We start from the raw sequence: 255,822 nt of genomic DNA, 5'->3' as shown, positions 1-255,822 counted from the left end.
GCCAGCAACATTGCTTATTAATTCAAAGTCACTGGACCATGAACTTGTGGGCAGGGCCTAGAAATGGTCGACAAACTGAGATGTACTGATAGTAATGCAACTTTATACTAAATATCATTGATCTGTCACAAGAAGTTCTAATCAAAGTGACTTAAGCAGAAAACTTAACATTGAAAATTGCTAATTATTTCAAAGTCACTGGACCTAGGGGCCACGGCCTCAAAATAGTCGTCAAACAGATATGTACTGATAGTAATGCGACTTCATACAAAATATCATTGATCTATCACAAGTAGATCCTATCAACCTAACTTGAGCAGTAAACTTAACATTGAAAATTGCTTATTGAGTCAAAGTCCCTGGAACATGACTTAGGGGGCAGGGCCTCAAAATAAACGTCAAACTGATATGTACTGATAGTAATGCAAAGTCATATTAAATATCAATGATCTATCAAAAGTAGTTCTTATCAAACCAACTTGAGCAGAAAACTTAACATTGAGAATTGCTAATTATTTCAAAGTTGTTGGACTATGACCTACGGGGCAGGGCCTAGAAATCGTCATCAAACTGATATGTACTGATAGTATTGCAACTTTTTTATCAAATATCAATGATATATCACAATCAGTTCCTATCAAATTAACTTGAGCAGAAAACTTAACAATTGTTGACACCACCACCGTCGCCAGAAAAGCAATCCCTATGTCTTGCTTTCCACAACTTTTGTCGCAGGCGAGACAAAGACTGGCATGCAAAAAATTAGCAGATCAATTTCAATCTTAAATTTTAAGAAATATTTTGGAGCTATTGCTCCTAAATTGTCAATTTTTAGCAAATTTCACAGATTTTGGCTATCAACTTGGAAAATTATATTACAGGTGGAAGGAAGATTAAAACGGCAAAAATTACCAGCAAAACGAGATCTACAACTTAATCAACATGGCCAAAATTGTCAGTCGACTCTTTATAGGTGTTATTACCTTTAAATGCAATTTCTACCCATTCTTTGTTTTCACTATAATATTGAAAACTATAATAGATATATAGAACTTTAAACAGAAAAAATTATCAACTAGGCACATTCTACAACTACTTCAAAACTAATTGTACGAAATCTTCTGTTGACTACTTACATGAGAAATGGTCCTTCAATGATGATTTTACCAACTTCTGGTGAAAACTATAGTTGATAGAAACTGTAAAAAGCTATAATGATCTACAAATAAGTTATGTTGCTATAAAATGCCAGGAGTAATTTCCCTTAAAAGACGATTTTTTTTATATACCTATTTTGTGCATTTTTGGCTATAATTTTGAAAATTATAATAGATGGAGAGAAACTATTGCCTACAAAAATTGAAATCACCAATTAACTACTACTGCGGTTATCATCCTTAAATTATTTTATCATATTTTTAAAATATAATATTGTCAGAGTGGATCTTGATCAGATCTGGTTACCATCTTACATAAGTGTGCCAAAAATGGCTGCCATTATTGTTAAGAATTTTTAGGTCAAACATTTTTACCAGGTGAGCGATTCAGGCTCATGCGAGCCTGTAGATTCAAAAGAAAGCAAAAGTGTATGAATCTTCATATAGACAATTCCTGAAGTTGGGTAGCATTTTGTCTTGTGCAATATTTATCAGAATTTATCTTCCAAGATTAGAAGCACTTTATGTTTAATTGCAGCTGAAGTGATCATCAATTATTCTAAAAGGAGTAACAAATAAAAGATTTCCATTTATTTAGGTAGCAATTAAGTTTACAGGATGTTTAATTTATCAATGATGAATTTTCCATTATAGGTGAACTTTACCTCCAATTAGTTAATGTTTAGCATATCTTGGTTTATTATGTACATTTTTATCTACTTTTATAGATAAATTTAGTAATTTGGACAAAATTATGGTTGCAACTCTAATGCTTAGTTAACTTAAAAGGGATAGATTGTATTGGCAACTTTAAAGTTAAATTTCTAATTATACATTATCTGCTAGGAACTTTTTTGTTTTGAACGTTCTTCATGAATGTAAATCTGAAAAAGTGCATTTAGCATATGGCAAGCTGTTTATATATTTATTCAATTTCAAGATGTCTTTTAAATTTTATAAGATATCTTGTATGCTTTATGAGATATCTTATTCAATTTGAATAAATAAGATATCTCATTAACTTTATAAGATATCTTTTAAACGTAATTAGATATCTTAAAAGTTAAATTAGATATTTTTTAAACAACTTATTTAGTTTATTAGATATCTTATTAAGGTTATTATAAAATTTCGTCTCCAATGGTATCAACAGTGCAGTAGTCAATGGTGCTGACATGAATTTAAATTGATATATGTTCATTTTCTGTAAATTTACTGTTAATAAAGTATTGAAGTTTTTCTACCCTAGGAATATATATATATAGCTTGCCTAAATTTTGCATCGTATTTTGCACAACTTTTCGGAATTTTTAGTTATTTATACTCTTCAACTTTGTAATTGCTTTGGCTTTCCAACTTTTCATTTGATGACAAACGAGTTTTATGTAGATGCAATGGCGTCTGGTGAACCAAATTATAAGTCGGGTACATATATCTTTAATGAGTTTTCATGTTAACGACAATGAATGATAGATAAGAGAAACAGTCATCGAACTTCGAAAGGATTTCTTTTACATGAGGGTGTGTATGGGGGTTTACAGAATAGAGAATAATAGAGAGAAAATATAAAGAATAGAGAAAAATGGACCCAAAAAATAAAGAATAGAGAATAAGGAGGTGCTAAAATATAGAGAATAGAGAATAATGGGCAAAAAAGAATCAAGAGTAGTGAAAAATGGCCTAAAAAATAAAGAATACAGAAATGAAGGACCCCCATCCACCCCTCTTACACAACAGAAATTTTTAATTATACAGTGAGAGAGCATCACCTACTAGTATATAACAGAACCTGAAGTCAAAGGATAAGATCTTTCCTGTTTCATTAGGTTCATCAGAAGAAATGTTGAGTAAATCCATCTGGTTTGATAAGCACGCCACCATAGAATCAATGGTGAGCATCTGGGACATACTATATTTTTAAAATAAAAGTCCCGGTAACCATGTATTCGTCAAGCTGGAAAATGGTTTTCTTAATCAGAAGAAAAAATCCAAGAACTTTATCAGCTTGAAATTAATTTGTTTGTTTACAAGCGTAATTGAAGAAACAAAATGCGGTCTATGGTGCATTCTTTGAAGACAAGACCTATATTTGATGTAAATTCGAAAGCAGCAGTAGGTAAGATAAAAGGATAAACGAAATGTGTGATTCAAGATTTTCAAAAATACTATTAATACCTTTTCTACCCATCACAAAACAAAAACATAAGTGACACAACAAACATTCCGAATAAAAAGCCCAACAAAAACGAAACTAGCTGTTCTCTTGTTCCAACAAACAGTTTATTCTATAAATCACAAATTATGTAATGATACCAGGAAAAAAACAAACCTACCCGACCCACCTTATCTTTTTTCACTTATTCCCTAAATATAACATTATCAAAAGTTGAAATAGATACCAGTATATTTTGAATTTATGCGTTGTGTAAATTCTATAAATAATTCATAAAAAATTTGATTTCTTATTATTATGATCTATTATTTATCTGGCTCAGCATGTCGGTGTAGTCAACATTCATATTCCATTATTATATTCTCATCCTGTATATGCATTTTATTTACCACTGGACGTTTAACAAACAACCATTCATCTATCCATCATTCGTAGGTTATATATGATGTGTTAGTTGGACTATTTATTCCACATGTGACGGCGGAAAAATGTTCCAAGTGCTGTCCACTTTTCCTTACATGTAACATCACCGATTGAAATTTATCACCGAATATGTACCAAAAACATGAACAATACGACAGGTGCTACATGTGGAGCTGAAATTTCTGCTTACTCTTCCAGAGAACTTTATATTAACCCGGTTTTTGGTGGGGTTCGTGTTGCTCAGTTTGTAGTTTTTAATGTTGTGTTTTATTGTTTGCATTTTCGTCGTTTTGCTGTGTTTGGAAAGATTGTCAATCATATTGACCAAATTACTAATCAACTTCAGTCTTACATAATTAAACAGACCCTTCATTATACATTTCAATACACAAATACTAGACCTCATTATTGAATACACAAAAGTATATATTAGATGTTTGATATATAGAAAAGATAGAATTATTCATTGCCTTTTACTTTGAGTAATCTTGCTACCTGTCCCTTCCTAATTTTCTTTTTTTTTCTTCAATTTTACCCTTTTAACAATTTTACTGCTATAACTAAAATATTTCCATTATACTGACACCTGCAGAGGAACATAATGCATAATTCAGGTATCCTAACTTCATAAATTATTATATTAACCATTAGCCTGCTACACAACTTGTATGGATTTAGATTGTTAAAAACTCAATGTATTTTTTCGAGTTTCTCTTGATTTTAAATCAGCTACATGCATAAGCAATAAAACCGAAAAAGGAAAATTTTTATAAACAAGTAGCAAAATGGTGGATTTTGTTTGGAGTGATGGTCAAAAAGTTCAGAATTATTTCAATGATAATGACGTGACAGCGGCAGCCAATTTAAATGATTTGGACGAGAACAGAAGATATGACACACGGTAGGTATAGTGTCCGGCTGGGATCGTGGTTTTTCGAGTGATTTGATCGGGTTTTTTCGAGTGTGACCACTTTTTTCGAGTGATTATGATCAAAAATATAAACAAACAGACTTCCTTTCTGATAAAACGTGAAAAAATATGCTAGAACCTTATATACAAGATCATAGAAGGTAAATTAGTATTTTTGATAAAAAGATGTTATCAACCCTACATTATTTTGTTTTAAAAACGTTTAATTTAGCCTTAAAATGCTTTGGAATGACACTTTACAAAAATTCTTGATTTTGCATTGAAAAGTACATTTTGGAGAGTAAATTCATTTGTATATGTCCTTGTTTTTTCGAGTGTGTCCTTGTTTTATCGAGTGAAAAAAACAAAATTCACATGGCTTAAAATGTACCATGTAAGTGCATTTACGTTTAAAAAAAATTAAAAAGTTCAAATAAAGTACTTTTCAAAGCACAAAGCAATGCAAAACCAGTTAGATAATGCTGTATTAACACGTACATTTCATAAAAAGTCATTGTTCATTTGCATTTAGAAATCTTCATGTTAGTGTACCGATATGGATTTCAAGTTTTGGTCATAAAGCATAAAATTATAAAGTGTTGTTTTCATGTTTTATTGGATATTCCATTCAATTCAAATGTTATTGTATTTTAAAGTTTTTCTATTGGGGGAGGGGGGGGGACTCTTTTAGTAGAACATTTGGGTTTATATTAAATTTTCTGAATGTTTACTCCTTTTCCATAGTTTTCTTGCTCCTATGTTTTTTCGTCAGTCACTGTAATATAGTTTTTTCGTTTGAATTTTTTCACACTTTTCATGTCAGGCCTTTTCTAGACGACTTTACAGTATCAGGTTTTGTCATTGTTTAAGGCCTTAAAGTTGCCTATAATTGCTTACATCCACTTCACACTGATTTGAACTCCGGTGGATCACAACTCTTCGTTTTTATATTATAAACCTGACTTTTAAACTCGTGTTTGCCTGAACATGCATGAAATATTAGTCACTGGGCATAAAAAAATAGCAACAAACAATCAATCAATTTACACTTGTGTTAAATAAGAGGGAAACCATTTGACAATTGTTTCACACTTTTCATGTCGGGCCTTTTCTAGACGACTTTACAGTATCGGGTTTTGTCATTGTTGAAGGCTTTGAGGTTGCCTATAATTGCTTACATCCACTTCACACTGATTTGAACTCCGATGGATAACAACTCTTCGTTTTTATAGTATAAACCTGACTTTTAAACTTGTGTTTTCCTGAACATGCATGAAATATTTGTCCTTTAGCAACAAACAATCAATCAATTTACACTTGTGTCAAATAAGAGGGAAACCATTTGACAAACGGAAGAGGCATACATTAATAAAAAATTAAAATGCGGAAACGTAAATAACCTTTAACAAAATCAATGTAAAAACAATGCGGAAAAGAGTACTATAAAAATGCGGAAACGTAGGAAATTTAATGCGGAAACGTAGTGCCAAAATGCGGAAACCAAAAACGCCGTAATATATATATCAATCATAAAATGTAATTATTGACTGTAAAAACAAAGGTAGCATGCAATGAAATTAAAAAGATTATGAGTCCCTGTACTTTGTTCTTAAGACCGTTTTTAAAAATGACCCATCGATTTCTTATGATATCATAATACTGCAGGGTTATGGTAAAATATTTCAGAACAGAAAGTTATCATTAAATTGAAAATGGTTAAATTTGATCAACATATATATATATATAGTAATCTGTTTTTGTAGCTTATTAAGAATATATAATATTGTCCTTCGCTAAATTACAGTTACAAACTAGAAAAAGTCAGTTTTTAAGCCAAAGAATGTCTTCTTTCTTATTCACATTTTCTTCAAAAAACCCGGACCATTTGTTGAAAAACCCGGACGTTTTAATGTTGTTCTCGAAAAAACACGGACAATATAAAACACTATATCATAAGTGAACTAAAAGGAAATTCTGTGTCGTTTGTGTTCAAAACATGTATAGCATGCAGAATAAGATGAACAGTCACGAATAAAACTATTATACTCGCAAAATAGCAGTAAATCGATTGATCGCATGTAAATTCACTCGAAAAACCCTGATCTACAATCGAAAAAGTGGACCAATTCACTCGAAAAAACACGATCTCCGGACACTATACCTACCGCGTGACAGATGGAAATAGAAACATTTTAACAAATTTGCCAATATAAGACTTTTCGTGCGAAAACCACTGGGATTCTCAGACGATGTACGAAACGAATGACATGATTGTGATGTTTATCATTGCACCTTTCAACTGAAACATAATTGATCTCTGACATCAATAGTTTCAAACTTTTTGTTTGTTTAAGATTATTTATTGAAGAAACCTTTATCAGTGAACTTGTTGGTTAAACCATGGAAGTATTATATTGACGTCAATATAATACTTCCATGGTTAAACCTATTTGAACATGGAAGTAAAAGTCAGTGCAGTGAAAGTCGAAAGGAAAATTGTTGCATAACAAAGGCCACTGGGTCTGAGATGAAAGTGTTTCTTCTGATAATCACAATAGAACTAGTACATAAAAGAGATTTGCAACAATATTGGTCCCATTATGAAGTCATGAATACTTCTGTAAAGTTTTTACATTGATGGATTTGTTAAAAAAAACATCAAATTTAAAAAAAACTTACCTTTGTTTACCTATATTTGAATCATTGGATGACTCCATATAGGAGTTATTGCCCTTAAAAGATGATTTTCACTAATTTTTGAGTGTTTGCCTACAATCTTGAAAACTATAATAGATAGGTAGAAACTGTGAACATAAAAAATGATCAGCTATACAAGATTTAGAAAAATGCTGATATATGACCGTAACCACCAGATGACTCCTTATAGGAGTTATTGCCCTTAAAAGAATTTTTTTTAACTATTTTTTTTAAAAGTTTTTTCTTCTTATCTAGAAAAATATAATAGCTAGGTAGAAATTGTTAACAGCAAAAATATTAGCATACAAGATCGATTAGAATGCAAATATGACAGAAACCATTGGCTTACCCCTTATAGTAGTAATTGTCCTTTAAAGACAATTTTTCAGTTACTTTTGAGCTTTTGCCTATTATTTGAATTTTTAACAGGTGAGCGATTCAGGATCTTAGAAGCCTCTTGTTAAATGTTTAAATTCAACATCACGCTGTCTTAACTTTACATTTTAAGCTTCAGCATAACGTTTTGTAAATCTCTAATATATGACAGCTGAGGGTTTCCATAATTTGACGATACAATATATTGACTGATACATGGAATGATTGTTTGTTGCATATATATTAATTAAGAAATAATTCATGCAAGCCATATATTTGTTGGAAATTTTCACATGGCCTAGGCCGTTATATTAGCATTTTATCTCGAGCGTCAGCATAACATAATATTTAAGGTAGATGATGGGCGCATTGTATTTGCAATCTTTCATTTGCGCCAAAAAAAATAAAAACTACATTTGCGCCATTTTACAGGTAACATATAACGGAACAGTTTAAAATATTAATTGCTACATTGCTACATCGTGAATAAGAATTTTTTTTAGAGTATTCACCCTGGGTAACTAAGTAAGTTCATACTCATTTCTAATATAAAACTGAGAGTCTCCTAGCACAATTATATAGTGTTCACATGCTTGAGGTGTCAAGATGGACATTGTCAATTCTGAGACAAACAGGCCGTTAGTTTTCTCAATTGATTGTTTCATATTTTTCATGTCGGGGTTGTATGTAGCCGACTATACGGTATGGGGTATTCTCATTTTTGAAGGCCGTACTGTTGCCTATAATTGCTTTCATCAACATTTGGACTTTGGTGGATAGTTGTTTCATTGGCAATCAAACCACACCTCCTTAGTTTTATATAGAGGAAATAAGTCATATAGGTTATTCAGTGTACATGTGTACATCCGAGCCGTTGCTTACAAGTCTTGTGTCAGGACAAACTTTTGGTTTTACTCCAGTGTACAGTGCTTTCTTTAAGATATAAGGTAAAAGTTTGAGTCAGCCTTTTCCCGCCATTTAAAAAAAATCAAATATTGCAAAAAGGAGTTCCATAACCTATCAATATTTTTAGCTTATTTTGTTCCTTTACTAATGCTCTTCTGACTTGTAGTATCAATTCTGAATTCTACATTCTTTTAATTTCACCTAACTACATCCTTAAAGTTAGTATTAAAAGTCTATTTTGAGCCTTTGAGTAAACTATTTTTTATACTATTTACCTGTATTTACTTGTATTATTGGCGCAAATAAAATGTTTTATTTTGGCGCATATGAAATATGGTTTGTGGCGCAAATGAAAGATTATTTTGGCGCAAATGAAATGCCAATTGGCGCAAATGCAAAGCACCGGTAGATGATATCACAATCAATGAGAGTTCCGTAAATTGAGACACTTGTGTCAATGTCGATAAGTTTATTTTTTAAACATTTAACAAGAAGCTTGTAAGAGCATGAATCGCTCACTGTTAACAATTTAATAATAGGCAAAAGGAAGTCCGTATACTGGCAGTTTTCAGTAAACATAAATTAGTAAGAAAGAAATAAAAGAAAGGGAATTGTAGCATCTAACTTTTGAGCTACACTACATAAAGTGATTCTATAAATAATGTCTGAAAGATAAATCATTAAGGATTAACAAGATCTTTTTATTCAAAAGAAAAGACAAAATATGAAATCTGCACATACAAAATGGTATTCAAGTATTGAATACAGGAAGTGTATTTTTGCAATTAAGAATGAATCCCCATTTCAATTTCTTTCTGTTGAAAAAGTACATTTTCAATGCTTTTATCGGAATAAATTATGAATTAAATTAAAATACACTGTACAACTTTTAATCTTCAGTGTAATATAATCATGATAATTATTTTAAAAATTAGTAAGGAATTCTTAGAGGACTAAAAAAAACCAATCCTATGTTTCAATTTACAAAATGCCCCCGGCTAAACAACCTTTTTAGATTAATTTTTGGAGACAATAAAGATCTTAGTTGCAAGTCTATCTGTTGTATCCATGTTCTACAAGGATAATTGATAAACTTTATTAGAAGAATCTTTATTTGGAAATTTCTTCTGTTTCTAAAGATAAAATGTAAAAGGTGAAACATGTAATAGGGAAAATTTGGTTAAGATATGAAATTGCAATTTTAACAAAATTGTTGTACCAATTAAGGGACCCGCTATCATTGATTCACATTTAGCATATTTTATCTATTGAAAAAATGCTTATCCTTCGAAAAACCTGCAGTCAATGCAACTGTCAGTAATAGTGCTGTTATATTGATGTTCTTTTTTGTCCACATAATACCTAAATATAGTTTGAAATTATTCAACTACTCTTCCAATCTTTTCATGAGTATATCCATCACTTCGATTCTGTCACGGCTTTGTCATTTTTTCTTCGACTAATGGGTGTAAATGTCACTTTAGTATCTTCCGCCTCTCTTTTTTGGGGGGGGGACATGCACATGACTTATTTGCAGGGAAATACTATTTGTTGAAATATAAAACCCTTTCATTCCTGTCAACAGAATAACAAAAGGTATTAAAAAAAAACACCCGATAAAAATCACTTTAGGAAAACGGGGGCGGATCCAGACATTTTTAAAAGGGGGTTCCAACCCAGGATATAGGGGGGTTCCAACCATATGTCCCCATTCAAAAGCATTTATCGTCAAAAAAGGGGGTTCCAACTCCCGGAACCCCCCCCCCCCCTTTTGGATCCGCCACTGGAAAAACATCTGCAATTTTACATCGGTTGCAAGCTGTCGAAATCAAAGAAAATGTCATTCAGCACCTTCATGTAAAGTACATTTACTCCTGCGGATGAAAATTTACCACCTCAATAAACATGATAAATATCTTTATAAATATAAGAGAATGTGGCATAACTGACAACTATCCACCAGAGACCAAATATCGGGGATGTAAGGTACTACAGGGGGACTGAACGGCCTTCAACGACCAGTTTATAAGTCAGAAGACAGAAGTCACAAGACGAATATTTAACGCACGCACACGTTTTCATGTAGAATAACATTTCTTCCGGAGTTCTGCTAAAATGTAACCAACACATGAAAAGTCCATCTTGTGAAAGAGTATTCAAATAACAGAAAACTATTTTCGTGTTGATATTCATGTAATATTAACCACTGAAAGTTTAGCAAAAACCAAACAATCGTTGGTTTAAAGAAAAGAATGAAAACACTAAATAAATAGTTAAGATGTAGGTACATGTTTAGATCACTCTGTGAACACGTGCCTGTCAACTGAAATAGGGAGATCGTCGTATTCCATTCTTAATTGACAAGGATAACCAGTTTTCAAATACAAAAATAAGCCGCGTTTTGAATTTGTCCAAAATATTTACAAATTCAAGCCATTTCTCCATGAAAATGTTTCGAATTTAAGACTCGGTGAATAATCCGGGCGTCTTAAACAACAGGCAAAATGGGTTGATTGATTGATTGGTGTTTTAAATCCACTTTCAGCACTATTTTGATATTTCGTGGCGGTTAGTCAGAGGCGGATTTAGGGGGAGGGGGCCGGGCCCCCCCCTTTTGTTGGAAAAATTTGGTTGATTATATAGGGAATCACTGAAGCATGACTGGAGCGGGCCCCCTATTAGGCAGTCAGTGGTCCCCCACTTATGAAAATTTCTGGATCCGCCACTTATCATTGGTGGAGAGATCCAGAGTACCCGGAGAGAACCACCTAACTTCGTTAGGAAAACTGACAATCCTAGGGCGTGTTTTATTGCTTTATTCTGTACATCTCCAGAATGTCTTGTCAATTAAGATTGGAGTTGACTGTACCTGCTAAACATGTGCCGGATTCGAACTGACAACCTCAGTGTTGACAGGCTAGTGTTACAGTAGTTCGACTCCTTAGATCACTGGGTCACTGAGGCCTCCCGGCAAAATGAAAGGAAATATATATAGGATCATTGCTACTCGGCGGCCGAGTGGTCTAAGTAGTTGGTTCACCGTTGTGAGTTCGAACCCCTCACGTGGAAGGTGCGTTCGACTCAAATCTTAATTTACTAGGATTGTCAGTTGTCCTGCTGAAGGTCGGTGATTCTCTCCACAGGGACTCGGTTAGCAGATTAAAAAAAGATCAATCATTTTAAATTTTGTTTTCGTATTTCCTGTCTATTTGTATTACATAATTAACGGATTTAACATTGACACAGATTATGTGTTTGTCTTCGAGCAATGTGCATTTTACTATCCATATCCGTATACTGAAAAATCCGAGGATAGCTTCCCTTGAGACAATGAGGTAATTGCCCCACCAAATTTTTTATCAAGATAAAAATAGGAAGATAAAATGTATAATTTGTATTTCGTAGTATAGGATGGTTATTCTATATATACGGTAGTATTTATGTTGCTCTTTTGTGTACCCTACTTAAAGGAGACGTGACGCGATTTTTTTTTTTTTTTTTTTTATTAAATTAATAAATATTAGTCTTAAAACATGTTTTGTACAATTTTGCTGGTCAAAACCTGATCAATCGGCATTTTTCTGGTCAAAGAATCCAGCGCTTGTCATAATGAATGACTAGTTTTTAATTAGATAACGATCACGTGATCGTGCTTACGTCAGTGGTTACAAGCTGGGAAAATGTCTCTAACTGGACGATGTCGATACACTATGGACGGTATTGACAGCACTTTTCCCGATTACTGACAAACTATAAAGACAATTGACCTCATCAATTTGAGCCATTGTATCTGAATAGTGTGATTGGACAATGCAGTATCTACTGAACATACTTTCCCAAACTGAGGGATGAATCAGGTGTAGAAAAATATGAAATTATTTTTCATACAGGTGAAAATGAATTTTTGAGATTTTTTTTTTTAATTTTGTATTCACTGCATGATAAAAGACCTAAAAGCACAAGTGGCCTTAGGTTTATAGAGATAGCAAAAAAGTAAACGGTCATCATACATATTCAAATTAATTTCAGAATATTATAATGAAAGTACTTCAGTTAACTGTGTATGTAGAATTTTGGGCAGTGTTAGAAAGTGGTGAAAATTATAACAAGAGGCTCATGAGAGCCTGATATCGCTCACCTATAATTTCAGTTTCAGGAATTTGACTTATTTGCAGATCTTACATTGCTGAACAATTTTGTCATTTACACTTTCTCTCTTTCTATAATAATATTAAAGATAATACACAACGCAAAACTGTAAAATTTCCTAAAAATTATTTATTTCTGGACAGTAACCCAACAATAAGTTGTCCTATTGGTCTGAAGATTACTTGACAGGTAGATCTTAAATCCTGTTTAACACTTTCACCTATGTCAGTTTTGTTCTTACTGCTTTAGTTTTTTAGATGAAAGCCAAAAACTTCATTTGACCGCTATGTTCTATTTTTAGAAACTGCCGCCATGTTTTTGAATGGATCAAATCCCCGAATACAATCTATAAACTAGATACCCTAAGGAACATTCAATTAAAGTTTTTAAGTATTTGACCAAGTAGTTTCAGATAAGAAGATTTTTGAAAAAAATTTCACAAAAAATGTTAAAAAAACGTTTTAAGGGCAATAACTCCTCAAGGGGTCAATTGACTATTTTGATCATCTTAATTAATTTGTAGATCTTACTTAGCTGAAATTTATTGCCGTTTATTCTCTCTATCTTTTTATAATATTAAAAAAAAATAACCAAAAACAGTAAAATTTAATAAAAATAAACTATTTCCAACAGTAACCCAACAATGGGTTGTCGGACTTGTCTGAAAATTTCATAACAGATAGATCACCTTTCACTTTTGCTCTAACTGCTGTAGTTTTTGAGATATAAGCCAAAAACTGTTTTTGTCCCCTATGTTCTATTTTTAGCCATGGTGGCCATGTTTGTTGATGGATCAAAACTTCGGATATCATTTACAAACTAGATACCCTAAGGAACATTCAGTTAAAGTTTAGAAGTATTAGGCCCAGTAGTTTCAGAGGAGTAGATTTTTAAATGTTAGAAAACATGAAGAACAAATTGTGGAAAAATGGCTTTAAAGGGCAATAACTCCTTAAGGGGTCAATTGACAATTTTGGTCATATAGTAAGTTTTTTGTAGATCTTACTCTGCTGAACACTATTGCTGTTTACAGTTTGTCTCTATCTATAAAAATATTCAAGATAACCAAAAATTGCAAAATTTCCTTAAATTTACCAATTTAGTAGCAGCAACCCAACAATGGGTTGTTTGGTTCGTCTGAATGTTTCAGGGCTGATAGATCTTGACCTATAGAATATTTTTACCCTTGTCAGATTTGCTCTAAATGCTTTAGTTTTTGAGATATAAGCCAAAAACTGCATTTGACCCCTATGTTCTATTTTTAGCCATGGCGGCCATGTTTGTTGATGGATCAAAACTTCGGATATAATTTATAAACTAGATACCCTAAGGAACATTCAGTTGAAGGTATTTGGCCCAGTAGTTTCAGAGGAGAAGATTCTTGAACTAGTTTACGACGACGGACGACGACGACGCCAAATGATGGCATATGTTTACATAGGGCCCTTCGGTCACCGGTGAGCTAAAAAGGCTATTATACCTATGGCCCAGAAAATACTACGACAGACGACGACGGACGCCAAATGATGGCATATGTTTACATAGGGCCCTTCGGTCACCGGTGAGCTAAAAAGGCTATTATACCTATGGCCCAGAAAATACTACCGTGCCACCATAAACATTTGGCTTCTGGTTCAACTTTTTTAACAAAAGAGTCAACGTAGATACAAATACCCGGTTGAGAAGGAACAGATACCTCAAAATACAACTCCTGCGTCCCAGCTTTGCTCCTTGTAAGCAAGGCGCTGGCCACATGATCTGTATTTAATCAGATTGTGACTTATATAGAAAATAAACTTTATGACAAAAGAGAATCAGATTGTGATTTTTCCATTTTTATATTGAATTCTTTAAACATTCTTTGGGCACCTGAATATGGAGTATATATTTCCCAGTTTATACGATATTCCAGTGCTTTTTTTCTCATTAAGTTTTGTGATAGAGATTTTCTGTTTTCAATGGAGGTGCTGAACCACGGGTTCTAAATTAACTCTACATTTGTATTCATCACTTTTCTATTACTGACGCCATCCATTGTGGCATATTTGTCTCACATAAGTGACCCGCCATGATATTTCCAGGCTTATGGAGGTAGAAAATCATTGTTAGAATATTATAGCAATATAAACGTTATGTTAAATTTCGTATGGGGACATGTATGTTTATTTCTATACTGAATTGATGTTTTGGATGCTTTTTACCATTGTATATGAAATTTATATAATTTAAAGCTTTTAGCTAAAGCAAGCGAACTAATCATAAACTTCAACAAATCTTTGAGTCTTTTTTAGCTCACCTGACCCATTACTTGGCGTCCGTCGTCGTCGTCGTCCGTCGTCGTTAACTTTTACAAAAATCTTCTCCTCTGAAATTACTGGGCCAAATTTAACCAAGCCTTATCATTGGGGTATCTAGTTTTAAAAATGCGTCCGATGACCCTGTCTGCGAACCAAGATAGCCGACATGGCTAAAAAAAGAACATAGGGGTAAAATGCAAGTTTTGGCTATTATTTTGAAAACCATTATAAAAAGAGAAAATCTGACAAATTTTTTCATATTTTTTTTCATTTTTGCATATTATCTTGAAAACTATGATAGATAGAGAGAAACGTTTAAATGCAAACATTATCAGACAGACAAGTTCTACAAATAAGTCTATCGTCAGTCGACTCCTTATTAGAGTTATTGCCCTTTGATGACAATTTTTACCATTTTTTTGGCGTTTTTGCCTTATATCTTAAAGTTTATAAAAGATAGAAACTTAAATTAGAAAAAATGATCAGCAAGACAAGATCTACAATTAAGACAATTTCGAGGAAGTTTCGGACGACTCCTTTTGAGGTTTTTGCCCTTTAATGACGATTTTTACCATTTGTTTGCGTTTTGCCTTATATGATAAAAATTATAATAGATAAATAGACACTTTAAATCACAAAAATGATCAGCAAGACAAGATTTACTTACAAGTCAAATTTTGTCGATATAGTTAGCAGACTGTTACTCTTTATAGAAGTGATTGCCCTTAAATGAGGATTTTGTTACCCTCTGTTGTTTTTTGAGCAAAAACTAAAAAAGATAGAGAGAAACTAAACAGACTAAATGATCAGTAATACAAGATCAACAAAACAGAGATTTTTGTCATGAATTCTATTCTCATCTACAATGCGGGAGAGTGTCCTTTGTTAGATATGCACATAGACCAAGGTGAGCGACACAGGCTTGGCATTTGAAAAAAGTTTATGCATTTACCATATATGTAGCTGCGGCCCAGCCGTGACCCCCAAAACTAAAAATAAACGGAATAGATATAGAATCCGCCTCTGAATTCATAAGTTGAAGCCAGGTAAAACTAATATATAAATTGAAAGTAAATCAATCATTTACAAATTTATAACTGTTTTCGGATGGTTCCTTCAATTTCCTCGAGATTCAATTGAACAAGTAATTGTGAAGAAGAGAGTAACACTTTACCTTGGCTTCTCTTTTTGCTGGCACTGAACTATACATCCTATATAAGTTCTGAAGAAGTTTAACGTTATCGCTTGAAGTGAAAAATATTTGAATCTATATATTTAAATTATATTTATTATAATGGGAGTTTATTAAAAACTTATCATCTCACTCTATTGGGCAGTTAATTATCTTTGCACACGGTCTATGACGTCACAGTGCACATTCAATTCTAATCTAATTTTGCTACGTCATTACTTCATACGATGTTTGTGTATGATATGTGTCTGCAAGTAAAACATGAACTTCTATTGTTTTGGTCAACTCTTTGTACCTATTTATAATGTAAGAATTCTTTAACCGCCAGGAAAAATCCTGAAGTAGCCACAAATTTATTACAGCAGGAGGTTGATAAAGGTTTTTTAAAGGGCCCTTTTTCTCAACCCCCTTTTAAAAGTTATAGAGTAAGTCCATTGGGTATTGCAACACACAAGTATTCCAAAAAACAAAGGCTTATAATTGATTTATCCTCTCCTTATAATTTAGATGAGCACTACAGTGTAAATGATTTGATAGATAAAGACCTATGTTCCTTGACATACATTAAATTTGATGATGCTATTAATGTGATTCAAAGATATGGGTCAAAGTCCCTATGCTGTAAGGTGGACATCTCAGATGCGTTCAAACAACTTCCGATTAAAAAAGAACAGTGGCATCTTTTTTGTGTTAAGTGGAACGGTCAGTACTATCATTATGTTCGTTTACCTTTTTGGTGTCGTTTTAGTCCCCGACTGTTTGACTCTTTATCTACTAGTGTGTGCTGGATATCTCAGAATAATTATGATATTAAAGTTAATTTGCATCTATTAGATGACTTTTTAACTTTGGGACGATGGTCCTCAGCGAACATGTGCCGGGTAAAATGAACTTAATTGCTGACTCTTCTTTATCTCGTTTGCAGATGAACAAATTTCATCAGTTAGCACCAGAGGCAGAGAAAGCAGCAACTCCTTGTTCAACCCTGGAAGAGATTATTTGGACATCGCAGTAGAAAATTTACAAGATTTCGCTGTTGCAGATTCAACCAAAGCTTTGTACAACGTGGGATATGAACATTATCGTAAGTTCTTACAACTACAAGAATAAACTTGGTCAACTTTCCAGCTGCCACTTGTTTCTGAAAACTTGTTGATGCGTTTTATAGCCTTTTGCAGCCTCATAAGCATCTGAGATATTCCACCATTAAATCCTACCTATGTGGCATACGTTTATTTACTTACTAACAGGGGGCGTTAATCCATTAGAGAACTTTGTCGGTAAACCATTACCAAAATTAAAATCCGTATTAATAGGTTTTAAAAAGAAGCATGCCATTATGCCTAAGATAATTCGTTAACCTATAACTTTTGATATTTTACACAGAATGTGTTTTGTACTACACAATTGTATTTTTGATAGTTTTACAGACGTTTTAATAGAAGCTGCATGTGTAACAGCTTTTTTCGGGTTTTTAAGATGTGGTGAATTTTCTGTTCATGATAGAAAAAAAAATGATCCTGAATCGAATTTGTGTCTTAGTGATGTTCAAATATCAAATGACTGTATTTTTGTGCACCTAAAGAAATCTAAGACTGATCCTTTTATGTATGGTATTACTATTCCTTTGTTTAAAAACTCTTCAGATATATGTCCTGTAGTTGTACTTCAAAAATACTATAGACTCAGAATGGGTATTTTTAGCAATTCTGAGTCCTTTTTTATTACTAATATAGGTGATCCATTGTCAAGAAATTTTTTCATTTCTCATGTAATTTAATGTACATTAGACAAATTAGGATTATCTAGTGAAAAGTATAACGGCCATTCATTCAGAAGTGGTGCTGCAACTACTGCACACAAAGCACGACTGGTTGATCATCTTATTCAAACTTTGGGACGATGGTTCTCAGATTGATATACCAAATATATTCATACCTCTCCAGATATACTTAGACAAGCTCAAATTCAAATGACCTCTACAGTTTGAACAAGTAAAATTTGTACTGACAGCAAGGAGTGGATTGATTTTTATTTTTCTCATTATTCAACTTGGGGCTACAGCTGCAAGCATCTGTATTTTGCTATTTCGATACAAATTTTTTAGTCAATCTATAAAAAAAATTATTTCAATTCCAAGTTTCAACCATTGGACGTTAAGCAACCAACAATCAATCAATCAATCAATCCAAGTTTCAAGATTTAGCTAGAGTTATCTCCCTTTGCATATGGAGATAAAACATTATACATTATTGGTTTTTACTATGCAGTTGTATAAGTCCCCAGTTGCCATTTTGTAAATAAATTTACATGTTTTATATTCTTGAATAAATAATAGTTTAGTGCTTAATCTTTGTATATATTAGTATACTTCTCATCACACTTAGTTTATTACAAACTGCAGACATGTGCCTTTTAGAAATTGAGGTTTGGGTTTATGCATATGAGACAGGCAACTCAAGGCAAGAATTATCATTTCTGTGTTTAAAGAGTGGTATGGGTAAAATGAAAGAGACATTATTTTTTATTAGATATAACCACGCTATATAATTGGTCTAGAACAAGTGAAGTCATTAAATAAAATTGATAAGAAAAAATCTAAATTCTATACTCTATAGATTTTCATAAATGGAGTCTAAAACATATCCATAATAAATGCACCGTTTCAAATGCATAATTTGAAATTTGTATTCCAATACGCTGTTGGAGATTACTAAGCGCCAATAAATAATACAATAATTAATTTTGTATTTTATGAATTAGTGCCTTCGATAATAAAAAGTCGTCATCGAATAGTCTCATGCCGATATTCAAAAAGACTGTTTTCATTGTTATTACAACAAATAGGTCATAATAACATGACAGAGTGTTTTGTTTCAGTATGTTCTAGATAAATATACAAAAAGCCAATTTTAGACAATGTACCCCATAAGCTTGGAAATGTCGTGGCTAGTAACCTATAGCATGGACGTATTATATTGACAATATAATACTTCCATGCCTATATAGTTAACGGCGTTTTTCTCACAATGACGTTCTACATCCACACGCCATGAAATGTCATTGCGGGTCACATATGGCCAACATGTTTTAATTGTCGTATATCCACAACCCCGTCTTCTATTCCAAGTTATGGCATTACCGAATGATACTTATAATAGGATTTACACGATGGGTGTAATTAGTGGAGCGTACTGATGCACCTGCACCCCCTCGAGTCCCAATTTTTTGTAAGTGTGGTTCGTATAATTTGCTCACTCTATTTTTTTCTGTAGTGTTTGGTGGATGAATGTTTAGCTGTTCCGCGTTGTTTTTCTCTTGGTCATTTTTCTTCTGTTTTTTTTTTCGGTTTATGTATTTTTTATTTCCACTTGGTATCGTCTCCTCTTTTTTATTTGCATATACGCATCGTCGTTTCCCTATAACTTCACTACAGTAAACAGCTAATGCATATCTTTATTTAAAAAAGATGAATGTCTTCCTTATGATAAAAAAGAAGTTTTTGTTTTACTGAAACGTTATTTTTTCTAGGCAGATGAATCGACGAAACGTTATCTACAACTGCTGTACTGCACGAATCAATGCATTTAAATGCAACCTAATGGCCATTGAAACATATCATTATTTCAGGATTTAAATTTCTCAAACCTTGATTTTTCAGAGGATTTACCAAAGGACATACCGACAAGATCGAAAGAAAACAACATGACACAACAATTAAGATAGAAGTAGTGATTTCAACTGCATCTAGTTGAGATTTATGTTATTTGTTAACGCCTGAAAAGTCCTTGTAAATAAATAATTCTTATAGAGCTGGCTGCAAAAGACGAAATTGTTCATGATAGCTAGCTATCATATCTTTATCTTGTAATAAATTAATGCCATGGGTGGATTAACCAATGCCGAAGGGTGGCGTCTGTTGGGCTATGCTGGATATATTATATATACGCAAATTCTTCTGGTCAGAATGAGGACATTTCATTCAGAACTTCCTACTGGAATAATTGTTAATTCGTTCTTTTTCTGCATGAATATGTACGATATGTTTGTCACTAGACTTGTCATTTTCCATCTGTAAATGCTTTTCACACTTTTTGATAGTTAGTTAATATAAAGATACAAATGACACCAATGTTCATTCGGTTTCACAGTTTGACGTCGTGAAAATATAACATTTAACGTTAGCAACGCCATTACCTCATTACTGTATCGTATGCCCTTTTTAAAACGCATTAAAACCTCGTTTAACGCGTTAAAACATTGTTTATCGCTATAAAACTCCTATTTATCATTTTTAACTTTTAAGGCATTCGATCTACATTTTATCCCGTTGACTCTACTTTTTGACGAAGGATTTCCATAACTTTAAACACGTTAAACCTTGCTGTTGACGCGTTAACGTTGTTTAAAGTGCTTTGAATACGTCAAAAGATAGAAAAATGTTGATTTTTGGACTGAAATCCTTCGTTTTAATAGACCTCCGCCAACGTAATACACTGTAAAAATGAGTGTTTAAGATGGCATACAAACGGGGTTTGCCGACAAAGAAAAGAAATAATTGGCTCACGTTGGCGGAGGCACTCAAGAATTAAAAAAAATCTCAAAAAAAACACAGTAACTTTCGTCGAAATAGTAATATCGGTTCGAAATCGGAGTAAGAGTTGAAAATATCCGCATTCGGCTGTGACTACAAGACACCCACAACTAAAGAATGAGTACTTCCATAGGTGAGGTATTGTAGTATCATACCATCATACATTATGATGTTATGATACTTAACCCCTAACGGGAGGGATTGTGCTTGATTTTCATATGATGAAGACATAATCTTTCAATCAGTTTAACTGAGGTCTAGAGCTGGCATGCCAGTAACTGCTAGTAGTCCTTTGTTAATTTATGTATCATTGTCTTTTTGCCGTAGTTTCTTCTGTTACCTATTCTGACATCGGATTCGAAATTCTTTTAAACTGAGTTTTACTGTGCGTATTGCTATGTGTTTGTTTATTCTACATTTGCTAGAGGTATATATAGGGGGAGGTTGAGATCTCACAAAACATGTTTAACCCCGCCACATTTTTGCGCCGTGACAGTCCCAAGTCAGGAGCCTCTGGCCTTTGTTAGTCTTGTAAGTTTTTTTTAAATTTTGGTTCATTTATATGTTTCGGAGTTTAGTGTAACGTCCATTTCTGCTGAACTGGTACACATTTTACGGGTGCGGGATTTTCTCGCTGTGTTGAAGACCCATTGGTGGCCTTGGGCTGTTTTTCTGCTCTTTGGAGGAGACGTTATTTAGAGTTGAACGATGGACAGTCTGTGGGCTGAATGCTACATACTATCTGATTGGAAGATATTGCTGACTCTATCCAGGAACATATATACTGTTCCCAGCTCTATCATAGCTAACTTGTGTTGATTGGTTGGGACAATTCGAAACCTAGTAATTTTAGCAATTAGATTTTGCCTGGTTACTAATCATGCAAATCTGTACACAGGTAACACTTATCTATAAATAGCCGAAACTACTGAAATATTGTCTATCCAGTCGCTCACTGTTACGTACATCTTGTACACGAAAGCATACTTATGAAAACATCGTGCTTTTTTCTTAGCCTAGATTATAAAATAGGCCTATTCTAGTGGCTCATCCTTACCTCTCACTACAAATGATAAGTATGGTAAGTGCCCCCCCCCCCCCCCCCCCCCCCCCCCCGATCTTTAGGGTACGGTTTGGGCTGGGTTGAACGTTTTCTAGTTTTCTAGCTCTCCCTATCAAAATAGCAGACGATGAAGAACAGAAGATTAAAAAATCGAAAGGGAAATATATATATAAGAAGAATATAAAACTACTCTCAGACGATGAAAGCAATTATACATGTATTCTATCATATTTCAGCAATGCTTAATTTCTATGAATGATTTTAAAGGAGATATGAAGTATACGTGATTAGTTTAGACAGCAACCCAATTAAACAACAAACAAAACAATTTACTTCTAAAATTCAACCTACGATCTTCTACAATGGACATGTCATTACAATATTTTAAGTTTTTAATCCTCCCAAGTCTAGCTATGATATATAGAATAGCTGTGAATACATGTACAAAAAAATATCTTAATAGCAAACAATGAATATTACTTAAAACAATGAGGAGGGTCAAGAACAAACTTCTAGTAGTCTTTATAGGTATTTATTTTATGTGTATTTAATACTTCTGTCTGTGTTGTTATGATCGTATATTTTTGTAATCTATATTTAGTATAATATATTAATTATACATGTACCTATATGTTGTAAAACATTTGGTTAATAAAGAATTGAATAGTTGTTTTGAGGTTTATTGACCATTCATACTATATATATATATGCTATATGAGAGAAAGAGAAATAAAAGAAAATTATAAATTTCAAATACGAAAATACTGTTGGCATTTTAAAAGAACGGTCTCTCACAAAAAGATTATGTCAATCCAGTATGTTAAGCTTTGAAGGATTAGTACGATAAGGACCTTATTTGACACCCAACATTGAACGGTATACTGCATCATAACGTGTTTGGTAAAATTTGCTGATTGATATGCAAGGCTATTCTGAATGAATTAATCTACAAAGCGAGAACACTTTCCACTTTCATCAGCTAAGAGACGGCTAGCTTTTTTAGAACAGCTATTACTTGTTTTGCAATACACCTCATCGCTATTTATTCAAATACGGATAAGTTCAAAAATTACACAACTTTTAGCGATCTGGGGCCCTGTTTAAACAATGTATTATGCATTAAACTTTTCAAAGAGAAATGTTTAAACAATCGTAAACATTTCAAACAAAGCATTTTTATTACTTTAATGTGTGTTTAAAAAAAGTGAATCATAATTTATCAAAGTTTCAAAATGTTTGCTTTCTAAAATTTTTCCTCACTTAGCTCGTTACTGATGACCTTTGTTTTTGCAACACTTGACCCAAACAGGAAGTTGTCTAAGTGACTGTTTTTTTCCGGATTGGACTAAAAGGTAGCGATAAGGTGTATTGTCCCTCCGGTTGGGTCAACCTTATAAATCAAAGCCACAAATAGTTTTAATAATTAAATTATTTTTCTTTTCAAGTAAAAAATACTGAGAATATGTAAAAGTTCGGAACAAAATACCGGGCCGTTGACTTTGAGAAAAAGACCACCGCCGAAAACAACTGAGCGTTTTGTTTAGATTTTTATAATGAGTAAACATGTAAAGTAAACAATTTTTGCAAGTTAGTTTGTCCCAGTCCCAGATTTCTTTTGTAAACAAATAAAAAAAAGTGGAGAAATGTTACAAATCTATGAAATGCAGTAGATGTAAATACCTTTTTAACACCTTTCAGTAGGTTGTCGGAATCAGGACAACTGACCAAAGACAAATCGGACCAAGACATCTCGGACAATTTTAAGACAACTCGGACCACTTTCAAAGACAACTCTGACCAGTTTGAAACACTGTTCAGACCAGCGTTTTTTCTAGATTTGACTGAAGTTGTTTTATACGTATACATGTATAACATTGAAATTAAATCGTACATTTGAAAGTATAGACCCCTTGATAATTTTGTTTAAATATTCTTAAGATTCTTATGTTATCTTTTAAAGTACACGTATGTCTGTAAACCCAATTTTAGATTTAATGCATGTCAAAACATTAAGCGATGACCATTTTCATTTTTCTTTAGAAATAAATAAAGTAGTTATGTTTTATAAAAAAGATATATTACATCATTCTCGACTTTAATCCTTTTTCAATGTAACATTTTGTACTCCAGACGAGTGTTTCGTTTTTGCAAAGTAGTCATCAGTGACGCTCGAATGAACAAGGATATCAACTGGATCCGATACTACAGTTCTTCTCTACTTTTTATATTTAAACCATATTCTTTTCGGAGTCCTATATAAACGTTTCTAGGATTATTAGGTGAAAATGTTTCCAACGTTGTTAATACACTTAACCGTTCTCTTTCAAATTTGTTACTTAACATTGCTTGTTCATAAAAATCAACCGTTTCCTTTGCAGCCTGTCCGAAAGACGTGGGTTTAAAACCAAGTTTATGCTTTGCTTTTTCACAGCATATTGGACCTCTTGTCACGGACGGAAATAAGTGAACAACATCTTCATTGTCAGACACTTGAATATCAATATCTTGCTTTTCCATATATTTTTTCATCATTTCAAGAACTTCTGGCAGCGTTGGCGTCTCATCAAAAGCAAAGTTGTATGCTTCGTCTAAAAGGTCTTTGTCATAATTCAAACTTTGTGATACAATTTTTGCAACGTCTTCAACATAAACGAAGCTCATCGGAAAGTTAACAAGATTTTTCGGAATAGATATTTCTGTTTCTAAGTATGGTGATAATCGCAACCAAGCCTGGTATATCCACCAACGGTACGTGTTATCACGTGATCCAATAACATCCGGCAATCTGATGAAGAAGTATGGCATCCCACCTTGCTTTCTCTGTTCTACCAAAACCTCTTCCCCTGAAAATTTCCGATGTCCGTAATCATCTTTCTTGTTCAAAATCTCCTGCTCTGGTATATGACCCGGTCGTACAGAATCGGTCTCTATCGTTGGCCGAGTATGGTTTTTCGTGCAGACCTCGTATACAGAGTCAGAACTGATGTAGATATAACGCCCTACTCGTCCTGTAATTAAAAAAAAATCATATTTGTGCACGCCAAAGACACGTATTTAATAGCTTTTTTCTTGTCAAATGCTTTGCATATGGCAACATTTTCTGCATTTACATTTGTTTTTCATGTTGGTTTTCATGTATAAAAAGGGGGGTTCCTTTTTGTTTGACAACTAATGCTTTTGTATGGGGACTTAAGGTTGGATGAAAGTTACCGGCGGAATGAGTCAGTGTTGCACCTCATCCTTTTATTATTTTTTTTTTATTTATTGAAATTCACTGGATATATTTATTACATTGGCTGCAATAAATTACCTTGCCTGATTTCTCAGTGAAATAAAAACCGATAATTTCACATGTGAAATGATACATTAGTTTATAATATGATCGAAAATAGTATTGAGGTTCTTTTCATCCGAACAGAACCTCCGTAAAAATATGAAGTCGACTTACCTTGCAGAAGTTTCAATGTATCCTTGATCATATACGGATCAAAACCACTGAAATCTACAATTGCATCATAAAAATCATACTGTTCTGCACTCCAGCAATCCATCAAACTTTTCATTCGATCACATTTCAAATGCTTTATCCGTGGCTTGATAGTATCGTCAGTGTCCCAGTACCAGTTTCCTCTGGTAACCAAAGTCAAATCGTGTCCATTTTCTAGCATTTTATTTACGCTGGCTGCACCAATAAGACCATTTCCACCAAACACCAGTACCTTTTTAACACCACCTGCGTTAGTCCAAAGAACAAGAGAGAAGAGTATTATAAATGATATCAATAAGCCCATGATTTCTAACTGAACAATACTTTTGTGTCTCCACTTTTAAAAACAAAGTTATTAAAATCACTACAGTTATGTCATTTTATGGGTCAATGGTAGTTTATCCGGCTAAAAGACCATTGAAGGTTTATTGAATCGTGACTCTTAAAATAGATAAACTAATTGGAGATCGTTTTTTCTCTCTTTTGAATGCAAATATGATCATGTACAATTAGTTGAAAATTTGTGAAAAGCAAAGAAAACATAACATTAAATGAAAAGAATAATTTGTCTGAGGACACAAATGCCTACGTTCAAGCTTTGCAATTTTCCACGTTAAAGGGGGGCCTAACTCTAGAACGGTAAATGACTTACAACCCAAATTCGACCTCTGTCTACGTGTTATGGTTCTTAGCCTTGTGTATGAGTTTTATAAAATTTGGATGAGTTAAACTTAAGTTAGAGTGTGGAAACGAAAATAATTGCAATTTTCCAAGTTTATATAAAGGGGCATAACGCTAGAACAGTAAGTGACTCGCTGCCCAAAATCGAACTCTGCATGCAACTTTCGGTTCTTAGCATTGTGCATGAGTTTCATAAAATTTACACGAGGCAAACTAAAGTTAGAGTGCGAAAACGAAAATGGGATGGCGGAAGGGTAACACCTAATGCCCCCGTCGCCTACGGCGGGGGCATAGAAATATAGTATATTTCAACACAAAAGGTACATGTGTTTAGCAAAATATTGTCCTAAGAAATATTGTCTCCAACTATGAAATAATGTCCGAAAAGGACAAATTTCCATATGAAATTTAGTCCATATACAGACAATGTTTCATAGGTGGATAGTATGAATTTTTTTCTTGTTAAAGGGAGGTTATCCAAGGTTATATATTGTGTATTGAGACAATATTTCATAGATGGATTGCCATGCAATTTTGTCTCATGAAAGTGAGGTTATAGACATTTAATATTTTGGATAATGGTATCATTAAAGTGTTCTATTGATTGATAATAACAAACAAATCTCCACAATTTATGGATATACACATACTGTTTTATGAAAAATATTTTTAAAAATTTCAGAAATGCTCACAATTTCATGGCAGAGGATTTCTCAAGGAAGACATTACTAGATGCTCACAATTTCATGGCAGAGGATTTCTCAGGGAAGACATTAATAGAAGAAACATTTTCATGGACATAATTTCACACTGAAATATTGTCATGTACAGAATTTCACAGTGAAATGTTATCAGAGACAGTATTCCATAGTTAAATATTGTTCAGAAGTAGGTGACAAAATTTCATGGACAAGGACACTATTTCATATTGAAATATTGTCCTGGACAGTAAATCAATATGAAGTAGTGTCCGCGGACAATATTTTATATGAAATTTTGCCCAACAGACAATAGTTCATGGGGGACATTACTTTATATTACAGACGCACGGATGAAAACCAAAATATCTCTTCCTTTGAAGCGAGTATATAATAAAAATCCACGGAGGGCATGCTTATACAAATATATTTATAACATCAAAAATTTACACACTTAGTATACTACTGATAATTCAGATTGCGATAATGACTGGCATCATTTGACCTTCATTTGACCTTCATTTGAAAGACTTGCAAAAAGAGAAAAGTAGAAAAATATTTGAGCTTGCCAAGTATCACACTTACAGAAATCAAGAAGGCAAGATGCACACAGAAATGCTGATCAATTAGGTTTAGATGTCAATTAAAATTTATGTACGTAGTTTGAAGAATTTAATGTACAAGATTTGAAAAAAAAACTTAATTGAAATCAAATATACAGTTGATTCCATAAGCATGTCGACCTCATTAAACTTTACTCAGTACCCGGAATACACAGTTTGTGCTCGAAACACATGATAAAGTATTTTGATTGGTTAAGTTCTGAGTCTTGAGAACGACAATCGTAATCAAAAGTTTTATGACGCTATTCAACTACTAGTATTCAAATAAAAATATCCGTCATTTCTATATAGGTCGGGCTGCTGTTCGTTTTGGACTAATGAATGTCTTCTCGACTGCAGAAATCACCAAAGACTGATACAAAGATACACGGTAATTCTCAATGATTACTGAGATTTTTGTCTAATTGTCGGTGTTTTCAAAATTTAAAATTTAATAAAATATCTAGTTTTAAAGTACAGTTCACTATTTATAGTAAAAACCGATTGGTGTGAATGGAATTTCCTGCAGTTTTAGTTCCTTTCGGCTGGCATAATGCATTATCTATGCAGTAAACTATACATTTTTTAAGACTGGGAATTAGTATTTATGAATACCACCAAACAACAACAAACAAAAAAAAACGGATAGATCATGGAACAGTTGAAGAAAAAGAAAAATGGAATATAATTAAGCTGTGTACAATTAAGCAACTTAAGCGTTTTCTGCAAATCATACTTTCGATTACGATCGTCCCCGAGGTTTTAGATTGTCAAGCAGACACGCTTGAGGATAATATTGATTCAAATTAACTCAAAAATTTCAGAGGGTTCCAATCTATGTTTTGGAAGACAAACAAAGGATGCCGAGTAATGACAATACTTTATTCCTATTTGTACCAATTGCGTTTGATATATTTTTGTTATGTGTTCATCGGCTCAAGGCTATATAGCCTGGTTGCATGTAAGGTAGTCGGACAAAAACAGTTCCAGGAATTAGGATTCTAAAAATATACGGACTTCTTTCGTCAAGATATGTCAGAGGTAGCATCACAGTTGAAGGATTTTAAACAAATGTTCTATGGTCGGGTTGTTGTCTCTTTGACACATTCCCCATTTCCATTCTCAATTTTATTAGTAATAATACTAGAATATAAATTTGCAATATTCAGAGGTAGATGAAGAGCAGGCCTGATCGTAACCCTTGGCTAGCGAAAATGAGGTTCTTGTCACATAATCGACTACGTGTACTATCAATTTCAACACTGAATAAAGTCAAACGATACGATTTTTAAAGATATATAAATTTTATCAGTTTTACAGTTGTTCAAAGTCGAGACAACCGGAAATACTACTAATAAACAAACACATGTGATAGACCACCTAAAAGGGTAAATTATACATATATTAAGTATTATTTAAAACGAAACTTCTTTACACAAGTCAGACTAAAAGAAACTACACAAGTTAGAAAGAAAAAATATACCAAACATTTAAAGTCAAGCATTTACAGCCAACATTGTATATATTACTAAAAAGCCTACCTCAGCTAGATGAGCTGTTAACCTCTCGCTTTTCTAACCATTGTCATCACTTGGTGTCCGTCGTCCATGAAACTTTTGGACCCTTTTCCAAAACCATTGTGATTGAAGTAAGATACAGGCAGTTTTTATCGGAGCGCCAGAAGACATCGTCTTTGTAATAAGGCCACCATTTCCAAAACAATACTAGAATAGTGGAATATTCAGACATCTTCAATTAGTTAAAGGGCTACTATATGCGGTAGCTGTAGAAAAAAAAAAACACTTGTACTTCTGTTGAAAAAGACAATTATTATAACTCTCCCATAAAGAAGGGAGTATACAGGTTTACATCTGTCCGCACGAAACACAATTCTATTGCATTTTTTTTAATCAGCAACCACAAGCCAAAGCTTCTTTATATATTTACCAATCTTCATTTGGTTATGCCTCACCGTGTGACATGTTTCTGGTTCCTTCGATATTCTACTTCCTGTTTGCCAAAAACTGATATCTTTAAATTCGACATGCACACATATTAAATTTTCATTTAGTTATATTTCGTGGTATATGTGGGAACAATCTTGTTGGTTCTATTTTTACTACATGCTGGTGAAATAATTTTATGATGGTTCCATCTTGATTGACTAATTTGTACGATCTCATATTAAAATCGACATTAACAATGGTTTAAGATGAAGCTGATCCCTTCTTTTAAATATAAATGCAAATTATTGGCAGCTGTGCACTTTGTAATTCAGACAAATTTGAAAAACAATGCAGACAGGAAAAGCAAAAATAGTTAAAGCCGTTAGTTTTCTCGTTTGAATTTTTTTACATTCGTCATTTCGGGGCCTTTTATAGCTGACTATGCGGTGTGGGCTTTGCTCATTGTTGAAGGCCGTACGGTGACCTATAGTTGTTAATTTCTGTGTCATTCGGTCTCTTGTGGAGAGTTGTCTCATTTGCAATCATACTACATCTTCTTATCTTTATAAAGACTTGCCAACATTTAAAAAGACAAGCAAACAATAAATAGCTTCTTCTTCACAAATGGCACCCTTTGTGCGCGTTCGTTGGTGTCATAAGCAAAATTAGGAGGACTGAATGATGACTACAATATACACCAGAAAACCGTCATGTATTATTTTGATGGAATTAACTTTACAGCGGTCTAAATTAAATCAACATTTTGCCGATTTCTGTTTACATACTAGCATTAATTCAAATATTTTCGCTCGTCTGTCTCATATCGAAGGAACTAGAAACATGTCACACGGTAAGGCATAACCAGATGAAGTTTGGTACATACATGTTAGTATTTCTTCATAAACACTACTGTTTGGAAAAAGTTCACAACAATGTAAAACTTTGAAAGTCACAGAAATATTACTAAAGAAGGCAGGATCGTAAACTTTGCTTGAAAATGAAATGTAGTAATGCTCATGCAACATTATTGCTTTTTATATATAGTATTTCATTGTAAAGGGACTTTTATGAATCAACCTAAAATTACAAGAGGATGAGAGACGAGTGGAGCCATGTATCCTACTTGTAACGTACTTTTATACGAAGTCAGCATTAAATTAGATATAAATGGTCTATTGTAATACATCTTACCAGAAAGCTTTACGTTTGAACTATCTAAACATTCAAACACAAAAATATAATATTTTAACGTCCCTTTAGATATTCAAGCACAGTGAATCATATACCAGGAAAATTTAGACATGAGATGTACAAATGCTAATGCAACTGCATACTTGATAAGTGTTTCTTCCTCTATTCCTGTCATAATCACACATTGAAACATTACTTGTAAAACGGCAAATATTTCAAGGCCAATGGATATTGGGAAGACGGGGCTAAATACTCTGCAGTGTATATCATACAACTACTCATGTTATGTGGGATTTGTCTAACATTCCATATATCGCAAATGCCATGCATGGTCATATGAAATAGAGAAAATTATGTGGTGTATGCGTCAATGAAACAGCAACTCAATGACAAATATAAACAAAAGATATCTGAGGGTTTATCGGATTGGCAAGCTAAAGAAAATACATTTGAATAAAATATCATTGACTTATAGTATAAAGAATTCTTTTTTTAAATTAACCTCGACTAATCATTTTTATTTAACAATGACTGACGTCGTAAATGGCAGAAAACACGACATATGTCTCGCCTTCCACTTGTTTCGTTGCAGGCGAGACAATAAAAGACTTGGTCTTTTACCTTGATTAAGTAGGTCAAAAGTGGAATATATGTTTGGAAATGTTTAATGACTTGGCGAATCAATGAATTTAAACACTACAGATGAAGAAAGATTTTGGTCAAGGTCTTTTCAGTGCTATGAAGGAGTAGAAGAAGAACAGTTAATTCACTTCATGATTAAAAATGAGATTGAAATTGAAATATGCTATAGAGTGTACAAAAAAGTTCTTTTTTCGTTTTTCCATTAATAAAGTGTCAGTTTGTCAACCACAGTTTAAAATACTTTCGTTTCCAGTGAAAATAAAATACACTAAAATAAAACAATTTTTTATTCCGGCAGAGCTGCAGACTGTATAATGAACGGCTTTTGGATATCAAATCTACTAACAGGAATACTTTTTGTTATTTCTGGTAAGTTGAACCAGGGTTTAGAAAAAATGATGGAAAATATATCTGAACTATGTGAGACTCTTTTAATTGTCAAATTGACCAATTCGATACTTATATTGTTTCAACAGGACAGACAAAATTAAAAATGTCTTCATTGCAATTTTCATGGTAAAAACCGAAATCAAGTTTCAGTCACTTTTCAATATAATTATCCTTTAAGTCAATGTCTGTATGCCTGACTGCACGCATAGTCGAGCAGTAATAACCCTTACTTAATTGTTAGTGACAATAACAGAGGAGGAAAAACATAGCAAGTGGTCTATTTTCAAAATCTTATTCAAACATGCTTACATCATCTGATTTCGTACACGCGTAGTGATTTTTTGTCATGATTCATTACACTATATAATTTCTTTTTATGTAAAAAAAATATCCACTTTTGGAAATGCGAATAGTGGTATTTTAAATAGGCACATAACAGAAATAATATTGGGTTAAGAAGTACTCTTCAAACTAAGGACATTTGTATTAACATAAAAATTGTCACAAAAATAATGTTTATTGATTATTTACAAGGTTGCAAAGGATTCCAGTACCCGGAGTCAGAACCATGCATTATAGTAAATATGGACGCCACAATTCAACTGACTCAACTTGGAACTCAACCGGTAAACACAACCTGATTTCAACTATATATATGGAAACGCATATCCCGATTCTACTGCAATAGAATTTACTAACAGACGACTCCGGTTTTTTAGGAATCTTTTCAAAGATCTTACATAAAACTTACACAATCCCGTGACACTTTATCGGAAAATAAAATATGTTAAGCATAAAGATATCAAAGTTATTAGTATTTAAGTATAACACATTAAATAGAGTGTATTTATTTTAGATCAAGACAAAAAAATATATATCCGTACCACGAAATCAGACCTTAGAAAATATGTGCTTTATATAAAAAAAGGCCAATGTGGAATGCTTGCCAATGAGAAAACTACGTACCACAATCAAAATGACGTTGACGTAAGCAAATATAGCCGGTAACGTTACGGCCATCAACAATGAGCAAAACACATAAATATACCGTAAAGTCTGCTTTAAAATGACTCGACATCACAAAACAGTAAACGAAAAAAACGACAGCCACTATAACGACAACCGCTTTATTCTGGACACTGAGGATGAGTAAAATCCAAACCTTTCAGGAATATCTGGACAACCAGGACTAATGACAATATCGTAATTAAGTCCTCAATAAAATGAAATAAACTACCATTTCAAAATATATAACGTGAATCAAACACATTGCTAATCTTCTTTCGTTTTTTTTTTTGGCATAACCGTAAAAGATTAACAGAAGACTTTGGCAAATAAAGTCAAGTCTATTTCATTAAAAAAAAATAATGTATAACTGCAAATGTTCAGTACAATAACTTATATAGTTAATAACTAATTTTACAATCTACAGGTAGAAGTAAAATCATCTTTGAACAGCTCCAAAGTAGACAAAGGATTTTGTGCAGGTGCCAGCGGCTCTACAGCCAATTTAATATTACAAACTACAGCTCCTTTACCAGCGAGGATTACATTATTATTTAGCAAAGACGGACAATCTGTTGTCTTTATGGATATTTCAGCACTTTTCGATCCAGATGTTATTTTTAATAATACAGATAAAGGTACACGGTTTTTAAAAGTTTAGAGAAAGATTTTTGTAGAAAAAAATACATTCGGACAAAACGAGTAAAGCTTATAATTCCATGAAGTTAAAACAAAAAAAAGGCTGAAGATATCAAGGGGACATTCAAAACTCACATGTCGATGAAACAACTGACAACGCCATGGGAAAATAAACTGTCAACACAGAGATATGTATCGTTTTTTTGTTATTTTGATAGTAAAATGCAAATGTTAAAATCAAAATAGCAATACTTTAACATGCAAGTTATTCAAAATATTCAAGGTACAAGACCAAACAATCTCCATGGAAATGAGATGTGCCAATGCTAATACATATGCATACCAGATATCATTGATCTACCACTAGTGGTTCCCTACAAAACTGACCTAATCACAAACTAATACATTGAAGACACCGCCGCTACCACCGCTGCCGCCGGAAACAACATAGCAATGTCTCGCTTTTTGACTCCGTTATTGAAAACGAAAGACAACAAAAAGACAAACAAGTCCACAAAACACAACGCTGAGCAACACTTTTATAAAGTTCGAAAATAAGAAGATGTGTATGATTGCCTATGAGACAACTCCCCACCAGATACCAAATGCTGTAGAAATTAGCATCTATAGGTCACCGTAAGGCCTTGAACAATCAGCAAAAATATATACCGCATAGTAATCTATAAAAATCCCGAAGTGACAAATGTAAAACAATTCAAAATGGGAAAACTAACGGCCTGATTTATGTAAAAACAATAAACGAAAAACAAATAAGATATACATAAACAAACGACAACCACTGACTTAAAGGCTCCTGGCTTGAGACAGGCACATACAGAATGTGGTGAGGTTAAACATGTTTGCTAGAGCCAAACCCTCCCCCTAACCTGGAACAGTGGTATAACAGTACAACATAAAAACAAACTAAACAAATCAGTTGAAAAGGGGCTTAACTCATCAGCCCGATACTAATCAGACAGAAACAAAAACACAAAAGACACAAAGTACAGATCTGTATATTTGTATCTTCCGAAGGCATACTGAATATTTTTCGGATGGAACCAACCTAACTATTCCCCGGTTGGATGCAGTTTATTTCTGAACATTCTATTCAAGTGCATTATTGAAGTTTTGTTTTATTTCAGGTAACCAAGTAACAACAGACGATGGAAACACGCGTCTTTCAAAGGATACAGCTTCTTACAAATGTGAAGATGAACGAACTCTTTCATTTAGTGGAAGGAATTCATCAATGTACATGTACGAGTTTAAGATGACTGTCAGAAATGTTGTTATTCAAGCTTTTAACATAGTTAATGGTACACTATCAGAAGGTAAATAATTGTTTTGGTTAACGATATTACCGGTATTAAGAAATAGTAGCAATCAAAGGACATTCTACAAAAACAAAACATGATGGTTCTTTTTTTTAAATTTCTTAAATAGTGTTTTCTGTTCGAAATAACAAGAGTCTTCACGTTTAAGTTGATCATCATTAAGTAAAGAAAATTATTTAAGATATCGACCATCAAAGTAACAATATCTGTAAAATCTGTTTGAAAAGATGACAAAAACTTGAAAAACTGAGCCGGAAAATATATATAATCAAAGCACCCATTTATCTTAATGAGATTGCAATTGAATTTTCTAATAAAGACGGCTGTCTTTGCTGGTTGCTAGGTACATTTGTTAATCAGATGCAATCTAGAAAGATTTTCATTTATTAGGACCGTTTCATTTTAATTTAGCTTCACTTTTAACTGTAAATTTCGGTTTGTCGATATTGACACAACATCGTAAAAACACTCGATTCGGTTCTTGAGTCATGTTGTCAGTATATATGGTTCTTCGAAAAATCTGACTGTAAATATATGTTGCAAACAATATGAAGCCTACTTCTGTATCTAAAAAGATAAAGATGCTTGATGTATACTTACTGGAAATGTATTGAAACCATTAAGGTATCGCGGGTGACACCCGCCATCTTGAATTGTAAAATAGTAGAAAACAATCCGTCTAGATCTTTAATGAAATGTGCAATTTTTCATAGAAGAATGAAATTCATTTGTTAGACTTTTCATCTGAATGAAGAAAATTGTGTGCTTATCATATTTTTGCGACTGTTTTTTTACAAATACAGTTTGATTTTTTTTTTCATCTTTTTTTTTCAATTTTTTTTAACTTTGCCATATAAAGGGAGATAACTAATGTTACTTTTATACTGGCGTGTGTTATTATTTTGTTTTATAGCAAGAAAACGCGTCCCATGACCCTAAGTTTTATTTTTATTTTCTGAAAGCCCATTAGAAGAGCTGTCTGTTTTAATCTTAAAATTCTATGGTTTAGTTTTCTTTCTATCACATAAAATTGTGTTTTCCATGAATAATTCATGCAAAACCAGTAGCTTGAAAAAAAAGCCCTGTGACCTATAATTTTTATTATAGATTTGAGAAAGCCATGATACAAACTACATTTTGGCAAGTTATTAAAATTTTCTATCGATTTTAATTTAGACCCCCATCGACCTTAAGGTTGTTATTTTCTCCTATGGTTGTAGGTATTACTATAGGCGCTTCATATTTGTTCCTGTGTTGTTATGAATCACATGTCATGGCTAACTTAATAAAGATCCTTCTGCATTCCATTTTGTTTGATGATATGTTGCTTTAAATTTCAAAATTTTCTTATTATTCTGCAAAAAAATTGCAACAGGGAACATGCTCTTTATTCAAAGCCGTAACCTGTAATTTTTCACATCCTTTTTATTCTGATAAACGTCTCTTTGAAAATCATACCATGCACATCTCCTTTTATATATATATTAGTTTTTTTTATAAATTTTCTTTCAAAGTGGCATAATGGTTTCTGAATGTTGTAGTCAGCTTCAGCTAGTTGACAACTTCGACAAGTGACATGAATATCATAGCTCAACTGGTTCTTTTGGTTAGGTTGATTATTACTTCATGAAGACCTTAATTGGGGATAAGCCGGGAAATCGTTGTTCTTGTGTCAGAAAGAATCAGACTAGTATAATTTAATTTACATTCTGTTTACAAATTTCAAAAGCCTTGGAAAGTTTTCTGCATCAAGACTTTAACCCCTTTTTTATTTGAAAATCTTATATTGTCAAATTGAAAGATTTCATTTACTGATACAGAAAGGGACTTCCCCCCTCGTAATATAATTTCGATTTGACGTTGGGAACAAAAGTTGAAGAATACGAAGTCACGAATCTGTACCGACAAATATATAAAAATTCAAAATCTAGAATCACTTTAAGAAACATTGCTAATCATTGAAAATTTTCCTCATTCAAGCTGAAGAATGTGCTGTCGATGAAACATCTGTTGCACCAACAACTACTGAAACAATTGAAACGACAGAACCAGATGTCACCAATACCGGAAGTAGTACAACGATGGTTATAACGGATGAAACAACACATCTCATTTCAACACCAACAGAAACTACCCCTGAAGGAACAAGCAGCACTCCTATCACACCAAGACCTGATGATCCACCTATACAATCTTACTCTGCACACGGAGAAAACGGGACTTGTGTACTCATACAATGTGGAATTCAGTTCGAAATTCATTACAATACAACAAATCAAAAAGTATATAAAAAATTATATAGACTTAGTATTAAGAAAAGTTATCTTGGACTTGTCATGAATATTCATAATATGTGCCTGTCCCAAGTCAGGAGCCTGTAATTCAGTGGTTGTCTTTTGTTTCTTTCTATTTGTGTTCTGTTATTGTTTTGTCATAAATCTGGTCGATGGATTATTCGTTTGAATATTTTTTCACATTTAGTCAAGACGGAACTTTTTATAGCTGACACTGACACGGTACGGGTTTTGCTCATTGTTGAAGATCGTACAGGAACCAGGAGTTGCTTAATAAATCCACATCATTTCGAATCTGTTGGATAGTTGTCTCATTGGCAATCATACCCCATCTCATTATACTGGGTATTGTAAGATAAGGTAGCAATGTATAGCTTACAATGTGTGTGCTAAAACAAACTCCATACCTGAAGTCTTATCCCTGTCAAACTCCAAATATATTCTTTTATTCATACAGAAATGACAAAGTCCATGTTTTAATCAATCACTCAGATAAAAAAAGTTAAAACAGCAGGTGCACAACATCATACCTTGTAGAAGAATCTGCAAATAGAGGAGTTCAGTAGAACCGTTTTCAAGGAGCTGCAGATTGATATAAGCAGAAGTGTCCATGTTTTGGTTTATGATAACCCCAAAGTCATTCAGATCAAACATGAAATAGCATGTGCAAAACTCTTAGCGCTGGAGTATAATTTGCACATTTTGTGTAATTCTGTCATAATGTTTTCAGGAGTTGTTCATATCAAAGAATGTTGTCTTTTCTGGTTTCAGCAATCATCAAAAGTCATTGGAGTTCCAGAGAGAGTAACATTTGATGGAGGTTGCAATCAACCAAACAATACACAAAGTCTTCAAATACAGTTCTATGATAACTGGGATCTCCTACTTACATTTTCTCAATTTGATGACAGAGGAAGAATAAAATTCTATTTGTCTGATATAGATTTAACGGCCAATTTGAGCAAAGAACTTTTCCCCGATATCGATAATCCAAGTAAGTGTTATAATACATTAAAAAGACTAGTAAGTAAAAAATACGAATACCCCCCCCCCCCCCCCCCCCCCCCCCCCAAGAAAATAAATTAAAAAATATAACTCAAAGATTCAAAATCACTGTTGGAAAGATTTGAAGAGTTGTGTGGATTATTTCAAATCATATCTTAGTCTTGAATTGAGGTATGGTGGTGAAAAAAACTGTCATGTTTTAGCACTTTTGCATATAGTTGCATTTCTTCCATTCTTGAGAAAGATAAGCAGCCTTTCGATAGATAAAATAAGCTTAATGTATTTCAATGTCATTAGGTCACTCTTGCACAATTTCTTTTAAACTCAGTCATTTGATATTTTAATCATATCAAATTCACGATTTTTATGTTTAAAATTTATATTTTTTTCAAATAGAAGAAAATAACGAAATGGATATTGCTATTGGGTAATCAAAACTTTGATCGTTCTGTCAAAAAGGAGGAGGAGTTTCGAAATAAAACTCCATCTTTGTACATATTTTTTAATGATCATCACAAGATGTCAATCTTAACTGTATCACTTTAAATATTTTTAAACATATACACTAAATTATAGAGCACAGATCTCGACAAACTAAATATTCAAATCACAATATTTGACTTGAATTTTTAGTTTGTCGAAATTTGTGCTCTATAATGTTTTATCAAAAATAATGTCAAAAGATCTGTTTTTCACGACGTAAGCGCTGTATGTTTTAGGTTCTAAAAACCAATGGAAATTGACCTGTTAAATTTTCATCGAATTTCGAGGAAAATCAAAATTTGTGCTATTTGTGAGGTCACGAAAAGAACGATGATTGATTTCGTAAATTTTCAACAAAGAAACCTATTTCCTATCTAGTCATTGTTTTGCTATGATTCATTATGATAATGGTAAATACATCTTTTTTGAAATTTTAGCTGGAAATAAGGGCCTTAACTACCTACCCCTTTGTAACAATGTCTCAATCTTTTAGTGTACTCACGTTATTACTGAATCGTTGAAATAAACAATATACCCAACAATTACAACAATACAAATTTTGCATTTTGCTTTAGTTTTCAGAAAAAACATAAAAACAAATTTTGCAAAAGATACAATAACAGCTTCGACAGAAGGCAGTTACAGATGTACAAAAGAAGCAGCATTTCTATTAAAGGATGGAACTGTTATGAGTACATTTAACTTGCAGTATGCAGCCTTCCAGAAGAATATAACCGTTTTCTCAGACTCAGGTTCGAACATGTTCAATGGGTTTATATATTAAGTAACATTTGTCATATCACAGTTCGTCAATTGAAAACCAATTGTTATCGGTTGTGTTCTCCTAGACGTTTATTTTTTCCGAATAATTTTTTTGTTTTGCTTATTGTTTTATTAACATTTTCCACACAAGTATTCACCAGTGCAATCTAAGATTAACATCATGATGGACATGGCATTTTTTTAAGGTGTTAGTATACGTTTTAGCAGCAAGTTTCCAAACAAAACCTTATAAAACGATTATAAGTCGACGTATTGAATACCGATGGACAAAGAGCTACATAATACAACAATACAACTCAAAAACCAAACCATAAAATGCTTTCTCTTGTGCCCCTTCCGCCCATTAGCGCTATTATGTAAATTCGTTTCACTGAAATTCGACTAATATTCCAGTAAACTTTATTTAAAATCACAGACATTAGAATTTATATTTGCTTCATGTTCTGAATTTCTCTTGGAAATTGATACTTATACTAAATACTAAAAATTAAACTTAATATCTCGATAAACAAGAATGTAAGCAATCCCAATGATCATGAAACTGTCCAAGTCCCATGACTCTTGGGGATTTAATGGGCGAACGCGCTTACGCTTTCTATTAAAAAAAACAACATGTGTTGCGAGATTGTCAAACACTAGCACAAAAAGGCCCATTCAGCACCAATAATTAAAAGTAGACTCCTTGGGGTTAGGTGCCGAGGTACGAATTTCCGACCAATTAAAACCCAACTTTGCATTTGTTTCATGTATTAGTGAAAACTCGTTCCCCTTTTGTGCCTCATCCATCCCGTTCATATCCTTTTTGTATCATCTACTACATGTTCATCGTCCCAGGCAAATTTTATATATCATCTACTACATGGTCATCGTCCCAGACAAACGTTTTGTATCATCTACTACATGTTCATCGTCCCAGACAATTTTTTTGTATCATCTTCTACATGTTCATCGTCCCAAACAAACTTTTTGTATCATCTACTACATGTTCATCTCTCCAGACAAACTTTTTGTATCATCTACTACATGTTCATCGTCCCAGACATACATTTTGTATCATCTACTACATGTTCATCGTCCCAGACAGACTTTTTGAATCATCTACTACATGGTCATCGTCCCAGACAGACCTTTTGTATCATTTACTACATGTTCATCGTCCCAGACAGACTGTTTGAATCATCTACTACATGTTCATCGTCCCAGACAGACTGTTTGAATCATCTACTACATGTGCATCGTCCCAGACAAACTTTTTGCGCTTCTTGGGCGTAAAAACCCAACAATCAATTAATCAATCATTCCAAATAATTAAAAATATACATAGAGTTGTACATAATCATTTTAATCTAATTTTTGATTATAGGGATATCGGAATGTTCGTCAGATGTTGAAACAAGTTCCGTTATTCCTATTGCAGTTGGTTCTGCACTTGGTGGACTGATAGTCATCGTTCTGGTAGCTTATGCTATTGGCAGGAGATGCAAAGAAAAAGGAGATTACGACACAATATAAGAAGCTGACATAATAAAAATATCAGATAGTTCTCATGCATTGATGTAATTTTACTTTAATACATTGACAATATAACGAATGTTAGCAGAAATTCATGTACAAAAAAGACACTAACATATGAATGTAAATCTTGATAGTAAAATGTTGTGTAAGCGATATTCAAACGCATAAACAATGGTAAACGAAGAACATCGATGAAACATATAGTGTAATACATAAATATTGATCTATATTATTTTTTGCAGACAACTGATAGCATTAAAATTAAATTTTACGTGTAATTATAGTTATGGATTCCATCTGTTACTTCAAAAATGTAAAATACATAAAGATTAAATATTTATATTAAAATAACTTAAGGAGTGGTGGCATGATTGCCATTGAGACAACAGTACTATCCACTAATAATCAAAGGACAAGGAATAAAGGTCACCATACGGCCTTCAACAATGAGCAAAGCCATACCGTATAGTCAGCTATAAAAGGCCTTGACATTACAAAATGTGAAACTCTCAAACAGAAAAATCCAACGGCCTTACTTTCAAAACAATAAACAAAAATCAGATGTGACAGAGAGAAACTAACGACAACCATTAGGTTGTAAGCTGCTGACTTGGGACGGGCACTTAAAGAATGTTGCAGGGATAATCATGTTTGAGAGCGATCAACCAGGTTCCTCTCCCTTAACCTTGGATAGTTATATGAACAGCACAACATACGAGCAGTTGAAAGGGGATTAACCCGCCATATCGGCACGAAGCACAACAAAAACTTAACAAAAAGACAAACAACATGCACACATTACCATGTCTCTTAGCAGTATCACATGGAAAGAAAATGAAAGGAAATTAAAAAAAATCAAAATGTCGAAATTATTTTTAGTGATCAACATGCAATTGTTGTACGTTTGTTTTTTCTACATTGGCTATAGAGGTATTAGGGGGGGGGGGGGGTTGAGATCTCAAAAAACATGTTTAACCCCGCCGCATTTTTGCGCCTGTCCCAAGTCAGGATCGAGCCTTTGGCCTTTGTTAGTCTTGTATCATTTTAAATTTTAGTTTCTTGTGTATAATTTGGAGTTTAGTATGACGTCCATGATCACTGAACTAGTATACATATTTGTTTAGGGGCCAGCTGAAGGACGCCTCCGGGTGCGGGAGTTTCTCGGTGCATTAAAGACCAATTGGTGGCCTTCGGCTGTTGTCTGCTCTATGGTAGGGTTGTTGTCTCTTTGACACATTCCCGGGCCATTTCCATTCTCAATTTTATTATCTTATCAGAAAATACAGATTTGTGTCAATTAAGAAAATCTTCATGTCTCATATTTTCTGATTTTTTTATCTTAATTAAGAGATAGATTTCATATATATGTTCTATTTGCTTGCTGTTGTTTATATATGTCAAATTGATGGTTAAGGAAGTATTTTACGGTTGACAACATGTGAAGAATTTTTTGCGGAAACAGAAATAAAAGAAGATTGATAAAATGTGTTTTCTAATCATTCTGGATGCATATATGACATTCGTGTTCCAGATGATATTAAGCCATTTAAATGTTTCACATGCTCATTATAATAGCATTATATACATGTTCAATACACTGCAACTATCTGAACTTTATTTGCCGTCATGGGTCAGTCAAATGTATATATAAACATAGATACAACACGACTGCGCACCGGTAAATTTGAATCTGCCATCAATTTTCGTTATGGTCAAACAAGGCGATGAATCGGTGAAGGTAATTTGCTTTTTTATTTCTCTTTTATATGACATAGCATAATTAAAACCAAATGAACTTCGATAATCACCAAACACATCCTTCAAAGATTGTACATTATACTTATACATCACATGCAGAGTCGCACTTTTCTTTCATGTCAAGACAAACTCGACCAATCAAGAACTGATACTTCTACCGGGGTATGTGTTCTAGTAGTTTCAGTCTAGAAGCAGTAACCAAATGATACTGTTGAATATTAAACATGCAACAATGAAGAAAGAGTTTGGTCCAATTTCATCTAAATTAATTTTCTTCTATGTCAATCAAAACCAAATTCAATCGGTAGGTAACTATATGTTTTGCCTTGGAGCTACAATTGCATTTTGTCCTTCGATGCTTTTTGAGAAAAAAGTGCAACAGGCTATAAAAAGATGTTTATAGGACTGAATAACATTTTGTATAGATTTTTTTTTAATTACTGAAAAGTTTTAAAGTAAATCATCTATAAATTTCACGATAAGTTTCAACAATGTAATTGCAAGGTAACTTCTTTGTTTGTCTCATACTTCAGATTTAAAGAAAGCTTAGCCTATCCTGAAACTCAGTCAGGAAAAAAGTCAACTGGACTCTTTAACCTTTGATTTGTAACAACTATATTCATCCCTACACAACTGCACATAAAAAGAGACTAACTATCTGCAATTTATCACCTTTGTTGGACATGTAAATAGACAGTCCGAATTGAAAACCATTCCATGAGTAACCGACTGTGGTCCTATTTTTGCATATTCACGCGAGGCAGACTTCAAAGGCTTCTCAAAATTCAAGTATTATTTTTAAACATTACGTCCCGATCTGAAGATGGTGTGTCCTCTTAATAAATAATTCAAATTTGGTGAATTTCTATGTTGACCTCATCTATCCAAGTCTGCCATAGATAAGAGATACTAGTATATCTGATTCATATCTTGACTGAGAACTATTTCATCTGAGAGTGAGGGTCGATGAAAATTAAACTTTACGACAAAAGAGATGACTTCGAGTTATACTATTCCAAAGAAAGGGTCGAGTCCTCTCTCTGAAAGTTTTTAACACTTAGGGAATATAATTTGGATTTGTCATAGCCGGTTTCCAGCCCTCGTTTATGACTCCCGACAGAAACTTACCACCAGACTTTTTATTTGTCATGAGTAACACGATTGACGCTACAATTGAAAAAAGAATATTTCCCAGTCAGACTTCACCGTCTATAATTTATTGGTGGGGTTTGTGTTGCTCAAATGTGTTCAGTTATATGAGTTGTATTTTGTGATACTTTAATTTTAGCGTCCGTGTTGTTTCTTTCTGTGGTGGTATTTTCAATATTGTCCTATTTCATACTCTCAATTCAACTTTCACGCACAGTGCATGGACTTCCACTATCTGTGGTTGGTGTTGCTCAATCTTTGGTCTTCAGTATATATGGCGTGTTGTTTTGTCTTTCTTGCTTTTTGAAGCCGCTATAGTGCTGTCCGTCTTTCTTCGACTTTATGGTTTTAGTTTGCCACCTGGGTATCTATTTACTATTTGTTTTTATTACAAACACAACACAATACAATACGTTTTTCGGTCGGGTACACCAAATTTGTTGCAAACAAAGATAGGACGTTTCGGAGTCAGAATAATGTTTCCGAATACGGTAACTTGTGTTCTTGTTGACTGTTACCTTGTGAACTAGCATGTCAAAAATCCGTCTCAGAGTGTCGGTCTTGTACTAAGAATAGTTCATATTCACATCTCATTAACAAGTTCATGTCGTGATATGCATGAGATATTTGCCGCTGAAAATTAAAAACCAATCCACGATCATCCTCCTATAACATACATATACATAAAGAGTATTTAAATTTACTACTTGTGGATTATATGAGAATGGCTACTCATATACCTTCACTTGATGTGCATATGAATACAGGGATAATCTAAGGAAAGATAAATATTGTGAGACCCCCTTACATATACACATAATATATAAAAGCCTGTCAAAGAGCCCATGGCCATATATATACAGATAATACAGAAAAATCCTGGTTTGTACTTTTTTACGACGGTGATAATAATTCATTTGTACGAAGGACGAAAATTGTCTGCTCCTAATTTGAATTGTCTCCCTTTTAATGCAAGCTTAATTTTTTATTAGTTATTATATCAAAAGATCTAGAAATACTTTCAGCATTCAAAATCTCAAAAATAGATTATCTAAATTCCTTATGATTTTCAACTTATATGAAACTAAAACAAAAGGACACATGCCTATAATTTTTCTCATTTCCCAACAGAATAAAATTCATGACATTTACATAATTTCACTATTCAGATGAAATAAACAACTATTCTTTGTCTCCAATACCCGCCTCCCAAAAAGCAAAAGAAAAAGAAATGTATGTCTATTTTAAATATGATTAAAATCCAGATCATGCACATGTGTCCGCATTTCGTTTACAAGGATCTAACATTATCACATTCGTAATTATTAAGAACAATTTTTTTTTTAATTTCCAGTAAAATTATGATAAAGTAAATCCATTCATTATGAATACACAGAGACTACTACTGTTGCATGATTTTCTTAATTGTCTTTTTACACTAAGGCCCCAAAAAAGAGAAACGACTTTTGTTAAGTTTCCCTACCTACCTCATCCAGAAGATCTAGAAATACATTTGCCATTATAATTCATCAAACAAGATTTTCTATAGGACTATGTTTCAAATTTGTATAAAAACTTATACGACATACGTGTGCACACTGTTGTACCATCATTGAAATAAGAAGCAAAACCAAGAAATAAAAAAAAGTGGAGTTACTAAATGTCTCCCCATAAACTCAATGCAAAAATATATAGCAAGATAAAAAATATTCCTACCCAATTGTTTTACGGAAGAATACCTTAACACCTATATTTTTTTACTTTGAATTTATGCCTTAAAAGACAATGATAGTTAAATGTAGGGGTCTGGGTAATACTGTAAATTTTGACAGTAGAATTGATATATCATTTCAGTTTTAACATCCATTAGATATACATGAATTGTTTACGTCTATACTATGAAAATAGATATCAACAGAAGAATGCTTTTATCATTTGTTTTTTTGGGTGGACTTACAAAATGACAACAGTAGGTCATCTTACCCCATGTGCAATGACCTTACCTTTGAAAAACACAATGTCATGTCTGTGATCTATTGATACACAAGATATTATACAATTTGTTATTTTACCTTAATACATAAATTGTAGTCTGTGCAAAATAATCGTTTAACGGTGCCCTAAAATCTAGTTTTGTGATAACCACTTACATCCTTCAATTAAAATACCATTAAAGTCACCCATTAAATAATTCTCACTGAACCTTATAATAGAGGTACAGATGATATGTATCGATACCAAATAGAATATTTACACCATTTTTCTTAAGTTTAAAGGAATTGATTTAATTTCTACTGTTTTAAAACCTATTTTCTGGTTGACAATATAGAAATGTAGTATATTTATACATATGTGCATGAGACTTCCATGCATTACTTAACAGTGATTTCAATGCACATTGCATGCGTTTCTGGAACAACTACATGCCCAATAGAATAGAAAGCGAGCTATATATGATTGTCATATTGCCATATTAGGGTTTGAAGTTTATTTTTGACCAAATAATAAAAGCCATTCATGATGAAAGAAAGGTTTTAAGTGCCCTCCTTGGTATTTTCTTATTTTCCTTCTAATAATGTCACTAAAATAAGGGCTTCAAACTCCTATGCCAAAGTTGACCGTAGACGTTTCTGCCCATTCAGTTATAGATCTGGTAAATTCTATTTCACTATATATGTGCAACTATTTTTGATAATATCATTTATAAAGCGTAAAAGTATAAGTATTGTACTTCAAATCCTTTTTGGGAATGAATAAAGTCACAGATAATGGATAATGTTGTCATGAATCATTGTGTTTTTTTTAAATATCAAAAAAAAAAACTGTTTGAAACACAACTTAAATGTATCAAGTATTTTTTTTCTGTATAGAAATCTTGTATATACATAATTTACTTTTGGCATTATACAAGATCGCATGTGTCCGTCTTGTTTATAAAGTTCCTGCATGACATCTACTGGGAAGTGCATCGACCGTTAAGAGAATGTAAGATGACATGATTTCTATATAAGTAGATTAAGTATACAAGTATACTTTTTTGAGCGGGACTTCAGTAACTAATAAGAATGTGTCCATAGTACACGGATGCTCCAATCGCACAATCATTTCCTATGTTCAGTGGACCGTGAAATTAGGGAAAAAACTCTAATTTGGCATTAAAATTAGAAAGTTCATTTCATAGGGAACATGTGTACTAAGTTTCAAGTTGATTGGACTTCAACTTCATCAAAAACTACCTTGACCAAACACTCTACTATCGTAGGTGGGGCATAAAAATGATTCTTGAATATGGCATTGGTATAATTATAGCATTGTTTTATTTCTACTTGTTAATGTCGTCTCTTATATCGTTATTAAACATTAACTGATGTATATTGGACATTATTGATGAATCTTTTTGTTATCCCACCGATCGAGAAAGAAAAAGGTATGGTTGAGTACTTAATACATTCTATTTTCACCCAGCTACATGTGATTCTGTCTGTCCCTTGTCATGAACATGTCGCTGTGTTTTGTCCTCTAAAAACAGGTATTGATGGAAGACCTAGTATAGCCTCTTTAACCCTTTTTATGTAACTTATTAGTCCGTTAGTTTTCTCGTTTGAATTGTATAACATTCATCATGTCGGTGCCTTTAATAAATTGCTATATGCGATATGTGTTTCGTTCATTATTGAAGGCCATAATGTGACCAATATAGTTGTACGTCATTTGGTAGTGTGTGGAGAGTTGTCTCACGGACAATTATACCACATCCACTTATTTTTGTTATATAGTTGCTAACTTTTACATCATTTGGTCTCTGGTGGAAAGAAGTCTCATTGACAATCATATCACATCTTATTTTCTATATCGAGGTGATTTATAGCTTAACAAATGGTATGGAAATTTGTGTCATGTTTGTTGAAGACCCTATATTGACCTCTATGAGATTTTTCTGATTTATAGTATTATTGGGTTGCTGTCTCACTTATATATTCTCATATCCCGTTTTATTCAGATTCAAAACAAAACATAATATAAAGTTTGGGTTTCAACATTCGTACTAATATAAATTTCAAACAGACATAATCCATGCTGCTTACGTAGTCGGATAATAATCATATAGACCATGTTGTAAGAGTTTTTCTTTCTTGGGGTGCAACAATTTTATAATCGTAGACGTGGTATAAACACCTTTCTTAAATATCTCTTGCAATTAAATGATTATTCAATAATAATGTTAACGAGTTACAGTACATATTTTTTAAACTAAAATAAGACAATTAAAACTAAAGCATGTTGCTTCATAAGGCTTATAGCATACACTGATTTGTTATTCAAACAAGTGCTGTCTCTGTTTAAAGATATTCATGGCATGATAAGTTCAACAACCAGCAACTTTGTTAAGAAATTAAATAAAGTCAGAATCCGCATAATATTCACATTCCTCATATATGTTAAAATGCCATGTATAATTGAGAAGGAGTCTAGCTAAGTCAACTCAATAGCAGTTAGGCGGACAAACTATGTGCAGTATATGCACAGGTTTAGAAAAAAATGACCAGTATCAACACTTAGTTTTTTAACTGTACGAAAAAAATAGAAACTCAATAATGTAATTGATATGTTAGTCTGGGAAAACACTAGTTGGAAACTGTGCCTTGAGCTAGGTCTTAGTAACTGCGAGTACTCTTAAATCGGTGTCTTTTTGTCTTTTATGTATTTTGCTGTGCTTCGTACCATTCGACGCAAGTTATGATAGATCGATGTTTTAATTAGATTGATAAAAAGTTGTTTCTTTGGCAATCATTGCACATTCTCTTATTTATATTTCGTATATGTTTACATATTCAGCGACATATAAAGTTTCAAGGCTAGCTCCTAAACTGTAAGAAAACTTTAGTTGTACAGACAAATCATGAACTGGATGATCCTTTATATGCAGATGGACTGAAATTACTGTATTAAAATATAACTGACACATTTCCCTAGCGTTTTGTCGAAGGGCAAATGTAATATACTAAAAAATAGTAGTTAAAATGAAGTGAAAATGGCGGGCTATATTATCGGATGGAAAATTCCAATTGTCTCCCTCATAATCAATATTACAAAAGACACACCATTAGTATGATTAAAAAATCACCTGACTCACAACACCTTCAGTATAAATAGTAAATGATGGAATTCAATAATCAATGATACTTAAACATAAAGGTTAGTCAGTATAACAGCCTAGTCATCTGAAGAAAAACAGATTTCTTAACACTGAAAGTAGCTACCGTCTGGGGGAGTATATCCAAAATAGGAGGCAAGGCAGTATCACCTTAAACATATCAAAGAGCAAGTACAGAATATACCACAGTGGTAAGTGTTACGGTCAAGAGGGGTATAGACAGGGTAGTGGTTCGGTCTCCGGGAGTCATGGACTGGGCAGTGGTTGGGTCTCGAGATGTAAGAACAACATAACTATCATTATAGATGTAATTCCATTTAAATGAATATTTTGTTAAAAATCTTTTGTTTTCTCAGTATTGATACAAAAGATATGACCAATGATTAATTGGATGATGGATGCTAAACGTCCTATTGGTATTTCAATCTTGTGACTAAAGAAATAAATTTAAATCTGCAGTGTTCAGGGAAACCTAAATACTACAAAAAAAGCATTCGTATTAATGTTTACGGATATAATTTCAAAACTTGTATCTAAGCGACATGCATATTGGATATATAGTATGACTTGCAGTTTGCTTTTTCAAATTACCAGTATATAAAATACCAAGCTATAGTAATTAGGAAGAGCGCGACATTGTCTAGAGATTTATCATGTTATTAAAAACCAATTCCATTTGTATTTTCCCCAAACAGCTAATTGATGATGTAAACAAAATGACAAAAGAACCCTCCCCTGGGTGAGAATTACAAATGAAAATGTAACTAATTAAATGTCATGTCTATTCTAGACCAAAAGATCACTTTTCTACATTTGATAGATGCTCCTAATGTTGTTTTCAGTATCGATTTGTAAAAAGCATAACGGCAGGTATCCTGGAAACCACAGAAATTATCCTGACAAGATCACAAACATACACATAAAACTCCACCAAGCTTTATGTAAAGGTTCATCCTTTAGGAGTTATATAACACAAAGGTAAGATTTATATTTCTATATCAATACATGCTTTGAGGAATGGGGAAAGGCATAATACTAAACACATCAGTCAAATATACGCGATTGAACATGATCAAATTCGTAGCTGCATAAAGGACATGCAGCTAAGCAAAGAGATTTCGTGCATGGCTCGGAGGAACCAAAACATATTGGAAGTTTGAGACGTAAAACTTTCAAAGTAAACAAAAGCGAATAAGAGAAAGGTGTAATCGGATTTCAATGACTACATCTGAACAGGACATATAGAAAAATTGCAACCAGAGAAATATACAGTCAGCTTGACTGAAAACTTTAATAATAAAGTTCAATTGGGAAAAGCAAACATATTAGTATCGACAAATACATGTATATATATTTATATATAGAACTTGGGGAATGGTAGAAATGGTAGAAGAACCACAACTTAAACACGTATTAGCATAACAGATCTCCATTCATATATATACTTAGTCTATATGAGTGAGGAATTCAAAGAATATATAAGGCATATATTCTATAGCTATATCTTAAAGTTTGTTCGACAAAAAAGTATCAACAATTTCCTCTTCATTTTTACATGAATATGTGAATACAAACCAACGAACAGTTTGAATAAAAGAGAATTATAATTATTCAAGATTTACCATATACGACTGTTCCTACAAATCCCATATTAAATCAGGAAACAGATTGAAGTATTTCTACTTTTTTTTTCATTAACAATGATTTTTCTATACAGTCATGTTGCATTTTCCATAAACAAAAATGCCTAAATATTAAAGCAAATACTAGCACAGAAATTTTAAATCTCGGTAATCGGCTCACTTTTAACGTCACATTGTATAAATATTCTACAAAAAAAATGGTTCTAGCTAATACAAAAATAAAAAATGCACGAGAAGTTAACACATTTTGCAAAAGCAAGCTTGATAATTTACTTGAATTTATTTATGTATTTTATGTCCTGTACAATGATGGTAAATTTTAAACAACAAAAAAGATCAAAATTTTAAAAAAAATATGATAATATGCACACATTTAGTATATGTACAAAAACCCTTCTTATGTACAAATACAAATACACACACACATATATCTACTATGCACAGGCACTTATGAGCTATATATAATTCGTAGCAAAAATGGCCTACCTCAAATACAACAAGGGGAGCAAGGAGGACAATGTCCAGTAAATACGAAATTCGCCAATAAAAGTGCTCTCTAATCTCTCAAAATTCTAACTTAAATATAACAGACAGGAAATATAAGTAACAGAAAAAATTGACTACACGAACACTTTTCAAGGGAAAATCTATTACTAAGGAGGCAGAATATTTGATTCCTTCTATTGTTGCGGATATTTCATGCATATTGAGGATGAAAACCAATTTTACAAAAACTTATGAGCCGTTGGGTATATTCCAAAAAAATGGTGAACTATATATAGGGAAAATCTGGATTTTATTTCAACTTGAAATGACAATATGATAAGTAGATCCTGAAGTTTTGCCTGGCTGCATGACACATATAAGGATCCTTCCGATGAGTTAATGGGATTCTGTAACAAGCTGAGGCATCGAATCTTACTTCCCTGTATATTCAAATTAAGCAAATGCTTCGGTAGGCTCGTGATAGTATGCTTGTCTCAAGTGTGGGAGCATCTGGGTTCGACTAATAGCTCGATCAAAGCAAAAACTTTAAAATATGCTGCTTCTCCACAAAGCTTATCATGAGTAAGAAATAAAAGAAGAATGTGTCTGAGGACACGAATGCTCCCGCTCAAGCTGCCAAAAATTTGAAATCTGTCTGCGTGTTGTGGTTCTCAGCACTGTGTATGAGTTTCATAAAAGCTGGGCGCGACAAACTAAAGTTACGGTTGCGGAGTCTGAAAAAAATACAATTTGCAAGTTAAAAAGGGGCATAACTCTAGAACGGTAAATAAATCGCTGCCCAAATTCGAACTCTGTCTGCTTGTTGTGTTTCCTAGCATTGTGTATAAGTTTTTGAATTTGAATAAGTCAAACTTAAGTTAGAGTGCGGAAACGAAAATGGGACGGACGGAAAGACGGGAGGACGGTCAAGGTCTTAATACCCCATCGTAGTCGACGGGGGAAGGGGGGTCATAAACATATACTTATGTTGTGCTGTTACACCACTGTCCCTGATTTAACATTCTGTATATGCCTGTCCCAAATCAGGAGCCTGTATTTCAGTGGTTGTCACGCTGTTTATCATGTTTGTTTTACGTTAATTGTTTTTTTTTGTTGATAAGTCTAGGCGTTAGTTTTCTTTTTTGAATACTTTGACATTTTTCAATTCAGGTCTTTTATAGTTTGCTATGCGGTATGGGTCTTGCCTATTGTTGAAGATCGCACATATAGTTGCTTACCTTCTACGTCATTGGTCTCTTGTGGAGAGTTGTCTCACTGGTAATCATATATACCGCACATCTTCTTAATTTTATATAAGTAGGGTATATTCATATACATGTTTATATGTTATCGTCCTGAATATGCATACAATATTTGCGATAGGACACAAAACAGTCATTCACGAACTATTATTGGTGCATATGTAGAAGCATCAGGAAAAAAACATTTAGTTAAACGTGCATTCATTTATACAGGAGGGATTTCACACGGTCAAAGGGTATTTACTCTACATCGATTGCAAAAAGCTGTGGTGTTGAAAATTCAGCTCAAACTATATTTCAAAGTACCAGTAAACAACATGTTAAATAATAAAGACACCAACGGTACACGAGTGTAAAACGGAACATCGAACTCCCGATTCTGAACGGAGTGGAATCAGCATCGTGGATAAAGACCACAATGTTGCAATTTCCCCTTGTTATGAATATATATTTTCCAAAAAGCTTCGTTTGCATTTTGATTCTTTGTGCTTTTTCTTGTTATGACAAAAGTTATGATCAACTTATTGAATGATAAGCAAACAGGTCAAGGTGCGTTATTTCAAAATGCATCTTCGCTTAAATGGTCCCATAATAAAGGTATACATATTCAATAGTTCTTAAATGAAATGTGACCGCTGCATTTTTTCTTAAAAGAGACGAATATGCACTTTAATGATTTTGTGTTGACTGGATATTGTTGTACAGGGGGATTAGGGTCACAACAATATTAATTGTCTAGGTTATATCAGAAGGTTTCTTTTAACTACCATGTTTTGTTTGTAATGAGCCTATAGTTTTAAATATCAAGAAAACCAAAAGTGTTTTACAGAATAAGAAAATATATTGCGAATATTATATTTCACAGCATTTCAAATGGAATATATCATTGTGCACAATGTTTTATTTGGTTTTCCAATCTAATTATTCGTAATTTAAGATTACTGATAGCAGTGACGTATGATACAAGAATGGGGTAATATTATAAGGTCAGGTAATAAACAAGCTTTTATAGGGCACCTATCCGATGATTTTCCTATGCAGGGGGGATTTAATGTTGATTGAGAAAAAAATTGTCATGGGTTTGAACACTTTTACTAGTTTTATTAGTTTTTAATCCATTATAACCTAAGGCGAATTAATTGGAAAATACTTAGACGTAGGCCTTTTCTGTCTTTGGCTAGACAAAGTTAAAATAAAACTATACCCACCCTCATTTCACTTACATAAAGGAGTATAACTATGCTTTGCATTTTAGTTTCAAACCAAAATAAAGATATTTTATTAATGTTTAACCTGTCGTAGAAATTACAAAAGTAATTAAAAAAAGGCTAACTAAAAGTATAGTTCCATATCCTAATCTTGTATTGCTGGTATATTGTTGACAATTGTTGTTAAGTGAAATTTGTTGTAGCATTAAATTTTCATTTTATAGTTAATGCTTGCAAACACACAATTGTAAATGGTTTGAATCCGAGTCTGACCCCCTTGTCTCATTTTGACAGACCACACATAAAGATTTGTATAAAAACCTGGCCAATTTTAATCGGAATTCGCATATTTCTTAATATAGTAGGAATAAATCAAACTGCTGCTACATATAAAAGTAAAAGTTTTTATGCCCCCGCCGTAGCGGAGGGAGCATTGAGTTTTACCCTTGTCCGTCTGTACGTACGTACGTACGTACGTCCCAAAGTTGGTTTCCGTTCTCTGATTTTTATTTGCCTCAACCAAATGTTATGAAACTTACACAATGCTTATAACCAAAAAACACAGATCAAGTTTTAATTTTGGTGGTGTCACTTTAACCGTTCTAGAGTTATGTCCCTTTACAAATGGAAACATTCCTGAATTTTTCGTTTCCGTTCTCTAACTTTAGTTTGCCCCAACCAAGTGTTATGAAACTTATACACAATGATTATTATCACAAAATACAGATCAAGTTTGAATTTTGGTGGTGTCAATTTAACCGTTCTAGAGTTATGCCCCTTTACAAATGAAAAAATTGCTGAATTTTTCCTTTTACGTTCTCTAACTTAAGTTAACCTCAACCAAGTGTTATGAAACTTATACACAATGCTTACTATCACAAAATACAGATCAAGTTTGAATTTTGGTGTTGTCAATTTAACCGTTCTAGAGTTATGCCCCTTTACAAATGGAAAAATTGCTGAATTTTTCGTTTCCGTTCTCTAACCTAAGTTTGCCTCAACCAAATTTTATGAAACTTATACACAATACTAATTACCACAAAACTCAGATCAAATATAAATTTGGGTAGCGTCACTTTTACCGTTCTTCAGTTATGTCTCTTTATAACTTTATATGATATGCAAGCGGGGGCATCACCTTTGTCCCATGGACACATTCACCATTTATTTCGAAAGACCTTAAGAACTAGTAAATATAGCGAAAACAATCATAGGCTGAATTAACACTTATATCAACAACATATTACTGTTAATATAAAAACGTACAGACTTCTGTAATCTATTAAGTGTTCTTAAGATTTCTATTATAAATATTATGTAAGAATAGCGGCCGACGGATACCCAATCAATAAGTATTCAGAATGTCGAGGGTTAATTTGATAATTTTACTTTGCAGAATGAACAGACGAGTCAATACACATCTGATGGCCAACAAACCAGACTACACTCGTGAAATATGACTTAATTGAAAGGAATATCTAAGTTTTTCATCGATTTTTATGTCTGTGAAGTGTGTGTAATAACGGTTTGTCAGTAGGAATTACATAATGCCATTAGAACGATAACAATTTATCCCGAGGACAAACGAACTACAGCTTCTATCGAAAGTAGTATAGAGAAACACCATTCATTCTACAATATAAAAATAGAAGCTTTTAACCTTTGGTAGTAAATTTTTTTATCAAATTTCATTAAAAATGTCCATTTTATTATGTGTCCATAGAATGCAACGCTGTATTTAACTTTATAAAACAAAACAATGCCGATTAAACAGTAAAACACAGAATGGAAATGCCGACTACATGTCTTGTGATGCCCTGTTTTATCATCATCTTGTTCCAGTTATCTATACATAACAATGTAATATGTGGATAATAACTCGATAATAATCTTAATATATATATATTCCCCAAATTAATTAATATTAAACGAAATGCAAATTGAAACTGACAAACTGATCTAAATATGTCTAAATACACAAATTCATCTGTTCGTCAAAGTCAATTACCATACAGATTAAACAGTAAGAAACAAGTGCATTTAACAAATACCTTGACTTTTACTAATGAAAGTAGTACTCGTTTTATTAAATACAATGGAGCTCTCGCCACAATTCATGAAATTGAGGAAGATTTAACAAACGGAAGAAGTTTGGGCGATATCAACTTCAACAAAATTAAACAACAAAACGGTTTTTATGCAGAAGGAAATGAAAGATTTAACAAACACAAGAGGGTTAAAGGTGGAATTTTATTACATAGGAAGAAAGTTACTAGTCAAGACAATTGTTCGAGTGATGAAAAACATTCTTTTACCCAGTCTACCGAAATAATCCGACATAATATCAACAACAATATTAACAAACGCAATCAAAATATTGATAGGGATGATAATATATCACAGCTTAAGGACAGGGATTTTAAACTGAAAGAATCCGTACCGCATAGTGTGAATAAATTTGAGTGTACGGCATCCAAGAACAGCGACCAAAGAGAGATCCTTTGTGAAATATCAGATAATTCAGAAACAGAACAATCTACCATTGCCAAACATTCTAAACCAGTTGGTCAACTAAATTCGGAGAAAACGCTTAAATCAGAAACAAACAAATACAGAAAACTGAGCAAAGACAAAGCGGAAGATAATGTTCAAGAAGTTGGATTAACGACAAACATTCGCAGCTCAAAGATCAAGAAATATGCAAGTGCAATACCGAAGTTGAAAGGAAATGTAGCAAATACCGGTGGATTAAGAAAAGTAAGTAATTTCAGGAGTAATCAGTATACCTTCAACAATACTGATCTTTCTTCAAATAAACACCGTACAGCTACAACATCTCAACCCGAAAACAAAGTGAACAAACTTCGAGTACAGGAAACACCTACTACTACCAATGTTATCTCGAATAAGCAATGTCTACCTGTGCCCAAACATACAGGTAAGAAAAACGTTAGTAGGTTGGATATAGTTGATACAATCAGTAGAACAGACAAGACAATACCGTTTAATAAAGGAGATGTACAAAATCAACGAAGCGATGGTATAAACAAATACTGTCGTAATACACGTGTTAATGAACCGGTAACAATTAAAGGTAGATTAAGTAAGACTGGGAAGTCGAGGACAGCCCTAGTTACTTCTAAAGAGAACAGTGATTTTACAGAATCTTGCACTGATAACAAAGTAAGTCAAGTTTTGATTGATGGGAAACAAAATGATGTAAAAAGTGCTGGAAATCTCCAACAACTGAAAACTGAATTGGACATTCTATATGAGGACTTAAATGCCGACAAAAATAACCGAAATGAGATAGAAGATCCGACAAAAAATTCTGAAAGGTGTTCTAACGAAGGTAGGAAAAGTTTAAGCTTAAATTCAGAACAGGACACTTTAAGTGCAAATAACAAAAATAGCCGAAAGTCTCCTTTAAGTTGTCAATATAAATTTAATGACTTTACCTGTGTGGAATTCATATTAACTAACAATAAATCAACCACTGAGAAATATACATTAAATATTGAAAATGACAAAAATAAAAGTGTTACCTCCGAGGTCAAAAATAGCTTAAAACTAAAGATAAAAGACAGGAATGACATTTTAAAAACAAATGAAAAATGTGAGTCATCGATTAATCTCAAGGTAAATTCAACGGATGTGTCCTCGAACTTTATGAAATTTCAAAAAACGGGAAGTGATGGTATAATGGACATTGTTATGCCTCCAAAATGTGACAAAGGAAGAAAACACACATTCAGTAATGATAAAATTGAAAGAAAACTAACAGATGATGAGGTCAAAGAGACAGGAAATGTATTAAAAACTGCAAAAACTAGCGTAACTGCACACAGATTAAAATCAAATAGTGGAAAATCTGTAACAACACCACAGGTGAAAGTTAAATCATCAATTAAAGAAGACGATCAACGTAAACATGATTCAAAGAAAACATCAGCTGGTGATGTTCATAAAAACAAAATAGATAATGTTAAAAATAAAATTTTTGAAGAAAGGCAACTTCATAAAGATAAACTGTTATCAAAAAACAAAAAATTGTATACTACTGACGTTGGAAAATCTGACCAGTTAAAAAACAAACAAAAGGATAAGGAATCGTCGTCGAAAGGAGAGAAATCAAGAGGACAAGAAGAGGTGGTAATTAAAAAACACAATGATAGCAATGTATCAAGTAGTAAAGCAATAAACAAAGTTTGTCAAAGTAGCCCCAACAGACAAATAGTAGAAAGTGATAATAGACAATCAAGTGATAAAGAAATAACTCATGAAGTGGATGAGACTTGTAAAGCTGCCAAAGATAAATCAATTAATTGCTCTGGAGGTACTGAAACTTTCTCCAAAGATAAATATTCAAAAGATGTCAGTTCTAAATTGTTTCCAACATCGGATGCGCAAATCAAAGTAATTGAACAAACAAAACGTAAAGAAAGTGGTAGCACAAATTTACGCTGCAAGAACTACGTTAGGGAACAACCATCTGCCGATCGATTACATAATATCAGGAGTATTGGCAATAATAATTCAGGAGAAATTGATCAGTTAGCAGACGGACAGAACAATCCAAATGATCAGAAGGTGCAGCAAAATGCACCGAAACAGTTATCTTATTTATTAGATTTGAACATAAAATCTGAGAAAGACATTAGTTACGATCATGAAGAATCTTCTGCAAATATTGTTGTTTATAATCAATCAGAAGGTAACTGTCAGCAATATAAACTTGGAAACCTGTCATCTGCTGACAATGAAAAATGTAATGAAAGTTGTACAGGATTATATCAAAGTGAAAATATTGTAGGAACTACAGGTCAATGTGTAAATGACCATGACTGTGCAATATCATCATCAACCGTGGAGAGAAGTGTGCCAAAAGCGATTATTAATGATAATATGATGATGGGAAATGATTTACAATATATGACAAGTGTTCCAAACTCATGTCGAGGATTTAGTGAAAGTATCCAAAAAAACATTTTGGATTTAGGTACGAATGATTCTTGTAATCAGGATAATAATGATTCATTAACATTCATTAATAACGGATTAAGTAAATCAACTGAATCTACTGACAGAAATAATCGTGGTATCTCGTTACCATGTACGGTGTGTACGGAGAAAAACCTACATTGTGACTTTACGGACACCATACTGGGTAATAAAGTGTGTGTTAAAAACACCGACCAAATGGAAAATCAAAATGATTGTTTCTCCGACACTGGCAGTTCTTTAAGTGATCATGGAAAACAAACCGATAATAACAAAGTTAAAGATCAAACAAAAGTAAAAGGCGACAAACAAGTAAGAAGGAAAACAGAGAGAAAATTGCTATCTCCCAAAATTTCAACTAAGAAATTCAATTCAGAGATTCCGAATTTGGTAAATTCAGTAAAAGTGAAAACCCTGCCTAAAAGTGACAGGTCTGAAAAAGAAAAACTGAACCAAGAGAATGCTAAACGCAAAGAAAAAATACCACGGACAAGTACGCCTACTTCAAATAAATCAAAACCAAAATGCGATGGACATCGTTCATCATCTAAACAGAGTTCGATCCGTACTAACGACAAAAAGTATCCTAATAATTTTACTGGTGTTACAGCTGGTCTCACCCCTAACAAACCAATCGACATTATAAAGGAATGGAGTCCGTGTTCTGATGTTTCAAATGCATCATCTAGCGGATCTTACAAAGGTGTTAGGCCAAAAACTACATCGTTTATCAGAGGTAAGACTTACGAATCATCCGATAAATTAGTGAACACATTAACAAGTCAAAAACAAAAGAATACGTCTAATATTTCTAAAACACCCGTCGAATGTTGTCAATCAACGAGAAAATCAAATAGAAGTTTTTCTTCTCCCAAGATAACGAATTCAAAATATACACTGTCTGGTAAACAATTATCGACCAACAAAATAATCTCTGTTGGATGTCCGTCAGCCGCACAGAAAACAGCAGAAAATGTCAAAGACCGAGAAAAATCAATCAACTATCAAACACAATCCAATGTCAAAACTGTAAGAAAAAGTTCAACTCCTTCTCCAAATAGAAAACCTAAAGATAAAAATTTAACACTCAGCGAAGAATCTCTCAAAAGCCATATTCCAATAAAAGCTGACCAAGACAAGACAACTCCAATAACCATGCGACCAGATAGCCTTCCATTACATACTACTACCCAAAAAAATCTCCTTTCCTCAAAAGGAGATGCTTCGCATAAAAATACTTCAAAAGTAAATCGTGTCATATCACCAAACGAAATGAAGATAAATGCAAAACACAAGACACAGCGTCATTCGCCAAGTCCTACGATATCTCTTAGTTCAAGAGCTAGTAGTATTGCATCATTATCTGACCGAAAGGCAACTCAAAGACGACCAGTTAGTTGTAAAACCACGTATAAATCACAAAATTCTAATATTCCACAGACAACCAACAGACATCCATCAGAATCCTCGTCAGGTAAAATTAACAAGATTCCAATAGCGTCTCGCCCGAAAAAAATCCAGGCTAGTCAGATGAAAGATCTGAAGACACCGTGCTCGTCGAAAAGTTGTACACCAAGTCCTACCTTGTCGAGGAGCTCCAGGTCATCAAGCGTCGTATCTCCTTGTACAATAAAGAATCAAAATTTGAAAATTAAACAAGAAATAACTAAGAAGAAACTTAACATTTCAAATTCACGAAAACCTGAGTTATTACAAATAAACAAAGTACCAATTCGTAGGTCCAGTTTATCAAGTATCAAAACTGTCAAGGTTGCGAGGACACCAGATGATGATAAAATCGGAAAGCAAATGACAACAGAATCAAAAATACAGAGAACATCAAAACTTCCAAAGTCAAAATTAACACAACAAACTTCCGTCGATTGTAAAAAGCATCGACCACAAACAACTAGTACAAAACATATTAATGAAAGTACATTTAACAAGGATAAAGAGGAACACAAAACAAATGTTAAGAAAGCTGAAGACCTATTAAAACAGACTGACAAAAAGTCACACGAAGAGGAACATCCCATTTGTAATAAGACTTCTGATATCAATGCAGAAACATCAAACACAGTTTGTCTGTCTGATAAACCTGATCATGTTCCTATAACAGATCAAATCAAAGAAGAGCCGTTTGATTTTTGTGAAGCACAAAATTCAAATATTGTAACAAACCAACAACTTCAAAAACAGGTGCAAGATCCATTAATGGAGATTAGATCTATATCAAATAGTAAGACTATTACTCCCATGGAATTTCAACAGAAACCCGAAGTTCACTCAAGTGTCGAATCTGTGTGTAGTGAACAATACTGGTCCGCAAGTGAAGGAGAAAACGAACATGACAACTTACAATTAAAAGACAGAGTCGTTCCTATGATTCTAACTAACGAAACAATGGATAGCAACAAAAACAAAGAGATTTTATGCGACCAGCACAATGATGCAGCGTATAGTGTTGCAGACGATGAGTGTGAAAAATCTCACGTGCAGTTGTCAGACAATTGTGCATTGAATACTTTGCCTTTAGAATCTAAAACCGATTTGTTACATAATTATATTGACAGAACATGCACGACAGAAAATGATTTAGAAAATTCAACTGATTTAATGATAGAAAATATTAGTCAGCACTGGAAATATGATCATGATACGTCAGAACGGCTTATAAACACTTTTTTGCCAGTTGATTCGGAAGATTTTGATAAGGCTCAATATGTGTCTAAAGATTATGAAGAGAATATCTCCCAACATTCAAATTTAGAACAACATCTCAATGCAGGAAACGATAAATTGAGCGTAGAAATAAATGAAGTTAATCGATGTAAATTTGAATCTAAGTACAACATTGATATAGCGGAAAACGCTGTCAAAGAAGTATATGTCAAAACTGAAAAATTATCAGAGCCAAACATTATGGAGCACCTGATAAACAAAAACTCATCTAAATCAGAACATTTACCAGAGGAAGCTGTTGTTATATACTCTGAACAACAATCAGAACAGCAATGCGAAGAAGAATGCAAATGGGAAATAAGTTCAAAAGGGCATCTTTATTTGGAAAGCAACAGCATTGAAGAGGACTTTGCATCAACATACCATTCAGAGGGATATTTTAATAATGGATTATATTTAGAGTCAAGCAAGGGCGACTTCAACACGTTTGATAAAACGGAAACGTATGAAGTGAGAACTCCATCAATACAAGGAAATAGTCAATTTGAAACAAAAACAATTAATCAAAATGAGGAAGTTTCAAGAGTACGAGATGAGCTAATTTGTGAAAATATCAATCTTCTAAAAAAGGATTATATAAAAGAGTATGACTGTCCAGAAAACAAGATTTATGACAGGACTATAACAACATTTGAAAATGTACAGTTGTATTGTAATCCAACTTTAGACGAATCTGTTTTATCAAACAACGTCCGTTCAAAGGAAGATTTAACTTTAAAAGATGAAATTTACAGTGATAAGAGTTTTATCGATTCAACGACTGAACTGAACGAAACAGAATCTGAGCATAGTGACAGCAGCATGGCAAGTAGTAGCGTACAAAACTCTCCGGGTACCCGACGACCACGCCGTCAGTTTAGCAGGGCAGAACGTAAACAAAAGTACGAACAATTGTCACTTAAAAGTCAACAAAATAGCACTGTTTCCTCTTCCACGAAGAATTCAAGACTTGATGACTGTTCACATTATTCAAAAGGGGAAGTGCCGGTTCTACACACCAATGAAATCTATCAGACATCTTCATCACACAAATCTGAAACTTTTGATAGTGCAGGTAGAAATATATCTGGTACATGTTATAGCGAAAGTTTAAATTCAAAAAGCAGATGCACAGAAAGTTCACTGATTAATAAAAGTACGGTTCGTCTCAAATATCACACGGATGAAAGCACTAATAAACATGTCGAAGAAAAACTAAACGAAGAGGCAACTTTTACAAAAATAATAACTTACGAACATGATACAACATTATCTCATTCACAAAGCCAAGATTCTGAGTTAATTTTAGTAGATAAAACAGCATTATCAAGTGTTAAACGCTCTGAGGATTCTGAAGCGGATGCCTCACAAGGTGTCGTGAAAAGGACTTTACCGGTTTCCAACACGACAGAAAACAGACGTGCCATAAATTTGGACAAACTTTTTCGTTCCGAGGAAGGATTTTCTATATCTGTGGAATGCACTTTGCAACTGAGTGAACAGGTACCTAAAATAAGTAAAACAGAATGTGTTCATGGAAAATCAGATGTGCATGTTTCATCAGTTGACGTTGAGGAAACCGTTCAGTTGTGTCTTCGTGACGACGAGTCCTTGTCAGGAAATGAAACTGGTGTTAGCTTGGAAACTCTTAAAACTGTAAGTAATGAGCATGTTTTTGATATTGGTCAGGTGATAAACTCTTCACCTGATACAAAATATTATCAAGATAAGTTCATGCCATCAGATACGAGTATGCAAGATAAGAACATTTTCGTAGATGCTAATTATGAATGCACACCAAGTACATCGAATTTCAATATGAATATTTCTGATAAAATCCAAAAGGAAGTTGGCACAAGTTTTTCTGATGATATCACATCAAATGAAATAAAAGAGACAGAATATGATATCGAGCAGAAGTCGTCAAATTTCAATAAATGTGAACCTCAATTAGAAAGTAATTTGGTACTAGATAACAGTAACATCTTGCATTCCTCTGATACCGAACATCTGAAACATGAACAAAAAATTTCAAATTCTCCATTTGCAGAAATGCATGAAAAATTTGTGATATGCGTTGCAAACAATGCCATCCCTTGTATTGAAAATGATAAGTCATCAAAAACGTGTTCTGATGAAGCAAGTGAAAACCATGTTGAAAACAATGTAAGTCAAGCTGATAGGAAACACATGACTTTGGATTTGCCCACAAATGAGAAACATAATAGTGAAATGGGTCTGACAGCTAATGTTAAAGTACAAAAGAGTAGAGACAGGAAAAATATAAGGCGCCTTACCGATACAATACTTTTTGATGGACATAATGAAAAGAATAATGCTACATCTACACCAAAGATCAAGCAAAGAGCAAGAAGCAAGAGTCCTGTAGGATGTTCTCATTCACGAGACATGGACAGTGACCAGGTACACAGTCATTCTGGACATGGGAAAGTTTCAGAGATATGCAGTAAATTCATTCAGAAAACAACACCTGGAATTATTTCTGTTTCGCCATCTGACCCTGGACTGGCCTGTCATTTGAAAGCTGTTTCACCATCACGACATATGAAATGGGCACGTGTCGAGGGTGTATGGCAAAGGGTTCCTGTTGATGATTCCTTTTCTCCCTCATCTGACGTAATACCGAGGGAAGTTCAAAATAAGGCATCAAAACCAAATAGGAAATCGAATGAAACTTTGTTTCAATGGAAAAATTTATATGACAAAATTCAGAAGGTTCAACAAGAAAAACGTGACCTGGAAGACGAAAATACTATTGAATCACATGATGATATTCATAGCCTGATTAATAACATCGATAAAACAGAGAGTAGAGACACCGAAATTGACTCAAAGATATCAAAAACCTCGAAGTCAAAGCCCAAACCACCAAAAACACTGCCAAAACCAAAACGTCATACCAAATCTGACCATACAACAGGAGCCAAAGTTTTGTCCATCATACATCCAAAAGGTGATAATGAGTTGAACAATGTTTCATCAGATGGGGATAACGAGCTAACAATAATGCACAAAAACGAAGATGGCACTAGAAATAAAAGTAAACAGGTGCAGAAAAGTGTCGAAGATAATAAAGAAAGAGAGGAAACAATATGCATCCAGTTAATCTCTTCAGAAAAAGAACACGAAAAACACATAAGAGAAGAAACGTTCAAATCGACCGCTACCATGAGTAAAATCACAATAGATGAGAGGATTGTTGAATGTATATCTTTCAAAAAATTGGATGGCGACAAAATCATTGAAATCACTAAAGAAAATGAGAAGAATGGAATTATGCAAATTGATAGCCCTGAGGCTGACATGGTGGGAATAAAAGAGTCATTATCAGCATGTAAAACACAAGATAGGGAACGTCCATTAGAAAATAAATATGCAGAAGAGAAAGTAAAAGTCCAACATATGTCAAACGAGAAAGACCAACCTGTTCTTATTAAAAGTAAGTTGAAACATGGTCCTGATACAAGGAAAACAGCATCGGGATGTGCAGAAAATTTTAATGTTTTTGATGGTATACCATCATTTAGTATTGACAATGATGGTCAAATGAAGCAAAAAACGGTACCCATCAAGCAAGAAATGTTTCCGAAGGAAGAAGATATTTCCTCGGATTTTATAGCTAAAGTGCTCAGAGTGATGGATTCATTTACAACCGATAATGATCAAAGTTCTGGTGTTCAATTCGTTGTTGGGAATGAAGATTCTAAAAGTGATTTACATAGGGATTATAGGAATACAAATGTTCCCCATCATGACAACGACAGATCAGAGACTGGGCTTTTCATGTATGGACAGAGACAACCTAAGGTAGGAACAAGTAAAAATAGTAACATGTCACTTAAAATCCTTTTAAGACATCAATGGCAGTCTCTGGTGGAGAGTTGTCTCATTAGCAGTCATACAAAATCTTCTTATTTTTATTTTAAATTCCTGATTACATATATGCAGTCTTATTTGCACACTATGGTTTGGGCTTCAAAGCCACATTATCAAATCCAAAGAATATAATGTTTCTCCAAATTGTTAAATAGATTGATTATGAATTCATAATTACTTATCAAAGAACCCAATGGACTTTTTGATGACGAATAATAATTCTTCTAGATGGTAGAATGTACCGTTAAATGTCATTTTGTGCAAATCAATTATTTGATGATGTTTTTGTGGAGTTGCCATTTTCATATTAATATTGATTTTTGAAAACTTTAGATAGCCATATTCCAAATGTTACACTCTGTTCTGGGGAATGTATGGCATTTTCGGTGCTGGTATGTGTGTATGTATTGAAACCAAATGCCAATGAGCGTGAATAATACCATTGAATGTTCATTTGATATTCACTTTGGGAAGAAATTGAAATGCTTTGTTACTTAGTTTTTAAGATCAATATCGGACAATGCACAAAGAAAGGCAGAATATTTAATTCACTAACTTCATCCTATTAACAATTCAATAACAATTTTCTGGTGAAAATTTTATCACTCTACAAACAAGTCTGATTGAAAACATTAATATACAGCTGCAAATTAGATTTTCCTTTCAAAGAAATAATTTACACTTTGTTATTAATAAAACTCATCATCATGTTCAAATGTTATAGATATGACATATACTTATAAATAATAATTTTGACTCGTCTCAAGTGAAATGGGAGTCCAAATGTCTTGCCCTGAAACAGGTCAAATCACTTTGCAAAAATGTACATAACTGATCTACTGTGACAGTCGATCATATCCAATTTACACATTGTTTTTCTTACGATTTACACAATGAACTGGCCTGCATGTATGTAATATTTGCCACATGACGTTATCAAAAACAACAATGAATTAATAGAATTTTAATTGGACAATTAACAGATTTAAATACTATTTTATTTACAAAATTAGATAATTACACCAATAAGAATCATACAAAACAGCATCTTTCATCATGCAGAAAAACTCATCTTCACCGGTCTTGTCTCAGACGGTGTTAATTAACTGCCAGTAAGTAACAACAAACTGTTTCAACATTCTTGATTGATCACTTATCAAACTTTGGTTTATTCTTGGCTCTTCAGGATATAAAACTGATATACTAATGAGAGTAATTAAAACATTATATTCATATTGGTTTTTTTTTTTGGGTTACAGAAACTAATTACAAAAAATATTGAAATAAAGCTATAGTGATGTTACTCCATATACACATTGAAAACTTATTTAAAAATATCTTTGTTCTTGGACTAACAATCTAAAGGTATCCTTTACTGAACATCTCATTTTGTTGAACATTTCTAATGTCTGGGAATTTTATAGCAAATTATAGAGTATTGGGTTTTCTCATTGTTGAAGGCTGTATGGTGAAACATAATAACTTATATCCACATCATTTGAACTCTGGTACAAAATTGACAAATCATAACACATCTCCTTATTTTGATATTAAAAATGTTTATATCTGCCACTTCATTAAAGGTTTTTAAATAAATAAATTATCCAAATCAATTGACTGGACAAGGAATAGGATATATATCTTAAAACTTAAATGGTAAAAAGAGTCTGAATTTGAGAAAGCTTCATAATTTTGTATTTAATTATTGTTTAATAAATCATTTTACATTATAAAACTGTTGATCAGAGAAAAATTAAAATTACCATCAAGAAACCATCAGTTTTGTTAATTTTGCTCTTTTTATTAAACTCCTTAAAAATAATAGCAAAAACCTTCTTTAAAATTGACATGAGCTTGTATTTCACATTCATTAATGTCCATGCCAAAGTTAAAGGCTTAAATCAACCAATTTATTATTTAAAAGCAGTTTTAGTCTCATCTTGTCTGAAAGATGGACAACAATGCAAACAGGCAGCAAAACAAAGTAATGACTGTATGCTTCAACAAATTTATCATACAGTTTTAATCTGACAAGTTAATTAATATAAAAAATGACAATAGCATATCTTTCGAACTCTTATCTTCTGAAATAGGAACAAAATTAAAAATAGTATAATAAAAAACATGAAAACACCTAAGCAAAATCAATCATATACAATATGTCTTGATAAATATAATGTAAAACCAAGAGATTAACTTTAACATATATTTTATTACAAAACATCTTTGGAAGCTATTCAAATCCTAAAAATTTTCAAGATTAACAAAATACAGCTGATAAAGTCATTAGATTCTACATCTATAAATCCAGTGGGCATAGTAGTGGATAAATGCTAGAGTACTTATTGATGTTGAAAATGTATACTTTACTGCTACATGTAACATAATACCTGAATGTTCCTGTCATATAACTCCAATATGAAGATTCTTCTTACCCAATGATTAAGGTTACAGTTATACTGTTCTTATTCAAAATGGTGTCTAGTATCTTTAGTAATGAACATCAACTTGCTAATTTATAGTTTGAAGCAAGTCTAAATGTTTCTTTTGTTTTTACTGCATTGAAATTCTGTACAATTTGGCCTTTGCATAGCACAGCCTCTTTTTTTAGAGAATAAGACATCATGATTTTATATCAGCAAGTTAAGTTCTTTAAGCTTGGTTTCAGAAACTGCAAGCATTTAGTAAATATCTTATTTTGAACTAATAGAGTAAAGTGCTTTTCCTTCCTATATTACTGTAAATTCAGAAATTATTGCGGGCATTTATTATTGCGATTTTTCAAAAATGGGCAAGAACGCGAGTTTAATTAGTGCGATTTCAGAACAATCTACGTTTAGATCAACGTTTTATTTATCAAAATGCGAGTTCTTATTATTGCGATACTCACCGAGTCGCATTATTCGCATTAATAAAAACCTCGCAATAATTTCTGAATTTACAGTAATTCTCATTATATGTTATTTCATATACTCTTTGTTAGTCTACTGATATACATTATAAAGGGAGGGTTAATCTCTAAAAAAAATTACAGTTTAACTCTGCCACATGTGGATGTGCATCTCCCAAATGAGAAACCTTGCAAGTGATTCTCTTTTATTATATATCTCATTCTTCGGATTTCATTGTTGATGGAAGATCTTAGTCTATTTTTTTTTGTGTGTTGTATTGCTGTTTTATTGAGGCAAACCAAAAGATCTGTTTATATATAAATCTTCCTTGACTTCAGATAAATTGCAGAAGTAAAACAGTTTTTTAGAATTCATTCATCAACCTGTATTATTACCAAACTTCAAGGATGAAAAACACACCAAGATTTTAGTTGTGATAATTGTGCAGGTGCATGCATATAGCAATGAATAACTGCTAAAAAATGCCTTCTAAATGCAAAATATTTTCCTCAGTCCCCAACAAATCAGTAAAGGTATCAGTAAATTCTCATCTGGAGGTCCTATGAGACTAGATAAGAACATTCCTATGCAAGGAACTCAAACATAGGGGTGGGGGGGGGGGGGGGGGGGGGGTGGGGGGGTTGGTGTTGCTATGGAATTGAATATTCTGGCAACCTGGTATTAACTGGAAAATAATAACTTAGCCTAAGACAGGATAAAAAGGAATATTTGAAAATTCTGACTATTTAAAGGAAATGTTTCTATTTTCCACATTATCGTAATCCTCAAGATGTCAGATTCAAACTCTGGTTTATGTTTAGCAGTATTTAATGTTGTGTAAAAATTCAAAGGATTCTGTTGAAAAATGCACAGGTTTAATCATCATTTTTTCTAAATCTTTGATGTCTGAAGATATTAGGTGTGAGTCACTATTATGATACCTTTGTGGCATGTTAGCAAAATGAAATGGCAAAAGGTTCTTATTGTCTTGAAGGGCTGATATTTTACAATATCTTTATGCTGATAAACTGACAATCTATATAATGTAAAGATTTTAATGTTGTCTTAATCTAAGGCATATTGTTTCCAAGTTTTTAAAGCAAGATTTATTTATTGTTGCTTGCTTCACATCCAGTAGCTTGTAACTGTGGAAAGAATGACACATTTTTGAAAGTGTCATAATTGTTAAATTTTAGCAGTTTTATTTTCATTGATCAGGTCTTCCTGGGATTTATTAAATATAGAAATTATAAATTGTTATTTTTAGTGAGGGTACTGTGTTTTCAATATCTATTAAGTTGTTCTACTAATAGTAAACATGAGAAAAAAAGTGTATTGCATCTTCAAATCTTCTTGGTCATAAATACTAACATCCATTTTTAAAGCATAATTAGTTATCAAAGGTACCAGGATTATAATTTAATATGCCAGACGCGCGTTTCGTCTACATAAGACTCATCAGTGATGCTCAGATCAAAATAGTTATAAAGCCAAACAAGTAAAAAGTTGAAGAGCATTGAGGACCCAAAATTCAAAAAAGTTGTGCCAAATACAGCTAAGGTAATCTATGCCTGGGATAAGAAAATCCTTAGTTTTTCGAAAAGTTCAAAGTTTTGTAAACAGGAAATTTATAAAAAATGACCATATAATTGATATTCATGTCAACACCGAAGTGCTGACTGCTGGGCTGGTGATACCTTCGGGGATGAAATGTCCACCAGCAGTGGCATCGACCCAGTGGTGTAAATAGTTATCAAAGGTACCAGGATTATAATTTAATACGCCAGACACGCATTTCGTCTACATAAGACTCATCAGTGACGCTCAGATCAAAATAATTATAAAGCCAAACAAGTAAAAAGTTGAATAGCATTGAGGACCCAAAATTCCAAAAAGTTGTGCCAAATACGGCTAAGGTAATCTATGCCTGGGATAAGAAAATCCTAATTTTTTCGAAAAATTCAAAGTTTTGTAAACAGGAAATTTATAAAAAATGACCATATAAAGTGTGCACATTTGCATATGTTTTTTCACTCTAATATTGTTGTTTGTTTTCTTTTTTTTTTTGCTTCATTACAAAAATGCAACTTGCCAAGCTGTTGTTTTTAAAATTCTAAAAGTTACATCATATTATTTATCAAATACAAAACATCTCAAATCAAATGAAGCCTAAAAATTAATTTTAACTGTTCACCAAAAAAATATCACTTTCTAAATAAATTTGACAGACTAGCAGCTATATGTGTGTTGGTTTTTATCATGGTTCACCAAATTGAAATGCAGATTTATGTTTGTCTATTTTAGGTTTGCTGTTATCTGTCCTTTTTGTTTATAATTCTTGTTCATTTGATATCATCTAATTCTGTCTTTTTATTTGAGATGATTTCTGATTAATTTTCTCCTTTATGTTTATTATTGGGAATATTGATATAAATATAGAACTGTTGTTGTTGTTTGACTATTTTTATCAAATTTAGCCTTCAAAAGTTGGTGTTTTTTTTTAAATATGATGGGCTCGTATGTTTTTTTGGGTTTTGTGTTCTTTAAGGGATTTTGTGTCGAACATGTGCTGAATAGGACTAATCCCTTTTATATATGATCCTTATGACTTGTTTTAAGAAAAGGTTTATGCAACACAGTTGTTTTTAATAACCTTGATATTTTGTTCATAAGATCTTACTTTTGACAGCCTTAATACATTAATACACTGTCTCCCCAATAATACATTCACATAATTAAATCTGTTACCAGTGTATATACTTTCTAACTCCTATCAATATGCAATTATACATGTAAGTGATTTGATGATTCAACAGCTAATAATATGTATTTTACTATATCTACTAGAATGATTCATGAAGAGAGCCTTGGCATTGACAGAGGGGGTAAACAAACAATGAAGGGATATGTTAATATACATTCCTACATCTCATTCTGTCAATACATCTTACATATTAATATCATGTACCCTTGCATAGATTGATGTAAGATATCAAAAGATAACTTCTTATATGTACCATACATGTGCTTCTTCTGTTTATATCAAATATTATCATACATATAAATACTTCCATGGGTTGATAAATACTTTGTAATAGGGGTAGGGTGTGGTTTCTGCAATTCAACTTGCTGAAGAAAAGTTGGCATTTCAACTAATGTTTGAAATTTTAAGCGATCTGTTAAAGTACATGTATTAGCTTAGATATGGGAGGAGGGTTAAAACGACCAGATGTCACTATCACCACTTCATCTATTTCCATAATAGTTTCTATAATGCTCTTACCAACTTTATTTTTTACCCCCCCCCCCCCCCCCCCCCCCCCAAAAAAAATAATAAAAAAATTTCAGAAACTTTGTTTTCAAAAAAAACTTCTGAAACACATTTATGAGCCATTCTGATAACATAATTAACAGTTTGAAAGCTGACTAAAGAAACCACCTTAATATATTCAAACATAATCAGGGTAATGTGACTAATCATACCTTGTCCCTTGAAAATTAATGCCTTTATTAAATAACTAATAGTAAATATATATGCTACAAAGAATTTTAATTAATTTACACACTTTCATAGTTACATATACAGCTGGATCTGACAATATCAAACTATTTATAACATTATGGATTGCTATATAATCACATAGGTCATACAATACATGATAACATAAACCTCTTGAGATTGATTTGATCCAGTCTGTGAATATATTTGGTCTTCAATGGCACCATATACAATAACTAATGACTGACATAAACTTTTGTTTTCATAGAGAGCCTGTGGAGGGAAATAAAAAAAGTTTTGGATATTTTTTTTTTTTAGATAAATTATTCTGACACAAGAGAAATACAATTAAGACAATTATGAATATTAGTTCTGACAAGAAATAATTATATGATTCTACAAGAGTACATTGATTATCAAGCCAACAAGTGCTGCATTTTGCAGTTTTTTTCTTTGTTAATTATATTCATTGGCATACTTATTGCAGAAAATTCTTAGAAACAAAAACTAAAAATCTAAAGTTATTCATTTTTATAAGATTTTTAAAACCATAAAGGTGCATCTAGAATTTGAAGGCATGAAAAACTGCATGTATTTGACCAATGAAATGGTATGAAGTGTTTCATTTTAAAAGTCTTTTCTTTTAAAATTATATTCATTTGCATGTCAATTGCAAACATTTCTTAGAAACATAAACTAATTATTCAAGGTCATTTTTTTTGTATCAACTTTAAAACCATACGTGTTTATTTAGAATTTTAAGACATGAAAAGCTGGGTATATTGGACCAATATAACTGTCAACAAATAAAATCTTATAGAGATGTGGTGAATTCTAAATACCAAAAAAAGCTATCGTGGCTTAATTTAACACACTTCATATCCTGGTACTGATTTATTTCTAAGGGTACATCAGGTTTGCTGTTAGGTTGAAATGGCTTTTGCAATTTTTTTTACTATTTTGCATTTCTGTATCAATCTCTGTAAATGCTTTCCATTTTGAATGAATCTTGCAATACTCAAAATTCAATGAAATTCTTTTCACTGAACACAAGTTTCCTTCCATTGTGAGAGAGTTGTTGCTCTCCATGTTAAAATTCACAGTTTTTATATGAATTTAGGTAACAGAAAAAAAAATCAAACAAATGATAAACAAGAATCTGTGTCAATAGGACACTATATCCTGCTTGCACTTTCTTTTTCAATGAACTGTGAAATCAGAGACAAAGTCCTAATTTGGCATATAATTTTAAACATTACATCATAATGAACTTGTGTACCAAGTTTCAAAGTGATGTGACCACAACTTCACGGTAAACCCCCTTGACCAAAAAATTAACATGAAATGGGACTAATGGATGGAATGAATAATGGTTGGATGGGACAGCAGATGCACAAACCAAAAAACATCCCCCTTATATCATAGACAAGGCATGAAAATTAGCTAATAACAAAAATCATATGAATTTTGAAATCTGAGTGTCTAGGACCTTGGAGCATGAATAAACTTTAGAAAATATAAAATATTGAAAACTGCTGTTTCAACTGTATGAAAATATCTATACAAATGGGAGATAACTCTTTCAAACCTTACTGGATAAAAAGTGAGAATTGATCAACTAATAAGGATACTCAAGGTTTTAGATTTGATTTAAATCTGGCTTTGTGTGTGTTATAATTATGCATTTGGTAAAGCATTTTTGCTTGAAGTGCTTTACATCTTAAATCTACTTGCAAAGTAATCAATTTTGTTTGGCTGAATGAAAGCTTGTTCTTTAAGGGAATGCATATATCTAGTATCTAGCTGAGAGGGGAATTTGTTGCTCAGACTTATCTTTTGATAAAATCTTCACTAAGATGATCTATGTAGACTGATAACAGACTTTGTATAGATTTACAGCTATACAAACATTACATTCTCATATTTTACCAGATGGGGTGGAAACAGGGTTACATACTAGAATGTTAAAGATTGGGTGCAAGTAAAGTTCTGAAGAGGATTTAAAAGTAGCTTATGTAATGGTGCAAAATGAGCTCACTGCCTTCATTCATACTATTTTGTAAATAATTATTTTCAAGCTATTTCCCCAGAGCAATAACAGTGAATCATTTCAAAAATTTGATGGATTTTGCTGTACATAAGAAAAATTTCATTATTTCTAGCTTTTTATGCCATGCAATTATGGGAATTGCAGTTTTCTGGAAATTTTGGAACATTTCCAATTGAAGTCATGTGATTTCATTAATGACATACAAATAATAAAACAGGCAATTTCAATACAGTGTTCAGAACTTTTCGAAAAAAAATGGTATAAATTTAGCAACCTCTGTTCATAGTAATACTATAACATATTAATATTTTTTTACTTGTTTTCTGTATAATATTTGTATTTATATTGGTTCACCTAGTTTCCTTGTGTCTTGTGTCTTGTATTTTTTGGTATTTCTATTGATTCACCTATTCAATTTTTCAAACATGATTTCAATGTCTTGTTATGTTTTCTTTACTGTATTTGAATCTGAAGACAAAACTTTGGGTATTATGTTTTTCAGTACTTTTTCATAATATTAGTGTTCTATGAAATTGAAGATGAGCCGTTTCATTTATGGAATATAATTAATGTATTTGTTTTGCAAGTCCTTTGTAGAATTCTTTGGTCAAGAATAATTAACACAATTTTTTTTTTTAGAAGAGAGATAAGCTTTACTCATTAATGTAACCATCAAGAGGTTGAATATCTAAGGAAATAAAAAACCAACAGGGTAACATCATGACAATTAATCCTGTTAGAATCCCCATCACTATAAATTTTACTTCAAAGTTTTATCAACAGATTAAGTGCTGGCACTTCACTAAAGTTTATATATAATAAATAATATGAATACATGTTGTACCACTCCAACATAAGTACCCACTACACAATTTCATGTTGAATATTTGTGATAAAATAAATACAGTATTATTCAAAAAATCAAAACATAAAAAGAATTCAAAGAAGAATGTTTATACATACTAATATCTTGGAATTTCCTGATAAGTTCTAATTATAAACTTGAAAAAGCACAACAGAAAATTGCATTCACACCAGTTGGGTTCCTGATTAAAATGTATTCACACCCAGCAACCCAATGACAAAAATAACCTAATCTAAAGGGCATTATACAGTCTTCAACAAAACACTGTCTACACAATATGTCAACTTCTAAAATGTCCCCAGAATTTTAAAGCAGTGGTGGATCCAAAAGGGTGGAGGGGTGGGGGATAGGGGGGACGTAGAGGGCACTCTTCAAAAAATCCTGGATCCTACCTACCCTGAAAAATTAATATTATGAATAAATTAAACAGAAACAATCAAAGATCTGATATCTGATTGTCAACCTTTCAGACTTCTTAAAATTTTGCCAGTCACTGGCATTCAAAAGTGTAAGATATTGTATGGGGCACAAAAAAACATAAAAAATAATGCTAAAAATTACTTTTAAACAACTATTTTTATTAAGAATGTAGGAAAGTAGATCAAAATGTAACAAATAGTTCCATAAAAACTGTATCACATTCCCTAGTCCATTTTTGTGTATTCCCCAGCAAGTACTACTTATATTTCACCATTACAGTCAAATGGACAACGTATAGAAGGACATTGTCCTTCATGTGCACACACTTCATGAAACTTGCCATGCCCTTGGACATGTCCTGTAAAATAATATTTATATCAAGTACTTTTTCCTGTACTAATGATCTAAATGTACGAAATGACAATATTCTATTTACAATTTTTTTTGTTCAGTAAAGTGTATTTTGTTAATGTTTCACATTTATTTTAGGGGACAATAATATTAAAGGTTGTACAAAAATCTTCTGATTTATATTGATCTTTGATGCAACAAAGCCAAAATCATAGGATATATGATGGTTTTTTTTTTATATTGATCTGCATATATTACCATTCAATCTGAATAAATTATTGGGTGCACTGTAATAATATTTCAGGACTTGTTATTTTAAAATAGTTTTGTTGAGGACCATATAATGACCTCAGTCAACTCATTGGGTTGCAGTCTTTTAAGCTTTTATCCTAAATAGTCTTTTACTCATACAACAGTTAGTTGGCAAAGATTCTTTTAAAATTAGGAAGATGTGGTATGATTGCCAATGAGACAAATATCTATAGAAAACTAAAGGACACAGATGTAAATAATTCCAGGTCGATGCTATTTGTCTGGCAATCTGGTTTTATCCAATAAATTTTATGTAACTGGTTGCAGCACTTTCACTTCTTCTAAAGTATATGGAAATATTAAAGATGAGGTTACACTTAATTGCACCTCAGCTGTTTCAAAGTCATAATCCCTTTTGATGTTAAGACATGACTAATTTGAGTTCAGATAACAAAAGAATTTACATGTATTAAAGACATTGTCATGACTGGACACTCAAATCAATAATAAATTCAATTTTTAATATTACTTTGGAACAGCTGAGGGACAATTGAATGTATTAAAGTTAACCAAAAACTCAAATCATAGGTTCTGAAAGATTTAGGACAAGAAAAATTTACAGATATTCTGTAAGAATACTTCTAATACACTGTTCAGATAGTGCATACATAAGTTATTTTAAATGAACATTGAACAACCATTTTAATTTTGCTTGAAATTCCTTGTTAGATAATGTCTGAAATAAATCTGATAAAGACTGAGGGTGGAAATGAAATATTACCCAGGAAAAAAGAGTCTTATTTCTTTAATACCTTACTTTCAATTTAGTTAATGCTGATGTTAGCATAAAACTTGCTTAATTATCAATTTCGTAAATTTATTACATCTTTACAGATCTATTTATAATAAAAAATTGAAAGGGATTAGTCAGTCTAGTGATACCAAGACACAAGATTGAAGGCGTGATAATTCAAGCCATCTAAAAAAAGGCCCATATGTTTTGATATTGTGCAATATTAAATCTTAACACCTGGTAATGTTTTTATAATGTAAGAATGTAATAAAATAGGGAATATTTGTTGAAAATAAATCAGGTTTATACTGGAATCCTTTTATCATATCTAAATATCAAAATAATGAGATATTTCCACCTTTGTTAGAGATGATCAGACTTTAATTACCTTCCATAATTACATCTTTGTAGACATTATATGAAAATTATCCACTCTCAACAAGTTCATCTTGGTGGGTCTTTAACTGACAGGTCTTCAGTTTCAGGTAACTCTGATAAAAGATTAACAGATACTTTGAGTGACAGGTCACAAAGTAAATCTAGTTCTTCCTGTATTTTGTGCAAAATCACCAGTCTGGTATTCATTGAGTTGAATAGATCTTGTGGCTATGTCTCCCTGAACATAAAGTCTTTACACTTCTTTCTATGTTCTATTGTGATTTTAAAGTACACACAAACTTCACACCTCTGTTTATGAAATTAGTAACTTGATGGGCTCTTTATGTCCAGCAGCTAATATTTCATGTGTGTCTGGATGATGACATGTTAGTTTCATATGACTAGAACATGCTTTGTACTTTTTAACAACAAGCTGAATGTTTTTGTGAGCAAACTCACAAGGTAACAGTTTGTAGGCTGAAATGTTAGCCTACCAAGACGTATTTTTCTTGTACCAAGCCATTTATCATCTATTCCTCAGTACTACTTTCTTAGAGCTGAATCAGAAACATAGATGCCTATAAATCCATAGTATCTATGGGTATTACGTCTATGATCTGAAGTATGCTACCATGAGATCAAACTGGGGGTTCAGTCATATGTGGAATTCTCATTAGTTGTCTATAAGCATTATCCATAGCAAACTTTTCAGATATAATAAATTTATTTTTCATTTGAATGCCCTTCTGATGTTCTTTTTTCTGACCCCAAAGTAAAAGTACAAAATAGGTACCCTTGTAATTAGTGGTGAGTTATGCGTTGGTCATTTTTCTGTGTGTAAGGCATACATCACTTTGATCTTTGCCTCTGAAGTTGATGACCATGACAGATGGTAATGTTTATAATACAAGCTCATTATGATAGATATATACAGGATAGTTGATATGTAAACACAAAACCTCCCACAACTTGAGCAGACCTTATCTTAAACAAATTATAGTCTTTGATGTCAAAAATTTTCTACATAAGGCTGTTAAATTATCAAGTAAAAATGTACCTGTACTTCAATTTTATACAAACTTTCATCGAAATAGAATATTGTTTTGTGTCAAGAAGAAAAGGAATCGATAGGTCAATAACAGGACATATATTTTCTAGTATTAAGCAGTGTCTGATCACATTTGCCAAACATGTTTTCAAGGCTGGGAAGGCAAAGGGGCAAAATAAAAAATACATATAGGTATTAAACAGTTTCTGGTACAAGAATTAATGTCTATAATCAATAGATATGCTTTTACATGTCTCATTGATGTATGCTTCATATTTCCTTTCATTCTATTTTGTTATAAATTTTACCCATCACAGGTATTCTATGCTCAGCCGTTATACAACTATTCCTCTTAAAGTTTTTTTTGTTATACAGCTTCATCACAAAGTTTTTTTTTGTCAATATCAATATTAACAACAGCCTCCAAAAAGACAATGAACATGTTTTATACATCGCATCACTAATGTCACAAAGTTTTAAATGAAATAAGATTCTCATGGTAAAATCACCAACAAACCTACTGGCTGCTTATAAATTGAAAAAGATCTGCGATTTAGTTCAAATTTATTCCCTCATTTGTAAATAATTCCTAATAATTGAAAATAAAACATTAAACTGAGGAGAACATCCTGTGCACAGTCAATTAAAGTCAGAAGTAAAAAAAGATTTGGTCAGAAATATCATTGTGGAAAGCTCAATTTTTTTACTACATCAACATGCCCAGCAAAATATGATACTAAACTACAATTTTTTTCTTAAAGTTGGCTTATGTTCTTCTCATATATTTTATGATGGTATGATACTATACCCCTAACGGGAGGGATTGTGCCTGATTTTCATATGATGAAGACATAATCTTTCAATCAGTTTAATTGAGGTATGGAGCTGGCATGTCAGTAACTGCTAGTAGTCCTTTGTTAATATATGTATCATTGTCATTTTGCTTAGTTTCTTCTGTTACCTAATCTGACATCTGACTTGGACTTCTTTTAAACTGAGTTTTACTGTGTGTATTGCTGTGTGTTTGTTTATTCTACATTGGCTAGAGGTATAGGGAGAGGGTTGACATCTCACAAAACATGTTTAACCCAGCCACATTTTTGCCTCTGTCCCAAGTCAGGAGCCTCTACCCTTTGTTATTCTTGTATGTTTTTTTTTTATTTTGGTTCATTTATATGTTTCAGAGTTTAGTGTGACATCTATTTTCACTGAACTAGTACACATTTTTGTTTAGGGGCCAGCTGAAGCCCGCTTCCGGGTGCAGGATTTTCTCCCTGTGTTGAAGACCCATTGGTGGCCTTGGGCTGTTTTCTGCTCTTTGGTTGGGTTGTTGTCTCTTTGACACATTCCCCGTTTCCATTCTCAGTTTTATTTTATTATTTTTTTCAGACACTGCTCCTAATTTCATCTGATAATTTTTTTTTATCTTAGATGATCTTAGATTTGACATTATGAAAATTAAAAATATAAAGACAGAAAAAAAGAAACAAAGAAAAACTGCATTCTATCAAAATTCATAGACAGAAAAAGATATAAGCCTATCTCTTAAACTATCTGTTTGATCATCTTCTACCCCTAGGCAACAAAAAACCATTAGAGTCAACATACTACACATTATAGTTTATGTAGATTAAATGAACCATAGATTTGAAAGATTTCAGGGTTATGATAGATTATGAACACAGTGATTGACAATCTACATAGTCAATGAATCTGTTTTGATCCAGAGATGTCACTTGCAGTAAATTACATTTTATAAGAAACTGACAATGTCCAATTATTACAATAAAGATGGGTTATAAATAGATAATGCAAGGTTAAATGAAATATTCTTTAGACATTATTGTGACTGAATTAGATAAGCATGAAATTGCTTTTATTTGATTGAATGTCAAATGAAATGCTGCTAAATTGTACATTGTATCCTTGATAAAGCATTTGGTATTGTCACTATTGAGATGCGTGACAAGAATATTAGAGATATAAAGACTTAATCTACTACCCATTGATCTATACAGTTATCTGTTTATATTTTAGAAAATAACAATAGCTTACAGAATAATGACTAGGGGAAATTGTTAAGTGACTTTCCTTTTCACTTCTAATGCAACTTATATTAACGATAAAATGTAAGGTCTGTAAGTGTAATGTTACTGACTGACACTAGTACTGCCCAATTATATTGGCTTTAAACAATCTTGTTAGGAAATACAGATTGTTTTTTTTTTCATAATAAAAGTTATATATAAATCAATACAATATAAAATTAACAAGAAGTTGCATACACTGTCGATGTCATACAAAGAAAACCTCCAACCGTTTTAAGGCATCAAAGTTAAATTCCAAGAGGTATTAAGAATATTCAAAGCATTATTTGTTAAACAAGAAGTGATTGTCTATGAGACTATGAGATATGAAAATTGCTTACAACTTGTAGAACTTCCAGACCATATATCAAATCATTCCTAAACACAGAAGATGAGTAATATGTGAAGCCAGTTGAAGACAGACAAACAAACAGACTGACAGACTGCAGAACCAATTGACAGACAAGGACATTGCAGTGTACCTACCCCTCTGTAAGTGGGGTATAACAATCAATCTTTAAGCGAACAAATTAGATATTGATAATGTCACAATTTTACATGAATTAAGAAATATTAAAAAGTAAATATTCTGTGCTCTAGAGGAAATAACATTTTTCTCTTTTTATCAAGTTAAAATCTGCATTAAGCACAAGTTTGAATAAATAAAATTGACCTTGCATTAATATCTTATCTACTAAAAGTAACATATAAATCATGAAATGGTGTATGCTACCTTTTCTAAAGTGAGAAAAATAGCAGGATGGCAATAATGAAGAGTCTTGGGATTATTTTTGATAACTAAGTTCAATTCCCATTCAATGCTTATTTTTTTTATGTACATTGCTACAGACAGCCTCCCATTATTTTTATCTGATGAGAAACAAAAATAATATTAATGGCTATGGGGAAGATATAAAACATAGCTTCCCTAATCATTGATTACTATGATAATGTGATACTTTTGTGAAGAAAGAAACGGATATGAGAATATGTGTATGATGATGTTTGTTCCAACATGACAAAAAATTGGTGTATGCTTGGAGGATTTAACCTTTCCTTCTATTAACTATTTAACTATATATTTTTCATGTTTTTATGTCATTCTCTCAATTTAACATGTATAAATTAATGTTAATTCTAAGTTTACTACAATATTTTTTTATAAAATGTGTAAAATACAGATGGAATAGAATAACAATTACCCGGTATCCGTTGGTTATACACCATGCAGATAAAATGAGTAAAATAAATGTTGAAAGTATTGGAGGGGGATCATGAATTTGCAAAAAGAAGGGGGGGGTGTAATTGATTGGAACAGTAAAAATATGGCTGATTAATAGCTAGGTGCAATTAAAATAAAATATTTTATGTAAAAAATTATATTTTTTTCCTCTCATAGACCCATTGGTGTATGCCCTCTACCCTCCTCCCCCTAAATCTGCAACTGAGTATATCCAATACAAACATATCCAAGGAAAACAAATAATAAATATTATTCCTCTCTTCTGAGTTAATAGTTTTGGGCGTTTCCAAATGTACTCTTTTACATCTTAGTAAAAGGCTACAAGAATTAAATTTGAGTTTTCCAAATGCAAATATCTAATTTTTTAGGTTACCTAGAATAAATAATAATGTCGAAAGCTTTTTTCCTGTTTTTTGAGAGCAAATCTTCCTGTTCATTGTATCAAAATATGAAATGTCAATATTGCCCTGTAAGCACTTCACAAAATACCTGTTGAATGAAACAGGATATAACATATCATATTGTGAGGTAATCCAAGCTTTACTTACAAAGTGAATGATAATCAATCTTGTTAAATCTGCACTCAGTCCTTTTCTTAAAATTTTTCATAAGATACGCTAATGCTTCTCTGACCTGTATCCCAAGGCCTTTATGGAAGTTTGAATAAGCAGGTAGTGTACTAAAATGTACCTTTGTCCCTGTTCAGTGAAGGTTTGTTTTTGTAATACAAAAAATATTTTCAGTCTTGTAAACTGGTAGAAACATTTGTCTGTTGTTGAAGACCTCATGTGTACCCATAACTTGATCTTTCTTATCTGCTTTCATTGTGTGGTTGGGATGCTGTCTCAATGATATTTACTCAATATTTACTCAATATTTTTCCTTTATTCGTATCTATATATACTTTGCTTTACACCCCCAACATAGGTAATATAAGCATAGCATGAGAATCATACTCTGTCAACACACAATATATTTCCTTCTCTTTCTTACGAACTTCCTACATTTCTATTCGACTTGCAGTTAATTTTATCACTTAAGCTTTAGATTTAAAATGTTACTTATGGGGGCATAATCAAACAATGTGCTAGACCCTAATAGAATATTTATTCCTCTGCATATATGTACACATTGCTTTTTTATAAGCACCCTTCAACCATAGATGTATAAACCCATACATCTATGCTTCAACCATTTGTGTAGAAAAATGTAACAAAACTTGAAGCTTTTTAGACATTTGAGATTAAAATGTGTTCAATCCAGGACAAGCAATGTTAACTGAATACATCAAATTCCACTCCAGAGCAAAAACACCTTGTTTACAAAGCAAGTATACTGTTTCTATCATGATTTTACAAAATACAATAAATGTAATTTGAGATTTTTAATGTAATAAAAACATGTAGAACTCATCTTTTGAATAGAATAATTATTAGAGACACTTTAAAACCTTTTAATTCATTCAGAACAGTCTAAACTCTACCATCCATACATGGTCAATGCAGTGATGCAAGGGTACACCTGAATTTGTAATTGGCAAATTTCACTTTGTTTACCTGTCAATAGGTAATCTCTCCTGTCAAAATTATCTGTTAGGATATAAGTATTTTAATGTGTCTACCTGAGGTGAAAATGAAAGATCTGAATGTGTAAATGGACCAAAATGTCTATATTGTTCCTTCAAGCATGAATGAATTACAAGCTAAGACTTTTTCACTGTAAAATAAAGGATTATTACAAGATAAGCTATAATTTTTGAAGGTTGAAAAAGATTATGGTGAACAAATTCTGATATCTTTGTTTGACAAGTTTTGGATTATTTTTGGATGTTCTATAGTAAAACCTATTGACACTGGAATTTATTAAATTAGCTTGATCTTACTGAGATTGTTTCAAGTGGTCATATTATTGATTGGACATTCAATCTGGACATCAACTAGATTTGAAAACACAGAATAGTGTGACCAGTGTTTTGCTCAGAAATTTTCGGTGCTTTTAGCTTACTACTACAACTCTGAAGTTTGAAGGAAATATAATACAATGAATATAATTCCATCAAGAAAAAGTAATTCAGTGTACTTGTGGGCATGTCACGGTATTGACCAATTCGTTTATTAAGATTTTATTGATCGAAACTCTACAAGTTTAACGAAAAAGTAATAAACTGTGCAAATAATGGAGGAACAATGACTTATATTTTAGGAATTATCCCCAATGTGCCGTTTAATGACTGATTATTGGAGATGGACGCATTTCAAGTGTGATGATATTATTGACGTTATATACTTGCATGTGACAATTGTCTCCATACATATTTTGGAGCTTCAGTGACAAGTGCAAATAGGAGGTGTAATTTACATGAAACTAATTACTCCTACATAAACTTTTGTGAAATTTAAATGGCTTCAGACTGGAAATTTGTTTTGAAAAGGGATAAAATGGATATAAACTTTTTTAAATGTTTGTAAATAAAGGCTTTAAATTTGCAAGGAGTGAAAACTGACATTACACATGTTGAAATTTAACATCTGTAGCATATTTTAAGGATAATAAATGTGACTCTGAAAATGGCCTTTTAACTAGAGATTTTTACGAAAATTATTTAAAAAGGAGCTAATATCTTGTAAAGTTGGCACTTCTGAAAGTAAACAGACTTAAAGCATAATGAACTAAGTGACAATCTACAATTTATTTGAAGTGCAATCTACTTTTGATTTGAGAGAAGTGTTTCAAGCTCCATAAACAATGATATGATTTGGATAACTTTAATCGGTAGTGTTCTAGCTATGGGAGTTATTGTTGTCATATTAGTGAAGGTTTCTAGGGTGAGTATCAACTTCTTACGCTATACTCAAGTTTAATTTCAATTTGTCTTCTTTTTGATTTGTGAAATGTACATAAGGACATACCTGTATTGGTAGCAGGTTGGTACCTTATGACGTATGTTCTACCTCAAACAGGGTGGTTTATTGTTAACTTCTTTTTAAACTGGTACTCTATCAGAACACATATTTCATCCTGTTCCAAAAAGTAAACATTTCAACTGACCTATAGGATAAAAGTCACCTTAAATTACAAGCAGATTGTAACTTAAGTTCTTAATAAGAAAATGTACACATGGAGTGTGATAGATAATAAAAGATGAATTGTAAAGCTGCTCAATATATTCTATTTGATGTTCATTGGTATTGGCTTTGTCATGACAGATTCATGGCTGTCTCTGTTTATCATTTTCTTAGATGGCACATGACAAAAAATTCAAAAAAGTATTCTCTAGAGCCCATTTGTTTCTAACATTATTTTCGTCTCTGATAACACTGTTGTTAAGTAAACTTAATGCAGTCAGAAACAAATGCATTGTTTATCATGTAGTATAAGACATAACACAACAGATTTAGAAATAAATGCATCGTTTACACTAGTCTACAACAAATGAATGACAATCTATCAACACCATGATGCAACTACACTGAATGTACACTGTTTGCCTAAATCATGTCAACATTGACACAGAACTGTTACAAACTGATGAATTCAATAAAACATTCCATTTAGAAACTAATGTGCTCAGAGAAAATATTCTAAATATAAACATGTAGATTTTAGTAACATTCAAGATGAAGAACAGCTATAAGAATGCTGATATATAGGTAATTCTTAGCATTTCATGACATTTTTTGCTCATGGAAATCAACTTTATATCCTTTCTTTTCATACCTTATAACTTTTGTTTGTGGAGATCATCTAAACTCAATAACTTATGTCAAAGTATGTTAGATATGTACAGCAGGTGGTTGTCATTATTCATTATTCTTTCCCTTCTTATTTATTTTTTACCTGCTTTTGCATATTTCTTCGGTCAGTGTCTGGGCATTCTCAATACTGCAACAAAACAAAAGTAAATACATTAAGCTTCATTATATCAACCCTGACAAGCCTTATATATAATTAAATTGGTTTTGTACTTCCTAAACCCTTTTATGTGCAGAATTTGGATGCAACAGATAAGCCAGTCATGAAAACTAAATGCAACAAATTATGTTACTTTATCAATACCCCTCTTTAGTAATTAGCTACAGACTATCCCTAAAGATATTTTATATGCTGCATTTAGTGCAATAATCATGATTAATAGTAAATATAAGAGAATTCTGCTTGTTCTTGTAGAAATTATCAGTCTAAATGATAATGTAGGTAATTTATTTCTGGCAATTTAAAACATTAAATATTTCATTACAGATGATAAAGCAAGAAAGAAAACTGATATCAACACAATAATCCTAATGTACACATGACACACCTAACTAAAATGTAAAACTAAAGTGTGGAATATATTGTGTTTTACTGGTCCCCTTAGCAAAAGGCTAATATTTCTATCTTATGAATAATTGTATTAAAATGAAATTATTTTAGAGGCATTGTTGCTGATGTTTGAGTGACCCTTAACCTGTAACTTATCATTTTACATTAAAGACCAAAAATCTATACTAAGTATAATGTTTGGGCGACTGTCGGATTTTAGGACTGAATGAGAGACACGGATAACATTATATGCCCCAGTCATTTAAGTGCAGGGGGCTTTAATGATGACAAAAACTATTTACAAAAGAAATAGGTAATAGGTCAGCAGTTACTTTTTTTTTTACTTTGTCTCAATTAAAGACATTATGTGACATAGCAAATGGGCTATAAATTCATCCTCAGGCATGCAAACCAGTTTACTACAGCAGAGAAACTATTTATAAAGGGATAAGTAGTCTGTCAGAAAATCATATTTTTTTTACTTTGTCTCAATTAAAGACATTATGTGACATAGCAAATTGTCTATTAAATTCATCCTCAGGCATGTTAAATAGTTTATACTACAACCTATGATATAAGTACTGTTATACTAAATATAGATGTACATGTATCTATGATTTCATGAAATAACAATTGAATGCTTTATTACTCATTATTCAATAAGGGCCCTGAATCATTGTGGGAAACCAGGAAAATATTAATCAAAACTAAAGTGGTCACATGAAGTCATCTTTTTCTTGGACCATAGAAATTAGCACTAAAAATGTCTCTCACCCCTGATAACTTTGTGGAGACAATCCTCTGCTAGAGCTGTGTCTATAAATCTCCCACTTTAAAATGTTACTTTATGGAAATCTTATTATAAATCAATATTTGTACAACATGGAGTCAATGAAGTCTAGACATGCACTGGCAGTCTATGCTTATTCACTTTATAATTATACAAGTCAATTAAAGAGTGACTTTGTTTACATAACTATGACCGACTTCAAAAGAACATGTATTTCATACAAAATATGAGAGAAATAAAAAATAAAATCCACCTGACTTTTTCAACTCTTCTCGAAATATGTGTACCATTCCAATTTTCCAGGGTATATCAAGTTATATTTTACGATTAGACCATTCGAAAGTTATTTGTTTGAAAATTTCCCTGGATTATGATTGTTATTGTATTTAACTTGCTTTTAAATTTAATAATTAACTATTTTACTGTCTTTCAAACACCCTTTTTATTGATTTTTTCAAATCACATTTTTAAGATTTAATATCAAAGTTTTTCTAGTCTTCAATTATGTGTATCAAAGCAATGATTATAACAGACCACCTTGATTTATATTTTGTTCGATTAGAAATTGTAAAAGATGTTTTCTTGGCAAATTTAAACCTTAAAGAAATTTAATCATAGTAAATAAATTTTATCAAAACATGTCATATGTAGTAAACTGAAAAAGGAATATGTTTCTCTCACTTCAGATCAAAAGATTTGGTTTTATAATGGCAATAAGTTTTTGTATACCTTTGGGTCATATATCCTATATCATCTTTAGATATATAACTTGATATTCAGTTTGGTGGATCAGTCTGAACTTTTAACACTACAAATCTGAAATAAATGAATATTTGCTTAAGTTTGTGACATTGAATTAAGAACACTTGTCCACCCTATTGATAGCCTATTAACATATCTGACCATAGACAGGACGTCACAATACTGACCTCCATATATCTATAGATATATATTTTATGGTGACACTTCAAAGCCTATACATGTGTACTAACCAGTGTGAAATACTTAAAAGTTCAGAATGAAGGACATTTCACATGAAATTTTTATGTAATATTTATTGTATCTGAAGATTTGAAACAAACTAAAACATGAACATAGTCATGTTTACCTAAAAAGAGTCCATGGTCATGATATTTATATTTGAACTACTTTAATTTTTTGCTTGAGCAAACTGAGGTATTACACCTGCTAGGGTTACCTGATCCTTCCATGTTATACTGTTAAAGCATTCAAGAGGAGACAGAATATATAATACTAGTGTCAGTACACAGGCAAAGAAATCTTTCACAATCATGTCAAAAAAAAAAGTTCCAGAATTCAACAGGTTCTATTCTAAAAAGTCAAGTTTTATCATTGCTGTAAATGGGGGTTCATGTACTACATTGTACTAAAAGGACATATTATTAACTGCTTAAGAATTTACATTTAAAAATCTGACATAAGACATTGCTATTAATGGCTAACAGTTAATTATAGGTAAAGTGACTGAATTGGGCATTTTAAGGTGCTCCCATTTGGTAACAACATATGTTAGTTCCATATTTGCCTCAACTGTAGTATATTCTCATAGAATGGACTATTCTCATCTGACCCCTGTGATTTTAGCAACACATTGGATTTCTTTTCCTAACTTGTTACAGTAGAGTTAGTTGTTTTATCAACAATTACCATTCAACAAATAATATTAATTTAAAAATTATAAAGAAACTAAGGTTTCAACTCCCTCAGGTTGACTGTGAACGATTTGACTATTTTTTAAGTACTTTTTGGTTATATAGCTCTTCAACTGTTTCAGTTCTTATACATCCTCAGCTTTCAAATATTCAGCTTTGAGCGTTCCTGATGAAGGTAATCCAGAAAAGTGCTTTGGATGCATGAAATTAATAAAATGTTGTTTTCACTTTTTAATAAGAAACAAGTATAAAAACACAGTACAGGCCAATTAGACAGCAACCTAACTATATGAAAACAATAATGTGAACAAAATTGACAATTTCAAACCCTGCACATATATTTTGAATATGAAAACATTTGTATTGATGGCACTTTAATTTTACAATAGAAGTTCAATCAGTATGTACGGTCTTGTTTGTATTGTGGTCAGTAGTTGAACAATAAAATTAATCAAGCAGCCAATCATCCTTCTGATTACATGGCTTTATCACCTGTGACCACTGACCACTGACCATACTCTATAATCAGACACTTTTATATACCTCTTATATTGTATTAGTACAAGGGCAATATAAACTGTAAATATTAGTTAACAGTACTTCATTGAAATTTAAATACCATCAATTTCAGATAAATCATGTGATATTAAATGCTGATTCACCTAAATAGACCTATTTGATTGATCTCCTCAATCTTTAAGTTTATCAAAGTTTTATAGCCCAGGTATTTCCTGTTTTCATGGATCAAAAATGAACTGTAAATTTGTGATAAAATCTAGTTTGTATATCAAATCACTTGACATGCCTTGGGTCAAATATTATTCAATATTACACCTTATTTAATCAGGAATGTTTCCTTAAACAGAAACTGTTTCTAATCCTCAGATAATATCGGCATGAACAGCATTATTTACATATAAAAGTAAATTACTGTGTTACCGTAATAGAACTCTAACTGGATTATAACTAGCTTAATAGGTATTATGCCCTCAAGCAAAAAATGGGACTTCATTTTCACTTATTCAAGTTTATGAAATGATAAACATATGTAAACAGTTATATGTAAATATTTTGAAGTTAGTTAGAAACATAAAAATTTGAAGATTTGTAATAAATAGAGATATGTATCTGGAATTCAGTAACCAGTGGTTACAACCAATGAATTATTAAAAAAATAGTTGCATAGAATATGAGAGTAGAGATTGATTCTTGTTTGCTTAACATTCAGCGGAAATAAATGTCATGCAAATTCAGACTAAAAACCACTTATTTAATAAATAAGTTAATAGATACTATTGGTTCTAAAAACAATGTGTGATGAAGTAAAACAGTCACATAATGTTTATGTCCACAGAAAAAAAAGAGGTCAGTCATTTCAACTTGAAACATATCACCTTCAGTCAGTTGTAACCTGGGTTTTAAAAACATTCTGAAACCATTGCTCTTCTAGCACTGGAATTTGGATTTAACCCCAACCCAGCAGGACAAACAAGAGGAGGGAAACTTAACACTACAATACAAAATGTAGCTTCAGCAAAAAATTATTGCAAGTATAAAATCAGTCAATTAATTGCAGAGTAGAAAATGAAAATATGAATTTCAATGGGATTCAAAATTTAACTTTTTGTCAGTCTGTTACCACCATGTATACTTTCAATCAGCATAAAGGTGAATTCTTTATACAGGGTCATCTGATCATGATTCTTAAAACATTTGAAGATTTTGCAATGCAATTTCAGGGGAAAAGAAAATTAGAATTTAGTATTCAATTTTGTCTTGGTAGCCACATTTTTTATTCGATTGGAACAAAATGAAGAGTTTTATATACAAGAATTTCCATTCATTATTCAAAAATAGTTGTTTAAGCACAATAATTTTAAAAGATATATGTGACAGTCAACTCATGCAATTTATAAATAAGAAGATTTGATTTAAAACTTAATATCAAACAATTTTATATTTTTTGACATGAACAAAAGTAACAATATTCAACTCAACATCAAATATTTTAGATCTCCTCTTTCCCATACACAATGTTTCCAAAGTATCAAACAATCAATCAATTACATGGCATTCTTAGTTAAAGAGAGATAACTCTAAACTAAAAATATAGTATTGTATTTACACATTTTACCCCAATGTTAACATTATTTATGAACAGAGGTTTGTGAGTAAGCAAATAAAGAAGGAAATGACTTGGATAATGCTATTACCTTATACAGAACCATTATGAGAATATCTCTGGGGAGTATTTCAAGAGAATATTTCATCGCAGCAGTTCCACTATATCAAATGTTGGTTACCTAGAAAAGATAAATGCAGAACAGTTTTGAGCTCATTAATTAATCAATAGTCATTTGTATTGTTGAAATATGAGTTGGTGTCTGCATTTTTTAAGGTGATACTGTTTTGACCTCTTCAGGATATACATATACATATATCACTGTCTTGTTTCAGAGATGAATTACCCTAATCAATTTTAATGTGTGTACTTATTACAGTTCCAAGATTTTTATGAGTCATTCTCTTTAATTTACTACACACATTGGGAAATAAATCATATGTACAAACAGATGCATTTTTTCAGTCCAAAATAACTCAAACTGACAAAAGTTGTCTTGTTTTCATTTGGCTTACTAAGATGTCTGACTGCATATTTGTGGTTTTCTGGAGCAGTTAGCTATCTTGGACTATTTTTAAGTACTACATGTATTAACAACACATAAAATTGAAACACTCCTTGAGTTCAAAATATGGATTTGAACAACAATAATTACCCATAAAAGCAAGTATCTAAAACTTGTTACATTTATTGAAAAAAAATTGTTTCTTTAAAAGACAGCTTTGCTGCAACTGTGTATAATGTAATTATAAAATGAATGTCCAGCATAATGCAAAAATATAACATGTTTGGCTTAAGTCCAAGAATGGCATTGATTTACCAAGTACAAGCAAAATTTCAAGATTTGACTGAAAATTTATTTCATTACACATATATGATATGTACAAGGACCTTCATAATTACCATCAAACTTCAAAATCTGTACATATTGGCAAAAAATATAAAGAATAGAGAAAAATGGAACATACTTACTAACTTACTAGAGTCATTGATGATTAAAATTAAGGAAGTGATGCATATGGTCTTATTTCTATCTGCTTTGATGTTGGTTTTTTTCAATGTTTTCACCTTTTACATGTTTGAAATGTTTGCAACTGAACATTTACTTAGCAAACAACAATCAATCAGTTTTAAGTATATGCACTGACAGATAATCATTCTTTATTGGGGGTCTCATTGGGGGGTTCTGATCCCGGATCCCGCTTACTGCTTTGTCAGATTCCCGTATCCCACTTACACTATGTACGTAAGCAATTCTCATTTTTTTGTAATTTCCCCGTGTCCTGCTAGACTTCATTTCCCGTTTTCACGGCACAATAATTTGACCTTCACGTGTCACGCTTACAAAAAATCGGCAATCCCGGGTCACGCTTAGACCCCAATGAGACCCACTTTATTCACATCTTATTGCTAAAATCTAGGACTCTAATATAAGTCTAACCACAGACATATATACAAATCTATATATATATGTCTCTAGTCTAACAATAAACCATTAAGGTTGTAATAAATCTTATATAAAATGATGGTAGTGGTGGTATCCGATAACAAATGTTTTTATCAATTCATTTCGGTATAAACATCAACTGAAACTATATTTTAGAGCTTGCCAACTTGATATAAAAAGAAGAAATGTATTATATTTTATGTTTATCTATTTTATATATTGGATTTGATTTGTAGTATGAGATTTTAGGCTCACATTTCCAGAATTACAGTTTTGTACTCTATTTCCCACAGTATCTATTACGAAAAACAAGTAAATAAATTTCAATTATGAAAAATATTAAACAGTTGTGTATTACTTCTTTTTTTCCAATTTTCTCTGCAGACTTCTCTCATTACCCTCTATTATTGTAAAATTCAATATCCAATTTTCCATCATAACGAAAGTGGCAAAAGGGGAATAATTCAATGGAGCTCTCCAATATGGAGTCTCGAAAAATGTTGTCGTTTGAAAGACCCGGCAAGCCAAGACAATGAATTTGATACTTCAGCCTTGTTTTAAACTTATCAGTTGTAAAATGAGGGTAAAAATACGTTATTTGTATTCAATATATAATTAATGTAAATAATCACACCGCTGGAAATGATCAGATTGGAGTTCTCTCTGTCGTTATTTTCGTCTCACCTCTCACTGAGTCTCAGAAATGCGACTGCGAGATATATACAGATGCTTTCCCGTCGCAACATAAGCTCTTTGGAAAAAGCTTCATATTTTAAACATGTTGGGGACAATCACCCAAATGGGTCACAATAACCCATTTGGGCACAGGCACTTGTCTCTTCAAAAAATATCTATATATATAGGATACACAAATAATGAAATATAAAACAAGAAGTTGAAGAACCCAACTCATATTTTTTGAAAAATGATTTTCTGTTGTCTTTCAATTCTGCATTTGTCTATCTCACTGAGGCTGTTAAGTCGAAAATCTCATTAATTTATATATACAAAATACCTTAAATGGTGTATTACATGCCTATTTCTGTTCTCAAAATCATTAGACTTAGTAGTACCAGAGACATATAATACAAGAGATTCGCAACTCGGCGAAATCCCGTAATAACACGCGGCCACTAGTTAAACCTCGCGAGATCTCCTTAGGTAATAAAGTCATTAATAAAAGTATTAAAAGTACTCGAAGTAAGGACGAATGTTTAAGCATAACATAAACTGTTTCAGTGTTAAATTTATCATAATTAATTAAATATAATTTGAGTACTTATATAATTATTTATTTTAATGTAATTTTGATTTTAGATTTGTATTATTGAAAAAGAGACATAATTTGATATTGTATAAAAAAAAAACTGATATTAAATAATTAACACTTGATAAATTGTGTCAGAGTTCATTTTATTTGATAGTTACATAATGGGTTTCTATTGAATATACACCTGTCTCGGAGACATTATTTCACAGTGTGACATGTATATTAGGTTTGAATTATTCGATGACCAGGTAAATCACGAACATGTTATAAATAATGAGTTTTAATTGACACCTTGTAAACAAGAAGTTGTCACACCACAGGTGTCCACACTCTTTCCAAAAATACAATTCACAAAATGTATAATTAATTAATATGGAAAAAAACTTAATGTATTTGTTAATTAATTGTTAATCATGATAGGCTTTGTTTTTTATTCTTGATATTTATAAATTATCAAAATTTTATTTATTTTTATATTCCTCATTTATTGGGCTTTCATTGAGTTTTTTTTTCTGTAGGATTGTCGGTAAATGTTTGATTTCTAAGTGTTGTTTGACAGTTTTATCATATAGGCTTGCATTGAGTTGTTTTTTTAAATGATTGTCGGTAAATTTATGGTTTCTTCATGTTCGAAGTGTGTATTGAGAATTAATATTTAATAAAATTACAATTAATTTCTCATTTGAATAAAGCTTCATTCATGTGCACGCAATATGGAAAATTCCGATTTTATTTCGTGGGATGACAATCTTAATAGTTACGACTTAGATATACTCCTAGTTGAATAAACTGATAACGAACTCTTTGTTGATATTGAAAAAGACGAAAACATAAGCGAGAGACCCACCAACAAAAACAATTGACAATACTGCATACATAGATGGATATGTATGTCCTCGAAGCAACAAAAAATCTATAAAAAAACACAGGTCATACATCAAAGCAACACGGAAGACACTATTTAAAAGGTATTTTATAACCTTGTTTCCACGAGACCATCCTTTGTAGTGGTTTTTGTCTTTTAATCATTTGTAGCGGTTTTTGTCTTTTTATTCTGGGGTAAAGAGATGGCAATTTAAAAGTAAGATTGTTTATGTGTATACATATACAAATCCTTGGTGTAAATAAAATCTTTTATTATCAAATATATATATATATATAAAAGTCTAAATTGAAAACAACGTTCAAACCTATGATTGCGTTGGATAAAAACCCGCAATTTTTATATGTGTGCATGTAAAACAAATTTCTTGGTAGAGGGGTCTTAATACAGCACAAACAACAATTTCCAAAAGACCAAAAAAAGTGAAAAAGTCTATTTTAACAAAACGCATTTGACTAACAGGTCGAACAACTGATGTTCTTAAACCCTGCTGACTGCCATTGGCGATTGCCAAATACTAGGAAAATTTTACTCCTTTTGTAAATTTACTGCATTCGTTCATCTTTGGCACCCTAAAAAGAAGAAAAAAACAATGACTTCAGAATAGGAGAAAATAAACAACTTTGATATAAACAGAATGAAAAATGAATAAAATGTCTAACAAAATGCAGGCTATAAATTTCATAGTGCACAAAAAAGAAGGACTGATTTAAGGAAATTTGTCCATGAACAATTTCAATATTTAGCCAGTTTAATAAAAAATTTCGGGTATCAATCAGAAAAAATCGCCACATTGTTGGTTCAAATTTTACGAAAATAGTCTTATTTTCAGTCACGAAACAACATTTGGGAGTACTATTGGCCCATAAAATTATATATTTATTAGCATATTTTCAAGTTTTAAGAAAAAAATTGGGAGATCAAATGGTTTCTACGGCAATAGGTGAAGTAAAATGGGCCGAGTTTTAACTTTGTTTGTATTTGATTAATCTCATCATTAGAACACATTTTATCAATAACAAATTATTAGAATTAGTTTTTTGTAACTTTTAAATATACTTGCATGCTTTAGCTGTGAAAGGTATCGGCATTATCCATTAGAAAAATCGTGAGGCGTAGAACCTTTTACACAACAATACGGGTTATTACCCATAAATCCATCGGATTAATCGGCTTTCCGGTGGCCACGTCATTTCATTGGCTGTTATATAGACTCTACTAGAGTTGCGAATCTCTTGTATTATATGTCTCTGGTAGTACTAGCAGGTCTTCCAAGTAGGTCAAGTTGACAACAGTAACTTATTTCATCTTCTCACCGCAAACAAGGCAAATAGGATATTATAACCCATTTGGGTGATTGTCCCCAACCTTTTTAAAAGTTAGAGCTGGATGGTTAGATGACACAAATGGATGACTGTATTGTATTTTAACTTCTTTTTCTTAAGCTTGGTTGTAATATGTAGGTTTTATTTTACTGCTGTTAACCCTCTTGCTGCTAGATGGACACATGTCCACACCGGCTGTGCCAGAGTGACACTTGTCCATGATTTGATTTATTCAAGCTTTTCATCCTTGCTGTATCTCTTTCAAATAAAATACCGAAGATTAAACAGTGTAATATTTTTCTTCAATGGGTACCCAATATATCTTCATTAAGGAGTGACGTCATATATTGAATGACGTCATTGTTGGGCATGTGATGGAGCAGCAAGCGGGATAATAGGAGAGTTTCAAGATAGTTGTATGTTTCACAGACCTGCCAACTATTTCGATTTATGGGGGATATCCCCAATGAAAGGTGTTGACCTGAATTCTGAAATTCTTTATTATATAAACTGAACACCTCAAAACAGGCATTCAAATGAGGTGAAAGGGTATTTAGGCACATATAAACTCATTCAAACAATGTAATAGTAGATTAAGAACACTTATGACAGTATAAGAGGAGCATTAGGTCCTCTTGCGCTTAAAATCACCCATGAAGATTTTGAAAAGTTGGCGGGTATGGTTTCAGTTTGGCGGTTGAAAAACTCAAATCGTGATATTTTCCATGCTATGTATGATCCACCTAGAGTATTTCACACATGTGAATAGACAGTTTTCATATTACCAACTTTTGATTCCAGAGGATATTATTGGCAGCCATATTATTTTTGACAGGCATTCTGGTACATGTACTCAGTCAACTTGACAAGTAAAAGCTTTATATCAGTGCAATTTGGGAAAAGGTGAATTAATAAAAATGGTTTATTAGGTATGAACATGAAGCATACATGAATAAAATCACCTTCAAACATCATGTTTACTACTGCTGTTTCAGCCTTTTAAATGTGACATCAGTCCATCTTTGGTAATTTCCCTGTAATTTCATGTATTAATAAAAAAATGGAATTATAAATACAAGATTGACAGCAGAACAACACATAGCACAAGGACAAGAATCCTGACAGAAATGATAAAACAGAGTTTGCGAAAACTTTTTTTGACCTGTCAGTCATTGGACTGACAAAGCAAGATTATATGGAAGTCCTACAAATTTTTTGCCGGTCCTACTAAATCTGTCAATTTTATCCTGAAATAAAATTAATTACATATTTTATCAAAAAATAACTTTATTTATATTAGTTTTCATTCTTCACAGGCAAATTTTACAATGAAGGATCAGGTACAGCTCCTTGAACAAATTTAATATGCCACATGTAGCTCGCCGCTTTGGTTTGTTTATAATTAAATTTGGAAACCAGTTCGGGAAATTAGCCGCTGGTACATCTGATGACCGATGTAAAAAAACTTATTATTAGTTATCTTGGTGTAATCAGGGGTGTACAGAATTTTACACCGTTGTTGAAAATTCATACACCCTGAGGCGCAGCCGAATGGGTGTATGAATTTTCAACAACGGTGTAAAATTCTGTACACCCCTGATTACACCAAGATAACGAATTTATTTCTTATGAACAATTCCTTTACTCATATGTAAAATTGAAAAATGGTAATGAAAAATTTCCAGTGTAACATTTTTTCAACGTCGATGTTGCTGTGCATTGTCAAATACTTTTTTTCTTTATTTTTGGGAAATTCAGAAAATTTTTGTGTTCTTTGGAATTTTTTGAGAAGAAAAATCTTTTAAATATTTTTTTTCATGTTTTTAATTTTTTTCAATTTTTGTCCTCAAAATTTAATTATTTTTTAATTTTTTTTTTTTATCATTTTATTTATTTATTTTTTTTTTTTTTTAACATTTTATTTTTTTTTCTTTATTTTGGCAAAATTTTATATTTTTTTATTTTTTGGCAAAATTTTATTTATCCCGGGGTGAACAAGGGTGGGGTGTTATTTACACTGGGGTGATTAACCAATTAGATTGCAGTATTTTTGCTGCATAAGAAATAATGGAAATTAGCCGCGGGTACATCTGATGACCAATGTAAAAAACGTGCTGACATAGGCACTGCAACGTTTTTGCATCGGTCATTGGGACCGCGGCTAATGATCAAAATACCGGTCCGAGCCTCATTTTTGCGGTCAGGACCGACGATTTTAGCAAACTCTGATAGAATCCTAAATCAAAGTTAGTAATATGAAAACACTTAAATATTCTATCACACTATTCTATTTTTACCCCCTCACCATGATATTAAATGTTGATGTTTCAGGCAGACAACATTGTATTGATTCCAATACTGCATAGATTTCTGACCTGATCCCTTGAGTTATGTGTAAAATAAAATCTCAGGAAAATGGATACTTAAGTATGGGTAACTTGCATTGAATGACTGAAATAACCTGAAATGTAGTCAAAATCAAATTATCAATAAACAAAAAAGTAATTTAATAAGCCATCATATTCTGACTGTAATTGTGATTATTTATAAATTTTTGTAATCTATGTTAGATCTTTTCTTTATTTTTAAAATTGAGAATGGAAATGGGGAATGTGTCAAAGAGACAACAACCCGACCATAGAACAGACAACAGCAGAAGGTCACCAACAGGTCTTCAATGTTTGTTTGCTTTTCTTATTTCTAATGTGAAAGAATCCAAACATGTTCCAACAATACTTTCAATAGTTTTATCAAGATAGAGTTATCTAACTTTGCATTACTACCTCTCCATTTATTCTGACGATAAATTACCATTGAATTGGTAAAAATTATATATATTTCTAAATTATCAATTTTACTTGTTTTTAGACAATAAACATTGGTATTTGAGGACATGATCAAATTTATTTGTTCAGTGCAACTGTTTGCACCTGTCCTAAGTCAGGAATCTGATGTTCAATAGTTGTCGTTTCTTGATGTGGTTCATAAGTGTTTCTCGTTTCTCGTTTTTTATATAGATTAGACTGTTGGTTTTCCCATATGAATGGTTTTACACTGGTAATTTTTGGGGCCCTTTATAGCTTGCTGTTCGGTGTGAGCCAAGGCTCCGTGTTGAAGACCGTACTTTGACCTATAATGGTTTACTTTTATAAATTTTGACTTGGATGGAGAGTTGTCTCATTGGCACTCATACCACATCTTCAACTTGATCATGATCATCTTATATCTATGACAACATTTTCATGTACCCATGAAATAATTAATTCATAAAGAGATTGCCATCCCAATAGCAGATTTATGAGAACTTCTGCAAGACGTATCATTGGACTTGCTTTATACAAGAACAGCTTCTTTGCAAGTACAACCAAAGACTGAAATGATTTTCCACCAAACATTTTAGACAATTGAGGACTTAGAGCCAGACTTGTAGCCCACATTTTTATAAATAGTGCCAGTCAAGATTTTAATCTGGACCTTACTGTAAATGTTATGTTTTCAAAGTCATTTAGTATAAAATTCAATCATTATCAGTAAAGCAGGCAAGACATTTCATCATGTGCACTATTATTTATTCAAGATAGTTATATAAGCTACAATTTTGAAATTGAGCATGGGAAAGATAGATGACATATCAATCCAAATTCAGGTTCAAAATTGAATCAATATAAAAATAAGAAGAATTTATGGAGATTGTATTTACAAATCAAATTGGAATCACAAATTCAAGCCTTTTGAAGTTTTCACAGTTCCCTGTCTTAATATATTGAGGACAATATTTAAAATGTTTAAGTATATATTCAAAAGAAGGGATTTAGACAAGATTTTCTTTATTTGAATACAATGGATTAGAACAGTTTGATGTCCTCAAGCATTTTAAACTGATTATTATTTGATTACTAGATTTGTGTAATAGATACCTATGTAAAGGAGAATCAATATTTGTTTATTTTGACTGGGAAAACTTTTATTTGTAAAGGGGGATTTAAATATATCTTGTGTTTGCTGGTTTAAGTAAATATTGCTTTTATTGAGGACTAATTGGAAGTGCTGAGTTTACTGCATTAAAATGAAATTCAGAATTGGATAGAGATTTTTGTGTACAGTTATTTTCAAGCATGTATTACTGGATTTGTAGTTTCTGACGTTTTCTAACTTTAGAGTTTCAAATGTTGGTGAGTTACTTTGGTTCATTTTTGTTTTACTCTTGTAAAACAACAAATAATTTACATGGGTATAAATACCTGTTTACTATATTTTTGGGATTTCCATTAAATATTCATCAAAACTTTGCAAATTACTTACGTAAGAAATTTTTAAGTATTGAATGTGAAGTTGTATTTGAAATATACATGTACTATGAAAAAAGAAGAGAGCTTGAAATTTATTACATAAAGATTGTCAGAAAGATTCCCATGTGATAATAAAGTATTAAGAATGGATCTGCATTGACAAGACATGAACACTTTAATCAAATCTTTTGAAAGATGATAAAATCTTATATTATAACCAGCTCAAGTACTTGTTTTATCCAATTATATATTTTAATTGACAGAATGGAATGACCTGCTTATGGAAAAAACTTTCAAAGGTTAAGTGGTTCATTGTTGATGAAAGTTGTTCTATTAGATAAAATTGACACTATTGAAACTTCTGTCATGTATGTATTGACATCACCTTCAAACCAATTATGAATTGCACTTTTTTCATTCTATGTATACTATCCAAGCAAGGATTTTTATAGTATACAAATTCTTGATCAAGGCCAGAAACGAGAAAACTGTAGTCCAGTTTTTGTTGTCTCTATGTTATAGTAAGTATTAACAGACTTTCTCATTTTGTATTTTTGGGGAATTTTATAGATGAGCTTATGGTATGGCTTGGTTGTAGGCTAAACCTTAACCTGTTGATGTGTACATATTCACCTGAGATCACCCCCAGTTTTTGGTGGGGTTCGTGATGCTTAGTCTTTGGTTTTGTATGTTTTGTTATCTGTACTATTATTTGTCTGTTTTTCTTTTTATTTTTGGCCATGGCGTTGTCAGTTTGTTTTCGATCTATGAGTTTGACTGTCCCTCTGGTATCTTTCGTCCCTCTTTCCAAGTCCTTTACGTTCATGTTTGGTGGATAATTTTCGTATTGGTTATCAAATCTCCTTACAGGTACTTTTTTTATGCCTCCACTGTAGTGGTGGGGGCATTAAGTTTTACCCTTGTCCGTCCGTACGTCTACGCCCCAAAATTGGTTTCCGTTCTCTAACTTTAGTTTGCCTCAACCAAATGTTATGAAACTTATACAAAATGCTTATTACCACAAAACACCGATCAAGTTTGAATTTTGGTGGCGTCACTTTAACTGTTCTAGAGTTATGCCCCTTTACAAATGGAAAAAATTGCTGCATTTTTAGTTTCCGTTCTCTATAGTTTGCCTCAACTAAATGTTATGAAACTTATACACAATGCTTGTTACCACAAAACTCTGATCAAGTAAAAATTTGTGTAGCGTCACTTCTACGGTTCTTGAGTTATGTCCCTTTATAACGTTATATGCACGCGGGAGCATTATCTGTGTCCCATGGACACATTCCCCGTTTATTAACCGGAATGAAAAATCAGTTATTGATTTGGGGATGTATGGCGGGTGGGCGGCTGCCAAACAGTGTCAGTTCATCAACATGAAAACGCTTTGACGAAATTTTTTCAAATTTAGATATGTTGTTTCCTGTGACTAAATGAAGGTCAAGTTCAATTTTCATGATTTAGCGCTTTTTGTTGTTGAGTTGTAGCCCTTTCCCAAGAATAATTTTTGATGAAATTCTTATTAATTACTCCATTCTGTTCAAAGGGAACTAACTCATTTTTAAAAGATTTTTAAAAGACATTGTATGAATGATAAATCACATTTTGGATTTTTTTTTCTTTTCTTTGGTTAATTGTTTAAAGAATTTTGTGATAGGTTTGTTTGTTATTCTGTATAAAGTTATTTTCTGAATGCTATATACATAATTTTTGTTTGATGAAGTGATTTCCTTTAATAAGTTGATAATCTATTTTTATTAAAGTATATATTTCATTACATTACATTGTGTAGATGAAGTTGTTGACATTGATAGATAAGTTGCAGATCTATATTCGTTTGTGACAAATGAAAGAAAAAATATTTGGAACTATTAATTATATTTGATTATAATTTGAAAATAGATATACATTGTGAAACATCATATCTAATTTAAGAAAATAGTTGTTAAATCATAACTAATTTTAGAGAACTATGTGTTTATAATTTTTTCAGTTTGAGTTATTTCCGTTTGAACAGAAAATTATATGGATAAAATTAAACTGTGTTTCATTTCAACATAAATTAAATATATATAGGGTTCTTTCAAATGCTGAATCTAAACCTGTATTTAAAATAAATATTAGATTTTTGGGCCAAGCTTTCAAGTTGGTCCAAATCAGGGTCCAAAATTAAACTGTGTTTGATTTCAACATAAATTGAATATGTATGGGGTTCTTTGATATGCTGCTTCTAACAATATACTTAGATTTTGGAAATTGGACCGTAATAGGTAAATGTCCAATTTCAAATTTTTCAGTTCTTTGACCACATTCATTTTGTGTCACAAACCTATGCTGTGTCAAATATTCAATCACAATCCAAATTCAGAGCTGTTTTAAGCTTAAATGTAGTGTCCATACTTGCTCAACTGTTCAGGGTTCGACCTCTGCAAGAAATTCGGTTTGTTGTCACTCTGACAGCCTCTTGTTTACTATAATATAGGTATTTCAAAATTAAAGTTTTGTTTTTTCCATTGCTGTTTTATATTAATGAGGCTAATATTATTTTAATTTGATAACTTAAGATTTGATTTGAATTTAGGATGTAATGAAATGTAACAAGTTTATTACAAACGTAACATTATTTTGTTAAAAAATTAACTCAAAAATAAAAAAAAAAAAAACCAAACAGAATTTTTCAATCTCAGTTGTAAAGTAGTATTTTGAAAATATTGACCCAAAATCTAAAATGAATATTGGGCAATGAAAACTGTCAATCAGAGCTCTGATGCATCTTAGAGAATGTTGAGACAAAGGAATTTCTTCATATTTTGATTTCTGTTAAAACATTATAGGATATGAAGTATTGGTTACCTTGAAGTTACAACACATTCTCGGTTCTTTGTAATTGAAGCATGCTTTTTAATTATAAACATCACTTTATAACACATTCTGAGAATTAAAAATCAAATAAATTATTTAGCAGATAAACATTAACACCAAGCTCCTGATTTATTTTGATACACTTAAAGTAACAAAAGCAAATTATTTTTTTTGGCTAAGTTTTTTTAACTATGTAACTCTGGTATCTTTTTCTGAATTTATCTGTGATAGAGAATTTGGTTTGCCAAAATTATAAACAGCTGTTTTCAAGTTCAAACACACAAAAAGTGTTTTATATAAAAAAAAGATTTGAAATAGATATTGTGTTCTGTCTTTAAACATTCCCCATGGCATGTGTGTGTCTTTAACCAGATCAAGAAAATAGATTATAGATTTGTTACATAATGGAAGCATAGGGAAAACTGAATGAACATGTAAAAATGAAAAGAAATATGATTCATATTACCCCCTGGAGACATGTGGGGCCCCTGATTTTTGGAGGGATAGCTAATTGCCTGTAAAATTGACTGGATTCACAGATTTGTGTCAAACTTAGTTAATGGATGTGAGGTTATGAGAAAACCAGAGATATATTTTTGCAATTTGGTTGTGTGCAGGTTTTTGCATTTCCTGATATGAACAGATGCATATCAATAATTAAGGAAAATAATTTGTTAAAAAAACCTTGATTTTACCTAATTGTGCATTGATGTGCATTTTATGAATGGATTTATGACCCATTTCCACTTTGTTGACCTGAATTTACCATTGTTAGTGAATGGACTGTATGATTGACAGGGTTTTCTAGACATTGTCCTCACTACAGTAAAATATGGGATTATTTTATGATTAAAATTATGTGTGTGGGATCTAAATTTGAACAATTCTAATGATAATTTAGTTAATTAGAAAATGGATTTATAATAGTAGGAATATTTCATGCTCTGGTGGATACCATTGTTTGATTATACACTTTGTGCTGGATTTAAATTTTAAGACAATGTGATTTCAAAAGATTATTTGGATAAATGAAGAGAGTATGGTTGTAAAAATTCCTCTAGAAATAATGGGGACGAGGATTATAGATTTATTGGATGGTGATTTTGTCCAGTTCCTTCAAACACTTGATTGTCCAAAGGTATTTTTAACTTACAATAAACGGCATGGTAACCAATTTTTTTTTACAGTTACACTGCTGTAGCTTACAGCTTGTTTATATTTTAAGATACATTTGAAAGTTTGTATTTAATTACTGACTTGGAATTTAAACACCACATTCTTTGAGAACTATGTGAAATGTTGTTTTAGTCATGTTCATTACATTTATTATATATCTGAGTCATATTATTCTAGATTTGACCTTTTTTAATAGTATCACATACAAAATACGGTTATTAAAACATTAAAAAATGAATGACAACTTTTTTACCCCGTTTTCATCTACTGTTATTTCAGATATTAATTACTGATTTGTTTAAAGTAGATGAGATCTTGACATTTATATATATTAGTATTGAAAATAGTGTAGATTGTCTCTAAATTCATAACTCAAAACCCCAAGGGTATGAACATGTAACATTATGTTGTGGTTGTCAAGACTTTCCCCAATATTTTGATTAATGAGCAAAATATGAACAAGCTGTACATATATATTCTCATACCAGTGAGCTAACAGTATTTTGAAGTGTTGTCACATAATGATCTGCAAAAGAGGGGGATGTTGAGAAATGAGATGAATCTATTGAATCAATTATTAAGTAAAATTACAGCACATCTTCTGGATGAATGAATTATGATTTAAAACTCAAGGTCATCTTTAAATTATTTCCCTTTTTTTTTCCAATTAATCAATTTTCAACATTTTTATGAAATCATGAAACAATTAGATTTTATGCTTATTCCTTAATGTACAACTTGGTAATGTACATAATGTACATAAGGTAAAACAAAAATATACTTTAAAGGGTCATTAGCTACGAGATATAAAAAAAATAAAATAAGATTTTTTTTTGTTCAATCAATAATGAAAGTGAAATAGTGAAATAATAATTCTCTTATAACAACCAGTTTGGTTCAGTTTTGTCAAAATAAGCAAAGAAACATCGCTAATGAATTATTCACTTGCAAGTGAATAATTTGACCTCATTGAATCCGTATTCATGTGAACTTTAATTGATTCCTATAGCTATAGATGGGTTATGCATGACTAGGCATGTTCAGTTATTAAATGGAAAAGAATGTAACATTGGAAGTGAAACAAGGGTAAACCATTTGGTTGACTGATTCAATCTAGAAAAACTCATTCTTATACAGGTAAAAAAGATTATTAACATATTTTTTTAACCTATAATATGAAATCAAACAGACCTAGAAAAATCCAACATGAACTTGACAGCTAATGCCCCTTTAATGAAATTAAATAACCCTTTGTTTGATATTTGAAGGACTGGTCAGTTGTTGAGACAGATAATAAATGCTTGTCCAGTCTGTGTACAGTAATAAATTAACCTTGGCTGTAAACACTATTTAGTATACATCAATGGTCAAGTATTGAGGGGCTCAGCAAGGGAGAAACACTGCAAAATGTTGATCATTGAAAGCTTGAATGGAATATTCATTTCATTAATCTGATTAGATATACCTCAGTACATGTACAAGGTATGATCAAACTCAAAATTGTATTGCAGAAAAAAGTTTTCCCTTGTTCTTTTAATCTGCTGTTCTTTGGTAGGTCTGGATCTAATTTTATCCAGCTGTGCATGTTATGATTGCCTAACTTTACAAAACTAGGTGTTGAATTTGATAAGATTAAATTAATCCCCCAAGAGATAAACAGATCAAGATTGTATATAATCAGAGATTACAATTTCATTTAATCCTGTTGAGAAGAGAAAATAAATATGCAAACATAGAATTTAGATAGTTTGAAGTCTTACACAACTGTTTTAAGGTAATGAAGCATGTCTACTGCTTTTGTTTAAAGATAGAGTTCTGCAGTAGACATTGTAGTTACTTCTAGTACATTTTGAACATGCATTAGCATATTCATTTTTAAAGGTATCTTTAAATTCATTATGCTATTGTAGTTTTTATTACAAGCACATAGAAAGGGAATATCAACATCAAAAACACATGCACTTTGTACAATAGGGATATTTGCTGCCATAAACCTGGTTTAACACTGCATTTCAAACGGAAAATTCCTAAACTTTGTCTGGAATATAGCAGTCATATGTAATTGTGTCTATCTGTTAGTGTGTAAGTGTGTTCCTTCTGTTTTGCACTTTTTTTCTTCTGTATAATACCATAGAGTTTAGAAGATTCATTGTTTCTAATTTTTTAAACTTTGTCAGCTCTGCTCAATATCATGCATGACCATACATCCATAAAACCCAATATTTTTTACTTAAATTTAGCATACATATAATTATTTATTTTTATCTTTTCAGCTTCTGTCAGAAATTTCAGAACTTGAAGAAAGAGGTAATGAGGACATCCTCGAAGATACAAACAAAAACATCACAAACAGAAAGGCTGTAAACAGTCCACCTTGTAGTACTCCGTCATCTATCAACAGCAGAAGTCCTTGTTTACAGAGATCGTCGTTCTCACATAGATCACACAGCCTTCCAACTACTGCTCTGTCCCATCCTGGAAGTAGAATTCTGTATCGTAATGGCTCATTCATTATTGAACCTGATTTTCCAGAGGAAATTGATGAAGATAACGAAACACATAGTCTTGACATTGAAAATGGAAATGTGAATAATAGTAACACAATGGGAAGGGATTTGATACAAGACCGGACTAACTATTCTAAGTGCAAGCGGTCACAGTCAGAAGCAGATTTGTGTGACGTTGATGACAATTTGTTTTTACAGAATGACGGAAATTTAACTGTAATTGAAAACGAAAATGCTGACATCCCCTTACATGGTGCACAAACAGAACATGTGGATGATTCTTATACTCAGCATTCTCCTATAGAGCAAAATGAATTAGTAGATACAGGAGTTGATAACAAGAGAAAAACTAGGTTAAAAAAGAAGTCTCGATTAGCTGCTCGAAGAAGTAGAAGTTTTAAGGATTTTTCTGAAACAGAAAAACCTATTGTTGCTTTACGCAGGAACTTAAGTTTTGTTGAGGCAATAAAGTATAAAGAAAATTTAAATATTCAAAATAGGAATGGTAGCCTTCAGAGTCTCAATTCAACTACCAGTGTTGAAGAATCTCCTCGCCATGACAGAAAAATGTCTTTAGATGATACCAGAAGCAAAAGTCAGGGGTTCTTACAGAAGGTGTTTGCTCGACGAAAAGGAAGTCTCGATCAGGGAGGAAAGAAAAAGTCCTCAGAATCAAAGGAGTCAATATTATGGAAAATGTCTTTAAAAACATTATTTGGTGCCAAGAAAACCAAAGAACAATCTGTTGAAAAGGTGCTTTGTGAAGAACCACCAACTCCACCTATTGCTGCCTTTCAAAGTGACAATGATATTCATATAATGGATTCTGCCCCGGGATCACCCTATTCTAGTCTAAGATTTAAAAGGCGTCATACATCTGCTGAAATTTACGATCAAAGTGGTACCTCTTCTTCCAGGAGCTCATTAGATATTGTAAACCATCGATCTCGTTCTGGTCGTTTTGATGATCAACTAAGCGTAAAATCTTTCAATTCAAGTAATCTGTCTATATCAGAACAACCATTACGGCCAAAAAGTCCTAAACCAAACGTGACAATTGTTCGTAGAAATTCAAATATAAGCTTACCAAGTTCACCCACTAATGAAGTGATGTTTGATATGGGTGGAAAACTTTTAGAATCTGTTCACAGAAAATATGACAGTATCGATGCGACAAAGATAATAAACGGCAATAACTCAAATCACTATGCATCTGCTGATGTCCCTACTCACAGACCCAACAAACTGTCTGCTATTGACTTAGAAAAGCTTGCTTCACTTGTCCAGAATGACATGACATCCAGTAACAGTAATGACAGTGGTATACAGCATGATGTCAGTGTACACTCCAGTAACGAATCTTTGAAGGTAAATTTATTATTTAAATATCAAACAAATATAAAACTCTACTTAGGGAATATGTGAATGGTGAGGTCGTACTAAAAAATTATCAGTTTCTCAGGTCGAAGTTAAAAAAAGATCAATGAGTCTGGGAGGCTTCTTCACCAAAAAAGATTGCATCTTGTTTGCACATTTATCGTTATCATTATACTGCTTAATCACATAGGACATTAAATTATAAGCACTTTAAACTGTTTACAGATCTGCTTTTAACTGTTCCTGAACTGTGAATGCATTAATTCTTAGTATCCAAACTTCAAATCTTTTAAATGAAGTTTTAATCATAAATCTCATTGTTTAAAAACAAATGTCATCAAATGTTATATATCAGAGAATATGCCTCATGCTTTGAAAGTGTTTATCAATTATGAATTGTAATTAATCTGATTAGGTACCAGTTACATGTAAATATAGCACATATAAGGAAGTAAATGCGAAAAAAATCTCCAGTGATATTTTTATGATTCATTTGTATGAATTTTGATATACAAAATGTACATGTAAACATTTGAAATGTTCTTATAATGCGATATGTCAAATGAGATTTTATTGCAGTGACATAATTTTTTTTACAATTTTTACTGAAACATATTACATGTTAAACATTAGTTGCAATGTCAGACATCATTATTTCTTCATGGTGATCAAAGAATGTAGGACATATATCTGATGATATGTACAATTCTGAGGTAAGTCCTGTATATTGGAATGACTTAAGTGCTCTCAGCAGGATATATAAATAGACAAAATGCAGGTAGGTCTTTCAAAATGGAGAAGGAGTTTTGACAGGAAGTGAGAAAACGTGAGGCAAGTGAGAGTTGTGTGGAAGATTGAAGCTAAAGCAACGAATATTTGGACAAATGTAGATGGAGTTCAGTAATTAAAAGTTGAGTTCAATGATGATTAAGAGTTATGTGGAAGTTTGAAGTTGAAGCAGCGAACATTTGGAAGAATGTGGAAGGAGTTCAGTAATTGAAGAAAGTTGAGTTCAAGGAAGTGAAATATATGGAACAAACGCATGTTATTTATTTCCAGTGAAAGTTTGAGCAGCATTTTTGGTCTTTGTGTCCCTCTTTGCTTGAAAATTATAGTGTTATCTTTTTGAAATCTAATTTATAGTGTCATTCTAAACAAAAATACTGGTAGCCACCTTTCTAGTATTATCTTCCTTTTTTGTAATAAATATTCTTTCTATTTTATCTTTCCTATGAAAGTATAAATGTTATGAGAGTAACAAGCAGTGACTTTCACCAACTGGTATAATCTTACAACAAAATCTTTTAACGTTTTAAATGTTTTCATTTCATTATCTGTTGTAATAGCCTATGAGCATGCTGAATGCAATGTAAAGAAAGAAAAAAATGTATTCAACAATTTTTAGAAGACTAAAGGCCATCTAAAGTTTATATAAATCATTTTGATGGTCAGTGTATGATTTTGGAATGTATTTTATCTGATATGACACATGGGTTTTCAGAATCACTGTTTGATTTTGGAATGTATTTTATCTAGGATGATATATAGGTTTTGTTTCATATTTTGATGGAGGACATCAATGCTTGACCTCAATCAAGGTGATCATCATGGATAATGATTTGTTTATGTTAAGTTGATGTTGCTATCAGTAGATATTTGATGGTCAAGCCAGGGGGTTATAACTTCAAAGCTTACATGGATAACACCTGTAAAATATCATTGATACATATAATGCTTCATTAACTGTGCAATTTATGCCAGAACCATAAATCTGCATGGACATATGATATAAGTATAAGATACACCCATGATGGGTATCAGAATATTTGTTAATACATTAACAGGGGGAACAATGGCCTCAGCAACTCTGAAATAAAGATTGTCAGCTGTCAGAACAATTTTACACTAATTCGTAAACTGCATCTTGAGTAGAGAAAGAGGACACATTGAATTCACAAATTCCTAGAAAGACTTTTCTTCATTATACATAAAATAGAGTATGATATTACAGGATTTTCCGGTTCTAAAAATGTCAGCCACTCCATATTACATACCAAATATATTATGTTAGTAAAGTGTATGCCGCCTGTTAAACAGATTATATATACATTTGAGAACTTATTTACCAAACTTCAACTCCATTTATACTTGTGATTAATATAACAACACTTGTAATGTACATGTTGTATGCCAAAAATTACAAAATATGTATAATTTTACTATTTTAGATATATTCAAAAATACCTCACAAAGGGAGATGACCCTAGCACACAGTTATTTTTATAATTAGGAAATTAGGAAATTAGAGAATTTCTGTGTATTTTCCACAAAGGCCTTTAAAACTTTGATGTATTATTGGTAGTTAAATAAGATCTGGTTCTTCATAATGTTTATACTTTAGAATGTGATACTTATTTATTTTCTTTTTTTGTGGAACATCTGCAAAGGAAGAGTACAGAATTAGTCATACATGATACAGATCATAAAATTTTCTCTGATGCTCCAAATGATTAATTTTCATCTATAGTTTTATGTGTACAATCATTACAGTTCTCTACAGGGTAATACTTGAGTTTTTTAGATTTATTTTCACAGTTGCTTTGGAAAGGATGGGTAATTGTTTTGCATCAGGTCACACCAATGTTTCAAGATGGAGAATATATTGGATTTTTAGAATAATTTACCCTAATTTTCTGCAAAAATGAAACAAACCGGAAACAAAAACTAATCAAACTGCATCAAATCTATAAAAAAGTAATTATAAGCAAAGTTGTTGGTTCTTTTCAGTTCTCATACTGTACTTTCAAAGTTTTTGTTCTTCAATTTTTGTCTCGCCATGACAGAGTCAAAAAGTGAGACATAGGTATGCTGTTTCCGGCGGCGACAGCGTCAACAATGTATTAGTTTGTGATTAGGTCTAGTTTATAGTGAACCACAATTAGTAGGTCAATGATATTTGGTATACAGTTGTATTAGCATTGGCACATCTCATTTCCATGGAGATTATTTGGCCTTGCCCCCTCAGTCATGGTCTATTGACTTTGAAACTTTTGCTTAGTTTACATGTATTAGTTTGTGATTAGATCAGTTTAAAACAAGGAATTATTTGAATCTGGAATAATTTTGAATTCTGGAAAATTGATGAGAAATATATGATGAAAACTAACCCAACTAAATAGGGTTAGCCATGCGCACATGGCTAAGGTGGGTTAGTTAGTTCATACTGAAATGATAGTGAAAGTAAAATTAACCTTAGCCATGCACGCATGGCTAACCCTATTTAGTTGGGTTAGTTTTCATCATACATTTCTAATCAATTTTCCAGAATTCAAAATTATTCCAGATTCAAATAATTCCTTGTTTTAAGATGAACTGCTAATGTTAAGTGATATTTGGTTTGCAAATTTATTGGCGTTTGCAAGTATCGTTTCCATGGAGATTATATAGCCCACCCCTCATCATGGTTCATTGACTTTGAAACTTTTACATAGTTTGCAAGTTAATGTTTGTGTTTAGGTTTGTTTAAAGGGAATGACTTATAAAAAGTAAATGGGTATTTGGTATGCAGTTGTATTAGCATTGGCACATCTCATTTCCATGGAGATTATTTAGCCATGTACCTTCAGTCATGGTTCATTGACTTTGAATATTTGCGTAACTTAAAGTATTGCTATTTTAATTTCAACGTTTGCATTATCAATATTACAAAAAGGCGAGACATATCTCTGTGATGACAGTTTATTTATTTTTTATAATGCATTTTCAAATTTACCTTTAAATGTAAAAGCATATCTTTCTTTTAACTTTTCTTCAAAATTTCTTGTAATTGTTATTAAGATTAACTAAAATGTAAAAGCAAATTCTTCATTTAACTCTTTCTTCAAAATTTCTTTTATTTCTTATGAAAATTGACAAAAATGTAATAGCCTATCCTTCCTTGTCAGATCTATTTCTTGGAAGGAGAATAAGAACTAACAAATGAATGTATTTAGCCTACTTCAAATGTAGAACATGTGTAGATCAATATCAGATTCTTTTTCTCTACTAGAGTAAAACATATTTCGTAATTTATCTTGCCTGTAAAACAGTGAAAAAGTCTTAGATTATCTGACAATGTGTATCTTGAAATTTTTCATCAGAAGATAATTATCTAAAGTCATGAAAGAAGAGCAGTACCTGATAAATGCATTAGTTGTAGATACATGTTTATATTCAGTTGGATAAATTGAAAATGAAAATGGGAGATAACTTTAAAATTTAAATTTATTTGCAGTTAAAACTTAAATTAATTTACATAAACTCCACCAAATAACTGCACCAATTTTGACATGATGAAAGTAGTGCTGTAATAATCCACAGCTGTTAGTCATTTGCATGAAATCAGTTTGTTAAGCTATCCAAATTTGTTCACAAGGCTCCACTGTATATGAGATCAAATACAAACAAAATGACTGCTTACAGACCATTATTTTTTGTAGCAATGTCTACCCTTCTACCTCATTTGGTCTCTGGTGGAGAGTTGTCTCATTGGCAATCATACCACATCTAATTTTTATATTAAGGTTGGTTTTGAAGTAAATGTCACCTTTTTGATGGGAATTTTGGAAATTGTAACTTTTTCCAAGTTTGTGTATATTTATTTTTAAGTACTCAATGTAAAATATGAAAATTTGTATGATATTAATTGGATTTTTTTAAAACAGGTCCATTTGGTGGAGAGTTACAATTAAATATGTAAAAAAGAAAAAAATAATGAACAAATATGAAACAAAGTATACATTCTAAGAAAAACAATGATGGCTTAATCATTTGGTCATGATCATACACCTTGCCTTGAAGATACTCATTACTTTCCTAAACTATTTGATGTTATTGTTAACATGTTCACATTTTAACCTTTAAAACATGCATCCTTTTTCAGTTTAAAGTGTTGTTTTTCTCGTTATAGTGTGAATTTTGTCACTTGAGGTTTCTCTGCACCTCCTCCTTACATATTGCCTCCAAAACTTTTCTTTTGGATTGATAAAACCTCCTTGGATTAAAAAAAGGACTAATAGTCATAAAAGTGATAATCAGAATATAATTATGATACATTTGTACTGATATAGGGATATATATCCTTAAGAAATATTAGTCAGACGACTTAAGAAATTTGGTTAAGAATCAGTTTGGTGAAAACGTTTTTGATATGATTATTTAGATTGACATAAGTTACCAGAATTCTCTGTGGAAATGGTGAAATTTTAGGAATATATTGATATTTTGTTTCATGTGAACGTATAATGTTGAATGTTAGAGCATTGACAGTTGTGATGGATTTCCTTGTGATTCTTGAAAACTCGTAGGTGTCCTTGAGTTTGATCAGGATTTGCCATTCCGGTTACTTGTACGGTTAAAAAATATACTTCCTCATATGATGAACAACTCTGTTAGAAGAGTTTATTTTTAATCAATGGAAAGGATGCAAAGTTATAAAAAAAGGAATACATGGAAATATTTAAGTTACACATTTTTTGGGTGTGAAAACTGCAATTATCCATGGAACTAAATAAATATTAAATAGTGTTTCTGGAAGAAAATCTTTTTGATTTGTATCAAATTACACTTATTGATAAATGCAGCTATTTTGTTTTTAAAGGAAATAACATATATTTTGATTCATTTCCTATTCCATTTCATTGAAGTCAGAATTGCTGCAATTTGCATGGTAAAAATTGAGAATCCAATTTTTAAATGTTACCATTGATGTGATTATAAGTTCCAAATATAATGACTGTTCAAATGTTCTGGAATTGTTTAAAGAAAATTCACAAGGCAGATAGTTACAGTTGCAAATGTGTACCATCAAAATTGAGTCCACTGGGGATTACACAGATTAATAAATTTTGTGACTGTGGACTTGCGGACATAGCTCGGGCAAGTCCTGTGATTCATAAAATAAGGACAATCCCAGTTCTTGATATTGACAATTGTTCAGATTCATCAGATGATGAGGTAAGTCATACCAGAAAATAGTCAGATTTTGGATTTTTACCATGGTTCAAGGCTTGTGTAGTGAACTATCAGGTATGTTCAAGGGAAATAAGCAACTTTTTTTCACACAAAATACTAATGATTTAAAGTGATCACTAGTTATACTGAAATGTTTTTATTACTTGAAATATGTAGTGGAAAGGGCCACTGATGTGAATTTTTTTTCTTTTTGCATTTGTTGGTGGGGGTAATTGGAAGGATTGTGTATGAAGAAACCAGTATGTCAAGCCATGTCTAGCTTAGAACTTTAAATACATTTAAGGATAAAGAGGATACTTGATATCATGGTTTATCACCAACAGAGTGTGTGTCACAAAGTTTGCATTTTTTTTTCGGTATCATCAAATTCAGAAACTTCTTTAAACTTTACATACCACATAAAGAAGTTTCTGAATTTGATGATACAGAAAAAAAAATGCAAAACTATTTATAAATAATAATACTTTACAATAGCAGGAAGAAAACATGTACAGCTCAAGTTCTATCAGATTGTCAGGTCAAAGCCTGAACTAGGGTAATTATAAATGAATTCTGGTGAAAACAGGTCAAGTTTTGAGTTGTTTTTGTAGGAAAAGTAGGATGCTATAGTACAGTAATGTCATATGCAGCGATGCCTATATTATGATAACCTTATCATGAGATTTCAATTCAAAACAAAGTTTTTTTCCTGCTATTGTAAAGTATTATTATTTATAAATAGTTTCTTTATTATATAAAGTTGAGCACAAAAGGCATTAAAGACAAGCAACCAGCATGTAGAAAAAAGATTCATGCCAAGGATCCTATTGCTGTTAGATTTTTATTAATTTGCCAACAACTATTTCCTCTCCTGGTATGTTTTGATGCTGTGATTTTCTCTGGAGAACTAATTAGTTTAATAAGTGTTATTGTGTTTTGGTATCTTGCAGAAAATTGATGAGGTTTGGCAGAGGATCTAGCAGTTGTAGGTTAATTATCACTAACAACCTTAATCGTCTGCAGAATGTTAAGTAAATTTTCATTTGTTGTTCAGCTCTGGTGGTGACTGGAATTTCCTTTCTTTTTGGGCAGCATATCAAATAGATAACTTTTTGACCATAAATTTAAAACAAGTTTAAACCATTGATTGCTTTCATAGCTCTGTAGGAGCTTTTTTTTTCTAAAATTTGGTCTTATTTTTCATTTCTGTTTGTTTTTCATATTTCAAATTCTTTCTCAAAAAAAAATTTCCCTAGACCAGTTGTTTCTTTTTTGTTAATGCAAATGTGGTTTGCTCTTTTCAGTTCTTTTTTGTACGAATATTAGTTTTGACTTTAGGATGTTTTGCCTTTCTTTTTTTTTTTTGGTCGTTCCAACTCATGAAAATGGTTTACCCTGTCTGATGACTTCCCACAATTTTTATGCTCATTGGAAAAGTATGTCAGTCTGTCTACTACATCATCATGTGACAATCATTAAAACAAACGATTCTGACTCTTTTCTTGTGAGATTTGACACTCTTCCACTCTGAACATTTAATTTCAAATATTCAAAAACAGCAGTCAAGCTTAACTGTTTTAAACATTTAACTGTCTTGAGTGGAGTAATACTGCATCTTGAATCACATCACACAAGATGCAGGAGTAAAAGGAGTAGGTTCAGTAAGACCCCTTTTTGGCCCCAAAATATAGCAGTTTTACAAAATTGTTAAAATGTAAACTTTTAGCTATTCATTGGAAAGTAGAATACTTCTGTTACATACATATGGGCTGTTTTTGATGATATAATGCATATTTATCGGGTACTAGCATCATTAAGTCATGCTAAATTACTAAAATCTTCATAATTTTAGCATTTGAGTTAATTTTTAGACGGTTTCCGTCTTAAGTGGACGTGGCCACATTTGTGTTCATTCTTAATATTTAAATTTAAGTTGTATTTGATGATAATACATAACATATATAAAGGTTGAGGATGAACACGGATGCAGCCACGTTCATTTTTGACAAAAACTATCACAAAAGTGACATATTATGGCATATTTGATAGATTTATAACATTTAAGCTTGAATAAGAGCGTTTTAATGACTAAATCAGTTCAAATCTTTCACATAAATAAATTGATTCTACTAAAGTAGACACTTAAGTGTTTAAAAAGTGTCCAAAATCTTTCATCAGATGAACCTGAAATTTGGGGCCAAAATCGGCCCTTACCGGACCTACTCCTTTATGTTTGTACAACATACTGTATATGTACGAGATTATTTTCAAATGTTCTGGTCTTGTAAAAGTCCTTAATTTTTTATTCATTATACATTAAAAATCTTTTTATCATTCTAAATCACCACAACAGTTTACTCTGAAAATATACTTGTTGTTTTTTTTTGGTCAGCAACTATAACAGACATTTTTTGGGGAAAATGTCATTTATTATTCAAACCAAATGCAGCGTGTATTCCTGTCAATTCTGAAAATAGATCAAATGTGTAGTCTAACAGTCAGGCAGTCCTTGTGCAATCCAGTGGCAGGCTAGATGTATGTTGATTACATATTATTTCTCCTTTTATTTCAGGCAAATACAGACAGTTCAAATGTAACAAGGAGAAGAAAGTCTCCATCACCAAGACCAGAAAGACCAAAATCAGAAATCAGTGTAAGATGGGCCGACCTTGTAGAGACTACCGACATATCTCCCGTCAAACGGAGGGAGAGTGGAGAAAATCGACCAAGACCAAAGTCAGATTTAGGTAAGGATTTTAGCATGTTTGATTGAGAATGTTGGTGACTGGGACACACAACGGCATGAGAAACTTTTCACAGAGAATGTTGCAAGTGTCTTGTATAAAAAATTTGTCTCTATGGGAATTTTGTTTGCAAACAGCTCACAATAGTGTTATTTGATTATTGCTGAATTGACACTTTTTTTTTACTTACTTGTAATGAAATGGTTATTTGTATTTAACTTTGATTGACACTATAGACTTGAACTATGTTTTGATACAAAAGGACATCAAAATTCTTCTGTTGAATTCTGTTGCTGCAATACATCAAATCAGAAACACACAAACCATTCAAAATTCTTCAGATCAGCGAAACTACTATTCATAGTAATGAAGATTTAACACTTTTTTTTTTGGGGGGGGGGGGGGGTGATTTTTTTCACATTGTATATGAAATAAAAGTGTTCAGTTAGCTTGTCTAATTGAAAGTTTAATCGGATATTAGTTAATTTGTGCCCATATATTTTCCCCAAAAAGAACCATGAAGAAACTAGAGAAAAAAAGGGTTAGAATTTAAATTTCCAGTATTAGATCAGCTGACTATACATTTACTGTCACATATGACCTTTTTTGTAAATAAAAAGTGAGATAAATGTTTACACAATTTACTGATTTCTTTCAGAGGATAATTTACAACTTTTTGATGAAATGTATGAGGATATCTTTGACGACTTTGGTTATTTTACAGGTATCACAAAATTATTGTGGCATGGATTTTTTTTATAGTTGCCTCCCTTTGTATTTGTATACACAATTTTGCTTCTTTCCATTATATTGATGTTGTAAATCATATATATTTTACTTATTTGGTCTTGGAATAACTGTTTTTTATTGAAAATATTATTATTTTTTTTTTATCTTGAACATTGTGAGAAATAATAGTAGGTATTTATCTACAAGGTCAATACATACATGTGTACATCTAGCAGGAGTCATAAATCTTGATGATATTTAGAGGGCTTGTTTTGAAAAGTGCAAATTTGCAGCTGAAAAGTGACAGCTAACGTGCTGCTTTTATATAGAATTGGTTTTAACCTAATTTGCTAATTTTCAGAATTGGTTCATGCATTTGTTGTTGTAAAAAACTTCAACATATGACAATAAATTCAATAATACAAGATTAATTAAGGGCTGTTCAAGAATTAAACGCAAAAGGGAATAGGAGGCACTATGTTTAGACCCCAACAAACCACTCATAATATAAAATGTTCATCTAACTAATAATTCTTACAAAATTCTATATATTAGTACTTTTCTCAAATTTATTAAAACATCACATTGGTTTTTGAATTTACAAAAAATTTGAATCTAAAATATTTTTTGAAGGATTATCCCTACTGTAATTATGAATGAGAGTTTTTATTATTGCGAACCTGATAATGTGGCATTTTTTCGCATTGTTAAAAACAAAGCAATAGTTCCAGAATTTACTGTTTACATTGTACAAAGTTTAGAACTTGGGATATTCTGAGAACCCATCACTGGAACTGGAAAAGTATGGCAAATGGAGTGGTGAAATAAAATCATTTGGCATCATATTCAGTCAAAATCATGATTTGGGCTGGTAGTTCTATTCATTGAAAACACAGTTTGAGAGGAAGAAAACTTATAGTTTCAATCTAATACTTCATCTCCTTATGACACTCATTAAATTCAAGTTTAGACTCAAACATAAAAAAAAACATGTAACTTTAGATAGCCTGAGAGTTGTTACACAAATCAATTGAAATTGAATTTATTTAAAACATAACTTGGTTCTAAATCTGAGTAAAGTGTATCCACTTTATTTTTATTTAATTTATTTTACATTAACCTCTTAACCAAAATATTATATATATGCATGCAAACATGCTTTTATACATAAAAACATCTATATTAACGTATTTATTAGTATAAAGATTTCTTTAATGAATTGATACATTTGTTTTTACTTTCATAATACCAAATTATGATTACATTGGGATGAGGGAAAGGGGGAGGGGGTCCGTGGTAGTCGAGTGGTCTAAGTTGTTCAATCAACTTCATCTACATTGGTCACTTGCCAGTCAACACTGAGGTAGTGAGTTAGTGCCCCTGTTGTGGCAGGTGCGTTCAACTATCATCTTTGACTAGGAATTCCAGTTTTCCTGCTGTAGGTCATGGTTTTTTCTGTGTCCCCTTGCTTTCCCCACCTATAAAAACTGGCTGCCACTATATAGCCAAGTGTGCTGAAATCAAATCAAAATGTGTATCGAAACTTGCAGATGTCATTAATAGGACCTATAATATCATTTTAAACACTCTATTCCCATTTTTTTAGGTGAATTATAATCTAATTTTGTTGTAAATGTTATTGTCAAGGGTAAAAGTGCATTCATGCTCCCAAAAGAATTTGAGGCTAAATCGGCTTTGGAACTGTAAGAATATTCAGCTTTGTATTTGATATATTCTTTAAATCTTTTCTTGGCTTAAAATTGATAAATTTGATCACGTTAGATTTTTATTGAAATAATGCATAGCCTTATACTTTGTATCAGACAAAGGTGATTTAGTTACTTTATTCAGATTTTGAAATTTCAGTACAAAATAATTTGATAACTTAAATAAAAATATTAATATTATGACAATTTATTACATAAAGACCTGACTTATCATTTTGATTGTAGTATTTAGATGTAATAAACATAGGAAATTAATCAAACCTTGCCAAAAAAAAAACACAAGTCATTTTGATAGATATATCTATATACATGTATGAAAAAGGATAACAAAATGTCGGTAGATGATTTTTTTGGATTTCTGTATGAAGAAGGTGTAGAACTTTTCATATTTTAATCTGAAGCATTGTTCATAATTAACAATGTTTTCATTGATTTGATTCTTAGATTTTTAAGGAATGAAGGAAAAGATAAAACTATGAAATCATGTCAGCAATATTTGACTATAAGTGGTAGCCACAAAATTACAAAAGAATCTGCATCATTATCAGCACAAATTGTTGTTAATTTCAAACACTAAAATCTGTTCTGCATAAAGTTGTTAGTCTCATGGTCTTATTTCCATAGATTAAAAGTTATGGCATAAAAGTTTAATACTATGAAGGCAGCACAAGGTGTTTTATTTTTGACTAACATCTGTTCGGCTTGAGATAGGCAGTAGGTATGATCAGGGTTGTAGTGGTTTGAAATATACCACATTGTGAAAGAAAAACAATATATTTTTTGTTCTCTTCATTGAAACATATGTTATTAGGTGGATTGCTTGCTAGCTTAAAGTTTATTGGCAAATATTGTTTTATATTAGGTTGATTGTGGAAGGGTATAGAAGTGATAAACATGGACTTATAAACGATGAATTTTTTGATATATTTTAAAATCTCACACATACTATCAATCTTATGGAATAATATTATTTGAAATAAAGCAGTGTTATGCCTAGTATTTTCTAATAGCACCATGGGATTTGAAAAAAGGATTGTTTTCCCTAATGTTAAAGAACCACATTTATAAAACATTATACACATGTATTACAAATTCTATTCAGATGGCAAAACATATAACAATATGGTACCATGGTTCTACTATGCCCTATGAGAATGATGTACAAAGTATAAGTAGAGGGTCAAATCATATAGTATATTGTATGTTAGGCAGGTCATAAGGAAGGTCAAAATTATGATGAGTTCTGTAGGTCAGCAGTTTGAAAGGTTTTGTCTATGTACATGTACCACAATTATCACTTATGTTTGTTTCTTTATTTATCACAATCTACATTTTTCACATGAGATAACAAGTTAAAAATAGGATGTTGTTGTTTGTAAATTGTCGTATACGTCATGAATATTCACTCCTACCACCAGCCTTCGTAAGGCAGATCATTCATTCAATGTGTCAGTTTAGGACAAAATTTAGATAATGTCACATTTTCATAAAAATTTTATAAACAGTCTTAGAACATAACAGATTGGGAATTAATTTACAAATATTTAATTATAGTTTGTAACGAAAAAATGAATAAATATAAAAAAAGAGAGAGAAAATTAAAAACTTTTAGGAAAACCACAACCATTTTTTTATGGCCACATGTTCACCTGACCATGAAAATGTCTTTTTTTACCTATCTGTCAAACATATTTGTCTTAACCTCAGTCATCAATATACTTACAACTTTCGTCATTACTATGTAGGAATTCTAATGAAATGTGCCGAAACAAAATGAAAGGATTTTTTCACAGAAAAAAGTATGATTTTAAAATGAAATTGAAATTTTCTAAGGATTTTTTACCAGGAGTTTTCAGAATGAAAAAGGACATTTATAGTTTTCTTGGTGAGTTTTTGTACAAAATTTGAGGAAGTCAAGGTTTAGCATTCAGCAACATAGCATTGAAGAATGTGTGTGGTTTTTTTTCAGCGTCACAATATTTTATTTTTTTCTACTTCTAGGCATTTTGTGTCCTACCACTTATAATCAAACTTTTTTATTTGATTTCTGTTTTCCATTTCTATTACCCACTTTATAGATACCTCTTTACACATAGTGTTTGCATAAGAGCTAACACTATCACTCTGACTTCAAAGGCTTCATTCACTCTGAAGAGTAAAAAATATGAGAAAATTCAACGAGCCAGTCAAATATTATTAGTTTAAGAGGTCAGAAGAAAAATTATGTATAGACAAAGCATAGTATAAGATAAGATAAATTTTATTTCCAATAGAGGATCCATTATGGGCATAATCAGTACAGTAATTTTTTTTTATATTAAACAATTGCAATATAGACAATACACAAGAAAAAACAACTCAAACATGAAATATAAATTGAGTTAATAATATTTAGTATATAAAACATCACACAGAAACTAAAGATTGACATGAACATAAAATCCACCAAACCAGGGATTAACCCAGGTGCTTTGTTTAACAGTAAGTTTTTGTCCCAGAGGTAATCTGTTCTATTGTAATACAGCCAAATATAAGTTGTTTCTCCTTTGATAGAATATCATCTTTTGAGATAGGGATTGCTGTTTGATGTATAAAACATATTCAGAAAGTCTTGCACACACTTTGTATTTTTAATTCCTTTTCCATGTTAAGACTGTTAAAAAAAATTTCTGCATGTACAAAACAATTCTTAATTTTCTTCTGGTCTGTAAAAAAAGAGTAGATTCAAGAATGTCTTGTATTCCATGAAAAGTCAGCTCATTATATAAATTAAGAGAAAGATAATTGTAAATACAAAAAATAAGAAGTTTTGTCACATTGAATCAGCTGTTAATGTTTTACTGGGATTGCAATCTGATGAGAAAAATGTCAAGTTTGACAGATATGGACTTTAATTCTGACGGCTTTGTTTTCCACATGTGTAGGGCATTATATATTTTATGAGGATATATATCTTGACAATATGCACCTTTTTATAGCAAATCCAAAGGTGTTGCAGACTATTTCAAATAGAAAACAGATCTTTAAAATGTATTAAAACAGCAAATTAAGCTAAAAACTGGAATGATATCAAATTATGGATGCTAGCAATGGTGTTTAAAGCAGTAAAATGATTGGTGCATTAAAGTATCTTTCAGAATGTAAATGTTGCTTTTTTGCATGAATATGATATGCTGTAAATTTAAGGATGTTTTGTTATGTTTTTATTATTGCTTAAATATGACAGGATTTAGTATTGCATCAATTCCAACTACCATTTAAAATTTTGATTGCATTATAAGTCTGAAATCTAAATCTCTTGTTTTTGTTAGTTGATCAACAATTGCAATAATTTCTGAATTAACAGTCTCAAATTTTATGGCAAGATATCGGTATTCTTGGGCCTTTTCCTATCCTCATCACTTCTAATTGTAGCTTATGTTGCTGTGTAGTACATGGTCATCTTCGTACCAATTTTCAGGTTGTCTGCATATTGATATCGTAAAATATCAGCTGCGAGTCACAATACGAAGCTTTTTGTTGAGTGAGCGCAGCAAATGAGATCAGAAAGGTTTCATATTGTGTCGAGCAGCAGATATTTTACAATATCAATATGCATACAATCAGATAATCGATTTATCGGGTTGTATTTGTGCATTTTGCATGATAGAAACAAGTGTTTTCTTTGTTTCACCGGCAAACCGGAAGATGACGTGATAAGTTCGGGTCAAACTTATCAACGTCGGTTCATATATTATGACGTTGGTGATATGTCCTGTTTAAAGTTATTAAGGCCGGGTCAACGTATTTGACGTCACAAAGCCGTTATATGCAATTTTATTAAGAGCCAAGCAGAGTGATACAGACAGAGGGACGACCGATAAAAATAAATATCAAAACAGTTATGCTAGAAAAAGATCTATATACAGTCACATTCATATCCCTGAGGCTTTGTGATAAAAAGGAAGTCATCTTTAAATTACAGAAAACCACACCAAAATATATTGAAAACCAACTAATCTAAATCATTGTGATCAATGATAAATTGATATACTTGTGAATGGGTTATAAATCACCAAAGAAACTACACAGACACTTGGATGTCACCTTATTAAAGATTGTAAATAATAGAAAGAAGATATAATGATTGTAAATAATAGAAAGAAGAAATAGAGTTGGCTTATTCCCATACTGTTGATCATGTAGTTTTCATCTATGTTAATGTAATTAACATTACATTATTCATTAATGAAGGATCATCCTTCCTGTGTCATACTTGAGTGAAGTGTTATAGTTCCGTCAAAATACGCCTAATCAGCTGGGACAGGGATTGTTTCATTTTGTACTTGTGAACTGGTTTACTGTAGGCTCCTGTACTTCTGATACTCTTTTGCACTGGAAAATCAACTTTCATTTTCTTATGCATAATTTGGAACATTTTTTTTTAAAGGAGGATACTTTCTTTTGAAATAATGGAATGAAGTTACGTTTTATTGATGAATTGGTGTCTGAACGGAATAAAACTGTTTATTTCTTATATTAAAGATATTTTTTAGAGAATTGATTAGTTTAAGACAGTATCAATGTCAGTGATGACTTGTGTGAAAGGATTTTTTAGAAGGAAAAAGTATAATTTAAGAAAGAAGAAGAAATGGAAAATCTGTAAGGATGAAATTCCTGGATATTTTGTGATTAGATTTTTATACCATGTTGATGGTATGTATAATAAAAAGCTGTTTGCTAGTTCTGTTACTTTGCTTATCTTTTTATCATTTGGTTTATTCATAATACTTCAGTATGGATTAGATGGCATCATCATGAGTGTCTGTCTGTACAGATCACTGAAGTTAGTCACCTCAAAATTGATTCAAACTGTCTGCTCTCTAAGAAATGATTCCTCTATATCATAAATTTCAGTGATTATTGTTGTCCTTTCTGAGAATTTGAGTTCACCCCAGTTTTCATTTATCCATATAGTATAAATGCATTGTTATGGTATTGTCTTTGGTTAGGGGATGGACTTATTTTAAAAATCTGTTACGGAGAATATTTTTTTATCATTCTTTATAATTTGTACCAATTCTCATAATTTTGATATCGCACAAGCTCAGATACAGACTCGCATTTTCACTACACTGATTCAAGTATGATTGAAAAAATATGTCACACTAACCTATATCTGAAATAGTAGAAATTGACTACTCTACAGATATACAATACGGTACTGATCAGATTATTATACGACCGCAAAAAATTTTTTGGGATCGTATATTGGTATGATGTGGTCGTTGTCTGCGTCGTCGTCTGAAGACACATTGGTTTCCGGACAATAACTTTAGTTTAAGTGAATGGATCTCTATGAAATTTTTTAAGAAGGTTCAATACCACAAAAGGAAGGTTGGGATTGATTTTTGGGATGATGGTCCGAACCGTTTAGGAATTACGGGCCCAAAAGGGGCCCAAAACAAGCATTTTTCTAGTTTCAGGATAATAACTTGCGTATAAGTATTTCGATTGCTCTGAAATTGTACCACAATGTTTAATACCACAAGTGAAAGGTTGGGATTCATATATGGGGTTATGGGGCCAACAGTTTAGGAATTAAGGGCCAAAAAGGGGCCAAAAAGAAGCATTTTTCCAATTTTTTAAAGAGATTCATATTTTTTTTTCAAAATTTTTCAAATATCGAATTTTTGAAAAGTTTCAAGAAGAAATCTTCAATTGCACAGTATTGCGCAATAGATTTGTAAGATCTTTGACCACATTTATTTTGTGTCAGAAACCTATATTATGTCAAAAATTTGATCACAATCCAAATTCAGACAGTATCAAGCTTGAATATTGTGTCCAAATTTGCCCAAACTGTTCAGGGTTCACCCTCTGCGGTCGTATCAGGCTGCGCTCAGCAAAGCATTTTATCTAAATTGTCATGGTTTAAGTCAGTGAAATTAGTAGGAACAGATCTTTCAAACTTCAATGAGTAATGCATGTGATATGGTCCTCAAATTGTGCTAGGTTTTGTGAATTACGTCAGATTCTGTTGTATAAAAATAGCATCGTTTTTTGTCGCTTTCAACATTTAATGCACTGAAGGTTAACAATAACTTGCAAATTATTCAATATTTCAAACCCTGTGAGATATCTGATATATTGCTATATAAATCTGTCCAGTTATACTCAGACATAATTAGATGACATAAAACATGAAATATAATGTCTATATACATTTTTGTTGTAACAGTAAAAGATCTATATTTGGTGAAAAATACAGATCGGCTCACTTTATATACTATATTGATATATTATCTGCATAAATATTAGATATAACATTAAATATGATAAATCAACAGCTGTTTTGTTTCAGGCAAAACATTTTAACCTTGTTGGAACATTTGCAAACCATGAACTCTTCTTTTGATGGGTATTTTAGGGACTGAAAAGGGGTTAGACATTTTATCAAGTATAGACGATGCTGAAATGTCATGTTTGGCTCCCTTTGCTAAGTATCTTTCCACTGTTACTAGGCGAATGCTTTATTTTAAGGTCATAAGGTCATTGGAAATTTGAATTGCAACCACCCACTAAGATAGATAAAATATTATGAAGATTAATAAGTCATGTGAGTGCACTTGCACTGCATTTTGAAATTATGGTTAACACATTGATGAATTGAAATATAGTAGTTACATGAAATCTTTCCTAATTTTATACATGTACCTGTGTACCTGTGTTTGTCTGTGTCGCAGGTATTTTAATAAATGGTTGTTGTTCTGTTGTCAGGCTGTTGCATGAAGTGTGATCACTATTTGCATATATTTATATTACTGTGTGCTGTTTATAGAAAAATACTGTAGAATACATGTGAAAGTATCATAGAGATTTGTATGGTACATATTGATATTTCTGTTCAAAAGTGCTGAACAGCGCAGTTTAAAAATAGTGAAGTTTTTTTGTTCAGAATATATTTTTTGGTGAATCGAAACACTTAAAAACCTGGAATTACTTTGATAAAGGTGTGTTCATTGTGATAAATCTTCTTAAATTAATTTATGAGTTTATTCATAGCAGTTGTTTTTAATTAACTGTATATGTTTGTATAATTAGGTGTCAGAAAAAAATTGATGTGCCAATTAAAAAGAAATAGCCACAGCTTACAGCTATTGTTATTAGAAGAATGCAGCTTTATTTTGCAAAGGTTATACAAAAATGTGCAGAAAAAGAACTCTTTGAAAAAAAAAGAGAAATAATTGTACCTTGCATATATTGGATTTGATTACATAGATAATTATTATAAATAAGTCAAACTAAGTTGAATATATCTCTGAACTTTATATGTTACGTAACTTTGGACTTGTTAAATATGTGAAAGTGATTAACATAAGAGTATTAACTGTTATAAAGGATGATTCTGTAGGTATTGTTTTCTCCACAACAAAGTAATAAACAAATATTTGTTTATTCTTATGAATAGACATCGTAGTTTTCAGACATGTAAAATTGTGACACTATTTAGGAGACAAGACATTCACATTTAAAAAAACAATTTTTGAGGAGACATTGTTATTATCTTGGAAATATTAAATAAGGTAAATATATATTTAATTTTACTGTTTTTCTTTTGTTAGATTTTGCTTTACTTTCAAGTTTTGCAAAAATAATTTGTATTTACTCAACCAATGTTACATGTAATACAGGAAAATCTTAAATAATTTAACTTCAAATAGGCTTGTAATCTGGAAGATCTTTTCTTATCAGATAAAATTGTGACAAGATATTTTAAAGTTCCAGTCGATTGGGTAATGATTTGTGATTTGTATTCTTGTCATAACTGAAGTAGTCTGGGAGATTCTTTAGAGGGTGAAGAGGAGTCAGCCCTCTCTTGGAGTTTCTTTGAGGGCAAAGAGGGGTTTATGTACTATTCTTTGTCCGTCTCTTCGTTATTTATGTCATTGGGTTACTGTGTCATAGATGTATCTTTCTTAATTGCAATTAAACAATAAAAATCATTAGTCCTCTGTAAATTTTATCTAATTTTTTTAGTTCTTTTCATGGATAATAAGTTCTGTTTGGTAAAATCTGTGAAGAACCATCAAACAACGACTTGTACAAATATGGTTACTTCACAAGGGAGAAACTGCTTAACAGGGATTACAGTCATTTTCTCACCTTTTATTTTCATTACGAAAAACCTTGTCTGAAACAAAATATGGCCTATTAACAACACTTTGGCATTTGTTAATATACCATAGGAGCCTCAATTTACATGCTTAGTCAAATTTCAACTGCTGTGAATGAAATTTAATTGATCCCTATGAAGTATCAATATTCTAGATAATAATGATGTTTTGAATAGCCCTCTAAGGTTTTATCCTATGCTTAGTTTCATATCATTGGACTTCAATTTTTTGGGTGAAAACTACACTTTTTTGGCTTGCAGGTATAGTTCTAAGCTTTTCTCTAAATGCAATTTGTTCAGTTGAAATTTTCGTTAGAAGAATAGTTTTCTGGACAGTCCGTTCCACAAACTGTCCTACCCTTTAGTTGTCAGAATGTAATATCTAAAGTTATATATCCCTTTATTTTTATTTTTCAAGATGTATATCTAATTTGGTTTAGTTGAACCTTTGGCAGTAACATCACATTGGTTTATTTAAGAAATATTGCATAAAAGTACTTTAAAACGGTAACAGTTCAAGAAAGTATTTAAGATTAAATATTGTTTGTTTGTTAAGTTTATTATGTAAAAACTGGCATTTGTTCAGAAAATCAGCATGCAAAATATTTCTTTAATTAAAAGATCTTAGAGTTAATTTTATTTCAAAACAGAAATGTATTCATTGAAGAATTTTTGTAAACAGTTTCTGCATCGTAATTAAAATTGAAATATGTGAGTGGGTAAAAGTTTTTATTGTTATTTACAAAAGTATGAATATAGACTTCACACTGAAGAAAACACAAGGAGGAAATATTTTTTACCTTCAAAGGTTTTGATCTTTTGTCAATATGATCAAATGTGTAATTTGATTTATTTATAGGAGGAAGCTCTCTAAGTCCAGATATGAAACCTTTTGGTAGTCAGAGCAGTCTGCAGTTGATGTACAGTTCCTTACAGAGTTTGGATTCATTACGGAAACATGATTCATATGAACAGAAACCAAATAAACGACGGGTAAGTTTTCTGATATATTGATGCTAAGAGTACTTGTCTCTGTTATTTGTTTATAAATATGGTTTTATTATGATGACAAAGACAAGTAGTCAGAGAGATTTGGGTCTACTCAGGATTGATGCAGTGAACTGATGGGCACAATGGGAAATTTAACAAATTTTTTAGTAATTTCATTTGAAAAAATTAAAAAAAATGTTCCAATTTCTTTTGAAATAAAGATTCAGGACAAAAGAACGCTTCCGGTTGAATAACTGCCTTACTTCCCTTATATAAACTTTAATGTGGAGAGTGGGCTTGTAAAGATCATTGTCTCTAAAATGACTAAAGAGTTTAAACTCTCTGAAGGAAACTTTGGATTTCAAAAAAATGTCAATAATTTTAAGGGAGTCTTGAATTTTATTATAGCATGATAAGACGCATGTTTTACCACTATGTTAAAAAAAAGTCTAAATATTATAGGAGAATTCCACAATTTAAATGGGTTACAATAGTCCTTAACTAACTTAATGTAACCCCCAAATGGTGTTTAATTGTAATCCAGTTGATTACTATATGAAAGTTAGATTTTTAATTAAAGATAGGTTTTGAAACATATGTGTTAATTAAAACTGATGTACAGCTTGGAGGCTTACTAAGATTAGATGAAAAATAGAAATTAAAAATCTTTAACTTGAATATCCGACATGTATCGGTGGATGTGAAGTAAGTTTATTAAATGTTGACTAAGGATAAATAAAGGCAGTTATTTAAGATTGACAGCAAATTACAGGTAAGGATTTTTTGGTTAAATAAAAAAATGCATGTTTATATTCTTATGTTTATTTAACACTGTCACTGCAATAATGTTCTCCACTTATTTGGCAATCTTGCATTGTTCAGTCCTGAAGTCGCAGTGACGTAGTCGAAGGGGACTTTAGGTTTGCACTCCGTCCGTCCGTCCGTCCGTCAGTCAGTCAGTCAAATCAGTTTTCCTTATTGATTTATCATGACAAGTTACAGGTCAAGTTCAATTTTCATGATTTTAGCTAAACCATCCTGGCTACTGTTTATAAAATTTGTTATTTTCTTTTATATTTATTCTCATTTTTAAAGGCCTTTTTTTTTTTTTATTTGAGATTTAAAAAATTCTAATGCATTTTGGATAAGCATGACTGTGCATTAAAGTCTTAATGCAGCATTGCATCACTACCTTTGCATCTAAAAATTAGAAAAAAGAAAATAAACATTATTTTTGACTACCTGAATGACTTTGAACAAGTAAAGCTTGAATATAAATGATAACACTTAAAATTCTTCTGAGCAACTTTCCTTTACAGTAAGTAGACAGGATTGATCCATATCTGAAATCTGTGAAGGGGTAACAGGTTAGATTCGAACATGATTTTAATAGTGTTCGATGAAGCGCTTCACCTACAGGGCATTATTTTTTAAATTGATTGAACCAGGGATCAAAGTTGTAAAAATAAGACCAACTGTAAACAATAACATTCTTTTTCCAATCTATTGAGATAAAGTAAAGCCTCCCCAGGAACATAGGTGTGAATCATCTTCACAGTTTATATACTTCCTATAGTGGAAACCCTGTGTTATATATCTATGTCATATGTGGAGATTATAATGTTGAGTGTGTTACCTAAATGTTATATTTGAAAACACCATGAAGGGATTTCCAAAAACAAGAAATTGGATCGTCATGGATAATAATAAAAATTGTGCTTTCACTTTTGATGAAAATAAGAATATTGCAATAATGAAGCTTAAAAAACTTAGTGAAATGATAGTGGATGAACTGTTGGAGCCTGTACAACTTAGACACGACTTGAAAAACAAGGAAAATCGCTATAGATTGGTAGGTCATTTTAAATGTTTTAAACTAAGACTCTGTTGACCTTGAACAGTTAATATTGAAACTAGGAATTTTATCTATTTATCAAAGTAAATAGCCAAAAGTTTTTGCAATTTGTTTATTTTATAGGCACAAACCAAATACAATTCCTTGAACAAACTCATCATATAGGTATTCTACCATAGTTTCAATAAAATAATAACTAATTTTGTAAAGGGACTGATGTCATGATTTTAAGGTACATTGTATCTAGTTCCTGAAACAATGTCCCTTTTGAAGGCACAATCTAGTTCTTTTTTTGTCCTTTTTTTTATCCTTTCCTCATAGACCCTTGCAAGGGTGGACTTGGGTAAAGAAATATGGTCATCTTTTGGACTTCTCCTGTTCTGGCATTAAAATCCTTGCTAAGGTTGGGCATTTGTTTGGATGTGGGGTATGTATGAATAGGTCGCCACTTCCAGTCAGAATGAGAACTTAATAAATCCAATGCCACATGCAGGAAAAGTGCCATGCTCTCTGCATGTTCAAGAATCCTTGCAACAACTCTGAGGGGTCTGTTACAAGGCAAAATTTCTGTCCTATTCCAACATACCCTTATTTTCCAGTTGCAGTCCAAATTTGCTGCCTGTCATCCCAATCCACTCTTAACTTACTGATCTTACCAATTATATTTATTGTTGGTTTGTTCTTGCCGTGAACATGCATGAAATATTTGCAACTGGACATTAAGCAAACAACAATCAATCAATCATTCTTCATAGCTGTGGGTACTTGGTTCCATACATTTTACCCTAATAATGCTACACAGGCAATGCCAAACATATACTTTTAACCTACTGCCAATGGGGTTGATTTTTAACTTAGAAAAATAGGATGTACTACTTACTTTTAGAGATTAAAAAAAAAATCAACATCAATATTTGCTGAACAATTTCAAGACAAATCTTTTCAAAGTATGAAGAGTGATGATTGTCTGTCATATTCCTGACTTGGAACAGGAAGAAGGAGAGTGGGTGCAACCAAGCTTTATGGCATGTAAAACCATCCATTTGTGTGCTCTGGTTAAATATGATTATTACATTGGTTGCAATGAATTACTGTGATTTCCCAGTGAAATAAAAACCGATAATTTCACATGTGAAATAAACGTGGTTATTTCACTCCTTTGATGTCATACAACAATAGGTATTGTCGATGACGTTGCTTCAAAGCAAATTGTGAATGCGTAAAAAAAGATATAGTTCCTTATATTTCGACTTTAATTCCATTAATAGGCCCATTGTCAATGTAATAAAAAGAATAACTAATCAAAGAATTCAAATATCTAAAAAATATTCAACTCATGATCGAACAACGCTGATAATTAAATTGTCCTCATTTGTGAATTAATGTGTTTTTCGGTCACTTGTTGAATATTATTCTATACTTGAATTCTTCAATTTGTTATTCTATAAATCTTGGAGTAAACATTGCCAAAGGAATTTCAGAAACAGACCCCACATGCATCACACTTAATGAGGGGATAAAAAATGTGTATTTCTTACTTCATAAAACTTTCATTTTTTGGCAAACTAGATTGACTAAATAAAGGATGGCCATATTAGCCTATTTATAAATAATATGCAATAAAAAATACTTAATATTATTATTCAAAGTTATTTATACTCTGAAATTTTTCTGTTGGTAATTTAGTTAAAATTGTCATTTTCTTTTGTGGAGTGATATGTTAAATGTCAGTTTTTATTTGAATTCCTATTGATTATAATTTGGCATTGTTAACATCTTTCTTGACAATACACTGTCCAGGTGCCCTTTTCTTTTTACCTGTTTCTGCAATTAATCAGGTGAAGGATTAGCACCTTTGTACAGGTCCAACATCTGCTACAGGTAGGCTGCAATGATAGCATCTCTGAAAATGATATTCTATTGGTTTATTTGAATTCAAAATTTGCGAAATGAATTATGAATATTGTGGTTGGATTTATTTACTATTGTTTGGAATATTGTCAAACAGATGTTGTAGGTCAGCTTGTTATTTATTTATGTTATTTTTTTTTCATAAAAAAATACAGAAATTTTAAGTTAAGAAAATAAATAAATCTTTGACCTCTAACACATGATTAATTTAATGAATAAATAAACATCAATCTATATTTTTCTTTAGGCTTAAGATTATCTAATATCAACAGATCGTAATGATAATGTACATAATTGTTGTGACATCACAATAATATCCTATTATCATATCTTATCTTGATTACAGGATTATTGTTATGATGTCAGTGAACTTGTGTCATAAATTTTTCATGGTTATTTACATGTCATCATAAAAATATTAATATCCACATTATTTGAAATGAAAATAAATATTTTTTTCTTCTGTTTCATTGATTAATTGTGGTTTGATATTAAATCCAAGTTAAATGTGAACCAAATTCCTAAAACTATTTCAACAAATGCAGTTTTTTTTAAGATTTCATTGAGATGATTCCAATCATTTCACCTTCAGGTGTTTCAATTACAACAGAACAAACAGAAACTCAGGAACAAAATGCACCAAACAGGCCTCTATTTTTCCAAAGGATTTCTTTAAATATTGTTACCTCCATATTAAAGATTTATAAATTTAATTCACTTTGAATGAGTTTAATGCACCCAATTCTAAAAGTTGATACATAAGTTCTTTGTTACTTTTTTGTATGACTTAGAAGTAATTTGTCCTCTTAGTGCAATTTTATTAAAACATTTGAAAAAGGAATAAATTGTCAAAAGAAAATAAGTAGATAAATTCACAGTTGCTTATAGTTACCTAATCAAATCTTCCTAGGTAAAGTATATAATAATAAGGAAGTACTTTATTAGTTCCATTGAGTTTGATTGGTCAGGAAATTATAACTGTGTCATTGTAAATAATTGAGTCTTGACAATTTAATTTGTAGACAGATTAGACTCTGTAATTGCTAATTAAATCATTGAAGCAAGCTGTGGGTGTCTAGTTACTTTGTCTGGAGTAGTACTGGATACATATATATATACTGTTAACATGTGATAATTTAATCAATTAAATAAAAAGGGATGCTTGTTATGATTTCTTACATTTTTGCAAAAGATTTTTAAAATTAGAAAGCACCTGTAGTGATAAAAAATGAAATTACAACAAGATTTTTCTGTTATTCCCATGATGATAATTTGTACACCAAGTATAACAAAGAAGAGGAAACTAGCAGAGTACATACAAACTGAAAATATTTTAAAGAAGAGAAAGTTAGCAGATCATGAAATTGACAAACCCATGACAAGAAGAAAAATGATATATTCATATTCATGTGCTGAAAATGTTTTCTCATCAAATTTGGTTATTATGGTATTACATTTTGTTTTCTTTTACTAATTATAGATAATATTTCTAGAATCTTTTGTTTAGACAGTGTTCATTGATATGACTTTTATGAATTTTTTTCAGACAGTGTTCAATGATTTATTTAAGACTTCAAACAAAATATTGCAGACATTTAACAAGGTTAATATTAATCATTAGAAAACTTTATCTTCATCTATTCTGATTGCTTAATATTCTTGTTTTTATTTACAGATGTCCACACCTCATCCAATCAAAACAAGATTATCAAGAGTACCTCCTAAACAACAGAAACGTGTGCCCCTCGTCAGATCTCACAGTATGCCAGAAAGTCTCGACAAACTCCACCGCAGGAAGAAACTTCATAGTGCAATAGGTATCCATCATGTGTGGTAGCTGTAAATGTTAACACTTATTTTTAAAAAAATAAATAAACATCTCTGATTTACATATGTATTTGAGTGTCAGTCATTTCCTTGTAAGGGAGGATTTGTGGCTTTCTATACTTCAAGTAGAATTCTCGTTTCAGTAAAAATATAAGTCTTTTTGCACTTTATAATTGGTATTAAATAAACCAGTAAAATAAACATGGCAATCATATATAATAGTTAAATCAAATTAACATGTTATTGTAATGAATGTCACATTCTTTGACAAATGGTATCAAAACATGTATAGACAAGGAAATGTTAAAAAAATATTCATTTGTAAATGCTGATAGTTCTTATAAGATGGATTTAACTTTCTAAATGTAAGTTTGATAAAAGTTTAAGAACATATTTTTATGCAATTTAATGTAACTTTATTGGAATCTTTGATAGAGAAGTGCATTTCTATCAACTTTTTAAGAGGAAAATCATAGAAAGTTTCATTCTTCAACAGATTCATGGTTTAATCCAAATTCTGATTAACTAATTTTTCTGAACTGTAATTCAGTAATTTAAATAGAATTTATCAGATTTATGATCAAGCCTAACTTCTTTCTTTAGTTATCAATTCAACTTTACACATTGACTAAAAATCAAAATTTCACATTCATATAATTAAAATTCAGATAATTTGTAGAATAATGTTTTTTTTTTGCACAGAGTTCATTTTGCTATCTTTTTTCAGGTTCAAGTAATCTTCATGATATATACCTCAGACACTTTGACGATGACAGTAGTTCTGATGATGGTTCAGATATATCAGTCGATCACATTGTTCTCAATGAGAAAAGTTTAAGTGCAAGGTCATCAAGAGCAGGATTATCTACCCTTGACGAGGTAAGGAAATGATCCAAATACAATATAGAACCTTTCTTAGCTTTATAATAGTAAGACTCAAGGGAGAACTGAGGCAAAAGTCAATGATAGCAGTCTGTTTAAATATTTGGTAAGCTGGTCAAATATGCATAGAGGGGAGATTTAAGATTAAATAGCTTTTACCCTTCTGTATCTTCTTAAAGTTTTATAAGAAATTGTTACCAGTCAACTAATCAACTTGAGTTAGACCATACAAAAATCTGCTTCAGGAATATATTCTGATGAAGACATTTCATGCATGTTAATTATGATGAACCAATCAGAAAGAGTTTTGTGGCTGTCTCAGGCTCTCAAATTAATTTGAAATTAAGCAGTTTTGCACAATTTTATAAAAACTTAGAAAACGATCCTCATATCTATGGAATAAAACCTCTTAAGGCTAGGAAAATATTATATTGTTGGAGAACTGGCAGAGTTCAGTCTTTTTTTCTTCCTTAATTTAGACACAATTATTACTAAGTACAGGATAAACTAAGATACACACTTTAAAACAAACCACATCTTTAAACTGTAATCACGAAATACTTTACTGAAACAATAAATGAGACACACTTATTGCAAAGTACACTTGTTCAGGGTAAACTTAGATACACACTTTAAACAGACCACATCATTAAACTGTAATCACGAAATACTTTACTAAAAGAACATTTAAAATAGAATCTATTGAAGATAAATAATAAACAATAGTTAACATTAAGTTTTCTAAGAACAAATACATTTCTGTAAATGAAGTTATGTTGTTTTTGTAAACTCTTGTCTAAGCAATCCTAGCCCATATTTTAAAAGCGAAATAGATAAGTATCACTCCCACATAATGGCTGGGAATGATTTCCTCAGCGTGGAACTTAAGGCAAAACATGAAATAAATAACAGTAAAGTGTGTTACTTTAATTAAGACTGTAATATAATGTTCTGTCGCTGTTACGTAATATGAGGACAGCTGCTGAGTAATTTATCTTTTCAATAGCAGTGTCTGATATTTGATCAAGATTGCTTATTTGTGGTTAGAACTGGAACTTTGTTAAATAATTCATGAGGTATATCAGTAGCAAAGCATAAAGTGAAAAAAAAGTTTACTGTATATTCAGAAATTATTTATTTTTAATGAGGTTTTTATTCATTTGAATAATGCGACTTGATGCATATCCCAATGATAAGAACTCACATTCTTACAATGAATACATATATCTCATAATCTGTATGCAGATTTTAATAAATGCAGATTTTAATAAAATCGCAATAATTAATCTTAAATTTTTGTCTGTTCTTCATAAATTGCAATAATAAATGCACACAATAATTTCTAAATTTACAGTAGTTCCTATAAGTATTTTTAATTTGTGTGAATAGTGATATTTATTCTTATATATAAAAATTGAATATCAGAGTTTTGTCTGTTTGATGATATGGAAACAGATCAAAATAAGCAAAATGAAGAATTTTAATAGGTCATTGCATATAGGCCAGAAGTCTGCTTGGTGGGTATCATTTCCTTAAAGTTTTCATGTCATCTACAAGAGTCATCTGGAAGACAAGGCAACTTAATTCCTGACTTCCTAAAATTAAGGAAGTAGCTTTGCTTTATTAGTGGACTAGAAAGTTAAAAGAAAGCATCTTAATTAAATAAAAACTAAGAACTAATAATTTCTTTGATAAGATTAAAGTAACTTGGTAATTTGGCATGCCATCAAGTTCGATAAAATATTTAAAAAAAGATATATGTGAAGATACTGTGTTATCATGTAAGATGTCTTAATTACTCCACAGTCAGATAGTGTCATTACTTGCATACTAACACCTTGTATCTGAATATTGTTAAACCCAAGAAAAAAAAGAAAAAAAGTTTGTGTAAAATTCTCTTGACTAGGTCAGTAAATCGCAAGTAGTTCCCATGAGTACCTCATATAGAGATCCCCTAGTCCAAAGTAGCCAGTACTTTCATTGACAATTAGACAATGATTTTATGGTATATACCTTTTCATAACTTCTTATATTTAAGTAGAAAACTTCTAAAACAAACCCTGACGAAACCAAACTTCACTCTTAATCCTAAGTAATTCACAGTACCTTTGCACTTCCATTTTTTGTGTATTGTAAATTACTCTGCGTAAACCAAACCGTGCCTACAACAAATAATGAACTTTTGTTGAATTCCCAGACTCTGAATCTGCTTTAATTCTTAATATTGCTATCCAGTTTTATGTTTTAAAAACAGATTTAAGAATGAGTTCTCAAGTAGTTATTAGACATAAATAGTATTAAGGATATCCTTATTTCTAATAAAAGAAGGAAAAATTTAAGTTTGTAACCTCAATCATTTAAAAAGGATCTGTAGCTGAATAAAGTTTGTGCTGTACTAGATTCTGTGTAAAATGTACAAATTAACTTGGTCTTCAAATGGTTGGTGAATTCTAGAACATGAATTGTTTAGACAAAAACTATATATAAAATTTCTAGTGAAATTAACAAGTGCATTAATGCAGTCCTTGAAACATGTTATTCTCAGTGCAGTTGAGAATAAAGTATTGGGAGTGTTCTTACGAGTGTTTCATATTGTGTCATAATGACAGATTGACAGCTGTTTTTAGAATTACTTCTGGATACATGTTTTAAATTGCTTCAAGTTTACTTTTGGAGTTCAAGGATTTATCAGTTCATCTGACTTTTTTGACATAAAAATAACCTGATGAGGTGTGGTTCTTGTGTGATAAGGAAATGCTAGTATTTCAAGACATAGGACAAGGAAAAGCCTTAATTTCATAATTTTCCAGTGCGAAAAGTTGGAAATACTATTTCTTTATCGTCTATTCTGGGATATACTAATTTATGAGTGTTCTCACAAAATCATATAAACATTTGAATATGTACAAGATTATGTATGGATTTTATGAAATGGAAGATTTCTATCCAAAACATAAACATCCATCAAAAATGAAGAAATCAAAGGTAAATATAGGCGTGCAAAATTAGAGAACTTTATATCAACTCCAGGGTTATTACAAAATATCAATGTGTCTAATGTTTTTTTATATTTGACCTCTAAATTTTTACAGGTTTTGTTGTAGTTGGAAACAGAATTGTCTTCCCATTGGTACAAATGTTAAAATGCTTGCAATATTCAGTCTTTTTATTATTTTTAATTTGTTGAGCTTGGAATACAATGTATTTTGTAAAAATGACTAATTTGTTGAGATTGGAATACAATGTATTTTGTAGATATGACTACTGTTACAGACTTTCATAATTTCTTGATTAATTTCTCCTGGTTAAAGTTTTTAAACGACATATATGAAGTATTTTAATAGGTTTTGACCAATGTTTAAGGTGAAGCTTTATACCATTTAAAGGGAAGTTCAGTTATAAGTAATACTGTCGCATGTATATTTCAAGTAGTTCAAGTAGCGGTAGAATTATAGGACTTTAGACCATTGAGGGTTTGAAAAAATACACGAATTATTAACTTACGTGTTTCTGATCGGAAAAGAAACCTTTTGAAGTGTCAAGCCTCATTTTTATTTAAATAGATATATTTCGCTTTCAGTGAATAGGAAAGAAGAAAAACACCAATTAGTTGACTTGAATATTCCACATCTTTGCTCAATGTATGTGCCTCTAAATATAACTTGTTTCTTTGTTTTGAAAATCGGTCACCATTGAAGTCTAGACAGTTGTTTTGTTGAAAATTTCGACAGAGGTAAAAAATCTTAATTATTTGACAGGCTCTTTTAAAACATACTAGCAAGAACTGAAAAAATTATGACTATAACAGCGTATCAGTTTTTGGGAGGATTTAGAACAGGAAAATGTTCTTGCCAATTTCTTAAAGAGTTTAGATATTGTAAATAGTTATACACAGATTTGTTTTTAACCATAAGAAAATATAATGTTTTTTACATTTCAATTGCATGTAAGCATATTAGGTGTTATGGCACAGAACTGCATCCAAGTATTCAAGTCCTGTTCTACATGTCACTTTAACCCACATAAAAAATATTGCTAAGAAAAGGTAAAGAATTTTTTTTGTTTTTTTGTTGTTGTCAATAATCAAAACTGTCTTATTTTGCAGATGCCAGAGAGTGAAAACCGCACATATGCTGAAGCATTATGGGACCACATTACAATGGACCAAGAAGAGTTACGATTCCGTGCTGGTGATCTGTTAGAGATTATAGACATGAATGACAAAGACTGGTGGTATGGTGCTTTAGATGACCACCAAGAAGGATGGTTACCTGCCACCTTTGTTAGGGTACGGTTTCAGATCTAACTTTGTTTCCTTTATGAATAACTATAAGTAATAACAACATTCCAAACAAAATGTGTTCTTATATTTGCTCATGCAAGTTTTGAATTTTTTTTCTAGTCTTTAGTATAGATGCGTCATAAAGCATTAAACAGTGTGAATAAAGTACTTGCAGTTTTATTGAATTTGTACATGTATTGCATTTCATTTTTTAAATGTTATATTGTTTGATTGATTACTACAATAATTTTTTGCTTTACAAAGTGTTCAGATATATGCTTATTGATGATTTTTTTTTTTCAATAGTTGCGTGTAAACCAAGACCATTTTGAGGAGGATTTTATTGGCCGCTTCTCAGAAATACCAGAACACACTAGTCCCAACCTAAGACGGATCAGTATGATTAATCCAGACCAAGGACGGATCAATGTCATCAATGAAATCTTACAAGCTGAACAAGACTATGTTAAGCATATGAAAGATGTAGTTGAGGTGAGTCTTTTTAGTTTTATACACTTCCATTATTTTTTAGAAATGTTCTCAGCTTTTTGAAAAAAGAAGTTTTTAATTGGTACAAATTTAAGGATTTGCAGTCACTTATGATTGCCCCAACTGCACTGTTTTGTTTTGGAAAGTGAATCAAGAAAGTGTTTGTAAAAAAAGTTGCTCTTGGTTCATATTACTGATGAAATTATTTGAACTAAAGGAAAATAACTGTAATAAATAGAAGACTTTAATCTTCCATCATCTTCTAAAATATTGACTTTTCATCATTTCAGGGATATATAAGACATGCTCGTAAAAGAGTAGATATGTTTACTGAGGAGAAGATATCTGTGATATTTGGAAATATAGAGGAAATATTTAAATTTTCCACCCAGTTTCTAGAGACTTTAGAAAGTGCCTATTGTAAAGAACAGCCTCATCAAAGTGAACTTGGAAAATGCTTTCTTAAACATGTAAGTATTGATATAAACATAATATAAATTTAGATAAAAAAGAACCAAGATTCCTTTTTAAGTTTTTAGAATGTACATATTGCATTTCTTTCCATATAAAATATTGCTATAATAGTATATATTTTTTCATGAACTTGGATAAAAGGTAGGGTAATATATTGCAACTATGTTCTGTAATACATAAAGTAATTTAAACTTAAAAGAAAAGATCATTTTAATGTTTATTTTCAAATAATGATGTAAATTTACCTGATATATTAAGTATGAAAATATAACACTAATAACAATACAGTGTTAATTTGCTGATTTTTAAACTACCAATGAAAAATGCTGAATTTCTTTTGATAAATGTTCATCTGAAATATGAAATAGGAAAATAAAAGCAGAATGAAAAAGAAATTGGACTGGTTACATCAAATATTTTTAAGCAGGGCCTATACAAAAATAATTTCTGTTTTTTAGAGCAAAGGATTTGAAATATATTCAGACTATTGCAATAACCACCCATCAGGTTCAGCAGAACTTAAAGATTTATATAGAAAACAAAAATACAGACATTTCTTTGAGGTAAGTAAAGCACTTATTGTGTTTAGCATAAAACAGTATGTTATAAAATTATTGTCAACTGCCTAAGTGATTTAATGATGGCATACTCATTTCATTTATAACTGAAAAATATCATGAAAATCACAACAAGTTAATACATTGTATTTAAAAAGTAAGTTTATTGAGATATTCTAATAATCAATACATTATATTACAGGCTTGTCGTCTTTTACAAGAAATGATAGAAATCCCATTAGAAGGCTTCCTTTTAAATCCCGTCCAGAAAATCTGTAAATATCCACTACAGTTAGCTGAGCTTCTCAAATATACCCCACAAACACATCCAGACTACGTCAATATACAGCAAGCTTTAGAAGCCATGAAAAAGATTGCAGCTCTCATCAATGAAAGAAAGAGAAAAATGGAGAGTATTGAAAAACTAGCCAGATGGCAGCATACTGTGGAAGATTGGCAGGTTAGTATAGTCTTGTTAGTTTGTGTAAATACCCCTTGTAATACATTGATATTTTACTGTATGACAGTCAGTTTTATTAATGGAGAAAACAGGAATGTTAACAGTGAACTACCACCACGGTTACTATCTGTGAGATTATTGTTTTTGACAGTGAATGGACTCTGAAAGAAGGTTATATGCTTACTATGAAGGTGAAAGTTTGCAGTCATCTGTATAGGTGTACATCTTGGCCACATATAACTATTTTAACAGTCTGTAGCATACACATTTGTTTAACAAGATAAACACTTAGATGTCTACTCTAAATGAATTTGTTTTTCGTTTAACATCCTGTTTAAGTTTGAAAAAAAATGTTACATAAACTTATAGGTTGTTGGCATTTCCAAATTTAAATTATTAAAGTAAACAAAAACATGTTTGTAAAATTCAAAACAATTTTTTTTGAAAGGTTTTAAATATAGGTTACATAGGTAGATAAAATAATGATAACAGTGTCCTTTACTGGTATGTATTCTGATATATCTTTATATTTGATCAAATAAGGATGAAGGAACTAACTTAAAGTGAAAAATGGAAATAGATCAAAATAAATGTAGAACTAATGCATACCTTTGTTGTTAGCAATCTCTGGTCCTTTTTTAAAAAGAGTTGTGATAGTTATGTTATTTCAGTGCATGTTTGAAATAGAATTTATTAGCAAATGACATTTGTTAAGATTTATAAGTGTATTTTTCCAATGGTTTGTATTTTCGCTAAAAATAAAAACACTGAAGTTATTTATAAATATGCAATGTTGAGTATTATTTCTGTCTTTAAATATATGTTAACATGCCTATGTACTTGTAGATATATTGAACATTTCTTGAAAATTTTAACAATTAAAAACATTTCATCTTCAGGGTAAAGATTTATTAGAACGGAGTTCTGAGTTAATATACTCATCAGAAATCAACAAAATTAACTCTGCAGGCTGGTCACAAGAAAGATGGTTTTATTTGTTTGATCACCAACTTGTGTATTGTAAAAAGGTTAGTAATTATTTTTTAGATGGAAGAAATTTAGATAAATGTAAAAAAGCACCAGAGTTTAAATTTGATGAAAGAAAGTTGAAAATACATTTTTTTGTACCGGTATTTGTGCTTAAATAAGTAGAAAACAAAGTATGCAATTATTAAAATTTATGTTTATCATCGGTTCAAAAGAAATTGTTAGTGAGAAAAATCTGTTGTTGGGTTATTTTCTTCACATATATTCCTACATTCAAAGGAAAACAACACTTATCAAACTATGGCGAACCAAATGAAACTTTACCCCAGAGTCATTTTTAACCTGATTTTCGAAGGAAAAATCGGTTATTGATTTGGGGATGTACAGCAGGCGGGCGGGAGGGCGGCTGCCAAACAGTGTCCGTTCATTAACATGAAAACACTTTGACGAAATTTTTTCAAATTTAGATATGTTGTTTCCTGTGACTAAATGAAGGTCAAGTTCAATTTTAACGATTTTAGCTTTTCTGGTTGTTGAATTATAGCCCTTTCCCAAGAATTCAATTTTTGATGAATTATTCCATTTCTGTACAAAGGGAAATAACTCATTTTTTAAAAGAGTTTTAAAAAACATTGTAAAAAATGATAAATGACATTTTGGATTTTTTTTTCTTTTCTTTGGTAAATTGTTTGAAGAATTTTGTGGTAGGTTTGTTTGTTATTCTATATAAACTAATTTTCTGAATGCTATGTATATAATTTTTTTTTATGAAGTGAACTCCTTTAATTAGATAATAATCTATTTTTATTAAAGGATATATTTCATTACATTACATTGTGTAGATAAAGTTGTTGACATTGATAGACACGTTGCATATCTATATTAGTTTGTTACAAATGAAAGAAAAAATATTTGGAACTATTAATTATATTTGATTATAATTTGAAAATAGATATACATTGTGTAACATCATATCTAATTTTAGAGAGTTAAATCATATCTAATTTTAGAGAACTATGTTTGCTTTATTAGTTAAACCATATTTCTGTTCAAAGGGAAATAACTCAAACTTATTCCATAAACCAGTAATGATAAAATAAGTATATGGATTCTGTTCAATTAATTTTAGTCATTAGTTGTCAAAATTTCTTTATAACTATTTTCTTTAAGTCATGTGTGTTATGAAGGTAGATGTCACAGTTGTTATGTGGTATTTTATTTTTGTTGTGTGTGTTAATGTTTAATTTTTACATGATCCTGTTTGGGGTTCAGATTTGCAAATATCATTTTCATTATTAATTAGATAATATTCAATCACAATCCAAATTCAGAGCTGTTTTAAGCTTTAATGTTGTGTCCATAGTTGCTCAACTGTTCAGGGTTCGACCTCTGCAGGAAAATCCAGTTTGCTGTCACACGACAGCCTCTTGTCTATTGTTCAATCTATTTAAACTATTGTCAGTTCTATTGTCCCATTCAATAAATACAATAGATATTGTTCTCTGTGTAGTTTATTCACTGGAACCTTTAAATTTCTTCTAAGAGAAATCCATCACTCATTGTACTATAGTATATTTTCAATCTGTTCGATATAAACACTGATTTAATCATAAAAAGTTAATTTCTGACAAAATTTTTGAGCATTGTTCCTATTGGAATTTGATTTTTTTTGCTTAGTTACAGAATACATTTAAGAAGGCCTTAAATTAAACACCGTCATTTTCCAGTTTTAATTTGTCAAACACACAAAAAAAAAAAGTCAATAGGAACAATGCTCAAAATTTTTGTCAGAAATCAACTTTTTATGATTAAATCAGTGTTTATATTGAACAGATTGAAAATATATTATTGATATTAATAAATACAACATCACATGCAGTTTTTTGAGTGAAAACATGTATTTTCATATATTTAGAAGATATTTTTTTTATTTAGGTAAATTAATCATTGAATGATGGATTTCTCTTAGAAGAAATTTAAAGGTCCCAGTGAATATACTACACAGATAACAATAGCCATTGTATTTATTGAATGGGACAATAGAACTGACAAAAGTTTAAATAGATTGAACAATAGGAGATGAATCTGTGGAAAATTTTCATTTGGTTCCAATAAATATTTACAAAAACAAATTAATGCAAGTTGGATTGAATTAAGTTTTAGTGGTTGCAGAAGACTTCATCAGTGAGACAAGCAGACATGTCCAATGAATTTGTTTTGAAAATGAAAGATATGGAGTGGATGTATATAATAAATAACAAAATAAGGAATAATACTTTTGTTGTTGTTCTTCATCTTGACAGTTGCTGAAAGGTCTTCATTTCCTTTGGTATGTTTGAGGTTAATTGCATCTTATGTTATTAAATATTTATTTGAAGGATTTGTTAAAGAGGAATGGTTTTAGTTATAAAGGCAGAATAGATATTGACGAGTGTGATATTGAAGACATTGAAGATGGAAAAGGTATGTCATTAAATTTCAGATGTTTGTTTTGATTTAATTTTTGGAGTACATATTGTAGTCACAAACATGAAGGTTCTTACAAATTAATATCATATATATTTAATGCAAATAAAATATCTCAAAACATTACTGGGAAAAAACAATGTGACCCAAATTGTCATTTGCTTCATTTACACATTTGGATGTTGTTTTTTTTTTATTTGAATAGAGATATTTAAACACTGATTATTACCAGTATAGATATGGCTAAATCTTAACATAAACATTGATATATAAAGCCCGCAAAATTTAATCCAGATGCACAATTAATAAAAAATATAAAAATAAAGTACAAATAAAAAGTACAAATTTTACAAAAGTAAACTGGTTTACAATGAATCATGCATTTATGTATGATACTTTATAATGCTCAAAATGTCTTCTGATCAGTAAATCTGCTTTTCGTTTAATCTGTTTACATTAACTCATCATCATAATGTTTAACAAAAATAAAGAATATTTGATTTATATAAATAACCGTAATTTTCTTCATTAATTCTGAAGTAAACAATAAATCTTTAAAGCCATTCAATCATGCTGCTACAATCAAAATAGACAAAAACAACAAAAAATCATTAACTGTTTTATTTATATTGAGGTATTGCATAATAGATTTAACATTAAATGTTATTTTATTTTATCAGATGTGCAGTATAATGTAACAGTGAAAAATGCATGGAAGATTCACGAGGTAGATAAAGATAAGTGGTACTTATTGTATGCAAAAACACCAGCTGAGAAACAGAGATGGTTAAAAGCATTCCAGAAAGAAAGAGAGAGAGTTAAAGAGGACCAAGAAAATAGTAAGCAGTTTTTAATAAAAGTTAAAATATGATTTAACTATAAATGCGTCATTGCCTTGAGAAAAAATTACACTTGAACTTCATGTATGCACCAGTTTATTTTAAGTTGTTGATTCCATATTATTTTGTCAAGGGCTAATTCATACATACAAACCAAACTTGCTGAGGTAATTTTAAGTGTAGGCATAAAAATATCTATATCCTTAAACAGTATTGATTTCAGTACTTAACAACTGTTTTAAAAGCTTCAGAAAGTCAAATTAAACTGACCTTTGACAAGAAAAAAATGTTAACAACATAATATGTATGGTTTGGTTTGAACGTTTTCCTGAATCAGCAGTATTCTCTGACAGTACACAATCATGCTTGTCACATAAGAATAATCTTTGAGACATCTACAGACTTATCTAGTTTGGATCTTCATTCTTCAACTTCAGTCTGACTTCATAGATTGATGGGAATTTTGTTGTTTAAAACATAAGAATAAAAAAATAAGACTACTATTTTTTCTATAAAAGTTATGGAAGTTGTGATTAATTTGCAAAATTCATTTCTTATAACTCTTTGGGGCAGATAATGAAGAATGATAAGGTTCTTGTACATTGAAATATTTTAACCTCTGAAAACAACATCTATGTAACAGTTTCTTATTTATATATTTTATTTTTCAGATTTCATGCCAGACCATTGGAAAAATAAAATATTAAACAGAATAAAAGCTTCTCAGGGTAAGTTCCATTAATATGCAGTCTATAGATATCTATTATTTATAAACAGGTTGTTTGGTTGCTGTCTGATTGATGTTTACTTGCAACAACTTTTTTATTTATTAAAATGCATTTTTGCCAATTATTAAAGACTGATCTTAATTAGCCATTGCAAATCATTTAAGATATATTTGTTAAAAGAAGTACTTCAAACACAAAGAGCAATCTCACTGGACCTAAGTACATTTGTACTTGTAATTCAATTTTATCTTGAAGATTACGAGTGCAGGTTTTGTTAAACAAAGCCTATTATAATTGGATGAAATTCTTAATAAAAATCAGAATAAGTAATTTGTGAGAAATGAGTACTTGTTTTTGTGGAAAACAAATGTTATAACTCGGAAGAGAAAATAAAGATCACAAATTTTGTGCAATAAGTGCAAGAAAATTGTTTCCTAGAGATTTATATGCAGTCAGTTTGATAATAACAATTACGATTTCTACCTTTGATTATAAAGTAGATGCATCATTTTTTGTGGGGTAATAATTTTCATGAATTTGTGAATATAGGTTAACAACAAATTTAAATGTTCAACAAAGTACTAATTTTCTATAGGCTTGTATGCTGACTTTGGCAAAACCATGAAAACAAATATACATGAAAAATACATTTTTTTCTCAATCCTTGAAAATTGGTACCTACAAAAATACATGAATCCACAGTACATTGTAATAAGTTATACCTTTCTCTGATTTTGTTATTTATTTGATATGTTTTCTTTTGCAGAAAAACAGAACTCCAGAACACAGTCTGAAATACAGTACAAACAGGAGTTCATAAGAGGAATTCCATCTCATGCTACTCTTCCTAGGTCCTATAGTAAAAAACAAAACAAAAGAAGAGGATGGTTTCCATTTGGTGGGAAGCAGAAATCCAAAACATGATCATGATAGATCTCTTTCTAAGGATGATAAAATCAGAATCATGATTCACTATATGGATTATGAATAAGATCAGCTGACAAGACAGATCGAACTACTGAACAGGACTTGTATGATGGAAAATGTGACCAAAGGGAGATAAATCAAATATTATACATTTAAGTGATCAAAGCATAGAATGTGTGATAGAACACGACTTGTGACATACCATTTTTGTGTAAAGATCTGATACCTCTGTTTTTCCATAACCAAATACTAACAAATATTTTCTAACAATTTATAGTATATAATGATGATAATTTTCTTTAAAGATATGTCACATTTCATATGGTGCTCTTGATATATTCGTCATCAATCATTATTCCATTTTATGAAAAGTTATCATCAAAGTGCTAATTCATGTCAGAAATCAAATAATTGTAGGATTAATTTATTGTTGTAAATGACCAAGTCATGTTATTTTTTGTGTCACTGCTATAAATTTTGTCTTTGTGAAGTCATTAATACTTTTTTCTGTATCTAATTGACTCCAAGAGTAAATTTTTGTATAATCATTCTATAAATGAAAATAAAAGGTAGATAGATACTTCATCATTTTCGCTCATTTTCGAATACATATTCATTTTAGTGTTGAAGTTTTATCCTCTTTTATTTTTGTACCTTCGATTGCTGACCTATTGATAGATTTAAATGGAAAATATTAATTGTCTTATTTTACTGTAAAATAAGCTTTTGATTGTAATCCTTTATTTAAATGTTTAGCCTTTGACCAAAATGATAATATTTCTTGCTATCAAACCAAAGTGATAACATTTCCAACTAGTACAATACATCAGATTAAACAAATTAGAAAATTCCAAATGAGTGAGAATGTATCTCAGGCACATTCTATCTATTGTGTAGTTCATTAACATTATGATCTCATATTCATTTATTTCCATATATTTGCTCATGATAATTACTTTGCACAGGCTGAGGAAGAATGTCACAAAATCAAATCACCAAATTTTCAATTTATTTCAGCACTAAAAAAAAATGGAAATGTTAGTTGGTAATATATTGCTTTTACAGAGGAAACAATATTTTTTTTTATGAAAGTAAAACACATCTCATGAAACTGAAAGATTTTTTTAATCTTAGCCTGTGCAAATTTAATAAGTTATAACTCTAGTCTTGAGTTCCAGTTTTATGTGATTAATTATATTTGTAAATTTTAGAGCTTTGTATATATAATGAATTAGTGCTTTGTAGTGACCCTGAGATTGACTCTCAATAGAAAATTTAAGCGAGTATATTATATTTGAAGATGTATAAATTGATTGATAGAAATATTATATATTACTGCTGTTAATAGGCAGAAGCAAGATAGAAAATGTAATGAAAGAAAAGTAAAAAATCACAAAATTAAAGTTGTGTTATTGTTCATTTATACCCCCTGTTAGCAAAGTGGGAAGTGTATAGTAATCATAGAGTCTGTTCATTATCTGTTTGTTTGCTCATCCCTCCACACTTGGTACAGGTAACTCATCCTAAGGTGCTGACTGGATTTCCCTAAACAACAATGAAACATTGGAAGAACTCTTTTTAGCTCACCTGGCCCAAAGGGCCAAGTGAGCTTTTCTCATCACTTGGCGTCTGTCGTCAGGCGTCCTGTGTCCTGCGTCCGTCGTCCGTAAACTTTTACAAGAATCTTCTCCTCTGAAACTACTGGGCCAAATTTGACCAAACTTGGCCACAATCATCATTAGGGTATCGAGTTTAAAAAATGTGTCCGGTGACCCGGCCAACCAACCAAGATGGCCACCATGGCTAAAAATAGAACATAGGGGTAAAATGTAGATTTTGGCTTATATCTCTGAAACCAAAGCATTTAGAGCAAATCTGACATGAGGTAAAATTGTTTATCAGGTCAAGATCTATCTGCCCTGAAATTTTCAGATGAATCTGACAACCCATTGTTGGGTTGCTGCCCCTGAATTGGTAATTTTAAGGAAATTTTACCGTTTTTATACGACCGCAAAAATCTGGCGTCGTCCGAAGACACATTGGTTTTCGCACTCTAGCTTTAGTTTAAGTGAATGGATCTCCATGAAATTTTACCATAAGGTTCAATACCACGAAAGGAAGGTTGGGATTGATTTTGGGGGTTATGGTACCAACAGTTAAGGAATTAGGGGCCAAAAAGGGGCCAAAAATAAGCATTTTTGTAACTTTCAGACAATAACTTGTGTGTAAGTGTATGGATCGCTCTGACATTGTACCACAAGGTTCCATAACACAAAGGGAAGGCTGTAATTGATTTTGGGGGTAATTGCCTCAAAATTTTAGGAATTAGGGGCCAAAAAAGGGGCAAAAAACAAGCATTTTTCTAGTTTCATGACAATAACTTGTGTGTAAGTGTTTGGATATTTCTGAAATTGTACTACAAGGTTTCATATCACAAAGGGAAAGCTGGAATTGAGTTCGGGGGTAATTGCCTGAAACGTTTAGGAATTGGGGGCCAAAAATAAGCATTTTTCTAGTTTCAAGACAATGACATGTGTTCAAGTGTAAGGATCTCTCTGAAATTGTACTGCAAGGTACCATACCACAAAGGGAAGGCTGGGATTGAGTTTGGGGGTGATGAATCATAAGGGGGTTCAAAAAATTTGGGGGGGGGGATTTTTTTTTTAATTTTTTTTTCTTTTTTTCCTTTTTTTTTTCTTTTAAAATTTTCCATTTTAAGTTGGTTATTTCTGTTTTATATTTAAAAGCAAATAATAATGATATGGTAGGAGATACACACCAAACAGGATGTGTAAATTTTTATATAATAAGTATTGTGCAATAGCAAGAAATTTTCAATTGCACAGTATTGCACAATAGCAAGAAATCTTCAATTGCACAGTATTGCGCAATCGCAAGAAATCTTCAATTGCACAGTATTGCGCAATAGCAAGAAATATCCAATAGCACAATATTGCGCAATAGCAAGAAATTGTCAATTGTACAGTATTGCGCAATAGCAAGAAATATTCAATTGCACAGTATTGTGCAAAAGAAGATACTTCTTATAAATTGCTTATTTCTTGATCAATTTCAATGGGGTTTTATTCTTGAATTCTTGGGGTTCTTTAATATGCTGAATATAACCGTGTATTAAGTTTTTGGATTTTGGGCCCCGTTTTTAAATTGGTCCACATTGAGGTCCAAAGGGTCCAAAATTTAACTTTGTTTGATTTCATCAAAAATTGAATTATTGGGGTTCTTTGATATGCCGAATCTAACCGTGTATTTAGATTCTTAATTTTTGGTTCCGTTTTCAAATTGGTCTACATTAAGGTCCAAAGGGTCCAAAATTAAACTTAGTTTGATTTTAACAAAAATTGAATTTTTAGTGTTCTTTGATATGCTGAATCTAAACATGTATTTAGATTTTTGATTATGGGCCCAGTTTTCAAGTTTGTCCAAGTTGGGGTCCAAAATTAAACTTTGTTTGATTTCAACAAAAATTGAATATATGGGGTTCTTTGATATGCTGAATCTAACCATGTATTTAGATTTTTGGGCCCCATTATCAACTTTGTCCACATTGAGGTCAAAAGGGTCCAAAATTAAACTTTGTTTGATTTCATCAAAAATTGAATTCTTGGGGTTCTTTGATATGCTGAATCTAACCATGTATTTAGATTTTGGATATTGGACCATAATAGGTGAATGTCCAATTTAAAATTTTTAAGTTCTTAGACCACATTTATTCTGTGTCAGAAACCTATGCTGTGTCAAATATTTAATCACAATCCAAATTCAGACCTGTATCAAGCTTGAATGTTGTGTCCATACTTGCCCCAACTGTTCAGGGTTCGACCTCTGCGGTCGTATCAAGCTGCGCCCTGCGGAGCATTTTATTGGTTATTATCTTGAATATTATTATAGATAGAGATAAACTGTAAACAGCAATAATGTTCAGCAAAGTAAGATTTACAAATAAGTCAACTTGACCAAAATGGTCAGTTGACCCCTTAAGGAGTTATTGCCCTTTATAGTCAATTTTTAACCATTTTTCGTAAATTTTTGTAATCTTTTACAAAAATCTTCTCCTCTGAAACTACTAAGACAAATTTAACCAAACTTGTCAATAATCATCATTAGGGTATCTAGTTTAAAAAATGTGTCCGATGACCCTGCTCGCGAACCAAGATGGCCAACATGGCTAAAAAATAGTACATAGGGTAAAATGCAGTTTTTTGGCTCATATCTCTGAAATCAAAGCATTTAGAGCAAATCTGACAGGTTAAAATTGTTCATTAGGTCGAGATCTATCTGCCCTGAAATTTTCAGACCAATCAGGCAACACGTTGGGTTGCTGCCCCTGAATTGGTAATTTTAAGAAAATTTTGCAGCTTTTGGTTATTATCTTGAATATTATTATAGATAGAGATAAACTGTAAACAGCAATAATGTACAGCAAAGTAAGATCTACAAATAAGTCAACTTGACCAAAATGGTCAGTTGACCCCTTAAGGAGTTATTGCCCTTTATAGTCAATTTTTAACCATTTTTCGTAAATTTTTGTAATCTTTTACAAAAATCTTCTCCTCTGAAACTACTAAAACAAAATTTAACCAAACTTGTCCACAATCATCATTAAGGTATCTAGTTTAAAAAATGTGTCCGATGACCCTGCCCGTGAACCAAGATGGCCGACATGGCTAAAAAAAGAACATAGGGTAAAATGCAGTTTTTGGCTCATATCTCTGAAACCAAAGCATTTAGAGCAAATCAGACAAGGATAAAATTGTTCATTAGGTCAAGATCTATCTGCCCTGAAATTTTCAGACCAATCAGGCAACACGTTGTTGGGTTGCTGCCCCTGAATTGGTAATTTTAAGAAAAATTTTCAGCTTTTGGTTATTATCTTGAATATTATTATAGATAGAGATAAACTGTAAACAGCAATAATGTACGGCAAAGTAAGATCTACAAATAAGTCAACATGACCAAAATTGTCAATTGACCCCTTAAGGAGTTATTGCCCTTTATAGTCAATTTTTTACAATTTTCATAAATTTTATAAATTTTTGTAAATTTTTACAAAATATTTTCCACTGTAACTACTGGGCCAAGTTCATTAAAGATAGAGATAATTGTAAGCAGCAAGAATGTTCAGTAAATTAAGATCTACAAACACATCAACATCACCAAAACACAATTTTGTCATGAATCCATCTGTGTCCTTTGTTTAATATGCACATAGATCAAGGTGAGCGACACAGGCTCTTTAGAGCCTCTAGTTTCATAACACCATTGTACATTTCTTTTTTTATTTGAAACTGATTTTGTTTGGGGTGGGTGGGTGGTACCTGTGCTACCTATGGATAAAGCAGGTCTTGTAACAGCTCCACTCTGTCCATCACTCAATCCATCAGTCTGTAAGACCTTGGGTAAAAAGTTTTCATGGCTTCTTTGAAAGGGAATGGTTTAATATTTTGTGTACAGCTTGGTAATGTTAAGTTGTAGTGTTTAATCAATTTTAACATCTGCTGTACAGCCACTTTTCTGTTTGCTGATAGTTTGGAATTTGACAACACTCATAGGAAAGGGAAAATTTTCAACAAAGCTTTCTTGGCTTCAATGAAAGGGAATGATCAGTTATAGTGGGGTATATATGTTACCTCAATCAATTGCATGTGTAATGCAGATCCAGACCTGGTATTGGTCTTATTTCCCAAAGCATAGTCGCCGCAAAATAGCCTTTTGTGCTGATGCGGCGTAAAGCAATCACCAATCAATCAATCAATCAAAAAGCATAGCATGAATTATGCCACATCTGCACACTTGACAAAAGGTGGTAGACATTTTTTATCTATTTCTCCTAAACCAATACCTGGATTTTCAGTTATGGAGAGGGTGCTATGAACTTGTTGGCTCTGCTAAAGTTTTTTCTGCAACATCCTTTGTGGTAGAGTGATCACCTAGATAGCAAGATTAAACCTGTCTTAAAAATTTGTATTTGCTGCATCTCTGCTAAGTATATGGCATTTATGAGCAAGAGAAATGACTGGTCAGCTTGGAGTTGAAAAAATGGTTCTGGGTATAATGACATGTCTTCCTGTGGATTCTTGAATATACAAATATGTATAATAAAAGGTTCACTGAACCCACATGATATACTTATAGACGATCTTGGAAAGTATATGAAGCTATAAGCAGAAAATGATCAACTAAACAAGTTATGCTACTATGGATTCAAACTTGCACACTGAAATTCAGAAATGCTTGTGTGCAGTTATTATTGCCATTGTTTAGTATGAAACACAAATGCAATATTTTTTATTGCAATTTGAGTACTGCTACATACAAATAATGCTTTCATAATTATAAATGTGAGTTTTTATGCCCCTGTTGCAGTGGAGGGGGCAGTAAGTGATACCCTTGTTCGTCTGTACGTCCTGAAATTGGTTTTCGTTCTCTAACTTGAGTTTGCCTCACCTAAATGTTATGAAACTTACACACAATGCTGATTACCACAAAACACAGATCAAGTTTGAATTTGGGTGGCATCAGTTTTACCATTCAATTCATTGCCCTTTATAAATGGAAAAAATGCTGACTTTTTCGTTTCCATTCTCTAACTTAAGTTTGCCTCAACCAAATGTTATGAAACTTATACACAATACTTATTACCACAAAACTCAAATCAAGTTCAAATTTGGGTGGCTTCACTTTTACTGTTCTTGAGTTATGTCCCTTTATAAATGGAGAAATTGCTGAATTTTTTCGATTCCATTCTCTAACTTATGTTTGCCTCAACCAAATGTTATGAATCTTATACACAATGCTTATTACCACAAAACTCAGATCAAGTTCAAATTCGCCATTTAATTTTTCAACACCTTTCTCAAGAGTTTATTGCCTTTTAAAGAAGACAAATATTCGTGCAGGTGAGACATATTTGAGTGTCAACTGTTTTGGTATTCTAGCTAACATGGTAACAATCCACAGAAAGATATGCCACTAGTGGCATACTTTATTGTTATTCTGAACCAGTTTGATATGGCTCTCACTCCTAAATGCTTCATAGCCTTAAATATGCAAATACCAACATTAAAGTTTGACTCAACCAGAGGTTGAAATGACAACATCCTGAACTGCAGACAGACATTCTACCAGAGACCACAGAGTTGATGACTTGGTATGAAGATGCATCTAGTGAGGTGTGATATTGCAATATCAAATAATAAGTCTCAATTAATCAAAATTTCAAAATGTTCATTTGCTTTTTATAAAAATTTTATTTAGTGGCTGTGGTTAGGTTATACGTCTGACCTTGTTGATATAATTGACCAACAATTTTATAACTCTGAATGGTTATGCATCTAACTGATTCCAATCCTTGTGTGTTATTATTGGATGGTATATTATTTTGAAAATAAAGATTCTTTCTTGGCAAAATCACTTAAAATTATATCATCTCCCTTGTCAAACAATATCTCGAAAAATATTACTGAATCCAAATAACAAATATCTGGTTGTTCTTCTGGCTTTTAGCAGTGATTGATGTAAATTTAGTGATAACCAGTAGAAATTTATCGATTGATATTGGTTGCTTAATGTCCATTGGCAAACATTTAATACTTAATAAAGCATACTTAAATTACTTTCTCATATCAAAGGAACGTCTACTGACATAATAGTTCAAATAAAACAAGTCACATACAGTCAATTGCCATATCAAACCTCTAAGATTAAAGAAGAATAAATTTATGAGATAAAAGCCTGTTTTAAAAATCATGTAACTAAATAACTAGTAAAAGAATAAAGAGTGCTTTCAGCTGTTTATTATAATCTTTATATAATATATGTTATAATTTAATGATAACATTTAATAAATACAAAAAGAGTGATAAAACAATTAATAGCATACAACTATAAACATCAGTCATGACATATTCAAATATTATTCTAATATAAAACAATTAAAAAAATTGAGGTAGATAAATGAAATAGTAGCACCAATCTAGAACAGATGGACTAATCTTGATTTTCTTTAAAGTGCTATCTTGTTTGAAAACTTGTAACATTCCAGTATAATATATTTTGTCATTCTGGACTAAACACAGTCTATAAACTGCAATATGACCTTCAGTAAAAGGACTTGTTGAAAAACGAATACACCAATCAATGTGATTCAATAAATCAATATGATAAAAATACATTTCAGATATATAAAGATTGTCAAAGTGCTTTTAAATTAAGAAAATACTGATCTATATAAAATATGACAGCAATAAAATTACGTAAATTATGAAAAATTAAAAATGTTAAAATAACATTTATCTTCTATGCATAATAAGACTAATAATATTCCATAAAGTTGAAAAAAATGAATATAATGAAATGAAAGATATATAAGAAAAATGCACCTTTAAAATCAGTTTTTAAAATTTGATTAGAACTTAAATTCATTAAAGAAATGTGATTTAAATATACTTTATTGGAAATGAAAATAAAACATAGATCATCAACTGTGTATTATATAAAATCAAATATTCAAAGGTTAAAATTAATATAAACATGAAATTAAAATAATTTGATTAAACTTTCTTTAAAAAGATTAATAGTAAACTCCATTCTTTTATTTTTTTGATAGGATGAAAACCTCAACATACATATAATTTGTAGTTCCAAACTTAAATATTAAAATGAAAAAGAACTTACATTAAACACGATTAAAAAGTTCTTTCTATAAAAGTTACAAATATTGTTATTCATACTTAAAAACATGAACAATTAATACAACAGGTCAATACACTGATTCACAATTAAAAAATTCGTAAGGGTTCCGCGGAACCCAGTGTCTCGCCTCCTTTTTCTGTTAATCACAGGCTCAACAAAAATGAGGAAGTAAATCAATAAAAATATTCCTCTTGATACTATCTTTTGATTGTAAGAAGCTTCTGTCCAAGTTTGGTAAAAATCCAGGATAGTTTATGAATCTAATAAATGTTTAAAAACTTTAACTGCAGACTGAATGTAATGTTAACTGGAAGAAAACAAAATTTCCTTCTAGATACTAGCATTTGATCATTAACAAGCTTCTGTCCAAGTTTGGTAAAAATCCAAAATAGTATAAGAACGTTATTAAAATTTTAAAAACTTTAACCACAGAGTGAATGTGTTGTTTCCTGGCAGAAAATCTAAGTCCATTTAAAAGTCAAATACAGAAAAAATGGATTTATTTTTTTACAAAATTTCCTTCTAGATACTAGCTTTTGATCATAAACAAGCTTCTGTCCAAGTTTGGTACAAATCCAAAATAGTATAAGAAAGTTATTAAAATTTTAAAAACTTTAACCACAGAGTGAATGTGTTGTTTCCTGGCAGAAAATCTAAGTCCATTTAAAAGTAAAATAAGGAAAAAATGGATTTATTTTTTTACAAAATTTTCTTCTGGATACTATCTTATGATCATAAACAAGCTTCTGTCCAAGTTTGGCACAAACTCAGGATAGTTTAAGAAAGTTATTAAAATTTTAAAAACTTTAACCACAGAGTGAATGTAATATTTCCCGGCAGAAAAACTAAGTCCATTATAAGTAAAATACGGAAAAAATTGAATTTTATTTTTACAAAATTTACTTCTGGATACTATCTTATGATCATAAACAAGCTTCTGTCCAAGTTTGGTAGAAATCCAGGATAGTTTAAGAAAGTTATCAAAATTTCAAAAACTTTAACCACAGAGTGAATATTTGTGGACGCCGCCGACGACAACGACGACGACGACGACGCCGACGGAATGTAGGATCGCTATGTCTCGCTTTTTCGACTAAAGTCGAAGGCTCGACAAAAAACACTACCGGTTTATAAAATATTATGAAAGCGTAGTATACTGTTTTGATAATTCATCTAAGGTAGACATAAGTTGTTCATCTTGTGCTGGTGTAGATTTGGACCATGCTAAAGGTAGATGTTTTGATACTGATGTACGATCTGTAAAACAAATAAAGTATGTTTGAGTAAGAACTTAAACATAAAACACAACAGAAAATATACATGATAAAGAACAGCACACAACCCTAAAAACATGACTGTTTAATACATACAGCAATATTTTAACTTCCCTTTTGTCTACAATTTGTTTCATTTTAAAGCTCTTACAAGTAACAAAAATAATCTTTATATAATGACAAAAAAAAAGTTTGTACAAATGACACATGAGATGATCTAAAAATCAGTGCCAATACAATAAACTTTTTGTTAATAAACAGTTTCTTCATCTTAAAAACAAAGGGACAGTGATAAAATTTTGAGTCAACCAAAGTTTAAGCTTACATCAAATCAACCAAGGGGGACAACTCAAATTTCCATTTGGTTAAAATTGTTGATCTGATCACACATTATATACTACTGACCGAGTTTCAACATCAGGACGACAAAATATTTTGACCATGTGGTATTACTAGGCAACCAATTGTAGACAATGAGAGTTGACTGTATATGTCAGTTAATCATATTGAACTCTGACTATCCACTTTTCCCCAAAACAATTTGAAATAAACTAATAAACAAAACAAATTCTTACCTTGAAAAAATAATCCACTAGGTTGTTTAAGTGCTGCATCTGATATGGCTAACCATAATAGTGTATCAGCACCTTGTTCTGGTGTCCGTAACCTGTCCTTCATCTTAGCATGAAAACTTGGCATCGACATTTTAACAGCTAAAAAAAAAATTTCTTTAAAATAACAGCTACAACTCTAAACAACTCTTAAATAATATTAACAATTGCTTGGTAACATTGTTCACAGGAATCTCACTTACTTAACAAGTCTACAAATAAAAAAGCCTTTGGCTAGTTTATTATTAATATTTAACTCAAATAACGAGAGTTGATATTAAAAATATCCAACGAGTTGTTAAACCTATTTCTCTTCAATTCTCATGAGTTGTTGAACCTATTTCTCTTATGGTCAACATGCTCATTGTGTTTAATTAAAAATTCCGTGAATCATTGATCTAGTCTTTTGCACATACCAGTATGATGTCATATGTCCTTTTCCAGCATCAAACTTGAACATCAGACAATTTAAAAGTTTATGAACGCTTCAGAATGTAATAACATTTGACAAAAAAGAAGATTTTCAGCTGAAAAGTGTATATTACTAAATATATCACATATGTCCATTGCCATGGACGAAATTTACAGAGTCTTAACCTTTGTAAGTCATCAATGACCTAACGAATACTAATAGCCAATGGAAATGTCCTAATATGTTGTCATGATGCTGGATAAGCCAATCAAATTAACGCAATTTTCATATTGCTTTTTGGTATCACACTCTGTGCAGTCTGATACGAGAAATATGTCTTCATGCAAGAAATAGATAATAGGTCACAACCATAAGAGAATATAGATTTATCTTATTGAACTCATTTGAACTGTAGGAACAAAATTTTTAGACTTCAAAAAAACAATTGGATATAAATTAGAAAGAGTACACAAATATCCACATGACGCCTACAAAATAATAACTGAAATAATTAAAAAACTAAAATTATACTTGTTTTACATAAATTACCTTACAGGAAACTTACAACTTTTACAAAGTAATCAAACTTTCTTTCTCCACTACTTGGATTTAAGAGAAGAATGCCTTTGTTAGTCTTGTATCATTTTTAATTTTAGTTTCTTGTGTATAATTTGGAGTTTAGTATGACGTCCATTGTCACTGAACTAGTATACATATTTGTTTAGGGGCCAGCTGAAGGACGCCTCCGGGTGTGGGAGTTTCTCACTGCATTGAAGACCCATTGGTGGCCTTCGGCTGTTGTCTGCTCTATGGTCGGGTTATTGTCTCTTTGACAAATTCCCCATTTCCATTCTCAATTTTAAAGTGATAGATATACCTTCTTTTTTTTACTTTAAAAGTAACTGAAATTAACAAATATGGAAGCAGTAATTTCCAATAAGAATTATGTTACCTGGAGTATCAGCCCATCCTGGATGCATACATGAACAGTGTATATTTGGATACTTTTTAGCATACTGTTCTGTCATTACAACTTGTTGTCGTTTATTCTGTGCATAAGCCATGGTGCCATCAAATGGATACATCTGTTCAAACTGTAAGTCCTTTAGATCTAACTTTTGTACTAACATTCCACCAGATGTTACTAATATCTATATAAAAAGAAATGCATACTGTACATTTACGTGTATATTCTTTAGTATTTTAAATCTCAAATAGACTATTCAATTATCTTCAAATAAAAAAAAATAATTTTGAAAAAATAATTCAAAGTTGAAAATACCCAAAATGCTTTCAAGATCAAGAGTGCTGCTACAATAATTATAGAACAAAGTGTTTGAGATATTTTGTACTCATTTTACTTGTGTTCAATGTTGTTGACTCTGTTTCGCAGTTAACATGTGAATCAATTAAATTTTACAATTGGTGTCACATATCAAGAAGTTATTACTTGTAGTTGCTGAGAAAAATGTGACAACAACTATGTATGTACATGATTTTGAAATAAACAAGTTTTTAGCAAACAGATAGAAGTAAAAGAAAAATCACACAGGATGACATAACCAGATGAAATTTTGTGCCATATAATTAGAAGCTATGACTTGTAGTTGTTGAGAAATATGTGACAGAAAATTGTTACGGATAGACAGTAGGACAGAGAGAAATCAGAATACAACCCTCCTTAAAAGCTGGAGTAAAATTTTTCCCATTTAGCAAGAAACAACTTTTTTGCACTATTTTAAAATTAAAATCTTAACCATTAATCCAGGTTTATCCCGCAATTCAGATCTTATTCTGTATTTTTGATCCATATTACACAAATCAGGTAAAATCTAATAAGTACAATTAAAATCAATAGCTTAGTTTTGTGCAAACCTGATAACATTTTTAACCTAGAATTCTACTGTATAAAATGTAGCACTGAATTAGTGCAGCTAGAATCACAAATATATTTTGGTAAATTTGCATACAGAATCCCATTGACTAAATTGACTATCCTCAAATCCTAGTATGTTATGTTGTCTTAAATAGTTTTTTCGGGCTAGCTTTGTCAAATTTTTCTTAAAGCAATAGGTACGTACCACTCTTGGTTTTTCAGCTTTGTTCAGCACAGATAACAATGAGGTTGTTAAAACATGTGCACCTGAAATCAAAAAGTATGAGCTACAGTTGGTGTTATGTTAATACTGAAATGACATCAACCAAAAAATCTGACGGAGAAAGTGTTCTTCAATTTCTCCTTATAAAAGAAAACCTTCATTTAGCTTTTCCGCTTAAAAAATAAAGGTAACTAAGAGTTATTTCAAAACTAACTTAATCTGTAAAATTAACAGTAAGTATATCTGTTTTACAAAAAAAATAATAACTTTTATCTTTCAACATAAAGATATTGATGTTTCTAATTTTTAGTAAAATCTAATACAAACCTAAAGTATTTGTAGCAAAATTTTTCTCCAGTCCATCATCTGTCAACTCTCTTATAATTACCATACAACCTGCATTATTTATCTGTTAAATAAATAAATATGAACATAAAAGTTTGATTAAATTCTATCAAAATAAAGTCAATTAATCAATTGCAAAAGATCCTCATATGTCAATTAGTTTATGGTACTAGATGACATTTATCTGTACAGCTGAAGCCTAATCAAGTTTAATATCGACATTTTGGTAGATGTTCAAGTTTTGCTTCTATCACTTGCAAAAATGGAAACATCCTATTACTGTCTGCTATGTGATAGACATTGATTTTCTACCAGTAGTTATGGTGGTTAAACCCTGGCACTCTAGTGAAATACAACTCTAGATAAAACTGACTATAAAAAAATGTACAATTGTAAAGCATTAAACATTAACCTGCAATGTTTTACTACATACTGCCACTGTCTTATACAGTTAACAAGATCCTTGAATTGTATAACATGGGTCAAGTGATATCCCTTTATTAAGTGCCAATTAAATAAAATGCTTCGCTGAGTGCAGCCTGATACGACCGCAGAGGTCAAACCCTGAACACTTGAGGCAAATTTGGACACAATATTCAAGCTTGATACTGTCTGAATTTGGATTGTGATAAAATTTTTGACATAATATAGGTTTCTGACACAAAATAAATGTGGTCAAAGATCTTATAAATCCATTGCGCAATACTGTGCAATTGAAGATTTCTTCTTGAAACTTTTCAAAAATTCGAAATTTTAAAAATTTTGAAAAAAAAATATGAATCCCTTAAAAAAATTGGGAAAAAAATTCCCCTCCCCCCAAACTTTTTGAAACTCCCCTTGGAGCAATAACCCCAAAACTCAATCTCAGCCTTTCCTTTGTAGTATGGAACCTTGTAGTACAATTTCAGAGAGATCCATACACTAACACACAAGTTATTTTCTGGAAACTAGAAAAAATGCTTGTTTTTAGCCCTTTTTTGTCCCCTAATTCCTACATGTTTGAGGCAATTAACTCCAAACTCAATCCCAGCCTTCCCTTTATTATATGGAACCTTGTGGTACAATGTCAGAGAGATCCATACACTTACACATAAGTTATTGTCTGGAAACTAGAAAAATGCTTGTTTTTGGCCCCTTTTTGGCCCTTAATTCCTAAACTGTTGGCCCCCATAACCCCTAAACGGAATCCCAACCTTCTACTTGTGGTATTAAACATTGTGGTACAATTTCAGAGCAATCGTAATACTTATACACAAGTTATTATCCTGAAACTAGAAAAATGCTTGTTTTTTTGGCCCCTTTTTGGGCCCCTATATTCCAAAACGGTTGGGACCATCATCCCCAAAATCAATCCCAACCTTCCTTTTGTGGTATTGAACCTTCTGAAAAAATTTCATAGAGATCCATTTATTTAAACTAAAGTTATTGTCCGGAAACCAATGTGTCTTCGGACAACGACGCAGACGACATCATACCATTATACGATCCCAAGAAATTTTTTGCGGTCGTATAAAAATCTTTGTAAATAGTGGCACTCAAAAAACATGTATAGGAGAGAAAATAGAAACATCTGTATAGCATAATTCCTTACCAAAACATCTAAGTTTTTCCCAGAGGTTTCAAAGTCTGTAGCAAATTTTGCAATATCTTTTGGCTTGGACATATCTAGTAGATGTAAGAATATATTCTAAAAGAGAAGAAGAAAAAATACATGAATTTGATAATGAAATAGTCAGTAACTTCTTATCTTTTTTTACATGTAAAGGTAAAATAAATTTATCTGTTAGGATAACAAATTTTTCTGACTATATGAATATAGTTTCCATTAAATATTATTTTTAAGTTTAAACACAATTCATTTGCTCAAATTACAAAATGGATGAGACATAAGTAAATAAAACTAATAAAGTCTTTTCCAAAATAAATTAAATTCTATTACTAACCAACTTACTGACACCTGCAATCTTACCTGGTTTCCTGTTGCTTCTGATATTTCTTTTCTGGCATCTTCTCCTCTTATTGAGTCTCTACACACCATATGAACTATTCCACCTAAACAGAAATTTCTAAATTATACATAGACAAAAAAAGCAACCTGTATCAAAATTTACTAGTACATGTAGCTTGATTGTACAAGAATAGAATTTGTAATATTGTATTGATGTTTGAACAACAGTCTCCTTACATCAGTTCCAAAGCAAGACTGTGGAAGTAAATCAACCCCCCAAAGCTGATTATGAATTCTTTTAAAATTCTCAAAACTCATTTGCAAAATCATTGTGTATAACTCAATAGAGCTAATATAGCCTTATTGAGCAATATACACTCAAATTGTACATTTTCTAAACCCATTCTGCACCATAATCCTTTCCAACTACTAGTCTGAAGACAAATATTCTGACATTTTTTAATGTGTTTAAACAAATTTTGCAAATACTTACTAGTCCGAACAAAATTTTACTAGTCTGGGGCATCAGATTAGTGGCTAACGGTACAGACTAGGACCTGTTATTGGTCCCATTTAAGACTAGTAAATGGCCAAATGAAAATGAGAAGCAAGAATGATCTTTTAATCTTATTCAGTTGGATGGCATAGTTAACATATCTTTAAATATATATACAACTCTAAAATTGTGAAGTTTATCTCTAACTGACCTCTTTTGGCAATGGCTAAAGCAGTACATTTTCCTATCCCACTGTTAGCTCCTGTTATCATAAAACTTTTACCAGTGACATCAACATCAAGATCACCAGGTCGGAAACTTCTACTAGCATTTAAGTATCCTTGTCTGAAAAACAAAGTATAAGAAATGTAAATTCAGCATAACAAAATATCTGAAATGATGAATGATTATTTGCATAAACCAGTTTATATTGATGCATTTGATAATGTATGGAATTCAATCTAGTATTGGGGAAAAGAGATCTTCGGTGCATATATATATTAAACAATAATACAAGAAATAAAAAAAACACAAATCAAAGAATCATAGCTAAAAAAAAACTCATAGCTTCAGGAAGACCAAAAACAATCCTAGCACTTAGCAAAGAAGTACCATTTTAAATTCACAAAAAGTTCTAAATTTATCAAAACATCATGCAAGGACAGATGGAAGAAATAGTATAACCATTTTTCTCTTGACTGAACAGTCTATAACTGTAGAATCAAATTATAACCATACTACACCTCAAACAAAGGAGATTACAGTCTGATTTGTTAATGGAAGTGTTAAAAGTTTTAACAAATCTACATGTTCGAATCTGACTTTGTTTGAAACTTTGAACTCTTAGATTTCTCTCCTGGAAATAATGTTTAGATGTATTACATGTACATTCAGAAACCAAATTACATATATGTACAATATCTTAATATCATTGAGGTACTCCTGAGTAGGAAAACTAATATATTCAATCTATAAACTACTAACATAACCTTTGTCTGAATAACTTTTCAGTTTTCAGAAAAAAAATTAATATTCCAATTTTTTTTAAATTTATGATATGAGCTGCCTCAGATAGAATTCAACCTTGTGCAAGTGCACCTATACATGTACATATGACTTTGATAGATTTTGGAACATTAAAATACGAAATATAAAATGAATTTTGGTATGATTTGTAGGGTTCTTATATCAACTCAATTTTCAAACAGTTACAGACTTTGCATTGAGATATGTTCAACCTGAAATTAAACAGATGTATTGATATTCATTTGCATAAGGTTTCTATCCAACGCAACTCATATATTTCTTTGGAAATCTTACATCTTCCTTTCAGTACAAATATGCTAGTTGTAGAAAGACAGATGCTGACCTCCATGCTTTTAAGTTTGGAAAAAATAACGTATTACATCTTCCATGGTTTAACAATCTGTTTAAGCTATGACATTTTTTTCATGTAATTTACATTAAACCAAATTGTACATTATAATATTAGTTTTGATTCAATTTACAAATTATCATACATACTTAGTATATTCTTTCAGTCCTTTCATAAACCAAACAGAAGTTCTGTATATAGACATGATTTCTCGTTTAATAGATCGTTTAGCTAAAAAATAAAAATACTATAAATGAAAAATGTAAGAGTAACAACTTTTACATTTTACTCAAAAATCATGATTTTTAATCAAATTAATTTAAACTTTCTACTAAAGAACTTAATAACTGATCATTGCTAAATCTATCAATTATTCATACTTGTTCTTGCAGCCATGATGATCTGAACTCTAGTGTAGTGGGGTGCTGTTGTACATCTATATATATGCAGTGAAGCATCAGCTTTAATATGGCATGTTTTGACAAAGCAATCAATTTTTAATCCAATTAAGGTGAATTTAAATCTTATGACAGAAGATTATCAAACTAATGTCCTCAGGTAGATTGTGTCATTAATTAATTTATTAAACTGACCACTTTTCATTGTAATCAAGGTAAATTATTTATTTGGTGTCTTCAACCCAAGCCAACATTTGAAAAATATATATTCAACCTACGCCTACAAACAAAACACAATAGGTGTTGTTATAACAATTAATAATTAATTACAGGTAAAATACAGTCAGTATTTTAAAGCTTTAAAACTTACTCCTTTAGAATAAAACAACAACAGTTAAATACTTGCAAAATTATATTGCAGTAAAAATATGATATATGAAAAAAAAAGAAGATAAAAATATTACAATAGAACACTCTTGTTTGGTAAAATACTTCCAAAATTTTGTTGTTCTAGATATGCAATTAAAAACAAGAAATGATTGTAACAGGATGCTGTTACGAAGTCTCCCAAACGAAGCTCCCATAATTCGTAATTCCCAGGGTCGCTTGACATTAGGCAACGTCCAGTGAAAATTGGTTTGGTCCAGTAAAGTTATATGCATTAGTGATGCCTGGGGACTAACCTTGTATATCATTCAAATCATCTTGGCATGACACACCAGAATATAAATGGTTTAGGGGTGGGGATCTCGACCATTTACAAGATACTAGAACATTGGGGGTGGGGAGGAACCCCTGGGGACTGGCCCTATACTTCATTCAAATGTTCATTACATGACGAACAGGAATATATATGGTTTAGGGGTGGGGATCTCAACCATTTACAAGATATTAGAACATTGGGGGTGGGGGGAACCCCTGGGGACTGACCGTATACGTCATTCAAATGTTCAAGACATGACAAATAGGAATATATATGGTTTAGGGGTGGGGATCTCAACCATTTACAAGATATTAGAACTTTCTCAAATGGCAGGGGGTCGGGATGACCCCTGGGGACTAACCCTGTATATCATTCAAACCATCTTCGCATGACAAACCAGAATATATATGGTTTAGGGGTGGGGATCTTGACCACTTACAAGGTATTAGAACTTTCTTAAATGGCAGGGGGTGGGGGTGACCCCTGTGGACTAACCCTGTATGTCATTTGATGTGCTTTATCATGACAAACCAGAATATATATGGTTTAGGGGTGGGGATCTCGACCATTTACAAGATATTAGAACTTTCTCAAATGGCAGGGGGTCGGGATGACCCCTGGGGACTAACCCTGTTTATCATTCAAACCATCTTAGCATGACAAACCAGAATATATATGGTTTAGGGGTGGGGATCTTGACCACTTACAAGATATTAGAACTTTCTTAAATGGCAGGGGGTGGGGGTGACTCCTGGGGACTAACCCTGTATTTCATTTGATGTGCTTTTTCATGACAAACCAAAATATATATGGTTTAGGGGTGGGGATCTCGACCATTTACAAGATATTAGAACTTTCTCAAACGGCAGGGGGTGGGGATGACCCCTGGGGACTAACCCTGTATATCATTCAAACCATCTTAGCATGACAAACCAGAATATATATGGTTTAGGGGTGGGGATCTTGACCACTTAGAAGATATTAGAACTTTCTTAAATGGCAGGGGGTGGGGTGACCCCTGGGGACTAACCCTGTATTACATTTGATGTGCTTTATCATGACAAACCAGAATATATATGGTTTAGGGGTGGGGATCTCGACCATTTACAAGATATTAGAACTTTCTCAAATGGCAGGGGGTCGGGATGACCCCTGGGGACTAACCCTGTATATCATTCAAACCATCTTAGCATGACAAACCAGAATATATATGGTTTAGGGGTGGGGATCTTGACCACTTACAAGGTATTAGAACTTTCTTAAATGGCAGGGGGTGGGGGTGACCCCTGGGGACTAACCCTGTATTTCATTTAATGGGTTTTATCATTTAGAACGTTTTCAATTAAAAAGATTGTGTCTATCACAAACGGTTTTCAATTTATAATCATTTGAAAATTTAAAAAAATAGAATCCCATAGGGTTCTATAGTAAAACCCTCTTTTCTTTTTGCCCCTCAAAGTACCCCTTTATAAACCCCATTGCACAAACAAAACCCTGATTGCACCACTAGACATGTTAGTCTAACATATTGTGAAACCCTAAGTTAATCTGACAAGCGGTTTTGGAGAACGGGTGCGGACAAGTTCAAATTTAAAAGCGGCGGAAGAAGAAGAAGAAGAAGAAGAAGAAGAATAATAATAATAATAAGAACTGAGCAAAAACAATAAGTCTTCCCAAACTTCGTTTGGGAGACTTAATAAATGGGGAATGTGTCCATGGGACACAGATGATGCCCCCGCTTGCATTATGCCATATCACATAAAGTTATAAAGGGACATAACTGAAGAACAGTAAAAGTGACGCTACCCAAATTTGTACTTGATCTGAGTTTTGTGGTAATAAGCACATACAAGATTTGCTTACTTATGACTAATAGCTGAGTATCCAAGCTAAAAAGTGTATTAAATCTGACGTATCTAAATTTAAATTTTATTTTGAAAAGGTGCTTTATTATTTTTGGTAACCATATATAAATAAACTGCTTCGCTGAGCGCAGCTGGATACGCCTGCAGAGGTCCAACCCTGAACACTTGGGGCAAAAATTCGGGAGGGCCAATCAAAATTGTCCTGTTCCAAGTATCCTCGATGATTGGAAGTTCGTTACCCTAACTCGAAACGAAAGAAAAAAATCACAAATTTGGAGCAAATATTATCAACTGTAAATGTAAATATTCTTTACTTATTTGCAAACAGTCTGATACATTTAATTGATGAATAGCTTCAGAAACATGGTCAATCTTTCTATGTTTCATGTTGTGACCCGATTCCGTAAAATAAGTAGACATACTTGTAAGTTCGTGACCTTTGTCTTTGGAGGTGGCTTTTGTGCATGTGCAACAATATATAGGTCAGGCCTACTGTATTATGTATTTGAACATTACAGAATAAATTTGAGATCAAATAACAAATGAATATCTTGAAAAAAAAGAGAAATTATGACATACTAACTTTTTATTCTCCCTACAAAGATTATTCTAATTTTTACACGTGACTTTGAATGGTCAATAGGAAAGTCAAGATTTAAACACTTTAAACACCTTAAAGATAAATATAACGATGTCACAATGTCATTAATGCATCAAATTATTTTTTCATGCAATTTGCATTCAATGGCATAGGATCAAATTACTTTTACGAGCCAATATTCGGCAGGTTTTGTTTTCATCAAAATATATCAAATCATTTTCTGATCTTAAAAAATCCGCTCACATACAGACTTTAAAAAATAATACTCTTGGCCTTAAAAAAGGGAATAAGAGGCTGTATAACCTAAAAATAGATGATGACTCATTGTTGAGATGTCAATAACATTGCTGAAAGGATTTTCCCAAGAATTCAACGAAATTCTAGGAGAGGAATAAAACAGTAGTAGCGGAAATAGACGTTTAAACAAATAATATGCTAGAACATACACAACTTCTTTTTTTCAAGCCGATATTAGTGAAAATGCATTGAAAAATATTTGGTTAAGTTTTTTGAAGTAGCACGTTGCCGATAATAAATACTTTTGCATGACGTCACGAATAAAGTGGAAATCCCCAAATGTCACAAACTTGCAAGCATAACGAACTTGCAATCATCGACGATACCTTAATTCGTTTTTGATTCCGTGTCCTGAACAGAGTCTCTGAGGTCGGCCAAATTTTCAGAAAAATTGTCGCTCCGGACACAGAATCTCAAATTCTTGAAATGGGATTACATTATACCAGAAGTCCATTACTAGTATAAATGGACTTCTGATTATACTTGTAATTTGCAGTGCCAGTGCCAGTGGTGATACATATTGACAATAAAGTTTTCATCAGAGATGTTCTTACTTATGATATAATAATATTCCTAAAACTTGATTTACTGCCAGGATTAAAGACAATTACAGCTTAATACTGCTCTGCAACTTATGTAACAATCGTCATGTTTACCTGTCTGTAGACTGGTTCCCGATCGCAATATTCAGTATGTTACACATATACTAGGCTATCAGCTAATACCTGGAACGTAGTACCGGGAAACAGGATAACCTGTCTGCAACCCGATGTGTAAAACGTCACAAATTGTGCGTTCTAAAATACAACTCCAAACCATATATTTCTGAACTAAAATAGGAAACAAACGGTCGATAAAATGTTCATCTTGTCTTGATCTTGTTTTCACGGTTTCATAATGCCGAAAGATAAAAGTTGGCTGGGAATAAAAACAAGAGAAAATGCAGTTTTCTAAATATTGCAATTAAAATTCAAATATTATTAAACTTTTTTTAAAACGATACATACAGAGTGTGGCTATAAATATTTGCCACTTTGGATTTTTCACTATATATTTCATATAAAACTAAGTTTTTTCAAAACAATATTTTGGGGTCCTTTCTGGTCCGATTTTAAGCAATTTGATACCAATAGAAGCAGAATAGTCACAGATTTCTTTGTTTACTTGGTTGTATTTTTGTTGTCGAGCATTTTCATTTTCTCAGTGAGATAAACACAAATATTTTTTTCTGTTCAGAAATTTGTTACATATTTCAACCAAATTAAATTGTAAAACATTATTATACGTGTTCACACCAAGAGAAAACAAAAACAAAAGCATCTGCAGACAAAACTTTGACCAAATTCTGCATCTTTCACTGAACACATTATTTGTAAAATTCCAACCAGAAATGCCTTAAACCTGGGAACAGTATATCTAATGTTCCTGCTTAAACATATATATATATTTTTAATGTGTATTTATATGAATAATATAGCAAATAAATGTAGGAGACGAATATTTTGGCCATGTACTGTATGCGCAAGATTCCTTTGCATGGTTATGCAACCTTGGAATAGTCTACTATGTTATGTCCCTGATACAACTAACAGCACTTTATTATGTGCTTGGACTGGAAAATTTTCTGATGATAAATATATTGAGATAAAAACATGAGAAACAAATACAATTATTATTTTCAGAAAGAAAAAGAAAAATGTTGTCACTAAAAGTCACCCTACATTACTGTAAAAATTGTCCAGACAACACTTAATAAAACGTTTGCTTATTTAAGTTATCATTCAACACTGTAAGTATGTCAACAGAAGAAATGGGATCACCGTACGTTTTGTCCTTCTATATCATAAAATAGAACAATTTCCTGTAGATCCCTTTATCAATATTTAATCTCTCAGTTACTTCCCCTTAACGTGCTAAGTTTTGAAAAATATCTATCTTTGTAAAAATATGAATAATAATAAGATAAAACCACATAATTGATCGAATGATTGGCGTTTAACTCCACTTCAGCAATATTTTGCTTTTTTGTGGCTGTCATTTTTATTGGTGAAGAAAGCCAGACTGCCCGCAGAGATCCACAGACCTTCGCTAGGGAAACTGATAATCATAATCAATTAAAATTGAGTCGAGCCTGGGACTATTTACTAAGTATAATAGTCCCAGGTCGAGTGCACCTGACATGCGCAGGATTTGAACTCACATCAGTGCAACTACTTCGACCATTGGGCCACCGCATCGAGGCTTCTTACAACCACATACATTTGTTCATTTTAATCAATATTTTCATTTGTAAATCGAATTCCTGCATCCAAATTTCCTGACATGATCGAAAATCTAGACCTATTGTGTTCTGCTATTTTACAATCTAAATGGCGGAAGACTTCCATACTACCTAGAAAAGGCATATATCTTTTGCTTAATGAATGGTACTTAAAATAAAATACATCCTTAACAAAATCTACAATATAGTCTGAATGTTGCCTAATACTGCTGCATGGCTGAATATACAGAATAAAACTTACCTTTGGGTTATAAGCTATACCCTAAATAATATGCCGGAAGTGTACATGACGTTTTCACAGGCAGGCGTAGTCATTTACAGCGTTACAATCTTTACCTTTGCAATGCTGTGAACCTTTGCACCGTACAGAGTTTATGAAAATATTTCCAATATGGTATTTATTTGATTAATACTTTGACTTTCATGGGACACGATATAAACATTATTTCAGTCCAATCAATCAGAAATGTGTCCAAAAAAATAATACAGAATCATGAGAATGTCTGTTTACACCGCAGAAGTTCAGAACGATTAACAATTACAAAACCACACAACAACCAGAGAATATCATAGAATATCATAGAACATGCTTTTTATAAAAGTGGGGTCTATTGTCTGTATAGAAGTACATCACTGATAGAATGAAGAATTCCTCTGAATTCCTCTGTAAAATTACCTCCCCTAGAGGCTAGAATAATATATAACTTATAAGGGGTAATCTATACTACTAAAGGAAGTGACCGGTTTCATTGAGCCGCAACTCCTCTGAAACCATACAAAGTCGGAAATATTTGTGGTATGACATATAAATGTAGTGTACTTCCTAAATTTGTCTTTGAAACAATCTTTTTTTTCAACAGAAAACGCCAATTTTTGAGAAAATATCCAAATTCGGAGACTGTTATCGATTCGTGTCTTATATGCTTTCGCGCACCTTTTCATCATGTTCATTTATCGTGTTTAAATAAGATTTCTATTATTGACCAATGAGAAAATTTGATATTTAATTCGTCAAAAATATACATGTAGTCAGATAAACCATGCATAAAACATATGTATTTGTATTTCAATCTTTTCTCTAATTTCTAACCCGGAAACACTAAAACAAAAGTATTCAAGAAAAATATTTATCTATTAGATGATAATATTGATTTAAACAAGTTATTACAGAAAAAAACAGGCATACTGTTGTTATGGGAATTCTGACAGAGTTATCTCCTCCTGTCATGAATTGTGTTGAAATAACACGTCTGTTATTGTATAAAGAAACACCTTTCAGTTATCACAGACATTTTCATCGGGTGAAATGCAAATTGAGTCAGATACTTTCAAATTTACTGCTGTTTGTCGTTCCTGGCAAATTTGACTGTTGCCGATTTTGCGTTACGAAATTCCACCCACATATTGCATTTGAATAACATCTTTGTTTTCTAGCTTGTTATTAATCCAACTTTTCTTCAGTTACTTCTATTTACATGCTTTATATTGCTAAATCGGTGTCAAGACAGATGAAACCGTGCTTGCTTTAAATATAATTCTAATATGATGACCTATATATCGTCAACCAGTATAATCACTGTATATCTACTTTTTGCACAAGCGCATAAATACACAAAACTGACTGTTCCTCGTTATGTCCAACTTATTTATACTACCAGGTATTCTCAATTTGCAACATCAAAACCCACAGTTTACGTACATGTTTGTAGGTCAAGATTCAGATACGATATAATTATCTCTTTTCTAAAGCAAAATAAACAAATCAGTCCATTTCAATTTATTTTTCGGTGTAAAATTTCATAAAAGGAAAATTCTGCGAAATGATGTTATTGTCTTTGCATGGCAACAACAAGGTGAAGTCATATGTATGCTTCCGGCATCAAATGTAAACACCGGGCGTTTTAAAACTTCTTGTACGCCTCAGAATGCAATAAAATTACATATTACGTATTTAGGTGAAAAATGTGATTTTTGAAAAAATTATTATTGAATAATATGATATTACTAATATTATCATATGGGGGTAAAACGGAACAGCCAAAACAGTATCCTGTGTATAGGGCTTTCACGGTTAACAAAATTACCGAATTTGTGCTATTAGAATCGAAATAATTCATGGCAGCCATAGATTTGTTTTCAGTTAACCATGGGTTGGGCATTTATATTCGTATTTTACCCCTCCCATGAATTATTTCTTAATCCAATATTTATGTACCTATTGACAGTGATTTACATGATTAACCTTGAACTTTAGCAACCTATTTTTTTGCACGCAACGTTGTGTGATTTGGCTTATAAAAAGGGTATTTCCCATTGTAAACATGATTATGATTTGAAATTGAACTGAGCATCACGAATACCTATAGGTAAATACTTGACATAAAACAGAAAACCGTTAAGAACATATTTATTGTAATGATCTAATAATAATATAATTTCTATTCCATGAAGATAGTTTAGTTATTATTTTGTAAGAAAATACTGGCAAAGGTATTTATTCAATTATTCAATTTATCTAAAAACTATTGTTGTCCAAATAAAGGCAACAATTATAACATTGGTGGCAGCGGTGATATATTATAAAGAAATTAATATAAGTTACCATTCATCATTACACAGATTATTAGATGACATAAAAGAAATAGTGATTTTCTTGGTTGAAAATTAAATGTACATGGTGTCAGTTATAAAAAAATATGAAATTTATATGATCTTATTTATTTTACAGATGCAATTTATGCTTTTGTTTAGTCGCCAAGGAAAATTGCGGCTTCAGAAATGGTATGAAGCTCATCCAGATAAACTGAAAAAGAAAATCACAAGAGAATTAGTGGCATTGGTGCTTTCCAGAAAACCTAAAATGTGTAGTTTCTTGGAATGGAAAGATCTAAAAATTGTTTACAAAAGGTGAGAACGGAGGGAAGTCACACAAGTCTAAAAAATAAACAGCATTGCTTTCCTTATATCAGACAGAAGATCACAATACATTTTACTTTTTCAAGGCTATTCACTTTGTGGGAAGACCCATCTTGTCATATTCCACAGGTATGGGCACAATACATTGTGGGATTATTTGTCATCATGTGTAGTTTACCATATACTATAACATGATTTTGATTTGACTAATTCTGTTAGAGAACATGTATGATATCCTTTGAATGCCAAGAATCACACGGATAGTTTACAAAAGCTCCTCTCGTCATGAATATGCATGAAATTTTTGTCACAAAAGCCCCAAACTCAGGCAAACTGAGATTATAAAGTTATTTCTGTAGCTGCTGTACATCTTTTCTACTTATTGTAAAAAAAAATAATAGTTCCACCTAAAATTATTTTACATTTTTACATTTTTGAGACTTGCAAGCTCATCAATGTTATTTCATTTGTGAATTAATAACTGCATGTACTTTAGATGTATATTACATGTATTATTAACAAAGAAATTTATAAGGTGTTATTTTCATTAATGTAATGTATATCACAATTCAAATGCAACATACCATTATCTGCTTAAAATAGTAAAGGATTCCTACAGATAAATTTACACCATTCAATGTTGCCATGTTTTAAGACAATCTTTTATTTCAGATATGCTAGTTTATATTTTTGCTGTGCAATAGAAAACGATGACAATGAATTGTTAGCTTTGGAGATTATACACAGATATGTAGAATTGTTAGATAAATATTTTGGAAGTGTAAGTGCTTTGTTCTTTTGCTGTAATCTTTAAAGAAACAAATGAAAAGAGATTAATGGAAGAGGGAAAGAGTCCAATAGTTATTTCAAGAAAAAGACTTCTGTATGCGCTGAATGATACCATTAAGAAATTTAATATGCATAGAAGCAAAATTTGTGCATTCTTAATTAGTATGCTTACAAAAAAAAGTACATACTAATTATACATTTTAAAAGGAATATGTGGGTTAAACTTCAAATAGACAGCAACTAAATAATAAAATGAAACTATAAAAGACTTCATAAATTACAAACGAAAGTGAAACAACGCCTGGTGAATCTGTAGTACGGTAGAGTCCCTTGATGAGGTAAAGACTATGTTGAATATTTTCATTAACATTTTAATTTACAGTTAATATTCCTAATTGTAACTCCTCCATCTGTAAATGTACATTTGTATGTCTGTCTGACATTGTAACATTAGTACTCTCATGTGTACAGTTTTTATGGGTTTCATTGAAATTTATATGATTTATACTACAAACAATATATGTATGATTGGTGAACAAAAAAGTGCTGTTCGATAATTTTTATTTTAGTTATACCTTTTTGAAATGAAAAATACTTCAAAAATAGTCTTGTATAAAGCACTGTCATACTTAAATAACATTTAAAGAACAGATAAGGGATATGTTAGGAAAGATTGAAATTAAGTAAGAAAATGGAAGATTTATGTTAGCAATATCACTGTCAAGTTATAATGATAAGGGCAGCTTGAAAATGTACATAAGAGTTTATGTATTATTATTTTTATGCCAGTGCCATGTTAACATACCAGAAGGTATAATATTTTAGTCAATCAGAATGGCTGGAGTCATTGACTACCATGTTAATTGTATGAATCAATATTTAAATTTTCGGAGAATAAGTTTTAAGTGACACTGAATCTTCTTCGGATGAAGTAAAATTTGATACAATTATTAAGCATAATTCATCATTATTTAGACTTGCATATCACCTTGATATGAAATTAGAATTTCATTTTTTTGTAAATTCAAGCTTCCATGTTGTTTTTATTATTGGTTACATAAGTAGTCATATGAACATGGTCTTGCAAAAAATAAACTGCCAAAACAAATCACCATCCGAAGCACTTTTAACCAATCATAGTCAAGGATTCCTAGTTATGCAAATCATAAAGAATTATTTTGAAATTATTTATCATTTAACTGACTGTCTCTTTAATCATGTATCCTAAAATAGGGATGTTCTTGATTTATCAGATTTACAGTGAGGTAATTTTTAAAGCAGTGAGAATGTAAAAAGTTAAAGATATTCACCAGAAACATTAAACTGTTTTATAAGGTGTGAATTTTAAAATGACTCAGCCAGATACAAATAATCACTTATAAGTTCTTTAAAAAAAACTTGATGATTTCTGTTAATTCTGATTTTAGGTATGTGAATTAGACATAATATTTAATTTTGAGAAAGCCTACTTCATGTTAGATGAGTTATTATTGGGTGGAGAGGTTCAAGAAACCAGTAAGAAGAATGTTCTGAAAGCTATTGCAGCCCAAGATCTGTTGCAAGAGGTAAGATATAGGGCTATAGATCATGCATGTTATTGTTACAGATTTTCAGGAGGTTGAATGTATGGTTTCAACTGGTTTTGTTTGTGAAAATAGGTTGAAGTGTGGTTTGTTTAGTATTATGTTTTATAAATCTGTTTTTTAGAGGTTTTAAAAATAACATAGTAACTGAAGTTATTAGTTTGGTGTAGTGAAACAATAAAGTTCAGTGTTTAAAAATTAGACACCATCTACTAACTGGTACTTGCAGTTCAGTGAAAATTTAGGATTAAGATGAAATAGTTTGCTTTCATTTATTTTGCAATTTTTTATGCGTTTTGCTTTAATACTTTATTTGAAGGAGGAAGCTTTTGATGAAGCTCTCAGAGAATATGGACTGGTCTAAGGCTATTCTAGGAAGATGATCTGGTAGACATTTCAATTTATTACTGTCATGATCAGAATTCTGTACATTTTGTTCACCAAAACATTGATCAGTGTAAAATGAACTACTTAGAAAAAATAATAAAAGGAGAAAGCAGATATTTACTTTTTTTGAAGCAAGAATTTTTAGCTCTGAATAGGATCCAATTGAAAAAAGCATTCAATAATTTAAATAGGATGAAACTTGTTTGACCGGGTTGGGATAAGTCAAAAACCGTCTTAAAGTATGGTGATGTAGGGCAGATGGTTAATAGTGGGTACCTAGTTTGTGTAATCAGCTCCTCCTACAGTTTTCTACCCAGATCCTTGAAACTTCACTGGATGATTGCACATATGTTGAAGTTATGCACATGCTATTATTTGAATTGTTTGAGGAATTTTTCTAGACTTGGGATTTTTGTTTTTATCAGCAAAATTTATGAAAAAGGGTACCAGTTTTGTGTGATCAGATCTCTAAAACTTCACAGGAAGATTGCACAAATGTTGAAATAGTGCACCTGCTATTATGGAATTGCCTGAGAAATTTTTCTCATTTTTGCAGACTTTGGAACTTAGCCATTATTCATCAAAGTTTATGAAAGAGGGTGTACAAGTTTTCCATTCCTACAGTTTTCAACCAAGATTTCACAGAAAGATTGTGAACATATTGAAATTGTGCACCTGCTATTGTGGAATCGTTCTGAGACTTGGGAAATTAGTTATTTTCCTGCTACTTACATTTTGGTGTCAAAAGATCAAGGTGACATGGCTCAGAATACTTACAGATTTGTATACAGTAGCATGGCATTACACAGGCTAAAATTAATTGAAGTGGTGAGAGGAAGAACCATAATTCTAATTGTCTGAGCCAAAGGTCATTGTCTCTGGGAAAAGTCGATTAAAAACTATTTTGATAACATTAAAAATTATTTGAACCAATAGCCTTAAATTTATACAAAAAATGCTCAGGTGACAGGGATGAACCTTCTTTCATAGAAAATATTAAGGTAACTCAGAAAACATCCAAACATTTTCCAAACCTTAAATTGTCTGACATAATTGCCCCATTGGGTTGCTGAAGTTAATAAATGTTAGATTATATACTAATGTCATATTATTGGATGATTAAAGGGGAGTAAGTACTATCACAGAATTTTGATCATGAAAATAAATCTTGCATGTTGTATTCAGAATGGTGATCTGGTTTTGTGGACTCTGTATTTTTCTGTCTGTACTTAAAGCTCTAAAGGAGATTTTTCTGGCTTTTAATCTCTCTTCATCCCTGTCAATGAATGTTGTTGTTGTTCATGATTTTTATATTTTTGCACTTTTTTTTTTATTAAAGAAAGGATCTGATCAATTTTATTCCTATGTCTGCTTGTCAGGATTAAATATCCTTTTACTTGGTGTTTTTTTAATTGGATAGTTTAAAACTAAATTTCTATAGACAACATGAGTTGAGGTAGAAAATGAAATAGTCTTGCATATACCAAGATCACAGTTGCCACATCTAGTTCTAATCAAATATACTACAGGTATGTAAGATGTAGGTTAGATACAAAATGACCTTGAAAAGATCGTAGCAGAGAATGTAGAATCATGTGCAAAACAGTGTAGCCGAGACCATTGATTGGCGCGCTAAAATATCCCATTGACTGGGTCAGATTAGGTGAACGTTCGTCTGTAACGCCCACAACTCACGACGTATTTATTATAGACATTTAAACTGTGGGGTCACCAAAGGGTCTCAACGCCTAAATATTATAATTCAAAAAACTAATCAGGAATAACCTTTGTGTTTTGATTTATGTTGAATACTTAAACGTTCTTTACTTGTGTTTTTGTTGTGTTTTGATAATGATTTTTATGATATCGGACGTTCTTTCAGCAAAAAAGGATTTAACTGGCTTTAAAAGTTACAATGGATGTGTTGATTATTATCTTTTTTTCGGACGTCAAAGCGATTTAACAATTGCGGTTGTCCAATTATGTCATCTTTAAACTTTTATCTGGTCAACATTTTATTTTAGAACGAATGCATGATCAACTTTAAAAAGTGTGCAAACACAAAACATATAGACAAAACATACTTCTTTCCTGTCTTTTTCGTACTTGCAAGTTATTAGACAGTAAAAAGGCTATTTGGATCAAGCCTTGTGAAATTTGCATTTACGTTTTTAATAAGGTAAAATGTATAGTTTGGTGATCTTTTCTGCTAACTACTATACTTGTGAAAAACCCTTGGCAACAGAAACATATTCAGCTTTTTTTTTTAATCGACCCAAGTTACATAGTAATGGACGACTTCGTTCATTTTATGATCGCAAATAAAATATGTATATAATATACTGTGCACTGTAGTTCGTATACATACTGAGACCCTTTGGCAACCCCACAGTTTAAATGTTTATAATAAATACGTCGTGAGTTGTGGGCGTTACAGACGAACGTTCACCTAATCTGACCCAGTCAATGGGATATTTTAGCGCGCCAATCAATGGTCTCGGCTACACTGTTTTGCACATGATTCTATTTATAAATTATAATGATTATATGAGGGTTTGTTTCAGTAGTTCGGTTTTAACATGCATAATTTCAGATTGTTATCATCTTCCTAGAATGCCTTACAACAAGCTTAAAATTGGCGTTCTTAGTCTGCATTGCTATTGTTTGCAAAATGCCAGCATTATGTTTTTATCCCATGGCAACTATTTATACAAAAGAAAATGATTTTCAGTGTCCTTTACATATATATACATATTTTTAAGCAATTTTTAAATGTATGTATGTTTCAAAAAGATAAAGCATGTTTTATCAAAGCATGTGAAAGTACCTAGGGAAGGCACTATGAAAAAGTTATTGTGGGTAGCTGTATCAAAATATTACTCTCATTTATTAACACACATGAAGTCCCAATTTTGATTCCATTAGTTATTTTTTTAAATTATTTTTTTGGGGAATGGCAACATTTGTTTTTCTGGAAACAGTGGGTTTCATACATGTGTAAAGGTAGATTCTGAGCATCCATTGGGGATCTACATCTTTGATTTGTTGCTTGTGTGTTTGTAAATATCTATCTTATGTTTTTAAAATTTGCTAACTTTTTGACTTTTACATTTATTTTCACAAAAATGGACTGGCTTTAAAAGTTTGGTCTTATTAACCACAAATCAAAGATTCTTTGTATTGCTCGAGGAAAAGAACTTTCGCATAAATGTGTACATAAATAGTTTAACTGGATAATTCTGTACACTCACAATAAATCTTTTTAGCTAAAATCTATCATCTTTAAGTTTTTGTGTCCACCCACCTTTAATTCTTTTTCTTTTTAACTTTATAAAGAGTAAGTCAATTACAATTCTATATATTTTGCTGCATATTTAATCTCATTGTTATCATAAAGCACAAAACAACAAAAATTAGTAGTTCCACGAGTAATAATTGTGAAAGTGCCTTCCATGGGTAAATCAAATTTTCAATAAAATTCATTCCTTATGTGGACTAGAAAAATGATGTGACAGTAACTTGTTGAGTCAAAAATTAAAACTTAAAACAAAAACATTGTGTGAATATTTTCTTTTGTATGAATGTTTTACATGATGTTGCTTATTACACTACTTACAGTACAATATGACATGTTGGGACAGAGTCCTTGGTACACTAACAATTATTGTCAAATGTATTTATCCATGAATTAAGTTCAATTCTACTGTGTATTCATTTATTTTTGTGGCTTCAATTTTCCAGGCTATAGAAAACTTTTATTTTATTGAATTTGTAGTTTACCTTTAGCCAAGAAATCCACACAAAAAAAGTACCCCATGATTTGTAATGAATCCACAGTAAAATGAATTTAAAAATTGCAAAAAAACAGAAAAAAAACCTCCAGATTTTTGAAATCACAAACAGAGTGCATGTTTCCTTCCTTTTACTTTAGTCCCTGGCTTTATACACACAGAATTTGTTTTTTTTGTACTTTTTTGTTTAAATTTTTATATATGCATGAGTAAAGCACTTGAAAAAAATCATGAATGCTGATTTTTTTAGTAATTTTTAAAATCAGTGTACTAGAATATGAATTTGGGTTCGTTCAAGAAAGTTATATAATTAACCAATTACTTGGTTTAAGTAGAACTTACTTTTAATGGCAATGTATATGTAATTTGATTGAAGTGATATACGCTGTACTTCAATAATTGGTTAGTAAAGAAGACTAGAAAAGAACTCTTGCGATTCATTTGAAAAAAAAGTAAATACAGTTAATACTTCAGTAACCAGTTACCTTACTGATAAAAAGTAATTTTGAAACAATAATCAAATATATTTCTTTTAATTTTCTGTTAAAATATGTTATATTTGAAATCTATGTGCAAATACATGTCTCACTTTATTTATGGAAGAAAATGCAATAGAAGCTTGTTGCACTGTTTTTTTTGTTTGTAAATACATTTTTTATTTCTTATTGATGGGGGGATATCTGTACCAAACTGTACCTAAAAAATCTAAAGCTCTTTCCATACACAAATTTTCAGTGTGATCATGATGGTCTTCAACATATAAATATTTTAGAAATATTACAAAAGATTTACAGTATTTTGTTCAAGGGAATGTAGACTCAATAAAATATTTCAGCGACTTTTGAACTGGACTTACGATATGCTGAGTGACATTAGACTGTCAGGTCAACTTTTCAGTTTTTAAACAATTTCTTTTAGCCTGAAAACAGATTCTTAATAACCGTAGACTGACTAAAATGTCCTATTGGGATAGGTAGACTTCTGTTGAATTTGAAAGGACTTGGTTAGAGCTCAAAGCTAAGTCAATATCTGATATGTGTGATTAACATTATTTGTCAGCAAAAATAGAAAAGAGGAGGAAAGAAAATAAAGAAATATAACAACAACAAAAATGTCCATTTTTATATTTTTTTTTTTGATAACAGAAAAGTTATGAATTTAGCTGTTGCAATATGTCTTAATTGGTATGAATTATACAATTAAGAATTAAATTATCCAAATTATTGTATAAAACAGTACAGGTAAATTGTTCTTCTATTTTATAGCAACTTTAAAGAGAATTTTCATGTATATTTTTTTTTTTCTAAATAGAAAAAAAAAGAAATTGCAACAGCTTATTTTAGTAACTTTAGATGTTGTGAATTGATGTTGTCACTTTTACTTTTGAATTTGAAACTTAACATTTCCTCCTTTTTTCATTTGATAGGAGGAGACTCCACAAGGATTTTTTGAAGACCATGGTCTAGGTTGATGGACTGCATGTGTAGAGTTGGTGATGTCCTTCCCTTTCAAATCCTGCATTTCCATGGCAACAACCTTTTTACCATAACATTCAACTGACAAAATTAACATTTATATACTCTTATGTATTGTGTGCAATGATGTTTATAAAATGTTCTTTGTATACAAAATGATGAAGTTTAGGAATACATAGTCTGTTATCATCCTGCATTACATATTTAAATAAAAGACAGAGAAAAGAATCATGAAGGAAGATTGAGAAATTCTACAATAGGTCAATTCTTAATTCCAGTACATTTTTTTATCTGCTTGCAACTTATATTATTTATTAGTGTTATTCAGCAACTAAAATTTATTTGTAGAAATAAGTATTTGGTTGGATTATTATCTTTTTGTGTAGATACATTGATTTAGGTTTTGTTTTTATATTTTTACTCCAGAATGGATACATTGATTTAGGCCCATCATTAGTTATGAAGCTAAATTGATATTTTTGTCTGCAAGAATGGAAGTGACGAATGTTGTGCTATCTAACTGAAAAGAGGGATCAACAATGTTATAATTTATTTTTTTTGCACAGAAAAGTGGACCAATATTTATTTATATTATCTATAGGAATTTTTGCTATGAATGCATCAAATTTTTGAAAAAATGACAATACTTTGTAATGGAATATTTGGAAATGTTTGCTCTTTCTCACCTATGATGAAAGTTTTGATATGTAAATGTTGTAAGAATGGTTTTCAGGGCAAAAATTATTTTTCCCTTTTCAAAATTTCAAGAAATAAGATTGAAATTAATGAGGCCATACTGTAAAAGCCAGTTCATCCTCACTTTTCAGTGTAGAACTTGCTTCTTTTTTTATTTTGCTTCTTCACTAGTCTAATCAGTTTTGATAATATTTTTATACGACCGCAAAAAAATTTTTTTGTGGTCGTATATTGGTATGACTTTGGCGTCGTCGTCGTTGTCGTCCGAAGACACATTGGTTTTCGCACTCTAACTTTAGTTTAAGTGAATGGATCTCTATAAAATTTTACCATAAGGTTCAATACCACAAAAGGAAGGTTGGGATTGATTTTGGGGGTTATGGTACCAACAGTTAAGGAATTAGGGGCCAAAAATAAGCATTTTTCTAGTTTCCAGACAATAACTTGTGTTCAAGTGTATGGATCTCTCTGAAATTATACTGCAAGGTACCATACCACAAAGGGAAGGCTGGGATTGATTTTGGGGGGTAATTGCCTCAAAATTTTAGAAATGAGGGGCCAAAAAGGGGCAAAAAACAAGCATTTTTCTAGTTTCAGGACAATAACTTGTGTGTAAGTGTATGGATCTTTATGAAATTGTACTACAAGGTTCCATATCACAAAGGGAAAGCTGGGTTTGAGTTTGGGGGTAATTGCCCTAAATGTTTAGGAATATGGGGCCAAAAAAAAATGAAAAAGGGGTAAAAAAACAAGCATTTTTCTAGTTTCCAGACAATAACTTAAGTTCAAGTGTATGGATCTCTATGAAATTGTACTGCAAGGTACCATACCACAAAGGGAAGGCTGAGATTGAGTTTGTGGGTGATGAATCATAAAGGGGTTCAAAAAATTTGGGGGGGGGGATTTTTTTTTCCATTTTTTTTCTTTAAAATTTTCCATTTTAAGTTGGTTATTTCTGATTTATATATAAAAGCAAATAATATTGATATGGTTTGAATAGGTAAATTAAAATTTTTTTTAAGTTCTTAGACCACATTCATTCTGTGTCAGAAACCTATGCTGTGTCAAATATTTAATCACAATCCAAATTCAGTGCTGTATCAAGCTTGAATGTTGTGTCTATACTTGCCCCAACTGTTCAGGGTTCGACCTCTGCGGTTGTATCAAGCTGCGCCCAGCGGAGCATTTTATTTTTTTAATCATCATAAACTCGCAAAACATAATTGCCAAAACTTGCTTTTTGTTTTGCTTATATTATTTCATGACTTTTAACACGTTAAGATTTCTCCTAGCTTTCCCATGACAATTTATACGTTGTTTGTAGAGAATTTATAAAACTAAGGGAGATTTTTTACATGTATATCAATGCAATATTTATGCGTCGTTTAGGAATCATATTGGAAATCTTTGGAAAGATTGTATTTTTCATTAAACTCCTCCTTTTTTAATTATTGTAGAAGTTAGTATGAAAAAGAATGGGAGGTTATGTTTATATTGTCTTATTTCTACGTGCAAATTTTATTTCAATAGTTATTAAGATTATGATATGAAGATTTTTTTGCAAACAAATAAGAAAGGGAAGGCATATTTACTCATTATAGAAAATTGCTTACAAAGTTTTCATAAGAAATCCATGATACTTTAAATGGTATTTTACTACATTCCTTTTTTACATAGTTATTATATACATAAGTGCTTTGTTCATTTGAATCTCATAATAAAATACAACATCAGCATAAAATGAATTCTGTGTTTATTTTGTCCTCGACATGATGAAATAATGTGGATCCATTATTATTTGTGAGGTACTAATTTTGGTAGGTATTATATAGGTGAAAAAGAATTCATTATTTCACAAAATACTAATATCTTCTAGGAATGAGTGCAGAATTTGTGAAAACTATGAAATCAAGTATTCACAAAAATGCAACTTTCCCTCAATCCACACAAAAAGTGGTACCCACGAATATAATGAATCCACAGAAGGTAATTAAAGCAACCAATACTAAATCTGTTTTTATTTTCTTGTAATAAGAAAAGAAAAATAAGACTAAAAATTCCGTGATGACAACTGCACACTTGCATCTGACACTTTTATGTACACCAATGCACTTTTTAACATGTCTCATAGTGTAATACACATGCACTGAAAAGCAATGATACATCAGGTTTGGTGACTTAGTTAATAGCTAAAGTGTATTTCTTTCTAAGAATTTAATATGCAAAGACTAATTTTTGGAAGTGTATTTGATATTTATTTCAAGTACCTTTCAAATTTTCTATTACTTTTTAGAGATATGTTTTTGTTTAGTTTATCATGTATTTTATGACACACTTCTTGAATATGGGGTAAAAAAAATGCAATAGAAAGAATAACTTGATATTTGAAAAAGTAAAATCATATCCAGATATTTTTTTCTCAAAATATGTTTAATGGGTGTTGTAAACTACTAATAAAAAAATGTTGGCAAGAAAAATTTCCCCGAAATTTTGTGAGCATAAATCTTCTGGATAACAGGTCTTGCATAAATCTTAGAAATAAATTCAATATAAAATTAATTTGGTACTAGTGTAAGCATGGTAACCTCAGTCTATGCATTAATTGTAGGTGTGGATGAATTATGAATCAGCTTCCATAACCAAAACACTCCCGATTTGAAATAATAATTGGAAAAGCATGGATGTATTTTCACATTATTTGGTATGTTGACTAAAAGGGATTCGGTTTAATGTAGCTTGACTACTTTGGTTTTGATAATTAAACATTTAAGATCTCTTTTATATATGCTAATGAACTTGATTTTGGATGAGGTTTGATCCTTCACCTGTGTAACCAAACTTGCTTTTACAATTTTACTGTTTGTTTGTGTGAGTCTGTACTAAAGAATGGAAAATAGTAAAAGACTCACTACACAGTCTTTTTTCAACATGGTAAAATAGAAGAAATTAGTTTCCTATTTATAGCAGCTCTGAAAAACAACACCAGTTTCTATCACCAAGACATTTTAAGAAATACTAGAAGGTTAATATTCTAAGCAAATAGCAAATTCAAGCAAAAGCATGCTCTTTTAAACGAAAATACTGTTTTATAATTTTATTTGCATGAAAGGTCTAGGTTGCACAACTTGTGCTCTAGTTCTGAATTGAGTGGTTTTATCCATGGTTCTGTACATGACATATTGAAAGTTCTGTTTTTGCTGCTTTGTAGCACCTTGTAGTTTGATATAGAACTTTTTTGCTTTAATTACTAGAAATCATGCATGCTTTGCACAGTATTATCATAAGAATTATATATAAATAGTTATATTTCCATTGATATAAAGAATTTAAAATTTAGTGCAAGCATACTTTTTTCCAATATAGAAATACCACAAAGTTCCATGTTCAACATCAAATCAGTTTGGTTTAAAAAAAAGATTTTTTTGAGCAGGTGTCAGCCATCTTGGATTTCAATCTAACAGGAAAGTTGTCCTAATCACCATTTTTGAAGGTATATAAGAAGATGATGATATCAAAAGATGCATACAGTATTAAATTTCAAAAAGGTTTTATTTTAGTTTAATGGCTAAAATGGTTGTAAATGTTGTATAATTTCAAGTTCAAAGATTGTGTTTCAATAGTCTTATGGAGTGAATATACACAATAGACAAACCAGGTTTTCTGGGTTTGGATACACACTGGTCAAACAGGATTTTTAGTCACCCTTTGGTACATGTCACATGAATTGATTGGCTAACAGTAACAATTGTTACTGTTCAATACTTAGTAAACAAATGAAGTCTATGGACCATCTAGCAAACAAGCAAACTAAACTTAATTATGCTATGTATGTTAATTGGATTGATTGATTGTTGGTGCCATGTGAAGATGAATATGGAAAAATAAAGTTAAAAATTCAATTTGAGTTCTTTTGTTTTATGATGCAAGACAAAGTTCTAAAGGCTTTGTATCTAATGGACAACATTCCCAAGCCTGTAGAACAAATTGACTTTTAACAAAGTTTATATTTCTATATTTATCTGATCTATTTATAACTCTCTACTTTCACTTCTCAATATTTCTCTCACACAGAGCAAAACACATTGTGACGTCAAAATTTAATGTACAAAGCTTTGTACTTCAGTAATAATGAAAATTGTCCTGGCAAGCAAAATATGGTGACCAAGTTTAATAAAAGTGCAGTCCCTTTGCAATGTTTTTATCATATATAGGTATTTTATGGCATTATTATTAATTGACAACCCTGCATACCAAGGTATCCACTTAAGAAGGCTCTAAGGAAAGTAAACACATCGATGGTGATTCACCACACGGAGGTATAATTGTCTATAGGCTTGTATACAAACTTTTGCAAAACCACAAAATCAAAAATCCATGAAAAAAAGTTTTTCCTCAACCCAAAAAAATTGATACGTCTAAAATAAATAGATCCACAGTATTGGGTTTAAAATATTTCATAGTTCATAAGTCACTTGTACAAAAAATCAAAAAGAGTGAAATTTTGAATTAAATCGTCCTATGGGAGCAAAATCAGGATAAACATTTGGTGAACTGTATAACCAAAAGCAGCATAAACAAGAATATGTCTTTAGGACACCATGCCCAGCTTACACCATCACATTCTCATGTTCATTCAACTTCAAAATCTGGGTCAAAAGCCTAATTTGGCATAATTTTAAAAGGTTCATATCATAATGAACATGTGTACCAAGGTTCAAGTTGAAGTGACCACAACATCCATGTTTAATACCGTAAAACTAATTTTTAACCAGATCAGTAAATCATGGTCAAACCCCTAATTTGGCATTTATTTTTGTTAAGTTCAAATCATATAAAATATGGTTGATAAGTTTCAAGTTGATGTGACCACAACTCCATGGACCAAAACTTGAACCTGTTTTGGAATGAAGAACTGATGAATGGTCAGATTAACAGAAACAGTCCAGAAAACATAATGCCCCTTACTATCTAAGACGCAGAATAAAAAAAATAAGAGGTATTTAAGGTTAACTTTGTTTGCTACCTTAGTAATGTGAAAAGAGAAGGTGCGCTTAGTGCATTTTTGGCATAGAAATTTAAGTACTACAAAACTAGGTTATTTTTCTGTAGATATAATTGATATGTATGTACAAAGTGTAAAGAATAAGGAATTTAAAATGTTATGAATATTTTCCTAGATCTGGCGGTCAAAAGATAGCATAAACTTGATACTTTTACAAAAAATGATAAAACTTGTATATTTTCAACATATTTGTAAGTCAGAAAAAAATTAAACACATAAAAATACCAAATCAATATTTAGATGACAGGTGTTGTTCATATCGACATACATCATGATAAATTATTTAGTTGTTACTTGCATGAGGGTAGGAATGCCCTTTACCGTCAGGCGTCAAACGGTCATTTTTCGGTTACTGTTAGCGTCAAATTGGTTAAAATGTTACCGTGATTCGTCAAAATATCCTTATCTTGATTCTTCAGAGGTCTCAAATAATTATCGTCACCGTTATTTTTGGAAAAAATTTAGCGTGATGCGTCAAAATCAGTCAATTTTTTTATCGTTTAAAAGAAAGTGTACATTTTATCGTCATGCACCAAAAATTAACGTTAACATCATTTGGCAAGAATTTTTACGGTTATCCGTCATGCATGTACCCCCATTACGACCCTCGTGCATGTGGTCCTTGATTGCTTGTCCAAAACCTAGATGAAAATAGACAAAAAACTATGAATTTTTCACATAAATGCATGGAAGGGCCTTCTCAATGAAATTTTATTGATCATAGTTTAATTTTTATGCCCCCGCCGTAGTGGAGGGGGCATTAAGTTTTACCCTTGTCTGTCTGTACGTACAAACGGAACGTACGTACGTACGTACGTCCCAAAATTGGTTTCCGTTCTCTAACTTTAGTTTGCCTCAAGCAAATGTTATGAAACTTATATACAATGCTTATTACCACAAAACACAGATCAAGTTTGAATTTTGGTGGCATCACTTTAATGGTTCTAGAGTTATGCCCCTTTACAAATGGAAAAATTGCTGAATTTTTCGTTTCCGTTCTCTAACTTTAGTTTGCCTCAACCAAATGTTATGAAACTTATACACAATGCTTTATACCACAAAACACAGATCAAGTTTGAATTTTGGTGGTGTCACTTTAACCGTTCTAGAGTTATGCCCCTTTACAAATGGAAAATTGATGAATTTATTGTTTCCGTTCTCTAACTTTAGTTTGCCTCAACCAAATGTTATGAAACTTATATACAATGCTTATTACCACAAAACACAGATCAAGGTTGAATTTTGGTGGCGTCACTTTAACTGTTCTAGAGTGATGCCCCTTTTGAATTGGAAAAATTGCAAAATTTTTATTTTCTTCTAAATATCAAGTAATTTTTATATGACCGCAAAAAAAATTTTGTGGTCGATATTGGTATGACGTTGGCGTCGTCGTCCGAAGACGCATTAGTTTTCGCACTCTAACTTTAGTTTAAGTGAATGGATCTCTATGAAATTTTACCATAAGGTTCAATACAACAAAAGGAAGGTGGGGATTGATTTTGGGGGTTATGGTACCAACAGTTAAGGAATTAGGGGCCAAAAAGGGGCCACAAATAAGCATTTTCTAGTTTCCAGACAATAACTGTGGAACGGTGTATGGATCTCTCTGAAATTATACTACAAGTTTCCATACCACAAAGGGATGGTTAGGATTTGCTTTGGGGGGTTATGGCTCAAACCGTTTAAGAATTAGGGGCAAAAAAGGGGGAAAAACAAGGTTGTCCTGGTTAATGGACAAATACTTTAGTACAAAACATAATTTAAAGCAGTGTAAGGGAGATAAATCAAATACATCATTGAAATTATCTCCCTTACACTGCTTTTAAATTATGTATAAAGTAATGGTTAATGAACAATTAAGATAATTTAAAACAGTGTAAGGGATGTAATCCAAATACAACGTTTTGGTTACTTCCCTTACACTGCTTTTAAATTATGTTTAAAGAAATGCATATTTATAAAGGAAGACCAGTAAAAATATCTGCAAATGTTGCATCTTTTTTTTTTACAAAAAAATCCATATGAAAGATTTGACACTATATTTTAAATTCTATTATAAAATAGATTAAGTTAGCACTATGGTAAATTTAAATGGGTAATTATGGTTTGGGGGAAAAAAGGGGGGGGGGGGTAAAAAGAAATTGTGGGGGTCAATTTTTTCTCATTTCAGATTTCAGAAATTAAAAAGAATTATTCTTCAAATATTATTTTTTTTTCAAATTTCAAATATTGAAAAATTTCAAGAAGTAATCTTTAATTGCACAGTATGGCGCATTAGATTTGTAAAATCTTTGACCACATTTATTTATTTGTTATGCCGAATCTAACCGTGTATTTAGATTTTTAATTTTGGATCCAGTTTTCAAATTGGTCTACATTAAGGTCCAAAGGGTCCAAAATTAAACTTTGTTTGATTTTAACAAAAATTGAATATATGGGGTTCTTTGATATGCTGAATCTAAACATGTATTTAGATTTTTGATTTTTGGCCCTGTTTTCAAGTTGGTCCAAATTGGGTTCCAAAATTAAACTTTGTTTGATTTCAACAAAAATTGAATATTTGGGGTTCTTTGATATGCTGAATCTAACCATGTATTTAGATTTTTTATTTGTGGACCCTGCTATCAAATTGGTTCATATTGAGGTCAAAACTCGACTCAAAAGGGTCCAAAATTAAACTTTGTTTGATTTCATCAAAAATTGAATTATTGGGGTTCTTTGATATGCCAAATCTAACCCTGTATTTAGATTTTTAATTTTGGGTCCCGTTTTTTAAATTGGTCTACATTAAAGTCCAAAGGGTCCAAAATTAAACTTAGTTTGATTTTAACAAAAATTGAATTCTTGGGGTACTTTGATATGCTGAATCTAAACCAAGATACCATACCACAAAGGGAAAGCTGGGATTGAGTTTGGGGGTGATGAATCATAAGGGGGTTCAAAAAATTGGGGGGGGGGGGATTTTTTTCTCCTTTTTTTTCTTTAAAATTTTCCATTTTAAATTGGTTATTTCTGATTTATATATAAAAGCAAATAATAATGATATGGTTTGAATAGGTAAATTAAAAATTTTTAAGTTCTTAGACCACTTTCATTCTGTGTGAGAAACCTATGCTGTGTCAAATATTTAATCACAATCCAAATTCAGAGCTGTATCAAGCTTGAATGTTGTGTCCATACTTGCCCCAACTGTTCAGGGTTCGACCTCTGCGGTCGTATCAAGCTGCGCCCAGCGAAGCATTTTATTAAAATTGGAGTTATTTTCCTTTGTCCATGATTTATAGTTGAATCAACTACAATCAATGCTTTATGCAATGCAATGTTTAATTTTGACTTCCACTGATAAAACACAGATCAAGTTGAATTTGGGTAGCGTCACTTTAACCGTTCTTCAGTTATGTCCCTTTATAACTATATGATATGCAAGCGGGGGCATCATCTGTGTCCACATGTGGACACTATAAACATTTATTTTCATTTTTGTTCGACTTCATCTTTAGAACAAACATAAAGTTCAAATTTAAGTAAAAAAAATGGCCAAATAAGGGAGCTACCATTTGATTTTTATGGGGGGGCTAGGATGAAAATTTTGCCCTGCATTTTTGTTTAGTTGTAATCTCTGTCCTACCTTTTTATTAGCTCACCGGGGCCTAAAGGGCCCCATGTGAGCTTATGCCATCACTTGGCGTCCGTCGTCGTTGTCTGTTGTCGTCTGTCGTCGTAAACTATTTAAAAAATCTTCTCCTCTGAAACTACTGGGCCAAATACCTTCAAACTTTAACTAAATGTTCCTTAGGGTATGTAGTTTATAAATTGTATCAGAAGTTTTGATCCATCGACAAACATGGCCGCCATGGCTAAATATAGAACATAGGGGTCAAATGCAGTTTTTGGCTTATATCTCAAAAACTAAAGCTTTTAGAGCAAATCTGACATGGGGTAAAATTGTTCAATTGGTCAAGATCTATCGGCCCTGAAATTATCAGATGAATCGAACAACCCATTGTTGGGTTGCTGCCACCGAATTGGTAGTTTTAACAAAATTTTGCATTTTTTATGCCCCCGCCATAGCGGAGGGGGCATTAAGTTTTACCCTTGTCCGTCTGTACGTACGTACGTCCCGAAATTGGTTTCCGTTCTCTAACTTCAGTTTGCCTCAACCAAATGTTATGAAACTTATACACAATGCTTATTACCACAAAACACAGATCAAGTTTGAATTTTGGTGGCGTCACTTTAACCGATCTAGAGTTATGCCCCTTTATAAAAGGAAATGTTGCAAAATATTTAGTTTCCGTTCTCTAACTTAAGTTTGCCTCAACCAAATGTTATGAAACTTATACACAATGCTTATTACCACAAAACACAGATCAAGTTTGAATTTTGGTGGTGTCACTTTAACCGATCTAGAGTTATGCCCCTTTATAAAAGGAAAAATTGCAAAAATTTTATTTTCTTCTAAATATCAAGTTTATATAATATATTTTTAAAATTGGAGTTATCTTCCTTTGACCATGATTATAGTTGAATCAACTACAATCATTGCTTTATACAATGCAATGTTTAATTTTGACTTCCACTGATAAAACACAGATCAAGTTGAATTTGGGTAGTGTCACTTTAACCATTATTGAGTTATGCCCCTTTATAAATAGAAAGATTGCAAAATTTTTTAGTTTCCATTCTGTAACTGAAGTTTTCCCCAGCCAAACATTATGAAACCTAAACACAATATTCATTACCACAAAACTCAGTAAGGATCAAGTACAATTTTTTTGTTTCAGTTCTCTAACTTGAGTTTGCCTCAACCAAATGTTATGAAACTTATACACAATGCTTATTACTACATAATACAGATTAAGTAAGAAATTAGGTGGCAACACTTTTACCATTCTAGAGTTATGTCCCTTTATAAACATAAAAATTGCTGAATTTTTTAGTTTGTCTCAACCAAATGTTGTAAAACTTATACACAACCGTTCTAGAGTTATGCGTGTTTACAAATAGAAAAATTGATGAATTTTTAGTTTCTGTTCTCTACTTAAGTTAGCCTCAACCAAATGTTATGAGACTTACACACAATGCTTATTACCACAAAACTCAGATCAAGTTCAAATTTGGGTAGCGTCACTTTTACCGTTCTTCAGTTATGTCCCTTTATAACTATATGATATGCAAGCGGGGGCATCATCTGTGTCCACATGTGGACACTATCCACATTTATTTGTTATTATTTTGAATATTATTATAGATATATATAAACTGTAAGCAGCAATAATGTTCAGCAAAGTAAGATCTACAAAAAAGTTAATATGACCAAAATTGTCAATTGACCCCTTAAGGAGTTATTGCCCTTTAAAGACAATTTTACACAATTTGTTCATCAAGTTTGCTAACATTTAAAATCTTCTCCTCTGAAATACAGGTGAGCGATTCAGGCTCTTGAGAGCCTCTTGTTTTTCACTCTATTCGGTCCTGCTTTTTTTTTATTAGTTTATCCTGACTTTTTTTTTTACATAAATTGTCATCCTGCCTTTTTTTTTTACTCAAAACTCCTGTCCTGCTTTTTTTTTCAAATTTTATCCTAGCCCCCCATAAAAATCAAATGGTAGCTCCCTAAGGCCCTTTTCGCACCCTGTCCTTTTCAAAATATTTTTAACTTAAATTTTACATCACCTAACATAATTATAGCTAACATGAATCAATCAGAGTTGAAAAATACACACATCTGTTTTAAGATACTGTGCTGCACTGTCAGTCCTCATAAATGATGTCCAAAACAAGGGATCTTTCGTTAATGCATCAAAATTTCTGTATCCATTGCTGCAATGAACCTCAGGAGAGTGAGGATAAATGACTGAAGCACTTACTATCCATTCATGAATTTTACAAATGATTTAGCTAAAAAAAAGTTGGCACAGAATGTTTTTTTTTTATTGCGATGTTTTAATGTATTGTCTTTTCATACAGTGCATAAACATATGTTGTAGTATACATGTATTTGTGTTTTACAGGAGTCTGAAGAGCCCCGAGGATTGCTGGAGGAGTTAGGATTTATTACCGGGAGCTAATAGGAGGAAGTCCTAGAGACAGAAGATTGGATAAGCAGTGCAGCATTTACACTGATTTATAATGTGAATCTGGCTTTATTACTTAACATATCAAAACTTATTTTTGATAACTCAGTATTTTTTATGTCTGTCTTTTGACAGCTTTGATTTTAGCATTTGTTGATGTAGGGTACATTTAAAATTTTTAAAAAATGGTTACATTTTCAATGTATATATATTTGAAAAAGTGACAGATTAAACACATACATTATGCTATTAAAGGTATAAAGTTTGCAATTTGTGCAAACAATACTGTTGTATTCACATGGTTATATAGAGTGTTTGAAAGAAAAAAAAAACATTTGGTTTAAAATCCAAAATAAAGAACAGTTTCAAGAATGTAGTATAAATTTCTAATGATTTCAGTTTTATAAAAAAAATCTGGATTACCGGTTATTACTGTCTTATATTAATTTATCCAAGTTTAAATATATTTACATATGATTGAATAAATTTTCCCATGAATAAAAAAAAGGTGCAATAAGAGCATTATTTATCATATTATTATACTATTTTGGTATATAACTGGTTACCAAAACCAGTGCTTAATAAACTTGAATACCAAAAAAAAAACATAACAAAACAAAACAGAATTAATTTAGTTTAAAGCATGACATTCACTTTTTAAAAAGTAACCACTTAAATTTAAGTTTTTTCAGAGAGTTTTTTCAATTATGTTTTCAGATATCAGACCTTTAATATACAACATGAAATAAAATTCCAGACCTTTAATATACAACATGAAATAAAATTCCAGACTTTCTCAAGTTTAAAGCAGCTTGGATCCCTTAGTCATGAATCTTGTGATGTCACAATAAGTGAACGATGATGATGAAACTTCAGAGATTCAAAATTTCTTTTCATAAATATCAAGTGTAGGTAGAATCGTTACAGACAATTTACAATGACAACATCACTCTTAAAAAATGCAATCCATATTTCCAGCTGACAAATTTATGTCTAAAATAAATAATTTGAATAGTTCATATTTGTGGTCTATTAGAATATTCATGATAGTTTTAGAATTTGAAAGTTCTTTTAATGTGCCAAATAATGCCCTTTCTGCACCTGCTGCCTTATCTATGATTTTCAGTGAGAGGTATTAAATTTTGATTGTTGAATGATTAAAAGGTTTTATTTTTAAGGTTGTATGAATATTCGAATCAAATAATTGTAATTCTAGTCAATGTTGATTTTTATTACAATGATATACAATAAGATTATATATTTCTATAACATCAATAAACTATTAATAAACAACAACAATGTCTTGAAGAAGTTGCATTAGTATTCAACCTTGTGAAGGTATTTGATAAATATTTAAGGTAGCCCTGTTGAAAACAATCATATGTATTCCTTTGGAACTAGACTCCTGATGACTACTTGAAATGTAATAGCCAAATCTTTTTGAAACAGGCTTCCAGTTTACAAGCATTTAGCATCCAGTAATATACAAAACAATAATGAAATGGGGTAAGGTTGCCAATGAGACAACTATCTACCAAAGACTTAAGGCCAAGGATGTAAACAACTATAGGTCAATGTATTGCCTTCAACAGTGAGCAAAACCCAAACCATATTATAAGTAAGCTGTTAAAGGCTCAGGAATAACACAATATGAAACAATTAGAAAGAGAACACCAACAGCCTGATTGAAATATTAGTTCTACTGTTGTGTTGTCATAGTATTACTAGATTAATTTGAATCAAAAACTTGACCAGACTTATTTTCAAAATGTAACTGATATAAGTTTACTTCTTTGGTTTTTTGTCTCAGCTTTGTCGCAGTATGCGAGACATAGGCATTACTATCCAGCAGCAGCGGTGACGTAAACTATATAAAGCTTTATATTTCAAAAGGTTGAAGACCAGGATGCTTCATACCTTGTATGCAGATACCGGTACCTTATGTTTTGCAGTTTCTGTCTGTCATATGTCCATTGTCCTTGACCTTATTTTCATGGTTCAGTGACTGCTTGAAAAAAAATTAGTTATTTTGTCATGTGAATTTCTCACTTATGAGTAATAGGTTAACTATATTTGATATATGGGTTCCTTGCAACGTCTACATGTCCGTCAGACAGGGTTCAACTGACCTCAACCTCATTTCATGGATGAGTGATCAAGGTAAAAGTTACGTGATTAGGTCAGGTTCTCAGATACAATAAGCAGTAGGTCAACTATATGTGTTGTATGGAATGACTATAACGAGTACATGTCAGTCTGGCAAGTTTCATCTGACCTTGACTCCAATTTTTCATGGCTCATCGGTTAATGTTAATTTTTTGTGTTTTGGGCTGTTGTTCAAGAACTATAAGCTAAAGGTCAACTATATTTGATGTATGGAATGATTGTAAGGGGTACATGTCAGTCTGGCAGGTTTCATGTGACCTTGACCTCATTTTCATAGTTCATTGGTCAATGGTAAGTTTTAGTGTTTAGGTCTGTTTTTCAAGTACTATAAGCAATAGGTCAACTATAATTGTTGTTTGGAATGATTGTAAGATGTACATGTCAGACTAGTTGGTATAATCTGACCTTGACCTCATTGTCATGGTTCATTGGTTAATGTTCAGATTTTGTGTTTAGGTCTTTTTATGCCCCCGCTGTAGCGGAGGGGGCATTAAGTTTTACAGTTGTATGTCCGTCCGTATGTAAGTCCCATAGTTGGGTTCAGTTCTCTAACTTTAGTTTGCCTAAACTAAATGTTATTAAACTTATACACAATGCTTATTACCACAACACATAGATCTAGTTTGAATTTTGGTGGCGTCATGTTAACCATTCTAGAGTTATGCCCCTTTACAAATGGAAAAATTGCTGAATTTTTCATTTCCGTTCTTTAACTTAAGTTAGCCTTAACCAAATGTTATGAAACTTATACACAATGCTTATTACCACAAAATACAGATCAAGTTTGAATTTTGGTGGTGTCACTTTAACCGTTCTAGAGTTATGCCCCTTTACAAAGGAAAAATTGCTGAATTTTTATACGCCCGTTTACGACAATAACTCAAAAATGCTTTCAGCATTTTTTATGAAACTTTGGTAAATTGTTTATATCTATTTTTGGAAGCTCCCTTTTGATTTTTATAAATTTTCCATTTTACGTTTCCATGTTATAAGATTTTATTTGTTTATAGTCTGACAACAGATTTACTGAGTATTGCGCATCAGCACAGTGTATTGCACAACAGCAAGAAATCTTTCATATAACCAATTTCAAGTTCTTTGACTACATTTATTCAGAAACCTATAATATATCAAATATTTAATTACAATCCAAAAATCAGACCTGTATCAAGCTTGAATATTGTGTCCATTTTTGCCCCAACTGTTCAGGGTTGGACATCTGCGGGCGTATCTAGCTGCGCTCAGTAAAGCAGTTTATTCATTTCTATTCTCTAACTTAAGTTTGCCTCAACCAAATGTTATGAAACTTATACACAATACTTATTACCACAAAACTCAGTTCAAGTACAAATTTGGGTAGCGTTACTTTTATCGTTCGTCAGTTATGTCCCTTTATAACTTTATATGATATGCAAGTGGGGGCATCATCTGTGTCCCATGGACACATTCCCCATTTATTTTCAATTACCATAAGCAATAGGTCAACTATATTTGGTGTATGGAATAATTGTAAGATGTACTTCTCTGTCTGACAGGATTTATCTTACCTTGATCTCATTGTCATGGATCTTTAAAAATGTTAAGTATATGTGATACTTGTAGTAAAACCTCTCTCTTTAAGACTTTCAACATAAAATCAATGGTTCAAATGAAGTGAGTGTAAGCAATTATAGGCAACCTTACGGCTTTCACTAATGAGAAAACTCCCATTACCATAAATTTGGCTTTAAAAGGCCCAAACATGAAAATTGTGAAACAATTCAAACAAGAAAACTAATCGCCTAATTTATAAAAAAACATTTAACAAAAAACAAATACGACAGACGTGAACCATCAACAACCACGTAACTACAGGCTCCTGACTTTGGAGAGGCACATAAAGCATGAGGCGGAATTAAACATGTTTGTGAGTGCTCAACCCTCCCCCTAACCTGGGACAGTGGTGTAACAGCACAACATAGGAACAAACTAAAAATCATAACTCAAAATATTGGTTAGAGGCCAAAAAAACAACTAACATTTAAACTGTATACACAAAGCACCAAAATTAGAGTACTCATAATTGCTGAAAGCTAGTTCAAAGCCAATTACAACTAATAAATAAATCATGTTCTCCCAGACTAAAGAATCAGAACACATACAACGAATTAAGTGTAAAGACGTCATAAACAAAACAGTCTGAGAAACGCATGACCTTTTGCAATGCCAAATTATAAGTAAACAGTATTGACGAGGTGTAGGATACTAATAATTTACTTTAGATAAAGTTCACATCAAATGTACTACATGTATAAGCTATAGAATTATACAAATTTGCATGTATGTGCTCTCCCAATTTGTTCAAGTTGTGTATGAGATTGAAGATGAGCTTGTATAATACATTTTGTGGCCTAATTTTGCACTTTTAACATACTCTGCACCAAAATCACTATGTTATTAAGGTATATCATTCCATCATAAATACACAGTTTTTTCAATGAAAGGGAATGATCAGTTATGCTTCAGTATACATGTTACCTAAATCAATTACATGCAGCAACAAACTGTTGTGTTTAGATAAAGGACCTTCCTGCTTCCACCTTATTGACACATATTTAGTCAAGTCCTTATCTACTGTTGTGTTTAGATACAGGACCTTCCTGCTTCCACCTGTATGACACATATTTAGTCAAGTCCTGTATCTACTGATCAGCAAGAAATGAGTTGATATTGACTACATAATTTCAGACAAGATAATAAAAAGTCCATGAACAGAGAACATGAAATGATGGAACAAGAGTGCACACGCTGAAATGTCTCGCCTTCTTTACTAACCATTGATTTTATGTTGATAGTCCTAAACATAAAGCTTTACTACAAGTAACACATAAACTTAACATGATCCAAGAAAATGAGGTCAAGGTCAGATAAACCAAACAAGAAATACATGTACACCTTACAATCATTCAATAAACTAAACATAGTTGACCTATTGCTTATAGTTTCTAAGAAACAGTCTTAACCAAGAAAACTTAACATTGACCAATGAACCATGAAAATGAGGTCAAGGTCAGATGAACTATGCTAGACAGACATGTACACCTTACAATCAATGTATGCATTAGATATAGTGCACCTATTGCTTATGGTATAGAAGAAACAAACTTAACCATGAAAACTTAACATTGACCAATGAACCATGAAAATGAGGTCAAGGTCAGATGATACCTGCCAGACTGACATATACACCTTACAATCCTTCCATACAACAAATATAGTTGATCTATTGCTTATAGTTTCTAAGAAACAGTCTTAACCAAGAAAACTTGACATTGACCAATGAACCATGAAAATGAGGTCAAGGTCAGATGAACTATGCCAGACAGACATGTACACCTTACAATCAATGTATGCATTAAATATAGTTGACCTATTGCTTATAGTATCGAAGAAACAAACTTAACCATGAAAACTTAACATTGACCAATGAACCATGAAAATGAGGTCAAGGTCAGATGATACCTGCCAGACAGACATATACACCTTACAATCCTTCCATACAACAAATTAGTTGATCTATTGCTTATAGTTGAAGAAAAACAGACCAAAACACAAAAAATTAACACTCAGAAATGAACAGTGAAAATGAGGTCAAGGTCAAAATAAAACCTGCGAGACTGACATGTACATCATAAAATATTTCCATACACCAAATATAGTTGACCTATTGCAAATAGTATTAGAAAAAAAGACCAAAACTCAAAAACTTAACTTTGACCACTGAACCATGAAAATGAGGTCAAGGTCAGATGACACCTACTAGTTGGACATGTACACCTTACAATCATTCCATATACTAAATATAGTAGACCTACTGCTTATAGTATCTGATATATGGACTTGACCACGAAAACTTAACCTTGTTCACTGATCCATGAAATGAGGTTGAGGTCGAATGAAACTTGTCTGACGGGCATGAGGACCTTGCAAGGTACGCACATACTAAATATAGTTTTCCTATTACTCATAATAAGAATGAAATAAACATTACAAAAAATGTTGACTTTTTTTTCAAGTAGTCACTGAACCATGAAAATGAGGTCAAGGACAAGTGACATATGACAGACGGAAACTTCATATCATAAGGCATCTATATACAAAGAATGAAGCATCCAGGTCTTCTAGCTTCTAAAATATAAAGCTTTTAAGAAGTTAGCTAACGCCGCCGCCATAGCCGCTGCCGCCAGATCACTATACCTATGTCGAGCTTTCTGCGACAAAAGTCGCAGGCTCAACAATAAAACAGAAGAATTTCACTAATAAATGAAAGGTCAAAATAAACAAATCATTTTATTCACAAACAAAAACAAACAAAAATATCCCCAAAACAGTTACTAGCTGTTACCAATAGATGCACCAAATAATAAATATATAAACATACAGTATGATCATGATGACAATTGCCATATAAACATTGGAGCTTTAGACTGTTATAATAAATTTGTATATTATTTTGAATTGTAGCTTGTGTTTCTTACTACTTTGAGCTTTTAAAAATAAAATAAAAATCACAATACAACAAAACAAAAAAAAACATAAATTTCTACAATTATATCATAAAATTATTTTCAACATCCAAAATTTCTGTTTTGCAATGCTTTTTGACACAAATCTGTCAAGACACTGATTTGTATGTGCCCCTCCCCAACCTGAAAGTGGCCTGGGCATATAGTGTTACCCTTGTCTGTCAATATGTTATTCTCAAATCAAAGAGTTTGTATATACTTTTTTTCGGTATGTCTGCAGGAATTGATCTAAATTTTTAATAATGACTTACATTTGTTCCGTTCATATGAATGCAGGGTTGGGGTTGATTTTTTGGGTTAATTAGTGTATAATGATGACATACAGATTGGACAGTGGCAATTGTGTCATACTAACATATATATATAGTTTTTACATATTATATAAACACACAAATTATTAATTCTCAATATTTCAATAATTTGTGGCAAGCTTACAATTACAAATAGAATCAAAAATTTTCACATAGCTTACAATGAAAGTATCACGCTATATTAAATGTTTGTCTTTGATTTCCAAAGATAATTGTCAACAAATCATCAGACATTTACTATATTAATATTACAAAGTTATAATGAGCATAGACAAAAATGTTAAAATTTAAGAAAGATCTTTTCAAATATTATGGAATATGTAAATATGATACATTAATATATAAAAATGATGAAGTGATAAATTTAGAGAAAATAAGAATACCTACTACCCATCTTCTTGAGCATCCTGTTTTCATTTGAAACATAAATCAGTCATTCAGCTTATACTTGTTTCCTTATTTCATACTGATAACAATAGGGTGAAATTTAAAATAACTGTTTCTAAATTGAAGTGAATAATCATTTAACATTGATTTAAACATTAACTATAAAAATAAGAAGATGTGGTATGATTGCCAATGAGACAATTCTCCACCTGAAACCAAATGACACAGAAGTAAACAACTATAGGTCACAGTACAGCCTTCAACAATGAACAAAACACATCTATCTCCCCCTCATTTATACCTCTACAAGACAAACTGATTTCTACAATTAATTGCTGTGTCATAAAACATCCATAAATATGTATTCTACCACTGCATCAAGTGTGATACGATATTTCTCCACTCGACAGTTAAATATTTAGAATTTAACTGTCGCGAGTGGAGAAATATAGTATTGCACAAATTTTGGTGGTAGAATCTGTTTCTCTAATGATTTTTAGAGGATATACATCCTTGGTTTCCAATGATCTTCAAATAGATGTGTTCTTTCTTTGTAAAGTCATCAGGCATGGTCACCTTTTTTTTTATGTCACAATAGGAAAATCAGAGGAAAGCAAGAACATTTTACTTAATAATTGAATTTTGACCAATGAAAAATTGAGATCAAACAAACCACACGTTGATTAAGCAAATATAATCATCAGGTCAGGAAAAGGATAAATCTGCTAAAGAATTAGAGAAACTGTTATTCAACTATCAGAATGCAAAAAAAAGAGATTAAAAAATATGAAATATGCAAAAAAAGCTGTTTTCCTGTAAACAAAAGTAATGCAATAACTGGATATAAGCTGTTACTAGTAAGTTCACAAATCAAAGAAAATGGTGCTCTTAGATTTCAATAAATATAAAATAAAAAGATGTGGTATTATTGCCAATAAAACAACAATCCACACGAGACAAAATGGTGTAGAAGTTAGCAACTGTAGGTCACCTAATGTGAAACATTTTCAAAAAATTCAGCCTACATTTTTAGATGAATTCATGCTCTGAATTCAATATGCACCAAACTTCTACATATATCTTACTTCAGTAAGACATATGTTATAAAACACAACAAAACATGTACCTAAAATCTTAGTTACAAAGGTGAAAAATAAAAAGAATACACTATTGCACAATAAATTATTGTAGATATATTTGACAGCCAAGCAAGTTTTCATACTTTGGGTTTTCATAAGATAATAGAAAACCACAATGGTTCAGTGTCTTTGAGAGTATGTATATGATACTTATGGAAAACTAAAAAAATATTTTGAAAATTGCAAAACACCTATTCTAATAAACAGTCAAAGTGTGAAAAAATATAAAGGAAATACAATGAAAGCTGTATACTTTTTATTCCCTAAGGAATATAAAAAGACTTTTCGATGCATTTGTGATGGATATATTTCATGATTACATATGTGGTCCATAATAACATTGTTCTTGACTTTTTGTTTCCAATGTTAGGATTGCTGTTGTAAAACTAAGGCAGGTTGTACCATTTCTTGAGTTAATTCTATGGGAAACCTTGAAATCAAATTAGCTATTCCACTGGTTAATTGTAATAACCTGAAATTAATACATTTTAAAAACTAATCTTTACTATCTTCTGCTGTAGAAGAAAATGTAAAAGTTAAGTATTTTGAGCTTCCTTTCAGTAACAGGGAGCATTCTCTGTTGGTATTTGATAAAGTTTAATGTTGTTTATTATTGCTGTTTGTACCTATGTTATCTAGTACATGTGTACTGTTATGCTACAGATAAGTGTTTCCTATACTGATTTTTATTTTATGTTCTTCTCTGTAACTATTGTTGGCCCATTGGTCATGTTTTAAAGTTGTTTATCTAAAAAATAACTACACAACATATTCATGAGCCTGTCCCAAGTCAGGAACCACATCAGTGGTTGTAATTATGATATAGCTTAATGCTTTTAATAATTTGGAGAATTTGGTATAAATGGCAATTCATGGATGCTGTTCAACTTATTCACAACGTTTTTAAAATCAGGACAATTAAGAGCTTCACATCCTGTACTGTCTATTGTTGAAGATTATATATTGGCCTCTAGATATCTTTTTAGATTTTTTTGGCATTGAGTTGCTGTCTCATTTACATATACCCCACAAAGCCTTTTTATTTATTAATTCAACTCTGTGCAAAATATTAAGAACATAAAAAATCAAAGGAAAATATGCACAACATTTAGTATTAACATTGATTAAATTTGAAATATTCAGTTCAAAGCATTTTCACAGTAATCAAATAAAATATATTCTTATTTTATAGATTTGCACATTTGTGAGCAATTTTCTATTGTTTGTTAATTACATGGAAGTAAATCTTCCTTGATTTTTTTTTGTTTTAGTTAACTGTGTTATATAGGATCTGAGTCTCAAATAGCCCATTTAAAAATAGTGCCAGAAACAATTTTTGGGGAAACTAGTTCTAATTAACTTTTCTTCTAAATATCCGATTCTCTGAAATACTTCTTCCTTTGTGCAACCACCATGCTTCATTGCCAAAGTTTTCATAAATGTTAAAAATCTACAAATACATTGTGATTAATGAAGTTTTTAAAGGAACAATGTATTAGTGGATTTTTAGTGAATCTTACCATTCTTTTTGTTCTGGTAGTAATTTCCTTGTACCATCCTTATGCTCCTCATTGAGTGTTGTCTTCACTGATTTAAAATTCTCCTCTATACTTTTCTTGTATGGATCAAGGTATGTGTTGTTAATATTATTAACCGATTGCTAAAATATAAAGTAATGCACCACTAAAAGATGTTATATAGTAAACAATTATCTTTTGGGTGAAATATTCTTCCACAAGCATCAAAGCTTTAGGGTTCTTGCAATGTCTCACTATTGGGGGAAACCATTATTTTAAATACTGTAAAAGCAGAAATTTTCGTGGAGGATTTAATTTCGTTTATTTTGCTGGAAAGATTATATCCACGAAATTAAAACCCAATCGAAAGTTTATCCTACATATAATATCACTTCTATTTACTGGAAACCACAAAATTAAATCCCCATGAAATATTATATATAAACCAAACCACGAAATTTTAACCCCACGAAAATAAATGTTTCTACAGTATATGTTAATGAATATTAATAAAAAAAAAAGTGGTGGCCTGATTTATAATGAGGTCATGTTTGTTGAAATACTTACATATAATATTGAGATCTGGTGAGCAATGTATTTGTGCTCAGATAAGTTGCTTAGATCAGAATTTATCTGATGTGCAAGGTATTTTAGTTGATTCAAGCTAGATATATCTGTGTAGTATTCTACAAAATAAAAACAAGAGTTGATATATTAAACAATATCTCTTCTGAGACAGCCTTATTTCAGCAAAAACAATCTTAAAGGTCAATGAACTAAGAAACTGAGGTCAAGATCATTTGAACAGACTCAGTGGACTTGAGCTTTACCCCGCCACATTCTGTATGTGCCTGTCCCAAGTCAGGAGCCTGTAATTCAGTGGTTGTCGTTTGTTGCTGTATATCATTTTTGTTTTTCGTTCATTATTTTGTACATAAATCAGGCCGTTAGTTTTCTCGTTTGAATTGTTTTACATTTGTCATTTAGGGGCCTTTTATAGCTGACTATGCAGTATAGGTTTTATTCATTGTTGAAGGCTGTACAGTGACCTATAGTTGTTAATTTCTGTGTCAGTTGGTCTCTTGTGGAGAATTGTTTCATTGGCGATCATACATCTTCTTATTTTTATATTGACTCTTGTTCTAGCTTGCTGAATTTCAAGTGTCTGTACTTTGTATAAAGTGATAATTTATAAAGATTTATTACAAGTACACACAGGGTTTCCCCTGGGGCAATTTTCTTTTAGCCACCCCTTTCGCCAAAAAAATAATTTTTTTTCGCCACTTTCATTTTTTTATAACCAATTTATTTTACTCTTTGCAAACAAGCTAAATTTAAATTTGCCACGCCATGGTCTCATGTCCATCTGGGTGTAATATTGAGTCCCAGTGTAAATAAATCTCACATCTCTATTTCAAAATAAACATTTTGATAAATGAATTACATTTATGAATTCTGTAAAATTACACTACAAAGTAGACAATAAAACTTTCTTACCATTCCCTTTTTCGTGGTTATCGGAGTGCCAATAATTATATATGTATCGAAAACATCAGCAACTTCGATCCATTTATCGGATAATTTTTGTCTCGTTGAAGGACTTCGAATAAAATTCAAACTTTTCTTAATTTTGTAGATGTTTAAATAAAAAAGCTTTCTTTTCTGGTTCATCGTTAAAAGTTAAATCGTAAAACTATGTTTAAACTAGGATAGCTAAAATGATTGCAAAGTGCTGCAACTTCAAAACTTTTATTTCTTTAAAAGTTGTAAAAACAACTAATTTTTTAAGTGACATATGAAGCAAAAAAAATAAACATGATGGATGATGTCGATCAGCTATAGTTCTTTCTCAAAAAACTTTCGCCAATAATATTTTTTCTCTGCCAAAATTTTTTATTTTTTAATTGCAAAAATTGCAACCTTTTACAGAAACCCTGACACAACTAATGTTGCAGTGGTTTATTCATAAATAGCACTAGTTTTGATCCATTCATACTTTGTTTGAAGCACCACATTAAATGTAGTCAAGGATAACCTTCTCTACAAAAAGAAATATCCCATTAAATTTGTAATTATGCAAATAAAATATATTTATTAAACTGACAGTACATGCTTGTATTATTTATCCAATGAAATAAAGAATGATTTGTACATATCTATGCTTACCATCAAGACTTGTTTTGTCATTTAAATAAACAAGATTGACTGGTGATGAAATAAAAGCTGATGCTCTAGGAAATAATCTATCTAAACCCTTTGCTGCCAAGTATTCCTAGAAAAAAAAGGATAATAATGTTTCACTACTGCATGAATTACTATAAGAAGCTTATCTTGTCTGGTTTCAATATAACCCTTGATGATATTGCTTCATAGATTAACATCATCTAAATGTTATGAGCATAGAAATCACTGGCGATTCCCTCATGTACTATGGTGTCTTTGACGGCTTCAATACAAATAAACAAAAATACAGAGCTGCACCATGAGCGCATGATACGCCCATCGCTTTTTCAAAGAATAAAGTTCCATAACTCCTCAATGTCATATCAGAAATTTATGAAAACTAAAGGGAGGTTATTTTTATAGATATAAACCAGTCACCAAAGTTTCATGAAAACTGCTCAAAGAACTTTTGAGTTTTGTCTGAAAACTGGAAAATCCCCCTTTTTTAATGAATAAAACCCCATAACTCTGAAATGTAAAATCTAAAATTTATAAAAATCAAAAGTGAGCTCACATCAATAGATATAAACAATTCACCAAAGTTTCATGAAAACTGCTCAAGGCATTTTTGAGTTATTGTCCGAAAACTGGAAAATTCCCCTTTTTTAAAGAATAAAACCCCACAATTCGGAAACGTAAAATTCAAATCTTATAAAAATCAAAAGTGAGCTAATAAATAGATATAAACAATTCACCAAAGTTTCATGCAAATTGGTTAAAGCGTTTTTGAGTTATTGTCCGACATGTTGACGGACGGACAACGGTATACCATAATACGTCCCGTAAACGGGCATATAAAAACGTATTACTAAATAATTCACAATTCTTTGCCATAAGTACATACTTACATTTACCAACATTCGGGTTTGTACATTCTTGTGTAAAACTTGATTCATTCTGTCCTGTACTACTGCAGCTACAAAAGAAATGATTCAATTGTGATGATATAAATGAGGATAATTTTTTCATAAACACACTATTTCCTTTATTGCAATGTACACTCTATAATGATAATACATAGTTTAACTTTTCTTATGTTCATCAATCGGTAATAGAAAAGAATTCTTCAATTTTTATTTTCCTTTTGATAAATTTACTGACAAAATCACTTTGGGCATCGCTCATGTACGAGATCATGATATTCAGCATTTGTCAAAAAATGGCTTTAAGAAATCTTGGAAGTACAGCCAACATTATATAAATAGTGTGAAAAGGCATGTTTTGCAATTCAGCAGATACAGTTTTTAACTTCCTTTTTGTATCTGCTAGCTCTTTGATAACTCATCAATCTTTAGTTTTGATTTATAAGTACATGATTATTTTCTTCTCAACATATATATTACAGAGTTCAGTGCCTTGTATTGACTGATTTTGACTGTTATAAGTTGACATATCGCTTGTTGTAAGGTAAGCCCATCACTGAATGTATTTATTCAACATAAAGAAATAGTCAATAGTACCTTTATTTGTAAAAGAATTACTGAATCTTCCTTGTTCTATCTTCTCTTTAGGCTGCTGTAAATATCAAATAAGATTCTATAACTAGTACCAAATTTACCTTCTTACAATACAATTTACAGAAAAAAACTATTATATCTTACATTGCTGACTTTCTTTAATATCATGAACGGTTAACATATGCTGACTTTCTTTAATATCATGAACGGTTAACATATGACAAAATAATCTATTTATCACAATTTAAAGTCACTGTAGAAATCAATGCGACAAGGTAGATAAGACAAACATAGAAAAACTGCAAAAAAATCATTAATATTTAAATTAAGTTGATTCAAATGGTTCTTGTATTTTTTTTTGGCACTTCTTTCAAAAGTTTATGGATCACAAATACAATTTTGCTGGATGGGAGGCAAAGGTGAAGGGGCATTTAGGCTCATTTTTGTCCTAAGAAAATTTGTCTTTTTAAACCATTATAATTTGCATAAAACATAGGAAATGCATACAATAGAGAAATGTAAATGAATTAAACAAGATATTCAAAGTTGTGACATCATATAATGATATGCTCCGACTTCACAAAAATGAAGAAACGGGCTGATTTTGTGCAATTTGGCATCCAATATATCCTTTGTGGAAACATCTTTCACTTGTAACCAAGAAACAGAATCATTTTAGAGAAGCTTTTTTATAACTACTAGTATTTACATAATCTCATCAATTATAAAGTTGTTTTTTGATTGTGCACATACTTAACCAATGCAATATATACTCAAAAGTTGAAATAAAACAAGCAAAATCAAGAAATTTTACAGAATATACAATTTGCTTCATGGTTTATTGCCATGGTAACTTATCAAATGTAAATTTGTTTCTATTTTCTGAACACTTCTTTATTTTTACTTTACTCATCATGCTCTTGTGAGGGCAAAATTTAAAATATTAATGTTATCGTTACAATTTGCATAAAGTAATTTAGCACATAAGGCATGTTACTAAAAATTAAAATATCTATTTTTCATGTTTTTAACTTTTATACGGAGAAATTTAATATTCTTTTGTACTGTTTTGATGTAAAATAAAACCTGGACTTATAGTTTGCTTTTTAAGCTAATTTTAAATAAATTTTTAAAAGAAATTTTAAAAATGCATGTCTTTTCTGTTTTTCAGGTGTTGCTAATTTGCTGTCCAACGATAAATACATGTATGTCATATATCTCCTCCTCTTTATATACTTTTGAAAATCTGAAGCAATGTACTAAATGAGTATATTTTAGACACAACTGAATATTACCTCCTTCAGTTCCTTATGACACAAAATATCCAACTGAGAGCAAAGTGACATCATTTCAATCTCTGTGTCTATAGGTGTTACATCCCTTGATAATAGAGGTTCATGCAGGCGTACATCAACTGTAATATAAATGTTGAACTGTTCACATCGATCATATACTGCAGAAGAATATATTGTACATCTTTTTTCCACTGAAACAGAAATAATATTACTGCTTGTGACCTTCCTAATTGACATTCAAAACTTAAATATGACATTTTAATATGATGAGCAAGAAGCACACAAAGAAAGTCCAAGTTTTGTACACATCTCTGGATAGATTCCTTTCAACATCAGGCTATTTGCTGATGACTGCATGTTTGCTACAGAAAAATCAGTACCATGTAATGTTGCAAAATATTACAGGAAGACATCGACTAGTGTTAGGAACTGGGCAACAACACAGAGTAGGAGATTCAAACCTGCCAAATGTAGTATATGGATATTCTCTGAGGGAAAGAGGTCATGTTTGGTTATACTCTGAAGGATACTACTAAGCACTAGATGGAATCTACAATTAAGAAGCCAGAACGTTAACACTGGTATTATTAAATTGAAATAGCTGTCATCTTCATTATTCTTGGCTTAAAAAAAATCAGAAGCTTACAGAAGACTTAAACAATTATACAATATACTATATTCAAAGACATATATGTTATAATGTCTCTTTTATATGAAATTAAATCATTGTAGGGGATCTCATTGGGGGGTTCTGATCCTGGATCCCACTTATTGTTTTGTCAGATTCCTGTATCCCGCTTATCATTGTAACAGTTGTAATTTCACATGTCCTGGTCGACTTCGTTTCCACGCACAATAATTTGACTTACACGTGTCACGCTTACAAAAAATCTGCCAATCCCGCGTTACGCTTAGACCCCAATGAGACTGACATTGTATATAGGGGCCTTGGTGGCTAAGTGGTCAAAGCAGCTTATAACTACTGAATCACTGTATTAGCCTGTCAACACTGAGGTTGTGACTGTGAGTTAGAACGCCAAACATGGCAGGTGCGCTAGACCCCAATCTTAATTTCAAGGTTTGTCAGTTTTCCTGCAAAAGTTCTGTGGTTCTTTCTTGGAATTCTGGCTTTCTCCACCAATAGGCAATACAAACTGACAGTCATGAAATAGCAAATAGTGCTGAAAGTGGCATTAAACACCAAGCAATCAACCATTGTACATAGGCTAGCTCAAGTTGATACTAAGCTATATCCAATTATCACTTGTTATGACACCTTACTATATCAAGATCAGGACTCTGGAAGTAAACAAAAGGCTACTTGTTGGATCCATCTGTAAAATGGTGTTCTGCCATTATAACTATAAGTGCAAGACATGATTTGGTACTGGTAGGTCATGTTGGTTCTTTTTTCTTATACTTGGTCAATCGACAAAAGAAGCTTGTTAAGAATTTTCAGTAGGCCAATAGATACCTTTGAATGATGCATCATAGTGCAAGGGAAGCGACAAAGGAGGAGTGCAAACTACAGCCATCCAGATGCTGGATCCTTTTCTTAAAAAAAAATCAATAGAGTGACTTCCCTTTCATTGTCTCTTCATTTATCGTAAGAAACAAGACATAGACATAGATGTATTCCGAAGTCTACTTTCACTTTATAATGGGATCCTGGTCCAATCTCTGCTTCGCTCTACTATCAAGCAGTGAGTGATCAAGGTTCCCAGGTAACTTTCACTTCCTTAATTTTTGACAGTCATGGAAACGGTAAGGAATTTTTTAATAAATGATCCTTCACACACAAAATCAGTGGAATGCACAGTATCTGCAATATTTTTACATAAATTTTAACTTGGAACCAGGCAAAATTATAGTTATTCATCATCAGTTGACATGTTTCCTTATTTTATTATACAGGGACACAAACACTTATAATGAGTATATATTATATGTGTTTCCTTTCTTATATATTAATTATGTTTTTTGTCCCTAAAGGCTATACCTAGGATATTTTTCAGTCAAACATTTTTATTAATGTTATATAGGGGTTTCACCCGACTTGGATCCTTTGAAAAGATTCGTTTGCATTAGTTTTTGATAATATTTTAATACATCTATACCCACCATACTTAGGTTTAGATATCAAAGTATTTATTTTGTGAACCTTTGGAAGCACTACATATATGTCCCTCGTTGAAATATGAAAAGGAAATTTTTCCAAACTTCTACTGCTTGAATACTTATTATAAATATATTCTAGGATCCTTTAAATTCGAACAAATAACAGTATAACATCATAATGACTGATATTACATCAGAAAATTCTGTTTGAAGAGGTTTCCTGAAATTTTTTGCGCATCATTAAATGTGGCTACTACGTAGGACAAGCCTGTATTCTAATAACGTCACAGACAAAGGGTTGATGAAGGTAAAAATTTTAAATTCTGGAAGAAAACCTTGTAAACCTCCCAACTTTCCTAAGTTAAAGGGGATTTCCCCATAAGAGGTTCTGACCTGAGACTTGAATTCCTCACTCATATGAAGTAAATGCCTAAAAAAACGAGTTCCAAGGAGTTGAAAATACATTTTAAGTACATTTAAATTCAGTCAACCATGGAATATTAGATTTAAAACACTTATATAGCAACATGTAAAAGATTCATCAGGAGTTCTCTTGTACTGAAATTCCCCCCATGAAGATTTTGAAAAATAGGCAGGTAAGATAGATGTTTAAAAGTTTTCAAATTAATCACTTTTTTCTAAATGAAAGAAATTATCTTTTAAATGCAAAAAATAAAAAAAATTCTCATCTAAATGAAAGAAATTATTATTTATTTTTAGTTCTTGTGTAATGTGTTAATAATTTGCATATAAATACATGTGAAGAAAACTTTTCAAATGAACCCCACATGCATGATTTGTAACTTGATTTTGTCTGTAAATACATTTAAATTAAGATATTCTGCTTTTATATCAATTTATACGTCTTGTAAGCAAAAGTATTCACTCTACTCTGGGACATTATATATCATGTATATTGACTTAGTAAAATAGTCCCAGCTCTTCTGTAGAGAATCATAACTTTAAGTCTGAATTATTTTCATAATAAGGTAACACAAAATCGATATACATACATGTAAAACACTTTTATTGCTGTTCTTCATCTGAAAGTCACTGTGACGACTTAACATGGAGCAAAAACTCCTGCCTCACTGCCAATTGTTAACATATTTTTTAAATATATCTGTGTATATGTATATGATACATTATCTGTGGTATGTCATCTGTACACAAATAAAATTGAGAATGGAAATGGGGAATGTGTCAAAGAGACAACAATGCAACCATAGAGCAGAAAACAGCCCAAGGCCACCAATGGGTCTTCAACACAGTGAGAAAATCCTGCACCCAGAGGCGTGCCCCAGCTGGCCCCCAAACAACAATGTGTACTAGTTCAGTGAAAATGGACGTCACACTAAACACTGAAACATATAAATGAAATAAAATTAAAAAAACATACAAGACTAACAAAGGCCAGAGGCTCCTGACATGGGACAAGCGCAAAAAGGCGGCGGGGTTAAACATGTTTTGTGAGATCTCAACCCTCCTCTTATACCTCTAGCCAATGTAGAATAAACAAACACACAGCATACGCACAGTAAAACTCAGTTTAAAAGAAGTCAAGAGTCCGATGTCAGAATAGGTAACAGAAGAAACTAAGCAAAATGACAATGATACATAAATTAACAAAGGACTACTAACAGTTACTGACATGCCAGCTCCATTGAAAGATTATGTCTTCGTCATATGAAAATCAAAACATGTATCTTTAAAATATATAAAAATTAGATAAAAATGCAAGGTGGCGACAGCTGTTCATTACATTAAATATTTCTTGACAATTATATGCATCTGTCACTATAAGTATATTGATTTGATAGGGTTATTGCACACACATATTGGGAAATTTTGAGAAGAATATCTTATTTTTATTACACAACGTTCAAATGCAAATAATATTCTAAGAGTCTAAGATATGATATGCACTAATACAATGTAATATTCTTTAATTACTGTTGATTCAGTATTCTTTGTGGGATACCAATTATGTGGATTTCCTGTGTATAGGTAAACCACAAATGTTCACCAAACATGACAAAGTACAAATTTTCTTTAGGATTGTACGGCAAAAATCTGCAAAACCACAAAATCAAATATCCACAAAAATAAATCTTTCCTTAATCAAGAAAATTTGGTATTCACTAAAATAAATGAATCCACAGTACCCTTTTATTGTATGAAACTTTTTGAAATGACATGAATCTCATGAATACAGGGTACTAACAACAGCAACATTTTCATATGGGGAGATATTGGTTATGTTCCACCAATAATATTACATTGCAATACAAAAGTTAAGTATATTGGATAAACTTGTTTGACCCTTGTTCGAATATTGATATATACATGTATACAGATGTTTGTGACAAGCTCAATTTTCCCCTGTGAGAAAATGTAAAACTTTGGCTAAAAGAACTATAGTCATTATTTCTGATTTTACTGTAGCAAAATAGACCAGTGAGTATGTCCACTTATACTGTAAGTAGAACAAATAGATAGTTTTATCTGCAATAACAAATAGATATAAGAAGATGTGGTATGAGTGCCAATGAGACAACTCTCCATCCAAGTCAAAATTTATAAAGTAAACCATTATAGGTCAAAGTATGGTCTTCAACACAGAGCCTTGGCTCACACCGAACAGCAAGCTATAAAGGGCCCCAAAAATTACTAGTGTAAAACCATTCAAATGGGAAAACCAACGGTCTAATCTATATAAAAAACGAGAAATGAGAAACACTTATGAACCACATCAACAAACGACAACTACTGAACATCAGATTCCTGACTTAGGACAGGTGCAAACAATTGCAGCGAGTTTAAACGTTTTAATGGTACCAAACCTTCATCCTTATCTGAAACAATAGTGTAACATCACAACATAGAAAGACCCACTATAAAATATCAATTGCAAAGGCTTAACTCAATCAAAAGACATATTAACACCAGTGAACATACACTGAACAAATAAATTTGATCTATGATACAATGTAAATACAAAATAAATAAACTTAGGGAAGAATAATTAAAGTACATGTAGCATGTTATACCGCTGTGAAATGTTAAACAATTTAAGAAAAACAATATGCTTGAACAAAAATATCAGCCATTTGCAATTACTTTAAACACAGGTAAATGAAAATAATTTTGTTGTTAGGTATACGTGTACAGTTCAAATATAGAGAAAGGAAATATTTTTACAAAATAAATAATTTTGATGTTCATCATGTTCATAGTACGAAGAAGTGAAAATTTATAGTAATACCAAACACTTATCAAAGCTGGTATATAGACCAGATATAACCCTGAATAACATTAAATAACAAAAGTCTATTTTGAGCCTTAAAATATTTTGAGCTTTGCTTATAATAGCAAAAAACCCATTGTGAAAAATCACCTGTATAGGGACTAGATGATTAGACCAGTCAATGCCCGCTGGCCCCCCCTTTTGTGGGAAAAATTTGGTTGATTATATAGGGAATCACTGAAGCATGACTGGAGCGGGCCCCCACTTATGAAAATTTCTGTATCCGCCACTGATGTGAGATTGTTTGCTTGTCTTTTGATGGTTGTGTACTAAGTATACATGTAAATTCCATTTTTAGCTCACCTGGCTGAAGGGCCAAGTGAGCTTTTCTCATCACTTGGCGTCCGTCGTCCGTCGTCGTCGTTGGCGTCTGTCGTCGTTAGCTTTTTACAAAAATCTTCTCCTCTAAAACCACTGGGCCAAATTTAACCAAACTTGGCCACAATCATCATTAGGGTATCTAGTTTAAAAAATGTTTTGATGACCCCGCCAACCAACCAAGATGGCCGCCATGGCTAAAAATAGAACATAGGGGTAAAATGTAGATTTTGGCTTATATCTCTGAAACCAAAGCATTTAGAGCAAATCTGAATGGGTAAAACTGATTATCAGGTCAAGATCTATCTGCCCTAAAATTTTCAGACAAATCTGACAACCTGTTGTTGGGTTGCTGCCCCTGAATTGGTAATTTTAAGGAAATTTTGCAGTTTTTGGTTATTATCTTGAATATTATTATAGATAGAGATAAACTGTAAACAGCAATAATGTTCAGCAAAGTAAGATCTACAAATAAGTTGTCATGACCAAAATTGTCAGTCGACCCCTTTAGGAGTAATTGCCCTTAATAGTCAATTTTTAACAATTTTTTGTAAATTTTTGTAATCTTTTACAAAAATCTTCTTCTCTGAAACTACTGAGACAAATTTAACCATACTTGGCCATAATCATTATTAGGTAATCTAGTTTAAAAAAAATTTCTGATGACCCGGCCTTGCAACTATCATGGCCGACTTGGTTAAAAATAGAACATAGGTTTATCTGCCCTGAAATTTTCAGACGAATCCAACAACCCGTTGTTGGGTTGCTGCCCCTGAGTTAGTAATTTTACAAAAATTTTGCAGTTTTTAGCTCACCTGGCCCGAAGGGCCAAGTAAGCTTTTCTCATCACTTGGCGTCCGTCGTCCGTCCTCCGTCGTCGTTAGCTTTTTACAAAAATCTTCTCCTCTATAACCACTGGGCCAAATTTAACCAAACTTGGCCACAATCATCATTAGGGTATCTAGTTTAAAAAATGTGTCCGATGACCCCGCCAACTAACCAAGATGGCCGCCATGGCTAAAAATAGAACATAGGGGTAAAATGTAGATTTTGGCTTATATCTCTGAAACCAAAGCATTTAGAGCAAATCTGACAGAGGGTAAAACTGATTATCAGGTCAAGATCTATCTGCCCTGAAATTTTCAGACAAATCTGACAACCTGTTGTTGGGTTGCTGCCCCTGAATTGATAATTTTAAGGAAATTTTGCAGTTTTTGGTTATTATCTTGAATATTATTATAGATAGAGATAAACTGTTAACAGCAATTATGTTCAGCAAAGTAAGATCTACAGATAAGTTGTCATGACCAAAATTGTCAGTCGACCCCTTTAGGAGTTATTGCCTTTAATAGTCAATTTTTAACAATTTTTTGTAAATTTTTGTAATCTTTTACAAAAATCTTCTTCTCTGAGACAAATTTAACCATACTTGGCCATAATCATTATCAGGGTATCTAGTTTAAAAAATTTGTCCGATGACCCCGCCTTCCAACCATTATGGCCAACTTGGTTAAAAATAGAACATAGGGGTAAAATGCAGTTTTTGGTTTATATCTCTGAAACTAAAGCATTTAGAGCAAATCTGACAGGTGGCAAAAATGTTCATCAGATTTAGATTTATCTGTCCTGAAATTTTCAGACGAATCTGACAACCTGTTGTTGGGTTGCTGCCCCTGAGTTAGTAATTTTACAAAAATTTTGCAGTTTTTTGTTATTATCTTAGATACCATTATAATATTTAATATCTAATACTATTAATTATGGTTTTAACCTTATTTTACATGATTTCCAAAGCATCATTAAATACAGGTGAGCGACACAGGCTCTTGAGAGCCTCTAGTTTATCATTCAATTGGTTCTGGACACAGTCTCACTATTTTTTGTAACGTAACCAGTAGTACTGGTACAGAGTACTATATTCATATGCTCGAAACCTTGATTGTTTATATTTGGCTATTACCCAAAAAAATATTGAAAATATAATTTGTATTTTCAAATTAAATTTTTTAATCTACTACCGGTAATAATTGCTCTACATAGCAGCAAATAAGTACTACTTCCTTGGAATAATTAACTCACACCAATTTATAATTTTACAGTCAGTCTTTCTTTCAGAAAAGTCTTACCCAAGGGGCTGTAGTAATGCACCAAAACAAGAAGTAAAAAACACGTGTTACCATATAGGTCAAATAATTAGTACACATTTGAATGTGCACACATTTCATATGGAGAAAAAAATAGTGTGGGTGGAATCCCGGTGGATGTATATGAGTGAATATTTCCTAGATAAACATTGGAACAACCATATATCATAGGAACAGTGCTGTTGCTGTTCTTTATCTTAATGTTAGTTGTGTCCAGTTATGATGATCTTAAGAAGTCACACCATACTTTATGTCAAAGCTGGGACATGATATATTATATAATTATATTGTTCCCAGGTCAAAATCAAGCGAACCTTGGTACGAGTCTGTATATCATTGTATATAGCATTGACTTAGGAAGTACTCTTTGATATATGAGAAAGGGGTCATTGCAATAATTAATTCACAGCACTTAGAAAAGACCTCAATTACTTTAAATAACTGGAGGGATAAATTTTAGGTTATATTCATGGCAAGTCATCTTAAACGAAACCTTTAACGTGATCAGTGAACCATGAAATCTTGGTCAAAACTCAAATTTGGTATATGATTAAAAAATTTCACATCATAATGAATATATTTGTACTTAGTTTTAAGCTGATGTGACCACAACATCATGGTAAACTAGCTTAAACCAAAATTTTAACTTGATCAGTGAACCGTGAAATTTTGGTCAAAAGCCTAATTTTGCATATATTTTATAAAGTTCACATAGTAATGATCAAGTGTACTAAGTTTCTAGTTGAGGTGACCACAAAATCATGAAAAACTGCATTAGGTAAAAAATTTAACCTGATACAGAACAGACGAACAGACTAACAGAGGAACATACAGGAAAAACATAATGTCCCCCCCCCCCCCCCCCCCTACTGTAGTATTTGTTCTTGTTCCAGTGGAAATAATTAATATTACAGAATATTTCTTCCACTTGGAACTTATTTTATGAAGGAACTTCTAATTCTCTGTGGGTGTATCATAACTCATGTAATTCAAACAGTAAAAAGGACAAGTTCACTTAGTGAACTGAAGAACTAACAAAGTATTATATTATTGATTACATTCAAAAGAACAAAAATGTTGAACAGATTTTATTAACATTTTTCTCTTCCTTGTTCTATTATTTGGTATCATGTTGGAATATCATCCACTAGGTTTAATTTGTTTCTTCCTGTTTTATTTTTTGCGTTGTTTCTTCCTGTTTTATTTTTTGTTATCAAATCTGTGTAGATTAATAAGTTGGAAAGGAAATTATTTGATTTAATATTTTGCTAGCTCAGCACCATTCTCCCTTCCTTTTATTGTTTAGTATAAGGAAGATTTAATCATATCAATTAGAAAATGGCTGATAAAGATTTGCCAAAAAATGGAGAAGGCAGATCAATTTTAAGGTAAAGGGTTTTTCTTATTTATATGAGGGATAAAATAATTACTTTATATCAAATACACATTTCTTTAACTAAACACATAAGTCAATATGTTGCATATTGCTATAATTAATTTACAATATATGTATTATATTTTCAGGTTTGAATAAGTAATAAATGAAAAAGAAAGTTGTGCTGAAAGAGTTACTGTGTCTCCTCCTGCTGCTGAATTTGTTCATTTTGACCTCAAGTTCCTCAAGTTCAAATATGGCTGATAGCAATATGAACAATAACACATCTGCGGCATTATCCAAGTCCAATTTACAGTTTACCTTTAAGCTGCACAAAGAGTTAACAAAGGGTAATTCCAACAATGTTTTCTTTTCACCATTCAGTATATCAACTGCCCTTGCTATGACCTTTCTTGGAGCACGAGAGAAAACTGCAGAACAAATGGCAGACGCACTGGGAATATCAGATATGAAAGATGACGTTCATCAATCTTTCGAAAAGTATTTGTCTATAATTTTGAAGGAAAATGAAAATTTTACTCTACACACAGCTAACAGACTATTTCCAAACCATTTATCCAAAGTTGAGGCTGATTATATAAATAGTTGTATAAAACACTACCAAGCTGACGCCCTTCCATTGGATTTTTCTCAGGGTGAGGTTTCTAGAAAAGTTATCAATAACTGGGTCAGTCAGAGAACAAATGACAAGATTAAGGATTTGATTGGTTCTGGAGTTTTAACACCAGATGTATTTATGGTTCTTGTAAATGCAATATATTTCAAGGGTAATTGGGCTAGCCAATTTGATGAAAAGAAAACTCGTAAAGACCGCTTCCACATAAACCTCTCAGAAGAAGTAGAAGTTGACATGATGTATCAGAAGAAGAAATTTTCCTACACATACAATCCACATCACCTCTGCAGTGTGTTAGAATTGCCATATAAAGGAGACAGCCTCAGTATGCTATTCATCCTGCCAGACACTACTGATGGCTTGTCTGTCATTGAAGAAGCCATGAATCCTGATTTGTTCAATGAACTTCAGAGTACTCTCAGAAATAATTCCGATGTTGAAGTTTTTATACCAAAATTTAAGTTGGAAACCCAATTTGAACTGTCAACAATTTTGTCCAAATTGGGAATGACAGATGCCTTTAACCAAGCAAAGGCAGATTTTTCTGGGATGGATAAAACAAAGAATGTTTTCATTTCTAAAGTCATACACAAGGCTTTTGTGGAAGTTAATGAAGAGGGAACGGAAGCAGCTGCAGCAACAGGAGTTGTCATGATGACGAGAGCTGCTGTTCGAAGGCTTATTTTCAAGGCTGACAAACCATTCTTATTCTTTATTAAGGACAAAAGGTCTAATATTGTTCTGTTTAGTGGTAGATATACTGGTCCAGAAGGAAATGTCGTGAGAACCAGAGAAGACCTCTAGGATTCTAGATTAATTTAATTGTCATGAATATTGGTATTACTTATATATATATATATATAATATTTATAAATTTGATTAGATTATTACAGTTGATATAATATTCTGAAATGTTTTTTTTTTATAAGGTGCATGCTGTGATAAATTATTTAATATTGACATTTTTACCAAAAAAATGTGAATTTAGATTACCTTTAAGAGATTAATGTATTCAATTTTAATGTTTGTAGGCATCAACTGTAGATTTTATTGTTGAAAAACTATTTCATTAGCAAAATGTCAGTAATTATAGCTATCAATTCATATATTGATTCCAACAAATATTGAAATACAACACTGTCATCTTATTTCTAATGAATATTTGAATATAATGGAGAAAATAATATTTATTTTTCGATACCTACAAACAATGCCAAACCTGTTCACTAAACAAAAATGAACACTAATGATATCTACATGATGTATAATGTAATGAAATCCTGTATAATGTTATGAAATTCTGTGTTATATTATGAAATCCTGAAGTACATTGATCAATCAGAGGTGGATTGGAGGGGCAGGAGGCCTGGGACCCTCTTATGGAGTTACATATATGGTTAATGCATAGACTTTTTTACATGTCCCATTCCAAACATTGCCTAGTTTGCTTGTTACATAGGTTTATGATGGTTTTATCCTTAGTGTAACTATGTTATTATAGGTAGTATTGTAAATTGTTATAGTTTTTATCCTTCAAAAAATGTTGGTGACATATTTAGTTATTCCTAGATCTTTTACCATATACCATATTTTTGAAAGGGGGAAGCAGAAATGATTTTGTGTTTATCAAATAATTGTTTAATGAGCGAAAAAAGGTTTCATTGCTCTAATGATACTAATTTTTGGATTATAGGTTATTTTAAATGCTGATATAAAATAAGCAAAGTCTTTTGTTTGACTAATATTAAAAATTATTGGTAGTCATGTATTATTAGTTACATAGTGTGCTAGTGACCTAATACGGTAGATATGGGGTCAGTAAATTCCCTATATGGAATGTACTGACCCCATATATACCGTATTACGTCACTAGCACACTATGTAATGAATTTATCTTACCGACTATCTTAACGTGTGAAATTTAGACTAGTGACCTATCAAAATGAGCAAGTCTGCAATACTGTTAGCATTAAAAAACTACTTCCATTGATCCTACAAAAACAGATGCCAACAATAACAACTTGTTAGGTTTAAATGTGTTTTATGAATTTATTTCAATCTTCATCATCAATTTTTTCGTCTGTTGAAACCTTTAAGATTTTTTCTCAGTACCGTTTTGTTTTTATAAAGGGACGAAACACCACTACTAACTGTGTATGAAATAAGCCCCACCTCCCTACTAACCTAATATGGAATATACACGGTCTCCACATGGACGTTTTAACCAATCATATTCTTAGAAATGTATAGGAGGTAAGATAATACCGTTTATGAACACACTTTGCACAATTACTAGAAATTTAAAAGAAATATATTGCAACAAATATAAGTGTGTTCTTAGTTTAAAATATAACATTCTCCAAATCTTCACTTGGTTGTGTTTTGGAAGAGATCAATTATCATTCAAATAAAAGATAGTATCTTCTTTTTATTTTTGATTTGGTGTTTTACATTATTCTAGCCAATATATTGTTAATGAGATGTAATATAAATGAAAGGTGTTATATGAATTTACAGAGATGTGGTGTATACACCAATGAGACAGCAACCTTTTGACACAAATAACAAAAATACATCTAGTGGTCAACATACAGTCAGCTATAAACAAAATAACAAAACATATTCAGATATAACATAAGACAATAATTGACAAGATTCCTAAATTGAAACAGGCACACGCATATGGAGCTAGGTTTAACTTGTTGTAGCTCACCTTGATCAAAGGTCCATGTGAGTTTTTCCGTCAATTAGTGTGCATCAATGGTGTAAAAAAATGTAACCTTTTCTTCTGAAATCACTGAACAGATTTTTACAAAACTTTGTGTGAATGTTCCTTGGGCTTGGCGTATCGAGTTTATAAATTGTATTGGAGATTGATTCAACAAACATAGCTGCCTTTGCTTAAATTAGAACAACAGAGGTTTATCATATTTTGTAGTTATATGGGATATTATCTTGAAAATTATCTGAACATTTCAGAAAATCTGACAACCAATTTTGGAGTTATGGCCCCTGAAATGTAATTTCGTTCTGAATTTTTGCAATTTTGAAAACTATAGCAGATGGATAAAACAATTTATAAATCACAAAAATTATCAGCAAAACAAGATCTGTCTCTCAAAATTTTACATTGTAAAATGAGATCTATCTACCTTGAAAATTTCAGAAAAATGGAAAACATCAGTTGTCAGGGATAACTTTTTAAAAAATATTCTCTAAGTTTGCTGACTAAATTTGATTTAAACTGTGTGTGAATGTTCAAAATAGTATCTAGTTTATAAATTGTATGAGATGTTCTGACTCATCAATAAACATGACTGCAGTTCCTAAAAATTTGGGGTCCAACTACAGATTTTGGCTTATTTCTCAAGAACTATACGAGATATAAAATGATAGATATAAAAATAAGAAGATGTGGTATGATTGCAAATGAGAACTCTCCATTAGAGACCAAATGACATAGAAAACTAACGGCCTGATTTATGTACTAAACGAAGAACGAAACACAAATATGATATACAGCAACAACCGACAACCACTGAATTTATACTGGCTCAGTGGCGTAGCTTGCCCTCTGTTATTACCGAGGCAGGGGTCTGGGGGACACAGACTCCATAAGCTATAGAGATTTTGCAATTTGAACAATAAGAATATATTAAAAATGATAGTGGTTGTTTAAATCTATATTATTATAATAATGTTAATATGCCTTACACTAAGTTATACTACAGATTATTAGTTGATAACTGGTACATACATCACTTTCAACGTTCAGATGAATACATAAATGTTCTCAAAAACATTTATGAGGGGGCAATACCTTTTTCTGTTAACCTGTTTTGGGCTATTTCAAGGTGTTGTTAACTGTTATTTGAAATATATATATACTGTTAACTGTTTTCAACCCACTGTCTGTTATCTGTTCTGTTTAAATTGGCAATGTTGTTAACTGTTTTATATGAAAATGGGATTCCTGTTACCTGTTACTTGACACTTCAAGTGTTCACTGTTTTTGACATAATTTATCTCTGTTAACTGTTATTTACAAGAATTTTCAAGATTCACACTAATCACATTAAATTTGCTGTTAATCTCTTTCTTTACTGTGCTCTCTCAAAGGAGTAAGGGAGCTACCATTTGATTTTTATGGGGGGCTAGGATGAAATTTGAAAAAAAGGCAGGGCAGGAGTTTTGAGTAAAAAAAAGGCAGGATGAGAAACTTGGTAAAAAAAAAAGGCAGGATGACAATTTGTGTAAAAAAATTCAGGATAAACTAGTAAAAAAAAAGGCAGGACCGAATAGAGTAAAAAATAAAAAGGCAGGACAGAGATTACAACTTAAAAAAAAAGCAGGACAAAATTTTTCATCCTAGTCCCCCCATAAAAATCAAATGGTAGCTCCTTAACATAAACAGCGTATATGTAACTGTCTTTGGAGATCTTTAAGTTTATTTCCGTCCCCTATTTAAAAGAGAGGCGAAAGATACCAGAGGGACATTCAAACTCATAAGTCGAAAACAAAGTGACAAAGTCATGGCTAAAAAGAAAAAGACCAACAGACAAACAATAGTACACAAAACATAACATAGAAAACTAAAGACTGAACAAAACGAGCCCCACCAAAAACTGGGGGTGATCTCAGGTGCTCCGGAAGGGTAAGCAGATCCTGCTCCACGTGTGACACCCGTTATGTTGCTCATGTTAGTACAAACCCTGTAATAAGTCTAATTCAGTAGGTCACATTCGGGAAAAGGGAACAGGATTGTATTAACGACATAAGGAACATATCCGCTATCATCTGTGAAACGGAGATTCCATAAAGGTCAACCAACTCGTGATGGCGTCCGAAAAACTTGCGAAGGGATGATTTCAACCTCACCACTTGGAACTCTTGGTTTAATAGCTTCCTTGTGAGCAGTGACCCTCTATCAAGGAAATCATAATAGGAAATACAAGCCCTGAAATATCGTATCAACTGGGAGATATATACTCCGTATGCAGGTGCTGCTGGAATGTTGCAGCTTAGAAATGGAAAGTTCACAACTGGGAAGCTGAAATCATCTCTTTTGTCGTAAAGTTTTGTTTTCAACCGACCCCCATTGTCAATTTCTAGATGTAAGTCAAGATATGAGGTAGACTTAACTGTACCTGTTGCATCCTTTATCTCAAGTTCGATGGGATAGATGCGTTCAACAAAGTCACCAAATTTTGAATTATTTAATGAGAGAACATCATCTATATATAGCGGAAAGTAAAGTTAAAGGATATTGCTAAGTTCTTTTCTTTATCCTAAGAAGTTCCTGTATGAAGTTGCTCATATGATTAGAGGAACAAGTCGGCAAGAGGGGCACAGTTTGTTCCCATGAGAATGCCGATTGTTTGTTGAAAAACACGTCCTCCAAACGTAACAAATATGTTGTCAATCAAGAAATCAAGCATCTTGATAATGTCAGTTTCAGAGAATTTTTTGTTTAAATCAGAGTTTTTTTTACAAAGTAAAAATGTATTCCTCCCTAAGACAAGAAAGATTCTTGTATCTACGTTGGCCATTCTTTTTTATGAAACAAAACAGGACCAACTCTTTCAATTTGTATTTTAGTTTGGGATGGGGAATACTTGTGTAAAGTGTAGAAAAGTCAAATGTTTTAATTCTATTGCATGATGAAAGAAGTCTTAGATTGTATGTACTCTAAAAGATCTTTGGATTTTTTTAGTATCCAAATCTGATTCACGCCACCTCTAGAATATGTAGTTTCACAATAGCTTTGAAGCCCGGCTTTGATTGCTGATAAAATTGATGTTAATAATTTAGAAAGAGGTTTCGTGGAGCACTTGGAAGACCCAGCAATATACCATTGTTTGTAAGAACACTTATGTAATTTAGGTATCCAATACAATGGTACAGTTTTTAATTCTAAAAACGCATAATTATATGCGAAGTTACGGTTTCTTTCAACATTTCGAAATTCTGTACTATCAATAGTACCTGTTCAGTGAGTACTTTTAAGGTACTTTGTATTCATAATTAGATGTATTTTCGATAAGTTAAGTTGGAAAATAGTTAGAAAGAATTTTAGTTGGAAAATAGTTAGAGAATGGCAGAAAGTTTACGAGAATTACGATCCCGTAAAGGCATTAATTACAAGTCATTAAATGAATATGGACTGCCAGAGTTGAATATAACAGATCCTTTTAAGATTTCTACACCAAGGAAAAAGTTGGAACTCACCACAGCAAAGATCTTAGACAAGGTGGTGGCGGAGGATATGGATTCTGATGAAGATGGAAGTCGATCAGACGAAGAATGAGAACAGTTGCGTAAAAAGTTGAAGAACACTGAAGATAGTATACGGAAGAAGAAAGAGAAGGAGAAAGCAGTTTTGAAAAAGAAAATAGAAGAAGGAGAAAAAGTGTTAAAGTCAATGAAAGGGGAGGATAATACAATAGATGAGAAAGTTAAATTAACAGATCTTAGAAAGATGGAAAAACTTAATTTAAAAGTTGATAAAAAATTGTCAGATATGGGGTTATTTGATAAACCTGAAATAAAAGGAGATGCCAGTAAAAAGAAAAGCAAACTAAAGAATAAACTTAGTTCAACAAGTTCAGAGAGTAGTTCAGATGATGGGGTAAATAGAAAAAAAGGTAAAAAAAGGGAACTGTGATAAAAAGAAATATATAGCTGTTTCTGATAGTTCGTCTGATTCTTCAGATTCGGGAGACGATTCTGAGGGAGAAAAGAAAAAGAATAAACGCAGTAAAAGAAAAATTAAATCTGGTATTCAGAGTAAATCGTCTGATAAAGTTAAAAATCAATTGTTATGGCCTCATTCCGCTCTACAATATGAGTATGTAAACGAATCGACTTCCTTTAAAAGTTTAGACATTAAACTGTTTACCGCGCGGGAGAGCTTGAAATTATTACAAGTCATGGTATTTCAGAAACAGAGAGATCAGGTAGATTAAATCTTTTAAAGAAAATTACTTATTACAGTAATATTTATGCTTGGAAAGGTCTTCTTGCCTTTTATGCAGCATGGCTACGTAAAATAGAATTGGGCCAAAAAACTTGGAAAGATGACCCTACATGCATTGAAGTTCCGGTTTTAAGTCCATAGATATAAGAAGATGTGGTATGAGTGACAATGAGACAACTCTCCATCCAAGTCAAAATTTATAAAAGTAAACCATTATAGGTCACAGTACGGTCTTCAACACGGAGCCTTGGCTCACACCGAACAGTAAGCTATAAAGGGCCCCAAAAAATTACTAGTGTAAAACCATTCAAACGGGAAAACCAATGGTCTAATCTATACAAAAAACGAGAAACGAGAAACACTTATGAACCACATCAACAAACGACAACTACTGAACATCAAATTCCTGACTTAGGACAGATGCAAACAAATGCAGCGGGTTTAAACGTTTTAATGGTACCAAACCTTCACCCTTTTTCTGAAACAATAGTGTAACATCACAACATAGAAAGACACACTATAAAATATCAACTGAAATAGCTTAACTCAATCAAAGGACATATTAACACCATTGAACATACACTGAACAAATAAATTTGACCTATGACACAATGTAAATACAAAATAAATAAACTTAGGGAAGAATAATAAAAGTAACATGTTATATCGGTAAGAAATGTTAAACAATTAAAGAAAAACAATATGCTCGAACAAAAATATCAGCCATTTGCAAAAACTTTAAACACAGGTAAATGAAAATAATTTTGTTGTTACATATTATCAAAGTCGGAGAACACGTCTGGTAGTAAGTCATTTAAATCAGATTTCAACAAAAATGAAGAAAGTATTTGGTTTTGTACATTATATAACAGAAATCGTTGTACGTCAAAATCCACGCCACATCAAATTAATTTCAAAGGTCAATATAAAACGGTCTTTCACATTTGTGCAGTTTGCTGGAAAAAGGATAATAAAAAGTTAAATCAGAGACATATATATATGTCTCTGGTTAAATCATCCAGAATGCTCTAATCTCTGTCCTAATTTTCCTGTTTGACTAGATCATATTAAAAAGCTTGATCGTAAATATGATGTTTTCAAAACCGACAAACTTTTACATGATCACGATTTAGTTTTTAAATCGTCAAAATTGAATTTTGAAGACTGTAAAATTAAGACACTATCTAAAATAAATGTAGACTATTTTCAATTAACGTTGAGTGATTATCCGGACAGAGAAATTTGTAAATTGTTAGAATTTGGATTTCCAATTGGTTTTCACCGAAATAAGGAATCCTTGAAGTTGTTACGAGATTTTAAGGTTCAAAAAGAGGTGTTACAAGTTAAAAATCATCGTGGGGCAGTGGAGTTTCCAAATGATCTGGAAAAATATTTGGTAAAAGAACTTACTAAGGGGGCAATAATTGGCCCTTTTCATGTGAACCCGTTTGATCATGGTATTATCTTATCTCCATTGAATACTGTTCCAAAAAAAGGATTCAACGGAAAGACGGATCATTCTAGACTTAAGTTCGGCTGGTGGAACTTAGGTAAATGAATTTATAGATAAAGATGAATATTTAGGTGAACCTGTTCTTTTTTTTAATATACCCAAGAGTAGATGATTTAGTTTCGTTAATAAAGAAAAAGGGAAGTGGATCTCATCTTTTCAAACGGGATCTTGCCCGGGCATACAGACAAATACCAATTGATATTGGAGATACCTTTTTAGTAGGATATGCTTGGAATGGGCACATATTTTTTGATATTGTGCTGTCAATGGGCTAAAGATCAGCTGCACAAATCTGTCAACGTTTGACAAACGCAATTGCTTTTATTTATAGATCTTTAGGGTTTGAAATCATAAACTATTTAGATGACTTTGCCGGGGTAGAAATTCCAACAATGTCTTCAAAAGCCTTTTTGGAATGACAAAATGTGTTAACTTTCTGTGGAATTGAAGAGTCAGAACATAAAGCTGTGGGTCCATCAACAAGAATGGAATTTTTAGGAATTATTTGTGACTCGGTTAAAATGACTTTAGAAATTTCAGTTGAGAGATTAAAAGATATAGATTTTATTTTATTGGAGTGGGTAGGAAAAGAATTCGCCTCTAAGCGTGAAATTCAATCGCTTGTTGGAAAACTGAATTTTGTCGGGTGTTGTGTTAGACCCGGAAGAGTGTTTATTTCTAGAATACTTAATTGGTTAAGATATATATATCAAGATGATAAAAAGAGTGAGGTGCCTGAACTTGTTAAAAAAGACATCATATGGTGGAAAAAGTTTCTACCTTTATATAACGGTGTATCAATGGTGTTAATAGAAGAGTGGTCGAAACCAGATGAAATATTCTCTTCGGATGCATGCATGACAGGTTGTGGTGGCATGTTCAAAGAACATTTTTTTCATGTTGAATTCCCAGATTCTATTGTGAATGAACAGCTTCATATTAATGCATTAGAAATGTTAACAGTAGTGGTATGCCTGAAATTGTGGGGAACTAAATTTAAAGGAAAGAGAATTATAATTGAATGTGATAATGAGGTTTCAGTAACAATAATAAACACTGGAAAATCAAGGAATCAATTTTTACAATCTTGCTTGCGTGAGATCTGTTTTTTAGCCGCTATAAATGAATTTGAGTTGAGGGCAGTTCACATTGCAGGTGTTGACAATCGTTTGGCAGATATGTTGTCTCGCTGGCATTTACATAGTAATTATGCTAAAACTTTTTTTGAAGAGACAAAATATATACATTTAGAAGAATTTGGAGTGCCAAATGAGTTGTTTCAGTTTATTCACGAATGGTAAATTACGTTTTCAGATAGACAAATTAGAAAACTAGAAAGGGATGTAAATATATCGACACTATCAGCCTTTGCTGTAGGAACAAAAAAGAATTAAATGGTTCAGTGGCGAGCCTTTTTGCTTTTTTGTACATTTTTTTAATTTAAAGGAATGTCCTGTATAATTAAAAACGATCTGTTTCTTCATTCAATTTTTAAGTACGATGTTCAAATTAGTAAGTTCTATAAAAAATTATGTATGTGGTCTTAAAACTACTGTTAACATTTCTAGATATTAATAGAGTTATAAATCACGACGATCCAAAGCAGTGCACTATGTGGTGTTCGTTTTTATTTGCCTTTTTCTTAATGGCGCGTGAATCAAATTTAGTACCCGATTCTAAAATGTCATTTGACAAAGATAAACAGTTTACTAGAAATAAAGTAGTTTTAGAGGGTAATATTGCTATTGTAATTTTCAATTGGTCAAAAACCATACAGATGGGTAATAGAATTTTGAAGATACCGTTAGTTGAAAATACTTGATCTGCATTATGTCCATTGAGAGCGTATAGGAATATGTGTAAATTAATTCCTGCCGACGGAGATAGCCCGGCTTTTCTATTTCCTAGTAAACACAAGTTAGTTCCTGTGACCTATATAGATTTTCAGCAGTATATTAAGGAGTTTATTATTAAGATATGTAGGAATCCACGACTATTTTCTACACACAGCTTCCGTCGTGGGGGTGCTACGTTTGCCTTTGAATCTAAGGTGCCTGCGGAGTTAATACAAGTTCATGGCTATTGGGCAAGTGATGCTTATAAATTGTATCTTCAATTTTCTTTATCAGAGAAAGTCTCCGTTGCTAAGGGTATGACTAAATTCATCCCTTAATTGCAGTAATGAAGAAGAGGGTGTTGATCTTGTGTGATTCTATCGGGAAATATTTGGATGGGATAAAAGACACGTTAGTACAGAGTTTTAGTGGAGATAATTTAGGTTACATTAAATATATTATTGATAAGGAGTATTTGTATCTTCATGATTTTGATAGCTTTTCTCATGTTATTTTGCATTTTGATACCAATGATGTAGAGAATCATACTCCAGAGATTATTTTATGTAAATTTAGAAATTTAATCTATAGTATAAGAAATAGAAATAGAGACATAAATATATTGATATCTTCTATTTTACCGCGATCAGTTGATTTTGTTCAGTTAGGAAGTAAGGTTGTTGAGATTAATAAAGCCTTAATTGGTTTTTGTAAAGATGAGAAAATAAGTTTCATTAAGTCTTATAGAAGATTTTTGTTAAAGGCAACGGTTCTCCTAAAAGAGACTTTTATTTGCTATTAAAGATGGAGGTTTGCATTTAAATGAAGCTGGCGTTTTTCAGCTTAAAATGTGTTTTATTCATGTCATTTCGCATTTGTAAATTGCATATGTTTAATTATATAGTTGTAGTTTGTTAACTTTTTCTTTGTTTATATTTTGTAGATAACCATTCAAGTAGGTGGCTTACAATGAAGTTCGTTATTCATTGAGTCAGATGAACAAAGAAGTAACATATTCTTTGGATCTTCAGTAGGAGATTTACAAGAAAGTATCTTATAGATTTCTTGAGTCTCTTCAGGCTTACACAAAAGTATATCAGTTTGTGGGTCTGATTTATTACTATTCTATAGTATTGCTTTATACTTTTTGTTTTGTGTTTTGCGGGCTTGTTTGGCGGGTTATTTTTGTAGGGCCCGCAATGTTGTATACTCTATTTCATGTATATGTATATTATTTGTTAAATGAACTTGTACAATAATTTTTGGCCAAAATAAAAGTATTATTTATCTTGTTTTCTATTCTGAGCCAGAGATAATTGTACAGTTTTTAATTCTAAAAACGCATAATTATATGCGAAGTTCGTTTCTTTCAACATTTCGAAATTCTGTACTATCAATAGTACCTGTTCAGTGAGTACTTTTAAGGTACTTTGTATTCATAATTAAGTCTCCCAAACAAAGTTTGGGAAGACTTATTGTTTTTGCTCAGTTCTTATTATTATTATTATTATTCTTCCTCTTCCTCTTCCTCCGCTTTTAAATTTGAACTTGTCCACACCCGTTCTCCAAAACCGCTTGTCAGATTAACTTAGGGTTTCACAATATGTTAGACTAACATGTCTAGTGGTGCAATTAGGGTTTTGTTTGTGCAATGGGGTTTATAAAGGGGTACTTTGAGGGGCAAAAAGAAAAGATGGTTTTACTATAGAACCCTATGGGATTTTATTTTTTTAAATTTTCAAATGATTATAAATTGAAAACCGTTTGTGATAGACACAATCTTTTTAATTGAAAATGTTCTAAATGATAAAACCCATTAAATGAAATACAGGGTTAGTCCCCAGGGGTCACCCCACCCCATGCCATTTAAGAAAGTTCTAATATCTTGTAAGTGGTCAAGATCCCCACCCCTAAACCATATATATTCTGGTTTGTCATGCTAAGATGGTTTGAATGATATATAGGGTTAGTCCCCATGGGTCATCCCGACCCCCTGCCATTTGAGAAAGTTCTTATATCTTGTAAATGGTCGAGATCCCCACCACTAAACCATATATATTCTGGTTTGTCATGCTAAGATGGTTTGAATGATATACAGGGTTAGTCCCCAGTGGTCATCCCGACCCCCTGCCATTTGAGAAAGTTCTAATATCTTGTAAATGATCGAGATCCCCACCCCTAAACCATATATATTCTGGTTTGTCATGATAAAGCACATGAAAAGAAATACAGGGTTAGTCCCCAGGGGTCACCCCCACCCCATGCCATTTGAGAAAGTTCTAATATCTTGTAAGCGGTCAAGATCCCCACCCCTTAACCATTTATATTCTGGTTTGTCATGCTAAGATGGTTTGAATGATATACAGGGTTAGTCCCCAGGGGTCATCCCGACCCCCTGCCATTTGAGAAAGTTCTAATATCTTGTAAATGGTCGAGATCCCCACCCCTAAACCATATATATTCTGGTTTGTCATGCTAAGATGGTTTGAATGATATACAGGGTTAGTCCCCAGGCATCACTAATGCATATAACTTTACTGGACCAAACCAATGTTTAACTTATGCGGGTTATTTTTGTAGGGCCCGCAATGTTGTATACTCTATTTCATGTGTATGTATATCATTTGTTAAATGAACTTGTACAATAATTTTCGGCCAAAATAAAAGTTTTGTTTATCTTGTTTTCTATTCTGAGCCAGAGATAATTATGGAAGATCCAGTTCTTCATCTTTGGTTGAAATTACAAAGGAACATAGAACAGACCTATGATTATTCAGGATTTCCTCTTTAGTAAGTGTCGTGGGGGTATATGTTGAGTTTCCATGTGAATTGTCAATACCTTATCATTTATCAAGCCGTTTATGTAATGTGATTTACACACAAAAACGATGTTGTTTGTGGCTTTATCTGCGGGGACAACGACATATTTGTCATGGAGGTAGGACAAGTGTTTTGCAACATTTGGGTCTTTAAAGATTGATGTAGCATATGGGTATTAATAGACCGATTCAGTTTCTTATATCTAATATCAACGACCTCACAGCCTTAATCCTTTTGGAAAGAGTATCTTATAATTCAGAGGCGGATCCAGGGGGTGGTCACCCGGTGCCGGTGACCCCCCCCCCCCCCCCTAGGTTTGCAAAAATGGTGCACCATGTACCAAAAAATGGTGCACCTTGAACATTTTGAAAAATAAATTCTTTGATTAAATCAATTTGTCTATCGTAAATACCAGTCATAAAGTTGTCATTACTTACCTTAAGGCGAAATACACGTACCTTGACATGTATGTTTACACAATGAACGACATTATTATACTTCACGTTAAAATGCCAGATTTTGATTGGCTAATACGAGGTAGATAATATATAAATAACACATAGCTGAGAGGGTAATAGAGCAAATTGTTACCCCGAGAAAACATTGTCAACCGCGGCGAAGCGGGAGACAATTTTTTTGAATGTCACCCTCTCGTCCAGACCAATCGAAAATCGATAATTTAAAGGACAATGAATTTAATTAACAAGTAAATAAAGACAATGCTTAAGTTCTACGTTTTGGCTCAGATTTTATTATTTGACTGTCAAAATAAAAAAAACAAAACATCTTGCTTCACTTCTGTTGATTTTTCTAATACCCGTAACGTTGTTATGTACGTGACGTCATAGAAAATACTTTTAAATAAAATTCATCTGTAAAAGACAATAATGATGGGACATTCAGTATAATAAATTAAATAACACATAGTTGAGAGGGTGATAGAGTAGATTGGTACTCCTCGAAAAAGCATTGTCAACCTTGGCTTCGCCGCGGTTGACAATGTTTTCTCGGGGTAACAATTTGCTCTATCACCCTCTCAGCTATGTGTTATTTATATATTGGTTTTGTAAAACAATCAACACGTAAATTAACAAACGAAGAGAAATTTAATTTGGGCCAGGATCGACTAAATGGACTTTCACTGATGCACGTGCATTACAATTTAGATTTAGAACTTGATGTGATCGTTGACATGTTTGCACGCAGACATCCAAGAAAAATGAAATTAGAATCAATTTTTAAATCATGTGTAACTGGTGTATTCTATAGTTGTAACTATTTTCATGATATCAATAAAAAAAATTGAATTTTAATTTAAGATTTCAAAAGGTGACCACCCCCTGACAAATTCCTGGATCCGCCCCTGGTCTATGCCTTCTTTCTCGCGTTTAACCCATTGCCTGGCATAATCCTCGACTGAATCCATCAGTATTTTGAAGTTGTGTTTCCAATTGATGGATTTAGGCTCACGATATTTCGGGTCTTTGGATAACACATTTCGCAGAGAAGAGTTATTGACAATGTTTAGGTCACCAGTAATAACGTGGCCAGCCGGATTATATATAAGCACAGGTTCAATCAGGAGGTTTAGGCTTGAAGTCGTCAATATTGAGATCCTGCAACACGTGTTAGTAATTGAAAATTTTAGTTGCAATTGGTCTGGTATAGGTATAAGAAATAATAGGCACAGACTGATCTTCAAAATAGGGAGGTATTTTCGAGTGAACTGATTTATGAAATGTATCCCCACGTTAACAGGAATGGCCTCATCTGACCAGGGAAGACGTTCTTTGGAACATGTCGGGGAAAACCATGTGCAAAGGGCAAAACCGAGACAACAAGCATACAGCATATATATAGGACAAACGGTGTACACAATACACTAATAGTACATACAACACATGAACACAGACCTGATCAAAAGTGGAGTGAACTCAGGTGCTTTGAAAGGGTGAACATTTCCTGCTTTATTGCACCCGCCGTTTTGTTTTGAAAATTCCTCGAATTCGGATAGAACAATCAAATACCTTAACATTGTTCGATATTTCAATATGGTTGTTAAGTGTTATTGAAGTTTTTACACCACTGTTATCTGTTATTCAGTTAAAGTTGGTGTTAACTGTTATCTACATTTTATATTTGTTGTTAACTGTTTTTGCCAAAATCGAGGTGTTGTTAACATGTTAACGGACTCCCTATTGCCCCCTCCCTCATTTATCCCTTTTTCAAATCGAATCCTTTCAGTGAACTTCAAAGATTTTAAATTTATTGCGAATAAAAGGAGATGAATATGTAAACAATAATGACACAGCAATTAAGCCAACAATACAATAAAACTCAAAGTCATCTAGAGGTCGACATACAGTCTCAAACGATATATATATGTCATTACAATATATCAAGCTCTGAAGTTACATTTTTTCCTTTTCACTTTGCTTGTGTGAGAATGAATAAGAAGAACGTGAAGTTATCACATAAGACAACTACTGACAAGTTTCCTGAAAGCCAATTCAAATACCTCAGTAATCTGCCGATATTTTTCCATGCCATCGTTCACTCTAATATTGATGGCTGTACCTCACTGTGACATAAGCTTTAAAGTCATACCAGAAGGGAGACAAGACCTTGTTCGATGACCAGAAGAAACCTGTACATAATTTTCAATGCACAAAAACGAACGAAACGATTAAGGTTTATTTAAAATAATTTGTGTGATGATCATTCATTTGTTACTTCGTGGGCCACGTGCTGACATGTAAAGCGCACCACAACACTTTTATTGGTTGTGTTTCGCTCTGATATTTCTTGGAAGGTCTTCAAATTCTTACATGGTTTTGAAACTTTTCCCATGGTGAAAATGACAACCGGCGAAGTACTAACGGAAATATGCTATTCTGAAGTCTGTAGAAATTCCTAATGAATAAATTAAAACAGTATCTGAATGAAATTTTTAATATATAAACTGACATCTTTATGAACTAATAGACATATACCATATATGTCTCTGAAATTAATGACGCCTTTCAATATTCAAAATTCCCTGCTAGTGAAAAACTATAAATTTAAAGTAGCGAGAATAAAACTTGAGAACAACATACACATTATGTTGAATGATGTATAGTTTATTTTGATTGGTATCAAAGTCAATGAAACTCTGAGTAATTGGAGTACTACACGTAGGGGGAAATGTCAACACACAATTATGTTTCAATTTTAGACGTTAACGGTTATATGTATGAGGTTTTGAATATACTTATTTTTTAAATCTTTTCATCCATAATTTCCTTTATTTTATATTTTAGCACTCTTTTAAATATTTGTATTCCTTCCCCCCCCCCCCCCCCCCCCCACCCCACCCCACCCACCAAGATATTCGATCGGAGAAAGCTCGTGAGCCTGGTCATGGTGATCATCATCTATTTTACTGATTTTGCTTGGGGTAGGATTAAATTAATAAGTCTGTTTGCTTTAGTTTTGTTGATTTTTTTTTTTTTATATTACTGAAAACTACTGCAAAGGGGATTTCTGATTAGTGGAGGGAAATGTTTCCATAAGCATGATAAGTCTTGAATTCGCAAAGGGTATGAATCAATAACAAAAACAAGACGATACAAGTCGGTATATCCAAATATGAGAAAATAAAGGGTGGCAGGTAGATGAAATTTACATAAATGAAGAGATAAATGAAAAATGAACAAATTGAGGTCCGATTTATATAGATTTAAGGCCGTCAATCGGCTCCAGAAGCAACGAAGTGGCGCATTCATTTTGGACGGGCAAATATCCACTTTTTGATATGGGACGAGCTCTAATGTCCCACGGCCCCAGCTTGTCTGGCAAAACAGCCATTGGACGTCAGAGTAATCTCGGACTAGGATCACCCCTGTTCCTAGCTTACACAAATAACTTGTCGGACTGCACATCTTCAGATGCAGGATTGTTCTCCTCTGAAGAGTGGTGAACTCAGGTCGCAGATGTATTTTTACCATGAAAAGCATCAGCCCCTGCACACAACATATACCCTGCATGAAAGGTAACGGGAAGTTGTTTAGAATGTGAAATACCTTTGTAAACACATCAACGAGATCACCGGGAGTCCACTTGAACCCCAGACTTCCTCCGCAGAAACGTTGGCTGTTGCTAGTCATCAGTCAAGACCACTGCCTACTATATAATGTATGCGAGGAAATTATAACTGATCAGGCCATCGCAGTGTGGTACCCAATCAAACCAAACTTTGATCAAATATCTTGATCAAGTACAGCACAGAGTTGCTTGTTTCGGCCCTAGTAAAGATCAAAACACGTTAGATATGTGGTAATTAATGTGCAGCATTAAATGAGAAAAAAATGTGTTCACTCTATATGGAATAAACAGGTGTTTGTATGACCAGTTTTCCAAAATTTTCACAAATTTAACCTCAAGCTCTCAAATATAAAATGCTCAAATTTGTGCAGCAATTCAAACAAACAAAAATGATCGTATATAATTGACGTCGACTCGAAGGTGAAATTGGATACTATATTGATTTAAGATGTAGTGCGTATTGTCTCAAAATTGCTCTCCTCCCCTCCAACTCTTCATCCTCTTGGACTTGACATGGAACTACGCTCAGCGTTCATGTTCATTCATTTATGATTCTCTTATGAAAGCCACTGTCACTCCTAAATACTTATACAATTGTCAGTTTATTATTTTGTTTCTCGTGCCATTACAGAGCCCATTGCAGTTAAATGTAATTGTGCATGTGCAAATAAATATGTTCTTTGGCTTGTCTGTTAAATAATTAATCAGTATGAATGTATGATTACATGTGATGTTTGTTTGAATATTTCTAAATTGTATACATTTGAATTTAATTTTTGTGGTTTGTATTGATTTATTCTCTATAAATGGACCTTTTAACATTAGGAATAACATATTCTGGTTTGATTTGATTCTATAAGAGGACAGAGCAAGTTTTCGCTGACAAGAAGATAAGATTTTTCGTACACATGCTCGTTAATCTGAATATATTGTGCTGATTTTCAGAACACATTAAGTGTATGGACATATACCTCCCCGACTCAAAGAACATGCTCCAAAGGCTGAGTGCAAACAAGTTGGATCGGAAACAAAAGAGTTTCAAAGATGGTGGGTGGGGATAGGGCAATCGGTCAGAAGATCGAAGTCTCAGAAAACGGAAGATACACATGTTGAAGTGCAGGACATACATGTGTGTAAGTTATAAGCAATAATAGTTTGATTTCCTATTTAATTCAAAAATTAGAAAAGGAGTTTCAGTAGGTCCAAGAAAAAGGGGGCATGGTTGATCAGCAATCTTATTGACTCAAAGCTACAATCGTCCCTTCCGGCATCTGACCACGTGTGACGTTGTATAAATTTGGGAGCATCGTATAATAAATAAATAAATAATCTTTATTTCAAGAGGATAATCCCATTAGTTAAAACTAATCTTCCTTAGAGTCCTCAAAATAATAATATCATATTTATAAAGTACATACACTATTACAATTTTTATATAGATATTAATGAAAAAGCATATCAGTTTGCACTATTCGTAAAACAATATAACATTTTGTTTTAAAAGATATATACAAGTATATAACTCATCTTTATTTCATTCATAATAATTTGTAATATCAAATTGTGCGCACAATATATGTATATTGAGTGCACACACTATTTATACTGAGCCCACAAATATAAATCAAATTAGGCGGACAATGCACTTAAGTATGAAATTACTCTTCACACCATAAAGAACATTTTGCTTCAAACCACATCCTTGTCCACATGCATATTTGCCGCACTGAACTATGCTCAACTTTATTTTCCGGGGTAGTTTTAAAAGCCACAGGCATTTGGGTATATGATATGAATAAATATTTTTCATTGTTTGTGTAAATGCTCTTTTGTTCCGACGTTGGAAAGTTGCGGGCGGAAAGAACTAACTAGCCGAAAAGTTCCGGAGGAACTTATTAACTAGTTACTTTGTTCTTCCTTTGGTTTAAAAGTTCCACCGGAACAAAGTGACTAGTTGAAAAGTTCCAACGGAACATATCAACTAGTTAGAAAGTTCCTTTTCGCCAAATTAGTCAAAACCGGAACTAACAAACTAGCCCAAAAGTTCCAACGGAACTTATCAACCAGACAGAAAGTTCCATTTGGAGAATTGATGCAAAGTAAAAGCGCAACATATTATATTTGAACCTTTCAAAGGGAAACCAAGATACTGATTACAAAAGTCAAAAGGAACTTATCAACTAGCCACAAAGTTCCTCTTTGGCAAATAAGTCAAAACCGGAACTAACAAACTAGCCCAAAAGTTCCATTTGGAGAATTGATGCAAAGAACCACATGAGGAGGGGGTATTGTTCCCTCTCTTGAGAATACTATGAATACTAAATTTGCATGATAATGCAACTTATTCCGTTTTATGTGAGCTATGAAATACAACTTAAATTTTGCATATTTGTCCTCAAAGAAACCCCTTTCAGTGCGTTGGGTATTCTAGTAAATTAATGATTTGCTCTTATATATACTGATACTCATTCTTCCCCCTCTTTCTACAAAAAGGACGAAATATGGTATATTCGGAACGATGTAACTAGTTGTTCTGTTCCGCCAGAACTATTCAACTAGCTACATTGTTCCGGGACTTTTCAACTAGCTACTTTTTTCCGGAACTTTTCGACTGCACTCGGAATAAAACAACTAGTTGGAAAGTTCCATCGGAACGAAATAACTAGTTGAAAAGTTCCGCCGGAACAAAGTAACTGACGGAACATAGTGGCTGTTACATTTGCACTGAATATTCAATTTTCCATTTGTATACCACATACCACTATACTATCCTTGTCTTTCCTTAATATTGTTTTGGGTGAATCAAATCACTCTGACAAAATCCTTTTTTACTATCCATACTTAAGTTGTTTTTAAGTATTGTAAAATAATAAATTAAGTTCATAAATTTCCCGAAAACAAGGTAGGACACGCATGGTATACACATGGAAATTTAAATACTACGTCCAAACAATGAAAAGAACTCAAATCATGTACCAAACCGCACGTCTTGGGGCAGGACAATTTTTTTTGCTCTCCCCTTGTTCCAAAATCAACACATGATTTTTTTTTCATTAAATTTCAATTATTTTCGTGTTTTTCTTTGTTACACTTTCATTAATTTACTAGAATGTCATTTGTTTGCTTTTTATTAACAGTCAACTATCCACAGCGGTCACTTATAATTACATGTATATATAAATAGCATATGTTACCAATTCAATCTCAATTTTTGCATACCATTGAAATTTACCGCTATCAAACTATCAAATACATAGTATACCCAGGTATCACGAGACTTGCCCTGGACAACGAAATGACGTAGATAGTGTCACTGAAAGAGGATATTAAAGGTAATTAAGCAACATTTGTCTTGGATAACAAAGAATATACAACTAGTAGAGCAAAGATCATTTGAGACAAGTAGTTTTTATATATGTACAAAATGTATGATATTATTATTTCGCTATATCTCGGGTAATTTGATTGTTTAATTTACTTCCTTGTTTCATATTTGTAAAAAAAAAACATATTCCTCAGACATATTCGAATCGTCCTAAGATTTGGTTTAGTATAAAGAAATAACAAAAGGAATGAAATATGAACACCAACTAGCAAATGCATTTGAATCGAATGATTTGAAGCGGTGCTTCCCATTACCTAGTAGATTAAGGTTCATCAATTTTGGATGGCAAATCATGCTCTCCGGTAACAAAATATGCGCCGAACAAAAAAACACACAATTAAAAGAAATAATATTTAGCCAGGGGAAGTGATGAAGACATCATCATTATAGTATAATGACTCTTGAGGTGATCGAAGTAAAGTGGTGCTTCCCCTTCCTTACATAGTAGATTCATAAACGCCAGCTATATTAGCTCCGCTAGAGGAGTAAACCTCACTTAGGTCAGTTGGTATAGCGATGTCTAACTGTGTCAGGGAAATATCAGCTGTCACAGGAATTAATGTTGGATGTCAAATCATGCTCTCCGGTTACAGATTAAAACACTGATGTGGGTAAACCCTGCATATATGTCCCTCGTTATTACTATAAAAAGGATTTTTTTTTCAAAGTTACATTACTAATGAATAATTACAAACTTCTACTGCTTGAGTACTTATTATAAATATATTCAAGGATCCTTTAAATTAAAAAAAATAACAGTATGAACAGTATAACGTCATAATGACAGATATAACATCAGAAAATTCTGTTTAAAAAGGTTTTCTGAAATTCTTTGCACACCACAAAATGGCTATATATATATGTCGTAGGACAAGCCTCTGTTCTTATAACATCACAGACAAAGGATTGCTGAAGGTAAAAATGTTAAATTGCAAGGAAACGGTAGAGACCTCCCAACTTTCTTAAATGATAGGGGATTTTCCCCAAGAGAGGTGCTGACTTGAGACTTGAAATCCTCACTCATATTATGTAGACACTTTCAAAAAAACACATTCAAAGAAGTTGAAAATACATTTTAAGTACATACAAATTCAGTCATCCATGGAATATTATATCAAAAACGCTTATCACATGTATAAAAGATTCATCAGATCCTCTTGCACTGAAATTCCCCATTGAAGATTTTGAAAAATAGGCAGATACGATAAACATTTTAAAGTTTTCATATTATTATAAATCACATCTGAATCCATCTAAAATATAGGAAATGCGAAAACACAATCCATCATGTAAATGAAAGAAATGAAAGAAATGATCATTTAAGCTTAGTTCTTTTGTAATGTGTTAATAATTTGCAGCTAACGTGTTGGGTACATGCGAAGAAAACTTTTCAAATGAACCCCGCATGCACGACATGTAACTTGATTTGTCTGTAAATGCATAAATTAAGATATTCTGCTTTTATATATATTATCACTTGAAAGCAACAGTATTCACTCTACTGTAGAGAATCATAAGTTTAAGTCTAAGTTATTTTCATAATAAGATAATGGAAATGAATGATATGGTGGATCAATTCATTACACAAAATCGATATATGCACACATGTTAAACACTTTTATTGCTGTGCTTCATCTCAAAGTCACTGTAAGTACTTCAACATGGAGCAAAATTACTTGTTTTCCGATCCTAATAAAACTGTCATATTGTAATGTTTATTTTATTATTTTCACAATGACATACTGTTTACACTAACATGGATCAAAAACTCCTGCCTCGCTGCAAATTATAAACATATTTGTCAAATATATCTGTGTATATGTATATGATACGTTTTCTGTAGTATGTTATCTGTACTGGTTCACCGGCAAAACATGTATAATTAAAATACATAAAACATGTATTATGAAAATGCAAGGTGGCAAGAGCTGTTCATTACATGAAATATTCCTCGACAATTGTATGGATATGTTACTATTAGTTTATTGATTTTATAGGGTTATTGCTCAAATATTTGGAAATGTTGAGAAGAATATTTTATTTTTTAAAGTTACAATTGCAAATAATATTCTAAGATATGATATTCACTGATATTCTTGCATTGCTGTTGATTTATTATTATTTGGGGATACCTTTTATGTGGATTTTGTGGGTATATTTTAGGTAAACCATTAATTCAAATGTTCAAAGTTGTCCAAATTTTCTTTTGGCTTGTTTGACGAAATAGGGCAAAACCATGTTATCAAAAATCCACAAAAATACAATCTTTCTCTAATCAAAGAAATTTTGTTATCATGAAAATTAATGAATCCACTTTTTATTGTATGAGACTTTTTTATATCTTTGGTATGGAGAGAACCTTAGTATGACTCTAGTATATCATTGACTTAAGAATTACTCCTTGATATTGACTAGTATTAAGCATAAGTAGGATACATATGAGAAAAGGGTCATTGAAATTATCAATTCACAGCACTCAAAAAAGACCTCAATTACTTAAAATAACTGGATGGATAAATTTAAGGTTACCTTCATGGCAAGCTATCTTTAACCAAAACTTCAACGATCAATCCAAATTTGACATATGATATATGATTAAAAAAGTTCACATCATAATGATCATTTGACTCAGTTTCAAGTTGACCACAACATCATGAAAAACTACCTTTAATCAAAATGTTAACGTGATTCTGGACAGACCAACAGTTGGACAGACTAACAAAGGCACAGACTGGAAAACAAAATGTTCCCCTACTGTTGTAGATGGGACATAAAAAAGGAAGTAATTCACCACAGATTTTAATTATAAGTTGTAGATTCAAGTGATTTTAATATACAATAAAGAGCTGCGCCTTGAGCGTATGATACGCCCTTCCACCTTTTAGCTCGTCTTTAAGCTTTAAATGAATGAAAATGAACGGTTTTCAACGATTTTTCAGCGAATAATATTCCATAACTCTGCAATCTCATATCAGAAATTTATGAAAAAACAAAAAGGAACTTATTTCAATAGATACAAAAAATTGAAAACAACACGTTTAATAATTGCATGCGTCCGAAGCGCTTTTTTGCATTTACCTTTATCAGGAACGCTCAATGCCAAACATTTGAAATCCGAGGGATGTATAAGTACCGAAACAGTTGAAGAGCTATATGACAAAATACCTAAAACAAATAGCCAAATTCATCTAAGGTCAACTTTGCCTGAGGGATTTGAAACCTTAGTTTCTTTATAATTTCAAAATTTATAAACGGACAATTTAAGAAAAGTTAGTAATAAATCATGTCAGTACCGAAGTACTGACTACTGAGCTATTGATACCCTCGGGGACTGATAGTCCACCAGCAGAGGTATCGACCCAGTGATGTAAAAAATTGAAAACAACACGTTTAATAATTTCATGCGTCCGAAGCGCTTCTCCGGATTTACCTTCATCAGGAACGCTCAATGCCAAACATTTGAAATCCGAGGGATGTATAAGTACCGAAACAGTTGAAGAGCTATATGACAAAAATACCTAAAACAAATAGCCAAATTCATCTAAGGTCAACTTTGCCTGAGGGAGTTGAAAACTTAGTTTCTTTATAATTTCAAAATTTATAAACGGACAATTTTAGAAAAGTTAGTATAATTTCAAAATTTATAAACGGACAATTTTAGAAAAGTTAGTTATAATTTCTAAATTTATAAACGGACAATTTTAGAAAAGTTAGTCCATAACTCTGCAATCTCATATCAGAAATTTATGAAAAAACAAAAAGGAGCTTATTTCAATAGATACAAACAAGTCACCAAAATTTGATGAAAACTGTTCAAAGCGTTTTTGAGTCATTGTCTGAAAACTGGAAATTCCACCATCTTTTCTATGAATAAATCCCATATTTCGGAAACGTAAAATATGAAAAATTTATAAAAATTGAATATCAATTGATATGAATAATTCATTAAAGTTTGATTAAAGTTTCATGAAAATTGGTGAAAGCGTTTTTGAGTAATTGTCGTACATGTTGACGGGGGACAGACAGACAGACAGACAACAGCATACCATAATACGCCCGTCTTTAAAGATGGGCGTCTAAAAATGGCTGTCGTTGTGTAAATTCAGCTCTGTAGGTCTATCATAACTTGTGATTCAAACAGTAAAAAGGACAATTTCACTTAGTGAACTGAAGAACCACTAACAACAGATTATGTTATTGATAACATTCAAAAGAACAAAAATGTTGAACAGATTTCATTAACATTTTCTCTTCCTTGTTCTATTATTGGGTAACATGTTGAAATATCATTCACTACTTTTAATTTGTTCCTTCGTGTTTTTTTTTTGTTTTGTTTTTTTTGTTTTTAATATTTTGTGTTTTTTCTTCCTGTTTTATTTTTTGGAATCCAATCTGTGTAGATTAATTAGTTGGAAAGGAAATTATTTGATTTAATATTTTGCTAGCTCAGCACCATCTTTTCTTTCGTTTTATTGTATAGTATAAAGAAGGATTAATCATATCAATTAAACATGGCTGATATAGATTTGCAAAAAAATGGAGAAGGCAGATCAATTGTAAGGTTAAGGGTTTTTTTCTTTATTATATAAGGGATAAGATAATTACTTTATTTCAAATACACTTTTTTTACCTAAACACATTCAGTCAATCTGTCGCATATTGCTATAATTAATATACAATACATGTATTATATTTTCAGGTTTGAATAAGTAATAAATGAAAAAGATACAATTTAGTTGTGCTGAAAGTGTTACTGTGTCTCTTCCTGCTGCTGAATTTGTTCAATTTGACCTCAAGTTCCTCAAATTCAAATATGGCTGATAGCAATTTGAATAATAACACATCTGCAGCATTATCCAAGTCCAATTTACAGTTTACCTTTAAGTTGCACAAAGAGTTAACAAAGGGTAATTCCAACAGTGTTTTCTTTTCACCATTCAGTATATCAACTGCCCTTTCTATGACCTTTCTTGGAGCACGAGAGAAAACTGCAGAACAGATGGCAGATGCACTGGGAATATCAGATATGAAAGATGAGGTTCATCAATCATACGAAAATTATTTGTCTATCATTTTGAAGGAAAATGAAAATTTTACTCTTTACACAGCTAACAGACTATTTCCAAACCATTTATTCAAAGTTGAGACTGATTATATAAATAGTTGTATAAAACACTACCAAGCTGACATCCTTCCATTGGATTTTTCTCAGGGTGAGGTTTCTAGGAAAATTATCAATGGCTGGGTCAGTCAGAGAACAAATGACAAGATTAAGGACTTGATCCGTTCTGGAATTCTTACACCAGATGTTTTTATGGTTCTTGTAAATGCAATATATTTCAAGGGTAATTGGGCTAGCCAATTTGATGAGAAGCAAACTCATAAAGATCGCTTCCACATAAACCTCTCAGAAGAAGTGGAAGTTGATATGATGTATCAGAAGAAGAAATTTTATTTCACATACAATCCACATCACCTCTGCAGTGTGTTAGAATTGCCATATAAAGGAGACAGCCTTAGTATGCTATTCATCCTGCCAGACAGTACTGATGGCTTGGCTGCCATTGAAGAAGCCATGAATCCTGATTTGTTCAATGAACTTCAGAGTACTCTCAGAAATAATTCAGATGTTCAAGTTTTTATACCAAAATTTAAGTTGGAAACCCAATTTGAACTGTCAACAATTTTGTCCAAATTGGGAATGCCAGATGCCTTTAACCAAGCAAAGGCAGATTTTTCTGGAATGGATAAAACAAAGAATGTTTACATTTCTAAAGTCATACACAAGGCTTTTGTGGAAGTTAACGAGGAGGGAACGGAAGCAGCTGCAGCAACAGGAGTCGTCATGATGACGAATGCTGTTGTCCGAAGGCTTATTTTCAAGGCTGACAAACCATTCTTATTCTTTATTAAGGACAAAAGATCAAATATTGTTCTGTTTAGTGGTAGATACACTGGTTCAGAAAAAAAGTCATGAGAATAAGAGAAGATTGATTTGATTGTCATGAATATTGGTGTCACTTATATATATAATATTAATAAATTTGATTAGATTATTACAGTTGATATAATATTCAGAAATGTTTTTTATAACGTGCATGCTGAGATAAAGTATTTATTATTGACATTTTTAACCAAAAAAATTGAAGTTAGATTACCAATATCACCAACAATTAATAGGTTCCAACTGTACTAGTTGTTAATTTGTTCCCGTCCCGAACATACATGAAATATTTGTCACTGGACGTTAAGCAAACAAAAATCAATCAATCATTAACTTGATTTTGTCCTGTATATTCAAGTAAACAGCAATCAATTATTTTAATCCAGATATAAATAGATTGTCGGTCTTACTTCCAAAACTCTTAAACACACATTGATTTAAATCATTTAGAGTCAAGGAACGGTCTTCCCATGTATAGCTTTTTTTATCTGTTTCCATTCATATAATTGACTGTTGAACAAGACAACAATCATAACAAGATCTGTGCCATGATATTCATGATTGATGACTCTGTTCCAAAAACAATGAAATTTATTGATTAATTTAAACAATAAGTTACTTCCAATAAACTCAGCATAGATACCAGGATTAAAATTATATACGTTAGACGACCGTTTCGACTATATAAAATACTCAGCAGTGACGTTCGAATCAAAAAAGTTTTTAAGACCAAATAAAATATGAAGTTGAAGAGCATTGAGAACCCAAATTTCCGAAAGGTCTTTTTGCATTTATTCAAGTCAACCAAGATATTTATACTTGTTGTATTTGAGTCAGAAAAGGGCGAGTTGCTAGTTGACTGTGTTACTATTTTATGATCGGTTCATTAAATTCTATCAATTGTTACTACATGGTCTGTGGTTTAACCATTAATGTTCAGTAACTTGATATTTCAATAAAAATTACAAGAGGTAAACACGTAGTCTTTAAAAAATCAAATACTACTTCCTATGATTTTCTGTTCAGATACCCCAGATAATTCTTTATTGAAATGTTTAAAACAACGGGTGCCACATGTGGAGCAGGAACCCGCTTACCCTTCCAGAGCATCTGAGATCCCCCTAGTTTCGTTTAAAGGGGTTTGTGTTTCTCTTTGAGTTTTAAGTGCGTTGCTTTTGTTTTTTATTTTTTCAATGTCTGCGGTAACAGTCGTGTCTATCCTTTGTCATGAAAATTGTGTTTGACTGTTGAAAACTACCCCACCCCCACTCACAAAGTCAATCGCATTTGAAGGGATCTAGAAAAATTAACAAGGGTGGGATTCGATCTTAGTCATTCCAAGACCGATTCGTAGTATTCACATTTGATGACCGCGTTCTTAAAACAACTGAAATGTATTGATTAAAGTCATATGAAACGAGTTTCTTGTAAGTTTAATGTTATCGGAAATTATGAACCAATGCATGCGTGAACTGGGTTCCTTTCTTATTTATGGTTCATTAAAACATGTCAATTTTGACAAGAACTTCCTAAAAAATCAACTACTTACTTCTTATTTTTTCTAGTGCGGATACATCAAACATCTCTTTATTGAAATATTCAAAACTATTGCACATTAATAATTAACAGGACGTGTAATAATAATCTCACTAAAAAAAACTGTTGTCAACTTACTACACATATTTTTAATAGACAGGTTATTCTTTCAATTTTCTGATCAAGTACTAAAAACTGTTGATTTCATACCGCTGATATACATTTTTTTATATTGGTAATAATTCATATAGCAAAAATATACTTTTACAGATATTTCACAGTGTCTGATTTGATACTTTGTGGTCCCTGTGGATATGCGAACAATAATAAAAATGTAGACAAATGGTGTAGTCTGTACGGAGGGATTATGTACAGATTGTGAGAAGGTTCACAAATCTATCAAAACATCACGGAATCACAGGCTTATATCCATCGAAGACTACCGGCAAATAAAAGATATTTCTATCAGTCTAAACTGTAAAGACCATGACAAGGACTTGAACTGTATTGTAAAACGCATGATGTTGCAGTTTGTTTAGGTTGCGTCCCAACTTATCATAGGGCATGCACTGACGTCATTCCTTTAGATAAAGCTGCTGAAAATACCAAACATTCAACTGCACTGGCCGATTTAGAGGACACTTTAACCAGAGCATTACTAAATGTTCAACATATCATTACCAATCGTGCTGAAGCATTGAAAAATATTGATTGTCAGAAGCAAACTATCAAAGATACAATCAACGATACGCGAGCAAGAATAATGAAAAAAATAGACAACTTAGAGCAAAAATTACTTCTTGAATTAGACGCACAATGTGGAAATTGTAAATCCGATGCGACCAAATTTTTAAACCGTTTGATAAAATCAGATCGAGTTTTAAATTGTCTGAAGGAACAAACATCGCAATTGAAATCATTTGCATCCGATATTCAACTTTTCCTTGGAACGCGCCAGATCAATGAAGCTGTCTTCAAAGAAGTGGAAACTGCCAAAGAAGAAATCAAGCCTGTGTTCAACTATAAAATATACTTACAGTTACAACCTTCTATCATGTCGTTAATGAATGAGATGGACCAGCTCGGAAAAATATCCGTTAAGAAGACTATCATTAGTTTACCGTTCAAGAAGAAAAGGTAGATCAAGCTCATATACAACTTCCGGTACCCGAAATGAAAAGCATTAACAACATCCGTGTCAAGTTGAAAAAGATATTTAACGTGAAACAAGAAGAAGACGAAGAGATTTGGCTAATTGGATGTAGTATGTTACAAAATGGTAATTTGTTGATAGCTGATTATAAGGGAGAGTGTGTACTACTAATGGAGTATAGTGTTGTGTCATCTGTACTATTATTTGTTTGTTTGTCTTTTTATTTTTGGCCATGGCGTTGTCAGTTTGTTTTCGATCTATGAGTTTGACTGTCCCTCTGGTATCTTTCGTCCCTCTCTTGAATTCGATATATACCATGCTCTGAGCCCCCGTTTGATTTGACAGTCATAGACATTGATCGTATTGCTGTTACTTATGGGCACATGAAGTACATGCAGTTTTTGAACACAAAGAATAATATTGTAGAGAGGAAAGTTAAATTTGATAAAGACTGCTATGGGATATCATACCAGGCCAACAAACTTTTTATTATCACTGCAGATGAAATTGTGATATTAGATATTGCGGGAAACGTACTTATGACATTAACAACTGACTGCAGATTTTGTTTAGAAACAACCATGGATAGAATTTATTATAACAGAGATCATACTGTACATTGTATCTCCATGGCAGGTGACGAAATATGGGTACATAAAGAGAAATCTTTAGTCTCACTGGGCGGCATTACTGTGGATGATCATCAAAATGTATTAGTTGCTGATGAAGAGTCGAATTCGCTGATTGTAATACAACATGATGGGAAATCAAGTAAAACATTACTTTCCGAAACCGATGGTCTGAATAGGCCAACTTTTGTACACTATAACAAAGACAACAAAACATTACTTTTGTGTAATGAGGATGGGAGTGTTGCTCTTTACAATGTTGAGTAATTCTATGAACTAAATTTCATATTTTTTGTGCATTTTTATTTAATATTCATGAATGATTAAGTAAAGAAGAAACGAAATTAGCAATTCATTTTCCTAAACAAATTATGTAATAGAACAGTCTTTTATTCAATCATAAAAAGGAATAAATTAATATAGGTATATATTCCAATTTACAAATGCTTTGTGCAAATAAATTCATCATAGATACCAGGACAAAATTTTCTAATGACTAGGATTGAAACATAGAGTGATTTTATATTCTTATATATTGAAAGTTAATCATTCAATTGTTTTGTTTGATGGACAAATTGTACATCACTTCATAAGATCTTAAAAAATGTGTGTACACATCATTATCAGTTATTTTACTAGTTACTTTATTTTAATTTGATGGATATTATCACAAGTTGAACGCAAACGAATAACAGAAAAGTAAGAACGGATATTTTTTTTACAAGAGTTTATTTGTATTTCAGTGCCTTTTTTATAAGGGGTATCCCCCACCTTTTGCTTTTCATTTAAAATTTTCACCAAATTGCAATTCATTTCGTCAATTGAACTGTTCAACTTGTCAGAAAAGAGAAGGCATGAGAGTTTTTTGGCTCCGTGTTGAAGGTCTCACTGACTTTCAGATGAAGAACAGCAATAAAAAAGTGTGTTTTTTTTGGTTTTTTGTATGTTTTTTCCTGTGTATGTACTGATTTTGTGTCATGGATTGATACTCATATCCTTCGTTTTTCTATTATAATAAAGCCACCTCCCGCCCCCTCATCAATTCGAAAAAAGAAACTTTTAGTCTAACTTGTTAGCTTGCTTTAATTTTTGGTTCATTTTTACACAGTCGCTATTTATTACAAATTCATATTTAGTTTATAATTAAATATGTAACTATTACTAAATTTTATATAAAAATGACAAGAAGTTGATACGTTTTCCTCTCGTTTAGACTATCTAATATTCAAATTTTACGTTCCCTCATTTATACTATCTAATATTCAAATTTTACTTAGTTTCATCGACTTTCGATTTTGACTTCGTGAGTAAAACAAACAAATTCAAGAGAAATTGACTATACTTTTTTTATATTTATGATAGATGACAAGTGTTTTTTTTTTATTGGCACTGGGATATTTTTTTCATGTTTTGTTGATAACAAATGTTTGTTTAAAGAAGCTAAGAATATTCAAATTAAACGGACAAGTTCTAGATGATAAACTGAATAGATCTATAGAGAGGAGTAAATTTGATTGAGGATACGTATCAACTTCTTGTCATTTTTATATAAAATTTAGAAGAAGTTAGATTGGGACGGCTCCCTCAAAAGAACCAGCACATCATTCTTTCCGTTGCTTTGAAATCGGCTGCCAATCCTAATGGGGATTGATATATTACATTTAAGTGACAATTTTATCTTTAATTACACCTTATGTAAGAATCCTGGGTTTTGATTGGTTGATAGCCAGTGTATTTTTCACCAGTTAACTTTTATCAAATGCATATCGTTCATTTTTAAACAGCGCCGGGGTATATGCAAAAAGGATATGCCTTTTTAACCCTCTCTGCCGTGGTATTTGCCAAAAAATACTCTATCCGACTGGACGCTTGTAATGTCACGATCATCAATGCGTTTTATGTCACGATCATCAATGCGTTTTGTACGTTAACATTCGGTGTAATTAAACAGATATAGCATGTTCTTGAGGGGTATTTGCGAAAAATACCAGTCTTGAGAATGAATTTCCCTCGCCTTACGGCTCGCGAAATTTAACATTCTCTCGACTGGTATTTTTCGCAAATACCCCTCCTTAACATGATATATCTGTTCAGAAAACAATATCTGTTATAGAGAAAATTAACAGCAACAACAACCAGCAAGACCGAAGCTTTAAACAAGTATAATAATTGAAATTGTCAACAGATTGCTTATAGTACTTATTGTCCTTAAAACGACGATTCCATCTTACTCGTCTTACGTCAAAACTTTCACTAGCAAAAAATAAACAGAAAGAAAAGATCTTCAAAATAAGAAAAATGATCAAAATTATGTAGGGACACATTATACTTCATCTTTTGTTTTACTATTATCTTTGAACTATTACAGATACCGAGAATAACTGTTGCTATAAGCAGCAAACATGATCAGAAGACTAAGATCTACATGTAATTCAACATTACCGAAATTGTCGATGGGCTTTAAAGGAGTTATTGCTCATATTATCTTGCATAAAGATAAAAAGATATGGTATGATTGCCAATGAGTCAACACTCCAGAGGAGACCAAATGACACAGAAATTAACATCTATAGGTCATCGTACGGCCTTCAACAATGAGTATTACCCATACCGCATAGTCAGCTATAAAAGGCCCCGAAATGACAAATGTAAAACCATTCAAACGAGTATACTTACGGCCTCATTTGTGTACAAAATAATGAACGAAAAAAACAAATATGATATACAGCAACACACACCCACTGAATTACAGGCTCCTGACTTAATATTTATAATAGAAATAGTGTTAAAAGCAAAATGACCAGAAAGACAAGATTTACGACTTTTTTATTCATTCTTTATCGGGACTTTTTGCCTTCGATGACTTTTAAAAAAAATCTTCCTAGAGTGGATCGTGATAAAACCTGGTTACAGTTGTATACCTAGATTGTGAAAGATTGCTTTTTCTTAAGGTGTTAATTTTGCTGATTTTTACCAGGTCAGTGATTTATGCTCATGATTTCACATAATTCTTAGAAGCTCCACTTCCAGATAAAACATTACCATAAGAAATAATGAACGTGGTCCCCATATTGTTTGTGACATACGATTAAATTACTTTTCCAGGTAAAACTACAAGATCAAAGTGTCTGAAAATATCGTATGAAGGCTGGTTTCAAAATCATATTCATGCCAGATGAACCTGCTTATGCGCCAACATGGAAGTTCAACGAAAATGCTTTTTATTATAATTAGAACGATATGGAAATTTTTTTAATAGCCATGCACAAAACCACTCTGTTTAACATGGCCTAACAAATGTAAAATAATATGCAATTATAGCCTTTTGATGCGGCCATTACATGTTTCTATCAACCCAAGGAAAGTATATTGACTGAAGACTCATGGTTTGATAAAGCATGTATGACCCTATATGAAAAGGCTACAAAAGCCCAAAAGCTGAGGCTTTCCTTTCAATAATGATTATTAAATATGTACTCTGTTTAGTATATTTCTTTGCTGGATATTGGCAACATCCCTAATCATTTTATTTTTGCTATATTTTAATTAATTTCAAATAGTTAACAAACAGTGACAAGACAGATGAATAATTAAAAGTAAAATAACAAAAATACCGAACTCCAAGGAATATTCAAAACGGAAAGTCCTTTATCAAATGGCAAAATCAAAAGCTCAAACATATCAAACGAATGGAAAAGTCGTTTGAGTCAAAACAATTTTAGAAATGTTTATTTTATTATTTCACAATATCTTGAAAGAATTTCATTATTTGATTAATTCCTTGTTCCATATTTAAACGAAAGATATATTGCCTTTAGATTTGGTTGGATTACAAGTATACATTTCAAGAAACAACAAAAGCAATGAAATATGAACACAACTAGCAAATGAATGTGTATTGAATGCCCAGCATCGAAGGCCAACACTGTCACCAAAGTTCATTGATTAAAAACATTGACCTCTAGATTTCTTTATTTTTGTGTCGTTGGTTTTAATTGACGTATACCCCACATCTCCTTTTGGCCTCTAGATGTCCTTGGTTTTGTGCGTCGTTCGGTTGGTGGAGTGTTTTAATGACGTACACCTCGCATCTCTGTTTACCTTCACAGGTCTTCAATTTTTTGTCTCATTGGGACTGTAAAACGCCTTTTATACAAACCTTTTTTTCTTTTTTTTTTTAATTTAAGAATCCATGCAGTAACTGCTGTTCAGTTTAGAACCTTTTAAAATCCTTTGTTAATTTTTCAAGTAAATACACTAATAAAAAAAATCCAACTAATCAATGTAAACTTCAAGAAATTTATCGCAACTTGGTACCTTTGCATAAATAATAGAGCTAAAAATTGCTAATGTATCGTTTTTCATCAGAATTGGAATTTTGAATCGTTATACGTTTAGATATTAAAGGATTTTTTTATATTTAGAATAATGTCCTGTTGAAATTGGGATTTTAAATTTGAGACCTCGTGTTTGGATTGAGTCACTGTCTGCATGTATAAAAAAAACCTTGTATAAACTATTGTAAAAGGTCATTAACTGACCTTTTGCATGGAAAATGGCCACCCATATCTATCATCTTCTCTTTTAAGAGTGGTGCCCTGAAATTATTCGCGCTTTAACAGGGTGGTCCACTTTGCTGTACATATATTTAATTAATGTGTTTTTCGTTGATTTATTTTTGTCAGGTATGTTCAAGCAAACAACAATCAATCATTTTTTTTCAGATAATAAAGAGGTTGTCGGATGTTGTACTGACCCTCATCAAGGAATTTTCTATATAGTAGCACTCCACAGTTAGAAAATAAAATTAAAATTGAACCACAAATGGTTAAATCATCTTCTATTCCTAGCTTTCTAATACATTAAGCCAACTGTTTCTGTCATACATGTGCATATGTATGTAATCAGTATCTTTCATAGATATTAATTTCAAAAGTTAAAATGGTGAAATATAATTAATTTTTTGTGTATCCAAGGCAACATTCTGCATTAACTTACCATAAAATATTGCAAAAAGGGGGATGAAAATGTCACATATTCCCCTAAAATTTGGTTCAAACTAGAATTTCAATCCCTTTGAGTGATACATTTTCTGAAACTATTGACATTAATCTATCAAATGAGCAAATGAAAATTGGGTGTCTTTCGCCTCATGTTTTAGTAAAATTTAATCACAAATTCCGTGCGACAAAAAGTTGGAAAAAACATTACAATAATTTTCGGACCAATGTCTAGTATGGATATGAAAATGCGGACTGTCATACAGAAAACAGCCCATAAAACATACATTACACAATCTTTCTGTTCCTTTAAACCCACCACCATGAAGGCTATATTAATCTTCAGCTATCCAAAAATGAATTTTATTGCACCACTAGCTTTCATATTTGAAATATCCACAGGGGCCAAAATGCGAAACTACACACCTAACTGTGGAGTGCTTCCGATACTAATATATGAATAAAGGGAGATGTGGGGTTTACATGTACACCGGTAAGACAGCATCCTTATGACTAAATAAACATAAAGACATATAGAGTCAAAGCACTGCCTTTCCAAGTACAGTAATAAATTATATTAGTTGTTGAAAACTTTCCAAAATAGTATTCACATTTGGGAGGGATCTAAATTACCAAATGTAGGATCCAATCTTTTTCATAACAACAATCGTGCCAAGATATACAATACATATTTGGTGACACTGTTCCGAAAAACAACTGAAATTTATTGATTAATTTAAACGACGTTTTACTCATAAATTTGTTTTATTCTTTCCTCTCTAAAAATTCAACCAAATTATTTATATTTCCAGTATTTGAGTCCGAACAAAAAGCCAGTTCCTTGTTGACTAAATTCCATATTTTTATTTTCAATACATTAAATTCTGTCATTTTTACCACATGATCTGTGATTAGTTAATATTCAGTAACTTGAAATTTCGATAAAAATGACAAGAGGTAAAAAACATCAAATACTATCTCCTTACTATGTTTTCAGTGCATATACCTCAGATATTTCTTTATTGAAACATTTAAAACTACTACTCATTAACAGGACCTGTAATAATAATCCCACTTCGAATGAAAAACTACATATATACCATAAATAAATTTTGACTCGTTTTTAGCTATCTATTCATGTACTTGTACGAAATATCGGACAACTTCCTTCATTTTCATTAGTATTAAATGCCAAAAAATAGACAGATGTTATTCTTCCAATTTTCCTATCAGATAAAATTTATAAAACCTGTTGATTTCATTTCATACCATGTAAATTTATTATAATGGTAATAATTCATAAAGTAGAACATATACTTTTATAGATATAACACCATGTCGGATTTGGTACTATGTGGTCCCTGTGGTTATGCGGACATCAATAAAAACGCAGAAAAATGGTGTACAGTTTGCGAAGAGGGATTGTGTGCAGATTGTGAGAAGGTTCACAAATCTATAAAAACATCACGTGACCACAAGCTCATGTCAACTGAAGACTTCCGGCAGATAAAAAATATTTCTGTCAGTCTAAACTGTGGAGATCATGACAAGCGACTTGAATGTACTGAAAAACTCATTATGTTGCAGTTTATGTAAGTTGCGTTCCATCTCATCACAGAGCATGCCCTGACGTCATTTCTTAAGATAAAGCTGCTGAAAATGTAAAACATTCAACTGCACTTGGTGATTTAGAGGACACGTTAACCATTACATTACAAAACATTCAACAAATCATTACCGATCGTGATTCAGCATTGAAGAATTTTGATGATCAGAAGCAAATTATCAAAACTACAATCAATGATAAACGAGCAAGAATAGTGAAGAGGTTAGACGACTTAGAACAAACACTACTTCTTGAACTAGACACACAATGTAAAAAATGTAAATCCGAAGAGACCAAACTTTTAAACCGTTTAAAACAATCAAAGCGAGATTTAATTTGTCTTAAGGAGCACCTGAGATCACCCCCAGTTTTTGGTGGGGTTCGTGTTGCTTAGTCTTTAGTTTTCTATGTTGTGTCATCTGTACTATTATTTGTCTGTTTGTCTTTTCTTTTTTGGCCATGGCGTTGTCAGTTTGTTTTCGATCTGTGAGTTTGACTGTCCCTCTGGTATCTTTCGTCCCTCTTTTGCTATTGAAATCTTTTGCATTTGACATTCAGCTTTTCCTTGGAACGCGCCAGATCAATGAAGTAGTCTTCAGAGTCCGTTAAAGAAGGAATCAAGTCTATGCAGAACTTTAAAATAAACTTACAGATAGAACCTTCTATCATATCGTTAATGAATGAGATGGATCAGCTCGGAAAAAATATCCGTTAAGGAGACTACCATTAGTTTAACGTTCAAGGAAGCAAAGCTGGATCAAGCCCAGATACAACTTCCGGTGCCCGAAATAAAAAGCATTAACAACATCCATGCCAAGTTGAAGAAGAGCGTCAAGGTAAAACAAGAATGTCAAGAGATTTGGCTAAGTGGATGTACCATGTTACTAAATGGCAATTTGTTGATGGCTGATTATTTAGGAACTTCTGCACTATAAATGGAGTATTGTGAAAACGGCAAACGTATCCGTGACATACCATGCTCTGACCAACTGTTTGATTTGACAGTCATAGACACTGATCGTATTGCTGTAACATATGGGATTAGAAAGTACTTAGAGATTTTGAATATAAAGAAAAATGCTATTGATAAGATAGTTGAATTTGACGACGAATGCTATGGAATATCATACCAGGCCAACAGACTTATTCTTATCACTACAGATAACGTTGTAATACTTGATATTGCGGGAAACATACTGGAAACATTAAAAATTAACTGCGGATTATACCTAGAAACAACCATTGATAGAATCTATTTTCCGTCCAAAACACTCATACTGAACATTGCATATCCATGAGAGATAAAGAACTATGGGTACATAATAATGAATCTTTAGTCGATCCGAGTGGCATCACTGTGAATGGTCATCAAAATTTATTTGTTGCTGATGAAAAGTCGAGTTCGCTGATAGTAATACAACATGACGGGAGTTCAAGTAGAAAATTACTATTTCCTGAACAAATTTAACAGAACAGTCTTTTATTCCTGATTTTTTTTTATTAATACAGAGGTCTCATTTAATTTGCAAATGTACTACTTTATGCAAATAAACTCATCATAAATACCAGGAATAAAATTTTGAAATGACTATAATTGAAACAGAAAGTGATTTCATATTCATATATTGAAAGTAAATTATTTAATTTTTTGTTTGGTGGACAAATTGTACATCCCTTCATACGATCTTAAAAATATGTGTACACGTTATAGACTGATTTTTTCGCTACTTACTATAATCTAATTTGATGGATATTATCGCAAGATGAACGGAAACGAATAATAGAAAAGTAAGAACATATTTTTTTTTACAAATGTTTATCTGTATTCCGGTGACTTTTTTTATAAGGGGTTTCTCCCCACCTATTGCTTTTCATTTAATATTCTGACCAAATTAAAATTCATTTCGTCAATTGAACTGTTCAATTTGTCAGAAAAGAGAAGGCATGAGAAATTTTTGGCTCCGTGTTGAAGGTCTCACTGTGACTTTCAGATAAAGAACAGTAATAAAAGCGCTGTTCCTTTGCTTTTTGTATGTTTTTTCCTGTGTATGTTCTGATTTTGTGTCATGGATGGATACCCCATATCCTTTGTTTTTCTATTTATTTATGATAACGTCACCTCCCTTCCCCTCATGAATTCGAAAAAGAAACTTTTAGCCCAACTTGTTAGCTTGTTTTAATTTTTGGTTCATTTTTACACTGTTGCTATTTATTACAAATTCATATTTAGTTTACAATTAAATATGTTTAAATATTACTGAATTTTATATAAAAATGACAAGAAGTTGATATGTTTTCCACAATTAGACTATATAATATTAAAATTTATGTTCCTCATTTATCAAAT

At 31.8% G+C, this 255,822-nt stretch overlaps 8 protein-coding genes and 2 long non-coding RNA genes across 25 annotated transcripts; 6 read left to right on the top strand and 4 right to left on the bottom strand.

The window, feature by feature from the left end:
* Nucleotides 1-23,983: 23,983 nt before the first annotated feature.
* LOC127698679 (uncharacterized) lies at nt 23,984-28,473 on the bottom strand. Its single transcript, XM_052202283.1, has 2 exons — nt 25,385-28,473; nt 23,984-24,944 (listed from the first exon to the last, which is right to left on the bottom strand). The coding sequence occupies exons 1-2, from the start codon at nt 25,725-25,727 to the stop codon at nt 24,139-24,141; spliced, it is 1,149 nt and encodes a 382-aa protein (XP_052058243.1). The 5' UTR covers nt 25,728-28,473; the 3' UTR covers nt 23,984-24,138.
* A 66-nt stretch (nt 28,474-28,539) lies between these two features.
* LOC127698717 (uncharacterized) lies at nt 28,540-33,210 on the top strand. Its single transcript, XR_007980945.1, has 4 exons — nt 28,540-28,792; nt 31,482-31,552; nt 32,108-32,199; nt 33,006-33,210. It is a non-coding gene; the product is annotated as an uncharacterized LOC127698717 (long non-coding RNA).
* A 1,157-nt stretch (nt 33,211-34,367) lies between these two features.
* Nucleotides 34,368-40,905, top strand: LOC127698692 (LAMP family protein lmp-1-like). Its single transcript, XM_052202318.1, has 5 exons — nt 34,368-34,551; nt 36,535-36,836; nt 37,620-37,842; nt 38,912-39,088; nt 40,483-40,905. Exons 1-5 carry the CDS (start codon nt 34,470-34,472, stop codon nt 40,629-40,631), a joined length of 933 nt encoding a protein of 310 aa, XP_052058278.1. The 5' UTR covers nt 34,368-34,469; the 3' UTR covers nt 40,632-40,905.
* A 14,667-nt stretch (nt 40,906-55,572) lies between these two features.
* LOC127698633 (rho guanine nucleotide exchange factor 4-like) lies at nt 55,573-147,243 on the top strand. 6 transcript variants are annotated; one of them, XM_052202187.1, is made up of 17 exons: nt 55,573-64,845; nt 105,210-106,811; nt 115,384-115,558; nt 116,214-116,279; nt 127,026-127,159; nt 132,598-132,739; nt 133,477-133,628; nt 137,737-137,919; nt 138,220-138,405; nt 138,693-138,872; nt 139,335-139,439; nt 139,636-139,893; nt 140,793-140,921; nt 143,259-143,343; nt 144,027-144,185; nt 144,857-144,913; nt 145,680-147,243. In XM_052202187.1, exons 1-17 carry the CDS (start codon nt 56,965-56,967, stop codon nt 145,835-145,837), a joined length of 11,652 nt encoding a protein of 3,883 aa, XP_052058147.1. In that variant the 5' UTR covers nt 55,573-56,964; the 3' UTR covers nt 145,838-147,243. The 6 variants fall into 6 exon arrangements, with proteins under 6 accessions (XP_052058147.1, XP_052058148.1, XP_052058150.1 ...); XM_052202190.1 differs by lacking the exon at nt 55,573-64,845 and adding an exon at nt 82,405-83,616; XM_052202189.1 differs by lacking the exon at nt 55,573-64,845 and adding an exon at nt 102,741-102,898.
* Nucleotides 71,120-89,849, bottom strand: LOC127698714 (uncharacterized). 4 transcript variants are annotated; one of them, XR_007980941.1, is made up of 6 exons: nt 89,770-89,849; nt 86,613-86,699; nt 84,629-84,673; nt 83,701-83,809; nt 76,424-76,526; nt 71,120-71,577 (listed from the first exon to the last, which is right to left on the bottom strand). It is a non-coding gene; the product is annotated as an uncharacterized LOC127698714 (long non-coding RNA). The 4 variants fall into 4 exon arrangements; XR_007980940.1 differs by lacking the exon at nt 71,120-71,577 and adding an exon at nt 74,601-74,997; XR_007980942.1 differs by lacking the exons at nt 71,120-71,577; nt 83,701-83,809 and adding an exon at nt 74,601-74,997.
* An 8,427-nt stretch (nt 147,244-155,670) lies between the features above and the next one.
* On the bottom strand, nt 155,671-167,764 carry LOC127698689 (dehydrogenase/reductase SDR family member 12-like). 2 transcript variants are annotated; one of them, XM_052202315.1, is made up of 10 exons: nt 167,732-167,764; nt 163,262-163,343; nt 161,949-162,082; nt 161,263-161,345; nt 160,885-160,980; nt 159,276-159,357; nt 158,931-158,992; nt 157,802-158,000; nt 156,402-156,539; nt 155,671-155,809 (listed from the first exon to the last, which is right to left on the bottom strand). In XM_052202315.1, exons 2-10 carry the CDS (start codon nt 163,315-163,317, stop codon nt 155,691-155,693), a joined length of 969 nt encoding a protein of 322 aa, XP_052058275.1. In that variant the 5' UTR covers nt 163,318-163,343; nt 167,732-167,764; the 3' UTR covers nt 155,671-155,690. The 2 variants fall into 2 exon arrangements, with proteins under 2 accessions (XP_052058275.1, XP_052058273.1); XM_052202313.1 differs by lacking the exon at nt 167,732-167,764 and adding an exon at nt 167,531-167,639.
* A 1,762-nt stretch (nt 167,765-169,526) lies between these two features.
* LOC127698701 (AP-1 complex subunit sigma-2-like) lies at nt 169,527-192,639 on the top strand. Of its 5 annotated transcripts, XM_052202329.1 has the most exons (6): nt 169,527-169,651; nt 171,986-172,164; nt 172,846-172,954; nt 174,390-174,527; nt 183,503-183,595; nt 191,971-192,639. In XM_052202329.1, the coding sequence occupies exons 1-5, from the start codon at nt 169,649-169,651 to the stop codon at nt 183,551-183,553; spliced, it is 480 nt and encodes a 159-aa protein (XP_052058289.1). In that variant the 5' UTR covers nt 169,527-169,648; the 3' UTR covers nt 183,554-183,595; nt 191,971-192,639. The 5 variants fall into 5 exon arrangements, with proteins under 5 accessions (XP_052058289.1, XP_052058288.1, XP_052058290.1 ...); XM_052202328.1 differs by lacking the exon at nt 183,503-183,595; XM_052202330.1 differs by lacking the exons at nt 183,503-183,595; nt 191,971-192,639 and adding an exon at nt 180,625-180,827.
* A 5,876-nt stretch (nt 192,640-198,515) lies between these two features.
* On the bottom strand, nt 198,516-208,675 carry LOC127698695 (uncharacterized). The gene is made up of 8 exons (XM_052202321.1): nt 208,568-208,675; nt 207,094-207,212; nt 205,802-205,856; nt 205,190-205,257; nt 204,285-204,390; nt 202,686-202,804; nt 202,122-202,261; nt 198,516-201,073 (listed from the first exon to the last, which is right to left on the bottom strand). The coding sequence occupies exons 1-8, from the start codon at nt 208,626-208,628 to the stop codon at nt 200,968-200,970; spliced, it is 774 nt and encodes a 257-aa protein (XP_052058281.1). The 5' UTR covers nt 208,629-208,675; the 3' UTR covers nt 198,516-200,967.
* A 65-nt stretch (nt 208,676-208,740) lies between these two features.
* Nucleotides 208,741-219,430, top strand: LOC127698668 (serpin B6-like). Of its 2 annotated transcripts, none has more exons than XM_052202267.1 (2): nt 208,741-208,817; nt 216,505-219,430. In XM_052202267.1, exon 2 carries the CDS (start codon nt 216,522-216,524, stop codon nt 217,794-217,796), a length of 1,275 nt encoding a protein of 424 aa, XP_052058227.1. In that variant the 5' UTR covers nt 208,741-208,817; nt 216,505-216,521; the 3' UTR covers nt 217,797-219,430. The 2 variants fall into 2 exon arrangements, with proteins under 2 accessions (XP_052058227.1, XP_052058226.1); XM_052202266.1 differs by lacking the exon at nt 208,741-208,817 and adding an exon at nt 216,179-216,368.
* Nucleotides 208,795-244,527, top strand: LOC127698678 (serpin B6-like). Of its 2 annotated transcripts, none has more exons than XM_052202281.1 (2): nt 208,795-208,857; nt 242,307-244,527. In XM_052202281.1, exon 2 carries the CDS (start codon nt 242,421-242,423, stop codon nt 243,582-243,584), a length of 1,164 nt encoding a protein of 387 aa, XP_052058241.1. In that variant the 5' UTR covers nt 208,795-208,857; nt 242,307-242,420; the 3' UTR covers nt 243,585-244,527. The 2 variants fall into 2 exon arrangements, with proteins under 2 accessions (XP_052058241.1, XP_052058240.1); XM_052202280.1 differs by lacking the exon at nt 208,795-208,857 and adding an exon at nt 237,476-237,554.
* The last annotated feature ends 11,295 nt before the right edge of the window (nt 244,528-255,822 follow it).

Source organism: Mytilus californianus, unplaced genomic scaffold, assembly GCF_021869535.1.
Source record: "Mytilus californianus isolate M0D057914Y unplaced genomic scaffold, xbMytCali1.0.p SCAF_4, whole genome shotgun sequence".
In the NCBI taxonomy this organism is placed as follows: Eukaryota; Metazoa; Mollusca; class Bivalvia; order Mytilida; family Mytilidae; genus Mytilus; species Mytilus californianus.
The sequence above is the reverse complement of the archived record's forward strand: the minus strand, read 5'-3'. Positions and strand labels throughout refer to the sequence as shown.

What these genes read in the sequence shown, in the direction of transcription:
- LOC127698692 (XM_052202318.1), top strand. Translation starts at nt 34,470, where the DNA reads ATGTACATGTACGAGTTTAAGATGACTGTCAGAAATGTTGTTATTCAA. An exon ending in TAATGGTACACTATCAGAAG is followed by an intron (nt 34,552 to 36,534) that starts GTAAATAATTGT and finishes TCCTCATTCAAG; the next exon opens with CTGAAGAATGTGCTGTCGAT. An exon ending in AACCGTTTTCTCAGACTCAG is followed by an intron (nt 39,089 to 40,482) that starts GTTCGAACATGT and finishes TTTTGATTATAG; the next exon opens with GGATATCGGAATGTTCGTCA.
- LOC127698679 (XM_052202283.1), bottom strand. Translation starts at nt 25,727, where the DNA reads ATGGGCTTATTGATATCATTTATAATACTCTTCTCTCTTGTTCTTTGG. An exon ending in TACATTGAAACTTCTGCAAG is followed by an intron (nt 24,945 to 25,384) that starts GTAAGTCGACTT and finishes TTTTAATTACAG; the next exon opens with GACGAGTAGGGCGTTATATC.
- LOC127698678 (XM_052202281.1), top strand. Translation starts at nt 242,421, where the DNA reads ATGGCTGATAGCAATTTGAATAATAACACATCTGCAGCATTATCCAAG.
- LOC127698689 (XM_052202315.1), bottom strand. Translation starts at nt 163,317, where the DNA reads ATGTCTATATACAGAACTTCTGTTTGGTTTATGAAAGGACTGAAAGAA. An exon ending in GGAAAAACTTAGATGTTTTG is followed by an intron (nt 159,358 to 160,884) that starts GTAAGGAATTAT and finishes TTTATTTAACAG; the next exon opens with ATAAATAATGCAGGTTGTAT. An exon ending in AGGATGGGCTGATACTCCAG is followed by an intron (nt 156,540 to 157,801) that starts GTAACATAATTC and finishes TTTTTTTTTTAG; the next exon opens with CTGTTAAAATGTCGATGCCA.
- LOC127698701 (XM_052202328.1), top strand. An exon ending in CTAAAAATTGTTTACAAAAG is followed by an intron (nt 172,165 to 172,845) that starts GTGAGAACGGAG and finishes CTTTTATTTCAG; the next exon opens with ATATGCTAGTTTATATTTTT. An exon ending in CCCAAGATCTGTTGCAAGAG is followed by an intron (nt 174,528 to 191,970) that starts GTAAGATATAGG and finishes TGTGTTTTACAG; the next exon opens with GAGTCTGAAGAGCCCCGAGG.
- LOC127698695 (XM_052202321.1), bottom strand. Translation starts at nt 208,628, where the DNA reads ATGGCTGTAGTTTGCACTCCTCCTTTGTCGCTTCCCTTGCACTATGAT. An exon ending in TAATTCTTTTACAAATAAAG is followed by an intron (nt 205,258 to 205,801) that starts GTACTATTGACT and finishes TTTCTTTTGTAG; the next exon opens with CTGCAGTAGTACAGGACAGA. An exon ending in TGACAAAACAAGTCTTGATG is followed by an intron (nt 202,805 to 204,284) that starts GTAAGCATAGAT and finishes TTTATTTTGTAG; the next exon opens with AATACTACACAGATATATCT.
- LOC127698633 (XM_052202187.1), top strand. Translation starts at nt 56,965, where the DNA reads ATGAAATTTCAAAAAACGGGAAGTGATGGTATAATGGACATTGTTATG. An exon ending in ATGGACAGAGACAACCTAAG is followed by an intron (nt 64,846 to 105,209) that starts GTAGGAACAAGT and finishes TTATCTTTTCAG; the next exon opens with CTTCTGTCAGAAATTTCAGA. An exon ending in ATATGAAAGATGTAGTTGAG is followed by an intron (nt 138,406 to 138,692) that starts GTGAGTCTTTTT and finishes TCATCATTTCAG; the next exon opens with GGATATATAAGACATGCTCG.
- LOC127698668 (XM_052202267.1), top strand. Translation starts at nt 216,522, where the DNA reads ATGAAAAAGAAAGTTGTGCTGAAAGAGTTACTGTGTCTCCTCCTGCTG.